The sequence below is a fragment of the Bufo gargarizans genome, chromosome 7 (genome assembly GCF_014858855.1).
Source record: "Bufo gargarizans isolate SCDJY-AF-19 chromosome 7, ASM1485885v1, whole genome shotgun sequence".
Taxonomy (NCBI): Eukaryota; Metazoa; Chordata; class Amphibia; order Anura; family Bufonidae; genus Bufo; species Bufo gargarizans.
Window position 1 is genome coordinate 44537694 of NC_058086.1, and position 254271 is coordinate 44791964.

General features: G+C 45.3%; 3 protein-coding genes across 9 annotated transcripts; 1 reads left to right on the forward strand and 2 right to left on the reverse strand.

The window, feature by feature from the left end:
* Nucleotides 1-10349: 10349 nt before the first annotated feature.
* Nucleotides 10350-69843, reverse strand: AK4 (adenylate kinase 4). 2 transcript variants are annotated; one of them, XM_044300375.1, is made up of 7 exons: nt 69674-69843; nt 68786-68975; nt 64778-64903; nt 40896-41015; nt 18628-18800; nt 14953-15071; nt 10350-12149 (listed from the first exon to the last, which is right to left on the reverse strand). In XM_044300375.1, exons 2-7 carry the CDS (start codon nt 68928-68930, stop codon nt 12011-12013), a joined length of 822 nt encoding a protein of 273 aa, XP_044156310.1. In that variant the 5' UTR covers nt 68931-68975; nt 69674-69843; the 3' UTR covers nt 10350-12010. The 2 variants fall into 2 exon arrangements, with proteins under 2 accessions (XP_044156310.1, XP_044156311.1); XM_044300376.1 differs by lacking the exon at nt 64778-64903 and having other exon boundaries at nt 69674-69837.
* A 9800-nt stretch (nt 69844-79643) lies between these two features.
* Nucleotides 79644-203987, forward strand: JAK1 (Janus kinase 1). 5 transcript variants are annotated; one of them, XM_044301933.1, is made up of 26 exons: nt 79644-79876; nt 81508-81567; nt 146741-146840; nt 161377-161572; nt 161676-161799; nt 175106-175259; nt 175900-176063; nt 177472-177790; nt 180099-180293; nt 180780-180937; nt 182250-182373; nt 182590-182779; nt 185958-186064; nt 187497-187646; nt 189553-189640; nt 189897-190024; nt 192946-193081; nt 193636-193787; nt 195436-195586; nt 197205-197299; nt 197384-197576; nt 200400-200524; nt 201424-201596; nt 201788-201905; nt 202271-202381; nt 203216-203987. In XM_044301933.1, exons 4-26 carry the CDS (start codon nt 161407-161409, stop codon nt 203315-203317), a joined length of 3423 nt encoding a protein of 1140 aa, XP_044157868.1. In that variant the 5' UTR covers nt 79644-79876; nt 81508-81567; nt 146741-146840; nt 161377-161406; the 3' UTR covers nt 203318-203987. The 5 variants fall into 5 exon arrangements, with proteins under 5 accessions (XP_044157868.1, XP_044157870.1, XP_044157869.1 ...); XM_044301935.1 differs by having other exon boundaries at nt 81511-81567; XM_044301934.1 differs by lacking the exons at nt 79644-79876; nt 81508-81567 and adding an exon at nt 123471-123494.
* A 1865-nt stretch (nt 203988-205852) lies between these two features.
* On the reverse strand, nt 205853-236323 carry RAVER2 (ribonucleoprotein, PTB binding 2). 2 transcript variants are annotated; one of them, XM_044301404.1, is made up of 14 exons: nt 236061-236323; nt 224366-224432; nt 222239-222708; nt 217967-218155; nt 217393-217519; nt 217242-217315; nt 215767-215868; nt 215584-215686; nt 214155-214303; nt 212435-212531; nt 211795-211919; nt 211636-211713; nt 209870-209980; nt 205853-206279 (listed from the first exon to the last, which is right to left on the reverse strand). In XM_044301404.1, the coding sequence occupies exons 1-14, from the start codon at nt 236280-236282 to the stop codon at nt 206154-206156; spliced, it is 2040 nt and encodes a 679-aa protein (XP_044157339.1). In that variant the 5' UTR covers nt 236283-236323; the 3' UTR covers nt 205853-206153. The 2 variants fall into 2 exon arrangements, with proteins under 2 accessions (XP_044157339.1, XP_044157338.1); XM_044301403.1 differs by having other exon boundaries at nt 217967-218158; nt 236061-236322.
* Nucleotides 236324-254271: the final 17948 nt, after the last annotated feature.

Sequence of the window (254271 nt, forward strand, 5' to 3'; positions counted from 1 at the left end):
TAATTGTGTGCAACTTAGGCCTCATTCACATGTCACTGATTCATGGACGTGTGCAGCCCGTGTTCTCCACGGACAGCAGATGCACTCATTCATTTTAGGGCTCATTTTCATAACCTTATGCAATTTTGCGGAATGGGTGTGGACCTATTCATTTCAATGAGGCCGCAAAAGAGGTGGACACCCCACTGTGTGCCGTCCGCATCTGTAGTTCCATTTCGCAACCCAGCAAAAAAGACAGAACATGTCCTATTATTGTCCGCAATTGCAGAAAAGAATAGTCATTTCTATCATAGTGCCGGCCATGTGCGGTCCGCAAAATGTGGCCGATATCCATGTTTTGTGGATCCGCAAAACACTACGGCAGTCTGAATGAGCCCTTAATGTGTGTGTTCACACATCCATATTTTCTTTAGGCCTCATGTACACAAACGTATTTTCTTTCAATGTCTGTTCCGTTTTTTTTTTGGCGGACCGTATATGGAACCATTAATTTCAATAGCTCTGCAATGAAAACGGAAGTTACTCCGTGTGCATTCTGTTTCCGTATGTCCGTATTGCCGTTCCGCAAAATTCTGCGGATTACGGACAAAAATAGTACTGTTCTATTAAGGGCCAGCTGTTCCATTCCGCAAAATACGGAATGCACACGGACGTCATCCGTATTTTTTGCGGATCAGTTTTTTGCCAACTGCAAAATATATACAGTCATGTGCACGAGGCCTTAGTCCGTGTTTTTAACACAAGCATGCTTTATTTTGTCCATGTTTACAGATCCATCACGGCCATTATAGTCAATGGGTCCGTGAAAAACACAAACCCAACAAGGACGTCATCCGCGTTTTTTCCATGTTTTACAGACCATTTATTGGAGATGCTCTGAAAATTACTTGCGGTGGAACATGGATGACACATGGAGAGCAAAAAACAGGCACACGGACCCAACATGGATACTTCTCTTCATCTTCATGGATGAATCACTGACCATGTAATAACATATTTCATCATGGACATGTGAATAAGCCTACATGTACACAACCGTTGTTCTGGTCTGCATCCGAACCTCTGTTTTTGCTGCTCGGGTGCGGACCCATTCACTTCAATGGGGCCGCGAAAGATGTGGACAGCACTCTGTGTGCTGTCCGCATCCGTTGGTCCGTTCCGTAGCCCTGATAAAAAAAAGAACATCTCCTATTCTTGTCCATTTTGCGGACAAGGATAGGCATTGTTACATTGGATCCGCAAAAAAAAAGGATGCCATACGGACGTTATCTGATTTTTTGCGGATTCGCAATTTGCGGACCACAAAACTCAAACGTTCGTGTGCATATAGGCTAAGGCTTAAGTACTGACTTCTATGTCTGGTTTGTTACTTGGCCTATGGCTAACACAACAATCCTCCCCGCACCCCCAGCTGTTATGGCCCCGGGCCCTGTTTAATTACCTGGCTCGCGATGCTGAGCTCACACTTGTAGATCCAGAGCTTTCACAGGATTCCTATGTGTGGCCTCGGAATGAACGGGCAGCCAAGAGTTAATGCGGCACATTGCAAGAGTGATGCAGGGCTAATTGTATATTACACAGGGATCAGACAGAAGGTTCAGCGCCTCTGATCAATAACCGCTGCCACTGCCAGCTGCCTGCATGAGTCATAAGCCGGTTACCAGTCATGGCCTGGGCACAAATTCCCACAGCCACCATTTATATGGAACCATACCACTACTTTGTGGACTGAGAGGGAGGCACAAGGCGAAGGAAACGCAGAATGTATTATCTATTACCGTCTATGTCACATATTTATCAACATGATAGTAATTATCACAAAGCCGAGATGAATAAACACATAATAAATCATTAATAACCCGAGGAGCAATTCACCAGAAGATAATCTGACAGCTATTATAGACATGTGCAGCAACATCTGGATAAATATGACTTCAGTTTATTCTTCTACATAGGAAGCAGTATTATAGTAGTTATATTCTTGTACATAGGAGGTAGTATTATAGTAGTTATATTCTTGTACATAGGAGCAGTATTATAGTAGTTATATTCTTGTACATAGGAGCAGTATTATAGTAGTTATATTCTTGTACATAGGAGCAGTATTATAGCAGTTATATTCTTGTACATAGGAGGCAGTATTATAGTAGTTATATTCTTGTATATAGGAGGCAGTATTATAGTAGTTATATTCTTGTACATAGGAGCAGTATTATAGTAGTTATATTCTCGTACATAGGAGTAGTATTATAGTAGTTATATTCTTGTGCATAGGAGCAGTATTATAGTAGTTATATTCTTGTACATAGGAGGCAGTATTATAGTAGTTATATTCTTGTACATAGGAGCAGTATTATAGCAGTTATATTCTTGTACATAGGAGGCAGTATCATAGTAGTTATATTCTTGTACATAGGAGGCAGTATTATAGTAGTTATATTCTTGTACATAGGAGCAGTATTATAGTAGTTATATTCTTGTACATAGGAGCAGTATTATAGTAGTTATATTCTTGTATTCTTGTACATAGGATCAGTATTATAGTAGTTATACTCTTGTACATAGGAGCAGTAATATAGTAGTTATATTCTTGTACATCGGAGCAGTATTATAGTAGTTATATTCTTGTACACAGGAGCAGTATTATAGTAGTTATAGTCTTGTACATAGGAGCAGTATTATAGTAGTTATATTCCTGTACATAGGAGCAGTATTATAGTAGTTATATTCTTCTACATAGAAGCAGTATTATAGTAGTTATATTCTTGTACATAGGAGCAGTATTATAGTAGTTATATTCCTGTACATAGGAGCAGTATTATAGTAGTTATATCCTTGTACATAGGAGCAGTATTATAGTAGTTATATTATTGTACATAGGAGCAGTATTATAGAATTTATATTCTTGTACACAGGAGCAGTATTATAGTAGTTATATTCTTGTACATAGGAGGCAGTATTATAGTATTTATATTCTTGTATATAGGAGCAGTATTATAGAAGTTATATTCTTGTACACAGGAGCAGTATTATAGTAGTTATAGTCTTGTACATAGGAGCAGTATTATAGTAGTTATATTCCTGTACATAGGAGCAGTATTATAGTAGTTATATTCTTGTACATAGGAGCAGTATTATAGTAGTTACATTCTTGTACATAGAAGCAGTATTATAGTAGTTATATTCTTGTACATAGGAGCAGTATTATATGGTAGTTATATTCTTGTACATAGGAGGCAGTATTATAGTAGTTATATTCTTGTACATAGGAGCAGTATTATAGTAGTTATATTCTTATACATAGGAGCAGTATTATAGTAGTTATATTCCTGTACATAGGAGCAGTATTATAGTAGTTATATCCTTGTACATAGGAGCAGTATTATAGTAGTTATATTCCTGTACATAGGAGCAGTATTATAGAAGTTATATTCTTGTACATAGGAGCAGTATTATAGTAGTTATATTCTTGTACATAGGAGGTAGTATTATAGTAGCTATATTCCTGTACATAGGAGCAGTATTATAGTAGTTATATTCTTGTACATAGGAGCAGTATTATAGTAGTTATATTCTTGTACATAGGGAGCAGTATTATAGTAGTTATATTCTTGTACATAGGAGCAGTATTATAGTAGTTATATTCTTGTACATAGGAGGCAGTATTATAGTAGTTATATTCTTGTACATAGGAGCAGTATTATAGTAGTTATATTCTTGTACATAGGAGCAGTATTATAGAAGTTATATTCTTGTACACAGGAGCAGTATTATAGTAGTTATATTCTTGTACATAGGAGCAGTATTGTAGTAGTTATATTCTTGTACATAGGAGGCAGTATTATAGTAGTTATATTCTTGTACATAGGAGCAGTATTATAGTAGTTATATCCTTGTACATAGGAGCAGTATCATAGTAGTTATATTCTTGTACATAGGAGCAGTATTATAGTAGTTATATTCCTGTACATAGGAGCAGTATTATAGTAGTTATATCCTTGTACATAGGAGCAGTATTATAGTAGTTATATTCTTGTACATAGGAGCAGTATTATAGAAGTTATATTCTTGTACATAGGAGGCAGTATTATAGTAGTTATATTCTTATACTTAGGAGCAGTATTATAGTAGTTATATTCTTGTTCATAGGAGCAGTATTATAGCAGTTATATTCTTGTACATAGAGGACAGTATTATAGTAGTTATATTCTTGTACATAGGAGCAGTATTATAGTAGTTACATTCTTTTACATAGAAGCAGTATTATAGTAGTTATATCCTTGTACATAGGAGCGGTATTATAGTAGTTATATTCTTGTACATAGAAGCGGTATTATAGTAGTTATATTCTTGTACATAGGAGCAGTATTATAGTAGTTATATTCTTGTACATAGAAGCGGTATTATAGTAGTTATATTCTTGTACATAGGAGGCAGTATTATAGCATTTATATTCTTGTACATAGGAGCAGTATTATAGTAGTTATATTCTTGTACATAGGAGGCAGTATTATAGTAGTTATATTCTTGTACATAGGAGCAGTATTATAGTAGTTATATTCTTGTACATAGGAGGCAGTATTATAGTAGTTATATTCTTGTACATAGGAGCAGTATTATAGTAGTTATATTCTTTTACATAGGAGGCAGTATTATAGTAGTTATAGTCTTGTACATAGGAGCAGTATTATAGTAGTTATATCCTTGTACATAGGAAGCAGTATTATAGTAGTTATACTCTTGTACATAGGAGCAGTATTATAGTAGTTATATTCTTGTACATAGGAGCAGTATTATAGTAGTTATATTCTTGCACATAGGAGCAGTATTATAGTAGTTATATCCTGTACATAGGAGCAGTATTATAGTAGTTATATTCTTGTATATAGGGGCAGTATTATAGTAGTTATATTCTTGTACACAGGAGGCAGTATTATAGTAGTTATATTCTTGTACACAGGAGGCAGTATTATAGTAGTTATATCCTGTACATAGGAGCAGTATTATAGTAGTTATATTCTTGTATATAGGGGCAGTATTATAGTAGTTATATTCTTGTACACAGGAGGCAGTATTATAGTAGTTATATTCTTGTACACAGGAGGCAGTATTATAGTAGTTATATTCCTGTACATAGGAGCAGTATTATAGTAGTTATATACTTTTATGGAGACAGTCTGATTTAATGCAAAAGTTAGGTGTTTGTTTAAGCAGCTAATTTAAAGAACAATTTAGCCTAAAAATCATAAAATTCTAACTACAGTCATTTGATCATTTTCTGGCATCAAGTTGTTAACAATTCCATTCAGCTATTTGCTTTTGGGAATGTGAATAACAAACTATCCGTCATGATAGCTCCCCCATGAGTTGTTGCTCAAGACCTGAATTACAAATCTTACTTTGCAGAGATATGGGGATGAATAATCATAGCTGCCATACAGGAATTTCTAAGAGCTAGACAGTGTCCATTTAGTAGCCATCTATCCGATACACAGCTATATCATGAATTTTGAAATAGCATTTTAATCAGTATGACAGTTTGCATCTGAAATTCTGAGCACTTTTCGTTATGACCTTCTTTGTTTATGCATGTAACACCAGGACTACAGTGAAGACTGACACAGGAAAAACACTGTAGGTGAAATAAGTTATAGCATAGCAGCAGCTATGGGTGCATTAATAAATGTTACTATTGGTTGTCACCTCTGGAGATCCAGCCTGATAGCCACACTATACATTAGCAAATCCAGTAATTATTATTATTCATCTTGTACAGTTTTTATAACCTCTATGGCCTCATGTACACGACCGTATGTATTTAGCAGACCGCAAAAAACGGATCCGCAAAAAATACGGATGACTGTGTGCATTCCGTATTTTGCAAAACGGAACATCTGGCCTCTAATAGAACAGTCCTATCCTTGTCTGTAATGCGTACAATAATAGGACATGTTCTACTTTTTTGTGGAACGGACATACGGAAACGGAATGCACACGGAGTAACTTTTTTTTTTTTTTTGCGGACCCATTGAAATGAATAGTTACGCATACGGTCCGCAAAAAGAAACAACTGAAAGGACACGAAATGAAAATACGTTCGTGTGCACGAAGCTTAAAGGGGTTGTCCAGGTTCAGAGCTGAACCTGGACATACCTCCATTTTCACCCCGGCAGCCCCCCTGACATGAGCATCGGAGCAGTTCATGCTCCGATGCTCTCCTTTGCCCTGCGCTAAATCGCGCAGGGCAAAGGCATTTTTCTGAGTTCCGGTGACATACCGGGCTCTCTATGGGGCTGACAGGCAGCCCGGTGACGTCACCGGCACTGATGGGCGGGATTTGGCTCTGCCCTAGCCAGTAAAACGGCTAGGGCAGAGCTAAAGCCCGCCCCTCAGAGCCGGTGACGTCACCGAACACACTGCTGGGCGGAAGTTACCGCCCGGCAGTGTGTTATTGAAAACACAAGAGCCTGTGCCCTGCGCGATCTAGCGCAGGGCACGGGAGCGCATCGGAGCATGAGATGCTCCGATGCCAGGCTCAGGAGGGCTGCCGGGGTTGAACCCGGACAACCCCTTTAAAGCTGCATTCACAATTTAGTTGCTTTCCTGAAGGCTTCAGATCCTGACATATCACTGCTGCCCTCTGCTGGTTCAGCCTGTGTGCACACCGTGCTCCATACTGTACAGTAGTCTCATATAGAAAAAAAAAAAACATTTCCCTTACCTTAGCTAAGGTTTTTAAGCATCTCTCTGTAAAGACATCAGTGAGGGATCCTTTGAAATGTCAGGGGAATTTTGTGTGCAGCTCTTGATGTACTGAACATATTTAGTAACCAGCCATGTATTTCGACAGCACTGGTTTAACCTGGCACACAGACCAAGAGATCATATGCCAATGGGCACAGCCCATGGAGACTATAGTTAGCTATTGTGGATGACTCTGAGCCCCAGACCCCACTGATTATGTCTTCTGTCCTAAGGAACAATTCATTTATTAAAGTAGTCCTCGCTCCTTCCAAGACTTTAGACATTACTCATTTTATTGTGAACATGTCTTCAGCTTTATAATATATTTAGCCTCTCATTTCCTGGGATTTCAAGATCTCTACTTGCTTTCAGTGAATGGGAATGTTGATTGTTTTAAACTAGATGCTGGAATTCCATCTGTATTATGTCAAAATGACACAAATATTGTGCCCATATTGGGATATTATAGATTTTAAAACTGAAACATCCATTTGATCTGTCACACAGATACAGATATAACGAAACTGCACATAAAATGTGGCATTTATTAAGAAAGTGAAGTTGATACAAGCAATGAAAGAGACGCGCCTAATACACGCGAGAGGTGGAATCTGTCATTTACTTTTACTCATTGGCCTGTTAGGAAATGTATTCAATCCTTTCAGTTCCCAGAAAGATCCATTTAATCTGACACTCACAGGAACAAGTAGGGGCCCGGTTGTAAAATATTCAAAATTATCAGACGGTCATAGAAAGTTCTTATTTAGAGATCCCCCTGGCACAAGTACTGATATTTCTGCACAGTCCTCATTGCATTGTGTCCTCTAAAACGTGCCAAACTATGAGGATTTCCGGACTACTAGATATTGAAGGACTTTCCTGTATCTCAGCAGTCCATAATGTACCCTGAGGAAAATGGTAATACTTAGATTGCCTTCTTCTACCACCTCCAGTCCCTGAGATAATTGGGTGAGTACCAATATGGCTTCCACAAGCAAGGGCACATATTCTATAGAGAAAGACCATGTGGCAGCCATGGGGCCCTTAGACTTAGGGGGCTCAGTCCTGGCTGTTCTGTCATTTTTGGTAAGGGTTGGTAAGAACCTGTGCAGCACTCCCCTATCCAAAAGAACAATAGTGCAAGCAAACAATGGGGCAGAGAATTGTCCCAATAGTCATGGAGGGAAGACAAACTTCAGGCCATTCCATCCAGGGGGCACAACCCAGCAGCATAATAGGGGACCCATAATGTTTGCTATGGGGCCCCCTATCTTCTACATGCACCACTGCCATAGAGGTTGTCACCCAGCTTTCCAGGACTCCTGATCAGCAAATCTAAAAGAGCAGGGGCTGTATCTTTGCACAGTTAGGTGCTAATAATCCCTAATGATGGCCATATTGGTTGTACCCTGCCTTAATATTTTTCTTCCTAGAAAAACATTATAATATATAAAATATTGTGGATCGTAAAAAAATGAAAACAAATCCAGCATTTGCTCGCTCACCCTACCCATGACTGTAGCAGTAGTGAGACATTACTTTGGTTTGTGCAATAGAGTTAGTCGTCCCCCCCTTCTGTAAACCAGGGATACAGATATGTCTGATGGAATAAGAAGATGAAACATGTAAATGAGACGTGTGACGAATAATGGATGCAAACAGAACCAGCGAGGCCGATCCTGACACATATCTATGTCCAGGGCCTGCACTATGGAGTAGTTGCTATCAATGCCGTTACATACTTTGCTCCTCTGCTGGGACTCTCTATTGCTTGGAGGAGTCAGGCTGGCAGTCTTTGTGATTCCTGGCTGCGACTGTTCGTACCTCGGGTTACCTTGCCCATGATACAAGTACAGAGGAAACATTTCCAAATTTGCGGAAGCAGAATCCATGACCCCACATCTGTCCTGTATGTTGATGGTCTTTAAAATGCATTTAGAATGTTATAGAGAAGGAAGAGCTGAACAGATGAATATCTAGTATTGTGAGAAAGGATCCAGTAAAACCGGTAAGTTATACATTGACTGAAAATACTTTTTTTCTCTAGGTGACAATCATCAGGGAATATAAAATGCCCACCAACACAAAACCCGACCTAATCACAAAGCAGGACGGGCTACCTCAGCTTAGGAGCTGCCTCAGCTCTTCTCCTTGCTCTGCTTGTCGGGAATTACAATCCTACATACTGCTGATAAGATCTTCAGCTGTGTGTGTAGGAACGGAGCAAAGTCAATACTGAAGTACAGAGAGGGCAGACAAGACAGACTGTTGTGGGGATGTGGCAAAGTAGTAGACTGTGTACCAGTGCTGCTGCTCCTTAGCCTCACACCCCTCATCCTTCAGCTTTAACGTTGCTCCATTCCTACACACACAGCTGAAGATCTTATCAGCATTATGTAGGATGATAATTCCTGACAGTCAGAGCAGAGAGGAGGATGAGGCAGCTCCTTAGCTCAGTGCTCTGAAGTTTTCTGTGCACTAATAGGATGGCGGTCATTTTATTTCCCCTGATTATTGCCACCTAGAAAATCAAGCCCTTATTAATAATGGAAGCTATTAGGGAATGTATTTATAATAAAGTAACATTTAAGTATTTTCAGTCATTTTATTTTAATTAATTCTCAAAGAACCCCTTGGACTACTTTCACACTAGCTTTTTTGCTGGATCCAGCAGGTTTCAGCAAAAACGCTTCCGTTACTGATAATACAACCATCTGCATCTGTTATGAACGGACCCGGTTGTATTATCTTTAACATAGCCAAGACGGATCGGTTTTCTATTGTGGCAGAGAAAACGGATCCGTCCCCATTGACTTACATTGGGGTTCATGCCGGATCCGTCTTGCTCTGCATCCCAGGATGGAAAGAAAACCGCAGCATGTTGTGGTTTGCTCTCCGGTCTGGGAACACAACTAAACGGAACGGAATGCATTTTGGAGCTCTGTTCTGTTCAGTTTTGTCCCTATTGACAACAATGAATGGGGACAAAACTGAAGCGTTTTTTTCCGGTATTGAGACCCTATGACGGATCTCAATACCGGAAAACTTAAACGCTAGTGATTGTAGTTGTCTCTTTATACACACAAACACCCAGAGTGATAACACTTCCCCCTTGTACATCTGAAGTCAGAAAAGCAGATATATAAATGCAGAAATTACAACTTTTACAGAATCTTTTCCCACAAAAATATATAGTAATCTGCTCAGATTCTGCTCTATAACATGCTGCCTGCAGGTTGCACAGGAAGAGCTGTGTCGCCCCCTGCTGATGGATGTGATGGAAGTGATAAGAGATGTGTGAGCACTTTTGTTGTCAGTTGTCACTTTCAGGGCTCATGCACATGACTATGGTATAGCTCGGTATAACCTTAGAGTTGTTCAGGGCTGGATACAGTATCATTAGTCGGTGGAGCAGGTATCCATGAGCCCCCATATTTCCTCTTGTGGATGAATGGTTGACTGCTTTTCATTTACAGTGTAGCAGAATCACATACAGAACATGCACATGTGTATTCATTCCCATATGTGATCCTACATATACGCTGAGTGTATATGTGCTGTATGTATGTAACATACGACTGAATGGAGAACTATGAGTCAAATAATCACAGTTTAAGAATTTGTATTTTAATCATATTGGATGATATGATGATAATGACAAAAATAATAATACCTCTTGTGCCATAAATCTTCATACACCGGGTCTGCATTGCTCTCAGTAATGGAGAGCACAAGATCCGGGAATCATATGATCTGAACCTCATTGTCAAGACCGGGGCAGATCCATTAGTGTGACGGAGGTGAAAAACCTAAGATGGGATCAACAATGGCATAGCTTGAAATCCCAAGGTGCAAAATTGCCTCTGGAGTGGTGACCCCATGGGTGCTAAAAGTCACTGGTGATGGGATCCTGGTTGACGGCATATGCACACCCTCACCTCTATTGTGCCTGGTTGGCAAAATATTCCAGGTGCTTTTATAAGATGACCCTCCTGTTGGACAGAAAAGCTGTGTCACCCATAGGTTCATGAGCCCCCACAACCTCCGGCCCTGTCTTCTGGGGCAGCCCAGCAGTTTGAGACCTGGTGGGATGCTTGACTACAGCCTCGGTAGGCGCCAAAGTACAGAAGGATATCACTAAGATTTGGTAAAGGCAGTACATTTGTCCCGGACCTTGACCCTTGTGGCATATAAGAATCTTTTTGCACGACCTGCAGGACCATAATAGAAACAAGTCACCTGTTTACCAGGCCTTTACATAGGCTAATGAGAACTGCATGGGGGACAAACTATCATTAAAGGGCATCTGTCACCCTGCCTGCTTTTCTGCCCCCTCGAATGCTAAGACTATCAGGCCAGGCACTGAAAACATATTCACGCCTGGCCCCGAAGGTGCGATTTCAGCCCACACGCTGTACAGGGATAGTGATCGGCGTGCGCTCCATCCCTGTACAGTGCATGCGCCGAACATACACCAAGCCAAAATTCTGTACAATCCCTGCAAATCACTGGGATTCTTAACAACTATGCCCCTCCTTTATATTTCCCAACACTCCTGTTTTTTTTGTGGGATTGTCCTACAAAACTGACATTAAAGAGGGGAAGAGTTTATGATAATGTGCCCTAATATTAGCATTTCTGAAGGCGTAATTTAAAAATGCCCTGAAAATGAAGATTCAAATGATGGGGGTTATGCCCTGCATCAGCACTGATAAATCTGCCCAGGGTGCTATGTAATCTCTGACTGTCTTCGGTCTGTATAGGCACTATAGGCCTAATAGCAACCAATCAGAATCCATGTTCCCCCGCCCCTATGCAGGTTTCCAAAATGAAAGCTGAGTTCTGATTGGTTCTCATGGACAACAAGGTCACTTCTGCCTCTCATACATTTTGAATGCATGGGGCCCATAGTCTACTGTTATTATGCTTTACATCTAATAGTATTACAAAAAATCCTTTGACATATATATATAGATTATTTTTCCCTCACAAAAATACAGAATAATATCATAAAGGTCACACGGCCAGTCATCTGATATGTCATATAGATAATGTTCAAAATTATCCAGATAAGTGCAGTGGAGAGTTCATTGGTTGATGCTCTGGGAAAGAATGAACACATTTAGAAAACATTGTATTTCTAGACGTAATTGTTTAAAGCTCCTGAAAGAGAAGAAAATGTAACAAAACAGCATAAACGACTCATCTACAGTGAGGACATAGCACCACATGGATACTGCACACAGACAATAAATAACCGGGGTGTCTATGAGTCCTCAGGGCGGAAGGCTTGGCTGGTGTCCTCAGGGTGTACCGGGGTAGTTCTGGTGCTCATGAGTGTGTAGATGTACGGCCAGATTTTGTTTGTCTCGGTTCCTGAGAATGAGTGAAGAATTCCTTTACCCCTGGAATAGGAAACAATGTTGTTACCATACATAGGTTGTCAGCGATGATACCCTTCAGTCTAGGCCAGTGATGGTGAACCTTTTAGAGACCGAGTGCCCAAACTGTAACCCAAAACACACTTATTTATCACAAAGTGCCAACACAGCAATTTACCCTGAATACTACGGTCCAATACAGTATATCTTCCATGTACTTTATCATTTAGATATAATAGCCTGCCTATGTTCAATGCACTGCCCGTGCTTTCAAAGTGTGCCCTGCGCTGATGAATGGCAGGAAGAGTCTAACCATATACTTTTTCCAGGGCGTGGTGCCCACAGAGAGGGCTCCGAGTGCCGCCTCTGGCACCCGTGCCATAGGTTCGCCATCACTGGTCTAGGCAGTACCTTAGCATATCTCCCAACCGTCCTTCAAAGCAGACCTCATAGGGGGATAGCTCTGCAAATATAACCCAAATTAAGCATTTTTGGGAGGTTACATAAGGGGTTTTGGGTCGGAACTTAAAAATGGAGATTCAAATGTTGGGACTTGGGAGGTATGCTGTATTATACTTCAGAGTTGCAGTCACTATTCTGCTACATTACATTAGTATCCTGTACTGATCCTGAGTTACATCCTGTATTATACTCCAGAGCTGCACTCACTATACTGCTGGTGGAGTCACTGTGTACATACATTACTTATCCTGTACTGATCCTGAGTTACAATTTGTATTATACTCCAGAGCTGAACTCACTATACTGCTGGTGGAGTCACTGTGTACATATATCACATTACTTATCCTGTACTGATCCTGAGTTACATCCTGTATTATACTCAAGAGCTGTACTCACTATTCTGCTGGTGGAGTCACTGTGTACATACATTACTTATCCTGTACTGATCCTGAGTTACATCCTGTATTATACTCCAGAGCTGCACTCACTATTCTGCTGGTGCAGTCACTGTGTACATACATTACATTACTTATCCTGTACTGATGTGGAGTTACATTCAAAATTACATTCCAGTAGAACAGTAAATGCAGATCTGAAGTATAATACAGGATGTAACTCAGGATCAGCACAGGATAAGTAATGTAATGTATGTACACAGTGACTGCACCAGCAGAATAGTGAGTGCAGCTCTGGAGTATAATACAGGATGTAACTCAGGATCAGTACATGATAAGTAATGTATGTACACAGTGACTGCACCAGCAGAATAGTGAGTGCAGCTCTGGAGTATAATACAGGATGTAACTCAGGATCAGTACATGATAAGTAATGTATGTACACAGTGACTGCACCAGCAGAATAGTGAGTGCAGCTCTGGAGTATAATACAGGATGTAACTCAGGATCAGTACAGGATAAGTAATGTATGTACACAGTGACTGCACCAGCAGAATAGTGAGTACAGCTCTGGAGTATAATACAGGATGTAACTCAGGATCAGTATAGGATAAGTAATGTATGTACACAGTGACTGCACCAGCAGAATAGTGAGTACAGCTCTGGAGTATAATACAGGATGTAACTCAGGATCAGTGCAGGATAAGTAATGTAATGTATGTACACAGTGACTGCACCAGCAGAATAGTGAGTGCAGCTCTGGAGTATAATACAGGATGTAACTCAGGATCAGTGCAGGATAAGTAATGTATGTACACAGTGACTGCACCAGCAGAATAGTGAGTGCAGCTCTGGAGTATAATACAGGATGTAACTCAGGATCAGTACAGGATGAGTATATACAAAGACATGAACATATGCTGTGACTTTCATTTACAATTGCAGTGTACTTTGGTTTCTCTCACTTTGAGGCCTGTGGTGGATCTGACACCAAATGGCTGTGGCTTTTATGTAAGACAAAACCGTTCTAGGCTTCAGCCTTAAACTCATCAAGTGAATGTAAAGACGACTGCAAGATCCACCAGCCAAGTGTTAAGCTGCGAACGTGGCCGGCTCAACAGTCGGGCTATTTTTGTCTCTGTCACAGAGACTATGCAGAGATTTCTTGTCATGAGACCCATGGCTGGCAGGATCAGGGCATTCCACAGGGGTACATGATATAAATGATAGAAAACTAGAGTCAGGCTCCCATGACTAAGACCCCCGTTGTTAGCCACTTCTGAGACCTGCTTTCTGCACTCCATCATGATCAGCCCTCTTTCCTATTACCCATTTTCAAACACCCTGTTAGTTCAAAGAGCAAATTGGCCAATCCTCCATCAATTAGCCGCAGCAGAGATCAGCTACAAAGAACTGCTGGAGGACCCCGCCGCACATGGATGTTCAATTACTTCAATGGGCGCCATGTAATACTTAAATTTTCCTGTGGTGGCGCTACAAGGAATTTAAAGATTACAGAGTGTGGGTGAATGCTGGTCTGGCAGAAATGAGCAATCACACATTTTGTGATCGTCACTTTCCTTCCCATGTATAAAAATTTAATGGAAAGTTCTATGCTATGCAGGGTGCGGAATCCCCCAGAGATCGGGGAATCTGCAGCCAGATGTACATTCCCCCTGCAGTGGCCCCTACAGGTGAAATGTAGTATAGTAATTCAAATGAATGGCAGACCGTGTAATACTAATATGGGCTGAGTCAGAGATGCTGTTTGGTAGTGATTTTCTAAATCGGTCGTCCTCATGAGACATCTCATTTAAAATGTAAAAAAAAAAAGTTTAATATAAAAAGGTTTGCATTGTTCCCCTGGCTCACGCAGTCATGACAGCTCAGGACACATGGGATGACTCCTCTGATGTAATCAGCTGAATCACTTGTGCTGTAATAAGAATACTACTACTAAGGGAACTTACTTGTATCGCTCTATCACCGGTTTGGCAACATCTTTGTATTGGCGCAGTCTGGTCACCACTGCGTCGGGCTTATCATCCTCATGCTGGACAAGTGGCTCCCCGGTGACGTCATCAATGCCCTAAAATCAGACATTAAAAAGAACAAACACTCAACCTGCAGCTCTCAGCATAACACAAACGGTATCTTTGAAGTATTCCACTTTACTATGAGTTGAGATAAAGAAATTTTGGGGAGAATTAAGTGAACAATGATTGTCAACACAACGGAGACTTCTCCAGGAGGAGGTAAAAATGCCGTGAACCATTATATAATTATCTATTCAGGTTCCTTCATTGCTTGGCAGCCAGTGGCTTTCCCACAGTTGCAACACTGCAACTTCCAGCATGCCATGGCAGCCTGTGGTATGCTTAGAGCTTTAGGTTCACCGCAGCTTGAGATCCACAGCAATATTTTACAATTTACACTATCTTCTACAGACGTCTTGGCTGTTAATCTGTAGAACCAGATGTCCTGGAACCAATATGATAAATGGCAGCAAAACTGATCACTAGAATACAAACATTTATGCTGCAAGGAAGAAAATTACATAATACTGTACACAAGGTGCTATATACAATCTGTGATGATACTGCTGCCATCTACTGGTAATGAGAGAGATGACAACAACAAGAGGAGTAACTAGAATAACATCCTATAAATATATCTGACTGCGGTGAAAGATTTCTAACCAAATATGTCCTTACAGAAAGAAGATGATTTATTACTAATGCAATTTATCTTAATTCCATTTTTGCATTATGGTCAAATTTTTGTGAATAGGAGGCAGTATTATAGTAGTTATATTCTTGTACATAGGCGCAGTATTATAGTAGTTATATTCTTGTACATAGGAGCAGTATTATAGTAGTTACATTCTTGTACATAGGAGCAGTATTATAGCAGTTATATTCTTGTACATAGGAGCAGTATTATAGTAGTTATATTCTTGTACATAGGAGCAGTATTATAGCAGTTATATTCTTGTACATAGGAGCAGTATTATAGTAGTTATATTCTTGTACATAGGAGCAGTATTATAGTACTTATATTCTTGTACATAGGGGGCAGTATTATAGTAGTTATATTCTTGTACATAGGAGGCAGTATTATAGTAGTTATATTCTTGTACATAGGAGCAGTATTATAGTAGTTATATTCTTGTACATAGGAGGCAGTATTATAGTAGTTATATTCTTGTATATAGGAGGCAGTATTATAGTAGTTATATTCTTGTACATAGGAGGCAGTATTATATTAGTTATATCCTTGTACATAGGAGCAGTATTATAGTAGTTATATTCTTGTACATAGGAGCAGTATTATTGTAGTTATATTCTTGTACATAGAAGGCAGTATTATTGTAGTTATATTCTTGTACATAGGTGCAGTATTATAGAAGTTATATCCTTGTACATAGAAGGCAGTATTATAGTAGTTATATTCTTGTACATAGGAGCAGTATTATAGTAGTTATATTCTTGTACACAGGAGCAGTATTATAGTAGTTATATTCCTGTAAATAGGAGGCAGTATTATTGTAGTTATATTCTTGTACATAGGTGCAGTATTATAGAAGTTATATCCTTGTACATAGGAGGCAGTATTATAGTAGTTACATTCTTGTACATTGGAGGCAGTATTATAGTGGTTATACTCTTAGGCCTCCTGCACACGAACGTGTGTTTCCCGTTGCTGTATTACGGACCGCATTTGCGGATCCGCAATACACGGGTGCCGTTCTGTGGCCATTCCTCATCACGAATGCGGACCCATTCACTTCAATGGGTCCGCAAATCCGGTGATGCGTAATGGTGCGGAACGGAAGCACAGGACGGAACCCTTCGGGAGCACTACGGAGTGCTTCCGTGGGATTTCGTCCCGTACTTCCGTCCCGCAATAAGATAGAACATGTCCTATCATTTTGGGGAATGGCCGGATCGTGGACACATTAAAGTGAATGAGTCAGCGATCCACTGCGGCTGCCGCACAGACGGTGTATGTGCATTGCGGCCCGTAGCACGACCACAGGGCGCACACGTTCGCGTGCAGGAGGCCTTATACATAGAGGCAGTATTATAGTAGTTATATTCTTGTACATAGGAGCGGTATTATAGTAGTTATATTCTTGTACATAGGAGCGGTATTATAGTAGTTATATTCTTGTACATAGTAGCAGTATTATAGTAGTTATATTCTTGTACATAGGAGCGGTATTATAGTAGTTATATTCTTGTACATAGGAGCAGTATTATAGTAGTTATATTCTTGTACATAGGAGCGGTATTATAGTAGTTATATTATTGTACATAGGAGCGGTATTATAGTAGTTATATTATTGCACATAGTAGCAGTATTATAGTAGTTATATTCTTGTACATAGGAGCGGTATTATAGTAGTTATATTCTTGTACAGAGGAGCAGTATTATAGTAGTTATATTCTTGTACATAGGAGCGGTATTATAGTAGTTATATTCTTGTACATAGGAGCAGTATTATAGTAGTTATATTCTTGTACATAGGAGCAGTATTATAGTAGTAATATTCTTGTACATAAGAGCAGTATTATAGTAGTTATATTCTTGTACATAGGAGGCAGTATTATAGTAGTTATATTCTTGTACACAGGAGCAGTATTATAGTAGTTATATTCTTGTACATAGGAGCAGTATTATAGTAGTTATATTCTTGTACATAGGAGCAGTATTATAGTAGTTATAGTCTTGTACATAGGAGCAGTATTATAGCAGTTATATTCTTGTACATAGGAGGCAGTATTATAGTAGTTATATTATTCTACATAGAGGCAGTATTATAGTAGTTATATTCTTGTACATATGAGCAAGGCAAGCTGCATACTTCTTTAAATTTTGGGATAAATTTCTGGCATTATGTACAAAATGGAGACTCTGTCACAACTGTGCTATGTGAACCACTACTGATTCTAAGCATGAAGGAGCCATAGTGCTGTAGTAGTGGTGTGTCCTTGTCACCGTTTTACCCTGTAAAGTGGCAACCTGCCCACTGGCTGTGCAGAGAACTACAGAGCAGTCTTCTTTTATGAGTACTGATCCCTGCACAGTTACGTAGGTGGATGCGCTTCTGGGCACGGAAACACAGTGAAGGGGAATGCAGCGCTACACCAAATGAACAGTTAAGTGCAATGAGGGGAGGCCCTAGCCACTTTGTGCACCCTTGCTCCTCCTGCTTCCTATGCCAGACCCTTTCTTCATCTTGATTGACAGGATCCAATTCCTGCATAGTTGTTTTGCCTGGCTCTGTCAGTAGCAGCAGCAGCTCCACCCAATATAGGCCTCATGCACACGGTCGTTGCCCGGCCGTGGCCATAAACAGCGGATCCGTAATATGTGGGCACCGGCCGTGTGCTCCCCGCATCACGGATGTGGACCCATTCACTTGAGTGCTTCTGTGGTGTTTCTGTCTGTGCAATAGAACATGTATTTTTTTGCAGTGCAGATGGATCACAGACCCATTCAAGTTGAATGGGTCTCGATCTGTCCCGGCCGCCCATGCATTGGGGACCGAGAATTGCTGTCCCCAATGCATGGAACGGCCGTGTGCATGAGGCCATAATCAAACTCCTCAATACAGAGCGACCAGCACTAAATGTTCTTACGTGCGCTTGAGGAGGGTTGAATTCCAGATTGTAGACTCTCCCGCTGGGCAGGTGAACCCACCGTGTGTTAAGACGATCCTTTAGGGTCTCAAATGGGATGTTTAATGTGATTACCAGGTCCAGGTCACTGATCTTATCAAGAGCCTCTGCCTGCACCAGGGTCCTGGGAAAACCTAAACACCAAGAACATAGTCAGATATTCAGACCCTTGTAAATTTCCTGCAGGGTTTAAAAAACAAACAAACATGGAACTTTCATCAAAGCTGCAAATGCAAAGTGCATTCAGTGACACTGGTCAGGTCCTAACAAGCCCTTAGTAATTCTGTGTAAGATGATTATTAATTGCCGTGTTCTCAGCGTCGCCCTGGGGCAGCTCGGCAAATGAGTAGCTTTCCACTCGGCCTCCTCGCCTTGTGACTAGGACCCTGAGGTTGATGCATTCTTTGCAAATATTTCACTCATTTTACTAACTGGAAAACTTCAGTGATAAATATTGTTTAATTCTCATCAGTTTTTCTGTTCTGATTGCATTTTTGAATTGTGTTTTATACTCATTATTATGTTGGCAGACATTTTGCTCTGATATTTGCTTTTACAGCAGCCCCAAGGCCATAGGACACCTCAGTCAGAAAGCAGCTTGACTTGTATGGAAGAGTCACTGTGAGCACCATCTGACATGTGCAGAAGTCATTGTGCAGGGAAGGGGAGGAGGTAAGCTGTCTCCATCATTTGGTGGATCCTGTGTTATCTGCCTCCAGCTTTGTAATAAAGGTGTTGTCTTATGGCCCTGAGATGATAAATAGATGACACAGAGTACGGGCCATTCACAGTAACAGCACTAACTGCTGGTAAGAAGCACCGATCAATGCTTGTTTAGCTTCATTACCATGGGGCGATCAGCAGTTCTGCACGTGAATTATCATTAGTGCCATCGTTCAGGCACATACAGTTTCATTACTGTTAGTAGCACGTCCCCTGTTTACACAAGATGAAGTGCTGCTGACAACTGGTGACGTTTATGCCTACATAAAAGATGTGATCGACGCTCGTCTGTTGTCTAATCAGCGAGTATATTTACATGGGGCAATAATTGGAAACGAGCGTTCAAACAAAAAGCAATTATCCTCCCGTTTACTGGCCCCTGTAATAGAACTAGGCCTCTTTCACACGACCATATGGCTATTTCAGTGTTTTGCGGTCCGTTTTTCACGGATCCGTTGTTCAGTTTCTTGTTTCGGTTCCGTTTTTCCATTCCGTTTTTCCGTATGGCATATACAGTAATTGCATAGAAAAAATTGGGCTGGGCATAACATTTTCAATAGATAGTTCCGCAAAAACGGAATGGATACGGAAGACATACGGATGCATTTCCGTATGTGTTCAGTTTTTTTGGCGGACCCATTGACTTGAATGGAGCCACGGAACGTAATTTGCGGACAATAATAGGACAAGACTCAAAATGTAGCGGAACGGAAATGCGGACATACGGAAACGGAATGCTCACGGAGTACATTCATTTTTTTTTGCGGACCCATTGAAATTAATGGTTCCGTGTACGGAACGCAATAAACGGCCCGTATACGGAACGCAAAAAACGTTGGTGTGAACGAGCCCTTAAAGGGGTTGTTCACCCCAGGGGAATTTTATTTTACAAAACAGGATCCCCGATGGGAATTATACTTACCTGAACCCTCTGGGTTCTGGCTCCAGTGTTCCCTCTCGAGTGCCACGGCTCTCTGGTTTTCCCATGTAAACATCCGGTTTGATGAAGGTCACCTGACTGCAGCGGCGACGTGTCACCCATGCGTCAAGTGACCCATTGACATGATGCATGATAGTGGGAGCCCTGGTGTAAATTCTGCATTGGGGCCCAAGAACTTCAAGTTGTGCATCAAACAAATTCTGAAACTTGGAGACCATCAGACTTGTGCAGACAGATGCATCTCTCACAACTTAGCTAAACCCAAGTAATACACGGTACTCTGACATTGTGGGGGATGTAGTGTTCTCCACATGCTGTCACGCGGTGCATTATATGGTGGTAATAGAAAAGATAACTCAGTGAACCAGCAGGGGGCAGCAATGAGTTATGAAATCATACAGCCAGGAAAAGGCTGTGACTGCAGCTCTGGTTATGACTAATACAAATTAGATGTATGTTGGCGGAACCAGTTGTTCTGCAGTACCCGCTGAACATTAAACGTGTATAAGAACTAAAATATATGGCCAGCAATGTATCCGCAATTTTATGTCTGCTCAGCTCTTACGAGAAGTGCACCCTCTCCCCAATACTTTTCTCTCAAAAGGTGAGAAACAATGTGACCACTATGTCTGTGATCCATTGTTCCCAGTCTCCTGAATGGCAGATCAACCCAGTTACATAGTGATACATGAGGAGCCACCATATTGCTCCATAGGCAGATTTACTATTCAGATGTCTGGGAAAGGTAGAAGCAGTCCATGCCCGGAATTTTCTGTCCGTGCCTCTGCACCGCCAAAACATAGTGCATGCACTACTTCTTCGCGGTGCAGACCGTCGGTGAATGGGTCCGCATCCGCAGAAGGTGGGCACACAGTCGGTGCCCGTGCATTTCAGGCCCCTAATTTGCGGTTCGCAGCACGGGCACAGCTGGCACACGGTTGTGTGCATGAGGCCTCACTAGTGAAATGTCGCCTGTTTTGGAGGCTTTTGCACCTCGTTCGATTTTAGTTTTTTTTAGACATTCCGAATTTTTCTAACTTTTAAGACTTTTTTCCTAATCTATTTATGTAGGTGCGCCTTTTTGGCGCCTGAATCGGGCTGGTGTACTTTTCTTTGGCTGTTTTGAGTAGTGAAGTGCAAATTTCATTGAATTAAGGCCTCATGCACACGACCGTTGTGTGTTTTGCGGTCGGCAAACCGCGGATCCGCAAAATACGGATGGCGTCCGTGTGCGTTCCGCAATTTGCGGAACGGCACGGACAGCCATTGATATAACTGCCTATTCTTGTCCGCGGGGCCACGGAACGGAGCAACGGATGCAGACAGCACACAGAGTGCTGTCCGCATCTTTTGCGGCCCCATTGAAGTGAATGGGTCCGCATCCGAGCCGCAAAACTACGGCTCGGATGCGGAACAAAACAACGGCCGTGTACATGAGGCCTAAATGTCAAACTTTCCTGGAGAAATGTGACTTTTCTCTGCAAAGATGCAACTTTTTTTCACGCGCAAATACATTAGGCCGGTCGAAGTGAATATGAACCTGTCTAACTGAAAAACAACCACTAGAGGTCAGACTAAGGCCTCATGCAGACAATCATATTTTTGGTCCGCATCCGATCTGCATTTTGTACAGGTCAGATGCAGACCCATTCACGTCAATGGAGCCACAAAAGATGCAGACAGCACACTGTCTGCTGTCCACATCTGTATGTCCGTTCCGCGGCCACGCAAAAAAATAAGCCATGTTCTATTCTTTTTCGTGTTTTGCGGATCTGCAATTCGCAAACCGCAAAAACGGCGACTGCTATGTGCAAGAGCCTTAATAGCAATACGCCTAGTCTAATTCATCAACAGATGTGCGACTTTTAGTAAATTCTTGGCAAAAGAAAGACCTCCGAATGAAATATGCTGTCTAATTTTATGGCCAAAAACAGACAAGCTTGATAAATGTGCCCCACTTTACTCAGAATCCAAATATAGCAACTCTTAGCGGTGGATCGCTCGGCTCGCGCGTCGATGAAGAATGCAGCTAGCTGTGAGAATTAGGCCTCATGCAAACAAACGTATTTTCTTCCTGTGTCCGTTCTGTTTTTTTTTAAGACTGACACAGAACCATTCATTTCATTTCCGTTCTGCAAAAAAATAGAACCTGTCCTATTATTGTCCACATTACGGACAAGGATAGGACTGTTCTATTAGGGGCCAGCTGTTCAGTTCCGCAAAATACATACGGTCATGTGCATGAGGCCTTAGTGTGAACGCACCTTGCGGTTCCGGGGCTACGCCTGTCTGAGGGTTGTTCAGAATCCAAATATAACAAATCCTATCATTATACAAATGCATATGTCACAATCCACCACATAAAGCAGGCTGATAGCAGGACGGGTGTAGTCTGCAGCAGCGGCTGTGATTATTATCAGTGGGTTTTCTATGGTGTCACATGGAAGGATTTCTTACAAAATAATGAGTGTCAGGTCGGCTCCAAGGAAAGGTTCTCACTCCTGTGCCCTGTAGATGGTCTAATGAGGGTTCATAGCTGCGGGATCATCATACGTTCATATGGATAAAACAATCTTCTCCTCACTATAAAGTCATTTGTAAGTAATTTTAATGGCATGGTTTATACAAAAGTAATCTTGCTAAATTATACCTTTATAATTTGGTAATTTCATCGGTTTAAAGGGTTTGTTCAAAATTAGAAAAACAAAAAACAGATGTAATACCAGAAACAGCCACATGGGCAAGAGGGGTGCTGTTTTGGGAAAACTTCCAATCTTGGACAACCTCTTTAAGGGTACGTCCACACACGGAACATTTTCCATCATGGAATTGTGGGCAGAAATCAGTAACAGCAAAGTGCATAAAATGTAAACAAATTTCATCCACATGATGCAGAAAAAAATCTGTGCGAAATTGTCAGCATCATACAGTGCAGATTCTAAATCCGAAGCGCGTCAATTTATGCTGCGGATCTCTGCCACGGCACAGACAGCCTTTAATATAACTGCCTATTCTTGTCCGCAAAGCGCGGACAAGAATGGGACAGGTTAGATTTTTTTTGCGGACCACGGAACGGAGCAACGGATGCAGACAGCACAGGTAGTGCTGTCCGCATCTTTTGCAGCCCCAATAAAGTGAATGGGTCCACATCCGAGCCAGTGGCGGATCCAGGGGGGGGGGGGCAAAGGGGCAATCTCCCTGTGCCCAGCCGCCGCCGCCCGCCGACAACCCCCCCCCCCCCCCCCCCCCCCCCCCGAGTTGTCGGCGGGCGGCGGCGGCTGGGCACAGGGAGATGAGCGCTTCATTGTGGAAGCGCTCATCTCCAGTCATCTGTATCGCCGTCCTCAGGACAGCGATACAGATGCCTGCCTGTGCTGCGGTAGGGGAGGGAGAGGTGTGTCCCTTTCCTTTCCTCTGATAGGCTGCAGCGTGGGACACAGGCCAGAAGAGGCCTGCATCGCATCACTGACATGGAGGTAAGTATGTGTGTTTTTTATTTTATTATATACAATACTTTTACTGGCGGGGGGCTGTTATTACTGGCACCTGGGGGCTGTTATTACTGGCAAAGGGGGGCTGTTATTACTGGCAAAGGGGGGCTGTTATTACTGGCAAGGGGGGGCTGTTATTACTGGCAAAGGGGGGGCTGTTATTACTGGCAAAGGGGGGGCTGTTATTACTGGCAAAGGGGGGGCTATTATTACTGGCAAAGGGGGGGGCTGTTATTACTGGCACCTGGGGGCTGTTATTACTGGCAAAGGGGGGGGGGCTGTTATTACTGGCAAAGGGGGGGCTGTTATTACTGGCACCGGGGGCTGTTATTACTGGCACCTGGGGGCTGTTATTACTGGCAAAGGGGGGCTTTTATTACTGGGGGCTGTCATTACTGGCAAAGGGGGGCTGTTATTACTGGCACAGAGGGGCTCTTATTACTGGGGGCTGTTATTACTGACACAGAGGGGCTGTTATTACTAGCACAGGGGGGCTGCTATTACTGGCATAGGGGGCTATTATTACTGGCAGGGGGGGCTGTTAATACTGGCACATGATTGGGGGCACTATAGGGGCATCTACTGAGGCCACAAAGAAGGGGTATTTTATATGGGCTCTCTGTACAGTACAATTTTATACTGGGACACATTATGGTGGGTACTATGGGGAAGGGGGGAGAGGAGTACTATGGGGTCATCTACGGGGGGCACTAAGAAGGGGTATTTTATACTTGCAAATTATGGGGGACACTGAGGGCATCTACTGGAGCATTTTATACTGGTACATTATGGGGGGCACTAGGAGGAAGGAGGGTGTGGAGCACTATGGGGTCATTTACTAGGGGCACTACAGACGTGGACAAAATTGTTGGTACCCTTTGGTCAATGAAAGAAAAAGTCACAATGGTCACAGAAATAACTTTAATCTGACAAAAGTAATAATAAATTAAAATTCTATAAATGTTAACCAATGAAAGTCAGACATTGTTTTTCAACCATGCTTCAACAGAATTATGTAAAAAAATAAACTCATGAAACAGGCATGGACAAAAATGATGGTACCCCTAGAAAACACAGAACATAATGTGACCAAAGGGACATGTTAATTCAAGGTGTGTCCACTAATTAGCATCACAGGTGTCTACAACCTTGTAATCAGCCATTGGGCCTATATATATGGCTCCAGGTAATCACTGTGTTGTTTGGTGATATGGTGTGTACCACACTCGACATGGACCAGAGGAAGCAAAGGAAAGAGCTGTCTCAAGAGATCAGAAAGAAAATTATAGACAAGCATGTTAAAGGTAAAGGCTATAAGACCATCTCCAAGCAACTAGATGTTCCTGTGAGTACAGTTGCACATATTATTCATAAGTTTAAGATCCATGGGACTGTAGCCAACCTCCCTGGACGTGGCCGCAGGAGGAAAATTGATGACAAATCTAAGAGACGGATAATCCGAATGGTAACAAAAGAGCCTAGAAAGACTTCTAAAGAGATTCAAGGTGAACTTCATGCTCAAGGAACATCAGTGTCAGATCGCACCATCCGTCGTTGTTTGAGCCAAAGTGGACTACATGGGAGACGACCAAGGAGGACACCATTGTTGAAAACGAATCATAAAAAAGCAAGACTGGAATATGCCAAACTACATGTTGACAAGCCACAAAGCTTCTGGGAGAATGTCCTGTGGACAGATGAGACAAAAATCGAAGTTTTTGCCAAGGCACATCAGCTGTATGTTCACAGACGAAAAAATGAAGCATATCAAGAAAAGAACACTGTCCCTACTGTGAAACATGGAGGAGGCTCTGTTATGTTCTGGGGCTGCTTTGCTGCGTCTGGCACAGGGTGTCTTGAATCTGTGCAGGGTACAATGAAATCTCAAGACTATCAAGGAATTCTAGAGAGAAATGTACTAGCCAGTGTCAGAAAGCTTGGTCTCAGTCGCAGGTCATGGGTCTTGCAACAGGACAATGACCCAAAACACACCGCTAAAAACACCCAAGAATGGCTAAGAGGAAAAAATTGGACTATTCTAAAGTGGCCTTCTATGAGCCCTGACCTCAATCCTATTGAGCATCTTTGGAAGGAGCTGAAACATGCAGTCTGGAAAAGGCACCCTTCAAACCGGACACAACTGGAGCAGTTTGCTCATGAGGAGTGGGCCAAAATACCTGCTGAGAGGTGCAGATGTCTCATTGACAGTTACAGGAAGCGTTTGATTGCAGTGATTGCCTCAAAAGGTTGCGCAACAAAATATTAAGTTAGGGGTACCATCATTTTTGTCCATGCCTGTTTCATGAGTTTATTTTTTTACATAATTCTGTTGAAGCATGGTTGAAAAACAATGTCTGACTTTCATTGGTTAACATTTATAGAATTTTAATTTATTATTACTTTTGTCAGATTAAAGTTATTTCTGTGACCATTGTGACTTTTTCTTTCATTGACCAAAGGGTACCAACAATTTTGTCCACGTCTGTATATAGGGGTATTTTATACTGGCACATTATGGGGGCACTATGAAGACATTAGCTCAACTGGGGGCATTACAAGGGGGTATTTTTTGCACTGTCACATTATAAGGAGAATTATTACTACTGGGGGGGGGGGGGGGCATTATGGTGGGCTTTATTACCCCCCCATGGTATGACCCCCTAGTAGCAGCACCAGCCTCTCCCTGCTCTGCTATCCCTCTGCCCCTTCTCCAAATCCTTATTATGAAATCTTTCTCATTAGGATAAAACACATCAGCTCCGCCGAGCCCCCGGCCAAAGTGTGGAAGTGGCGTCCGAGATCCCCAAGGGCCAAGCCAAGTAACTGTAAGTTTTCATGTGAAATATGTTTGTTATACACATATAGGATACACTGTGGAGTCTGTTCTATAAGCACTATTGTTTTGTGGCGGCGGACAGAAAATAATCTGAAAGTGCCCCTCCCGAGACCAGGCTCTGGATCCGCCATTGATCCGAGCCGCCAAAACTGCGGCTCAGATGCGGACCAAAACAACGGGGGTGTGCATGAGGCCTTAGGCTCGGTCTACACAACGACATGTGTCGTGGGACAATAAGTCGCGTAACAGATAGGGCACAACTACACTGCAACATTTGTCGCGCAACTATTTTTAGAATGATAGTATATGGTGTCGCACTGCGACGCGACAGTTGCAGAAAAATCCATTTCGCATGTATTTTTTGCAACTGTTGCGTCACAGTCGCAGCATGTCGCATGTTGCAGTGCGACACCATAGACTGCCATTATAAAAATTGTGTGACAAATGTCGTCGTGTAGACCTAGCCTTACATGCAAAGCAAATTTACAGATTTACTGCAGCAAAATACGCCTCATGTGGTCGTACCTAGGCTTTCACAGACAACATTTATCCATCCCATGGGTCAGCAAACATGAATGTTCCATTCACTTCTATCGGGGCTCCGAGAACAGCTGAGCAAATGTGTATGCTGGGAGTTGTAGTTTCACACCAGCTGGAGTGTTGGAGGTTGCTGACCATAGACTTTAGATTACTGTCAGTTGTGGGCTAATAAACTTCTCAGGCCATATAAAAACACAAGTGCCTTTATACAAGACAGAACTTTTTGGTAGGGATACATTAAAGTAAAAAAGTTTAAAGTTCAGCTGCTGCAGAACCTCTTTTTAAAAAGTAAAGTTGTGCTTCTGCACCAATGTCTAGCATGAAACCTCCTCAACCTTCTCACGATGAAGCTCTGCAGAAGCTGTTGTTTTATGTTCTGCAGGTCAACTCGGGCGCAGTGTTGTATAATAGATACTGTAGCTGCTGAAGAACTTCTTTTTAAAAAGAGCGGGAGCAAAACATGTCAGTCACTCGGTGGTTGGCACCAGCAGAAGAAGCTTTGTACACGCTGGCAGTGACAGACTGCTGGAAGAGATAAGCAGTGTCTGTGTAGCACCGCTAATCTCTGTATAAGGGTCCATTCACACGTCCGTTGTTTCTTTCCTGATCTGTTCCGTTTTTTGCTGAACAGATCTGGACCAGATCTGGACCCATTCATTTTCAATGGGTCCTGAAAAAAATCGGACAGCACAATGTCTTATTTTTTTTCAGGACCCATTGAAAATGAATGGGTCCAGATCTGGTCCAGATCTGTTCAGCAAAAAACGGAACAGATCAGGAAAGAAACAACGGACGTGTGAATAGACCCTAAGGCCTCTTTCACACTACCGTTTTTTTTTTCCGTTTTGCGGTCCGTTTTTTGCGTTCCGTATACGGTCCGTATACGGAACCATTCATTTCAATGGTTCCGCAAAAAAAAAACGGAATGTGTTCCGTATGCATTCCGTTTCCGTATTTCAGTTTTTCCGTTCTGTTGAAAGATAGGCCTCTTTCACACGACAGTATGTCCATTTCAGTGTTTTGCGGTCCGTTTTTCACGGATCCGTTGTTCCGTTTTTTGCTTCCGTTGTGGTTCCGTTTCCGTTCCGTTGTTCCGTTCCGTTTTTCCGTATGGCAAATACAGTATACAGTAATTTCATATAAAAAATTGGGCTGGGCATAACATTTTCAATAGATGGTTCCGCAAAAAACGGAACGGATACGGAAGACATACGGATGCATTTCCGTATGCATTCCGTTTTTTTGCGGACCCATAGACTTTAATGGAGCCACGGAACGTGATTTGCGGCCAAATATAGGACATGTTCTATCTTTAAACGGAACGGAAAAACGGAAATACGGAAACGGAATGCACACGGAGTACATTCCGTTTTTTTTGCGGAACCATTGAAATGAATGGTTCCGTATACGGACCGTATACGGACCGCAAAAAACGGCCCGCAAAACGGAAAAAAAAAACGGTCGTGTGAAAGAGGCCATAGAACATGTCCTATTATTGCCCGCAAATCACGGTCCTGTGGCTCCATTCAAGTCAATGGGTCCGCAAAAAAAAACGGAACACATACGGAAATACATCCGTATGTCTTCCGTTTCCGTTCCGTTTTTTCTGAACCATCTATTGAAAATGTAATGCCCAGCCCAATTTTTTCTATGTAATTACTGTATACTGTATATGCCATACGGAACAACGGAACGGAAACGGAACCACAACGGAAGCAAAAAAACGGAACAACGGATCCGTGAAAAACGGACCGCGAAACACTGAAATGGACATACTGTAGTGTGAAAGAGGCCTAATCATCAGGCTCTGACATCAGAATGAAATGTTTGTATCCAGGTATTACATGAGTCCATTCAGATTCAGGATGTGGGGGGTGGAAGACTAGAAACTGTTCACATTGTGCAGGCAGCTGCATCTCTGATCACCTTGATGATGCCCTGTACTCTGTTCCTATGCTTTGTGGAAAATGTAGTGTTCACCACATGCTGCTGTATAATGTATGGTGATAACACAAAGACTGGACACTGGACCAGCAAGGGTCTGCAATCAGGTTCAAAGTCACAGAAGCCTGAAAGATATTATTAATGAAGCTCTGGAAGTGACTAGAGTACAGAATACGTAGATCTACAAAGGAATATAAAAGATAAAATCACACAATTTCTACTGTATATGGTCTGTTTTTGTGGCTTCAGGAATCCAGGCAGAATCTGGAGCACTTCTCGGTACGTCCCTCTGCTCTGCCGTCCATGCTGGGATGTGAATATAAAATCCATTAAACAGCCACATGAATTTTATTTCAACCCAAATTTACTATGGCACAGTCTTCTTAAAAAGTAGAAAACATCCACAACTCAGAATTCTCTTTTAAAGTGATAGGCTATCCTGAGAAAAACAGGGATTATGAATATTCAAAGGGGTCGTCTCACTTCAATAAGTGGCATTTATCATGTAGACAAAGTGAATACAAGGCACTTACTAATGTATTGTGATTCTCCATATTGCCTCCTTTGCTGGCTGGATTCATTTTTCCATCACATTTTGTCTACTGGAGACGGAGATGGTCTGAAATCCAACTCCGGTCTCATCAGCGGCTCAGTCTGCTGCTTTGACCTCCATGCTTTAGAGCTCATGCACACGACCGCGCAGTTTATTTTTTTTGCGGTCCGCAAATTGTGGATCTGCAAAAAACGGATGCCGCCCGTGTGCCTTCCGCAATTTGCGGAACGGAACAGGAGGCCAATTATAGAAATGCCTATTTATGTCTGCAAAACGGACAAGAATAGGACATGCCTCATAATTTTTGCGGGGCCACAGAACGGAGCAACAGATTTGGACAGCACACAGAGTGCTGTCCGCATCTTTTGTGGACCCATTGACATGAATGGTTCCGTATACGGAATGCCAAAAACGTTCGTGTGCATGAGCCCTTATACTGCATTTCTGCTTGGTTGTTGTATAAGCACAGGCTCAGCAGTCATTCCCTTACAACTAGGTTACACATGCATTTGACTGTTTTGGATTATAAGAGTGTCTGCATACACACACGTGAGACCACCTCTCTTATATGCTGCAGAGACAGGGGGCCAGGTGGAGTCCGAGTTTCAGGCCTCATATGTGACTGGGATAGGTGCCCTCACTAATGTTTTTGCACCGGCGTCTCCACCTATCTTAATGGAGTTGCACAAGTTTAGAAAATCGTGGCTGCTTTCTCTCGGAAACCGCACCACACCTGTCCACAGGTTGTGCGTGGTATTGCAGATTGGCTCTGTTGAAGTTGGCTCAGCCGCAGGGGAGTAGCATGGAAGTTTTAGCAAATTCAGCTCTGCTCCTTCTAAATATATCTGCATAAATCCAGATTGAGGCAAGATTTGCACATTACAAATTCAGTTTTAATCATCTTCTGGCTCCTGAATGCAAATCTGCCGACCTATAAGAGTTAGGGCCTCTTCTCCTCATTAATAAAGGCAATGGCATGGCATAATAAAGCGCCAGAAATTGCTGTCAGAAATATCAATCTCCCACCTCACATCCCAATCTGAAGCATACTGGCTTGAGATCAGTCTCACGGTTGCCATAGCGCTACATTGTCACATTTATTTTGGAACAAATATTTTATTTATTTACTAATTTATTGTGGAAAGCAACAAAATTAACAAGAGCGTTTGAAATCCCATCACTGAATACAGTCACAGGGGAACATTTACTTAGAGCAGCTTTTTACGCCTTAGTTTCAAGTGGATGAGGCGAGTAATGTTTTTATTATTTTTAACCCTCAATCGACATTGGACTTTGTATTCTGTACTAAAGAATGCTATTATTTTCCATTATAACCAGGTTATAATGGAAAATAATAAAGTAAATGGTGTTCCGGGTCGCTCATCCCTCGTCTTCTTAGAAGCACTTGCTTGCGGATGCGATGCAATTTTCACGCAGCCCCATTCATTTCTATAGGGCCTGCGTTGTGTGAAAAACGCAGAATTTGTGCGGCCCTTCCGTGCATTGGGGACAGCAATTGCGGTCCCCAATGCACGGGCAACATCCGTGCAGTGGGCCGGACCCATTCACCTCGAACACCCCTCATGTGCACAGCCCCATTAAAATGAATGGGACAGGATTCAGTGCGGGTGCAATGCGTTCACCATACGCATTGCACCCACAAGGAATACTCACCGTGTAAAAGGGGCCTAAAACCAGCCATGCTGTTAAATATTGTCGCACAGCCAGTTAAAAAAAGGATTTGATATAGAAGAAAGACAGCTCACCACCTTGTAAATTCGCTTGCACGGGAAGGGATTGCTCCCACTATAAAATCTGAATAAATCCCAGCCGGCGTATCGATTTTTTTCTTCAATGCTTTATTGATCCATACACAGGACGCGTTTCGGCCCTTCCAGCAGTTGAGGAAGGCTGGATGGGCCGAAACACATCCTGTGTATGGATCAATCTGTGTACGGATCAATAAAGCATTGAAGAAAAAAATCTATACGCCTGCTGGGATTTATTCTGAGTTAAAAAAGGAGACTTGAAACTATTTTACGCCTAAAATTGTCACAAGTCCCTTAGTAAATGTGCCCCACCAGTTTGGCTAGAATCTGTGGGGTCAGATGGGGAAGTAGATCCCCTAGGCTGGCATCCAACCAGAATGCAGGAAAATATAAGCCCAATCTAATGGATATGGAGACAGCTTGGATATTGGATCAGACTACACATGGTTTATTTGTAGTCTGTAACCATGAGAGCACGTGGGTTTGCATAGGAGCTGGTACACTACATGATGAAAATTTTTTTACTTAAGACTGTTTGCAAAGTTGCTTTATTTTATTTTTTAAGATGCACAGAAGCAATGAATAAATGGGGGTAAAAGTGGACGTAGCCTTTAAAATACTATGCTTTTCTACAGCTGGAGGCATGCCGCCATGGCTCTTTAGAAAAAACTGCTGCAGCTTCCAATAACGGGAAAACCACAGCGACTGCTGCATTTCCTGCTGCACCTTTCCTTCTGTATCTAAAGTGCTGCACCACAATGCAAAGTCTGATCAAAGCCTAAGGCTTGTTTCACACGTTGCGGGAACATGCTCGATTATTCCGCGTGAGTGCAAAACATTTTTATGCGTTTTGCACGCGCATGAGAAAAATCTGCATGTTTGGTACCCAAACCCGAACCTCTGTGAAGAACATGGTTATAAGGGAAAATAATAGCATTCTTAATACAGAATGCATAGTACAATAGCGCTGGAGGGGTTAAAAAAAATAAAAAATTTAACTCACCTAAATCCACTTGCTTGCGCAGCCCGGCTTCTCTTCTGTCTTCTTGTTTGCTGTGTACAGGAAAAGGACCTGTGGTGACATCACTCCGGTCATCACATGGTCCGTCACATGATCTTTTACCATGGTAATGGATCATGTGAAGGACCATGTGATGACTGGAGTGACGTCACCACAGGTCCTTTTCCTGTACACAGCAAACAAGAAGACAGTAGAGAAGCCGGCTGCGCGAGCAAGTGGATTTAGGTGAGTTAAATTTTTATTTTATTTTTATAACCCCTCCAGCGCTATTGTACTATGCATTCTGTATTAAGAATGCTATTATTTTCCCTTATAACCATGTTATAAGGTAAAATAATAATGATCGGGTCTCCATCCCGATCGTCTCCTAGCAACCGTGCGTGAAAATCGCACCGCATCCGCACTTGCTTGCGATTTTCACGCAGCCCCATTCACTTCTATGGGGCCTGCGTTGCGTGATAAACCCACAATAAAGAGCATGCTGCGATTTTCACGCAACGCAGAAGTGAAGCGTGAAAATCACCGCTCATGTGCACAGCCCCATAGAAATGAATGGGTCCGGATTCAGTGCGGGTGCAATGCGTTTACCTCACGCCTTGCACCCGCGCGGAAAACTCGCCCGTGTGAAAGATGCCTAAGTCCGTGATATGAACTTACCCTAAGGCCTCATGCACTCGTCAGTATGTATTTTGTGGTCCATAAATTGTGGATCCTCAAAATATGGACACCAGCCGTGTGCACGCTGAATTGTTTGCAGGCCCAACAGTAGAAACGCCTATTCCTTCTGCAAAACAGACAAGAATAGGACATGTTCTATAATCTGTTAGATGGACATACGGATGTGGACAGCACGCATTTTTTACAGTCCCACAGAAATTAATGGATCTGCATCCAAATGTGCATGAGGCCTCAGTTTAAGCGTTGGAATTCAGCTGCAGATTTGCGGTCGCACTTGCTGTGGATCCAAACTGGTATTCAGGCCCATTCAATGGGAAGAATTGACATGTTCATTCTTCCAAGAATTGTAAGATTCACACCATGTGAACTGCATTGCAGATTCCAATTGGGAAACTATGCAGGGCAGCATGCATGAGGTTTTCTGGTGAAAAATGCACTGCGTGAACTTACCTAAAAGAATTTACAGACTATCATATTGCTCAGGTAGCTCATTGCAATCTTGTATAAACTTTATTCATATGAAAATCTACAAAAATATATATAGTATCCATTCCTGGTAAAGCTGGATGAAAACCAAAATGTCTGCAATGCCATCTTGCACAGGGGTCACCACCCAGCTTTTCCAGATTCCTCTGACACTTTTCATATCTTTCTGAAACAAGATAGATTTATTATTGGTGGGTCTGGGAAAGAAAGGTGACAACCTCTGTGGGAGCTGTAACAATCACCATGCTGGTTGTCACTGAGCTTTTCCAGAGCTGCAATCTCCTGAGTTACATTATACATAACAGGGTTACATCTCGTTACATAACATTTATATGAATGGACAAGGTTTTAGTAGGGCGCCTGGGGGGGGAGGCGATCTTGCGGATCCAGATAGTAAAGGACGAGCAGGAAGCGTGCATCCACTCTAGCTGTGGGTGAACTAAGTTCCACTTTTACATAAAACATAATCCTAAATCTCAGATCGGTTCTGTTAAAAATTAAAACACTGTATTGAAATGAAGGACAAGTGACGATGGGGCGGGGATGGGGGCGACACAGTGTAACAGCCACAAGGTTCTGTTATGACAGAGCGTTGAGTCATGCCTTTCCGTTAATGCCACATCTGAGCCAGGCAGATAGACTCCACAGACCACAACTAGTATTTCACAATGAAGGATTAGCAGGCGCTGGAGCTTCTTACCGTACAAAACTATTTTTTCTGATGCAAAGAGAAAACTGAAGAGTCCAGATTGTAGTGAAAGTAGATCTGTCACCAGACGATACTGCCCTACTGTATGTAAAGGGACAGGCAAGGGCGGATTGGCCATAGACTCTACAGGGAACTTTCCCGGTAGGCCGATGCCCAGGGGGCCACCCAAGCTCTCCTGATGGCCACAGACCTCAGTTGCCCTCTTGAAATCAACTGTATTACTGTTCTCAGGACGGTGATACATTTGAATACTGTGGAGAGGGTGGCAGGACTTTGTGCTGCAATGTGGTAGTTGGTGTTGCTGGGGCGGTACTTTGTGCTGGACTATGGTATTGCAGCCCCTGTAAACTTCTGTAGTCCGTGCCTACTTATACTTTTACTTATGCCGCCCCGTCGTCTATCAATTTAGTCCCGCCTACAACATGGGGCCACTTTTATTTTTTTTTCCAGGGCCACTTTGAATTCCCAATCCGTCCCTAGGGACAGGTCTGCTCTACGTAATGGGACAGGTCTGCTCTACGTAAGAGGACAGGTCCAGGTCTGCTCTACGTAAGAGGACAGGTCCAGGTCTGCTCTACGTAAGAGGACAGGTCCAGATCTGCTCTACGTAAGAGGACAGGTCTGCTCTACGTAAGAGGACAGGTCCAGGTCTGCTCTACGTAAGAGGACAGGTCCAGGTCTGCTCTACGTAAGGGGACAGGTCCAGGTCTGCTCTACGTAAGGGGACAGGTCTGCTTTACATAAGGGGACAGGTCTGCTCTATGTAAGAGGACAGGTCTGCTCTACGTAAGAGGACAGGTCTGCTCTACATAAGGGGACAGGTCCAGGTCTGCTCTACGTAAGAGGACAGGTCCAGGTCTGCTCTACGTAAGGGGATAGGTCTGCTTTACATAAGGGGACAGGTCTGCTCTATGTAAGAGGACAGGTCCAGGTCTGCTCTACGTAAGGGGACAGGTCTGCTTTACATAAGGGGACAGGTCTGCTTTACATAAGGGGACAGGTCTGCTCTATGTAAGAGGACAGGTCCAGGTCTGCTCTACATAAGGGGACAGGTCCAGGTCTGCTCTACGTAAGGGGACAGGTCCAGGTCTGCTCTACGTAAGGGGACAGGTCCAGGTCTGCTCTACGTAAGGGGACAGGTCCAGGTCTGCTCTACGTAAGGGGACAGGTCCAGGTCTGCTCTACGTAAGGGGACAGGTCCAGGTCTGCTCTACGTAAGGGGACAGGTCCAGGTCTGCTCTACGTAAGAGGACAGGTCCAGGTCTGCTCTACGTAAGAGGACAGGTCCAGGTCTGCTCTACATAAGGGGACAGGTCCAGGTCTGCTCTACGTAAGGGGACAGGTCTGCTTTACATAAGGGGACAGGTCTGCTCTATGTAAGGGGACAGGTCTGCTCTATGTAAGGGGACAGGTCCAGGTCTGCTCTACATAAGGGGACAGGTCCAGGTCTGCTCTACGTAAGGGGACAGGTCTGCTTTACATAAGGGGACAGGTCTGCTCTATGTAAGGGGACAGGTCTGCTCTATGTAAGGGGACAGGTCCAGGTCTGCTCTATGTAAGGGGACAGGTCCAGGTCTGCTCTACGTAAGGGGACAGGTCTGCTCTAGGTAAGGGGACAGGTCTGCTCTAGGTAAGAGGACAGGTCTACTCTAGGTAAGGGGACAGGTCTACTCTAGGTAAGGGGACAGGTCTACTCTAGGTAAGGGGACAGGTCTACTCTACGTAACGGGACAGGTCTGCTCTACGTAAGGGGACAGGTCTGCTCTAGGTAAGAGAACAGGTCTGCTCTAGGTAAGAGGACAGGTCTGCTCTAGGTAAGGGGACAGGTCTGCTCTAGGTAAGGGGACAGGTCTACTCTAGGTAAGGGGACAGGTCTGCTCTAGGTAAGGGGACAGGTCTGCTATAGGTAAGGGGACAGGTCTGCTCTAGGTAAGGGGACAGGTCTGCTCTAGGTAAGGGGACAGGTCTGCCCTAGGTAAGGGGACAGGTCTGCTCTACGTAAAAGGACAGGTCTGCTCTACGTAAAAGGACAGGTCTGCTCTACGTAAAAGGACAGGTCTGCTCTACGTAAAAGGACAGGTCTAGGTCTGCTCTACGTAAGAGGACATGTCTGCTCTAAGTAAGGGGACAGGTCTGCTCTACGTAAGGGGACAGGTCTGCTCTACGTAAGGGGACAGGTCTGCTCTACGTAAGGGGACAGGTCCAGGTCTGCTCTACGTAAGGGGACAGGTCCAGGTCTGCTCCGCGTAAGGGGACAGGTCCAGGTCTGCTCCGCGTAAGGGGACAGGTCTGCTCTACGTAAGAGGACAGGTCCAGGTCTGCTCTACGTAAGGGGACAGGTCCAGGTCTGCTCCGCGTAAGGGGACAGGTCTGCTCTACGTAAGGGGACAGGTCAGCTCTAGGTAAGAGGACAGGTCTGCTCTAGGTAAGGGGACAGGTCTGCTCTAGGTAAGGGGACAGGTCTGCTCTCTCATCAGTCAAAATGCACAATTGTGCCACTTGGCCAATAGAAACAATCAGAGTACAAAGGACACATAAGCCAGAATTACACAGGCCGATTGAGCTAGCTAGCGGAGGAGACGGCTGCTATTACATGCAGCGATTTCATCCACAGCATGAGAAGGAGCGATCGCTATGCCATTGTTTGTCCCATGCTGTCTAGTGGTTTGCTGATGGCAGATCGTTAATTACACAGCCGATCTGCTGCCCGCAAACAATGATTTTTAAGCGTGCTTAAAAATCACAATTGCCCGATGAACAAGAGTTTGCTCGGTCATCGGGCAATTGGCGGCAGTATTACACTGCAAGAGGATTGCTAACGAACATTCATACGAAAAATCGGCCAGTGTAATACAGCCTATAGTTTATAAGTCCGATGTATTTATGAGGAGACCTAAATTGTAGACTGATAAATGTTATGATACATCTTCATATAGTGGTCAGATTTCCATTTCTCAGACATCAAACCCCATACCTCCTCATTTACGAAAGACAGGCATTTCACAGTAAAAGCCAGCTGGAGAAGAATCCGACCATTTATTGAGAGGTGCATCTTCTGCGGTCTGTGCGCCAGAATTGAAATCTATTCCAGCCAAATGCCTGAGTAGATTTCTAGTCTAATGTGCCCCAGTTTTCTGGTACACGTGTAGTCAAATCAATTAGGCCACGGAGGTCCAGCCCATGGCCTGTCCCCTGCTGCACAAGCTGGTCCACTTTCTGGAAAGTGGCAAGGGTATCGGACAAAGCTAGAAAGTTGCAAATTTATAATAAATTTTTTTGCATAACATCACTTGCAACTTTTCTACACCAGAAAAATGGCGTACAGTTACAATAACTAATCCAAAGTGTGGTAGACGATTCTGTCTGTCTGTAGTCACCACTTGGGGGAGCTAATTGTATTATATTGAATTCAATAGTAATCTCCTCCTAGTGGGCGCCGCAAGGAGTCAGAAATTTTAATTTAACTCCATCTCTGCCGGGGATTTGGAGCACTGAATCAGACAAATGGTGCTCCATCCCCTAAAATAAACAAGAAATTAATCAATTTTGAAGGTTAATTTTACAGTTGTGTTCAAAATAATAGCGTGTTTATAATAGTGTGTTTAAAAAAGTGAATAAAGCTCAAAATCCTTCTAATAGCTTTTATTTCCAGACACAGAAATGCATTGGGAACACTACACATTCTATTCCAAATCAAAACATGAAGAAAAATTTGTGTTGTTCCTTTAAAAAAATTGAAAAAAAGGGAATATTAGACTGTTAAAAAAAAATAGCAGTGTTTGTATTCTTCTTTACAAACTCAAACATTCACTATATAAACTGAAAAATGCCTGAAGATTTTGCTTTACTTTGAATCACTTCACTAGTATTTAGTTGTATGACCGCTGTCTCGGAGAACTGCTGGACATCTGTGTTGCTCGGAGTCACCACCTTCTGCCCCTGTGACCAGGTATTCCAGCCCAGGAGGATTGGACTACATTCCACAGTTCTTCTCTATTTCTTGGTTTTGCCTCAGAAACTGCATTTTTGATGTCGCCCCCACAAGTTTTCTATTGGATTAAGATCCGGGGATTGGGGCGGCCGCTCCATAACGTCAATCTTGTTGGTCTGGAACCGAGATGTTGCCCGTTTACTGGTGTGTTTGGGGCAGTTGTCTTTTTGGAACAACCATTTCGAGGGCATTTCCTCGTCAGCATAAGGCAGCATGACCTCTTCAAGTATTCTGATGGATTCAAACTGATCCATGATCTGCGATAAATAGGCCCAACACCGTAGTATGAGAAAAGTCCCCATATCACGATGCTTGTGCCACCATGCTTCGCTGTCTTCACAGTCTACTGTGGCTTGAATTCAGTTTTTGGGGGTCGTCTGACAATATGTCTCCGGCCACTTACTTTCATCAGTCCACAAAATGTCTCTTTAGGCCGGTCAATGTGCTCTTTGGCAAACAGTGTCTTTTTTCCAACAGTGGGACTTTGCGGGGGCTTCTTGCAGATAACTTGGCTTCACACAGGCGTCTTCTAATTGTAACAGTACTCACAGGTAACTTTAGACCGTCTTTGATCTTCCTGGAGCTGATTGTTGGCTGAGTCCTTGACATTTTGGCTATTCTTCTATCCATTCGAATGGTAGTGTTTCGCTTTCTTCCACGTCTTTCAGGTTTTGGTTGCCATTTTAAAGCATTTGCGATCATTTTAGCTGAGCAGCCTATCATGTTCTGCACTTCTTTGTATGTTTTCCCCTCTCTAATCAACTTTTTAATCAAGGTACGCTGTTCTTCTGAACAATGTCTGGTACGACCCATATTCCTCAGAATTTCAGAGAGAAATGCACTGTAACCAGCATGTACAACATTTGCTGCCTTACTTCCTTAAATAAGGGCAATCATTGCCACCTGTTTTTCAAAGAATGAATGATCTCACTCATTGAACTCCACACTGCTATTATTTTGAACATGCCCCTTTCAATAAGTGATTGAATTACAGAGAATCACCAGCATGCATGCCATGTCTGTTGGTGTCACAACCAGACAGCTGAGAAGCTCTGACAGAAGCCTTTCAGAACCTCCTCCTTGAGTTTTCTTTGGTTTGGTTTTCAGTTCCTCATCTCGTTAGCCTCTCTCAGCTGTCATGTAGTTGGACTGATTGCATCCCTTTAAATTCCTCCCCATAATGCATTAGTGTGCGGTTTATACAGCTTCCTGGAGTGTGTGCGCATGCTGATCCTATTTCCAAGTCGTCTACAAGTTAAGTGTTGTACATTCATTTGTGATTTTCTGTTTGCTGGATCCTAGGTGACCCTGACTCCCTCCGTGTCTAGTGTAGGGAGCCGGTGGTCGTGTCCCTTCACTATTGTATGGTGTTCAGGTGTTATATAGTCGAGGTACGAGGATATGCGATCATCCACCATTGGGATTATCACATAGGCTGAGCAGTCAGGGAGAGTGCCAGGTCTGATGCAGCAGTCTCCCTTTTTGTTCCTTAGTTTTGGATCCAGTGAGTCATATACTCATTTTGCATTGTCTTGTTTCCTGTACACCTTCCGTGACAGTTGGGTCTGTTGGGTTTCTATTACTCTACACCTGCTAGTAAATTATTTGCCATGAAGAAATATAATTTCTACCAAAAACAGTGATTGATCAGGTTAGTGATGTCTGACTGCTATTATTTTGAACACAACTGTATATACACAATATAATTTTTTTTTAGTAATTATGTAGTAATCTTTTGTTAGTGCTTCACCTAGAAATAGTTTTTTTTATTTTTAACTGTAATATATTGGCTTATGTCTATAGGCAGCACAGTAATCCAATGTATAAAAATACCCTAGCCATCTGTCCGTGTCTATGCTGGAGCGAGGATCATCATGAAGTGCAAAATCTGATATCTGTGTTTAAATCAGGACGCTGTGTGGACCGTGGTATGTATGTAATCACACAGCGGCATTGCTGTTGTACAGTGACATTTCAGGCTGGAGTGCCAGGCATCCTGGGCGTGCAAACACACTTGCAGAACATTCTAAGACTCTCTGTGTTAGGGGTCATGCACACAAACGTATTTTTTGTCCGCATCCAATCTGTATTTTTTGCGGGTTGGATGCGAACCCATCCACTTCAATAGGGCCGCAAAAGATGCGGACTGCACACCTGTGTCCACATCCGTATGTCCGTTACATGGCTCTGCAAAAAAAATAGAACATGTCCTATTCATGCCCTTTTTATCGACAAGGCTAGGATAGTTCTATAGAGAGTAGAACGTTCCATTCGGCACGGAATATACACGGCCGGTATCAGTGTTTTGCAGGCCACAAAAAAACGCAATGGCCGTGTGCATGGGCCCTTAGAAATATAATCGTTATAGAACCTGGATGACATTTTACGTTGGCTTTGCCGGATAGGTTGTCGCATTCCTGATAAAAACTCAGCATAGTATCCAGAAAATGTCCAGCTGGACACAAACCAGATTTTTTTTGCATGCAGCTTGTGACTATAAGACACAATATTACAAAGTGTAAAATAGAGTAGAGCTATGTAATCTCACCGTCTAGCAGCCAGCTGTGCGTCGTCCTCTTCTCCAACTCTGAAAGCATGACACGAGTGATGAGCTCATCAGGGACGGGAAGACCTTGTTGCATATACTGCTTGGCTAACACTCCGGCCTCTACCAGCAAGGAGAATAAAGAAAGATCTATAAATGGATTTTACTTCCACCAGGTAAGGCGTAAAAAAATTAGGAACACAATATGAAGGGTATGTATACTTTTTCAACCAATTTTTTTGTTGCATCAGTGCTTTGAAAATGAAAAAAAGAAAATATAGCAAAAAAAATATATTCTGTTTAATGTACAGTAGGTTATATGTATGCAGCTCCTGTGTCAATCTGTGTGTCTGCACAGTTGCAAACAAACCAGATCAATAACTGATCCTCGGTAGTGCAGTCAGTCATGGACTGCGGGGCCAACAAAATGTTAGGAGGCTGGAAAAATCTGTTAAAACCATCAACGAGGAGGAAAATATTATTATTCACGCAGCTCATGAAATTCCTGTTTGCTTTGGATCCAGAGGAAGAGAAGAAACAATAATTGTGTTCATTGTGCGATGTTTTTGTCATTGGATGTCTGGTAAGGGCGAGATAAGAAGAGTGAGAGTGGAATTAAAGTGAGCAGGTCACCAGAACAGGTCCCTTTAAATTCAGTACATCATAATAATGCTGAACTAGAGGGTGCTAAATAACACATTAAGGGCTCGTTCACACGACCGTTGATGTCCCGTTCCCATATTGCGGACCGCATTTGCGGATCCGCAATACACGGGCACCGTTCTGTTGTCATTCCGCATCACGGATGCGGACCCATTCATTTCAATCCGGAAGCACGTAACGGGGGTTCCATTTCCTGCCTCCGCACTGCAAAAAGATAGAGCATGTTCTATCTTTTTGTGGAACGGAGGGATCGCGAACCCATTCAAGTGAATGGGTCTGCAATCCCCATGCGCCTGCCTCACGGAAGGTGCCCGTGCATTGCGGACCGCAATTTGCGGTTCTCAGCACGGGCATGGGACACCAACGGCCCTAAGTGCTGATCTGAGTGTGAGCTAATGGCTGCCTTCATACACCCATCCTCTCTGAAATGTCAGCCGCCCTGCGGTCCCCAATCCACGGAACGGCCGGGCAACGGCTGTGTGCATGAGGCCTTAGGTGGATGTTCTGAGAGGAAATAAAAAAAACAGCAGGGTGGTCACAAGTATGTAACAGCAATATCTAGACAAAAGAGCACATTTATTATTAATTTCCACTGAAACATGGTTATAGTTTGCATGATGAAACTGAGGGGATACTTAATCTTTGGACAACCCTCCACCGTGAAGGATTTCTCTGTGGTTTATAACCCCGGAGACACACAGTTATGCATAGGAGCTCAATACACAAAATAATAATAAATAGTTACACAGTTGCAAATTATTATACGCTGCAATAAAAAAGAATGGTTGCAAAGTTGGACATATACACTAGCCTTTCCAAAAAATCGTTGTAAAAAATAGCTGTTGCAGGAATGCATTGCGCGGTGTTCTTGTATTGACAGATGATAGATCTTGCTGAACAAGCGACAGATGGAGCAAGAAGCAGAGAAGCCGGGATGTTATGCACAGCGTGAACACAATAGACTTATCAGAGGGAATCCTGCCAAGTATCTCACACCACCCAACAATCCTCCCTTGCAAAATGGGATCTGCTTTGATATCATTTATAATGCACAGACCTGAGAGGATGCGGCAGTCTCCATGTCCCCATAAAGCAGCGACATCAAAGCCTCTTATATTGACGTGTATCATTTATAATAAGGCAGTTTGTAATATACTTGCATTTTGAGTCTCCATTTCCTTTTTCGATACTGGGTAACGTGAAGCCGTCTTTACAATTTATTCTACTTTTTAGTGACACCCCCTACATGTCTCCCATGATTTCTTTCTGCCTATTCAGTCTCCACATGTGGGGGGAGTTCATCAGTAAAGTCACGTACACAGGGGCAGACTGGCCATAGAAATGGTGTCACTGTTGGCTTGAAGCCAACCGTACCACCACTTCTGGGTTCAGTGACGTGAATGGCGCATGCGCAGTATGCATTTTGAAGGCGAAGATGTTGTGCACACGCCCCGTTCTAGACAGCGAGTGCGCAGGCTGTCAATGTAAAAGGAGGGGAACAGCTGGCCCTTCATAGAACTGTACTATCCTTGTCCGTAATGCGGACAATAACAGGACATGTTCTATTTTTGGGGGAACTTAAATATGGAAACGAAAAACACACGGAGTAGCTTCCGTTTTTTTGCAGACCCATTGAAGGGAATGGTTCCGCATACAGTCCGCAAAAAGAACAGAACGTACACAGAAAGAAAATACGTTCGTGTGCATGAGCCCTAATGGCAAGGAAGTCTCCAATTATTTTTTTATGTCTTGTCAGTATTTCTATAAGGCCCCATGCACACAGCCATTGTTTTGGTCCGCATTCACTTCAATGGGGCCGCAAAATATGCGGACAGCACTCTGCATCAGTTGCTGTCTGCTTCCGTTGCTTCGTTCCGTGGTCCGCCCCAAAAATATAACCCGTCCTATTCTTGTCCACGCTTTGCGGACAAGAATAGGCAGTTATATTACAGGCTGTCCTTGCCGTTCCGCAAATTGTTGCGGATCCGGGTGCGGTTAATTTCCCAATAGGCATCTAATTTCCCAATAGAAGTCAATGGTAAAATGGGTTTCTGAGACAGACCTGGCACTTCCCAAGTTGTGATGACTGCACCTGTTGTTCACGTAAAACATGCCCGCCTGACCGCATTTGTTATACAGTTGATCAGCCGTTTGCCACAGGTATAACTATTTGAAATTATTCAGAATGCTGAAGAACCTCAAAAATTCACAACAGTTCAAACCAAAGTCCATAAACAATCTCGTGCAAAAAATGCAGCCTAAAAGCATGACTATATACACGGTAACCACGACAGATGACAGAAATAGATGGTTCTCTAAATTCCTCATTTTCTGTTTGCTGTCATTGTGATCCTGTTTACAGACAGAGTACGAAAACTTGTGCACAACTACAGATTCTCACAGCTGAGGTTTTGCTACAACTGTATCCAGTCTAAACAATCTTCTGTGAGCTAAACACATCAGGAGTAGAGATGAGCGAACTTCTGTTTTAAGTTCGGCGTCTAAAGTTCGGGGGCGGGTTAGCGGAGAATCCCGATCTGGAACCGGATATGGATTCCGACTTCCGTTGTGGTCCGTGGTAGCGGAATCAATAATCGGCCATTATTGATTCCGCTACCACGGACCACAACGGAAGTCGGAATCCATATCCGGTTCCAGATCGGGATTCTCCGCTAACCCGCCCCCGAACTTTAGACGCCGAACTTAAAACAGAAGTTCGCTCATCTCTAATCAGGAGCACACATCTGTCTCCAGTCTTGATAGTGTTACCATGTGTGATACAGTTGTAGCAAACTCTCAGCTGTGCAAAGGATTTCTTCAGTCTTTGAATGTTCCCATCCTTGTGTTCCCATTGGCTGACAGCCAGCAGAGATATTTAAAATGATGAGAAATACTAATTATGGCTCCTTTCACACTAGCGTTCGCTGGTCCGCCCGTGAGCTCCGTTTGAAGGGGCTCACGAGCGGACCCGAACGCAGCCGTCCAGCCCTGATGCAGTCTGAATGGAGCGGATCCGCTCAGACTGCATCAGTCTGGCGGCGTTCAGCCTCCGCTCCGCTCGCCTCCGCACGGACAGGCAGACAGCTGAACGCTGCTTGCAGCATTCGGGTGTCCGCCTGGCCGTGCGGAGGCGTGCGGATCCGTCCAGACTTACAATGTAAGTCAATGGGGACGGATCCGTTTGAAGATGCCACAATATGGCTCAATCTTCAAACGGATCCGTCCCCCATTGACTTTACATTGAAAGTCTGGACGGATCCGTACGAGGCTATTTTCACACTTAGCTTTTTTTAAGCTAATATAATGCAGACGGATCCGTTCTGAACGGATCCGATCGAACGCTAGTGTGAAAGTAGCCTATGTTAGCTGCATACTGCACAATGATTAAAGAGGTTTTCTCATCTCAGTCACTCACGGCTGATGTCGGAATACCCCTCGTATGTGGCGGCCAGAGGTGGCCGGGGTTATGGACACAGTCCTGCAGGCTGTGCTGTAACTGCCATACAATTGAATGAGCAGTGAACTGATATACGTACAACCGCTCCATTCATACAGGGGAACCTTCATTTTTGGGATCCTGAACGTAGGTGATAAATAAGTTCTGGACATAACTCCTTTATAGGGACTATAGGGAGTCAGTCCGTGCTGCTATACAGGCTTGACAATGAATGGGGACAAATGGAAGCGTTTTCCCCCCCGCTATTGAGCTCAATAGCGGAAAGGGAAAGTGCAAGTGTGAAAGTAGCCTTAGTCTAAACCACAATGGGGGTCATTTACAACCAGCTCTATGACAGTTTTTGGTGTAAAAAAAAAGATGCAAGACCCCATTTTGTGACTTTTTAAATATTTGTCAAATATTTTGTTGCGCAGGCATTTTTGCGCCGCATTTGCCACTGTGACAGGGCATGGCAAGGCCGGGGCATCAACACATTTACCAGGAGTAAAAGTAGAGTAAAAACTACTCCATTCAGCCTTGCCATAAATTAAGCTCTTTATCCGCCAGTGCAGGGGGGAAACAAAGACTGGCATAGAAGGCCGGTCTTTGTAAATGACCCCCAATGTTTCTATGCTTGGCCTTGAAGATAATTTTCTTTCATACCACGGCCTGACACCTCTGAAAACTACAGCTGGGTTATATCGGGATCTAGATGCTTCATAATGCCACATACCATTATAGAGACTTCACCAGCGGGTGTTCTCAAGGTCAGTGTGCGGCTGGTTTTATTTATCAGCACCTTCAACATTGCAGGGGATTTTTTTCCCTCAAGATGTTCTCCTTGACAACCGCTATAGCTTGTGAACACAGTTGTCAGAGTTTACCCCTCTCTCTGACAGTTTTTTTTGGATCCCGGTGACTCTTGCAGGCGCTGCTCGGCCATGTAGAACTCGTGAAGGCAAGAGCTGACAACTCTGGTCCTTCACACAGCTCCTCATGGTATGCAAAAACTAAACTGGAAGCTTTCCAGATGAAATTTTCAAAGCTGTAAAATACTATGTTGCAGAATTTTGTAATTCCTCTTTTTCTTTTTGAGAATATCCCTTTTTATAATTTTAGGAAACAGAATTTGTCACCAATTGCAATTTTATGGACTGAAAGCCTGAAACCATGTAAGTTCCTGCTTCTCATACACAGTCGGTAACAGTTTGTAAGATTGGAAAAACAGGTCCATCAAGTGCAACCTATAATTCTACAGCAGAGGTCAACAACCTCCGGCAATCCAGGTGTTGTGAAACTACATCTCCCATCATGCACACTTGCTCAGCTGCTGTCTAAACTCCCACACAAGTGGAAAGAGCATGCTGGGAGTTGTAGTTTCACAACAGCTAGAGTGCCGAAGGTTGCTGATCCCTGTTCTACAGTGCTCATCCAAATGATGCAAAAATAAACAAGAAAAAATAATAATATGAGGCGAATGCCAACTGCTTCATATTAAGTAAAAAAAAAGACTCCTTCCCAGAATAAGGGCTCGTTCACACGAACGTGTGCTGTCCGATTCCGTATTGCAGACCGCATTTGCGGATCCGCAATACATTGGCACCATTCCGTGGCCATTCCGCATCACAGATGCAGACCCATTCATTTCAATGGGTCCGCAAATCCGGAGATGCGGAACGGAAGAACGGAACACTAAGGAAGCACTACGGGGTGCTTTCTGGAGTTCCATTCCGTGCTTCCGCACCGCAAAAAGATAGAACTTGCTCTATCTTTTTGCAGAACGGAGGGATTGCGGACCCATTCAAGTGAATGGGTCCACTATCCACATGCGCCTGCCCCACGGATGGTGCTCGTGAATTGCGCACCGCAAGTTGCGGTCCACAGCACGGGCTTCACACGTTTGTGTGAACGAGCCCTAAGGCAAGGGCTACACTGGTCGCACAACACCTGTTGTGGCCAGGATCACTGAGTAGCGGTGATCCCATAGAAATGAATGGGATCGCTGTGGCAGTTGCAATAAATCCAGCAGTGTTGGATTTCTTGTGACTGCCAAAGCGATCCTATCCATTTCTATGGGATCGCCGCTACTCAGCGATCCTGACCACAACATGTGTCACTGTGTAGCCCTTGCCTAAACCCCTGGATGAACGTCCCATCTCCTGCTGAGGGCCTCCAGAAAGGTGGTAGATATGTTAGTGCTTATGTTTTCTGTAGAAGGACAAAATAATGCAAGTGACCACTTGAAAATGGACTGCATCTGTGGATTTCAGAGGTTTTACAAACCCCATGCTGGACAGTTCTTAGATTTATCTAATAGATGATTTAAATAAAAATATCCCTATATTAACTTAAACACTCCAGACAAAACGGATACACTAGTTTATCTTAGAGCAGGATCCTCGGGGGTGGGCCTTGACACAGGAGTTCAAAGAAAATGAAAGAGAATCCCTTTGTCATGCACCACCCCCGAGCACCCTGCACTAGATGTAACTCAAAGTATCAGCTTTGCCCAGAGCACTGTATGTAATAATTTTATTCTACAACCTTCTAACATAATTTGTTTACATTTGTCACCATTTCCGGTATCTGTTCTTGCTGTCATTAATTGGAACATTCTTGTTTGCATCCAAAGTCTAGACCAGGCATCCTCAAACTGCGGCCCTCCAGCTGCTAAAAAACTACAACTCTCAACATGCCCGAACAGCCTACAGGTATCAGCCTACAGCAGGGCATTGTGGGAGTTGTAGTTTTTTAGCAGCTGGAGAGCCACAGAATGAGGATGCCTGGTCTAGACAATCCTCTGAGCTAAACAGATTGGATTCTGAACTGATAGATTTTACCTACACGGATACACTGTAGCAAACTATCAGGATTGGTGCTGCTGATGTGTTTAGCTCACAGAAGACTGTCTAGACTGGATACAAATGTAACAAATCCTCAACCGTGAGGTGTCAGGTTTGTAATGGATAATTGCAGGTGGATGTTTAGAGATCTGTCTACAAGGTAATAATATTTAATATGCTTTCAGCTACCAGAAATACACAGAACCTATTAATCTTCAGCCTATGGATGTAAATAAGAATGTCATCATTCAATGACAGAAAGAGTGAAAACACAATGTATATGAGTATGTGGGACAAAGTACTTGTCTGTTCCAGCAGCACAGTGAAGTACTATTCCAGCAGCACAGTGAAGTACTATTCCAGCAGCGCAGTGCAGTACTGTTCCAGCAGCGCAGTGCAGTACTGTTCCAGCAGCGCAGTGCAGTACTGTTCCAGCAGCGCAGTGCAGTACTGTTCCAGCAGCGCAGTGCAGTACTGTTCCAGCAGCGCAGTGCAGTACTGTTCCAGCAGCGCAGTGCAGTACTGTTCCAGCAGCACAGTGCAGTAATGTTCCAGCAGCACAGTGCAGTAATGTTCCAGCAGCCCAGTGCAGTACTGTTCCAGCAGCGCAGTGCAGTACTGTTCCAGCAGCGCAGTGCAGTACTGTTCCAGCAGCGCAGTGCAGTACTGTTCTAGAAACGCAGTGCAATACTGTTCCAGCAGCACAGTGCAGTAATGTTCCAGCAGCCCAGTGCAGTAATGTTCCAGCAGCCCAGTGCAGTACTGTTCCAGCAGCCCAGTGCAGTACTGTTCCAGCAGCACAGTGCAGTAGTGTTCCAGCAGCACAGTGCAGTAGTGTTCCAGCAGCACAGTGCAGTAGTGTTCCAGCAGCACAGTAGTGTTCCAGCAGCACATTGCAGTAATGTTCCAGCAGCACAGTGCAGTAATGTTCCAGCAGCACAGTGCAGTAGTGTTCCAGCAGCACAGTAGTGTTCCAGCAGCACATTGCAGTAATGTTCCAGCAGCACAGTGCAGTAATGTTCCAGCAGCACAGTGCAGTAATGTTCCAGCAGCCCAGTGCAGTACTGTTCCAGCAGACCAGTGCAGTACTGTTCCAGCAGACCAGTACAGTACTGTTCCAGCAGCCCAGTGCAGTACTGTTCCAGCAGCCCAGTGCAGTACTGTTCCAGCAGCCCAGTGCAGTACTGTTCCAGCAGCCCAGTGCAGTACTGTTCCAGCAGCCCAGTGTAGTACTGTTCCAGCAGCCCAGTGCAGTACTGTTCCAGCAGCCCAGTGCAGTACTGTTCCAGCAGCACATTGCTTCTAGCTATTGTGTCTCTGGACAAAATCCAAAACAAACAACAAATCAATTTCGCCTCCCCGAGTCACAGGAATAAGAAAGACCTCTCGCCCCTAAGGCTCAATGATTAATATAGATGGCACGCTGTTTACCAGTTAACCTTCACTCCTGCTGCCCGCTTCATTAACCACGCCTGACACCCACCATGAGCCTCCTTCCTGCTGAGCAACAGCTACGCTCAGCTGCCTCCTGCAGCTTCATGGAGCTAGTCAAGAGAGGAAACTCCATGTGCAGCCAAGTCGACCAGTCACTGGTTAATAGGCCTGGAGAAAGGTTAAATACTCAGAAAACTGGGTCATAAAATCCCAACCTGCAAACAAGCCCCTCATTGACAGGACACAATCCGCTTACACTTTCTCGTTGCTCATATAACATGCAAAAGAGCATTTACCCTTAAGATATGAAAAAATGTAACTTCGCAGGAAGACTTAGGCTACCTGCAGAAGACTGTGGGCACATTTATACTAAGCTTGCCTCTTCCCCCATCATGTGCACACATTTTGGGTTTATTATTTGGCGCATGGCTGTTAAATTATCCATATTTTGTCTACAGTGCAGGTGCTTTACGCCTAATAGTACTAGGCAATTGTGGTGTGAGACTATTGCACCTACATTTTATAGGGTGCCTTCACACGTTGCAGATTTTGTGGCAGTTCCATCCATTTGAATAGAGCAGCAGGCACATGGATTTCTGAAAGCCTCATTAAAGGGGTTCTCCGGGAATTAAGAAAATGAAAATACGTAAATATTACTTTATTATAAATATATTCCCAAATATCCTTCATTAGTTATAATGGCTTGTTTTCTCTGGGGAGCAGTCATTAGGAGAAATAAAATGGCCGCCGTCCTACTAGTACAGACAAAACCTGTCCCAATCTCTCCACATGATCTCCATTCCTACAGAGATTCAGCTGACGATCATATTAAACCGTATTCAGGACCATTACCCCTGGCAGAGCAGAGAGGGGGATGATGCAGCTCTTTAGCTCAGTGCTCTGAAGTAACTTGTCCTGTGTGATTAGGACAGGTTTTGTATGTACTAATAGGACGGCGGCCATTTTATTTCTCCTAATGACTGCTTTCCAGAGAAAATGAGCCATTATAACTAATGAAAGGTATTTGGGAATTTATTTATAATAAAGTAATATTTACGTATTTTTATTTTCTTAATTCCCAGAGAACCCCTTTAAGATGAATGGAATTGATTTTCTGCTACAAAATCTGCCGCATGTGAAGGCACCCTTATTGTGCCGCATGTTGCCAAGTGTCTATGTGGTCCAGGTTGTTCCTGGTGCATCCATTACCCATATAAAGGCAGCCTCTGCGTGGGACAAATATTTTGCCCCGTCTTTCCTGCAGGCTGTTTTTCTGCAATATACAGTACAGACCAAAAGTTTGGACACACCTTCTCATTCAAAGAGTTTTCTTTATTTTCATAACTATGAAAATTGTAGATTCACACTGAAGGCATCAAAACTATAAATTAACACATGTGGAATTATATACATAACAAAAAAGTGTGAAACAACTGAAAATATGTCATATTCTAGGTTCTTCAAAGTAGCCACATTTTGCTTTGATTACTGCTTTGCACACTCTTGGCATTCTCTTGATCAGCTTCAAGAGGTAGTCACCTGAAATGGTTTTCACTTCACAGGTGTGCCCTGTCAGGTTTAATAAGTGGGATTTCTTGCCTTATAAATGGGGTTGGGACCATCAGTTGCGTTGTGGAGAAGTCAGGTGGATACACAGCTGATAGTCCTACTGAATAGACTGTTAGAATTTGTATTATGGCAAGAAAAAAGCGTAAAGTAAAGAAAAACGAGTGGCCATCATTACCTTAAGAAATGAAGGTCAGTCAGTCCGAAAAATTGGGAAAACTTTGAAAGTGTCCCCAAGTGCAGTCACAAAAACCATCAAGCGCTACAAAGAAACTGGCTCACATGCGGACCGCCCCAGGAAAGGAAGACCAAGAGTCACCTCTGCTGCGGAGGAGAAGTTCATCCGAGTCACCAGCCTCAGAAATCGCAGGTTAACAGCAGCTCAGATTAGAGACCAGGTCAATGCCACACAGAGTTCTAGCAGCAGACACATCTTTAGAACAACTGCTAAGAGGAGACTGTATGAATCAGGCCTACATGGTAGAATATCTTCTAGGAAACCACTGCTAAGGACAGGCAACAAGCAGAAGAGACTTGTTTGGGCTAAAGAACACAAGGAATAGACATTAGACCAGTGGAAATCTGTGCTTTGGTCTGATGAGTCCAAATTTGAGATCTTTGGTTCCAACCACCGTGTCTTTGTGCGACGCAGAAAAGGTGAACGGATGGACTCTACATGCCTGGTTCCCACCGTGAAGCATGGAGGAGGAGGTGTGATGGTGTGGGGGGGCTTTGCTGGTGACACTGTTGGGGATTTATTCAAAATTGAAGGCATACTGAACCAGCATGGCTACCACAGCATCTTGCAGCGGCATGCTATTCCATCCGGTTTGCGTTTAGTTGGACCATCATTTATTTTTCAACAGGACAATGACCCCAAACACACCTTCAGGCTGTGTAAGGGCTATTTGACCATGAAGGAGAGTGATGGGGTGCTGCGCCAGATGACCTGGCCTCCACAGTCACCGGACCTGAACCCAATCGAGATGGTTTGGGGTGAGCTGGACTGCAGAGTGAAGGCAAAAGGGCCGACAAGTGCTCAGCATCTCTGGGAACTCCTTCAAGACTGTTGGAAGACCATTTCAGGTGACTACCTCTTGAAGCTCATCAAGAGAATGCCAAGAGTGTGCAAAGCAGTATTTAAAGCAAAAGGTGGCTACTTTGAAGAACCTAGAATATGACATATTTTCAGTTGTTTCACACTTTTTTGTTATGTATATAATTCCACATGTGATAATTCATAGCTTTGATGTCTTCAGTGTGAATCTACAATTTTCATAGTCATGAAAATAAAGAAAACTCTTTGAATGAGAAGGTGTGTCCAAACTTTTGGTCTGTACTGTATGTAATTTTGGTTTCACATCTTTGGTCATGGCTTCAGTTGCGCCTGTATCTGTAATTGAGTTATTTACAGAGACATTTCAGCCCTGATTTTCAGCCCCATTTTCTCCGACAAATAAAGGTTTTCCCTAAAAAAAGTATATTAGAAAAATGTTCTGTATCTCTTTCCCTAACTATTAGCAAAAAATAAATAAAAAAATGACAGTAAAACTTTAAGGTTATTAGTAATGTTGAGCCAACTTGTCTTTTCAAGTTCGGTGCACAAGGTTTGGCTTCAGGTTATCTAAGAATGGCCAAAGGCTATCCTTCCTGACTCCGCCATAAGCATGCATGCTCAGCTCGGCCTCACCTGCATGTATTTTCAGTCGGGAAAATCTGTCTAGTCATGCAGCAATACATCCCAAAATGCTACAGAAATTGACAAATTGAATGCTCTGATGTCTCAGAAAGTAGGCTGACAACCTCTGTGGAAGCAGTAGTGGCAGCCATGCTAGTTGTCATCCATATTTTCCAAACCTGTTAGGAGTTGAATAAAAGGACTTTATATGAGAGCCTTAGTCCCCATTGTTTTTGACAAGGGGCCTTTTCTAGCATAATGGGTTAATCTAGACTTAGTGTCCATTCACACGTCCGCAAGTGTCTTGCGATCCGCAAAACACGGACACCAGCCATGTGCGTTCTGCATTTTGTGGACTGCACATGGCCAGGCCTGTGATAAAAATGCCTATTCTTGTCCGTGGCTGCGGACAAGAATAGGACATGTTCTATATTTTTCGCTGGGTGACGGAACGGAACTACGGATGTGGACAGCACACGGTGTGCTGTCTGCATCTTTTGTGGCCCCATTGAAATGAATGGACCCTAAGGGCTCATGCACACGACCGTGGTTTTTGTCCACATGCGGATCGGATGCGGACCCATTCACTTCGATGGGGCCGCAAAAGATGCGGACAGCACTTCGTCTATTGTCCACATCAGTATGTCCATTCCGCAGCGCCCGCAAAAAATATAGAACATATCCATAGGACAGTTCTACAGAAAGCAGGACGTTCCGTTCTGGAAAATGAGGAATGGCGGTAACCGTTTTTTGCAGATGCAAAATTTGTGTACCACAAAAATGGCAATGACCGTGTGCATGAGCCCTAACAGCGATAAGTCTTTTTTTTTATGCTAGAAGGTATCAGCAGATGCTGGCTGCCTGCAGCCACACTGACCGCCCGCTCTGTGCCACGCTGTGTGACGCACCTATGGCCAGTTGTTGACAGCAGGTCCCTTCAGTACAATACGCCACTGCAGAAAACATCAGCAACATGAGCGATAATGAAGCAGTGAAGTGGCATGCATTAATCTGCACACAGGGTGACAATTTATCTTGTCACCCAGGAAGAGCGCAAGACTGAGCAAAGGAAAAAAAACCCATAAAAAAAACACAGGTAACTGCCCAGGGAACAATGCTTGAGCCAAAAAGGCTATGTCTACCCCGAGCAATCCTGCTAAAATAACTTTTCAATAGATCTTAAAGGGAACCTGTCATCAACTGCCCACACTAACGGCAGTATACAGTACAGACAGGTGAGTTGATTTCAGCGGTCGGTCATTTATAAGTTAAAAGTAAGTGGTTGCCGAGAACTGACATCACAATCATTGCAGACTGGGCCTCGAAAAGAGTCACGGCCACCTGAGAAGAGTCCTGGTTGCTCATGGATTCCTGCTCTCCTGCCCACCTGCTGATGACTGACAGTCTAATACCTAGTTTTCTCCCTCTCTCTCTAGGAGAGCTGACAACCATCAGCAGACGGGCGAGAGAGCAGGAGATTATACTGCCAATCATCAGCAGACGGGGGGAGAGCAGGAGATTATAATAACCAGGACTCTTCTCAGGTAGATCTGACTCTTCTCAAGGCCTGGGCTGCAATGATTATCACGCTGATTCTCAACGACCACTAACTTTTAGCTGATGTGTGACACAGCGCTGACATCAGCATTTCTATCACTAATTTATGCTGCCGTCAGTGAGGTCAGCATAAGGCCTCATGCACAGTATTTTTGGGGACGAACAGGAAACACGGATCACGGACGCGGATGACAAACGGTGCATTTTCTGAGTTTTCAACGGACCCATTGAAAGTAAATGGGTCCGCAGAAAATCACGGAAAATGGAACGGACACAGATGCACACAACGGTCGTGTGCATGAGGCCTAAGGCTACATGCACACGAACGTTGTTTGTTTCCATGTCTGTTCCGTCTTTTTTTATGCGGATAGGATGCGGACCCATTCTTTTCAATGGGTCAGCAAAAAATGCGAACAGCACGCGGTGTGCTGTCTGCATCAGTATATTCGCTCCATAGCCCCGGAAAAAAAAATAGAACTTGTCATATTCTTGTTTGTTTTAGGCTCAGTTACAATGGATCCGCAAAAAAAAAAAAAAACTGATGGTATACGGATGTGTAGTCTGATCCTGCAGAATTATCTTCCAATTAACTTCTACTTTATTGTAACATACACTTGATAGGTCGGCAAGGTGTAGCTAACAAATAAAAGGGAATATGACAGCAGGACCAGACTGTACAGAGTTTCTTTGTTGTTTGTTACCATGGCGATACATAGGAGCTGAAGACACAAAACGGTAGGAAATTTTTAGTTACAACCTAATATACTTGTCTCATTTGTAATTTTAGATGCAAAAGGACAATAAATAAAATGATTGCAAAAGTGGACCTAGCCTTTAAAGGGCATGCCCACCTTCAGTTCCATCTGTACAGACAACCTCTTTTCTCTTAAAGGGGTTTTACCAAGATGAACATTGATGAACTATCAATAGAATAATGTACAAATGTCTCAGAGGATTGGTGAGGCTCTGGCCACTGAAAGGCTAGATGAACGGACAGTGGCTGCATCATCCTTGGCCTATTTCCAAAATAGCGCCCCCACCAACTAGGTACTTTGTCAGGAACTGCAACACAGTCACAATAAAATGAATAGAGATGCGTTGCAATCAGGGGCAGACACAGACAGCAGAAGGCCCCCTATGCAAGGAATGTACCTGCCCCCCCCCCCCCCCCAAACCACACATACAAATATAAACATGTGCAAATAAAAAAACATCTTGTTAATATGGGTCAATATGTTTACAGTATGCGTGTATATATATTATTTTTTTCATACTAGGCCACAGCTCTAACTCTGCCCAAAGCATAACTATACACACCTAGTCCCCTTAATGCCCCCACATAGTATTTATTCCCCCATTGTACCTGCACATAGTAGTAATGCCCACACTGTGCACCCTTCACAGTAGTTATGCCCAGATATGCCCCCTTCACAGTAGTTATGCCGATATGCCCTCTTCACAGTAGCTATGCCCACTTCACAGCAGTTATGCCCAGATATGTGCCCCTTCACAGCAGTTATGCCCAGATCTGTGCCCATTTCACAGTAATTATACCCAGAGATGCCCCCTTTCACAGCACTTATGCCCAGATATGCGCCCCTTCACAGCACTTATGCCCAGATATGCGCCCCTTCACAGCACTTATGCCCAGATATGCGCCCCTTCACAGCACTTATGCCCAGATCTGTGCCCATTTCACAGTAATTATGCCCAGAGATGCCCCCTTCACAGCAGTTATGCCCAGATATATGCCCCCTTCACAATAGTTATGTCCAGATCTGTGCCCCATTCACAGTACTTATGTCCAGATATGTGCCCCCTTATCAGTAGTTATGCCCAGATATTGTCCCCCCTTCACAGTAGCAGTGTGAAGTCTGACACTTCATTGTGCTGCTGTGGAGCCAGGGCCATATTTAGATTTTATGCTGCCCTATGCACTTCAGTGCCAGCTTCCTCCCCCCACTGAAGTCCATATTTTTTAGATAGCTGACAGTAAAATGCTCCCTAGGCCTTCAGCTATCCTTCAGGACTCCCTCATACGCTTGCTGAATTAAAGGGCTGACCTGTTACATGTGCACTTGGCAGCTGAAGGCATCTGTGTTGGTCTCATGTTCATATGTGCCCGCATTGCTGAGAAAAATTATGTTTTATTATATGTAAACGGGGGCGTTACCATTACACATATAGGCTCTGCTCTCTCTGCAACTGCGGCGCCCTCTGCACTTTGACATGGCCAGTTGTGATGACATTTTCACTGCCAGGCTCTGTCAAAGTAGACAGGAAGCGGCAGTTGCAAAGAAACCGGAGCCTCTAGGTGTAATGGCAACGCCCCCATTGCTCCTAGAAGCTAATTTGCATAAAGTAAAACATAATTTTGTCTCAGCAATGCGGGACATATGAACATGGGACCAACACAGATGCCTTCAGCTGCCAAGTGCATATGTAACAGGTCAGCCAGTGTCATAGGTTCAAAACTGCTGACAGATGCCCTTTAAAGCAGTTGTCCGGGTTCAGAGCTGAACCCGGACATATCCCCTTCTCCCCCCACTCAGCCCCTCTGACATTTCATACTCCGATGCTCTCCCTTGGCCTGCGCTCTAAAGAGTAGGGCAAAGGCTGTTTTGTTTACAGCCCTAGCAGTGTTCCAGGTGTCCCCGGGCTCACTGCTAGGCGGAAGCCCTCCCCCCACAATAGTACCCCTACAGTGCCCTCAGTACTAATAAGGCACCCCTAATAGAAATAAGGGCAATCTATAAGGCACTCCTATGGAGCCCTCAGTAGTAATGCCCGCCACCACTGCCCACAGTATTTATATTGCCCGCTGCAGTACCCCCTGGAGTTATAATCTTCTCTGTAGTGCCCCCATAAATTATAATGCCTGTCCTCTCCTACAGTCTTCTATACAATACAGACCCATGTAAATAACATCATTCCTTTCCCTCCAGTCTTCTATACCATGCAGTCCCATGTAAATAACACCAGTCCTCTCCCACCAGTCTTTTATATGATACAGTCCCATGTAAATAACCTCTCTTCCTTACAGTCTTTTATAACATACAGTCCTATGTATATAACTTAAATCCCCTCCTTCAGCCCCTCCAACACACAGTCCCATGTAAATAACATTAGATATCTCTCCCCAATCTTCTGTAACATACAGTCCCATGTAACTCACACCCCTCCCCTCAGCCTTTCTAACATACAGTCCCAGTTAAATAACATATTTCCCTCCCACTAAGCAGGGAGAAGGTTTAATAGAGGAGAACCACATATCCCAGCATTTCTCTGGCACTTACATGGCATCACAGGTCTCCACTGCTGAGCGCTGCCTTTTTCTGCACTGGTCACATGACCTCATCACAGTTCCTACCACCACTTCCAGTGTTGAAAAGATCACATGACTATGATGTTATCGCAGGTCCTTCAGCTATGGAGTATAGGCAGAATGGGCAGCAGATTCACAGTAAGTCCTAATCATTGAACACTTCATTTGCAAAATACCAATACAGTGCTGCCACTTGGTGAACTGTATTGGTATATTTCACTGGCTTCAGTCTATTAGTACAGCATGGCAGGTTCCCCGATTTCAGCCGGGGAATGCTGTTGCGGGAGCGGGAGTGCGCGGCTTCTACTTCCAGGCTACTCAGATGCCATGGTCACATTTGACCACGGCATCTGAGGGGTGAAGTTTATGTGTTCAGCCTTATGGCTGATAGCAAACGTGCCATGGGTCTCTGCTGTTGGAAACAGCAGAAAGCCGGTGGCTATGGCGCCCATTGCATGCGTAAGTGTGAGTCATGTTTAAAGATGCAAGGGTTAAGATAAGCCTGAGCTGCTCAATCTGAAATTCAGATTTAGGCCTCATGCACACGGCCATCATGCGGCCGTTCCGTGCATTGGGGACCACAATTGCAGTCCCCAATGCACGGGAAATATCTGTGCAGCTGGCTGGACGCATTCAACTTGAATGGGTCCGTGGTCAGTCCGCACCGCAAAAAAAATATGACATGTCATATTTTTTTGCTGTGCAGAACAACTGAAAGAAACACCACGGAAGCACTCTGTAGTGCTTCCGGTGTTCCGTTCCGTGACTCCGTTCCGCATCTCTGAAATTGCGGACTCATTCAAGTGAATGGGTCCACATTCGTGATCCGTGGATTGCAGACCCGCCGTTTGAGGGCCGCAATACGGCCACGGCTTCCCAACGGCCGTGTGCATGCGGCCTTAAACAGATATAAAAAGAAGGAAGGAAAGAATGTTCCAACCATTCAATTGGGCAACAAAGCCTCCTAGAGGACCCTCTTCCAGGAAGCAGTGATCTTTAGGGAATTACAGAGACATAGCATAAACAAGCTAAAAAACTCATTCCTAGCTGCTGAGTGTGCAAAATGGAAAGTACAAATTGGCGAAATTTTTATAAATACATATTATAACTACTATAATACTGCCCCATGTGTACAAGAATATAATTACTATCATACTGCTCCTATGTACAAGAATATATCTACTATAATACTGCTCCTATATACAAGAATATAACTACTATAATACTGCTCCTATGTACAAGAATATAACTACTATAATACTGCTCCTATGTACAAGAATATAACTACTATAATACTGCTCCTATGTACAAGAATATAACTACTATAATACTGCTCCTATGTACAAGTAAATAACTACTATAATACTACCTCCTATGTACAAGAATATAACTACTATAATACTGCTCCTATGTATAAGAATATAACTACTATAATACTGCTCCTATGTACAAGAATATAACTACTATAATACTGCTCCTATGAGCAAGAATATAACTACTATAATACTGCTTCCTATGTACAAGAATATAACTACTATAATACTGCCTCCTATGTACAAGAATATAACTACTATAATACTGCCTCCTATGTACAAGAATATAACTACTATAATACTGCTCCTATGTACAAGAATATAACTACTATAATACTGCTCCTATGTAAAAGAATATAACTACTATAATACTGCTCCTATGTACAAGAATATAACTACTATAATACTGCTCCTATGTACAAGAATATAACTACTATAATACTGCTCCTATGTACAAGAATATAACTACTATAATACTGCTCCTATGTACAAGAATATAACTACTATAATACTGCCTCCTATGTACAAGAATATAACTACTATAATACTGCTCCTATGTACAAGAATATAACTACTATAATGCTGCTCCTATGTACAAGAATATAACTACTATAATACTGCTCCTATGTACAAGAATATAACTACTATAATACTGCTCCTATGTACAAGAATATAACTACTATAATACTGCTCCTATGTACAAGAATATAACCACTATAATACTGCTCCTATGTACAAGACTATAACTACTATAATACTGCTCCTATGTACAAGAATATAACTGCTATAATACTGCTCCTATGTACAAGACTATAACTACTATAATACTGCCTCCTATGTACAAGAATATAACTACTATAATACTGCTCCTATGTACAAGAATATAACTACTATGGGGGCGGAGCTTGACCTTGAAGCTGAATGGCAGCAGCTTCCTGAGCTCCTCACTTCTGCTGGTGATTAAACCCCTTCATCTGCTATAAAACTGCTCACTAATGGGGAAACCAAGCAAAGACCGACCCAGGGAACAACTTGAGCTGACACCCGCTCGGTCGAAGCAGCCTGATATGGAGCAGTACCTCACAAAGCAGGCAAAGCTGCGTCCCGCCGAGAGCTCCAAAATGGCGCCGCGAGCGCCGCAGCCATCAGACGCTGAAGACCCGTCTGAAGCGGGAAGCGCATCGGAGGCATCGGTATGCAGACTGCCGCGGAGGCGTTCAAACCTGTCTAAGGAAGTTCTTAAGGAGCTTCTGGATGCGGCTCTGGCTCCCCTGAAGAGGGATCTAGAGGATATTAAAGAAGACCTCCGGGGCCTAGGTCATAGAGTGGTGGCGCTGGAAGCCTCACAAGAAGCGATCCTCCTGCACGAGGGAAAGACCTGTCAGGCTCTACAGGCGCACCGGGACATGCTTAATGAAGCCTTACTCCGGATAGAGGACCAGGAGAACCGGAGCAGACGCCGGAACCTGAGAATCAGAGGCCTGCCGGAATCCATTGCGCATGAGGCCCTCCGCAAGGTAGCGTCTGAAATTTTCGCCCAGCTACTAGGCCCAGACCGGGCTGCCACGGTGGTGGTGGAACGCATCCACCGCGCACTGCGGCCAAAGCCAAAGCCATCTGACCCACCACGCGATGTGATCTGCGGTCTGCTGAGTTATGTGGACACAGCGGACATACTTCGATCCGGCAGAGAAGCTGAAGACCTGAGGTATGCAGACTCCGCCATATTGTTCTTTCAAGATCTAGCGCCCACCACGCTGGCAAAGCGGCGCATACTCAAGCCACTACTAGAGGCCTTAAAGGCATCCGCCACACAGTTCCGGTGGCTATACCCATTTGGCCTGGCCATTTTGAAGAATGGCAGGCAGCTCACGGTCCGTACACCGGCGGATCTGAAGACCATCTGGGGTCCGCTGGGCCTGACGCCCATTGATGTCCCGTCATGGATGCCCGCCGACCAAGGGGATCCCTTACCTGCCCCTCCGAGCGTCGAGACTTGGTCAGAAGTCTCCCCAGGCAAAGCGGAGAGAAGCAAGAAAAGCCGCCGAGACACCTGAGCTGCACACCTTAGCCTCCTGCTGCCTGCATAAGGCTCTTCATCTTCCCTAGTACAGCGGATGCGGCTGTGCAGCATAATGCCGGGTTGTATGCCCCTGTCTCCAGATCTTGCGATCGTTCCCGAATGGAGAAGTATTGTTCTGAATTATGGACGCTATCCTGCTTTGCGGTCCATAGTGGCCTAGTTCATTGGCTGAAGACCACAGTTGACTGTGTGGCCCAACGTCCACTTGAACCCGTGTGGCCATGTCCTGGTTCGGACGGTTTTGTGGCTATGTTTTCTTCTACCCCAGTTAGTTCACTTATGGGGTTTCACCAGCTCCTCATCACATGAGGTTCACCCCCCTCCTGACAGCCTCTCAGCGGCTTTCAGTTGTCCCATGGAAGCCCCCCTCTGATGTTAGATCCCGGCTTACTGCCACAATGAGAAAGGGTCTAGCCTGCATCAGATGTCTCATGGGACTCCCACAATGCGAGCTTGATCGCTCAGTTCAGATGTTTGTTTATCTGTCTTTAATTTGCTTTATTACCCGTTTGTTGTCTTCCCCTGTCTGTCCGTCTGTCTTTTTTCCTTTTGTCCTCCTTCCATGCTCTATCACGTTTTATTGTGTACTTGCATTATATGTTTCTCAGGTGGCATATGCTCTTCTCCCACTTTATACCAGGTTGTCATGACTTCCTTTGTCGTATCCTCACTGAACGCTCGGGGTCTGAACGAGCCATGTAAGAGATCTCAGGTACTGTCACTTTTGCATAAAGATAAAACTTCTATAGCTTACTTGCAGGAAACACATTTTAAAACCGGGAAGGTCCCAAAACTGTCTACTGCAAAATTCTCCCAGTGGTTTCACAGCACCCATTCCTCGGCTAGCAGAGGGGTCAGCGTTGCAGTGCACAAAAATCTTCCGTTTCAGCTTGCGGCGCACTTAACGGATCCTGAGGGGCGGTTTCTGTTCCTAAAGGGCCTGATTGCTGGCACCTCTGTTACCCTGGCGAATGTTTATGCCCCTAATAGGGGTCAGGTCCCATGGCTCGTTCAGACCCTCAAGCAGCTGAGTGCCTTTAAAGAGGGAATGCTTATTTTGGGGGGGGATTTTAATGTGGCCCTTGAACCGTCTCTAGACTCGTCTGCAGGCAGGTCATCCATTACGCACAGACTCTTGAGGCGTCTCAAGATTTCTTTGAGGAGACTGGGGGTAATGGATGTGTGGCGCACATTGAATCCCTCTGGAAGGGATTATTCCTTCTATTCTCATGCCAAAGCATCGTACCATAGGATTGACTACCTTTTTCTCTCATCAGTTAATGCCTCACTTGTTTCTGGTGCTAAAATTGGGAACATTGTATTATCTGATCATGCGCCAATCTCCATGACCTTATCTCTGACCGACCTCCCAAAGAAAGACTGGACATGGCGACTGAATGACACTCTTATCCAGGATCCTGATAGTGTTTCCAAATTGTCAGCTTTACTGGTGGAGTTTTTCAAGATAAATGCATCTGGCCCATCTGCCCCAGCTATCCCCATTATTTGGGAGACACACAAGGCTGTGATTAGGGGTGAGCTGATTGCACTTGGCTCTCATATCAGGAAAAAGCGTTCCCAGGCCCAAAACCTGTTAGTGTCCCGTATTTCGGCCCTTGAACTTTCACACAAGCAGTCCCAGGCCTCCCAAGTAGCTGCTGAATTATATGAAGCCAGGAATGATTTAAAGAATCTTTTAAATGTCACCTCTGCCAAATTACTGTTTAGAGCGAAGTTTAAAGCCTACGCCCATGGTGACAAAGGAAATAAGCTAATGACAGCGCTTAGTAAGAAGCAGCAGACAGACTCCTTTATTCCTGCCATTAAGGACGCAGCGGGTATCACACGTAAAACCACACCTGAGATAGCGAAGGCTTTTTGCGCCTTTTACTCCGGTTTATATAATTTACCCCCTCCGAACCAAGCAACTCCTGATATGATTGCCAAGGCATCAGATGCTTTCCTTAGCTCGATTAACCTCCCATCACTGAACCCCTCTCAGATCTCCCAACTCACCTCCCCGATTACAGATGAAGAGATATTGAAAGTCTTATCTTCTATCCCATCTGGTAAAAGTCCCGGCCCCGATGGCCTAAATATTGCATACTATAAAACCTTTAAAGACACACTCCTTCCATACTTTAACTCTTTATGCAACTATTTACTACAGGGTGGTTCTTTGCCCTCTCAATCCCTGATGGCCCATGTGACCATTCTCCCTAAAGAGAATAAAGACCCCCTTGAATGCGGCAGTTACAGACCTATTTCATTATTGAATGTGGATGTCAAATGGTGGGCGAAAATACTGGCCCAGCGTCTCCAGCAGATACTCCCAGATATAATCTATGGTGAGCAGGTTGGCTTTGTCCCTGGCAGACGGGGCACAGAGAACACCATCCGTCTATTGCATCTGATGTCTTGGGCGAGAGCTAAGGCGGTGCCGGTAGCGTTATTGAGCACTGATGCGGAAAAAGCTTTTGACAGGGTGAGCTGGCCCTTCATGTCTAAAACTATGTCCAAATTTGGAATACCGGAGCAATTTATTTCTGCTGTGTTCTCACTATATTTGGCCCCCTCTGCCAGGGTCAAAGTCAACGGGACCCTTTCCCCATCATTTGGCATCACAAATGGCACACGCCAGGGATGCCCACTCTCTCCGGCACTATTTGTAATGGTGATGGAGACACTCTTAAGCAAAATTCGCCAATCATCTGGGATTGAGGGACTCACCATAGGATCTCAGAGACACCTGACTGCTGCCTTTGCGGACGATCTACTGGTGATGACCTCAAACCCTAAGACGTCTTTCCCCAAATTGCTTGCTATTTTTGAAGAGTTTGGCTTTGTTTCCAATTTTAAGATTAATTACTCCAAATCCATGGCCCTTAATATTTCCTGCCCTGCTGGTGTGGTGCAACACCTGAAAAACTCCACCCCCTTCAAGTGGGCCCCGAAAGAAATACCATTTCTTGGCATCCGTGTTACAGCGGATCCCAAAGAGCTGTTCCCGTCTAATTACCTGCATTTACTGAAGTCTGTCAGGACACAATTACAATCCTTAAACATGCCATTTATCTCCTGGATAGGAAGGAAAAATTACTTGAAAACGTATATAATTCCTAGATTTCTGTACCTCATACAGACATTACCTATATGGATCCCGCAGTCCTACTTCATAGAGGTTCGCCGGATGTTGTCCCTCTTTCTTTGGAGAGGTCGGTCCCCTAGAATAGCCTATGCCATTCTGACTAGGGAGAGGAGGTTTGGGGGATTTGGGCTACCTGATATTCACGGGTACTACAAAGCAAATCTTATGTGTAGAGGTTTGGGCCTCCTTTCAGACCGCTCTGAAAATATTTGTTCACGCTTGGAACGAGCTTTACTTACAGACCGTGAAAGGTTAATACTGTGGGGTGTTCGCTCATGTCCCCCCACGGCCTCTAAATTGCCATTATTGTGGAGAGGGGTGCTACTCACCTGGTCCATGTTGTATGGCTCCAAGACACTTAACTTCCCCAGCCCTGACCTTCCGCTACATCTCCTGCAGTCCTTTATCAATCCTAAGATATCGAATGCCACGGGAGTATGGGCTTTGCTCAGAAATCACACTTTACAGGAGGTGGTGTCCGCAGGGGGAGGGCTGGATTGGGAGGGGATACTTGGATTGCCTAGGGTCAAATCAATTGCATTTCTTCATCTTCATAGCTTTAGGAGAGATATTAAGCTTTTGAAGTTGCAGACCTCTCACCTTACTTCACCCACCTGGCTGGAGCGGAGGCTGAGGTCCGCTCGACCCTCCAGCAGACCCTTCTCAGTGATGTATAAAGAATTACTATCCTCTGCGTATTCTGAACCCCACTTTATAGGCTCCTGGGAAACAGAACTATCCCTAACACTGTCTGACCCAGAGAAAGCCTTTGTACTGACCCATTCACACGGCTTTAGCCGTTGCATTAAAATTCAGGAGAACTCGTATAAGTTGCTAACCCGCTGGTATAAAACACCGGAGTTCCTTCATAGACTTAATCCGGAGATTCCTGAGGTCTGCTGGAGGTGTGGAGCGGGCATCGGCTCTCTTTCGCACATATGGTGGAGCTGCCCCAATATTCGCCCCTATTGGAGACAAATAGAAAAAGAATTGAACAAGATTTGTTCTACCTCCATTGTCTTGGATCACAAGTTGATCTTACTCTGGTGCCCAAACACGTCGTTCACCCCAACTAAGTCAGATTTGCCTACTATACTTATTACAGCGGCCAAGCTCTTAATCCCCCTTCTGTGGCGACAAACCGAACCTCCTACTGTTATGAGGTGGATGGGAAAGATAGATCAGCTATATAGGTTTGAGGAGCTGGCCCATTGGGAGTCACATACACGGGTGAAGTTTCTGAAAACATGGAGCCCCTGGGAAAACTTTAAACATCCTGCTGGTTAGAGCATAACACCCCCCCCCCCCCCACCCCTTTCCCCCTCTTTCCCCTTGTTTGTCTCCCAGTCCTTTTCATTTTCATTTGTTCTGACTTCTATCTGTTGTGATATCTGGATTACGGTCCATGTGTTTACTTTTTGAAGAGGTCTTTGATTATCTCTGCTTGGAGCAGATTGCTGAAAGTGCCTGGAAAATTGTACTCTACTTCTGCCGTTATTGAAGCTCCATGTATGTGTATTGATGTAAAAAAAAAGGATCTTGTATCAGTACATTTCTGTTTGCACATGGTATGACCAATAAAAAGAGATTTGGTTAAGAATATAACTACTATAATACTGCTCCTATGTACAAGAATATAACTACTATAATACTGCCTCCTATGTACAAGAATATAACTACTATAATACTGCTCCTATGTACAAGAATATAACTACTATAATACTGCTCCTATGTACAGGAATATAACTACTATAATACTGCCCCTATGTACAAGAATATAACTACTATAATGCTGCTCCTATGTAAAAGAATATAACTACTATAATACTGCTCCTATGTACAAAAATATAACTTCTCCCTTATGTATGAGATTTCATCTAAGGTATGTTCTACATTTTAGTTACTGGAAATTATGTTATCCTCAAAAAATATGTTGTCGTTTAGCCTGAAACTCTGTGTTCATAGCTTTCGTCAGTGTACGCTCGTCAGATCTCTCTAGTTGTAGTTTTATTTCGGACGCCTCTCGCCATGTTTGCTGTGCTGCTGCCGGAACTTCCACCCGCCCCCATTATAGTCAATGGGGCTGGAGCAGACCTCCGGAGGCACACGTGCACTATCGGCAGCACGGATCCGGCAGGCTGTTCACCCGCCGTAACAGCCTGCTGAAGAAGGCTGCCCCTAGTGTGAAAGTAGCCTAAGAACAGCAGCAGTATAAAGTTATAAGGCGCAAATAAGGAAAACCACAGAGCAGTATTTGGAGAATTGGACTTGTCAATGATTTCGGTCTAGATGACCTTGGGAAAGCAACATTGTTTGATACAAAGAGAGGCGTTCATGCTTGACTGGTCTGGGATACTCATACTAGTTAATATGTCCCATGCAAAATACACAGCAGTAACGGTATTTATAGAGTCAGCAGAGCTGAATGTGTCAGTCATCTGTTCCTTTTTGACACCGTGGCACTAAAGCTAACTGAAACTAATTTTTCTCTAGTCACAGAGATAAATACATCACAATAGGCAAAAGGAGTAAAGTCAGCTCTGCTACATTGGTAAACTCATATCTCGCTGCATATGGTCACTACATCTCTCTTTCTATCTAACTCACATTTAATATCTATCTGTCTATATATCATGGGCGTAACTACCATGGTATAGTAGCTGCTATGCGGGAGCCCATATCCACTGAAACATATGGTACAGTCAGTAATGAAGCGTATGTTAGGTGACGTGCAGATCCATTATATGTTTTACTATGGAGCCCCATTGTTACCCTACTGTGTGCCTGACCCCTTCTCTATGACATCACTATTGCACTATTCCTGTTGCATTAAACATCCATATGTCATCACTACATGCTTATTTTCTGAGCTGTGGGAAGAAGGTTCATGGTGATATTTCTGCAATGTATCATTACTGAGTAGAATGTTCCTGTAGTGAGACATCAGTGTGCACAGTGTCCTGCCAGTATCACATCACTGTGAGCACTATCTCTGTGCTGTGACATTGCTGTGTGCATTAGGGAGAACATTTAGGAGCCTTTCTGTACCTACTGGTGGACCTATACCAAGGTTAGCTATGAGGCCCCATGGTTACGCCCCTGCTATCTGCCTGTCTATTTATCTCTCATATCTAACTATCTATCTAATTTACCTGATATCTATCTATAATAATAAAATGTATTTATATATAGTGCCATCATATTCTGCAGTGCTTTACAGTTCAGAAGGTGAGGATCTGCTCACAAGAGCTTACAATCTATGAGGAAATGGGCGTGACGTAAAAGGGAAAAATGATTATTTTCTAAAGTGGTCTGTATATATCTACATCTATCTCATATCTATCTATCTATATCTCATATCTATCTATCTATCTAACTAACATTTTTCTACTCATATCTATCATCTCTGAGTCTATGTATGTATATCTTATGTATCTGTCTATCTATCTATCTATCTATCTATCTATCTCAGTGATGGCGAACCTGTGGCACGGGTGCCAGAGGCGGCACTCAGAGCCCTCTCTGTGGGCACCCGAACCCTGATAAAAGTCTATGGTGTACCAATATGCCTTAGACTTTTCCTGCCATTCATCAGCGCAGGGCGCACTATGAACAGCGCAGGCAGTGCACGGAATGTAGGCAGGCTGTTATAGCTAAATGATAAAGTATATTGAAGATATACTATATTGGACTGTGGTATTCAGGGTAAATTGCCATGTCGGCACTTTGCGATAAATAAGTGGGTTTTGGGTTGCAGTTTGGGCACTCGGTCTCTAAAAGGTTTCCCATCACTGATCTATCTCATATCTATCTATTCAATTCAATAAAGCTTTATTGGCACGTCCAAGTAAAACATTTAGCATTGCCAAAGCAAAATAAATACTAGGTATTGTGGAGGGGGGTTTGATGTGGGAATTAAAGGGGGTGGATGTTGGGTTAAAGGGGCAGTATGGGGGTATAATAGTCCATGGTGTCTCATCTTCCTCTCAGTTGGTGACAGGTGGAGACATATTGGGCAGCGATCTCCACAGTGGACTCCTCTTCCCCCAGTAGGATGTGGCGTTTCCTCTGCTCATCTGTGAAGGTGAAATCCGGGATGTGAGCGGAGAGTCTCTGGAAGTAAGTAGCCCTCACAGGTAAGTATTTGCTACAGTGTAGCAGGAAGTGGGCCTCACCCTCCAGGGCCCCCTGCACACAGTGCTGGCACAGTCTGCTCTCCCGCGGCTTGTATGTCTGCCTGTGCCGCCCCGTCTTCATCTCCAGGCTGTGGGCGCTCAGTCTGTACAGGCTCAGGGTCTGTCTGTGTTTGGGGTGGTGTATCCTCTCCAGGTAGGGGGCGCCATGGTGTAGTCCTTTTGCAGTGATTTGTATATGGTAGGTTTCTGGGAGGTGTTTATTTCACTTCTCCATTCCTCTATGAATCGCTCTTTGCAGCTCTCTATGACCCCCTTTATTTGTGCTTTGTTCAGGGCATGTTGGGGGTTTTGGCTGGGCCGACAGCTGGCACTCAGTTGGAGGGCGCAGGGTTTGCTCTGGGCCCTGTGGCTCAGCCAGGCTTGGTGGTGGTAAGAGCCGGGGCTGCTGTCCTGTAAGTATCTATCTCATATTTATCTATCTCATATCTATCTATTATCTATCTCATATCTATTATCTATCTCATATCTATCTATCTGCAGTAGATGTAATAGTATCCCTGCAGTGTTCTGGGGGTGATGCTTTTTACATAGTGTCATACTGTATCAGCCATATCTAGAACCTCATTAATAAAACATATCTTATAAGTCAATACATCCCCCCCCCCCCCCTCCTTCCCGCTCAGGATAAGTCTGCTGAATGCATTATCTTACCAGTGTTGGATCGGATGTTCTGTCTCAAGAAATCACCACTGGACAGATGCTGCAGCCCGAAGTTCTTGGCGATTCTCTGGCACACGGTCCCTTTGCCAGATCCCGGGGGTCCTAGAATGACAGCTCTCAAAAGTTTGGACGCCATCAGAAGGAGTGTTTGTATGTCTGGAAACCCAACTCCGATGAGGATCTGTAAAAGAACCAATCGGGAAAAAATATTTGGTTACAGCCTCCTGCACTGTGCCAGCCCCTCTGAGGATGCCAAAGAAAACCTAAATGAAGTTAACCCCTTCCACCCCAAATTAAAGTGACATGACCTATATAAACCATTTGCAATGTAAAAAGAACCAGTGCACTGATCTGCAACCTTTTACTCTCTGGCTGTTGTGATACTACAACTCCTAGCATGCATGACCTAATAGCTGTGTGTAACCTGTGGCTCCCCAGCTGTTGTGACACTACAACTCCCAGCATCCTCAAATCTCCATCTGTTGTGAAACATGCAAGGTCGTAGGTTGCAGATCACCAGTCTGCAACTTTAGACACATATATTTTTTTTAAAGCAACGTGACACTTTAAATTCAATTGATCTGGAACTACAGCTGGACACAGACATCAAGACGCTCCTTTCCACTAGAAGGGGCATTCTATTATCTTTAAAATCTTTAAAATATAAAAAAAAAAAAAAAAAAGAAGAAGATACAACTGGTGCTGTTGCAACAAAGACAATAACTGCATGAACTAATAGAGTGAATGTCCTGGCGCCACCTTAAGGAGCAGTGGGTGCCCTTCCTTTTGCACTTTGCAGCTTTGGTTGACAGGCAGAGAAGATCAGGCTGTGCTGCTCACAACATCCTGGTTTCTGCAATTTGCAAAGTCCCAACTCACCTCCTGGGTTCCTCTATATCCTGCAATATGGCGAGTAAGCAGCAGGAAGAATTCCTACATTACATGTTCCACGTCCAGGCTGGGAACCTTTAAGGGAGAGGATTGTCTGTGGCACAGGAGTGACACGACGCCCAGCACAGGCTGCTCCCTCACACATCAGCAGCAAAGAATTCTGCACAATTCATTCTGGAGACTCAGCCGCACAGCCTTCTGGGAAATGTAGTCTCATTGCCTCTCACAAAAACATACTACGGTACAAGCATAAACTACAGCTCTTTGCTGCCACCTGGAGGACCATGTTTAAAAAGCTGGACTAGATTTTGGATACAATTTAATTTTAAAAAGGAAAAATAAAAGGAAGTAGAATCATTGTATCATGAAAAGTCCTGAAACTTTCTAATATATTCAGTATTTTAATTCTTCCCCATTTTCTGCTGGCTGTCATTGAACAGGAACTGTTTCTTTTTTGTCCAGAGGCTGTAAATCTGTACTGACCTAAAACTTTTCAGAGATGAGAGTTTGTTGCAATTGTATCCAGTGTCGACAATCCTCTGTGAGGCCTCATGCACACTGCCGTGTTTCACGGCCGTGTGCGGGCCGTGGAACCGCGGCCTGGATCCCTCCTGAGAGCAGGAGCGCACGGCGTCACTGGTTGCTATGACGCCGTGCGCTCCCTGCTGCCGCCGCAATACAGTGATACACTGGTATGATCTATACCAGTGTATTACTGTACTGTGCCGGCAGCAGGGAGCGCACGGCGTCATAGCAACCAGTGACGCCGTGCGCTCCTGCTCTCAGGAGGGATCCAGGCCGCGGTTCCACGGCCCGCATACGGCCGTGAAACACGGCAGTGTGCATGAGGCCTGAGTTTAAGGCTACATGCACACGACCGCAAAAAAAACTGATGACATTCTTAAACTGACAAAATAGGACATGTTATATTTTTTTTGCGGGGCTACGGAACGGACATATGGATGCGGACAGCACACAGTGTGCTGTCCGCATTTTTTGCGGACCCGTTAAAATGAATGGGTCTGCATCCTATCCGCATAAAAACCTGGAACGGACACGGAAACAAACCATGTTCGTGTGCATGTAGCCTAAGGACTCATGCACACGACCGTTGTTTTGGTCCGCATCCGAGCCGCAGTTTTTGCGGCTTGAATGCGGAGTTGCGGACCCATTCACGTCAATGGGGCTGCAAAAGATGCAGACAGCACTCCGTGTGCTGTCCGCATCCGTTGCTCCGTTCCGTGGTCCGCAAAAAAATAAATAACCTGTCCTATTCTTGTCCGTTTTGCGGACAAGAATAGGCAGTTATATCAATGGCTGTCTGTGCCGTTCCAAAAATTGCGGAACGCACACGGACGCCATCCGTGTTTTACGGATCCGCAATTTGCGGACCACAAAACACATAACAGTCGTGTGCATGAGGCCTAAAAGAGATATTCTGAGTGTTTTATACTGATGACCCATCCTGAGGATAGGTCATCAGTATCTGATCGACGAGGGTTCGACTCCCGGCATCCCCATAAATCAGCTGCTTGGAGGGACTGTGGCGCTACAGTGAACACCACAGCCTCCGTGCGGCTTACCCTAGGCCAGTGATGGCTAACCTCCAGCATTCACAGCCCTAGGCCAATGACACACATTCAATGATCACGTGGACTAATCTCAGCTCAGGCCCTTCAATTGAATGGAGATGAGCTGCAATACCAAGCACAGCCGCTATCCAATGGATGGCACTCACGCCACAGCCTCCTCAGACAGCTGATTGGCGGGGTCTCGGGTGTTGGACCCCCACCAACAGATACTGAGGCCCTATCCTGAGGAAAGATCATCAGTATAAAACACTTCAGGCTGATATATTTTACATGCACTGATACACTGTAGCATCAGAACAGGAGAGAGATTTGTGCTGCCAATGTATTCGCTCCCAGAGAATTTTTAGACTGGGTACAACTGTAACAAACCCTCAGCTTTGAAAAAATAGTGGGTCAATGCTTCTGTGGTCCCCACTGGTCTCTGTGTACTTCAGTGCAGCTGATCACATGCTGTCTATCCACAGGACTGCTGCAGTCAAACAAGACCACTGTGGCCAGTGATTGGCTGCAGCAGTAATGTGGGTAGACTGCACATAATCAGCTCCATGGATGCAAACTGATGCTGGTGGCTCCCTAGCAGTGGAGTCACTGGAGTGATGGAGAGAAGTACTGTGTTTTTTTTTTGTTTTTTTTTTTTTTAAAGCGGTTGTCCGGCTACAGGATAGGTCCTCGATAACAGGTCAATGTGACACTATGTTGGCACTATGGTGGCTGCTCTTACTTTTGTCAAATTTGCCACATAAAAATGTCAATAAGTAAAAGAAACATAATAAATTCTGGCATCTGTAACGTCTGATTTAGGCCTCATGCACACAACCATTCAGTTTTTTGCAGTCCGCAAAACACAGAAGATGCCATGTGCCTTCCGCAATTTGCGGAATGGAACAGGCAGCCCATTGTAGAAATGCCTATTCTTGTCCGCAAAACGGACCACGGCCACGGAACGGAGCAACGGATGCGGACAGCACACGGATTGCTGTCCGCATCTGTTGCGGCCCCAGTGAAGTGAATGGGTCCGCACCCGAGCCGCAAAAAATGCGGCTCGGATGCGGACCAGAACAACAGTCGTGTGCATGAGGCCTTACTGCGGGTGATACCACTCTGTGCCCAAGTCTTTGGATCATCTCTTCCTTGACTGTCCCTTTAAATAAAGCAGGAAAGGAAACAGATGGCATTAAAATCTAAGCAGTGTCTGCGAGTATCAGATTCTTCCCTGCCTCCCGTCAGTGATACAAATCCCCTTGTAATGTTGAGTTTTATGTGAAGACTGCAAATCAGACGGAAGCAGACAACAATGTATTTGTTTTAATATTGGAAGGTTCAGGAGAAGTTGGTAACCTATGGAGGTGAAGGGGTTAATCTGGATAGTCCAAATTCTTAATAGGAGGTCTGAGCTCTGATTTTCTGATACAGGGCTCCAAACCCCCTGCTTCCCCTTCACACAGCTTTAGGTCCCTTTCACACGGGCGAGTTTTCCGCGTGAGTTGAACGCATTGCACCCGCACTGAATCCGGACCCATTCATTTCTATGGGGCTGTTCACATGAGCGGTGATTTTCACACATCACTTGTGCATTGCGTGAAAATCGCAGCATGCTCTATTTTGTGCGTTTTTCAACACAACGCAGGCCCCATAGAAGTGAATGGGGCTGAGTGAAAATCCCAAGCATCCGCAAGCAAGTGCGGATGCGGTGCAATTTTCACGCACAGTTGCTAGGAGACTATCAGGATGGGGGCCCGATCATTATTATTTTCCCTTATAACATGGTTATAAGGAAAAATAATAGCATTGTGAATACAGAATGCATAGTAAAACAGCGCTGGAGGGGTTAAAAAAAAAATATAATAATTTAACTCACCTTAATCCACTTGTTCGCGCAGCCGGCATCTCTTCTGTCTTCATCTGTGAGGAAAAGGACCTTTGATGACGTCACTATGCTTATCACATGATCCATCACCATGGTGATGGATCATGTGATGGACCATGTGATGACCGGAGTGACATCATCAAAGGTCCTATTCCTCAAAGAAGAAGACAGCGCTATTGTACTATGCATTCTGTATTCAGAATGCTATTATTTTCCCTTATAACCATGTTATAAGGGAAAATAATACAACCTACACAACCTTGAACCCAAACCTGAACTTCTGTGAAGAAGTTCGGGTCTGGGTACCACATTCAGTTTTTTATCACGCGCGTGCAAAACACATTGCACCCGCGTGATAAAAACTGAACGACGGAACGCAATCGCAGTCAAAACTGACTGCAATTGGGTACCTACTCGCGCGGGTTTGTCGCAACCTATCCGGACCTTATCCGGACACGCTCATGTGAAAGAGGCCTTAGAGTGACATGAGAGAATTTTGGCTACCTGCAGTTACCAACAGGGGGAGCTCACTGCACAGGGATTAATACCATCCTCCCCCATTTATCTATATAATAAAATCTGTGGGTGAGAACTCTATTACCCTCAATTCTGCCTTTGCACATTACCACCTGATATACAAATTGTGCTGTTACTAATGCGAGATGGGACTAAGTGTCAACCACCAGCGGGCCGGAGCAGACTAGCACTCCGCTGTTACAGCTGTTCCCATGGACTGCAACGGGAGCTGCTGAAACACCCGGTGGTCAGCACTTAAGGCCATATTACACCTGAAGATAATCGTTCTGATTATTGCTAACAAGCGTTCGTATAAACGCTCGATAGCGATGATCTGGCAGTGTAATACTGCCGCCGATTACCCAATGAACGAGCAAACGCTTGTTCATCGGAATCTTTTAGCAAGTCCTCGTTTGCCGTGATTACACGGCACGATTTGCTGCCAGGAAACAGTGTTTCAGTATGGGGACGAACAATGGCATAAGTGATCGCTCCTCCCCATACCGAGGAGGAGATTGCTGCATGTAATAGCAGCGGTCTCCCGCACTGACGAGCACGCGATTGCTGGGAAAGACCGCTTCCTTCCTGACAATCACCTGCTTCATCTGCAGGTGTAATAAGACCCTTATGCTCATCTCGCTTTAGTAATGGCCAGATAGGACAACCCCTTTAATAGCCAATGTCGCCAGAACGATGCAAATGAAACTTGCTTTAGGACCCTTTCACACGAGTGAGTATTCAGCGAGGGTGCAATGCGTGATGCGAACGCATTGCACTCACATTGAATCCGGACCCATTCCTTTCAATGGGTCTGTGTACATTAGTTTTAATGCATCACTTATGCGTTGCGTGAAAATCGCAGCATGTTCTATTTTCTGAGTTTTTCATGCAACGCTGGCCCCATAGAAATGAATGGGGCTGCGTGAAAATCGCATTGCATCCACAAGCAAGTGCGGGTACGATGCGTTTTTCACGGATGGTTGCTAATAGATGTTGTTTGTATACCTTCAGTTTTTTATCACGCACGTGCAAATTACACAATTGCACATTACATCGCATTGCACCCGCGAGATAAAAACTGAACAACTGAACGCGATCGCAGACAAAACTGAATGAACTTGCTTGCGAAATCACACATTTTTCACTGAATGTATCCGCAAAGCATCCGGACCTAATCCGCTCACGCTCGTCTGCAAGGGGCCTTAGGACGGATTAGGTCCGGATGCGTTCAGTGAAATTCGCACCATTTTACAAGCAAGTTCAGTCAGTTTTGTCTGTGATTGTGTTCAGTTTTTTCCGCGCGAGTGCAATGCGTTTTGATGCGTTTTTCACGCGCGTGATAAAAAAACGAAGGTTTACAAACATCTCTTAGCAACTATCAGTGAAAAACGCATCGCACCCGCACTTGCTTGCAGTTGCAAATGCGTTTTTCACGCAGCGCAATTCACTTCTATGGGGCTAGGGCTGCATGAAAAACGCAGAATATAGAACATGCTGCGATTTTCACACAACGCAGAACTGATGCGTGAAAAACAACGCTCATGTACACAGCCCGATTGAAATGAAGGGGTCAGGATTCAGTGCAGGTGCTATGCGTTCACATCACACATTGCACCCGCGCGGGAAAACTCGCTCGTGTGAAAGGAGCCTTACAGCTGCCAAGAAAATCTCTTGAATCTCTTCTGTGGGAGAGCGATGCTCTGTGACGTGTGGAGTAGTCGCTGTGCAGACAGGAGGAGGATGGAGATGCAGCTGAGCTGCTCCTGGTGACTCCTGTGTTACCTGCCTCCAGCTTTATTATCAGGGCCGTCTTTACCAAGGGGCAAAAGGGGCAGCTGCCCCGGGCCCAGTTGCTCCTGGGGGGCCCAAGGCAGCTGCCTCTTGAGCCCTGCTAGCCACTGCACCAGGTGTCAAGCTGAGTCCAAGCATCGTACTGTGTGTGTAAGTTGTGATCTAGGACCTTAGATGACATCATCACCATGTGACCAGTAACCTAGCAATTACTGGTCACATGGCTATGAGGTCATCACAGGTCCTACCAGGAGTGTTGCAGAAGTTAACTGTGGAGCTTTTTTGTGTGAAGATTACATCAGAAAAAGGTGACAGGGGCTGTTATGTTAATATACTGTAAACTACTGTATAGTGGGGTGCTGTATACTGTGTGGGACTGTATACTGTGTGGGGGGCTGTATAGTGTGTGGGACTGTATACTGTGTGTGGGGGCCTGTATACTGTGTGTGGGGGGCTGTATACTGTGTGTGGGACTGTATACTGTGTGTGGGGGGCCTGTATACTGTGTGTGTGGGGGGCCTGTATACTGTGTGTGTGGGGGCCTGTATACTGTGTGTGGGGGCCTGTATACTGTGTGTGGGGGGCCTGTATACTGTGTGTGCGATATAGTGTGGAGTGCTATACTGCTGTACTGTATAGTTTGGGGGGCTGTATCGTGTATATTTTGGGGGGCTGTATACGGTGAGGTGTTGTATACTGTGGGCTGCTATACTGCTCTACTATATACTGTGGGGTACTGTATAGTGTGGGGGTGCTATACTGCATACTGTGGGGTGCTGGGGTGCACTGTAACACTAGGGTGAGCCGAGCCCCGGTCTCCTTCCTGCAGAGCGGTTCCCACTTGCAGCCCTGAGCCCAGCTGCCCAGAGCACTGATCCTGAGCCGCTGGAGTCTTCAGAACTGGAAGTATTTACAGGAACTGGAAGTGTGCATTTTTTGTGTGTTGTGGTGGAGGGCGATTGCCTGCTAAGGTGTGGGAAGGCGGGATCCAGGGGGCCCAAGTAAATTTTTGCCCAGGGTCCAATCAATATTAAAGACGGCCCTGTTGATTATACAGCTGTTACCGTTCACTGCAATCCTGCCCTCTGATGATACAGAGATGACTGCTAACACTGCTCCCGCTCCCACTTTACACAGCACCAACTGTGCTTCCAGTGTCCTCTGTGGGCGGTAACCCTAATTTGACTGACAGGCTAGCTGCGATGGTGGTGATGTCATAGCGCCACTTGCCTGTATGTACGCACTATTATCTCTATATTTAAGTATAGAGAAAACATTGCCTTAGAGCGGGTGTACTGTCTAAGCCCCGATAAGGTTGTCAGAGCTTGGCAGCAGCTCTCGCTCCGCACCGCTGTACAGGTCCAGAGCTACTGTGTATGCGCACTCCCAGCCACTAGACTAGGGAGAGATCATCTCACAGCGCAAGCGCAGCCACCACTGCTAGATTACGGTGGAGGCCTTCATTACGTCACCTCATGGCTGGTGTTCATGTATACCAATTTGTGCAAAAAAAATAACATCTGTTAGTCTCTTTCTTATAAAAACCATCAAGACAAATGTAAAAATAGTGTAACAAATAATAAACAAAGAGCGCGTCAAGTACACACATAATGAGAAGAGGAATACAAGGTCTAATTGAAAACACAGCTCAATTACAGGCAGTCATAGCAAAGTCATTATGTATTTGTACCAGATGTTCGCTAAATTTTACTTTACTTTACAAAAATGCTGCATAACAATATATGATATAGATAAATTAGATAGATGTGTTATAGATAGATAGATAGATAGATAGATAGAAATGAGAGAGATAGACAGACATGAGATAGATAGATAGATAGACAGAAATGAGAGAGATAGACAGACATAAGATAGATAGATAGATAGATAGATAGATAGACAGACATGAGATAGATAGATAGATAGATAGATAGATAGATAGATAGATAGATAGATAGATAGACAGACATGAGATAGATAGATAGACATGAGATAGATAGATAGACATGAGATAGATAGATAGACATGAGATAGATAGATATGAGATAGATAGATAGAAATGAGATAGACAGACATGAGATAGATAGATAGATAGATAGATAGATAGATAGATAGATAGATAGATAGATATGAGATAGATAGATAGATAGATAGATAGATAGACATGAGATAGATACAATAGATAGTGTAAGAAGGTACAAGGAATCATTGTGGATGATAGGTACGTCTCATCGAGGTTCCTGGCCTCGGTGGAGTAAGAGCCGGTTTTCGTGTGTCAGCAGCAGTTGCTGTTTGACACTTTGCTATTTAGTATGGATATAAATAGCTGATCCGGGACAGCTTATACTGGGAGTAGTCAAAGTGCTGGGTGGGTGACTACTCCCCACGTTCCAGGCCGGGTTTTGTCAGACCTAAAAAAAACTGCCAGCCGTGTCAGGTGTGGGGAATTATCGCTCTCTGACATTGGAGCTCTGGCAATCTCTGTACCGGGATCTGAGCCTTGTGCCAGGCTGGAGTCCTGAATCCAGAAGGACTGCATTGTTCTGAGCCATATCGGTCGGGTTAACACCCAGGACAAAAGGTGACCGTTTTTTTTTTTTTAGCTATCTGGGTGTGAACTATCACCAATACTGCAAATGGACTGTCATACTGTGTACTTGCAACAAGTGTGAATAAACACTGAAGTTTTTGAGTTATAAACTGGTCTTTGCCTCTATACTGCGTCCGCTTGTCCTGACTACCAGAGCGAGTCCCCACGATAGAAAGAATATAAATACTGTAGACAGACAGACTTGTTTCACATCTGCATGAAGCAGATCGGGCAGCCTGGTGGATCTGTCATTACCGTGCGCTGCAGGAAATCCATCCGACCCTATTCATCTTACTGGGGAACGGCAGAGATCCGGCCGCAACCCGGAAAATATGCCGAAGAGCAGCTGGATAAATTCCACCGCGCGGTAATTCCTGCAATTCTCTCCGTTGCAATGTCGATGGCTGAGGATAGGTCATCAATAAAAATACCTTGGAAAAACCCTTTAAATGCAGATGTGAATCTGATAGATTCTATCTACTTCAGTTTCTCCCAGCATCATATACAGTATGTGTGTGTGTTACAGGGGCGTAGCTAATGGCTCATGGGCCCTGGTGCAAGAGTTCAGCTTGGGGCCCCCCTTCCCTCGGTATACTGGTATCTTCTTAGGTACCACAAGGGTCTTTGGGCCCCCTGAGGGGACTGCTACCGCTGCACCCCTTATAGCTACACCCTTGTGTGTGTGTGTATATATATATATATATATATATATATATATATAGAATAACAGAGGAACAGTACAATGCAGAGCTGTAAGAAAATCTGCTCTAGAATTGATAAACCAACAGCTGCTCTTTAAATTGGCCACTCACTTTAAAGAGCCTCTGAAGCGGCAGGATTCCTCCCATCTCCCCATTTATACATGCACTCAGGTTACTACTTGAATTAAAAAAAAACTGTCATCTGTTTTTATGAACCACACTTCCAACCTTTGTCTATTTTTCATACAGCGAAGGTAAACAACCAATCAGGTCACTGCTTTAATTGTCCAAGATGCCAGAGAAAACAAAGAGCTGTCAGCTAATTGGCTGCTACAAAAGCTCCAACCTATCATCTGCATGTATGAGGGAGATAGAGCAACCAATCATGTTACGGTTTTCATGATTGGTTGCTCATTACATTCTAGGTGGCTCATAAGAATGTAAACTGTGATCTGATTGGTTGCTTTAGGCAACTAAGCCAGTGTTTACTTTATACCAGTTTGATAAATGACCCCCAATCTTTCACATGTAGAAGGGAGATGTGGCTAACCAATCAGAACGCTGCTTCATTCTTATCTCTCAAAAAAGGAAGACACTGATTGGTTGCACACAGAGGAGAGAAACATCGCAACCAATAACAACGCTGCTTTCATTCTACCTAGGCGAAAGTAAACTGCAATCTGATTGGTTCCTACAATAAAACCCGCTTTCCTATCATTAAAATATAAGTGCGCAGCTGTAATAGTAGACGTATGATCGCTTGACGTGACAGGAGCACCCCCTAAGGGAACCCCTGCACCCCTCCTCCCTCTCATTACGGTCTCATGTGCCTTTTGTTATTTTCCTGTCATGAGACCCAGAAGTTTTTTTTTTTATCCCATCACATGTCTGAGAGAGATTTAATAAACACAAAAATGGCGACAGTCACGTTACAGCTGCTGCGTCACCAGCTCTTCCTCCTGTAACTGCGGGTGCAAGGAGGCTGCCGGACTCGGGGTGATGCTGACCGGGAAGAGGGTGCAGAGATGCAAGGCTGGAGCGGCTGGCGGCGCTGTCTGCGACCATTCCGGGGGTCTCTGCCCTCCAATCCCTCCAGGCAGGCGGCAGGGCTCCACAGCGCTTGCAACGTGCCAGGTAGGTGGCTCTTTCTGGATTTTACCTGCGTGTTGTGTGGTGTCCGCGTGTGCATGCAGTATACGGACGTGCAGAGCGTGTTTTGCATGGATTATTTGGTGCATGTCTTCATGCATTGTCCATGTATGCACATATATATTCAGGCAGGGGGTGGGGTGGCATGGTACTGGGGTTGGAGGGGTTAATGTTGGCATGCTGCCCTCCTATTTTTATTTTATTTTTTCCTGGTCTGCAATTATAACGATAGCTAAAAAGCTGTTTACATGGGCACTCCTGCAGGAGGGGCAGCGGGGGAGGGGTCTGGTCCTGTGCAGATTGTGGGTATGGAAGCTATAACCGTAAACACCAGCGCTGTAACTCTTTCAGTCCCGGCGTTAGTTTATTGCAAATTTGCTTTACCGCATTCTTTGATTATCGTTAGCCGTCTCCGGGAAAGCCGGGTGACAAGTGCCTTGGCTGCATTTCAGTTGCCTCAGGGTTGTCATCCAGTTTGTCCTTCTCAGATAAAAAATAAAAACTGGTCAATAAAATGCCATATACCTGATAACTTACCTAGTTCTGGAGTGGGTGCTCATTATAATGCAGCCCGGGTTCTTGCCACCCTACATTGTTTTTAGGGCTGTCAAACAACGACGGTGAAAGTATAAGCCCTCATTCACACTGTCAGTGTTTGGTCAGTGATTTATGAGCCAAAACCAGGAGGGCCTCTAAACACAGAACAGGGGCAGATCTTTCCCGTATACCTTATGTCGGTGGAGGCTCCAGTCTGGGTTTTGGCTCACAATTAGAGATGAGCGAACTTCTGTTTTAAGTTCGGCGTCTAAAGTTCGGGGGCGGGTTAGCGGAGAATCCCGATCTGGAACCGGATATGGATTCCGACTTCCGTTGTGGTCCGTGGTAGCGGAATCAATAATGGCCGATTATTGATTCCGCTACCACGGACCACAACGGAAGTCGGAATCCATATCCGGTTCCAGATCGGGATTCTCCGCTAACCCGCCCCCGAACTTTAGACGCCGAACTTAAAACAGAAGTTCGCTCATCTCTACTCACAATCACTGACCAAACACTGACGTGTGAATGAGGCTCCGTGCACATTCCCCATCGGAAATTGTCATATTTGAGGGGTAAAATAATGCAGCGGCTGCGCTGTTCTTTCGAGCAACACGAAGGACCCGCAACAAGTCAATAGGGTTCGCTGGCGCCGTCCGGCACTCCTAGGGTGGAGCAGAAAAATAGAAATTTTAAGGGAAGAGTGAACAACGCCTTATTTACGTGACCGACGAGGTGACAACATAGGCAGGGAGTTATAAAGCCTTGGATGCCCGTTTTCTGCTGTAAACAAAAAGTCACATGTTTTGGGGGCACCCCATTGTCGCATGACTGTGTACTACTTTTTAAAGGGGGGGGGGGGTGAATGAAGTAACATCTGTAGCCTTATTTCTCAGATAAGTTGTGACATTTGAGAGATTTGAGGCAGATACAAGAAAAAGTGACTTAAAAAAATGCCCTTTATGAATGTTTAAAGGAATTCTATTCACCTAGATGTTTACATTCTCTGTGTCATTAGATAGAAATCGGTTTAATTTCTTAACTAAAATAACCAAAAATATAATTTTTTGTTTCTTAAGCAGCTACATCCACGATACTTAAACTTGGTTACCTTTTGGACGAAGACCCTACCCATCGTGGTAAGTTGTGTCCTCCTGGGTATGTATTACTTGTATTGGGCCAGGCTAGAAAGGTAAGCTGTAGGAGGTAAGAACCTGGTAACACACTCAGAGCAGCTACACTGTACGATATTGGGGCGTTCCAGGAAGCAATGACGTAATGAAGAGACCCACACTTATGTATGATGGCGTCGCATAAACCACAGTTTTCTCACACATGCTTAATTTGTTCAATACTAGAATATGTCCACAATGTGTGTGATGTAGAATAGAAATTCTCTTGCCATGGGGAAACTGTCAGCAAGCTGGTGTTACTCTTGTATCCTGTGTTTATATCCTTGATATGCTCACACATACAGAGTGCGCTCAGTACAGCTGAATACATTGGAGAGATTGGTGTATCGATACAATCAGTGTGTCATCCACACATTCTGCTGCATATATATCGCACCGCCCCTGCCACTGATAATTGGTACCCTATAGCTAGTTCCTGCCTAAAAATTGACAACAAACACTACCCATCCCGACATGTTTTGCCGCATGTGCGGCTTCGTCAGGGGAGTATGGGTACATAGCGTATTATCCATACTCCCCTGATGAAGCCGCACATTATCAGTGAGAGGGCGAGCGTGCAGGGCGGTGCGATATATATGCAGCGGAATGTGTGGATGACACACTGATTGTATCGATACACAGCGCACTCTGTATGTGTGAGCATATCAAGTAGTGACCACTACAACAAATTCAGATTAGCCGCCATACGTATACAGTGAAGTGTGAGGTGACAAATGGTGTGGAGCGTTATACCAACCACTCAAGCGTGTTCAGCTATTAGAGTGTTGTGTATATGTAGGAGTTTTTGTAAGCAGTATAAGTACTGCAGTATAATTAGAGCATTTGGATTTATCTCCAGTACCCTGTGCTGTAGGGGTGCACACTGTAATACCAACCAGTGTGCAAAATAGGAATAACGATGAGAAGGAATCGTTATATGGAGATGATGATATAATATCACAAAAATACACCACTCGCCCATAAAATTGTGGTTATCAACAACACAGTGCTGCAGTATAGAAACATAGAAACATAGAATGTGTCGGCAGATAAGAACCATTTGGCCCATCTAGTCTGCCCAAATAAAGCACTGTCCCTATTGCCGCCAGTATTTGCGAAACAATATATGTACCCAGCTAGTGTCTGATAGTTTTACTCGACACAAATCTTCTTTTCTATATTAGACGTTTTAACAGAATCGACTAATGATGTAGTTTTATCATATACATGAGCTAGGACCCCTAAAGGGACTTTTTGGTCTTTTGACCGCTATTTTATTTAGTATTGTCACTGCATTATGGTGTCCAGTGGGGTTCGTTGAGGTCGTGTCAAACTTTTTGCTGCAACTTTCACCAAAACACTTCAGCCTTGATCTGAATGTGCAGCAAGCAACCTGCTTGTTGACTTCTTTTCATGTAAGAATATATTATTAATATTTTTTTTTTCTACATTGGGACACATTGCTAGGATTTTGCATACTGCCGATGGATGTCACTGTATACACAGTTATATCCCCCACCCATAGGGTCAAATGTTAAAGGGGTTGTGCACTAATTTCCAGTACCTGATCCCCCAGCACTGGTTCCTGGCTCCTTCGCTCCACGGCCTCTGCTCCTTTTCTCTGGTACGTCCATGTAAACTTCCCCTTTGACTCTGCCGCAGCCAATCACTGGCTGCTGCTTCCCTTGTGTCACGTGATGCAAGTGGAGCAGATGACCGCAGCGGCCAGTGATTGGCTGCAGTGGCGGCAAACAGGAAGTCTACTTGGAGGGACAATCAGTAGAGGCTGGGAGTGAACGAGCCAGGGATTAGGTAATTATGATCACCAACGCGGGTCCCACCAGTCTGAGAGATCTGGAAATTAGTGCACAACCCCTTTAAGCCTACCTCCATGTGACGGCATGTGTGTGCAGTCTGTTCGGTACACACCCTGTATACAGGTTCTTGTAATTTGCACATCTGTACAGAGTGCCAGTAGCACCACTTTTTATTGCGCATGGCGGCTTAGGGTGGAGCGTAATTTTCACGCCTCCGCAGACCGATATTGACCTCTCCTGTGAGAAAAGGGAAGGTTCTGTTAACATCAATGAGATTTTCCCAAATGTCAAGAAGTCTTTGGTGCTGCTGTTCATCGGTTGCACAGATCTCTCCCTGCGCTGCCCACGTCTCGCCGTATTGGGTCGTGTATGTTAGTGTCTGTCCTCGTCGCCAGGCGTTTCCCTTCAGGTTTGCTCAGCGTTTGTTGTCTCCACCCTAACACACCGCCATTTCAGACAGGGCAGATCGTTATAACCGCCCCAGGGCTGCAGATTAGAATTTATGAATAATTCATGTTACTGGGGACTGATCTAAATCCTCTTCTCGAGCTCCACTCCTTTGCACGAAGCCTCCCCTTGTCTGTTTTCACCGCCCACCACCAGTAAGCAAATGGCGTCTCATCCCTTGCTTCTCATTGGAGCGCGGCCAACCTCTCGGACCCTGCCATATAAGTTACTTCCACGAAGTCTCATGGGATTTTTGACTGTTCCAGAAATAGCCGAGTGCTGTGAACACAGTGACGACGGATATTATGTTGATCAGTTGTATTGCGGTTGTCACCCAGCTTTCCTGGGCTCCTAACAACAGGTCTGCTTTGCTATAGAATGTACTTAAATGGGTGATCCCATGATTGATGTAAAAAATGAAAATCGGACATTATATAGTATGTGGCAATGGAACCAGCCCTGTACCCCACATGGGTCCAGAGATCACCACATTCACTACTCCAAATGCTCTGCTAGATTATCTTCAGCCTAGCAGCTCAGGGAGCGTGTCCTTTCTGCTGCAGCTCTCTCTCTCTATAACTGCCACAGCTTCTAACAGAACATATGGCTGGTGGCAGTTGAAGATTTAAACTGAGCGTGTGCGACCAGCTCAAAAAGGACCAAACAGCAGGTGGCGCTATACAGATGTCACACATTTTATTGAATAGCTCAGTTGCTATGCAGAATTTTTTTATAACAAAAGTATTCAGATCCAGGTTCTGGTTGGGGAAAAAATGTAGAATATGTTTCCTGACACAACTTTGTAAAATATTCTGCTTTTGTGTTGCTGGGTATGCGATTATCCTTTCAGGACCGCTGAATGACGTTCTCCTTAAGGAGCTGAAGTGACCACTGCATTAGGTGACACACAGCTTTCTCAGAAATGGGTAACCCTATTCCAGCTGAAAGAAATGTTTTTATTTTTAAGCAACCTTTCACTCCAGATCTAAAATTTGACTGTACATGACACCTGTACAGTCAGCATATTTTCAAGATGGCTGCCTCCAACTCCAATTTGCCTACAGCACTCTGCATGGGGTAGTCTGAGACCAAGGGCAGACTGGCCAAATACCCTAGAGGGAAACTTCCCGTTGGGCCCATCTGAGCACTCCTTATGGCCATCAGCCAGATGACTAATGATCTGATGCTCCCAGAGTTGGGAGCATCGTGTTCTTATGTATCTGGCCGACGGCTGCAGGTGCCCCGCAGACTCCTGAATTCAACTGTATTGGCATCCTGAGGCAACAGGAGTAGGAGCACAGAACATGTCCCACAGAGGGGCAGCTTCTGGGGAGCTATCTTGTGCTGCTGGGGCATTACTTTGTGATCCACTGTGGTATTTGATCCAGCCGGGGAGATATTTTGTGCCACAATATGGTATTGCTAGTCCTGTCTACTTATGTTGGCCCCTCCTCCTGTCAGTGTGGACCCGCCTACAATATGGGGCCACTTTTAGTCAATGGCAGAATAGCACTGATATTACAATGCATTGCATTTTAAAATCAATCAGAATTTTGTCCGTTATAGTCCCCTTGTGGGACTATAAAGTGGTAAAAAAATAAACCCACATTTATAAAATAAAATCACATAAAAAAATGTAACGCTTTTTTCCATTGAACATGCGCTTTTCAATGAAAAAAAATAGCAAAAAAAAAAAAATCTCCCCCAAATGTTTAGTATTGCCGTGTCCGTAACGACCCGGACTACATAAATATCACGTAAGTTATTCCCTACGGTGAACGCTGTAAAAAAAAAAAAAGGGAAAAATTGCTAATTTATTCTTAGTTGCCACCGAAAAAACTTAAGTGATCAAAAAGTGCCATTTACTCCAAAATGATACCAGTGAAAAATACAAGTTGTCCTGCAAAAATCAAGCCCTCACACAACTCCATAGAAAGAAAAATAAAAAAAGTAATGGGTCTTGGGAAGCGGCAATACAAAAAACATTTTTTTTCTTAAAAAAAAAAAGGGTTTTATTGCAAAAAAGATTGTAAAACGGAAAGAAAACTATGTATTGGTATCACTGTAATTGTAGTGACCCAGAGAATAAAGATATTATGTTATTTATACCGAAGTATTGCTGTTTTTCCCATCTCCCTCTGGGAAAGAGTTAATAAAAGTTAATCAGAAAGTTGTGTGTACCCCAAAATGGCAGTAAAAACTACAACTTGTCCCGCAAAAACAAGCCCTCATAAAGCTATATAGACGGAAAAATAAAAAAGCTATAGACTCTTGGAATGTGACGATGAAAAAAGGAAGAAAAACGTTTGGTCAGTAAGGCCCAAAACGGGGTCACTAAGGGGTTAATAACGACCCGTCCGCCCTCCTGAAGTCAATGCTTGAATTCGCCATGGAGTAAAAATGCTGGAGCATGTTTACTTAGAGCTCTATGTTGTGCCGTTGCTCTGTTATCCCTTCTAGAAATGTATGAATAGATTGACCACTAGATGTTACTTTTTTCTTTTGTCAATAGGACGTGTCTAACAACGTCGAGGTTACTACACTGATTCATTTCTTAAACCATCTTTATTCATGCAGCCGCCACTAGAGGGAGCACAATGCAGAGAAACCAGTTATTGTGTAATAGATTGCAACATATTGGCTTGTATGTGTTTTTGTTCTTTGTTTTGCACTTTTGTATAACTTTGTATCCTTACATAGGAAGCTGCTGAGAAAAGTAAAAACTAGTTACAATATTTGTTGTTTTACTTGTGAAAGCTGAACCTGGTAAAGGGCGCTGTGACTGACAGGCTTCCCTGGCTCAGTTATCACAGTGCTGATGCTGTCTAGTCTAAAGGTACAGTACTGTGATAACTGAAGGATGGCAGCCATCTTAACATCATGCTCTTGGAATGAACCAAAAGACTACGCTCCTCCATCTCGTTTTGTGGTCAGATGAGTCTTTGTCTGGATGTCCACATGGCTGCTGGAAGTATTGCAATAAAGCCAGTAAAACACATTTGAGTTTGTAGTCTTTATTTACCAGGTACAGACTGAAGAAAGGACGTTATTTACATGGCAAATTGGGTTAGGACGTAATTATCCTCACTTATGACATTCCCTAATGTAACTCCTTTCTGCCCCCTTCTATATTATCCCCTAGAACCTATACCCCTCATCCAACCATAGCCCTGATACTCCATAAACTCCAGCACACTTAATATTTGTACTGATTGGTGTCGACTCGTGTAGCCCAAAATGTACTTCCCAATAGTGTATATAAAAGACGGCTGGTCCATTGTACAATACAAGCACTTATGCCTCATGTATCACCCCTATCTTCTCATAGATTGTAAGCTATCTCGAGCAGGGCCCTCTCTCCTATTGTCTGTATTGTTGATTTTGCAATCTGTAATGTCCACTTTGAACATGTTCCCTCTGAATTGTAAAGTGCTATATAAATACAGATTGTCACACAGAGCAACAAGCCTTGTGTGAACTAAATCAAGTTAAAAATAAACTACCATTATAGAGCCCAACATGTACAAGAATATAACCACTATAATACTGCTCCTATATAAGAAAATTTAACTACTAGAATACTGCTCCTATGTACACGAATATACAGTTGCAAGAAAAAGTATGTGACCTAGGGGTGGGCGATATGGCCTAAAATCTATATTGCAATATAATTTTAAGCATGTGCGATATATATCGCGATATGTTGTTTTCTATATTTGGGGGGGGGGGGGGGGGTGTTTAAACTTTTTTTTTTTTTTACTTTTTATTTAATAACTATTAGCCTCCTTAAGGGCTAGAACCCTTGTCATATTCACCCTAATAGAGCTCTATTAGGGTGAATAGGACTTTTCACTCTCCCTGCTGCCCTGTGCTTTGTGCACACAACAGCAGGGAGCCTATTCCCCCTCCCCTAAACAGTGCCATCCACAGACCCCCTTCCCCTAAACGGTGCCATCCACAGATCCCCTTCCCCTAAACGGTGCCATCCACAGATCCCCTTCCCCTAAACGGTGCCATCCACAGATCCCCTTCCCCTAAACGGTGCCATCCACAGATCCCCTTCCCCTAAACGGTGCCATCCACAGATCCCCTTCCCCTAAACGGTGCCATCCACAGATCCCCTTCCCCTAAACGGTGCCATCCACAGATCCCCTTCCCCTAAACGGTGCCATCCACAGATCCCCTTCCCCTAAACGGTGCCATCCACAGATCCCCTTCCCCTAAACGGTGCCATCCACAGATCCCCTTCCCCTAAACGGTGCCATCCACAGATCCCCTTCCCCTAAACGGTGCCATCCACAGATCCCCTTCCCCTAAACGGTGCCATCCACAGATCCCCTTCCCCTAAACGGTGCCATCCACAGATCCCCTTCCCCTAAACGGTGCCATCCACAGATCCCCTTCCCCTAAACGGTGCCATCCACAGATCCCCTTCCCCTAAACGGTGCCATCCACAGATCCCCTTCCCTAAACGGTGCCATCCACAGATCCCCTTCCCCTAAACGGTGCCATCCACAGATCCCCTTCCCCTAAACGGTGCCATCCACAGATCCCCTTCCCCTAAACGGTGCCATCCACAGATCCCTTCCCCTAACGGTGCCAGCCACAGATCCCCTTCCCTAAACGGTGCCAGCCACAGATCCCCTTCCCCTAAACGGTGCCAGCCACAGATCCCCTTCCCCTAAACGGTGCCAGCCACAGATCCCCTTCCCCTAAACGGTGCCATCCACAGATCCCCCTCCCCTAAACAGTGCCATCCACAGATCCCCCTCCCCGACGCTCACAGGAGAACATTTATAAACTAATCGGTAACTTAATCATTGCTGATCTCTTTACTGGATACGTTACTCCGTCTTAGCTCAGGTAACAGCAGGCAGTGCGGGCGGGCGGCGCTCACTCACTGACGTCACGTGCCTGCGCCGCCTAGTGGGAGGAGCAGGCGCGTGACGTCAGTGAGTGAGCGCCGCCCGCCCGCACTGCCTGCTGTTACCGGAGCTAAGACGGAGTAAGGTATCCAGTAAAGAGATCAGCAATGATTAAAGTAAGTTACTGATTAGTTTATAAATGTGCTCATGTGAGCGGCGTGGCCCTGTATATTCTAACCCCCTGGCAAGCGTCCCTATCACCATGAGAACGCCTGGGGGTTTGAATATACCATCGGATTTGAGTTTTCACTATCTCAGTGCGGGCGATCTCAATTTATATTGCATATCGCCTATATCGCCCATCCCTAATGTGAACATTTTGGAATGATAAGGATTTCTGTACAAATGGGTCATAAAATGTGATCTGATCTTCCTCTAAGTCACAACAATAGACAATCACAGTCTGCTTAACCTAATAACACACAAAGAATTAAATGTTGCCATGTTTTTATTGAACACACCATGTAAACATTCACAGTGCAGGTGGAAAAAGTATGTGAACCCTTGGATTTAATAACTGGTTGAACCTCCTTTGGCAGCAATAACTTCACCCAAACGTTCCCTGTAGTTGCAGATCAGACGTGCACAACGGTCAGGAGTAATTCTTGACCATTCCTCTTTACAGAATGGTTTCAGCTCAGCAATATTCTTGGGATGTCTGGTGAGAATCGCTTTCTTGAGGTCCTGCCACAGCATCTCAATCGGGTTGAGGTCAGGACTCTGACTGGGCCACTCCAGAAGGTGGACTTTCTTCTGTTTTAAGCCATTCTGTTGTTGATTTGCTTCTATGCTTTGGGTCATTGTCCTGTTGCAAAAAACATCTTCTGTTGAGCTTCTGTAACATCCCGGAGTTATGTTACCAAACTCTTTTTCCCTGCTACCACATGTTAAGTGTAATTATAATGTCATTATTGTCATTTTATGTATTTTCTAGGCCTGTTTTATGTATTATGCTGTAATTTCCATGTGCACCAGCAGGTGGCAGCCGTATGTAGCAGGACCTTAGCCAGTTTAGTATTGCTAGACTGGAATAGTTCATTCCAGTTTAGTACCCCCCCCCCCCCCCCCCCCAGTCCTGTCTCATGGGGAGAAGAAGGAAGTTCTAGTTAGTGTTCCAGCTCTCCCTGGAAGGGGAAAGGCTGTGTTAGTAGGAGCTCCCAGAAAATAGGGATCCCAAACCAGGACCCTGTCTCGGTTGAGACCAGAGAACCTTCCCAACCTGAGCCATCAGCCTCAGCTGGTTGACAAGAAAGGCAGCCGCCTCCAGGAAGAAGCATTCCCTGTGAGCCAAGCTGTGAGTACATATCCAGAGTCCAGGAGAAGCTAAATTCCTCCTCAACTAGTCAGGACTATACCAAGCAGAAGATAGACATAGCAGAAGAAAGATACCTGCCATATTCTCCAGGCATATGATCAGAAGCAGAAGAGATATTGATCCCTGACACATATTGCCAATACCTGCTGGGACCTATAGGACTATTGCTGTAACTCGTATGGATTTATGCTGCATTAAGTAAAGACAAGTTGGATTATATCACCAGTCTGGATCTCATTCCTTACTACCAAAGTTCCTCAGTTACTCCTACTAGCAACACTCATTTTATTGCCAGGATCCAGGAGTCCAGCCGTACCAAGCTAGGAGACACTGTTGGCACTAGCACTACTGCTACACAGAGACATTATCCCCACTCTGGCATTCCTCACCTGGTACTTGAGTTATTACATCTTAAAGGGCCCTGCAACAGTACCCTGCGCACATTGCAATTAGCGTCACAAACAAAAAACGATTAACTATTCCTACACCTGACCCGGTCAGCACTTAGTATTGCGCCAGTGTGCATTGGTCCCAATCTGGCTTACTGCACTTCAGCTGGTGGACAGATGGCCTTAAGTTCTCCTGCAAAATGTCTTGATAAACTTGGGAATTCATTTTTCCTTTGATGATAGCAATCCGTCCAGGCCCTGACGCAGCAAAGCAGCCCCAAACCATGATGCCCCCACCACCATACTTCACAGTTGGGATGAGGTTTTGAGGTTGGTGTGCTGTGCCTCTTTTTCTCCACACAGTGTTGTGTGTTTCTTCCAAACAACTCCACTTTGGTTTCATCTGTCCACAGAATATTTTGCCAGTGCTGCTGTGGAACATCCAGGTGCTCTTGTGCAAACTGTAAACATGCAGCAATGTTTTTTTGGACAGCAGTGGCTTCCTCTGTGGTATCCTCCCATGAAATCCATTCTTGTTTAGTGTTTTACATATCGTAGATTCGCTAACAGGGATGTTAGCATATGCCAGAGACTTTTGTAAGTCTTTAGCTGACACTCTAGGATTCTTCCTCACCTCATTGAGCAGTCTGCGCTGTGCTCTTGCAGTCATCTTTACAGGACGGCCACTCCTAGGGAGAGTAGCAGCAGTGCTGGACTTTCTCCATTTATAGACAATTTGTCTTACCGTGGACTGATGAACAGCAAGGCTTTTGGAGATACTTTTATAACCCTTTCCAGCTTTATGCAAGTCAACAATTCTTAATCGTAGGTCTTCTGAGAGCTCTTTTGTGTGAGGCATCATTCACATCAGGCAATGCTCCTTGTGAAAAGCAAACCCAGAACTGGTGTGTGTTTTTTTATAGGGAAGGGCAGCCGTAACCAACACCTCCAATCTCATCTCATTGATTGGACTCCCGTTGGCTGACACCTCACTCCAATTAGCTCTCAGAGATGTCATTAGTCTAGGGGTTCACATACATTTTTCCACCTGCACAGTGAATGTTTACATGGTGTGTTCAATAAAAACATGGTAACATTTAATTCTTTGTGTGTTATTAGTTAAGCAGACTGTGATTGTCTATTGTTGTGACTTAAATGAAGATCAGATCACATTTTATGACCAATTTTTGCAGAAATCCATATCATTCCAAAGGGTTCACATACTTTTTCTTGCAACTAACTACTGTAATACTGCTCCTATGTACAAAAATATAACTACAATAATCAGGGCCGGTGCAAGGATTTTTGCCAACACAAGCGAAGCTACATTTTGGCGCCCCCTCCCCCATCTTGCAGCTTACCTGGCCCTGCTCCCGTCTGCAGCAGCTGACTTCTCTGTGTAGTCCTGGTATCTTCTCTCTGCTTCTGACAATCGCTGGTTTGAGGACCGTATTTTTCGCCCTCTAAGACGCACCTAGGTTTTAGGGTGGCCACACCCTACTATACTAGATTGACAGGGCCAGGCAATGTTTGTCTCCTACTGCCGACCCTGTCTGCCGAGTAAGGCTACTTTCACACTAGCGTTCGGGTGTCCGCTCGTGAGCTCCGTTTGAAGGGGCTCACGAGCTGACCCGAACGCAGCCGTCCAGCCCTGATGCAGTCTGAATGGAGCGGATCCGCTCAGACTGCATCAGTCTGGCGGCGTTCGGCCTCCGCTCCGCTCGCCTCCGCACGGACAGCTGAACGCTGCTTGCAGCGTTCGGGTGTCCGCCTGGCCGTGCGGAGGCGTACGGATCCGTCCAGACTTACAATGTAAGTCAATGGGGACGGATCCGTTTGAGGATGCCACAATATGGCTCAATCTTCAAGCGGATCCGTCCCCCATTGACTTTACATTGAAAGTCTGGACGGATCCGTCCGAGGCTATTTTCACACTTAGCTTTTTTTTGCCATTTTAATGCAGACGGATCCGTTCTGAACGGAGCCACCGTCTGCATTAATATGAGCGGATCCGTTCAGAACGGATCCGCCCGAACGCTAGTGTGAAAGTAGCCTAAATCTCACGCCCAGAACAGAAAGGGCTGTTCTTCATTATTTGAAGCCAATCGTATCGTAGTAGATTCCTGTCTGGTTTCAAACTGTGTTCACACTGCATTTGAGCCTTCTGTATGGGGGTGTACATAAAAAAAAAGTTTCTGCCATATGCACCAAACATAACCATAGGGCTCCCATCAGCTGTCAGTTTATTTATTTATTTTTTACAGTGGGAGCGTTTGCAAACATAAGGCTCAGACGTGATGTGAGCAGAGCCTCAAAGGAACGTTCTGGGCAAAGTCAACACTGTGTTCTGCCTAGGGTGAGGTGCATGACAGTTTTTCCTGCTGTGAATCCCCCCGCCCCCCCCAGACCTGAAATAACCCAGTGTATAAATGGGGATTGCGGAAGTTCATGCACATGCTGCAGAATCAACCCTATTCAGATGGAGCATCTCACTCATCAGCTGTTTTGGGCAGCCACTGGCGCAGGAAATTATACAGTGGATGGCGCTGGAGGCATAAAGTTCTGTCCACTGTGCAGCGGCCGTTGTTTGAGGATACTGTAGCATTCAGGTGAATGAGAGCGGAGGTGCAGTACACCAGAGCCAGACACCATGCAGTGGACGGAACCTTCTCTACCTTGTAAAGTCTCAGGCGTCACCGAATTCCACAAGCAGCTGATTTGTAGGGGTGCCGGGTGGAGGATAGGTGATCAGTAACTAGTACTGGCAAACCTTTCTAAGTTGCAGAAACGTCTGCACAAATTCGCCACATGTAACCTTAGGCTACATTCACACTTGCGGCAGAGTGATCCGGCAAGCAGTTCCATCGCCGGAACTGCCTGTCGGATCAGGCAATCTGCATGCAAACGGACAGCATTTGTAGACGGATTCGGAGGTGGATCAGTCTTACAAATGCCTTGCAAAAACGGATCCGTTTCTCAGTTTGTCATACGGCCAAACTGATCCGTTTTTGTTTATTTTTCACATTTTTACCGGTCTGCGCATGGACTGATCCGGCACTAATACATTTCAATGTAAATTTATGCCCGGATCTGGCATTCCGGCAACTGATCTGGAATTTTGGATGGAGAGAATACCGCAGCATGCTGCGGAATTTCCTCTGTCCAAAACGTTGTTCAGTGACTGAACTGATGCATCCTGAACGGATTGCTCTCCATTCAGAATGCATTAGGATAAAACTAATCAGTTATTTTCCGGTATTGAGCCCCTAGGACGGAACTCAATGTCTGAAAAGTAAAATGCTAGTGTGAAAGAACCCTTACCCTAATATAGCTACAAGACTCCACACCCCATAAGGTTCTCTGGTCATCTAGGTTTGGGTTCAGTAGATCCCGAGGATCATGGTCTTGCACCTGTAATACAGCTCTCTAAAACTGGCCTAACTGGTACACATACTATACTATTAAAAAATAACTGGTACACATAGGGCCTATTCACACATCCAAACTGCATTTTTTTGCGGATCACACACAGACCCATTGATTTCTATAGGGCCACAAAAATGAGCACCGCACACGGATCTTATGCGTGTAGCTGAGCTGCAAATAATAGAACTTATATCCTATTCTTGTCTATTTTGCAGACAAGAATAGCAATTTTTTTCAATGGGGCCAGCAAAAATTGGAGGATGCACATGGATCGCATCCATATTTTACAGATCTTCGATTTTCAAAACGGATACCCTTTAAGACAGAATGAGAATGCCTAGTGGTCCCCCTGTCCTGCATAGCTAGGGGGCGAAGAGGTAGTTACCTCATGGTCCTGGTGCCTGAGAGTGCCCAAAGGCCCATCTTACACCTAAGATGTTAGAATTATAATTTTGGGCCGAGGTCCTATAACAGATTTTTGTATTTTTGGACCCAGAGCTTCCAATTATACATCTAAGCATAGTGTATATATCGCAAGAAAAGTCCCACCAAGATCTGTCCACTAAATCTTTGTCTTTATTTTAAGATATTTCAAGGTAAATGATATACCACTAATCATTGAATTCACTGCTGTTTTTGGTTTACAAAGCTGCATCAGGAAACCTGACCGTGTGGCTGTACCCTCACAGGTGTCTAAAAGGCCGGAGAAGGTAGTCAGTGTCATCCATCAGCCAGTAGATGGCAGCGTTTGTAAAAAATAAAAAACACATTGTAAAATAAAGGAAACATTGTAGCAGTGCGATGCAGGTTTTGTTTTCATGATTTCTGATTACAATTTCTTGTCAGGTAGAAGCCTTGCAGACTTTCTTTGGCAGGAGAAGGAATACTGAACACGGTTCTTTATACCAGTTTTTTTAATACAAGATAAGGCCTCATGCACACGACCGTTTTTTTTCACGGTCCGCAAAAACGGGGTCCGTGGGTCCGTGATTAGGGATGAGCGAACCCGAACTGTATAGTTCGGGTTCGTACCGAATTTTGGGGTGTCCGTGACACGGACCCGAACCCGGACATTTTCGTAAAAGTCCGGGTTCGGGTTCGGTGTTCGTCGCTTTCTTCGCGCTTTTGTGACGCTTTCTTGGCGCTTTTTGAAAGGCTGCAAAGCAGCCAATCAACAAGCGTCATACTACTTGCCCCAAGAGGCCATCACAGCCATGCCTACTATTGGCATGGCTGTGATTGGCCAGAGCACCATGTGACCCAGCCTCTATTTAAGCTGGAGTCACATAGCGCCGCCCGTCACTCTGCTCTGATTAGCGTAGGGAGAGGTTGCGGCTGCGACAGTAGGGCGAGATTAGGCAGATTAACTCCTCCAAAGGACTTGATTAACTGATCGATCTGCAGCTGTGGATCATTGAGCTGCTGATCCTCAATTGCTCACTGTTTTTAGGCTGCACAGACCGTTTGTCAGTCTCATTTTTCTGGGGTGATCGGCGGCCATTTTGTGTCTTGTGGTGCGCCAGCACAAGCTGCGACCAAGTGCATTTAACCCTCAATGGTGTGGTTGTTTTTTGGCTAAAGCCTACATCAGGGTGAAGCTGTGACACCAAGTGCATTTAACCAGCAATAGTCTGTTCATTTTTTGGCCATATACAAAATCAGGGGCAAGCTGCGCCTGTCACCAAGTGCATTTAACCCTCAATGGTGTGGTTGTTTTTTGGCTAAAGCCTACATCAGGGTGAAGCTGTCACACCAAGTGCATTTAACCAGCAATAGTCTGTTCATTTTTTGGCCATATACAAAATCAGGGGCAAGCTGCGCCTGTCACCAAGTGCATTTAACCCTCAATGGTGTGGTTGTTTTTTGGCTAAAGCCTACATCAGGGTGAAGCTGTCACACCAAGTGCATTTAACCAGCAATAGTCTGTTCATTTTTTGGCCATATCCCAGTCTAATTCTGTCACTAAATCCATACCGGTCACCCAGCGCCTAAATACTAGGCCTCAAATTTATATCCAGCTAAATCTGTCCCTAGTGCTGTAGCTGGGCGAGTTATTTAGTGTCCGTTCAAGCACATTTCTTGTTCTGGGTTGAAATACAATTCCCAATTTAGCAATTTCATAATTTAGTGGTTCCTGCTATATCAGAGCTCTTTGAAATCTATCCCAAAAAGGGTATATAATATTGAAGGTGCACATAGGGTCATTCAGAGTAACTTCACACACACCCGCTACTGTGTATTTCCAAGTCTAATTCTGTCACTAAATCCATACCGGTGACCCAGCGCCTAAATACTAGGCCTCAAATTTAATTCCCTCTAAATCTCTCGTTACCCACCGCTGTACTGTTGTTGCTGGGCAAGATATTTAGTGTCCGTCAAAGCACATTTTTTGTTCTGGGTTGAAGTACAATTCCCAATTTAGCAATTTCATAATTTAGTGGTTTCTGCTATATCAGAGCTATTTGAAATCTATCCCAAAAAGGGTATATAATATTGAAGGTGCACATAGGGTCATTCAGAATAACTTCACACACACCCGCTACTGTGTATTTCCAAGTCTAATTCTGTCACTAAACCCATACCTGTCACCCAGCGCCTAAATACTAGGCCTCAAATTTAAATCCCTCTAAATCTCTCGTTACCGTTGTCCTGTTGTAGCTGGGAAAGTTATTTAGTGCCCGTCAAAGCACATTTTTTGTTCTGGGTTGAAGTACAATTCCCAATTTAGCAATTTCATAATTTAGTGGTTCCTGCTATATCAGAGCTATTTGAAATCTATCCCAAAAAGGGTATATAATATTGAAGGTGCACATAGGGTCATTCAGAATAACTTCACACACACCCGCTACTGTGTATTTCCAAGTCTAATTCTGTCACTAAATCCATACCGGTGACCCAGCGCCTAAATACTAGGCCTCAAATTTAATTCCCTCTAAATCTCTCGTTACCCACCGCTGTACTGTTGTTGCTGGGCAAGATATTTAGTGTCCGTCAAAGCACATTTTTTGTTCTGGGTTGAAGTACAATTCCCAATTTAGCAATTTCATAATTTAGTGGTTTCTGCTATATCAGAGCTATTTGAAATCTATCCCTAAAAGGGTATATAATATTGAAGGTGCACATAGGGTCATTCAGAATAACTTCACACACACCCGCTACTGTGTATTTCCAAGTCTAATTCTGTCACTAAACCCATACCTGTCACCCAGCGCCTAAATACTAGGCCTCAAATTTATATCCAGCTAAATCTGTCCCTAGTGCTGTAGCTGGGCGAGTTATTTAGTGTCCGTTCAAGCACATTTCTTGTTCTGGGTTGAAATACAATTCCCAATTTAGCAATTTCATAATTTAGTGGTTCCTGCTATATCAGAGCTCTTTGAAATCTATCCCAAAAAGGGTATATAATATTGAAGGTGCACATAGGGTCATTCAGAGTAACTTCACACACACCCGCTACTGTGTATTTCCAAGTCTAATTCTGTCACTAAATCCATACCGGTGACCCAGCGCCTAAATACTAGGCCTCAAATTTAATTCCCTCTAAATCTCTCGTTACCCACCGCTGTACTGTTGTTGCTGGGCAAGATATTTAGTGTCCGTCAAAGCACATTTTTTGTTCTGGGTTGAAGTACAATTCCCAATTTAGCAATTTCATAATTTAGTGGTTTCTGCTATATCAGAGCTATTTGAAATCTATCCCAAAAAGGGTATATAATATTGAAGGTGCACATAGGGTCATTCAGAATAACTTCACACACACCCGCTACTGTGTATTTCCAAGTCTAATTCTGTCACTAAACCCATACCTGTCACCCAGCGCCTAAATACTAGGCCTCAAATTTAAATCCCTCTAAATCTCTCGTTACCGTTGTCCTGTTGTAGCTGGGAAAGTTATTTAGTGCCCGTCAAAGCACATTTTTTGTTCTGGGTTGAAGTACAATTCCCAATTTAGCAATTTCATAATTTAGTGGTTCCTGCTATATCAGAGCTATTTGAAATCTATCCCAAAAAGGGTATATAATATTGAAGGTGCACATAGGGTCATTCAGAATAACTTCACACACACCCGCTACTGTGTATTTCCAAGTCTAATTCTGTCACTAAATCCATACCGGTGACCCAGCGCCTAAATACTAGGCCTCAAATTTAATTCCCTCTAAATCTCTCGTTACCCACCGCTGTACTGTTGTTGCTGGGCAAGATATTTAGTGTCCGTCAAAGCACATTTTTTGTTCTGGGTTGAAGTACAATTCCCAATTTAGCAATTTCATAATTTAGTGGTTTCTGCTATATCAGAGCTATTTGAAATCTATCCCTAAAAGGGTATATAATATTGAAGGTGCACATAGGGTCATTCAGAATAACTTCACACACACCCGCTACTGTGTATTTCCAAGTCTAATTCTGTCACTAAACCCATACCTGTCACCCAGCGCCTAAATACTAGGCCTCAAATTTAAATCCCTCTAAATCTCTCGTTACCGTTGTCCTGTTGTAGCTGGGAAAGTTATTTAGTGCCCGTCAAAGCACATTTTTTGTTCTGGGTTGAAGTACAATTCCCAATTTAGCAATTTCATAATTTAGTGGTTCCTGCTATATCAGAGCTATTTGAAATCTATCCCAAAAAGGGTATATAATATTGAAGGTGCACATAGGGTCATTCAGAATAACTTCACACACACCCGCTACTGTGTATTTCCAAGTCTAATTCTGTCACTAAATCCATACCTGTCACCCAGCGCCTAAATACTAGGCCTCAAATTTAAATCCCTCTAAATCTCTCGTTACCGTTGTCCTGTTGTAGCTGGGAAAGTTATTTAGTGCCCGTCAAAGCACATTTTTTGTTCTGGGTTGAAGTACAATTCCCAATTTAGCAATTTCATAATTTAGTGGTTCCTGCTATATCAGAGCTATTTGAAATCTATCCCTAAAAGGGTATATAATATTGAAGGTGCACATAGGGTCATTCAGAATAACTTCACACACACCCGCTACTGTGTATTTCCAAGTCTAATTCTGTCACTAAATCCATACCGGTGACCCAGCGCCTAAATACTAGGCCTCAAATTTAATTCCCTCTAAATCTCTCGTTACCCACCGCTGTACTGTTGTTGCTGGGCAAGATATTTAGTGTCCGTCAAAGCACATTTTTTGTTCTGGGTTGAAGTACAATTCCCAATTTAGCAATTTCATAATTTAGTGGTTTCTGCTATATCAGAGCTATTTGAAATCTATCCCTAAAAGGGTATATAATATTGAAGGTGCACATAGGGTCATTCAGAATAACTTCACACACACCCGCTACTGTGTATTTCCAAGTCTAATTCTGTCACTAAACCCATACCTGTCACCCAGCGCCTAAATACTAGGCCTCAAATTTATATCCAGCTAAATCTGTCCCTAGTGCTGTAGCTGGGCGAGTTATTTAGTGTCCGTTCAAGCACATTTCTTGTTCTGGGTTGAAATACAATTCCCAATTTAGCAATTTCATAATTTAGTGGTTCCTGCTATATCAGAGCTCTTTGAAATCTATCCCAAAAAGGGTATATAATATTGAAGGTGCACATAGGGTCATTCAGAGTAACTTCACACACACCCGCTACTGTGTATTTCCAAGTCTAATTCTGTCACTAAATCCATACCGGTGACCCAGCGCCTAAATACTAGGCCTCAAATTTAATTCCCTCTAAATCTCTCGTTACCCACCGCTGTACTGTTGTTGCTGGGCAAGATATTTAGTGTCCGTCAAAGCACATTTTTTGTTCTGGGTTGAAGTACAATTCCCAATTTAGCAATTTCATAATTTAGTGGTTTCTGCTATATCAGAGCTATTTGAAATCTATCCCAAAAAGGGTATATAATATTGAAGGTGCACATAGGGTCATTCAGAATAACTTCACACACACCCGCTACTGTGTATTTCCAAGTCTAATTCTGTCACTAAACCCATACCTGTCACCCAGCGCCTAAATACTAGGCCTCAAATTTAAATCCCTCTAAATCTCTCGTTACCGTTGTCCTGTTGTAGCTGGGAAAGTTATTTAGTGCCCGTCAAAGCACATTTTTTGTTCTGGGTTGAAGTACAATTCCCAATTTAGCAATTTCATAATTTAGTGGTTCCTGCTATATCAGAGCTATTTGAAATCTATCCCAAAAAGGGTATATAATATTGAAGGTGCACATAGGGTCATTCAGAATAACTTCACACACACCCGCTACTGTGTATTTCCAAGTCTAATTCTGTCACTAAATCCATACCGGTGACCCAGCGCCTAAATACTAGGCCTCAAATTTAATTCCCTCTAAATCTCTCGTTACCCACCGCTGTACTGTTGTTGCTGGGCAAGATATTTAGTGTCCGTCAAAGCACATTTTTTGTTCTGGGTTGAAGTACAATTCCCAATTTAGCAATTTCATAATTTAGTGGTTTCTGCTATATCAGAGCTATTTGAAATCTATCCCTAAAAGGGTATATAATATTGAAGGTGCACATAGGGTCATTCAGAATAACTTCACACACACCCGCTACTGTGTATTTCCAAGTCTAATTCTGTCACTAAACCCATACCTGTCACCCAGCGCCTAAATACTAGGCCTCAAATTTAAATCCCTCTAAATCTCTCGTTACCGTTGTCCTGTTGTAGCTGGGAAAGTTATTTAGTGCCCGTCAAAGCACATTTTTTGTTCTGGGTTGAAGTACAATTCCCAATTTAGCAATTTCATAATTTAGTGGTTCCTGCTATATCAGAGCTATTTGAAATCTATCCCAAAAAGGGTATATAATATTGAAGGTGCACATAGGGTCATTCAGAATAACTTCACACACACCGCTTCTGTGCATTTCCAAGTCTAATTCTGTCACTAAATCCATACCGGTGACCCAGCGCCTAAATACTAGGCCTCAAATTTAATTCCCTCTAAATCTCTCGTTACCCACCGCTGTACTGTTGTTGCTGGGCAAGATATTTAGTGTCCGTCAAAGCACATTTTTTGTTCTGGGTTGAAGTACAATTCCCAATTTAGCAATTTCATAATTTAGTGGTTTCTGCTATATCAGAGCTATTTGAAATCTATCCCTAAAAGGGTATATAATATTGAAGGTGCACATAGGGTCATTCAGAATAACTTCACACACACCCGCTACTGTGTATTTCCAAGTCTAATTCTGTCACTAAATCCATACCGGTGACCCAGCGCCTAAATACTAGGCCTCAAATTTAATTCCCTCTAAATCTCTCGTTACCACCGTTGTACTGTTGTTAGCTGGGCAAGATATTTAGTGTCCGTCAAAGCACATTTTTTGTTCTGGGTTGAAGTACAATTCCCAATTTAGCAATTTCATAATTTAGTGGTTCCTGCTATATCAGAGCTATTTGAAATCTATCCCTAAAAGGGTATATAATATTGAAGGTGCACATAGGGTCATTCAGAATAACTTCACACACACCCGCTACTGTGTATTTCCAAGTCTAATTCTGTCACTAAATCCATACCGGTGACCCAGCGCCTAAATACTAGGCCTCAAATTTAATTCCCTCTAAATCTCTCGTTACCCACCGCTGTACTGTTGTTGCTGGGCAAGATATTTAGTGTCCGTCAAAGCACATTTTTTGTTCTGGGTTGAAGTACAATTCCCAATTTAGCAATTTCATAATTTAGTGGTTTCTGCTATATCAGAGCTATTTGAAATCTATCCCTAAAAGGGTATATAATATTGAAGGTGCACATAGGGTCATTCAGAATAACTTCACACACACCCGCTACTGTGTATTTCCAAGTCTAATTCTGTCACTAAATCCATACCGGTGACCCAGCGCCTAAATACTAGGCCTCAAATTTAATTCCCTCTAAATCTCTCGTTACCCACCGTTGTACTGTTGTTGCTGGGCAAGATATTTAGTGTCCGTCAAAGCACATTTTTTGTTCTGGGTTGAAGTACAATTCCCAATTTAGCAATTTCATAATTTAGTGGTTTCTGCTATATCAGAGCTATTTGAAATCTATCCCTAAAAGGGTATATAATATTCAAGGTGCACATTGGGTCATTCAGAATAACTTCACACACACACGCTTCTGTGCATTTCCAAGTCTAATTCTGTCACTAAATCCATACCGGTCACCCAGCGCCTAAATACTAGGCCTCAAATTTATATCCCGCTGAATTTGAATACAATACATTGGGCCAAATAATATATTTGTTGTTGTGGTGAACCATAACAATGAGAAAAACATCTAGTAAGGGACGCGGACGTGGACATGGTCGTGGTGGTGTTAGTGGACCCTCTGGTGCTGGGAGAGGACGTGGCCGTTCTGCCACATCCACACGTCCTAGTGTACCAACTACCTCAGGTCCCAGTAGCCGCCAGAATTTACAGCGATATATGGTGGGGCCCAATGCCGTTCTAAGGATGGTAAGGCCTGAGCAGGTACAGGCATTAGTCAATTGGGTGGCCGACAGTGGATCCAGCACGTTCACATTATCTCCCACCCAGTCTTCTGCAGAAAGCGCACAGATGGCGCCTGAAAACCAACCCCATCAGTCTGTCACATCACCCCCATGCATACCAGGGAAACTGTCTCAGCCTCAAGTTATGCAGCAGTCTCTTATGCTGTTTGAAGACTCCGCTGGCAGGGTTTCCCAAGGGCATCCACCTAGCCCTTCCCCAGCGGTGAAAGACATAGAATGCACTGACGCACAACCACTTATGTTTCCTGATGATGAGGACATGGGAATACCACCTCAGCATGTCTCTGATGATGACGAAACACAGGTGCCAACTGCTGCGTCTTTCTGCAGTGTGCAGACTGAACAGGAGGTCAGGGATCAAGACTGGGTGGAAGACGATGCAGGGGACGATGAGGTCCTAGACCCCACATGGAATGAAGGTCGTGCCACTGACTTTCACAGTTCGGAGGAAGAGGCAGTGGTGAGACCGAGCCAACAGCGTAGCAAAAGAGGGAGCAGTGGGCAAAAGCAGAACACCCGCCGCCAAGAGACTCCGCCTGCTACTGACCGCCGCCATCTGGGACCGAGCACCCCAAAGGCAGCTTCAAGGAGTTCCCTGGCATGGCACTTCTTCAAACAATGTGCTGACGACAAGACCCGAGTGGTTTGCACGCTGTGCCATCAGAGCCTGAAGCGAGGCATTAACGTTCTGAACCTGAGCACAACCTGCATGACCAGGCACCTGCATGCAAAGCATGAACTGCAGTGGAGTAAACACCTTAAAACCAAGGAAGTCACTCAGGCTCCCCCTGCTACCTCTTCTGCTGCTGCCGCCTCGGCCTATTCTGCTGCTGCCGCCTCGGCCTCTTCCTCCGCCTCTGGAGGAACGTTGGCACCTGCCGCCCAGCAAACAGGGGATGTACCACCAACACCACCACCACCACCTCCGTCACCAAGCGTCTCAACCATGTCACACGCCAGCGTTCAGCTCTCCATCTCACAAACATTTGATAGAAAGCGTAAATTCCCACCTAGCCACCCTCGATCCCTGGCCCTGAATGCCAGCATTTCTAAACTACTGGCCTATGAAATGCTGTCATTTAGGCTGGTGGACACAGACAGCTTCAAACAGCTCATGTCGCTTGCTGTCCCACAGTATGTTGTTCCCAGCCGGCACTACTTCTCCAAGAGAGCCGTGCCTTCCCTGCACAACCAAGTATCCGATAAAATCAAGTGTGCACTGCGCAACGCCATCTGTAGCAAGGTCCACCTAACCACAGATACGTGGACCAGTAAGCACGGCCAGGGACGCTATATCTCCCTAACTGCACACTGGGTAAATGTAGTGGCAGCTGGGCCCCAGGCGGAGAGCTGTTTGGCGCACGTCCTTCCGCCGCCAAGGATCGCAGGGCAACATTCTTTGCCTCCTGTTGCCACCTCCTCCTTCTCGGCTTCCTCCTCCTCTTCTTCCACCTGCTCATCCAGTCAGCCACACACCTTCACCACCAACTTCAGCACAGCCCGGGGTAAACGTCAGCAGGCCATTCTGAAACTCATATGTTTGGGGGACAGGCCCCACACCGCACAGGAGTTGTGGCGGGGTATAGAACAACAGACCGACGAGTGGTTGCTGCCGGTGAGCCTCAAGCCCGGCCTGGTGGTGTGTGATAATGGGCGAAATCTCGTTGCAGCTCTGGGACTAGCCAATTTGACGCACATCCCTTGCTTGGCGCATGTGCTGAATTTGGTGGTGCAGAAGTTCATTCACAACTACCCCGACATGTCAGAGCTGCTGCATAAAGTGCGGGCCGTCTGTTCGCGCTTCCGGCGTTCACATCCTGCTGCTGCTCGCCTGTCTGCGCTACAGCGTAACTTCGGCCTTCCCGCTCACCGCCTCATATGCGACGTGCCCACCAGGTGGAACTCCACCTTGCACATGCTGGACAGACTGTGCGAGCAGCAGCAGGCCATAGTGGAGTTTCAGCTGCAGCACGCACGGGTCAGTCGCACTACAGAACAGCACCACTTCACCACCAATGACTGGGCCTCCATGCGAGACCTGTGTGCCCTGTTGCGCTGTTTCGAGTACTCCACCAACATGGCCAGTGGCGATGACACCGTTATCAGCGTTACAATACCACTTCTATGTCTCCTTGAGAAAACACTTAGGGCGATGATGGAAGAGGAGGTGGCCCAGGAGGAGGAGGAGGAGGAGGAGGAAGAGGGGTCATTTTTAGCACTTTCAGGCCAGTCTCTTCGAAGTGACTCAGAGGGAGGTTTTTGGCAACAGCAGAGGCCAGGTACAAATGTGGCCAGCCAGGGCCCACTACTGGAGGACGAGGAGGACGAGGATGAGGAGGAGGTGGAGGAGGATGAGGATGAAGCATGGTCACAGCGGGGTGGCACCCAACGCAGCTCGGGTCCATCACTGGTGCGTGGCTGGGGGGAAAGGCAGGACGATGACGATACGCCTCCCACAGAGGACAGCTTGTCCTTATCCCTGGGCAGCCTGGCACACATGAGCGACTACATGCTGCAGTGCCTGCGCAACGACAGCAGAGTTGCCCACATTTTAACCTGTGCGGACTACTGGGTTGCCACCCTGCTGGATCCACGCTACAAAGACAATGTGCCCACCTTACTTCCTGCACTGGAGCGTGATAGGAAGATGCGCGAGTACAAGCGCACGTTGGTAGACACGCTACTGAGAGCATTCCCAAATGTCACAGGGGAACAAGTGGAAGCCCAAGGCCAAGGCAGAGGAGGAGCAAGAGGTCGCCAAGGCAGCTGTGTCACGGCCAGCTCCTCTGAGGGCAGGGTTAGCATGGCAGAGATGTGGAAAACTTTTGTCAACACGCCACAGCTAACTGCACCACCACCTGATACGCAACGTGTTAGCAGGAGGCAACATTTCACTAACATGGTGGAACAGTACGTGTGCACACCCCTCCACGTACTGACTGATGGTTCGGCCCCATTCAACTTCTGGGTCTCTAAATTGTCCACGTGGCCAGAGCTAGCCTTTTATGCCTTGGAGGTGCTGGCCTGCCCGGCAGCCAGCGTTTTGTCTGAACGTGTATTCAGCACGGCAGGGGGCGTCATTACAGACAAACGCAGCCGCCTGTCTACAGCCAATGTGGACAAGCTGACGTTCATAAAAATGAACCAGGCATGGATCCCACAGGACCTGTCCGTCCCTTGTCCAGATTAGACATTAACTACCTCCCCATAACCATATATTATTGGACTCCAGGGCACTTCCTCATTCAATCCTATTTTTATTTTCATTTTACCATTATATTGCGAGGCTACCCAAAGTTGAATGAACCTCTCCTCTGCCTGTGTGCTAGGCCTAAATATATGCCAATGGACTGTTGCAGTGGTGGGTGACGTGAAGCCTCATTCTCTGCTATGACATGCAGACTGATTCTCTGCTGACATGAAGCCAGATCCTCTGTTACGGGAGCTCTCTCCTCTGCCTGGGTGCTGGGCCTAAATTTATGACAATTGACTGTTGCAGTGGTGGGTGACGTGAAGCCTGATTCTCTGCTATGATATGAAGACTGATTCTCTGCTGACATGAAGCCAGATTCTCTGTTACGGGACCTCTCTCCTCTGCCTGGGTGCTGGGCCTAAATTTATGACAATGGACTGTTGCAGTGGTGGCTGACGTGAAGCCTGATTCTCTGCTATGACATGCAGACTGATTCTCTGCTGTCATGAAGCCAGATTGTCTGTTACGGGACCTCTCTGCTCTGCCTGTGTGCTAGGCCTAAATATATGCCAATGGACTGTTGCAGTGGTGGCTGACGTGAAGCCTCATTCTCTGCTATGACATGCAGACTGATTCTCTGCTGTCATGAAGCCAGATTGTCTGTTACGGGACCTCTCTGCTCTGCCTGTGTGCTAGGCCTAAATATATGCCAATGGACTGTTGCAGTGGTGGGTGACGTGAAGCCTCATTCTCTGCTATGACATGCAGACTGATTCTCTGCTGACATGAAGCCAGATTGTCTGTTACGGGACCTCTCTGCTCTGCCTGTGTGCTAGGCCTAAATATATGCCAATGGACTGTTGCAGTGGTGGGTGACGTGAAGCCTCATTCTCTGCTATGACATGCAGACTGATTCTCTGCTGACATGAAGCCAGATTGTCTGTTACGGGACCTCTCTGCTCTGCCTGTGTGCTAGGCCTAAATATATGCCAATGGACTGTTGCAGTGGTGGGTGACGTGAAGCCTCATTCTCTGCTATGACATGCAGACTGATTCTCTGCTGACATGAAGCCAGATTGTCTGTTACGGGACCTCTCTGCTCTGCCTGTGTGCTAGGCCTAAATATATGCCAATGGACTGTTGCAGTGGTGGGTGACGTGAAGCCTCATTCTCTGCTATGACATGCAGACTGATTCTCTGCTGACATGAAGCCAGATTGTCTGTTACGGGACCTCTCTGCTCTGCCTGTGTGCTAGGCCTAAATATATGCCAATGGACTGTTGCAGTGGTGGGTGACGTGAAGCCTCATTCTCTGCTATGACATGCAGACTGATTCTCTGCTGACATGAAGCCAGATCCTCTGTTACGGGAGCTCTCTCCTCTGCCTGGGTGCTGGGCCTAAATTTATGACAATTGACTGTTGCAGTGGTGGGTGACGTGAAGCCTGATTCTCTGCTATGATATGAAGACTGATTCTCTGCTGACATGAAGCCAGATTGTCTGTTACGGGACCTTTCTCCTCTGCCTGGGTTCTGGGCCTAAATTTATGAAAATTGACTCTTACAGTGGTGGGTGACGTGAAGCCTGATTCTCTGCTATGATATGAAGACTGATTCTCTGCTGACATGAAGCCAGATTCTCTGTTACGGGACCTCTCTCCTCTGCCTGGGTGCTGGGTAGTGTTGAGCGCGAATATTCGAAAAGCAAATTTTTTTCGCGAATATCGCAACTTCGCGATTTCGCGAATATTTCGAATATAGTGCTATATATTCGTAAAAACGAATATTCGTTTTTTGTTTCCCCCCCCCCCCCCACAAAATTACAGTACACATATAATTGATTGTTTCCCAAAGGTCCAACAGCTCAGATCTTACTCACATTGCCTAGAAAGTGATTGAGGCGCGAATCTTCGTAAGGCGATTTTATTAGCGCACATGCGAATATCGGCACGTCCCAGAACAGAGGCAAAGGGCTTTGCATTCATACATTAGTGAATTGAGTTGCGAATCTTCGTAAGGCGATTTTATTAGCGCACATGCGAATATCTACACTTGTCCCAGAACAGAGGCAAAGGGCTTTGCATTCATACATTAGTGATTGAATTGAGCTGCGAATCTTCGTAAGGCGATTTTATTAACGCAAATGCAAATATCTACACTTGTCCCCAGAACAGAGAGGCAAAGGCCTGTGCATTCATATAGTATAGCACCATATTCGCGAATACGTAGAACTTCGTAAAATTCGATTTACGAATATTCGTATTTTTTATTTTACTTTCCACCTTACAGATTACATTGATCTGTACTCTGTCAACTACTGTCATCACCCCCCACTGTATCTCGATTGATTCCCAAAAGTCTCACATTCCCTAGAAAGTGATTGAGGTGCGAATCTTCGTAAGGCGATTTTATTAGCGCACATGCGAATATCTACACTTGTCCCAGAACAGAGGCAAAGGGCATTGCATTCATACATTAGTGATTGAATTGAGTTGCGAATCTTCGTAAGGCGATTTCATTAGCGCACATGTGAATTTTGCATAGCATATGTATTATGCGATAATTCGAATTATCGCATATGCGAAATAATAACGAATTTGAATAATCGCGAATATTTTACGAATATTCTTTCGAATATTCACAAAATTTCGCGAATTCGAATATGGGACATGCCGCTCAACACTAGTGCTGGGCCTAAATTTATGACAATGGACTGTTGCAGTGGTGGGTGACGTGAAGCCTGATTCTCTGCTATGACATGCAGACTGATTCTCTGCTGACATGAAGCCAGATTGTCTGTTACGGGACCTCTCTCCTCTGCCTGGGTGCTGGGCCTAAATATATGCCAATGGACTGTTGCAGTGGTGGCTGACGTGAAGCCTCATTCTCTGCTATGACATGCAGACTAATTCTCTGCTGACATGAAGACAGATTCTCTGTTACGGGACCTCTCTCCTCTGCCTGGGTGCCGGGGCCTAAATATCTGAGAATGGACTGTTCCAGTGGTGGCTGACGTGAAGCCTCATTCTCTGCTATGACATGCAGACTAATTCTCTGCTGACATGAAGACAGATTCTCTGTTACGGGACCTCCCTCCTCTGCCTGGGTGCTGGGCCTAAATATATGCCAATGGACTGTTGCAGTGGTGGCTGACGTGAAGCCTCATTCTCTGCTATGACATGCAGACTAATTCTCTGCTGACATGAAGACAGATTCTCTGTTACGGGACCTCCCTCCTCTGCCTGGGTGCTGGGCCTAAATATATGCCAATGGACTGTTGCAGTGGTGGCTGACGTGAAGCCTCATTCTCTGCTATGACATGCAGACTGATTCTCTGCTGACATGAAGCCAGATTCTCTGTTACGGGACCTCTCTCCTCTGCCTGTGTGTGTGCTGGGCCTAAATATATGCCAATGGACTGTTGCAGTGGTGGCTGACGTGAAGCCTCATTCTCTGCTATGACATGCAGACTGATTCTCTGCTGACATGAAGCCAGATTCTCTGTTACGGGACCTCTCTCCTCTGCCTGTGTGTGTGCTGGGCCTAAATATATGCCAATGGACTGTTGCAGTGGTGGCTGACGTGAAGCCTCATTCTCTGCTATGACATGCAGACTAATTCTCTGCTGACATGAAGACAGATTCTCTGTTACGGGACCTCCCTCCTCTGCCTGGGTGCTGGGCCTAAATATATGCCAATGGACTGTTGCAGTGGTGGCTGACGTGAAGCCTCATTCTCTGCTATGACATGCAGACTGATTCTCTGCTGACATGAAGCCAGATTCTCTGTTACGGGACCTCTCTCCTCTGCCTGTGTGTGTGCTGGGCCTAAATATATGCCAATGGACTGTTGCAGTGGTGGCTGACGTGAAGCCTCATTCTCTGCTATGACATGCAGACTGATTCTCTGCTGACATGAAGCCAGATTCTCTGTTACGGGACCTCTCTCCTCTGCCTGTGTGTGTGCTGGGCCTAAATATATGCCAATGGACTGTTGCAGTGGTGGCTGACGTGAAGCCTCATTCTCTGCTATGACATGCAGACTAATTCTCTGCTGACATGAAGACAGATTCTCTGTTACGGGACCTCCCTCCTCTGCCTGGGTGCTGGGCCTAAATATATGCCAATGGACTGTTGCAGTGGTGGCTGACGTGAAGCCTCATTCTCTGCTATGACATGCAGACTAATTCTCTGCTGACATGAAGACAGATTCTCTGTTACGGGACCTCTCTCCTCTGCCTGGGTGCCGGGGCCTAAATATCTGAGAATGGACTGTTCCAGTGGTGGGTGACGGGAAGCCAGATTCTCTGCTATGGAACCTCTCTCCAATTGATTTTGGTTAATTTTTATTTATTTAATTTTTATTTTAATTCATTTCCCTATCCACATTTGTTTGCAGGGGATTTACCTACATGTTGCTGCCTTTTGCAGCCCTCTAGCTCTTTCCTGGGCTGTTTTACAGCCTTTTTAGTGCCGAAAAGTTCGGGTCCCCATTGACTTCAATGGGGTTCGGGTTCGGGACGAAGTTCGGATCGGGTTCGGATCCCGAACCCGAACATTTCCGGGATGTTCGGCCGAACTTCTCGAACCCGAACATCCAGGTGTTCGCTCAACTCTATCCGTGATCCGTGACCGTTTTTTCGTCCGTGGGTCTTCCTTGATTTTTGGAGGATCCACGGACATGAAAAAAAAGTCGTTTTGGTGTCCGCCTGGCCGTGCGGAGCCAAACGGATCCGTCCTGAATTACAATGCAAGTCAATAGGGACGGATCCGTTTGAAGTTGACACAATATGGTGCCATTTCAAACGGATCCGTCCCCATTGACTTTCAATGTAAAGTCTGGAGTTCTTTTATACCATCGGATTGGAGTTTTCTCCAATCCGATGGTATGATTTAACTTGAAGCGTCCCCATCACCATGGGAACGCCTCTATGTTAGAATATACTGTCGGATATGAGCTACATCGTGAAAATCAGATCCGACAGTATATTCTAACACAGAGGCGTTCCCATGGTGATGGGGACGCTTCAGGTTAGAATATACTGAAAAACTGTGTACATGACTGCCCCCTGCTGCCTGGCAGGTGCTGCCAGGCAGCAGGGGGCAGACCCCCCCCCCCTGTTTTTAACTCATTGGTGGCCAGTGCGGCCGCCCCCCCTCCCCCTCCCTCCCCTGTGCGGCCGCCCCCCCCCCCCTCCCTCCCCTGTAGTAAACTCGTTGGTGTCCAGTGGGCCCCCCCTCCCTCCGCTGTAGATAACTCGTTGGTGGCCAGTGGGCCCTCTCCCCTCCCTCCCCCTCCTAATTAAAATCGCCCCCCTATCATTGGTGGCAGTGGTGAGTACCGATCGGAGTCCCAGTGTAATCGCTGGGGCTCCGATCGGTAACCATGGCAACCGGGACGCTACTGCAGTCCCGGTTGCCATGGTAGCTTAGCAATTTGTAGAAGCTTCATACTTACCTGAAGAGCTGCGATGTCTGTGACCGGCCGGGAGCTCCTCCTACTGGTAAGTGAAAGGTCTGTGCGGCGCATTGCTTATAGCACAGACCTGTCACTTACCAGTAGGAGGAGCTCCCGGCCGGTCACAGACATCGCTGCTCTTCAGGTAAGTATGAAGCTTCTACAAATTGCTAAGCTACCATGGCAACCGGGACTGCAGTAGCGTCCCGGTTGCCATGGTTACCGATCGGAGCCCCAGCGATTACACTGGGACTCCGATCGGTACTCACCACTGCCACCAATGATAGGGGGCGATTTTAATTAGGAGGGGGCGGGAGGGGAGAGGGCCCACTGGCCACCAATGAGTTATCTATAGCGGACGGAGGGGGGGCCCACTGGACACCAATTAGTTAACTACAGGGGAGGGAGGGGGGGCTGGCTACCAAGAAGTTAACTACAGGGGAGGGAGGGGGGGGGGGGGCGGCCGCACTGGCCACAAATGAGTTAAAAACAGGGGGGGGGGGTCTGCCCCCTGCTGCCTGGCAGCACCTGCCAGGCAGCAGGGGGCAGTCATGTACACAGTTTTTCAGTATATTCTAACCTGAAGCGTCCCCATCACCATGGGAACGCTTCTGTGTTAGAATATACTGTCGGATCTGAGTTTTCACGAAGTGAAAACTCACCTCTGAAAAAGCTTTTATGCAGACGGATCTTCGGATCCGTCTGTATGAAAGCAACCTACGGCCACGGATCACGGACACGGATGCCAATCTTGTGTGCATCCGTGTTCTTTCACGGACCCATTGACTTGAATGGGTCCGTGAACCGTTGTCCGTCAAAAAAATAGGACAGGTCCTATTTTTTTGACGGACAGGATACACGGATCACGGCCTCGGCTGCAAAACGGTGCATTTTCCGATTTTTCCACGGACCCATTGAAAGTCAATGGGTCCGCGAAAAAAAACGGAAAACGGCACAACGGCCACGGATGCACACAACGGTCGTGTGCATGAGGCCTAATACTAATAATACTAATAATATGTGCTGGGATGGATTCACACATAGGCTTTTAGTGGCTTTTTTTTTTAGCAGTTTATATAGAAAAACACTAACTTAAGATGTTATCAGAAAATATATGGGAAATACTGTCTAAAGTGTAGGACATACAAATATTTTTTAATTTTAATCTGGCATTTAAAAAAAAAAAAAAAAGATGTTGAAGCAATGCCATTTTCCATCTAAAAAAAAGCCTGAAGAAAGCACTGTCTGCACATATGTTTTGAAAAAAAGTTACTTAACAAACCCATAAAATTGTTTTTTCTACAGATTTTTTTTTTTTTTTTTTTTAGTAGAGAGCAAATTTATATGTGAAGGAAACCGTGGTCGATGGATGTGGCTGTGTAAGAAGTGCTTGCCTATATTTATTAATATTTCAAGGCAATTCTTTTATCATTGAAAGTAATGATTTTCACATATGAACCATCAAGACTGTGTTTTCTTGGCTGCAGCAGTTAGTGGCTGTAGCGGACATATGTTTTTGTTTTGACATCAACGCTGCATCTGGGGAAAAAGAGCCAGAAGGACTTGAGTAAAAAAAAAAAAGTTGCTCTAAGGGTCCGCAACTGCGGACAAGAATAGGCATTTCTATAGCGGGTGCCGGCCGGGTGTGTTGCGGATCCGCAGCACACCACGGATGTGTGAATGGACCCTTAAAATCAGGATGCAATCTTTAATCCTTCCTTCATTTTCAGATGCCTTGATATGCAGTTTGCAACTTGCTCCTATTGTCAGACTTTTCTCCTGTGAAGGATTCCTCCCAATGATACATGCTGGATGTGAGATCTGTGTGTCCAGGATGCTGCTGTCTTCACTAGCTCTGTCTCATGCGTCATTAGAGCTTCATTCCCAGAGTGATTTCTTCTTCTACAGCTTATTAGGGATCTCCTCTTAGGCCTCTTTCACACGAGCGTGACGGGTTGGCTCCGGAACGCGTTCAGGGAAACTCGCACCATTTTGTAAGCAAGTTCAGTAAGTTTTGTCTGCGATTGCGTTCAGTTTTTTCCGCCGGGGTGCAATGCGTTTTTATCGAATCCAAACATCTGTAATTGGGAGATTTTACAGACCCCATACAGTCACAGAAGCAAACCTGCCATGTTCCACAAGGCAATTTACGCAGCAGGGTTTTCAGTTTTTTTGCAGTGTGTAAATGTTTTTTTTTTTTTTTTTTTAAATCTTATCACATTGCTGGTACTGTAAAGCACTGCGGATTTTCGGCACACAGGTCCACAGCATATCTTTGCCACGTGGACGTACCCTAATGCTACATGCACACGAAATAAAGTCAGTTTCAAAATGGATAAACTGTCAGGTTTTTTACTGATGCCTTTCTTAAAAAACGGACCCTAAAAATGGTTTCATTCAACTGGGCTGTCAGTCAGTAAAAACGGACGATATAGAACATGTTCTATTTTTTGACGTCCCACAGGCTGTCAAAAAGACTGCTGTGTGAATAACCCCATAGACTACCATTGTTCATAAACCAAACGTGGGACATTTGTTAAAAAACAGTCCGCCACACGTCCGTTTTTCACAGTCATGTGCATGTAGCCTGATGGGTCAGAATCCCTTGACTCTCATACCAAAATAATACACAGTCGTAGCGTCACCATTGTCATTATAAGACTTATTATTGGAGAGGGTTTTATTTTATATGGGAAAGAAAAAGCAACACGTGTAGATCTGACAGCATAGGATTAGATACACCAGCTCAGCAGACAGTATCACACATGATGGGCTTAGATACACAGGCACGGCAGACAGTAGCTTACATGATGGATACACAAGTTCATTTGCACATAATAGGCTTAGATACTCCAGCTCAGCAGACAGTAGCTTATATTATAAGCTTAGATACACAACTCGTCAAAATCACATACGATAGGCATATATATATATATATACAGTGTTGGACTGGGGTACCTAGGGCCCACCAGTAAAATTTATTTTGGGGGCCCACCGTACGGACACATTCAAATATAATAAATAATCTAACAAGTTTTTTTTATATGAACATAGGCTGGTTGAGGTGCTGTACACTGAATATATGTATGTAGTGCAGTAAGTCTACTGTGTTATGGGCCAGTTGTGCAGGGGGTGGGAGACTAAGGGCCCACCTTGCTCAGGGGCCCACCGGGGGATTCCCCTGTACCCCTGTGGGCCAGTCCGAGCCTGTATGTGTATGTGTGTATATATATATATATATATATATATATACATATACACACATACCGGCTCAGAAGACAGTATCTTACATGATATGGCTGGAAGTTCAGCAGATTGTATCACATATGAAAGGCTTAGATACTCCTGTTCAGCAGACAGTATAACACATGATAGGCTTGGATACACAGGTCCGAAAACAGTATCACACATGATCAGGCTTAGAAACACCAGCTCATCAGACATTCTCTCACCTAATATGCTTAGATACTCCTGTTGAGAAGACAATATTGCCCATGATAGGCTTGGAAACATCAGCCCAACAGACAGTATCTCACCCCAGGCTTGGATACCCCTGCTAAAAAGACAGTATCACCCATGGTAGGCTTAGATACACTGACTCAAGAGATAGTATAACCTGATTGGCACAGCTGCACAAACAACAGGCTCAGAATGACAGGATCACCCACGATGGGCTTAGATACACCAGTTCAGCAGGAGGACATGCTCTAGTTCCTCGTTGTTGAGATCCAGACACAATCTCTGCCATCTCTGTGCTGTTAAGTAATCGGTGCAATAAGCCAGGATCCGATTTCATCACGTCTCCCTTTTCCCCACCGCTGCACAAAAAAAAAAAAAATTATATAGAACATTTTCCAATGCAACTAATTCAAAGCATCTTGAAAAAAAAATATTAAATACCAGAATACCATTTATATGGATTTAACCTCCCCTTTAATGTTATCCTCTCTATTGACTTTACGGCAAGCTGTTGCTCTTACAACGTGATCTATTAATCCCGTCTCAATCGATATGTTATGGGAATTCCAGGCTATTAGGCTATAAAGGAGCCTGGAGGATTCCACTTTCGGTAAATAACACATTTCCCTGCCCACATATAATTTTCTGGCAATTACGTCTTCCTGCGGAATTTCTCTAATGCCAGGCACCTCCCCTCCTGAGCATGCCGGGACGTAGGGTCCTAAAGCCCTCCTGTTGTCCTTTAACATCCCATTCACTTGTTGCAGAAGGTAGCTTATAAGGGTGCAGTCACACTTAGGTCACACATGCTGCGAGCGAGTTTTCCGCGCAGCTGCGATGCGCGACGTGAACCCATTCAATGTGTCTGTGTACATGGGCGTTTTGTTCACACATCAGTTCTGCGTTGCGTGAAAAACGCAGCATGTTCTATATTCTCCGTTTTGTTTCACGCAGCCCTGACCACATAGAAGTGAATGGGGCTTCAGTGAAAAACGCATCGCATCCGCAAGCAAGTGCGGATGTAATGCATTTTTCACTGATGGTTGCTGAGAGATGTTTTTTTTGTAAACCTTCAGTTTTTTATCACGCGCGTGAAAAACGCATCAAAGCGCATTGCACCCAAGTGGAAAAAACTGAACGCAATCGCAGACAAAACTGACTGAACTTTTTGCTTGCAAAATTGTGCGAGTTTCCCTGATCGCATCCGGTGCCAATCCGCCACGCTCGTGTGAAAGAGGCCTTAGGGATCTGTATGTGTACACTCAGTGCTGGAGATCATGGGCACCATTTGATACGCCAGCCTTAGTGGGGGATAGTTGTTGGGATTTGTGCCAAATTTATGAAAAGGCGTGTGGCTTTTAATACATATGGCACAAAGGCAGATTTATGCCTACATTTCGCCATTTTCCTGGAGAGGTGAAGGTGGTACCCCCATCTATCAGCCATTTATGGCATACCCCTTTAAACGATATCTCCTTGGAGGCCATGCCTTATGTGCTCAGTAGCTGAGAAAATTGGCAAATTTTTATTTTATTCTGATTTATTGCAAGTTAATGTCTGCAACATATTTTTGGATTGTTTTATCCTAAAAACGGGAATAAACTGCTTAGTAAGAGCTCATGCACACAAACGTATTTTGTTTCCGTCTCTGTTCCATTTTTTTTTTTTTTGTGGCCTGTATGCAGAACCATTCACTTCAATGGGCCGAAAAAAAAATGGAAATGACCTCATGTTCGTATGTGTGTTCCGCCAAAAATATAGAACACGTCTTATTATTGTCTGTATTACGGACAATGGTAGGACTGTTCTATTAGAGGCCAGCTGTTCCGTAAAATACGGCAAGAACACTGACGTCATCCATATTTTTTTTCGGATCCATGTTTTGCAGACCGCAAACTACATATGGTCGTGTGCATGAGCCCTAAATGTGAGTTCGTTCGTTCCACAAAAAGATAGAACATGTCCTATTGTCTGCATTATGGATAAGGATAGGACTGTTCTATTAGGGGCCAGCTGTTCCGTTTCGCAAAATATGGAATGCACACCGACATCATCCGTATTCTTTGCGGATCGCAAAATACTTACGGTCGTGTGCATTAGGCCTTATTGTTATTTTTTTTTAACCAGTTCAAGACATCCCTTCCTCCCTGACCAGAAAGCTCTAACTTTTTAAAATGTGGTTATTATAGTATTTTTCACATTTTGTTGATTTTTTTTTTTTTTTTTTTTTTTTCTTCCCCTCAAAAATATATTTTTTTATAGCAAAAAGTGAAACTAAAGAAAATGTTTAAACTTTGTCCTCTTAGCAATTTTGGTCGTTTTGATATAGGGAATATATAGTTTATGGTTGACAGGGCAGGGGATAGAAACTGTGGTGGTGCCATTTGTTTTAATTATTTTGAATTTTTTTTTGTTTTGCTTTGTATTTTATTTTACTTTACACCTTGTATCCCCATAAGGTCATAGAAGACTTTCGGAGGGCATTTTAGCATTATATATTGTTTTTTTTTTTGCTGATTTTCTCATGTAACTGGGGCAGACATTTGCTCCAGTTACAGGAGTGATACATGCACTGCAGAGCCGTTCTGGGTCTGCTAAAAGTCAGCAGCTCATGCAGTTACCCAGAACCCAGTGATTTCGGGACTGGAGTAGGGCGCAGCCTGACCGCTGCCTTACCTGTATAGACAGTGCTCAATGAGCATTGTGTATACAGTGATAAAGACGACGCAGGCTGTAAAAAAAAATCCTTACTTCCTTCTATATGGGGAGCCTGGTTGTCACAGACAATGGATTCCTTGCCTCTGCAGCTACATGATTACCATGTATTTGTAATTTTTGCAGAGACATTCAGGAACATCTTTGGCGACATATATGTATAAAGCATCGGAACTTATGTGGTCTATGGGCGGTCTGGAACAGGTTAAGAAGAGGTTCTAGGAAAATGGTTATGTAGAATATTCCTTATTGGGAAAACCATTGCAAATTTGTGACAATATTGTGCACAATGCAGAGTTTTTATTTTAAAAGACTACACCATGACTTGTGAGATGGGGAAACAAACTGCAAACTGATGTCAGTTCACCTTCAGGATTTTCATAAGTTTAGATCAGGAGTTAAAAAAAACTTGCATTGAAAAAACTAAAATTCCAGAGATTTACTTACAAATTAAATATGACATAATGAATGATTGTACAGCCTATACATCGAAATGTCTGTATTACAAGTCTATTTAAACTGAATACAAAGTTGCCTATAGACTCATATATGGCAAGATATTTAAAACAAAAGGAATTATTACAGCCTGTATTTATACTCCAGAGCTGCATTCACAATTCCAGAGTCTTCAGAGCTGAAATCTCCCATCATCCCCTGCCTGTTTACCACCCGCACAATGCTTGTACTGGTCATCTACACTATGGAAGGTGTCACTTCTGTACCGGACACTGTACAGTAAATGAATCACATTATAAATGTAGCTCCGCAGCTCTCCAGTTGTTTCAAAACTACAACTCTCAGCATTGGACTATTCCACGCATGTTTGGGGCGCTATGGGCACTCCTGGCATCATCTAATTAACCCAAAAGTACTCAGAAGCCTCACTGTAATTGCTAATTTGTAGAGCCTAACTTTGAAATGTGGTGATTTTTCTGTAGGTTTTACTGTTACGATGAAAGATAAGAGATACAGAGAATTGCCCACAGCGTTAAAGAAACACAAATGACATTAAAGGGTAAAATACTACAACATGTGTCATATAATCTTCATCTTCTTCTGTGCAAATAATAAACATTAAAGCACTTAGGAAAGCTGGATGACCTACCCTGTGATTGAAGCAACACTTTCTTGTTTGTCACACAGCTTTCCCAGGAGCAGATAAAATGAAGGCGCAGCTGATCTAACTTGTTTTGGACAAATCAGAGCCACGTACTTGGCCGTATACGGTGCGCAGGTCCTGATTTTATTCCAGGACACGGAGGCTCATATTGCTTTCTCTCTCTTTGCTCTGTGAATCTCAATACATCGTATTCATTTAAAGCTGTGAGAGAATTTTTTTTATGAAACATCAGCATCTCTGACCGGTTATATAGTAGTTTATCCTGGAACTACTTTTCTGAATTTTAAGAAAACCTTCTGTAAATGTAGTAGTTATATTGCTTATCACCCAGCTTTCCCAAAAACGCATACATAGGTAATGGCTGAGTAGAATATAAGCAGATAGTATACAAGGACATAAACATGTCAGCTCTCCTGTGTGGTGTAGTATAGAGGATCTGTCAGCTCTCCTGTGTGGTGTAGTATAGAGGATCTGTCAGCTCTCCTGTGTGGTGTAGTATAGAGGATCTGTCGGCTCTCCTGTGTGGTGTAGTATAGAGGATCTATCAGCTCTCCTGTGTGGTGTAGTATAGAGGATCTGTCAGCTCTCCTGTGTGGTGTAGTATAGAGGATCTGTCAGCTCTCCTGTGTGGTGTAGTATAGAGGATCTGTCAGCTCTCCTGTGCGGTGTAGTATAGAGGATCTGTCAGCCCTCCTGTACGGTGTAGTATAGAGGATCTGTCGGCTCTCCTGTGTGGTGTAGTATAGAGGATCTGTCAGCTCTCCTGTGTGGTGTAGTATAGAGGATCTGTCGGCTCTCCTGTGTGGTGTAGTATAGAGGATCTGTCGGCTCTCCTGTGTGGTGTAGTATAGAGGATCTGTCAGCTCTCCTGTGTGGTGTAGTATAGAGGATCTGTCGGCTCTCCTGTGTGGTGTAGTATAGAGGATCTGTCGGCTCTCCTGTGTGGTGTAGTATAGAGGATCTGTCGGCTCTCCTGTGTGGTGTAGTATAGAGGATCTGTCAGCTCTCCTGTGTGGTGTAGTATAGAGGATCTGTCGGCTCTCCTGTGTGGTGTAGTATAGAGGATCTGTCGGCTCTCCTGTGTGGTGTAGTATAGAGGATCTGTCGGCTCTCCTGTGTGGTGTAGTATAGAGGATCTGTCAGCTCTCCTGTGTGGTGTAGTATAGAGGATCTGTCAGCTCCCCTGTGCGGTGTAGTATAGAGGATCTGTCGGCTCTCCTGTGTGGTGTAGTAGAGAGGATCTGTCAGCTCTCCTGTGCGGTGTAGTATAGAGGATCTGTCAGCTCTCCTGTGCGGTGTAGTATAGAGGATCTGTCGGCTCTCCTGTGCGGTGTAGTATAGAGGATCTGTCGGCTCTCCTGTGTGGTGTAGTATAGAGGATCTGTCAGCTCTCCTGTGTGGTGTAGCATAGAGGATCTGTCAGCTCTCCTGTGTGGTGTAGTATAGAGGATCTGTCGGCTCTCCTGTGCGGTGTAGTATAGAGGATCTGTCGGCTCTCCTGTGTGGTGTAGTATAGAGGATCTGTCAGCTCTCCTGTGTGGTGTAGTATAGAGGATCTGTCAGCTCTCCTGTGCGGTGTAGTATAGAGGATCTGTTAGCTCTAATGTGTGGTGTAGTATAGAGGATCTGTCGGCTCTCCTGTGTGGTGTAGTATAGAGGATCTGTCGGCTCTCCTGTGTGGTGTAGTATAGAGGATCTGTCGGCTCTCCTGTGTGGTGTAGTATAGAGGATCTGTCGGCTCTCCTGTGTGGTGTAGTATAGAGGATCTGTCGGCTCTCCTGTGTGGTGTAGTATAGAGGATCTGTCGGCTCTCCTGTGTGGTGTAGTATAGAGGATCTGTCAGCTCTCCTGTGTGGTGTAGTATAGACTGATGTACAGTTGCAAGAAAAAGTATGTGAACCCTTTGGAATGATATGGATTTCTGCACAAATTGGTCGTAAAATGTGATCTGATCTTCATCTAAGTCACAACAATAGACAATCACAGTCTGCTTAAACTAATAACACACAAAGAATTAAATGTTACCATGTTTTTATTGAACACACCATGTAAATATTCACAGTGCAGGTGGAAAAGTATGTGAACCCTTGGATTTATTAACTGGTTGAACCTCATTTGGTAGCAATAACTTCAACCAAACGTTCCCTGTAGTTGCAGATCAGACGTGCACAACGGTCAGGAGTAATTCTTGACCATTCCTCTTTACAGAACTGTTTCAGTTCAGCGATATTCTTGAAAATAGGAAGTAAAAGGTCCAGCTTGGTTTGCAAATATTACCTTTATTTTTCAGTGCGATTAAGAGCCAGTTACAGTCCAGTTTACGCGTTTTGAATCAGAGACAATAGCGATCCTTACTCATGAGGTCAGGACTGGGCCACTCCAGAAGGCATATTTTCCTCTGTTTAAGCCATTCTGTTGTTGATTTACTTCTATGCTTTGGGTCGTTGTCCTGTTGCAACACCCATCTTCTGTTGAGCTTCAGCTGGTGGACAGGTGGCCTTAAGTTCTCCTGCAAAATGTCTTAATAGACTTGGGAATTCATTTTTCCTTCGATGATAGAAATCCGTCCAGGCCCTGATGCAGCAAAGCAGCCCCAAACCATGATGCCCCCACCACCATACTTCACAGTTGGGATGAGGTTTTGATGTTGGTGTGCTGTGCCTCTTTTTCTCCACACATAGTGTTGTGTGTTTCTTCCAAACAACTCAACTTTGGTTTCATCTGTCCACAGAATATTTTGCCAGTACTGCTGTGGAACATCCAGGTGCTCTTGTGCAAACTGTAAACAGTGCAGCAATGTTTTTTTGGACAGCAGTGGCCTCCTCTGTGGTATCCTCCCATGAAATCCATTCTTGTTTAGTGTTTTACGTATCGTAGATTCGCTAACAGGGATGTTAGCATATGCCAGAGACTTTTGTAAGTCTTTAGCTGACACTCTAGGATTCTTCTTCACCTCATTGAGCAGTCTGCGCTGTGCTCTTGCAGTCATCTTTACAGGACGGCCGCTCCTAGGGAGAGTAGCAGCAGTGCTGAACCTTCTCCATTTATAGACAATTTGTCTTACCGTGGACTGATGAACAGCAAGGCTTTTGGAGATACTTTTATAACCCTTTCCAGCTTTATGCAAGTCAACAATTCTTAATCGTGGGTCTTCTGAGAGCTCTTTTGTGCAAGGCATCATTCACATCAGGCAATGCTTCTTGTGAAAAGCAAACCCAGAACTGGTGTGCGTCTTTTATAGGGCAGGGCAGCCGTAACCAACACCTCCAATCTCATCTCATTGATTGGACTCCAGTTGGCTGACACCTCACTCCAATTAGCTCTTGGAGATGTCATTAGTCTAGGGGTTCACATACTTTTTCCACCTGCACTGAGAATGTTTACATGGTGTGTTCAATAAAAACATGGTAACATTTAATAGTTTGTGTGTTATTAGTTTAAGCAGACTGTGATTGTCTATTGTTGTGACTTACATGAAGATCAGATCACATTTTATGACCAATTTGTGCAGAAATCCATATCATTCCAAAGGGTTCACAAACTTTTTCTTGCCCCTGTATGTATATGGCAGTATGTACTCGGTCCACCTTAAGGGCTGCTGTGGGGGCAGGCCCTCGCTGTATGCTTGTATTCCTAGCAGCAGAGAGCCGTTTCCTGAAACTAATTCTGATCTCACATTGTCTGTACATGAGAGGCCGACGCTTCTGTGACCAGGAAATCCCCCCCGATTTCCCATCTTGAACATAACAAAGACAAAGATGTCTTTATGTATCTATGATCAGGACCTGGATATTTACAATATAACACCTAGATAATTACTTTTATATGACTGTGCAGTGATGAGAAGCTGGGCAGGAATGAGTTAATTATCACTTTTAGGGCTCATTCAGACCGCTGTATGTTTTGTTCCGCATTTTTGCGGAATGGGTGCGGACCCATTTATTTCAATGGGGCCGTATAAGATGCGGACAGCACACCCCGTTGTTCCATAACGCGGCCACGCAAAAACTATAGAGCATGTCCTATTCTTGTCCGCAATTGCAATTTTCTATAAGAGTGACAGCCATGTGCGGTTCGCAAACTGCAGAACACACATGGGTCGGTATCCGTATTTTGAGGATACGCAATTTGCGGACTGCAAAACACACACGTCCGTCTGAACTAGCCCTTATACTGTGTCTGGATGCATAATTCAGATGAGTCCAGGCACAGGCTGGCATCACTCGTCCTTCTCACTGTCTCTGGGCTCATATACAGTTTTCGGACCGGTTATCATGGTATAGACTACTGGATATGAAACTAAAATTCAGACAAAGAGGTTATCCGGAACAGTTGATCACCAATAAACCACTGATACCCAATAGGACAACCTTACGAAATACCACTCCCTCCCAACGTATTCCGTGCATTCTGACCTATCACCTCTTAGCCTCCAAAATACAATACACAATTAGGAAACAGTGGTCAATACTATCTCAGGCATACCGGGAAATACGAGAGTTCCAATCTCCACCTCTCACTTGTTATTAACGATCCAAAAATATAAGGGATCATTTAATCCGTGCGGCCATTGGACCATTAACAAAAATTCCTAAACAGAGGTTTCTTCAAACTCCTAAGTATGGAACCTTTCCGTGTCTTCATTGTTCTCACTTTCATCACACATCCATATACTGGAAAGAGGTTCCCCATCAAAGGATATTACATATGCGACTCCTCATTTGTAATATACCTGATTAAATGCCCATGTGGGCGAAACCACACAACAGATCAGAAATCACATCTCGAAGCATAAATCGACAATTAGGACTGAACAACTGCTTTTACTGATTCCAGCACACTTCAAAGAACATAACCACCGGATTTCGTCCCTGCATTACCAGGTTTTGGAGCAAGTCTCTACCCCACGGAGAGGGGGTAATCAAATTTTGACACTTAAGCAGAGAGAATCATTTTGGATACACCGATTGGACACTTTATTTCCGAGAGGCCTTAATCGTGAATGTGACTTTTATTGTAATCTTTAATATCCATATTCATTACTTACTGTGGACTGATACGTGTTTTATCATATGATATTGATTCTCTATTTTCAAACTGATATATATTTCTCCTTTATTACAGATTCTCTAATTTGGATATAAACATAGTCATTATACAAGTTGGTGAGATTTCAAACCCTTTCCCTGCTTCCCCCCCCCTTTTTTCCCTTCCCCGTCCCTCTTCCCTCTTTCCCCCCTCCCTTCCCCATTCCTTTTTCCCATCTTTCCCCTCCCTACTCCTCATTTAATTTTACATATTATTTAATTATATAAATGATATATATATTATACAGGGAGTGCAGAATTATTAGGCAAATGAGTATTTTGACCACATCATCCTCTTTATGCATGTTGTCTTACTCCAAGCTGTATAGGCTCGAAAGCCTACTACCAATTAAGCATATTAGGTGATGTGCATCTCTGTAATGAGAAGGGGTGTGGTCTAATGACATCAACACCCTATATCAGGTGTGCATAATTATTAGGCAACTTTGGCAAAATGGGTCAAAAGGACTTGACAGGATCAGAAAAGTCAAAAATAGTGAGATATCTTGCAGAGGGATGCAGCACTCTTAAAATTGCAAAGCTTCTGAAGCGTGATCATCAAACAATCAAGCGTTTCATTCAAAATAGTCAACAGGGTCGCAAGAAGCGTGTGGAAAAACCAAGGCGCAAAATAACTGCCCATGAACTGAGAAAAGTCAAGCGTGCAGCTGCCAAGATGCCACTTGCCACCAGTTTGGCCATATTTCAGAGCTGCAACATCACTGGAGTGCCCAAAAGCACAAGGTGTGCAATACTCAGAGACATGGCCAAGGTAAGAAAGGCTGAAAGACGACCACCACTGAACAAGACACACAAGCTGAAACGTCAAGACTGGGCCAAGAAATATCTCAAGACTGATTTTTCTAAGGTTTTATGGACTGATGAAATGAGAGTGAGTCTTGATGGGCCAGATGGCTGGATTGGTAAAGGGCAGAGAGCTCCAGTCCGACTCAGACGCCAGCAAGGTGGAGGTGGAGTACTGGTTTGGGCTGGTATCATCAAAGATGAGCTTGTGGGGCCTTTTCGGGTTGAGGATGGAGTCAAGCTCAACTCCCAGTCCTACTGCCAGTTTCTGGAAGACACCTTCTTCAAGCAGTGGTACAGGAAGAAGTCTGCATCCTTCAAGAAAAACATGATTTTCATGCAGGACAATGCTCCATCACACGCGTCCAAGTACTCCACAGCGTGGCTGGCAAGAAAGGGTATAAAAGAAGAAAATCTAATGACATGGCCTCCTTGTTCACCTGATCTGAACCCCATTGAGAACCTGTGGTCCATCATCAAATGTGAGATTTACAAGGAGGGAAAACAGTACACCTCTCTGAACAGTGTCTGGGAGGCTGTGGTTGCTGCTGCACGCAATGTTGATGGTGAACAGATCAAAACACTGACAGAATCCATGGATGGCAGGCTTCTGAGTGTCCTTGCAAAGAAAGGTGGCTATATTGGTCACTGATTTGTTTTTGTTTTGTTTTTGAATGTCAGAAATGTATATTTGTGAATGTTGAGATGTTATATTGGTTTCACTGGTAAAGATAAATAATTGAAATAGGTATATATTTGTTTTTTGTTAAGTTGCCTAATAATTATGCACAGTAATAGTCACCTGCACACACAGATATCCCCCTAAAATAACTAAAAACAAACTAAAAACTACTTCCAAAAATATTCAGCTTTGATATTAATGATTTTTTGGGTTCATTGAGAACATGGTTGTTGTTCAATAATAAAATTAATCCTCAAAAATACAACTTGCCTAATAATTCTGCACTCCCTGTATTACTTTATGCCAATTGTATTACATTACTTGTTTGAGTTATTTTGGGTTTAATTTTTTCGCCATTTGTATATCATAATATAATTGTATGTTCCTTAATTGTATAATTCCTCTATTTATATCACTTTCCTTGGTATCTATATTCTCATAACAACTATATATACATAATCTTTCCCATTATACCTATATTTCCTATTCAGCCCTTTTCTCCTCTGTATTAATCTATCACCTTTTATATTTGATTATTATTACTTTCTATATTTCTCATATACCGACCAGCATATTATTGTCACCATTAAATTCATTTAACTATTTGCGCAAGCGCATTCCGTTGTTGCGATTACTTCAATAGTACTGACCTTAGACTGCCCATATCCTGCACATCTTCAAATAGCAAACGGCGCATGCGCGCCCTTATTGCCGCGATCACGTGACTCACGTGACGCTTTCAACGATCACGTGATTCAAATAACCCCGGCGGAGGTCACGCTGGTCACATGACCCCCGCTTCGATAATAAAAGTTCAGCTGAGGGCGCATAGCATCAGCGCCTCCAGTTCAGCGTCCTGTGCAGTATGGCCTCAGGTAAATTGTACCTCTTATCTCTTTTGTGACTAATCTTTGTGTTCTCACCACTTGATTTTGATTCTGCGTAAAAATCGCAAGCGAGTGCGGATGCGGTGCGATTTTCACGCACGGTTGCTAGGAGACGATCGGGATGGAGACCCGATCATTATTATTTTTCCTTATATACAGAATGTATAGTACAATAGCGCTGGAGGGGATAATTTTTTTTTTAACTCCCCTTAGTCCACTTGATCGCGTAGCCGTCATCTCCTTCTTAGCTCTGTGTAGCAACAGGACCTGTGGTGACGTCACTCCGGTCATCACATGATCTTTTACCATGGTGATGGATCATGTGATGACCGGAGTGACGTCACCACAGGTCCTGTTGCTACACAGAGCTAAGAAGGAGATGCCGGCTACGCGATCAAGTGGACTAAGGTGAGTTAAAAAAAAATATATATTTTTTTTAACCCCTCCAGCGCTATTTTACTATGCATTCTGTATTCAGAATACTATTATTTTCCCTTTATAACCATCTACAGAACACCGATCCCAAGCCTGAACTTCTGTGAAGAAGTTCGGGTTTGGGTACCAAACATGTGCGATTTTTCTCACGCGAGTGCAAAACGCATTACAATGTTTTGCACTCGCGCGGAAAAATCGCAGGTGTTCCCACAACGCACCTGCACATTTTTCCGCAACGCCCGTCTGAAAGAGGCCTAAGGGTGTGCAGATCTTACAATTCTCTTCAAATAGACTACTGTACTGACATGTTTTAGTAAATATATCCCGCCCCTCCCCCACATTCTCAATGTACGCCATGAAATTGGCTCTTGGGGACCAAATTTCAACAATTAAAGGCTGTTATCAGCTATTGTGTTAAATGAGGGGAGGGAAGCCCCTTAAACAATCGCCAATCGACTTGTTACATTGTCAATGGGCACTCATTCTGGCATCGGGCAATAGAAAAGGACCCTGAGAGACAAAATACCCTTGCAACTTACTCCTGTGGGTCCCATCCTCAGGGGCCCGCTAGAAAACGATGGCCCTGAGCCATCGCCCCTGAGACAGAAGGTGATATGCGGGTCCCTCTTCCCCAAGGTTTGCCATCCACCTTGCCCATCTACTGCCCTCTGTTCAGTGCTGCCTGTGCCATGACTCTCACTTTCTCTTATTGATGGTATAGCCTTTGCCCACGCCAGACTAACAGAAATATCCCTGATTTTCTGCCATCCTTAATTAGGAACTCCATCAGGCAGTTATATACGCCATATGCGCCCGCCCTGTATGTCCGCCCTTTTCTGGACACCCCGGATATCTCATCATCAGGTGCAGGATTACCAGAATTGTACTGCATCAGTAAGGTAATATTTACGCATCTTGGTAGTAGTGCTGCAGAAGATTTTGTAAACTTTTGCAGTGAAAGATTTGCCTTTGCAACTGGGCCGCCCTTGACTGGGAAAGCTTTGGTGCCTGGACCGCCTGTCGTCATCTCCAGACATCCGTTCTAAACTTTTGGGGTACGTCCACACAGGACATTATGTCAGCCGTAACAATCGGTGAGAAAGCTAAATCGTCTTGAATTACGTGTGGATTTCACCAGGATTTTGTTGCAGATATGCATTGGGTAAAATCTCTTGCAAATATCAACAATCTGAATTGACATTTTGTGGATTTGAAATCTGCACCGCAGGTCTGTTTCTGCATGGATTTTTTTCTCAACAGCACATGGATGAGATTTGGTAAAATCGTATCCACTTTTGCTGCTACTGCAATACTTTATGGACTATCCACCCGCAAAATCCAGACAGAATGGATTAGAGGCAGTTTTTTTTTTTTTTCCCACCAACTACACGTATGAATGTAATATTGACCCGCTATGGTAATGCCACGCAGCTGCCAAAACAGAGTAAAATAAGTGCAAGATTTAGTAAGCAAACTGCACCAGAATTATTTTACTAGTGGAAAAAAGTTACATATTATGGTACATGTCACATGGCACAGCAACTATTTTCTCCTGTCGACAATTTTAAAAAGTGGTGGGAAAAGTGCTTTCGTGTGAAGGTTTGGGCCAAATGTATTACATTTTATGCCAGAAAATGGTGCAAAAAGGATGCAAATCTGCACATAGATGTCATTTCTGGCTTAAAAAAAGAGCAACATGGGACAAGTTTCTTAGGGCTCATGCACAGGAGCGTACTTGCTCAGTGTCCATGCTGTAGACCGTAAATGGCCTTTTTATACTGTAAAAAAACATTTCCTCCCTACTGCGGCGTTTCATCCACACATTGCTTAAAGAATCTGCATCATAAATTGACCTGCGATGGGGATTGTGATTCAGCAGTTTATGCTGCGGATCTGAACCTTTGCCGAGCAGAAGCTGAAATCCACATGCAACAAATGTGGGTTATGTTGTGGATTTTTTTCACGGAAAATTGTCAAAATCCGTAGAAGAGTTCCGCCCTGTGCACCGTACCCTTAATGTGCGTAATTTTGTGCCCGTATATTTAATGTCTGGTTCCAAGTCTTTTGCAAACAAGCTCTGCCCACTGTGTATTTCAGATTAAAGGCTTGTTCACACAACCGTGCAAATTGCGGTCCACTAAGCACAGGCACCTGCCGCGTGGCAGCCGCATAGGGATCGCGGCCCCATTCACTTGAATGGGTCCGCGATCCCTCCGTTCCGCAAAAAGATAGAGCAAGCTCTATCTTTTTGCGGTGCGGAAGGACGGAACGGAACCTCAGAAAGCACTCCATAGTGCTCCGTTCCGCGGTTCCGTTCCGCATCTCCGGACCCATTAAAATGAATGGGTCCGTATCCTTGGCGGAATGGCCACGGAACAGGACCCGTGTATTGCAGATCCGCAATACGGGCACGGGCTTCACGCGGTCGTGTGAACGAACCCTTACACTTTTTTTTTTTGCCATAAATTGGCAGTTTTACTAGGAGGTGCCACTAGCCGGGTCTGTATTGTGTATATGTTGTGAATCATGTTGTTTTATCTAGGTGGGGGAGCCACATGGTTTGATTTTGTATTTATTTATACTTGTTTTTCCATCCCACCTTTTCTATTACCTGCAATGCTATAACTTGATGTCCCGACGTATTGTGCACTCTCCATGTGGTTGTGTCCGTCTTTGCCAATTTATGCATCTATTTATTTGTTTTATTGATTTCAATAAAGATACATTTTTGTATTATATCTGTGTATATGCTGAGCGTCTGAGTTTGTCCCATCTAGGAGCTAGTATTCTGATATAGATGCCCTATTCATATCAACGGGGCGCCAACACCAGTTACACCCCCCCCCCCCCCCCCCCATCGGCAAATTGTGCTGTTCATGTAGATCTGGGATGGTGAATGTCGTGCAGACCTGAGTGATCAGAACAGGCAGTCGCAGAAGGTGAACCTTTCCTCTGAACACGGCTCTGTGCACTTACCATAGCAACATCCTTCCTGCCGCGGTTTGTATAGAACGCAAAGTACTCAGCCCCTAGAAAAGAACAATGTGTTTACTACTAGAGACGCAACCTCGGTTCACCCATCATCCTCAGCCTCGTCCTAATAACAACAAGTGCTTTATTGACAGGGACGGTCTAATTTATCCGCTTGTTACCGTCTGCAGGAGAGATGTTCTGTACCCAATGACTAAAGTGCATTCTCCCGGGCAATGGGAATGTTTCATCCATTCATCCATTTGTTCAGTCAGAAATGTTCACACATGAAGTAGAGATTAATATGTAAATGGCCGACGAGTGTAGGAAATCTGCAAGTACTGCCTATTAAAATTCAATTTAGTAAGGAAGGGGAAGGGGGTTACTACCTATAGCTTAGGGTACACAGCTGCTAGAACATGGGATGGAGGAGCATATATGGTGCAGCGGTCGAGCCTGGGTACTGTGGCTCCATACAACTTTATGGGGGTTACAGAAGCAGCTCATGGGGGTCCCAATGAATAGGTGACCATATACCCCTTTGAATCTATATGTGTCGACCATAATCACAAAGTGACACAAAAAAGTATCTCTACAGATCGATGTGTAGCCAGTATAGGGGTGCAGCAGTCTCTATAGACCAGCTGAATGCTTAGTGATCAATGTATAGATATGGGCCAAGAGAGCGGGGAAGGGGGGGGAGATGTGTCATGATAGGACTCTTTTGCTTTGACGAAAAGTGCGCCAAATTTATCAAAAGTTGAGATCAAATTACCGTGGTACAGCAGTCTCTACAGATCAGTCAAGTACATAAACATCAATGTATAGGGGTACTGCTGTCTCTGTGGATGAGCTGAGTACCTACAGATTGATGTATAGGGTGTGGGGTTTCGCTCTGGTAGATAGGGTAAGCGGGCGAAGTACAGAGGCAAAATACAAGTTCTTAACTCAAAATGTCAGCGTTTATTCACACTTGAGGCAATTGCACAGAACAGCAGTAACTTTGCGGTCTTGGTGTTAATTCACACACAATGGAAAGTTCATAGAACACAAGTCACCTTGCTGGCAGTTCTGCCTCTAGTAGTCCACAGCAGGCTTTAGGGGGCCTGTTTCCCCAGCGTGCGGCTCTCAGCCCTCCAGCACGGCAGAAAGCCTCAGATCCCAAAAAGAGACATCTCTGCTGAGCCCAGCTGCCTATTTAAGGACAGCCAGGTGCTGCCAAAACCCGGAACAGCACTTAAACTCTGGTTCGGTATTTGACCTCACCTAGCTAGAAACCAGCCCAGCCGCACATGATGGGAGGAAAATACCTGCCTTGCCAGACACAATCCCTCACTGTGTCACAAGGGGTACTGCTGTGACTGTGGATTAACAGAGTACCAACAGATCAATGTATAGAGGTACTGCTGTCACTGTGGATTAACGGAGTACCTGCAGATCAATGTATAGAGGTACTGCTGTCTCTGTGGATTAACGGAGTACCTGCAGATCAATGTATAGGAGTACTGCTGTCTCTGTGGATTAACGGAGTACCTGCAGATCAATGTATAGAGGTACTGCTGTCACTGTGTATGTGGAGTTCCTATAGATCAATGTATAGGGGTATTGCTGTCTCTGTAGATGAGCTAAGTACCTGCAGATGAATGTATAGGGGTACTGCTGTCTCTGTGGATCAGCTGAGTTCCTACAGATCAATGTATAGGGGTACTGCTGTCTCTGTAGAATTAATGTATAGAGGTACTGCTGTCTCTGTGTATAAGCAGAGTTCCTACAGATCAATGTATAGGAGTACTGCTGTCTCTGTAGATGAGCGGAGTACCTGCAGATGAATGTATAGGGGTACTGCTGTCTCTGTGGATCAGCTGAGTTCCTACAGATCAATGTATAGGGGTACTGCTGTCTCTGTAGAATTAATGTATAGAGGTACTGCTGTCTCTGTGTATAAGCAGAGTTCCTACAGATCAATGTATAGGAGTACTGCTGTCTCTGTAGATGAGCGGAGTACCTGCAGATGAATGTATAGGGGTACTGCTGTCTCTGTAGATGAGCGGAGTACCTGCAGATGAATGTATAGGGGTACTGTTGTCTCTGTAGATGAGCGGAGTACACAAAGGTTGCTGTAGGGTAAAGGAGCGCCCATGAGCCTGTTCAGTACATAAAGATTAATATTTTAGTGTTATATGATCCAACATAAACAGTGAGATCTTTGTGGACCACATATTCGGTGCTTGTATTTTCCAGTGGGTCGGTACCGGAGCAGTGGCTTGAACGCCGCTGATCAGCTGTTATTGTGGGGGGAATCTCCTGGCATGTATGGAAATGTAGTATAACATGGTAATTATGGCCACAGCAAGTCCTGCAGAGTAGGAGACACTTTCTGCAGCGGTTCCTCACCTTGGCTAAAAGAGGGAAGTCTGTCACACGTGGTGGTGGCCACACGGCAGAGCCACGGCCATAATGCAGCCAGGAGCCGCAGGACAGCTAATGACAGCAGTGCTTACTTGTTGCTTTTGATGGGCGCACAGTCTGCCTAAAACACAGTAAAATTTGTGCAGACATGTGGCTCCTGGCTGCGTCAGACTAAGGGCTCATGCACACGAACGTAATTTCTTTCCGTGTCTGTTCTGTTTTTTGTTGTGGACCTTATACAGAACCATTCATATCAATGGGTCCGCAAAAAAAATGGAAGTTACACCGTGCGCATTCCGTCTCCATATGTCCTTTCTGCAACAAAAAATGGAACATGTCCTAATGTCCGCATTACGGACAAGGATGGAACTGTTCTATTAGGAGCCAACTGCAAAATACAGAATGCACGCAGACTTCATCTGTATTTTTCGCAGACCGCAAAATACATGTAGTCGTGTGCGTGAGCCTTAATAGTGGCAATTGCTACGAGTGAGAGCGCACTTAGGCCAGCTCAGATGTAAATGCTGCCATATACAGCCCAACTCATCAATGTATTTCACCCCTTTCCCATCAACTTTAGTGGGGGAAGCAACCAAACAACCTCTTGAAAGTTTTTTTTTTTTTCCTGGTGTTTTTGGTGCTTTATTGCAAGCATTTTTTTTAAGTTTAGGCAAAAAAACTGTTCCCAAATTATCACATGAATGCCTATGGTAAATATTAAACGCAGGACGAATAGGCGCATTTTGGATCCAAATACTAATATACAATTGTTTTTATTTTTGTGTACCTTTAAAAAAAAAAAAAAACAACTTGTCTTTGGTGCAGTTTTTATTGGTGCTTTTGCATGGTATTTTTTGTACCAATGTATTTTCCTCGTACAGAGGAAGCAACACGTACTTAAACACGTATTAAAAACGCAAGAAAAAAAAGTCTTTAAATACGCCTATGTTCAAACACACTATTTAGCTAAAAACATCACAATGCTGCTCAAGTCAGCCAATATTTTTTGGGGAAAAGAAAACCACATACTTTTTGAAGTTGATTGGGCTTTGAGTTTGTGTTGGCAAACGGTGTGTCAGTCTCTAGAAATAATCTTCAGTAACACAACATGATGGGGGATGTAGTGCAGGAAGGAGCGTAGTCCTAGACGCTATTATTACATCTGGGAAGTCCATAATTCATTACTGTAAGAAGGGAAGAATGACAGAGCCCATTACTGGTAATGTGTGTGATGCAGCCGCTCTACAGGAACCCCTGCATGTATACCTCACACACACCAGTGCACATGTACAGCTCCATGTTGCCTGATCATTACGGGGTTAACGTCCAATAAAAAGTCTTGTTCTCCCCAGAGGTTCCTCATCGCTCTTCTCCAGTCAATACAAAGGCGTACTTAGATCCATCTCATCGTTTCCCATTATTGACTGACCGTGAAAAATTCCAGACCCTCTGGCAAGCGGCCATTAATACAGGGTCAAGGCTCATGCACACGAGTGCAAATTCTGTCTTTTTTTTATTTCCCTCAGTGTTTTCTGCAATTCTGTTTAAAGGGGTTCTCCAGGAATTTAGAAAATGAAAATACTTAGTGTAACTTTCATATTTTTTTCAATTTTATTTGCTAGTTTATTAGAGCTCGGCATGTATATCTGAGTTAGTCTGTCAATGATTGTCAAAAGATCTGTAATTATCTTATAGTAAAAGCTTTCATTAATGTCCCCTGTCCCTTTCCGCTGCTCCCTTAAAAGACTGTTGCTAGGGCTTCTCTGTCTCCGGCTAGGAAGACACAGGGGTGGTCCTTCACACTGCATGTCTGCATTAGGCTTCAGTGTGAGGAGGCGTGTCTCCCAGTAATCCAATCTGATTGGCTGGCAGGGAACTGCTGGCTACAGCAAGTGTGTATGCGACCTGAGGGAAAGCAGTTTTGGCCTCAGAGAACTGGCAGAGGAGCCATCTTGAGAAGGTCCTCATATTGTAAATGTTTAAAGACCTGTAACTAAGGGAAAAACCCAAGGAAAATTGTGGTATGTGAAGAAACTAAAGATTGCTTTATACATAATACTGCAGCAGTAACATATGCTAAAATTGATTTTTGATAAAACATTACAGTTACACTTTAAATATTACTTTATTATAAATATATTACCAAATACCTTTCATTATTTATAATGGCTCATTTTGTCTAGGGAGCGATCATCAGGGGAAACAAAATGGCCACTGTCCCATTAGGTCACACAAAACTTGTCCTGATCACACATGAGGACAAGTTACTTCAGAGCACTGAGCTAAAGATCTGCCTCATCCTCCTCTCTGCTTTGCTTGTCAGAGATTATGATCCTGAATACAGATGATAAGAACTTTAGCTGAATCTCTGTGGAATTTAGTTCAGGAGGAGACATGAAGTACAGAGAGGACGGACAGGACAGACTGTGGTAATGGAGACTGTAAACAAGTGCTGCTGCTCATTACCACATCTCACCCTCCTCTCATGTCTCCTCATCTCCATTCCTACAGCTGAAGATCTTATCATCTGTATTTAGGATCATAATCCCTGACAAGCAGAGCAGAGAGAAGGATGAGGCAGATCTAAGGCTAGGTCTACACGGCGACATTTGTCGCGCAACATTTTTATAATTGCAGTCTATGTTAATTGCATGAAAAACACAAAGCATGCCCTGCATTTGGTTACGTTTTTCACATTTCTTGCATAAAAACATAAAAGGTGGAACATGGTGCATTTTTTTCATGCAGAGCGATCTTGCGTGAGAAAGGAACTCGTGCCTATATCCATTGACTTTAATGGGTCAGTTTTCACTGCTGCCCTGTCTGTGAATGAAACTTGTATGTGTGCATGAGCCCTCAGGGTGCCTGCATACGGTGCATGGAATCTGCGCCGAAACCATTTTTGGTGTGGTTTTTATACCGTTTTTGGAGAGGATTTAATGCGGTTTTGCCGAAGATCTCACCCTTCCCTTCAAAAGGGCAAAAAAAAAAAATAATAATATGTGCAAACAATTGCCATTCTGCAGATTTCAAAATCCGCACACCAAGTCAATTTCCTGCCGGAATCCTCTGCTGCATATCTGCACCAAAATCTGCAATGTCTAATTGCGGTTTTTGGCGCCGATTAGATGCGGTTTTGCCACAGACTCACGCTCTACGACCATAAATTCAGCAGTGCTGGATTTACTGTGATTGTCGCAGTCATGGCGTCTCGCATGCCGCACCGTGACGCCATTGACAATCGTTAGACACAACGTCGCCATGTAGCCCCAGCCTAAGGGCTTATGCACGTGACCATGGTTTTGGTCCGCATTTTTTGTGGATCAGATGTGGACCCATTCATCTCAAAGGGGCCCCGGAAGATGCGGACAGAACACCATAGTGCTGTCCGCATCCATAAGTCCAAATACGTTGTCCTATTCCTGTCCGTTTTGGGCAGAAGGTTAGGACTTTTCTGAAGGTGTAAAAATAAAAAATAAAGCAGAATCTTGGCCGGGATCCATATTTTGCAGATCCATGGTTTGCAGACCACAAAAATGGCTACGGCTGTGTGCATGAGCCCTAACGGTAGTGGCGTCCGCACCGGCATCAGGGTCTGGGTGCACCTAAAATATAGAAGACCGTTCCGCCACATGTGAACACGGTCTTGGCGGATGCTCGGCCGCTGCCTGAACCTGGTTTTGTCAGAACCAAGGCTTATGAGGATCTGACTTCCTAATGAATACTTACTATGGTTGTCATTTACAGCACAATATAGTAATGGTGGTTTTTTTCATGCCTTTGACACCGGTATTGGGGCATCATGATGATTGTTAGCGCCGCAGATAATTCACAAATAGGGTGCTGTCATAATGCCTGGCTGTGTGCAATGCACTGAATGCAGCTTGTGCTGTGTTCAGTAGTGTAGGACTACAAGTCCCAGAATCTCTCTCTTCAGCGTCTTCCCTGCAGTTCAGCTCTGCGTGCAATGGGTGCTGTCAGGGCACGGGATCTGCTCTGGGTGCAGTGGGTGCTGTGAGGGCACACGATCTGCTCTGGGTGCAGTGGGTGCTGTGTTCAGTAGTGTAGGACTACAAGTCCCAGAATATCTCTGTTCAGGTCCTCCCTGCAGTCCAGCTCTGGGTGCAGTGGGTGCTGTGAGGGCACAGGATCTGCTCTGGGTGCTGTGAGGGCACAGGATCTGCTCTGGGTGCAGTGGGTGCTGTCAGGGAACAGGATCTGCTCTGGGATCCCTCAGATCCACCTTAAGAAATCTCGCGGCCGGGGCTCCTCGCGCATGCGCACAGCTGTCAGCGAGTGACGGGAAGCGGAGCTCGGGGCCGCGCACTGAGAACTGAGCTGAGGGAGAAGTCCTGACGGCGAGGAGCCCGGGAGCAGCACCGTGTGAGGGGACGAGCGGGGCCACAGCTTCCGGGTGAGTGGAGAGGATGAGGGGAGTAGTAGATGGAGACTGTGGGGAGTAGTGGAAAAGTCGGTAAAGGCTGAGGGGAGTAGTGGAATAGCCTGTGGAGACTGAGGGGAGTAGTGGAATAGCCTGTGGAGACTGAGGGGAGTAGTGGAATAGCCTGTGGAGACTGAGGGGAGTAGTGGAATAGCCTGTGGAGACTGAGGGGAGTAGTGGAATAGTCGGTGGCGATTGAGGGGAGTAGTGTAGTAGTCGATGGAGGCTGAGGGTAGTAATGTAATAGTCGGTGGAGACAGGGGAGTAGTGGAATAGCCTGTGGTGGCTGAGGGTAGTAGTGCAATAGTCAGTGGAGACTGATGGGAGTAGTGCAATAGTCGGTGGAGGCTGAGGGAAGTAGTGGAATAGCCTCTGGAGATTGAGGGGAGTAGTGTAATAGTTGGTGGAGATTGAGGGGAGTAGTGTAATAGTTGGTGGAGATTGAGGGGAGTAGTGTAATAGTCGGTGGAGATTGAGGGGAGTAGTGTAATAGTCGGTGGAGATTGAGGGGAGTAGTGTAGTAGTCGGTGGAGATTGAGGGGAGTAGTGTAGTAGTCGGTGGAGATTGAGGGGAGTAGTGTAGTAGTCGGTGGAGATTGAGGGGAGTAGTGTAGTAGTCGGTGGAGATTGAGGGGAGTAGTGTAGTAGTCGGTGGAGATTGAGGGGAGTAGTGTAGTAGTCGGTGGAGATTGAGGGGAGTTGTGTAGTAGTCGGTGGAGATTGAGGGGAGTAGTGTAATATTTGGCAGATACTGGAATTGTTGGTGGAGACTGAGGAGAGTAGTGTAAGGCCCCTTTCAGACGAGCGAGTGTCACGCTCCAGATTCACAGCGTGAGTATGAGGCAGCTCCTGTCCTGACCTCCCAGCACTGACGGGGTCGTCTAGCATTATATTGATTTATGATTCTATGTAACCCTTAGAGGTCTGGAATGTATTGGCTAACACTGACATAATGCTGTCATAATACATTCCAGAACTGTAAGGGTTACATAGCATCATAAATCAGTATAATGCTGTGCGACCCCTGACAGTGCTGGGAGGTCAGGACAGGAGCTGCCGCATACTCCCACTGCGAGTCTGGAGCGTGGGACTCGCTTGTCTGAAAAGGGCCTAAGGCCTAGTTCACACGAACGTATGGCTTTTATAGTTTTTTGCGGTCCGTTTTTCACGGATCCGTTGTTCCGTTTTTGAGTTCCGTTGTGTTTCCGTTTCCGTTCCGTTGTTCCGTTCCGTTTTTCCGTATGCCATGTACAGTTTACAGTAATTACATAGGAAAAATTGGGCTGGCCATAACATTTTCAATAGATGGTTCAGAAAAAACGGAACGGAAACGGAAGACATACGGATGCATTTCCGTATGTGTTCCGTTTTTTTTGCGGATCCATTGACTTGAATGGAGCCACGACCCGTGATTTACGGCCAAATATAGGACAAGCTCTATCTTTCAACGGAACGGAAAAACGGAAACGGAAGGCATACGGAACACATTCCGTTTTTTTTGCGGAACCATTGAAATGAATGGTTCCGTATACGGACCGTATACGGAACACAAAAAAACGGCCCGTACACCCGCAAAAAAAACGTTCGTGTGAACTAGGCCTAAGGCTAGGGCTACACGACGACATTTGTCGCACCATTGTCTCGCAACAATTTTTATAATGATAGTCTATGGTGTCGCACTGCGACATGCTGCGACACGACAGTCGCATAAAACCCATCCAAATTTGGGAGTCGCAATCCCAGCATGTCGCAGTGTGACACCATAGACTATCATTATAAAAATGTTGCGCGACATTGGTGTGACATCGATGTCGTGCGACACGTGTTGCAGTGCCCTATGTGTCGTGTAGCCCTAGCCCAGTGGTGGCAAACCTGTGGCACGGGTGTCAGAAGTGGCACTCAGAGCCCTCTCTGTGGGCACCCATACCCTGGAAAAAGTCTATGGTGTACCAATATGTCTTAGACTTCTCCTGACATTCATCAGCGCAGGGAGCTATTATAGCTAAATTATAAAGTACATAAAAATATACTGTACTGGTATTCGGGTTAAATTGCTGTGTTGGCGCTTTGCAATAAATAAGTTGGTTTTGCGTTGACGTTTGGGCACTCGGTCTGTAAAAGGTTCGCCATCACTGCCCTAGCCTAATAGTCAGTGGAGACTGAGGGGAGTAGTGGAATAGCCGCTGGATACTGAGGGGAGTAGTGGAATAGCCGCTGCTGAGTTGTCAGGTGAGGGAAAGTGGACAGCATGGAGAGACCGAGGGGAGGAGTGAGTCAATCAATGGACATTGAGTGTTGAATCAGTTGGTGGATGTTGAGAGGAGTAGTGAATCTGTTGGTGGATGTTGAGAGGAGCAGGTAACCGGTTGGTAGATGTTCAGAGGATTAGTAAGTCTGTTGGTGGACATTGAGTGCAGTAGTAAAGCAGTTGATGGATCTTGATAGGAGTAGTGGGTCAGTTGGTAGAGGAGAGGAATAGTGAGTCGGTTGGTGGACATTGAGGACAGTAGTGGGCTTGGAGTGATACTGTAGAGTGGGTAAGTCTGTGGACAATGAGAGGAGTAGTTGAAAATGACTACAGGTAGGGTATTATACGATGGGAGGTGTAGTGACTGTGGACATGACTGATGTCAGGAATAGGACCAATTTAGGACGGGATGATGGGATACGTAGTAGCATAGAGGGCGATATTTAAGGGACACAGGAAGGGCGTAGAGGGTAGAGCATGAGGGAAGACTGGGCGGCAGAGGAAGCCAGCAGGTATAGTGGTGAGTGGGCACAGGAAGCTGGGTATTAGGTGAGTGGGTGATTGTAGGACCGGTAATCCCACTGAGGCCGTTACCTAAGTTGTGGGTAAGGTGGACATAGTAGGTGGATGAGGGGGGCGAGGAGTGGTGAGTTAAGGCAGTAGAGGGCACAGGGTTAGGGGGTGTAGAGTGATGGGTGCTGGTCCCATCTTGAGGACCCACTAAAGTTATTCTCTTATGGAGTTTCCCTTTTATAGATGGAGGTTTAGGACAGTGGTCTGCAGCCTGCATGTTAAGGACATGCTGAGAGCTGTAGTTTCATTACAACTGGAGAGTCACATATTGCAGAACACTGACATGACTCACATCGGGTAAAACCACGGGGCCGTCCGTCTACTTTATACGGCGAGAAGGGCAACTTCCCCTAAAGAAGAAACCAGTAATAGAACGGACAGCACCTCCCTGCACCGACGAGACACCGAACCTGTGTGCCAGGCAACTGCAAAGTCAGCAATTCCCTAATGAAGGCTTATTAATGGTGATGGGCTGTGTGCATGGTGCTCTGTATACTGATAGGAAGTGTGTATGTGTATTATATAGGTATTATAATTTTGGTATATTCTTTGCTGTCAATTTTTATTTTATTCATGGACACCCCCTTTAAATGATAACTTTTTAGCTGCCTGCACTCACTGCTAGGGGGAGCTCTGCACATACTGGTGCAGATTTACTGGAAATGGGGCATGGTTCTGTGTGAAAGGGTCCCGACCTCAGATTGACACCACGTGCCACATTTGTACAAGAATTTTGTCATATGATTTTAGCGCACAGTGAGCCAACTAATAAAACGTAGACTAGACCGTCTAAAGATGCCCAAAATGTATCATCCAGCATAAAGAAGTCTCATAAATCTGGTGCATCTTTGCTACTTTCACACTCTTGTTGTGGGCAGATCCGTCATGGATCTGCAAAAACGGATCCGTTACAATAATACAACTGCATGCATCCGTCATGAACGGATCCGTTTATATTATCTGTAACATAGCCAAGACGGATTCGTCATGAACTCAATTGAAAGTCAATGGGATACAGATCCGTTGTCTATTGTGCCAGATTGTGACAGAGAAAACGGATCCGTCCCCATTGACTTACATTGTGTGTCAGGACGGATCTGTTTGGCTCAGTTTCGTCAAGCGGACACCAAAACGCTGCAGGCGGCCTCCAGAGCGGAATGGAGACGTAACGGAGGCAAACTGATGTACTTTTTCAAAGAGGATGAGGCCTCTCAGTGCAAAGTGAAACTGCCCTGCTATGTCGGTATTGAGGCCAGTGTACAAACAGTATGGAGGTAGCTCCCTCTAGTGGTGGCTTCTGTCAGACAGAATGGGATCAGTTATCTAGATGATCTATCCTTAGGGCACATTAGAACCGATTGTTGGGTCCATCTCACAACACCCCCTAGCGATCACATGGTAAAGCGTCCACGGCGCTGATGTGTCCCCTTCCTTATTTATATTGCTCTGTACTACATAATGCTTTACTTTTAGCAGGGGCTGTGGTTGACGTCTTAGTCCTGTCCTATACCAATATTTTATGCACAGCCGCTACTAAAAGGGCAGGAGCTCCACTGCCCCTTCAAACAACTGATTGGGGTGCCAAGAGTCAGACCCTCTTTGATCTACCCTAAGGATGGACCATGATTTTTAAGAATCTGGATAACTTCGCAGTCGGAGGTTGTGCGGAGCGGGTGGCACATAGTAAGATATGATGCCGCTTTCTGGCAGCGTGATATTATGTACATCGGTGACTATTTTTTTTAACTGCATGATAGTTATATTTTATTTGCAGCCTCAACATCGCAGAGGAGAATACGACTGATTCAGCCTGATTTCGGGTTCAGGGCAGGCTGTAAGGACGATGGCAGCGTCATCACCTTCTCTGGTGGTGAAAACCCTTTTAAAAATGAAGCTTGTGTGAACATGTTGCTTGTTCATAGGGCGATTTGCATTCTTGCGCCCATTAGATCATGTGCCTTAAAGGGCATCTGTCAGCAGATTTGTAGCTATGACACCGGCTGACCTGTTACATGTGTGCTTGGCAGCTGAAGGCATCTGTGTTGGTCCCATGTTCATATGTGTCCGCATTGCCGAGAAAAATTTAGTTTTAATATGTGCTAATGAGCCTTTGGGAGCAACGGGGGCGTTACCATTACACCTAGAGGCTCTGCTCTCTCTGAAACTACCACACCCTCTCCACTTTGACAGGACTGGGCAGGCGTGTTGATGTTTACTTTGCCTGCTCCTGCTGCAGGGGGAACGGCAGTTGCAGAGAGAACAGAGCCTCTAGGTGTAACGGCAACGCCCCTGTTGCTCCTAGAGGCTAATTTGCATATAGTAAAACATCCATTTTTCTCAGCAATGTGGACATATATGAACATGGGACCAACACAGATGAATTCAGCGGCTAAGTGCACATTGAACATGTCAGCCAGTGTCATAGGGACAAATCTGCTGACAGATGCCCTTTAAGAAGATTGTGCCTCACTTTAGAGCTCTGTCGGTGTCCCGATACCCGTGCCTCAGATACTGTCCAGAATGGCAGCTTGAAGTGCCATCTACATGCCCTTGACCGCTGCACTCACATGGCATCAATGCTCATGTCGTCACTGAGGCCATTGAGTGCCCGGCAGGAGTAACGTGCATGTAGACAGCATGTCACATTTCTGGTTTGGCGAGGACGGGTGCGGGAACTGGGACACTCTGAGAAGGAGAGGTGTTTTTCTTTTTTTTTTAACACTATGTCCAACCTCCTGCCACTTTTTTATTTTTATTTTTTATTATTATTATTATTGGCCTCGGAAAACCCCTTTAATAGAGTAGAGGACGGTCACCATTCAGTTAAGGGGGATTTTAACTTCTTCACTTTAGGGTGGAAAGTGACTGCAAAGAGGCTCTGGCTCCCTCAGGAAGGCTAGGCATGCCTATTTATTAAAGGGGTACTCCAGTTGTAGTAGTTTATTCCCTTTCCAGGTCGGAGTCTGACAGTCACGAGACAAAGGACTCTGTATCCTATAGGATCCCCCTCACATGAATAGAGCGTCAAGCTGAGTATGCATGGTGCTTGTCCAGACTCTTGGAGTACAAGCGCCCAGCCGTTTTCTGCAGTCCCGTTAGGTGTGCATGCTGAGCCTGCTGGTGCATTCATTTCATGGACCCCCGCAGGCTGTGTGGTCCCTTTTCTTGTAATCGATGGGGTTCATAGCAGTCGGACTCCCCTAATCTATTAGTTATCCTCTGTCCTGCGGAATGCCCCTTTATTTTTAATAGCACCATTGTAATACTTCTTTCCCCCTCTGGTGGCGCTGCAGGGGGCTTGAGCATTTGCTGCAGTTTTTTCGCACAGATTAAAGCTGATCTCAGGGGGTCTAGACAGCAGGACAACCTACGGTCAGCCTATAGTCAGGGGACCCCTATAATAGTAAGGGATTGTTCAAAGCGGAGAGCCCCTTTAATTCTGTTCAGATGATTTGATTGGTTCAGACAGATAGAAGCGGCTGAACGTCTATGTAATGATTGAGGCAATGATGGAAGCAGCTGTCCTTTATAACATTTATATGGGACTTTATTACAGTTTATGCCCCTGGTACACTAAGCAAATCCCTTATCTATGCAAATCTGTGCCGTATGGACTCGGCTGGTGACGGTTTTCAGTGTGAATTTGATTATACAAATTGCAGATGACGTTGCCCTACTCTTTTCAGTGTTTTCTAGTGTACAAGGCAGAGCGAAGTGTTAAATTGCCTGAGATGTAATGGGTGATGGGACAACATCTCAGGCTCATGGTGGCCCGGACAAATAACGCATCGTGATTGTCTCACTTTAGGTACATAATTACCGCTTGTAGTGATTTCTGTGGATACAATGAACTTGGACGTGTAAGGTTTCCTGCACCTGCAATTTCAAAGTGCAGAAAATCTGCCAATCGCACTATAATATGCCACAGTCAGAGTGTGATAACTGCAGCACGATGTAGTGTACATTGCCTGGCGGAATATCGGACACGTTTTATATTGAATTGCTGCCTTTTAGTATTTTTTGTGTGGTATTTAAGCCCTTTTTACCCTGTGTCTTGCAGTGTCCTTTGGCGCTTTCTGTTGTAAAATACTTCACATGGGGTACAGAGTTATCAGCCTCTACACGGCGACTCGGCTGATCCCATAGGTTTTCTATGGGATTCAGGTCTAGAGAAAGTGCGGGCCGCTCCATTTGAGGTCCCCAGTCTCCAGCAGTCGTTTTCAAATGATGAGCTGGAGCATTGTCCTCCATGAAGATGACATTAGGCCTGTGTTGTTCCTGCAGAGGCACAATGACTGGATCGGTGTTGGGCTTGTCGCTGGACCATTCACAAAGTGTCAGGCAGTTCTGTACTGACTAGACCCACCTGCCCACACTAAGACCATCACCATCAAAGGCTCGTCTGGTGACAGCAGTGACTGATGCATAGCGCCCTCTTTGACGTCTCCAACATCGTTGGCGGCCATCAATTCTGCTCAGCGTCAATCGACTTTCACCAGTGAACAGCACTGAGGCCCACTGGTCCCTCGTCCAGCATAGATGCTCCCTGGCCCATACAAAACGATGACGCCTGAGCCTGGTGGTGCGGTCAGGTAACCTTGATGTAAACGGTTTCAAATGGTGCCTCTCGCCTCCCTTAAATGTGTCTGGAGTTGTGTGGCATTCATCATCCGGTTCCGCAGGGAATTGTTCACAATGAAGCTTCTCTGCCTTTCTGTGACTCTTCCAGTCTCTGTATCTCTGATACAACCTGCTGATGACACTCTGTGACACTCTAAGCTCAGTGGCCACTTCTGTCTGAGAAAATCCTGCTTGAAGCCTCACAATGGCGAGGTACTGTTGATCAATTGTAAGGTGTCGTCTTGGTCTCATGATGTCAAAATGTGAACAGCATGATGAGGAGGACTGTTTAAATTCCAATTCTAATTGAACCAGGAAATTTATTGGGCGATTCATGGATCAAACACCTGTTGTGAATTTTGCCATTAAACTCCTTGTTAGAGAACAGCAAGTTGTGCAAAAAGTCCTGAAACATTGGACATGTGCATTCGAAAGTTTAAAGATGGTCACATTAAAGGGAACCTGTCACTAGGATTTTGTGCATAGATCTGGGGACACGGGTTGCTAGATGGCCGCTAGCACATCTGCAATACCCAGTCCCCATAGCTCTGTGTGCTTTTATTGTGTAAGAAACCCGTTTTGATCCATATGCAAATGGACCTGATATGAGTCCTGTGTCCGGAGAGGAGTCCAATTTTCTGAGCGCAGCACCACCCTGCGTCCTCCGAATATCCTCCTTGCTGGCTGACGTCACAGAGCTGGAACGCCGAAATCTCGCGATGCGCAGTTCGTTCCCTGTGCTGATGCCCGCACAGTGAATGAACATGATACAGACACACTTGCTTTGTCCGGATCCGGCGTGTACTCCACTTGCCGGAATTACACGCCGGATCCGGAAAAACGCAAGTGTACTGAAAGCATTTGAAGTCGGATCCGTCTTCAAAATGCTTTCAGTGTTACTATGGCACCCAGAACGCTATTAAAGTCCTGGTTGCCATAGTAGGAGCGGGGGAACAGTATACTTACAGTCTGCGCGGCTCCCGGGGCGCTCCAGAGTGACGTCAGAGCGCCCCATGCGCATGGATGACGTGCCATGCGATCACGTGATCCATGCGCTTGGGGCGCCCTGACGTCACTCTGGAGCGCCCCGGGAGCCGCACGGATGGTAAGTATGCTGCTCCCCGCTACACTTTACCATGGCAAACTGGACTTTAGCGTCCCAGCAGCCATGGTAACCATTGAGAAAAAGCTAAACGTCGCATCTGGCAATGCGCCGAAACGACGTTTAGCTTAAGTCCGGATCAATGCCTTTTCAATGGGCATTCATTCCGGATCCGGCCTTGTGGCAAGTGTTCAGGATTTTTGGCCGGAGCAAAAAGCGCAGCATGCTGCAGTATTTTCTCCGGCCAAAAAACGTTCCGTTCCGGAACTGAAGACATCCTGATGCATCCTGAACGGATTTCACTCCATTCAGAATGCATTTGGATAAAACTGATCAGGATTCTTCCGGCATTGAGCCCCGACGACGGAACTCTATGCCGGAAGACAAGAACGCAAGTGTGAAAGAGCCCTTGGTTAGCTCTTGCATCGCGAGATTTCGGCACTCCAGCTCTGTGACGTCAGCCAGCAAGGAGGAGATTCGGAGGATGCAGGGCGGTGCTGCACTCAGAAAATTGGACTCCTCTCCGGACACAGGACTCCTATCTGGTTCATTTGCATATGGATCAAAAGCACAGTGAGCTATGGGGACTGGGTATTGCAGATGTGCTAGCGGCCATCTAGCAGCCCATGTCCCCAGCTCTATGCACAAAATCCTGGTGACAGGTTCCCTTTAAGTTCACTTGTAAAGGTTAGAGGGCATTTTAGGTTCATCCTTAAATTTCACCCTCAAGTCAAATATCCCTGACTTTTTGCGAGTAGTGTATGTCACCGTGTAAGAGTACATGTTCCTTCTTGACAAGGTTTGGTAATTTGTGCAGAAATCATCCTGGACTCTATCGATTGGTATGAAAACCATGCAAGATGGATTTCCTGCCCAAATTCTGGGGTGTGAATGAGCCCTTTTTAAAGGGGTTTTCTCATTCCAGCAAATGTCATTTATCATGTAGACAGAGTTAATACAAGGCACTTACTAATGTATTGTGATTCTCCATATTGCCTCCTTTGCTGGCTGGATTCATTTTTCAATCAGAGTATTCACTGCTCATATCCAGGGGTTACCACTACCCTGCAATCCAGCAGCAGTGACAAAAGCGACACTCCTGCAGTTCTGGGGACCAGAGAGGTCGACGCCTTTTCCTACGTCCACCGCTGCTGGATTACAAGGTGGTCGTAACCCCTGGATATGAGCAGTGTATAATGTGATGGAAAAAAGAATGAAGCCAGCAAAGAAGGCAATATGGGCAATCACAATACATTAGTAAGTGGCTTGTATTAACTTTTTCTACATGATAAATGCCATTTTGCTGAAGTGAGACATCCCCCTTAGGCCTCCTGCACACGACCATAGGTGTCCCGTTGTCGTATTGCAGACCGCATTTGCGGGTATCCGGAGATGCGGAATGGAACCCTACGGAAGCACTACAAAGTGCTTCCGTGGGGTTTCGTACCGTACTTCCATTCCGCAAAAAGATAGGACATGTTCTATCTTTTTGCAGAACGGCCGGATCGTGGACCCATTAAAGTGAATGGGTCCGCAATCCGCTGCGGCTGCCCCACGGTCTGCACGGCCACAGGGCGCACACGTCCGTGTGCAGGAGGCCACACAATTGTAAATGCTCCCGATGTGCTGCACTTAAAGTAGCGGCAATGCATGCAAAAGCTGAAAACTGCAGCATTTTCACACCAAATCCAACTGCCTTTTGCGACCACGTGCGGCTGTACTCTCGAGGAAGCTGATCAATTAAAATCTGTTTAAAATCATTTAATAATTAGTAGCTGCAGGAAGCTGAGCGGCTGATACCTTTTGTTGCTGCTTATTTAAGAACCGGGTAGAAAAAAATCTACTTGTCCCATTCGCTGCCCTGCATGGGATGACGGTACGGTAGAGCTCCAGATGTCAGGTTGTCAAATGACTGAGGGGTGAAAGCCCCCCCATTATTTACCAGCTACCTTTCTGCCCCCTCTACTCGATAACCCACAGTCCGCGTAAGAGGGAACACGAAGTGTTGTGAGGTCCTGTTCACAGGTGGCAGATCCGTTCCAAATATGAAACCATGGATATTGTTAAACGTTTCTCATGTTTCTTGCTATTTTTGACACTGTGACATTCTGAATTTCTGAAAGATTTATATTTCTTTTATTGATATTTTGCAGGCAGAGCTGATGTGCTGGATGGACGCTCACGTGGAAACCACATGGGATGTAATCAGTTTTGCAGCATTGGCCGTATGCATTAAACAGAAGAGATGTTTCTGTGAGTAAATCCGATGTCCATAGCCTGATTTTTATTGACAAAAATGTAAACGAATTTGGGTATTAACAGACGTCTCTTTGAATAAATTCAAGGTGTCTTCCTATCTTATAAAGTTATGACCCGTTACTAGAATATTCCATTACTTTCTGACCATGGGGAGGACAGAAGCTCCGGCAAGTGTGAATGAGGCCCTGGAACTGGATTAATTTGTGTTTGTCGCTTGTTGAACGGTTCTGGTTAATTGCAATAGCTCCCGACACGTGTCCATATTTCTCTGATTACGTGGCTCCTGTCCTTTGTCACTGCATGTGTTATGTGGACAGGGATACCTGCGGCACAGCACTGCCCACCACTTTTTTTTGCATTGCTAAATCACAATGCTAAAATTATTATCTGATCACCCGTTGAAATGCACGGCTGTCGGCCAGTACCTCCCTGTGTGTCAACAGCTCGTCTCTGGGGCGACTGCGTCCTGAAAGGGGATTGTCCTGTCTAGATCTATAGGAAATAGTGCGAAAATCAGATCAAAATGTATTAAATTTAATAATCTTCCTCCACTTAACAAGAAATCCTAGGGACCTTGCAAATAGTTCGATAAAGCTGTTTTAGTTGTGACTTTGATTGGACTGAGATCCGCACATGATCTCATGTCGACATTTACCGGCCTTTTTGATCTGGTGCATCTGAAAAATGAAGCAACTTTGGAAATATTTAGTGAAACGATTTCTGCCGTTTTGTGTACACAGCTCTCTGGTTAGAAACAAGCTCCTGTAGTCATGGGTTACTCCACCTCATGTTCTTGTTCCTGAGGGGGCAGATAGACTGGAGCCTCCAATGCAGGTGTGGACAGAGCCTTACAACACCCTGACAGGTGTAGGTTGGATGCGTGCCTTCTATTTCTTCTTTTTTTTTTTTTTTTTTTAAATGCTTTATTTTCAAATTGAGAAAATACAATGTGAACAACACCAACAATGGTGTAACACGGTACCGAGCACATACAGAGCATTGAAAATACAGACTGCACAGGGATTGGACAAAGTACAGTTACCGTACAGGAAGCTAGAAGCACAGCCTAATTGATCAATATAATTCCAGCTATACTTAGCAGAAAGGAGAAATTCAGGTCTCAAGGTAGGTGGGCAGGCACTCCAGAGCTCAATGAGGGGGCAAAACCTAGTTTTAGGTCCTAGGCCCTGACCCCACATAAGACAGGACTTGTAGGTGGCTGGATCTTACACTTAGCCTAATGGAATTAGGGTTTGAAGAGGAGGGGGGGAACCTATGATTCGTCCAAAGGGCCCATCTTTTCATGAATGTCAAGTGCGATCTAGATTCCCAAGAGGCTAATTCTTCAAATCGATGGATTTGATCAACCTTGAGCTTCCACTGTTCCAATGTGGGCACAGTTGTTTGCAGCCATAATTTGGGAATCAATAAGCGGGCCGACATTAGGAGCTGCCTAAAGAGGTACGATGGAGCCGGAGAGGCCTCATTGTCAAAAAAGGAAAGTAAAGCTCCATATGGGGAAATGGGCACAACGGAGGAGCAAATTCGGTTGCATTCCTGAAAGATCTCTTTCCACCATTTGTTAATGGGAGGACATAACCACCATATATGAAAGAAGGTGCCTACATCCTCCTGACATCTCCAGCATATATTAGAGGGGGGTCTGGTGAAACGTGCGGACTTAACGGGTGTAATGTACCATTGTGACAATATCTTGTAGCCATTTTCCTGGACTCTAACACACCTGGACAATTTGTGAGAGGTTTCGAATAACAAAGGGAGGGATTGAAAAGGTAGATCCAAGCCCGTATCTTTCTCCCAATATCGAATGAAAGCCGGTTTGGAAATTAGGGGAGGAGACCTCAATTTGTTGTATATGAGTGAGATTGTTTTTTTTGGAGGGTTTGGATTTGTTATTAAGGCTTCAAACCAGGTAAGAGGCCGTAGTAGCTCACCCTTTGCATTATTCCTCCGAATGAATGTCTTAATAAGTGGGACAAGAGTAAGGTCACGGGGTTGGGGTTTAAGCAACGATTCAATAGCATCTGATGTGGATTGTGAACCCGGCGACTATTGAGGATCTAACTGAGTTCGAGAAGGTGTTGCGAGGTCCAGAAGAGGCCAAACCTAGAATGTCACCAATTGTGATCAGGGGGGAAGGAAAGGGGATTGAACAGTGAGATTGGTTCCACCATTTCCAAGTTTCGATGGTGGCTTTGATTATAGGGTACGACTGCAGATTAATGGAGGGGGGAGAGTCAAAGCCTAAGCAGACAGCACGGGCTGGCGTGCCTATAATGTCTTGTTCTAGGGCAACCCAAGACTTGTTCTTCGAGTTCCTCAGCCAATCAATGACTCTAGTCATCGATATGGCCCTCCCATAAAGTTCAGGGTCTGGCAAGCCAATTCCACCTGTAACTCTAGAACGGGACAAAAACGAATAAGAAAGTCTAGGTCTACGACCATTCCATATGAAAGCACTAAATTTTTGTCTGAGGGCTACGTAGTAGGACTTAGGTATAGGGATTGGTAGGACCTGTTGAAGGTAAGCGAGACGGGGAATGACAAGTGAAGAGAGGATGTTTTTCCTGCCAAACCACGAGAGTGTCGGGGCAGACTTGTTGAGTTTATCTACAGCCTCGAATAAGGAGGATTTCAAGGGGGTATAATTAAGTGAGAAGAGGTCAGAGATGTTAGGACCAAGATGCGTGCCTTCTTACGGGGGTCGGTTTGCTCCCATGCCTAGAAATCTTCTATTGATTTGTTATTTCCCAGGAACTAAAAAAAATAAATTGGCTTCTGGAAAGGTCTGGCTCCTGAAGATCTTGTTTCTATGGCAGTAGGGATGGCGTACTGATTTCATCCTGCTCATGCGTGCCATGGGGACCAGAAAAACCGTCCACGAATACACCTTTACACCCCCTACTCCAACACCGACCTCCGTGCTGATAGGTTGGGAAGTAGAGGAGATGCCCTTGACTTCTCAAAACCGCGTGCCTCCTGGAGATGCTTTTTGTGCCGTCCGTCCAGTCTTTCTGCTTTTTCTCTGCCAGAAACATTTAGCAATCTGAGGAATGTCCATTTTGAGGTTTGCATGTCATGTCTCTAGAGCAGTCTTATAACCTGTGAGTTTTATAGTCTAAAGCAGCGTCCATGCAGTTTTACCATGCACCTGTGCCGCACGGCACGCACGCTACATGCACGGGCAATCATTGTGTCTATGGTTCTGATGACCATTGAAATCTCTTTAGGTGAGGGCACTCGTAGCTGCCGATGTGCAAAAACTGTGCAGTTATGCCTTTTTATTTTGCAAATCAGTTGGGAATTTAGATTAGTTGTGAGTGCCCGGTACATTCCACTACAAAATAACCATGAAATACGTCAAGTAGGCAGGTAGTTACACATTCGCAGATTTTTCCGCTGTCAATTTGAAATCCACGATGCAGAAAAGGAATTGAAATTACAGTTCTTACTGAGGTAGGTTGCCACATGTGAACTAGCCCCATTGAATCGGGATAAATCTGCTGCAAATCGGTAGCAGAAGTGTAAGGGTCAGACTCAGATTTCTGCTGTAGATATGACGGCGTAAACATTTGCTGTGTGGACATATCCTTAAAATGTTTCTCCATTTTTAAATGCTCCAGTCGTGTATAACGTGCCGTATTGTGTAGAGGTGAAAAAAGACATGAAACGGGAAACCAGCAGTGTCCGTCGCTGCACCGAAACCTAAGTTATGGCTCCTACAAGGGACTGACTATTTCAATGTTCACATTCTACTGAATGGGACTTTACAGGGTTGTTATGTCAGTGAAGCTTAGACTCTATAAAATATAAACTGGTTCTGCAACCTTTTTATATACTTTGTGATTAAATCCTTCCCTATTTTCAAGATCTCTGCTTGCTGTCGGTGAATGGGATTATTCTTGTTTGCATCATGAGGCTGAAAAACTGTTGGGCCCCTTTCACACGGGCGAGTATTTCGCACGGGTGCAATGCGTGAGGTGAACGCGTTGCACCCGCACTGAATCCGGACCCATTTTATTTCTATGGGGCTGTGCCCATGAGCGTTGATTTTACTCATCACTTGTGCGTTGCAGGAAAATCGCAGCATGCTTTATATTCTGCTTTTTTTTACGCAACACAGGCCCCATAGAAATGAATAGGACTGCGTGAAAATCGCAAGCATCCGCAAGAAAGTGTGGATGCGGTGTGATTTTCACGCATGGTTGCTAGGAGATGATCGGGATGAGCAACACTGGACCCCTTTAAAGTCTATTCACTGTATTATTTTCCCTTATAACTGAAAATAATAACATTCTTAATACAGAATGCTTACTAAAATGTGCCTTGAGGGGTTAAAAAAAGATAAAAAGTTAACTCTCCTCATCCACTTGATCGTCTTCTTTCTTCTTTCAGGATCTGCAAAAGGACCTTTTGATGACGTGGTGAGCGCGATTATGTAATCAAAGGTCCTTTTGCATGTCCTGAAAGAAGAAGAAAGAGGATCCCGACTGCATGATCAAGTGGAGTTAATTTTTATTTTTAACCCCTCAATTGACATTTGACTTTGCAATCTGTATTAAGAATGCTATTATTTTCCATTATAACCATGTTATAATGGAAAATAATAAAGTAAATGGGGTCCCGGGTCGCTCATCCCTCATCTCCTTAGTAACCATGCGTGAAAATCACATTGCATGCCCACTTGCTTGCGGATGCAATACGATTTTCACGCAGCCCCATTCACTTCTATGGGGCCTGCGTTGCTTGAAAAACGCAAAATATAGAGCATGCTGCGATTTTCACGCAACGCACAAGTGATGCATGAAAAACATTGCTCATGTGCACAGCCCCATTGAAGTGAGTGGGTCCGGATTCAGTGCGGGTGCAATGCGTTTACCTTACCGGCGAATACATTTTAGGGTACGTTTGTAGCTGTGTTTCTAAATCTGGCAGGCTTTTCCGGTAGCATGTTCTGGCCGGCTATCGGATGAACTAAAAATGCCGCATGCAGCAGTATTTGTCCATCTGACACCCAGTGTTTATGGCAGAAAGCGGCTGGATCACTGCTGAATCCCTTTATAGTCAATGGGGATCCGGTGATGAATGGTAAAATCCTGCAATGCTGGATCCGGTAAACTCCGGCAAGCTATTCTCTACCGGAACAGCCTGTCGGAACAGGTTACCAGGGATATAAACGAGCTCTTACCTGCCTTGATACATTGCAACAAACTGTTATGATGGGAGAGTTAACTTTTTATTTTTGTCATGATCAATATTTTGAAAAATAATCCTAAAATCTTGCAGTTTTCACACTGAGCACAGGATCTACCATTCACAGTAGGTGATGATCTCAGTTTATTTACTCCCCCTCTCTGCACATTGACCTCTGCACAGGTCACCGAGCATGCCCACAATGCTCTCCCATAGAAGTAATTTCCAGACATGGTATATCTGTGAATGATGTTAACAGCAGCCCAGGCAAAATAGCCCCCCCCCCCCCCATAATCGTGCTGAAATTTGAATATAAAAATATCTACGATGGGAAAATGAATGCAGATTACAAAGAAAAGAATGTGTGTCAGCATCTGGGTTTATGTAGTAAAAAATCTAGAATATGAATTCCCTTTAACAGGTTTTCCCTTAAAATTTTCCCCCAGCTCTGAATAACCTATAGATTTGCATTATTTTTGGGCGTTTCCCTCTTTCTTCTATGTAATGGCATTCTATTTGTAAAGTGGCGAGCCCTGTATGAACAGAGATATAGGCCCTGCCGTATATAAAGCCGTGGACAGAAAAAATAAATGTAAAATGCCTTATCTGTGCCGTCATCTAAGGGGGGCGTCTGGCGCTACTTGTATGAACATCTGGTAACCTTACTTTACTTCCACAGCTGAATAATGAAATGCAATTATTTATAGAAGTGAAGACGCGCTGTATGTCGTGTGATATCAGCTGCGGTTACCAATGTGGTCTCCATACAGAGATTATAAATAATATATCTATACATAAGTAAAACTGGTTCTGTGCATGACTTTATCTGAGGTGTGCCCTCGCAATCAGAAGGGCGCAATGGATTTAATACACAGCCCCCACTCTAATGGCTGCGATCACAGGAACCTCTGATCAATGCTTTAAATGCTGCAGTCAACACTGATCATGTCATTCAAAATGGAGAAGTTAGGGGGGCATTGCAGGGAATACTGTACCTTGTATAGATAGACAGCCCAGGGCCCATTGAAGGGCTTTCTATAAGTGCCATCGACAGTGATGGAGAGCAACGCACATACACTGCCGACTCTCTCACTGCCGGCTTCTGGTGGTCACTGGGAGACATAGTATTCCCAATATTATTTATTATTAAAGCGCCATTCATTCCATAGCGCTGTACATATGATAAGCGGTGCACATACGTAATACAGACAAATGCACTAATCGGGAACAAGACGAGTTACAGACTGGTACAGAAGGAGAGAGGACCCTGCCCGTGAGGGCTTACAATCTACATGGTATGGGAAAAGGAGATAGGGTCCTGCCCGCGAGGGCTTACAATCTACATGGTATGGGAGAAGGAGAGACGGGTCCTGCCCGCAATGGCTTACAATCTACAAAGTATAGGAAAAGGAGAGAGGGTCCTGCCCGCGAGGGCTTACAATCTACATGGTATGGGAGAAGGAGAGAGGGTCCTGCCCGCAAGGCTTACAATCTACATGGTATGGGAGAAGGAGAGAGGGTCCTGCCCGCAAGGCTTACAATCTACATGGTATGGGAGAAGGAGAGAGGGCCCTGCCGCGAGGGCTTACAATCTACATGGTATGGGAGAAGGAGAGAGGGTCCTGCCCGCAAGGCTTACAATCTACATGGTATGGGAGAAGGAGAGAGGGTCCTGCCCGCGAGGGCTAACAATCTACAATATCCCAGTAAGTTACTCCATGACATCATGGAAGGAATTTATCATTCCCCACACACTTTTTTTGGTATTAAAAAGTCACAAATCCCTGGTGGCTTTTTAATAGTTTCAACCAGCATTATTACTCCATTCTCGACAGTTTCCGAAAATGGAACATGGGCCGTTGCCCCCAGCTGGAGTAAAAAATGCTTGAAATACATAGCACCCCCGAGCGCACGGACTACTGGAGGAGGCATGTCATTTATGACGAAGCCTGTGCCGTGTTAAAAATGACATGCCTCCTCCGGAAGCGCAGGCCCCATCTTGATAAATCGTGGCCCTTTCTGTTTTGAAGGGTTGCGTGACCACTTCTCCATTCGCTTCTATGGAACTTATGGAGATAGCTGTACATTTCAGTCCCATAGACACGAATGGAGCTTGGTCACACATGCACCACAGCTCCATTCACACAGTGGGCTTGGGGAGTCGATGAGGGTCCCTGTGGTCGGACTTCTGGTGGTCGTACGTTTTCAGTTATTCTGTGGACAGGTGATAAATGTTGTTAATAGTAAAAAAAAAACTATCATTGTACTGGTAATTCAGTGGATTTGACCAGTAAGTGGGGTTCACGCTGTCTTGGTAGGATATGTCTGATTCTAACCCCCAGCGTTCACTAAGACTAAGCACAATGCCGCCTTGTCTCATGTCTCCATTCCGCCTTTTCCTGTGGCCGGTCATTGAGTGGACAGTAATGGCTGCCTCTGCGGCTGCTGATCTGCCGGGGTGGTGGACTGGGGTCCGATCCCTACCATTCGGACACTAGTGGCACATACTACAGGCCCCTTTAAAATTGCAGTGAAAACCTTCCCCAGGGATCAGAGCACTTATCGTTCATGCGTCATTATTTTCCGCAGTCAGTTCGGCTCTTTGGCGACTTCTTGTCGTGCAGAGGTCACTGAAGACTCACGGCCATGACACAGTATGCGGTCTCTGGAACTTGGTGCGATGTGATGAGGGATGCGTGACCCCCGAGTAACCAGAAAATGTTTACTTGTGCCTGGATCCTTAACCCCTTAGTGACCAGCCTGTTTTGGGCCTTACGGCCTTACCAACAGTTTTTCTTCCTTTTTTTTTTTCCATCGTCGGATTCCAAGAGCTATAACTTTTTTATTTTTCGGTCTATATAGCTTTATGAGCGTTTGTTTTTTAGTGGGACAAGTTGTAGTTTTTAATGGCACCATTTTGGGCTACATATAACTTTCTGATTAACTTTTATTAACTCTTTCTGGGAGGGAGATGGGAAAAACAGCAAAACTGCCACTGCATTTTTACGTTATAAATTTTATGGCGTGAATTTTTGGGTATAAATAACATAATATCTTTATTCTCTGGGTAACTGCTATTACATTGATACCAAATACATATAGTTTTTTTTACTACTTTTTGTCAATAAACCCCCTTTTTTTAAAAAAGAAAAAAATGTTTTTGCATTGCCGCTTCCCAACACCCATAACTTTTTTATTTTCCTCTCTATGGAGTTGTGTGAGGGCTTGATTTTTGTGGGCCAACTTGTATTTTTTATTGGTATCATTTTGGACTATATAGCGCTTTTTGATCGCTTGTTATTAAGTTTTTTCGGTGGCAACTAAGAATAAATGAGCAATTCTGTCTTTTTTTTTTTCTACGGTGTTCACCGTAGGGGATAATTTACGTGATGTTTATGTAGTCCGGGTCGTTACGGACGCGACAATACCAAACATATGGGGGAGAATTTTTCATTGAAAAGCGTATTTATATAGTTTTTCCTTTTTTTTTTTTTACCACTTAATAGACCTTAATATCCCTATAGTGCATTGCACTCTGGCGCAGCCTGCTGGAAATTACTCAAGGCTGGTCTGGGGCCTAAACAAGACCCCAGCCAGCCTTCACACACATCGGCACCCCGCAATCGAATTTGTGAAGTGCCGATGGGAGACAGAGGGAGTCCGCTCCCTCTGTCAGCACTTTAAATGCGGCGGGCACCATTGCCTGCGGTATGTAAAGTGTTAAACAGCCCGGATTGGCACTCCTGCCGGGACTCATGCAACGCTTAGACTGGGCCTCCGTAAATAAAAAGCGGTGGCCCAACCTAAGACCCCCGTAAAAAGGCGTATGGGGGGTCACTAAGGGGTTAACATGGCAGAGCAGAGAGCACTGCCGGAATAGTTTCCGTGCTGGAAGTTATTTTTCGCTGGCATTTTGTCCGCTGCCTGTGAGAAAGTTGTATATTTGGCGCGGATCCTCCACAGACCACTTGCTGTTAATTAAACATCTTGCATCCTCCGAGTGAGCGGAAATGTCAGTCTGTTCCCTGACCTAGTTGTGTGGGTGAATGACTGACCCCTTGCTCTCATCATGTGCAGGTCTGGAGTCTGCCCCTGATGGATACGTTGCCAATGAGGACGCGGGTGCAGTGACCGTGCCGCAGGGGCAATATGTGAGTGTTGGTGGGCTGATGGGGGTAGTAGTTGTTTACTCACTGTTCTGCAGAGCTCCCTGGGCCGGTGTGCAGTGAAGGGAAGGACAGCGCCAGTTCCTTCGGGGCACACTCTGTTGTCCAGGGACTCCCGCCAGATGGTGGTTGAGGTGCCCTTGGTGGAATGGTTTAAGGTGCCATGACTTCAGCACCGTTGGGTGCAAAGGAAGGCGGTAGAAAGGATGAGGAGTCAATGGTTGTAAACAACGGAACTTTTTACTTAATCAATTGCCTTGAGGTAGTTAGCGCAGTACATTTACACGGCGAGGGTGACAACCCATATGATGCAGACACAATTGGCTTAGCTGCAATCCTAGTAACAGGCTGGACAATAGGTGCATTGAGATTTTCCTTTGGCTGGTATGATGGAGTTCCTTTCTAACCGTCCTCACTTTGTCCACACTCTAGCGGCCAGATACTGGATATAATAATGACTCTTATTTGTGTTGGGTAACCCACAGGGCGGTCTCCCTAACGGCAGGAAGGAATCCTCTGCTCCATTGTTTGCAATGGTTGCTTTCAGAAACACTGGTCCACAATGTCCATAGAGGTTTGTGGTAATGGACCAGCTTGCGCCTAGTCGTCCGGCTGTGTCCAGCTGCTTTTAGGCTTCTCCCGGTCACTAGTGCTGTGGAGTCCATAAGCTAACGCTGCTTCCATCTCCACTAGACTTTCTCTATATCCACAGTTTACTCTGGTCTGTGCGAGGTAGCTGTAAGGATGTTCTCCACACTCACTCAGCCTGGCCGGGGCCAAGGGGCTAAGATAGCAGCTACATATTGGACTTTGCTTCTCCTGCTCCTCACACATCACTACCTCTCTGCTAACTTCCTTCCTTCTACACAGAACTAACACACCCTAATATATAAATAAATAAATATATATATATATATATATATGTGGTGGCAGTGAATGGTTGTAATGGCATGCTCAAATAAAACAGCCTGTTATAAGGAATTACAGTTGACACAGAAATACATTAATATGCATACTACAAATAGTCAAAATTATACAGGACCCCACGGCCATCACAGAGTGGGGCACTGCACGGGTAAATGGCGGCCTGCGAGTCAATTTGTGCTGAGAGGCGTACCGTAAATGTACACTGCAGATGCAATGTCAGTAGGGCCTTATATGAGGCCTTCACAGACAGGGCGGTAGAACAGAGCAAGGTAAAATGTCCCAGTGCTGATCTATATACCAGTGAGGGACTGTGGAAATCTGGGCCAGCGTACTCGCTGCTTTCACAGTGTCCATCAGAGTTATAGGTCAGGAGTATTTTCAGATTTATAACTATATAGACCTTTAGGGGCATCTGTCTCCCATAGGCTTTCATGAAAACAAAAAAAAAACTATATACCATACAACATAAAAAGGTATACCAATATATAACGGCCTGATGGAGGACACAAGGGCACAGGGAGCTTACCTGGCGCATGTAAGCAGCTGCTGTGGCCGTCGTCCACGAACATCCACCTCCTCTAAGGCCTTGCCACCAGGGCCATATAATGGCTGAAGCCATAACTGGCTGCCACAGAAATGATTCTCCTAATCACTATTAAAGGGGGTGTCTAGGGGCAATTTTTTTTTTTTAAATCAAAGCAATTTAATAAGCCAAGAACCTGTGGCTCTTGTCCTGATGGTTACCAGGTCACCATTGGTCCCACATGGAGATGAATGACAGCCACTCAGCCAATCACTGGCCAAAGCAGTGATCCGCCTCCTCCGGAGCAGGCGGGACCAGGACATAGAGGCAAGCAGGGAGCACTCAGCCTTGGAATGGGAGTGGTGGGGATCTGAGAGGATCGGGAGTCGGGATCCCTTTAAAGGGATTCTGTCAGCTCGTTTGAGCCTATTGAGCTGAGGACATGCGCTGCTAGATCGCCACTAGCACGTCCACAATATACATATATACAGAGCTCTGAGTGCTTTTATTCAGTAAAAAAAATAATTTTATATATATGCAAATAAGGCTAGTAAGGAGCCCAAGGGGCTGTTACCAACGTTTCAGGAGCCCAGCACCGCCCACACCCTCCGAATCTCCTCCTTGCTCCGACATCACAGAGTTGAAGCGCTGTAATCTCTCGCATGCGCGATTATGTCGCATGTGAGTGCCTGCATAGTGTTCATTCCCTGTGCTCGCATCAGCCTCGGGGAACGAACTGCGCATGCGCTAGCTGGCATGCGCGAGATTACAGCGCTTCAACTCTGTGACGTCAGGGGAGCAAGGAGGAGATTCGTAGGATGCGGGCGGTGCTGGACTCCTTCACCTTGGGCGTGGCTTGGGCTCCTTACTAGCCTCATTAGCAAATATATATTAAAATCATTGTTTTTGACTGAATAGAAGCACTCAGAGCTATGGGGAATGTGTATTGTGGACGTGCTAGTGGCGATGTAGCAGCGCATGTCCTCAGATCGATAGGCTCAAACTAGCTGACAGAATCCCTTTATTAATTGAAAAAAATAATTTAATCCCCCGGAGGCATTTTGCAAAAAAAACCTCCCCCCTGGACAGTGCCTTCAGTGCGATAAGTGACTGGTGGCCTTTAAATTCTGCCTTCTTCACCGCAGCCGCGTTGTATTGAAAGTTTAGAAGATTTAAGATTAGTCACAGGAAAATAACCACAGCGGTGACACATCTGCCTAAGAAGTGCATGAGAGATTGCAAAACACGGGGAGGAAATTCTAAAAGAAGAAGCAGTCCGGCCCTTCTCATCATGAAATTAGGCTGATCTAGATTTGGGTGTTCTGAATCTGATGTACCCACAGAATTAAAGGGGACCTCCAGGGTTGTGGCGTAACGTACTTCTCTGTTTACTTATATGATGCATGTGTCATGTGCGTGTGATGCAGATTATGTTGTGACCACAGGATAGGTGATTATAATCTATGGACTGGGAACTCGCCTATCATGGGAACAAGGGTCCCTTGTGGGAATGGACCAGTAGTGCTCAGGTGTGACCTGGGACTGCTCGAGAGACTGGAGCGCTGCACCGTGCAGTCCCCTAGAAGTGAATGGAGCAGGGCTCACATCTGCATACTACTCAGAAGGGATCCTTGTTCTCCTGATATGTGGGGGCTCCCAGCAGTCAGACCCCCAGCCACCATACAATTATCATAGGCCAACCCCTTTAAGGATGGGGATCTTCAGCGTAATACCGAAACGTCCATATTATTCGGTGAGGAGAATGGTCGTTTCAGTAATTGCATTAATTCTGAGGGTCACACATATGGAAGCATCCAGATTGTGCCTCGGTAATTGTAACCTGCGGTATAAGCAAGACTGTGACCTGCGTAACACCTTCAATATCTACGTTCTTTATTTCTGTTGTTTTTCTTTTTAGGGTGCATTCACATCACACGACTGTAGGCCGTCCATGCCCATATTGCGGACCACAAACGGCACCGGCCGCGTGAATCCCGTATCACAGATGCGGACTTGAATGGGTCCGCAATCCTCAAGATAAGTCGTGGTGCTGAGCAGAGGCATTGATCGGAAACACTTCTGTGGGCTTTTTGGTCCATGCCTCCGAGCCACAAAAGATCCTATCTTTTGCTGTATATTGCAGATTGCGGACCCATTCAAGTGAATGGGTCCGCGCTGCAATACGGGATTCACATGGCCGGTGCCCAAGCATTGCGGACTGCTATTTGCTGTCAGCAGCATGGACAGCTTATGTTCATGTGAATGTACCCAGTCACAAAGTGATGGCATGTTCATACATATTGATAAGGCAATGCTGGTTGTGGATTTAAATGCCACGTTGACAGCTACGTGAGTCCTCCTATTAATAGGTGTTTTATCTATAAGATACAGGCTATAGGGCCCCATTCACACGACCATGTTTGTTGTCTACATCTGCATTTGTTGTACAATCTGCATTTTTTGCGTGTCAAATACAGACCTATTCCCTTCAATGGGGCTGCAAAAAATGTAGACCGCATACCCTGTGCTGTCCACATCCGTATGTTTGTTCTCCGTCCCTGCAAAACAGATTGTCCATTTTGCAGACAAGAAAAGGCTTTGTTACAATAGGTCCACAAAAAAAATGGATGCAACACGCATGTCATCCATATTTTTTGCGGATCTGCATTTTGCTAGCCACAAAATACATATGGTTGTGTGAATGCACCCTAAGACAGTCACAATTGAGGCTGTACCCTGCCTCTGGCATAGCCCCCCATTGCTGCATTAGAAAGCAGCAGTGCATAGTAGTGTAATCCCGCTATACACTGCGTCCTCTGCAGCGTGATGTGGTCACAGGTCAAGCACCCGCACTGAAGCTTGAAATGTTTTGTGGCAGACGTGGAGGCTCTTTCACTGTTCTGCCACTTTAAACGGCCTGAGGAATGATCGATGTTACCGGTAATTGGATATTTATGGCTCTGTTATGTTTGCATATTTATCTGTGACACGTTGAATGTGCTTTTGATTCTCACTGAACTGGGCTAATAATATTTGCATCTGCTTGTGTGAGGGCGGTGCGCTTCTGCAGCATACAAAAGCAGGATTGCGTTATGGATTCCGTTACCACGGACCATAACGCAATTCCATGACTGAATGCCCTTAGAGGAATTCCGTTATTAATTCCGTCATGATAGAAGTCTATGGTCTGCATAACTGATCCGTTTTGCAGGCCATAGACTTCTATTTTGACGGAATGAATAGCGGAATTCCTCTAAGGCATTCCGTTATGCATTCTGTCATAGAATTGCATTATGGTCCGTGGTAACGGAATCCATAACGCAATTCAGCTTTTACCACCAAACGAACTATGAACGAATTTCAGAATATGAAATTCGCTCATCTCTAGTGGCGTGTGTTACATGTATGCATTGTTTGGTGGCGTCTGTGGCATGAAGAACCTCATATTATGCCCCTGACCTGCTGCAAAACATCATCACATCTCATATGGCAGAAAACTTCATCATATGTGAGCATGGTTTTGATTTGGAGGCCAAAATCTGTAAATAACAACAACCCCCCCCCCACCCCATGAAATATTGAAGGTAAAAGTCACCATGGCCCAATCCTAGGGAATGTTACTCATCCACTTTCTGCTACAAAATCTCCACTATTGACAGTTTATAGATTTTGCATAATTTCATTATTTTTTATTTTGTAGAGTCTGAGTGCGCCGTAAAGTTCAACAGCCATGGCTTTCTGCGCAAAAATCCGAAATGCTAGGAAGTATGAAGTAGATGCAGCTCCTCCTAAAGGGGTGGAAATAAATTTTTACCTGGGAGACAAGTCGCCTATCCTGTTTACAGAAGGGACGTGTACGGCGGAGGACCTGCTCATCGAAGCCGCCCGGAAATGCAGTAAGTGTTTATTAACCCTTTATGTTTCCAGTGTTTTGCTTGGTGTTTTCAGTTTTTCTTTTTTTTATAGGGGTTATAATTTTTCTATTTTTCTCATTTTAAGATATCTCTCCATTGTGCCACAACCTGTTTGCGCTTTACAGTGAGAAGGATGAACTCTGGTTGCCTCCAAATCACCTCTTCAAGATAGATGTCAGTACATCTCTGAAACTTTACTACCGGGTCAGGTCAGTGGCTCTGGATTTTATAATTCACTTTCTGGGCACAAAGATTTTCTCAGAAAAAATGAAGTGATGAAGTCTTGGCTGCTGGGATTCCCACCAGTCCTGAGAACATATTTTTGGTCCTGGACATCACTCACATCACATTACTCGGCAGTTACTATGATTTCCATTTAGTTTAAGTTTTTTTTCCCCCCACGAAAAACTCTTATTCCCCATTCATAGGATAAGAGGTTAAAGGGGTATTCCAGTTATTTGAAGTCATCACCTAGGGGATAACTATTAGATCAGTGGGGATCCTACTAGTGGGACCTCCACTGATCACGAGAACAGGGGCTCTGTACCACCTGTAGCCCCCTGAAATTAACAGAGCGGCTGGCTGCGTATGTGTGTGGACGCTCTGTTAATTACTATGGGAGCTCAGTTCTCGGCTATATCTGGAATTCCTGTGGATAACTTCAGACAACCAGAATATCCCTTTAAGTGTCTGATCAGCGGGCATACAACCTCTGGGGTCCCTGATGATCACAAGAAGAGTGGTTCTTTGTTCCCCTTTGTATGCACATGTCGGCTGCCACTCATTTCAACTCTGGGGTTACAAACAGCAGCGGTAATGTGTCAAGATATGGCACATGACCAGTGCAGCCAATCACTGTCCTTGGCGGTCTACTGCTGAGGACAGTGATTGGCTGCAGCAGTGACGTTCCATATTCATGCACGTCACAGTGTCAGTGATGTGCCAAGATACAGAGCATCACCGCTGCAGTCAGTCACTGTAAAAAATGTGAACACAGACTTGTTGGATGATAACCTATTTTGGTTTTCATCCAACTTTCTCAAAAACCAATAATGGAGCTATCAAGTGTGAGCTCAGTGTGCAAAATCCGCATCTGTTTTTCTACAAACTCTTTGCCAAATCCATCACGCAATAGTCATGCTTCTGATTTGAAAAGCTGCAGCAGAAAAATGTGCCATGTGTGAATGGGGTTTTTCCTAAAGTTTTCCCACCAGCATTACACTGCAAATTTTTTGAGGTCAGAACTGAAGAAATTGAAGGTACATTTGTGTGGAAGATATTTGGCGGCACACAGCCAACTTTCTTTTTAGTAACTCCCTAGGAATTCCGTGCCGTGAGCGTTTCCTCCAGGCCAGACCTTCTCCTGTCCCAGTCCTCTTTCCTCCCAGTTAGCTGATGTCATCATTTCACCGAACGTCAGCAGTTGAGGTTTCTGGGCTGTGATGTCGCTCTTCTTACTGGAACTTGTGATTCCTCCCTGAATCAGACTATTCACAAGAAAAAGTAATCGCTGTAGAGGAAATCCAGCTCCTTGGGGCAGCCAGGCTGTGTTTTTTTGTGAAAGATAATTCATGCAATATTACATGGGAACGCTTGAGTTTACTTTCTGTTGTTAATTGAGCCCCTAAAAATGATTTGAGGCCTTGAAGGACTGGAGTTTCCCCATGGAAGGCCCTTGAATATAATGGTTGTCGATGCAGCCCCTGGAAAAATCGAAGGACCGAAGACAAAGTGCTTTCTTTTGGGGTCACAGCGGTTGCAACACAAATAATTAAAGTGTCATAGTCTTGACATAGTGGAATGTAAATACACCCATTTAAAGGGGTTTTCCAGGCCTTTAGTATCCATGACCTATCCTCAGGATAGGTCATCAATATCAGATCAGAGGGGGTCTGACACCCGGCACCCCTGTCCATCAGCTGTATGAAAAGAAGATGCGCGCGTGCCGTCTCCTGTCTCTCTTCTTACTTGCTTTTGACATATGGCGTGCCTTCTCTTCATACAGCTGATCAGCAGGGGTGCTGGCTGTCTGACCCCCTGCCAATCTGATATTGATGACCTAGTAATGAGTGTCTCGTGGTGCTTTAAAGTGTCCCTTTCATTGCAAAAATATAAATCACAGTCTGTGGTAATCTGCATCCTTCTGCCTTATGGCAATTCCTAATTTCGCTCTCCTTGCCTGAAGAGTAGGCGGGCCCTTCCTGGTTTGATGCAAGTCATCACAGCCAATCAGATGCTGTCCCTTCACGTTAACCGCATGTAGTCTAAGGCTAGGTCTACACAACGACATTTGTTGCACCAATGTTGCGCGACAATTTTTATAATGATAGTCTATGGGGTCGTGTTGCGACTGCGACAGTCACAAAAAACTGTGCGACACCATAGACTATCATTATAAAACTTGTCGAGCGACACATGTTGCACTGTAGTTGTGCCCTGTGTGTCGCGCGACACATGTTGCACTGTAGTTGTGCCCTGTGTGTCGCGCGACACATGTTGCAGCGTAGTTGTGCCCTGTGTGTCGCGCGACACATGTTGCAGCGTAGTTGTGCCCTGTGTGTCGCGCGACACATGTTGCAGCGTAGTTGTGCCCTGTGTGTCGCGCGACACATGTTGCAGCGTAGTTGTGCCCTGTGTGTCGCGCGACACATGTTGCAGCGTAGTTGTGCCCTGTGTGTCGCGCGACACATGTTGCAGCGTAGTTGTGCCCTGTGTGTCGCGCGACACATGTTGCAGCGTAGTTGTGCCCTGTGTGTCGCGCGACACATGTTGCAGCGTAGTTGTGCCCTGTGTGTCGCGCGACACATGTTGCACTGTAGTTGTGCCCTGTGTGTCGCGCGACACATGTTGCACTGTAGTTGTGCCCTGTGTGTCGCGCGACACATGTTGCACTGTAGTTGTGCCCTGTGTGTCGCGCGACACATGTTGCACTGTAGTTGTGCCCTGTGTGTCGCGCGACACATGTTGCACTGTAGTTGTGCCCTGTGTGTCGCGCGACACATGTTGCACTGTAGTTGTGCCCTGTGTGTCGCGCGACACATGTTGCACTGTAGTTGTGCCCTGTGTGTCGCGCGACACATGTTGCACTGTAGTTGTGCCCTGTGTGTCGCGCGACACATGTTGCACTGTAGTTGTGCCCTGTGTGTCGCGCGACACATGTTGCACTGTAGTTGTGCCCTGTGTGTCGCGCGACACATGTTGCACTGTAGTTGTGCCCTGTGTGTCGCGCGACACATGTTGCACTGTAGTTGTGCCCTGTGTGTCGCGCGACACATGTTGCACTGTAGTTGTGCCCTGTGTGTCGCGCGACACATGTTGCACTGTAGTTGTGCCCTGTGTGTCGCGCGACACATGTTGCACTGTAGTTGTGCCCTGTGTGTCGCGCGACACATGTTGCACTGTAGTTGTGCCCTGTGTGTCGCGCGACACATGTTGCACTGTAGTTGTGCCCTGTGTGTCGCGCGACACATGTTGCACTGTAGTTGTGCCCTGTGTGTCGCGCGACACATGTTGCACTGTAGTTGTGCCCTGTGTGTCGCGCGACACATGTTGCACTGTAGTTGTGCCCTGTGTGTCGCGCGACACATGTTGCACTGTAGTTGTGCCCTGTGTGTCGCGCGACACATGTTGCACTGTAGTTGTGCCCTGTGTGTCGCGCGACACATGTTGCACTGTAGTTGTGCCCTGTGTGTCGCGCGACACATGTTGCACTGTAGTTGTGCCCTGTGTGTCGCGCGACACATGTTGCACTGTAGTTGTGCCCTGTGTGTCGCGCGACACATGTTGCACTGTAGTTGTGCCCTGTGTGTCGCGCGACACATGTTGCACTGTAGTTGTGCCCTGTGTGTCGCGCGACACATGTTGCACTGTAGTTGTGCCCTGTGTGTCGCGCGACACATGTTGCACTGTAGTTGTGCCCTGTGTGTCGCGCGACACATGTTGCACTGTAGTTGTGCCCTGTGTGTCGCGCGACACATGTTGCACTGTAGTTGTGCCCTGTGTGTCGCGCGACACATGTTGCACTGTAGTTGTGCCCTGTGTGTCGCGCGACACATGTTGCACTGTAGTTGTGCCCTGTGTGTCGCGCGACACATGTTGCACTGTAGTTGTGCCCTGTGTGTCGCGCGACACATGTTGCACTGTAGTTGTGCCCTGTGTGTCGCGCGACACATGTCGTCACGTAGACCTAGCCTAATAGATGGCGAGAGAGACAGAAACTCCAGTTGCGTCCCCCTCCTCCCCTTCTGATATTTATTTTAGGTCTGTGAACATTTACAAAGAGCCTGCAGGCAAGGAAAGGTGAAGTAAAAGCTACTAACAGATATGTGCCTGTTCCACGAAATGGTTCAGTTTTTTAGGAAATAAACTTCTCAGCCGCTCCCTGTGTTGATATGCTATAGATATGTCCTCACCTCTCCTCCTGTCGAGGTATGTCCCCCCCCCCACAGTGACTAATACAGATGTGATTTCTCGCACTCTGTTTGGGTGGAATAAAGCAAAACGCCAGCACCTGAGTTTTAACGTCTTGTTAAGGACATTTAGAAGGGGGGGGGGGGGTGACTTCTGTACTTTGGGGGTGTTGATTGCATTGACCTGACTGGTTTGTGTGTCTGACTTGTTCTTCAGCAAAGGCAGAAAGAAGAGTAACAGAGATTTCTTTTATTTCAATACAGAAAAACACAAGTGAAAAGCGAGAGATTGTAAATTTACATGAGATTCTGGGAATGATGCCTAGGAAGGAAGATGCTTGCTTGGTAATGAGCACCAGGCCCGGCATGTCTTCCCCCCACCCAGCACTGTATTAGGACAGCAGCACCAGTTCTTGAGAGTGTGTTCCTCTAATATCACCCCTAACGTTGCTGGTGGGAGGAAGATGTAATGAAAAAATCTGCCTCCAGAGTTTTCCAACCATAGATGTTTGTTTGTCACACATCTCATTGTAGGGACATGAGCCAACGCTTGGCACCTGTACAGGTTTCTTCACTGTTTGTGGAGCACCTGGTGAGTTACCTGTCTGGTTGTAGGAGAGCATTTGTACTGAGTCATACAGACAGCTCACCGATCGTATCTGTTATATGAGAGATAAGGGAGGTGTATGAAAGCAGTGTAAGGATTACAGATAGAAATGCGCTTCGCCTTCTACCTGCATTCTGTGATAATTACGGAAGACATACTTTTCCAGCCTCCTGTTGCTGAGGGTGAAACCCCCACGGGGTTAATTATACCATGCAGAAACTCGCACAATATGTCACCTTGAATACACATGGGCCCTGATTTATCACGCCTTTACTCCAGAATTCTGGCTTCAGAAAGTTGCAATGGGGCTTTTGCAATTTTTTCAGGCTCACGTGCAAAAATTTAGCGACTTTCTTTTTTTTTTTCACTCGAGTTTTGAAACATGAGTGGGAAAGTGGCCGTGGTTCGCTATGTTAATGAGTTTTGCTCCATATTTATAACTTTTTTATAATGTCACAGTCTCACTCCAGTAGGAGGGTGTAGTAGCTTTTGTAGATAAAAAAAAGGGCTGTGAATCCGCCATATAATCGCTAATGAGCGTTCATAGGAGCCTCTGTGTAAAGAGCCTATGCTGCCGGCAAACAACGGGTCTGTATGGGGACGAGCGATGGCATTAGTGATCACTGCTTCCTATACTGTGGAGGAGATCACTGCATGTAAATACAGAGGTCTCCTTCACTGACGAGCAGGCGATTGCCGGGAGGGAAGTGCCTGCAAAATTGGCCTGTGTAAAGGGGCCTTTAGGTTTAAGGATGAGAGACATTTATCAAACGACATGCATCATTTGATAAATGTGGCATAGAGTACGCCAAAGCAGACTCAAGCAGGGAGGAAAAAATGTAAGGGAGCAAAATTAAATTGTTTGAGAGCAAGGGGTTAAAACCAGGGAAAGGTGCGGTGAATACCTTTGACTGTCTGGTGACTGTTTTAGTTCTTGCAGCTGACGTGGGAAAAACAGGCAAGAGTAAGGATCTGAGTGACAAGGGTCAACTTGTGATGCTAGATCTGTGATGGCTAGCCTCCAGCACTCCAGCTGTGGTAAAACTATGACTCCCAAGATGTACACTTTCTTAGCGGTTCCCAGATAGACTCCATAGAAATGAATGGCGCATGCTGGGAGTCATAGTTTCACCACTGGAGTGCTGGAGGTTAGCCATAACTGTGCTAGATGAATGGATCAAAACCTCTCCAAAATGGCTTGTGGGGTGTTCCTGGTATGTAGGGGTTAGTGCCTACCATAGTGGTCCACAGCAGGTCAATCACTGAATGGGGATAGGGTTGCGGGCTCTGAAGGCTCATTTAAACTTATGAGACTGAAGGGTAGTCCATCTGGTCTGATCCCTACAGAAGAGCTCCTGCTGGTAATGACAGAAAGGTGTCCGGACACGCAAGGCACCGCAGCTCGCTGTGTGTTTAGCTACCGGTCAGAGAGCCCATGCTGACCCCTGTCTGCTGCAAAAGTGGCCTACAATGTGGGCCCATGAGCAAGCGGAACATGGAGCAATGGAAGAAGACAGCTTGGTCTGATGAATCACATTTTACATCCTGTGGACGGCCGGGTGCGTGTGTGTCACTTACTTGGGGAAGAGATGGCACCGGGTGTGCAATGGTAGGCAGACAAGTCTGCTGGAAACCTTGTGTCCTGGCAACATGTGCCACCTACCTAACCATTGTACAGACAAGTACCCCCCTTCACCAGGATAATGCCCCAGCCTCACTGCAGAAACTGCACAGGAATGAGGAACATGACAGAGAGATGAAGGTGATGACTTGTCTCCAGATTCCCAGATCTCGATCTGATCGTCATCTGTGGGATGTGCTGAAAAACAAGTCCGATCCAAGGAGGCCTCACCGCAGGTCTTGTAGAGTCCAGGCCTCGATGGGTCAGCGCGTGAGGGGACCTAAACCGCTTTAGGTAGGTGGTTTTAATGTCGGGCTGATGTGTATATATTTTATATGTATGTGTGTGTTTGGCAGGTTGCACCTCCTATATCTTGTACGCTCTCGCCTTTGCGCGCAGGATTTGGTGCACTAGATTCACAGGCCGGTGGTCATGTTTTGGACTCGCAGGCCTATTTGGTTTTGTTTTCTTGAGACCTTTCTTAAAGGCTCACAAGGGCTGGTGTCTGCCTTCCTTCCTCATCTTGTGTGAGATTATATCTGACCTCAGCGGTTTCGTGCAGCACGCACACCCTGTGGTGTGGTGCACATGTTACGATGAAGAGCTTGTACACAAGATACACCTTCTGTGACATAAATGAACCCACACCGACGAGCACCTGAAAACTCCCCAGTGATGCACATTTTAAGGTTATGTTAATAATGCAATAGCACCGGGACCGTATCTTGCACAATCTTGCAGCTCGTGGTCCCGTTTTCTTCACCTTTTGTCATGTTTGATAATCAGCGGATGCCATTTACCTGTCAGTTTCCTGCTTTGGTCTATACCAGTGGTCTGCAAATCTTTGCGTCCAGCATTTGTGAAGTTACATTATTCAGCCTCTTCTGACAACCTGGGAGGAGCTGTAGCTTTACACTAGTTCAGTCCTCTGGTCTCTGCAGCGGTGTTCCCCAACAGGCGGCTCTCCAGCTGTTGCAAAACTACATCTTCCAGGATGTGCCGACAACCTGCGGCCGTGAGTGCATAATAGGACTTGTAATTTTGCCAGTCACTAGCAGAGCTCGCTGAAGATTATTAAATTAGTCTTCTTTATTCCACACACATAAATATAATAATGTTTTAGTCGAAACATACTAAAGTCCATTTTACGTGCGTCGTTTCGGAGTCGTGGCCCCTTCTTCAGGCACGTTCAGTGTGCTTCTCAGTGTGAATAAATAGCCCTCTTTAATACACAATTATTAGCACAAAGATGTGATTAACATATATTTACCATATTATAGGCATCCGAAGTAAACACGTTCCTGAGTATAAGCAGACTGCTCGCTACTATGTATCATAGTGAAACATACAGCATATATACAAAGGTTTAAATTAAACATAAATGTAGCATAAAGTGTGAATATTTCAAAGGAATACATTAAAATTGCAGTTCTTATTTAACCCCTTTAGGGCTGACCATATCTAGGGAGAAGATCCAAAGAAGCTCTCTTTGCAATAGTCTTTTCTCTAGTTGGTCCCTGTTCACACTAGTTACTTTCTCCAGTATCATCCAGCGTAGGTCAAAAACCTTATGCTTCATTTCACTGAAATGTTTAGCCACTCCTGTTACTCCGATAGATTTTTTTTTTAATCAATATGTTTAGTGTCACATTTATTTAACCCCTCATTTGTCAAGGCTTTTCCAATGCTCGACCTGTGCTCATTAATGCGCGTTTGCCCAACGTAGCACTTTCCACAAGGGGATTTCAACAAGTAAATTACTCCAGGGGTGTTACACGTAAAAAAAATCCTCTGATAGGGATGTTGTTCCCCTTCATCGGATGCACAGCCGTGTCACCTTTAACCCCTTGGCGACATGTCACGTACTGTTATGTCACAGTGGCAAGTGACTTGGCGCATTTTGACATAATAGTATGGCATGTTGATTGGACGGGCACCAGAGCTGTTTCCACCAGATCAATGCAGGGGCCGGGCCTCTGCTGTATCCACTGACCTTAGCGCTGACAGCGCCTCATAAGAGGATAGCAGAGGGAGGGGCCCCCAGTGCTGCATTGACAGGGGGCCGATGGCTGACCTGGCAACTCTAAGGCCTCGGGGTCTGCCATGTATTGAAGCCTTTAAGACCAAGCCCCCAGGCAAAGCCTGTATTGTACTACATTGAAAGAGGGATCAGACCTTGAAATGTTGAAGTCCCTGTACTGGGACAAAAATAAAAAGTTAAAAAAAGTGTTTACAAAAATTATAGTTTACAGTAAAAAATAAAAATAAAAGTGCATCTTTTAATCAAGCGATTTTCAATAATAATAAACTTTAAAAAATTTTTATAGACATTAGTTATTGCCATGTCCATAATGAGCGGCTCTATAAAAACTTCACCCGGCTTTGGTTCCGACTGGTATCTCGGAACCGAAGCCGAGTTTGGTTCAAAGTGGTTTTCCACTTTAAATATCAACTACCGAAGTTATTCAACGAAGTCACGCGCGACTTTGCAATTAACTAACTTCAGCTCATCAGGGCGCATACATTCTAACACTGTACGGAGACATCCGAAGCTCGCTTCGCTTATCACTAGTATCCACCTGCACCAACTCCTTGCCTAACGACCGACCTCTCCTGTATACAAAAGCAGTTTTTCTTTCCATAACCGGGCAAACTTTCTTTCACAGCCAGAAGTCTCCAGTGTTTGTAAATAGTGTAAACATAAACAGAAAGATCCTCTCTTTTTATTTTTCTTCACTTGTATCAACTGTTGTTGCCATTGTTTCCTTTGTATATATGCTGTAAGTTTCACTATTATACATAGTAGCGAGCAGCCTGTGTTTATACTTAGTAACGTGTTGCCTATAATGTGGTAACTATATGTTATAAATCACATCTTTGTGCTAATATATGTTAGGGTACTTTCACACTTGCGGCAGAGAATTCCGGCAGGCAGTTCCGGCAATCTGGAATGCATTGAAATACCGGATCCATCTCTCCGGTGTCATCTGGGAAAATGGATCCGGTGTACATTTTGGGGGGATTTTTAAAGGTCTGCGCATGCGCAGACAGGAAAGCTGCATCTGTTTTGCCGGAACACTTAATGCCGAATCCAGCACTAATACACTTCAATGTAAATTAATGCCGGATCCCACTGCTGCTGACCACTCAGCTTTACCTTTGTTTTTGGCTTATTTAACATTAGCAGGAATTTCTGACCATCAAGACTGAAGGGTTCTTCAGAGTTTCCTGGGAATGTATAGAATTTTTGGGGTTAATTGATGAATAAATGTGCCCGTCTGTGCCCCTCAGGAATATTGCAGCCATAAACCTTTTGGATTTGGGTGATTTTGTCGCCACATTGCATTATCCAAGTGAACAGCCAAAAGCAGATCAAGCTGGTATCTTACAGCGTGCCATGTATACCAAGTTGAGTCTTCTACCAGCTCGAACTTTGTGACTCCTCGGCTTGAGATCCTCCTTTGGCTTGGAGGATCTGAAGATTCAGGTATTCCAGTGTGGCTAGGAGGTCTGATTCTGGCACCGTGGAACCTCATCCCGTCCCTAATTCAGCTGTAACGTATAGAGCAGAGCAAACCAGCTCTAGGATGTAATATCCTGGCTGTGTCTGGGCGCAGTAAGCTGCGTTCTAGTACATATATCCGTCATCTCAATGGATGCACCAGTACGGTCTTGTGCAGGAATATTAAAGGTTATAACCACCTTTGATAATATTTTTTTATCCATATAAAATGATACCTAAAACCCCTTTATAATAGATCTTAATCAAATGTTTCCTATTTCTTTGTATGTACATCTCCAATGCACACAGTGTCTCCATGGTAACAGACAACAAACAAACTGTAGTCTGATCCTGCAGTCCATCATCCCTTCTATTGAACCTGTACTTCTAGATGACCCACTAAATGTACTTTGCTATACAGTGGGAGACAAATGGAAGGAATCATGAGCGTGCAGGATTACACCACACAGAGCTTGTTTGGGACAGTAAAAAAATGTTGTTGCCAAGATGGACATAGCATGTAAGCCTGATGAGTATAGAGTGATCTAAACATAAAGGATCTGGATTCCAGAATTCTGGCTTCAGAAAGTCTCAGAACAGGGCTCTGCAACTTTTGTAGGCCAACGTGCATAAGAATGTTGTGTTTTGAACCACTTAGACCACATTCACATGACAATGAAAAAAGTCAGTAAAAAAAATGGATAAACTGTCAGTTTTTCACAGTCATGTTGCATCAGTTTGTGCATCCATTTTGTGTCCGTATTTAACAAATGTTGCAAAAACTGCTGTTAAAAACGGATGAATTTCATTGGCTTTTGTTTAAAACCCCAACACCTGCAGTGCCTTCAGTATATATAATGCCCCCAGTATAAAAAATGTCCCTTTGTAGTGCCCTTAGTAGTCAAAATGGCCGTGGTTCTAAAAACGGCCGTGTGACGGTCATTGCAAAAAAAAACTTATACATGCACCCATACTCCAATTTAGAAAAGTGGAGTAGCATCTCAAGTAGGGCTAGGTGATTTTGCAAAAAAAAAAATCTCTGTTATTATTATTTATTTATTTTCTTCAACCCTATCAACAATTTTTGATTTGATTCCTGATTTTGTTATTTCTGTTAATTAAAAGGGTTGTACAAGTTTATTTTTATTGATAGCCTATCAATATTAGGGTGCCAGGTGTCAGACACCCTCCGATCTGATATTGATGACCTGTCCTGAGGATAGGGGTTACTACATTTACATAGACTGGCAGTCCATGGGTTATTACACATATATATGGATTGGCAGTGTAGGAGGAGACGGCGGGGCGGGCATTATGGATTCACCTCATGTTTTTGCCATCCTTGTAACATAGATTTTTTTGTATATCTGTTAACAGATGCCTCAGACTGATACCGTACATTGGCATAAAGTTCCACTGTAAAAAAAAATATTAATAAAAAATAAAAATATCCTATCTATGTATATACGTAAAAAGCATGCAGCAATTGCCTTCACTGTATGAGGATGAGGGATCGCTGCTTCTATTGCTCGTCTCTATACAGAATCGTGGCTTCTGGGCGGCAGGTTGCAGTTTACACAGCATGATCTGGTGCACAAACGATAGGATCACCCAATGAACAAGCATTTCGCTCATTCATCGGCGGTACATTTAGACAGGCAGATTGTCTGGAACGAGTGTCCATTGGAACGTTTATTCCTCATAATCTGCCTGAATATCGGGCAGTGTAAATCCACCTTTAGGGACAGTTTACATTGCGGATTTCCTCTGCAGTTGTTCTCTTTAGAGTCTGCGGGCCCGTTCATGGCTTAGCGCTATTAAATAAGCCACGGCTTAAAGTGGTGGCTGACCGCCGCCAGGAAAGTGCTGCTGTCACGACTTTTAACCACTGATCTGCGATCTTCAGTGCTACCTACCATTGAAAACAATGGGAGGCAGACACCACGTGGCCACAGATGGAATTTTGGCACAGTGTTCACGTCAAAATTCTACCAGCAAATAACGCCGTGTGAACAGCACCCGCTTAGACTTAAAGATGCTCCAGATTTATTAAAACATTGTGTGATATTTGATAAATTTGGCTCAAACAGCAACGCAGACTCCTGCAAAAGTGACTTTAATGTCTTCCTGGAAGCCTCCGCTCCCCCGGACAGTGTGTGGTCGGCACATGATGTTCTTGGTAAGGCCGAGATGTACAATGAGGCTGTGAAGTTCATCAAGATCTTCATTTTCATAGGGACGAGCAGTTACCATACGTTAGACGTGTCATTAGTCATGTCTTCCGAGTTCATCAGAAGCTTGTTATTTCTCAGTCATAGAAGGTCATTCTAAAAAAAAAAAAAAAAAAAAAAAAAAAAGGAACCAGCGATAACCTAATGGGTTAATCCCAATCGGCTACCGCTTCCTATGACTTGTGTACATGGTAGACACGAAGATGACTATTCCGGAACCAGCTGTATGATCACCACTCTGCAGTGTAATACCATGCCCGCAGAGCCTAGCTTCTTTTCCTGGGGTATACACCCTGTCTGGTGGGGGGCGCATGCTCTGTCCTCATGCTGTACTCATATGGTACACGGTGTATTCTTATACCCTTGGGGTACATGGAGGTAATTGTACAGGCTGCATAGATCAGTTTCTATTATTGTTAATCTGTTTATTGTTTGCATGGGTCAGATGTTTTAGTCTATGTTCACACTGATGTTGCTGCTTCCATTCCCAAAAAATTGAGCATATCTGTCTCAGTTGTAAGTGGATACAATCAGATTGTAATGGACTCTGTTCACTTTAAAGGGATTTTCACAGTACTTATGATATCTTAGATCATCAATATCAGATCGGTGGGCTACCGACACCCCGCACCCCCATAGATCAGTTGTTTCAGGGGACCCTCCAGCAACTAGGAATGCATTCCCCGGCATGGCTACTACACGGTGGATTAAACCTCGTGCGTCCGCTTCCATCCTCTGTATAGTTTCCTGCAGCTGATTGGTGGGGGTACTGATTGTCGGCCCCCCCAGCGATCTAATATTGATGATCCATCCTATTCTGTGTACTGGGAAGACCCCTTTAATCAAGCTGGACACAGCAATAGAAAGTCTTGTGTGAACAGGGCCTTAGGCAGTCTTTTTACAACTGGTTCTTGCTGTACAGGAGATGGCATTATTTATTTTTTCATATTCCATATAGATTTGGATTGGTCTTATTTCCCTGTGAATCTTATAGTCAGGGAAAAATATGATCTCAATGTTTAGATTTCCTTTGCTATTTGTATGGTGACCAAAGGGCTCGGTAACTGTTCCCCTTTCTTTTATATTGGTTAAAACAGTGTCAACAAATGGTTTGAAAATGTAAGTAAATTTATTTTTATTTTTAGATTTATTTTTACTAATTGGCACGGCACAAATGAAAATGAGCCTTCAGTCTGGAGATATTACCCCAAAAAGCAGAAAGACAACTATGACAGCAAGCAGGCCCCCGATGGGACCCCGATCCTTGATGCCAGCTCCTTGGATTATATTTTTGCACAGGTAGGTCCAGTTATTTTATGATGATACTTCCACTGTTTATTCCTGTGTAGACCTTATGTGCTCTGAGCTGTGAGGGATTGGTATGAGATCTGTGCTTTATCCTGATAAGGTACAATTGCTCTCACCAGAAGATGATTCTTTGTGTGGGCGGCGGGCTGCGGGCCTTCCCTGGCAGAGTCTGGGCTGTGGCTGGCTGCCACTGGCGTGGCTCGCTCCTTCTTCTCTGCTCTGGGGACGGAGCTGTAGCAACGTCAGACAGACGCGAAGACGTGCCTGCCTGTGCGGCAGTGGCGGCACGCTCATTCACAGCCACCGCTTGAGTCTCTTAAAGAGGTAGGCAGAGCGGCCGCCGCCGGGGGGGGGGGGGGCCCTCATTTCCATAACTCCATGCACAGCTGCGCTTAGCAGTTAGAAAACTTAGCAGCGCTAGTATTGCGGGCCAGCGCTGGGGGGCCCCTGTAAGAGCCGCATTCAAGGAGCTAAAGAGCCGCTTGTGGCTCGCGAGCCGTAGTTTGCCGACCACTGTTCTATAGCATTGTGTACATCATTTATATGTAATAAAATGTGTTCTGTGGTCAAATATTTAAAAATGTAAAGCAATTATTTTATTCTCTTTTTTTTTCTGATACGGTCATATTAGGGTCAGTATGAGTTGGTGAAATGTCTGGCGCCTGTTCGAGATCCAAAAAGTGACCATGAGATGCATGAAATAGAGAATGAGTGCCTTGGGATGGCAGTGCTAGCAATCTCTCACTACGCCATTAAGAAGAACATGCAGCTGCCAGAACTCCCCAAAGATATAAGGTTAGTGATCAGCCCGCCAAATCCCACAATATTCCAATGTTTTGGTGTCAAAATCTAAAGAGAGAAGTGCGTGTATATGAGCTGCTCCCTTCCCGGCATTCTGCACACCCATGCTTATAATCAGGGCTTGTAGCTTCTGCTACGATGAGGGGGCAGCATCCACAAGGGGTTTTTCACCTTTCATTACTTCAGATATATCCTTTATCTGTGACTCCCACACGTCACACAAGCAATAAAGTAATGGCATATCACTAGGAAATGCCATCACTTTATGACTAGTGGGGGTCTGACCTCTGTGATCACCACCAGTCCTCCGAATAAAGGCAGGGAACTGCAGCATTGCTGCCTTCACGTGAGCGTGGCCAGCTACAGTTCCCTGCTCAGCTGGGTGTGCAAGTTTAAACCGTGAATCAGTATCACCAGGAATGGTGAGGTCAAATTCCCACCCATAAATGGTGATTTATATGCCGTCACTTTATAAAATGGGATGACCCTTTTAACAACCCTGTAGTAAATGCACACACACACACACTGGGTATAATCCTTTGCAGAATATTTTTGTGACCGCTTAATGATCATTGGTTTGGCAGCTATTCCTGCCATACAGAAGAGACGGGACACCCCCATACACGTTCAGTATTTTGGCCGTTGTATTGTGCAGGATGATTACAACCACTTGACTTTATGTCCAGGCGATGGCTATTTGTGTAAATGTAGATACAAGTGATGGCAGGAGGTCACGGCCATGGGCAGATTGGGAACTTAAAGTGGCCCTGGAAAAAAAATAAGTGGCCCCATGTTGTAGGTGGGACTAAATTGATAGAAGACAGGGCAACATAAGTAGGTGGGGAGAACAGAAGTAGACAGGGCCTGCAGTACCATAGTGCAGCACAAAGTACCTCCCCAGCAGAACCAAATACCACAGTGCAGCTCAAAATACTGCCGCCCTCTCCACAGTATTCAAATGTATCACCATCCTGAGGAGGGCAACTGCAGCCATCAAGAGAGCTTGGGTGGCCCCCTGGACATCGGCCCAACGGGAAATTTCCCTGTAGAGTCTATGGCCAATCCGCCCCTGGTCACAGCTCGGTATATAGGTGTCTGTGCGCCTGCTGACAGCTGTTCTACTCCCCTGTACACATACACACTCGGCAAAGCATGCATGTGTCCTCGATAGGGATAGGTGAGCTAAAGGATCAGGAGCTGAAATCCAACATGCCCAATACTTTTTTTTTTTTTTTTTCTCCAACATTATAAGACTTTACTTGTTATGTGAATGACCTTAACCCTTGTGGTAGAGTATGGACGGGATCTATGTGATAGTTGTGGACGTTTCCTGTTTTCTCAGCTGTAGTGTCTGCATTTTTATGTAGAGATCAGTAATCCTGAGTTCTCTTTATTTTTCCAGTTACAAAAGATATATTCCAGAGACGTTAAACCGGACCATCAAACAGAGGAACATCCTCACCCGGCTGAGGATCAACAATGTCTTCAGGAACTTTCTGAAGGAATTCAACAACAAAACCATCTGTGACAGCAGCGTCTCACCCCATGATCTGAAGGTGAAGTACATGTCCACCCTGGAGACACTGACCAAAAATTATGGTGCAGAGATCTTTGAGACGTGGTTATTGAATATTACCTCAGAAAAGCCATATAAAAGTCATGAGGTGCATGAAGTCATGGTCACCGGGAATGACGGGATTCTGTGGAGGCCGAAGCCAGCGGTAAGTAGCAGGAAGATAAATGATCGGAAATGAAGCCCTGTCCGCTCTCAAGATATGTCTGTTTTAGCGAATACCTGTATTCCCTATAAGATAACAATGCTCCATCAAATCTGTGTTGTGCTGTTCCTCTGTAATTATTCCGCCATGTGCACGCTGGTAGCATGAGCGTGCACATTTTAACATTATCCAGCCAATGCTGACAATGTCAGAATACAGAGACACCCCCCCAACTGGTCACATCCAGTTTATTCATGCATTTTTATTAAGGATAACTGAGGAGCGGCACAGCACAGAGGTATAAGAAAAGTTACTCCAGAATTGTATCTCTCAGAGAATACAGGTATTTACTAAAACAGATACTCCAGTAGAAAGGACAGATCCTGTTTGAAGTGATTCTTTGTGTTGTCATGTCGTGTGCATAGAGTTAATAGTTAGGTGGTGAGCAAATTGCCTATTAAAGGGGTATTCCCATCACATACAATAGAGGCATATCGCTAGGACGAGAACGGGCGGGGAGAGCTGTGGCTGGAGGATTGCTGGCTAATTTCCCAGGGTCCGTCCACCACCAAGCGCTGCTCCCATATCTTAATCCTGGCAGATAAGTTCACCAGTGTGTAAAAGGGCAAGCTTTTATTTTATTTTTTGTGTGTGTAGCACTTGCCCCTGACCATGATAACCCACGTGAAAATGGTGCAGTAATGGAGGTGGCACAGCACAGTTCAAAGAAACAGAACTTTACTCCAGACAGGGCACAAAACATCATGGCTACAAACAGTGGCACTTGACTAGAGGTTACAACCCCGGTGGGGCACACAGCTTAGTGGTTACAGTCTCGTAGCGTAAAGGTATTACAACTGCCGATTTTTCGGCAGATGATCGCTAACAAGTGTTCATATTGCAGTGTAATACTGCCGCCTATTGCCAGATGAATGATTAAAACAAATCTTTTGACAGGTTAAAAAATCATGGTGTGTTATCACAATCTGCTGCCAGCAAACCACTATACAGTATGGGAACAAACGCTGGCATAACGATCGCTCCTCCCTATACTGAGGAGGAGATCGCTGCATGTCATCGCAGCGGTCTACTCCGCTAGCAAGCAGGTGATTGCAGGGAAGAAATGCTTCCCTCCTGATAATTGCCTGTTAAATCGCGCTGAGTAATACACCCATAACTCATGGTATTTTATAAATGCAGAGCCACCGGGAGCCTGGCACTTTTGAAGCCACTTGCAGAATGCACACGGCCTTTGCCAGTCACAGAGCTTTCACTCCTGGCAGACACAGTACAAGATCAGGGCGCTGGGAGTGCTCTACAGTAAGATTCTCTGGATCGCTGAGGGCCAACTCCTCTCCAGTCCCGTGTGCTGCTCGCGTCGCACCTGATTCTCTGTACAATCTCTGTAGACATACTATGCCCCCAGAGGCACATGAAAACACCTAATTTACACTGTGGCGTCACTACAGCACAGAGCTTGTACGGCGCTGCACTACTGCATCCCCAGAGACCCCTGCCAGCAGTCCTTACAAGATAAAAGTATGTTAACACGTTTGGTGCATTGAACAATCAAGTGCACAGCAATAGGGGTCAGCTGGAGTACAGCATTGTGTGCTTTCCTCTAGAGTTTCAGACCCCAACAGTATACAGAGGGGTGGGACACTTATACATGGACACAATGGAGGCCCTGTAATGCACATTCTGTGTGTGACACCTGCTACTTTCATATTCTGTGCATGGCTCCTCATGGGGAATTTTGTAGTTTTTTGCCGCCCCTTACGATCAGAAGTGCTTCTGTGCTTAATAAAACCGATAATTACATCACATCAGGGAACTCCTATAACGTGCTATATAAAAATTAAGGGTTGGAGTGAGACCACAGCTTTCGTCAAGTGAGCAGGTCAGCCCACGATTCTGGATGCAACTTTTGGAATATTGTTCTTGCCTTCACTGTAATATATGATTCATTACAGTGAGGAGGAATTAGATACGGCTGAGGCTGGAGCACTCGCGAGTTCATGTCACTGAACCCTATCACTTTCCTCATTACACAGAGCCACAAGTGGTTGTCATAGTTGTATTATACTTATCAGGGTTTTATTATGTATTATAGTTATCATAGTTGTATTATAACCAGTTAGTGTTTGCCAATGGAAGAGCGGACGTTGCCAGGGGGTAAAAGGAGACGCATTTGTGCACATATAAGTTGTATATGCTTAAAAAGAGTTACTCTGATGGTGCCAAGTATTGGACCCCCCCCCCCCGGTGATAGCATATGTCATCTTAGTCTGTACTTATATCTGACTTATAGCAATCGTTCTGCCTCCAGCCGGAACCCAATGAAAAAGAGAAAAAAACTAAGAAGAAGAAAGACAGTAAAAATAAAAGCGATTCAAAGGCGAACAACAAGAATCAGTGGACCTACTTCTCCTACTTCCCCGAAATCACTCACATCGTTGTAAAGGAGGATACAGTCATCATAAACAACCAGGACAACAAGTGTATGGTGAGGGCAGACAGTCATACATATAGATATGTTATCTACTGCAGCACTATATGGGAGCAGTGAGCCCCGGTCTCCATTAAAAGTCTGCCCCACACATCCATCGGTTCATCTCACATCTGTATGTGCAGCTGTATTCTTACTTTTTGGTCCAGTCAAATGACTAAAGTGCCTATTACTAGCCAAGGATTTGGGCAATTATTAGGGATGCAAATTTGCACAAATGCTTATTACTGATAATTTCCCCCTCTAAATGTGCCACCGATTTCCTGACAGATGAGTAAAATGTTTCTCTGTGATCACATTTATTTTTATTTTTTTACGAGTCTCTATGGGAATGGGTGATTCATGCAGAGGAAATGATCTCTGCTGAACGATTGGGCAACTATCAGGACCAAGCAGTTAATTCCTGATAATTGCCTAGGCTTTGGCAGCTTTAAAGGGGCCATTATGCTGACTCTCATCATTTGTATGCAATGTTTCATGTAGGAACTGAAAGTCTCCTCTCCAGAGGTGGCGCTCTCCTTCACAGCTTTGGTTGACGGCTACTTCAGACTCACGGCAGACGCTCACCACTATCTCTGCACTGACGTCGCTCCTCCTCTGATCGTGCACAACATAATGAATGGTTGTCATGGTCCAATATGGTAAGTGACTGACCGCAGTTTGGTTGTGGATGATGAGGCATAATACATATATAAGAAGCTTTAAAACAAACCATTGGGATTATAAGTCCTCCTTAAAGAGGACCTGTCACCACAAAATCAATTCACTCTGAAAGCAGCATGTTACAGAGCAAGAGAAGCCGAGCAGATTGACATATATATATATATATATATATATATCTCTCTATAATAAAAAAAATGATGCTTTTTACACCTCCTATCAGTACAGGAGGGAGGGGATATCAGTGATTGATAGCATTGTGTGTATACAGAGAGAGCTGTCAGTCACTGATAACACCTCCCTCCTGTACCGATAGCTCTGCACAGGAAGTGGAAAAAACAGAGATAAATGTATATAAATTACAGGTTTTACTGAATCTTTTCCCACAAAACTATAAATCAATCCGCTCAGCTTCTGCTCTATAATACGCTGCTTTCAGGTGCATTGCATTTTGTTGTGACAGGTCCTCTTTAAATAACTGTATTTTTAAGGGATCCTCTTCCTGTACTACTTCTGTGAATCGATTGCTGAATCATTAAAGAAAGCACTTTGTTATAAGATAACTTCTTGGAATTGTGACTACAACCATGATAATGTTTTTTTTATGACATTTCCAAATGCCTTATTTCAGTTGCTGAAGCTTTGGTCGGGTGAGCAGCAGTTTTTTACTGGTCTCTTTCAGTCATGAGTTTGGGCTTTTCCCTTTCAGTAATATTTGTCCTGCTGGTCTGAAATTGCAGTGCTTTAAAGATTGGCAAAAAAAATTGCTATTCTTAAAGGGTTAATCCTGTTTCTTTAATTTATATTTTTATTTCCCAAGTGTAATTGTCTATTACAAATGTACCTATGACAGCTCTCCATGCTCATTTCTTACCACCCATATCTATACTCTTTCGACTTTATGATTCCAATCCTCGTCCCCCCACTTCTCGGCTTCACCGGCCCGTGCAAAGACCCTCCTGCAAGTGGCGCTATGATAGACATGAGCGCGTTGCTTGCATCTGTGTGAGCGCTTCCGATGGTGCACAGCTGAATAGGACATTGCTAGGGCTACTAAGCATGCCCACTAGCTTTCCTATTCACTTCTGTGGCCAGGAGACATGCTAAAGCAATGCGTATTCCAGAAATCATAGCTCTGTAGATAGGGGAATATACAGGGACACCTGTGCAAGCCTGGTCGTCACTGCAGGGCCGTGGGGATGACTGCCACCATTAGAAATGTGCTAAAACAAAGGAGAGGGACGTGATCCTGTATATGAAGAACACTTGTGATTTATGACCTTTCTATTATAGTACGGAATATGCCATAAATAAACTCCGACAAGAAGGCAGTGAAGAGGGGATGTACGTATTGAGGTGGAGCTGCACGGATTTCAGTCACATTCTTATGACTGTGGCCTGCTCCAAAATATCCCAGGTAGGGCTTATATTATCTCTGCTTAGTTCATTACTATTATTATATGGGTTAAGGAAGGGCTGGACATATTCCAGTAGCCGTGTGCACGTGTGTCCATATATGTACAGTATATATGTGTGCTCTTGTATTACACTTGATGACAATTTGTTTTTAATCCTTTACTTTTTGGGGTGTATAAAATCCCTTTGACCTCAATTTTTATATTTTCTTTTATAGTACGAATCCAAGAATCTGAAACAATACAAAAATTTTCAAATCGAAGTCAGAGACAAGACGTACTGTTTACTGGGCTCGGACCGTGTCTTCGACAACCTGAAGCAGCTGATGGAGCACTTAAAGGGGCAGGTCCTTAGGACAGATGACGTAAGCTTCACGCTGAAAAGATGTTGCCCTCCTAAACCAAGAGGTAAGATGGAGGAATTGTCCGTTCACAGTATCAAAATCATTATGCAGAAAATGTCATGGTACGACCTGCAGGATCTTAAATAATGGTGAACAAATCTGACTTTAGGTTATAAAAATAACAAGTAACAGCTATTAACCCGTTAACAAACCACCCACCATTCTTTGACACCATAATCAGTTTTCCCAATAAAAGTAATTAACCCCCCTGGCTGTAATCCCGAGTGTGGCTCAGGGTTAACTTTCACTGCCAGAAGCGGTAACCCCGAACCACACTCGGACTGCAAAACACAGACGCGGCCGGCACTTACATAGAGAAGTCCTCAGCTATTTTGTGGCGGAGCTGCAGACCGGAAGTTCGCGTCCGCGCTCTGGAAATGCAGATGCGGACATCACACTGTATGTGTGCTGTCTGCATCCATTCCTGCCCCATTGAAAATGAACGGGTCCGCACCCATTCCGCATAATTGGGGAACAGGTGCGGACCATTCATACTGACATCTGAACCGCATGAGGCAGAACTGGGAGGGAAATTAAAATCGATAAACTGACATACAGCACACATACAAACAGTGATACAGTGTAATCTGTATCAAACCAAATCACCTCAGATTTGTCGCTTGGGATGATTCTCCAGTGCCCTGCCTGCTCTTTTTACTGTCATTTCTGTCTGGAAATTTTTCGGCCATGGCATCAAAAAAGCGTCAATTGAGTGCAAAAGCAGTTTGACCAGATAAATGACAGCGACAGTGACTTAGAAGTGACACTGACGAATCTGCACCTGAGCTCGGCGATGTGTGAACCTGGTGCCATATTGACTGTGGTACGGGTCAGGCAGCGCCCCCCCCCCAAGATTACCGTTCGTTTACTGGAACAACTGGTATCAAAGTAGACGTTGAGCACAACAACCCTTTGGCACACCTACAATTATTTCTGACAGATGAGGTAATTGAGACCAACCTGTACAAAGAGCAACAATCCGCTACTCTGTGTCACAAGTTTCCAAGAAGCAGAAAGTGGGAACCAGTGACCAAAGATGACATTTGGAAATTTCTGGGCCTAATAATACTTCAGGGAGTGGTGGGAAAACCCCTGCAGAAATGGTATTGGACCACTAATAAATTACTTACAACTCCATTTTTTGGCACCGTCATATCAGATCATGTACAGATTTTCCCTGATTTATGACATTTTTTTCACTTCACAAACAATGAAGAATTTGATGAAACAACTCATATTGCACCAAAACTAAAGACAATTTGGGAAATATATCAAATGATTGTAAAGAATTTCCAACAGACCTATGTGTCAGAAAGAGATATCAGCATAGATGAAAGTCTAATGGCCTACAAGGGACGGCTCAGCTGGATACAGTACATTGCATCAAAGAGGGCACGATTTGGCATAAAATCCTATTTGCTCTGTGAATTGTCAACTGGCTACATTTGGAATTCAGTTATATACACTGGAAAAGGCACAAAATTCAATCCAAAGTACAATGACTATGGAATGTCAACATCTTCCGTCCTCACACTCATTGAATTATTGCTAAATCAGGGCTATAGTGTAACAACCGACAACTTTTATACATCTCCTGAACTTTGAGTTCCTTCTAAAAAACAAAACCGATGCCTATGGAACCATTCAATGTTTGGCAAGAAGAAGCTAAAAACTGGAGAAATGGTTGCCTGGCAGAAGGGCAAGATGATGGCACGACAAAAAAGATGTGTGCCTATTGAGTGCTGTTCATAATACCTCGACTGTTATGGTACATACGAAAGGTGTGAAAGAAGTCATGAAGCCACAAGTAGTGATAGACTACAATAAAACCATGGGAGGTGTCGACAGAGCGGACCAAGCAATTACATTCTACCCAGCAATGCAGAAACAGCAAAAGAAGTACAAGAAGATCTTCAGGCATCATCTTGAGCAATGCTTGTGGAATGCCTACATTCTGCACAGAGAAAAGAGTGACAAGCTTCTGGTTCATTCTGACTTCATTTGGAAAGTTGCTGAACGGATCTTTGTGAACCACCAAACACCATCAATGGTTGTGAATAGACCTGGCCGTCGTGCTGTGGATGTTGTCAGCCCGGAACGCCTGACTGGTCGTCACTTCATGGGCTTCACCCCACTAACCGAAAAAAAAAAAGTCAGCACCTACAAGGATGTTGCGTGGTTTGTTGCTCGAAGCGAGATGATAATGGAAAGAGAATCCGAAAGGAAACCAGGTTTTATTGTCCTGATTCTGACGTCGGACTTCCCATGTTTAACATTTTTTTTACAGCCTGGAGGTTTATTGAACAAATATGCAGTGTCTATTATTACAGGGAATAGTGATGTTGCACCCTTGTTTGACAAATGGCAGTGATTTTGATTTGATTACATTATTGAATAAAATTATATAATTTTTTTAATTTATTTATTGTATTATAATTTTTCATTTTGTGTTTCAAACTGGAATGTCTACTAGACTTTTGTTTAGACAGATTTAAGCGAGTGATTCCTAAGAACTACAGGCCTCCAATATAAAACAACAAATTTCCATGCAAAACAATGTACCGCTTTGGGTACAAAATTACTGCCATAATCAGAATCTTATTTTTTGCCTACTTTTACAAAACTGATTAAAGTGTGCAACCTCTAAATATTAACCAATCTTCTTGAAATTTGGCATATATATCTTTTACATCACTAAGGGCGGGGCGTAAGCAAAGTCTGCAAAAATTTCGAATATTTGTTATTTTTTCCATTACAAAATGAAACACCCTAATATGCGTGGCCACTCCATTAATTTCTAAGGGAATTCCGGAAATAGCCCAGCACTCGCCTATCTCCAGAACTCAGAATCACTGAAAAATAAATGTCAGGGCATTTAGGACTGAAACACTCTGGTCATTGAAATGATCACACACCCAGCTCCTTCTTGTGTTAGTATAGATGGCTCTAGCTTGCATTATTTTATTTCTGGACGTCTAGTCAGTCCTGTATATGTAATACTTTCTGGCAAACTTGCAGAATGCAGAACGTTCGGAGTATTGGGAACCTGCTTATTTTTATGACTTTTCATCATATCTGTCAGAACCTCATCTTTACACCTGTGGTTTGCATATCTTTTATTGACCGGTTGAAAAGGTTTACTGAGAAATAATAGCGTCTTGTTGCTCCCTTTTTTTCGACAGAAATTTCAAACCTTCTGATTGCAACAAAGAAGGCAATGGACTGGCAGCCGGTGTACCACATCAGCCAGCTGAGCTTCCACAGAATTCTTAAAGATCAGATTTTACAAGTGAGTCCTATATCCGGCCATATCAAATATGTCATCAGTATAAACACAGTTTTAATTTATTTAATCTTTTATGACCTTTGTGCATGTGACTTACCAAGAGGCACACAATCCAGGACAGAGATGTCTGCCATTTGCTACTTTAAAGTCTATGTCCATCTTTGTAAATTACTTCTTTATAAATACTTTCTCAATGGATCTAAAATGAAAAAAATGAAGCTGCACCGCATTAGGTCTTGATTAAAATGTCCTATAATTTTGGCTACAGATCCTTTGCAGACCTATGCATCTCCGTGGTAACAGACAGCAAACAATCTCGTTGTAGTCTGATCTTGCAGTCATTCTCTACTCCATCTGTCCCCTATTTTTTGCATTCCTACAGAACGGTACTGGCAGCTAGATTTAGGGCATGGAAGGAAGGGAAGCATGGATTTTGTTTGTTGTCTGTTACTATGGAGACGCATCAGTTTGCTCTGAAGCTGTAGAAATCAGTAGGTCATTTTTTACTTAAGACCTGATACAAAGTTGCTTCATTTTAGTTACATTGAGACAATTCAATTTAAAAAAATGGTTGAGAAGGAGGACACTGTATTTAAAGGGGTTTTTCTATCTGTATTAGAATACAGGCCTGCTGGCCGCCAGCCGATTATCACAGATCCAGCCTCTCAAATCAGTTGTTGTTATTCCAGGGTTACAGTGCCTTGAAAAAGTATTTATACAGCTTGAACTTTTCCACATTTTTTCACGTTACACCCACAAACTCAGGCTACTTTCACACCAGTGTTTTTGCTGGATCCGCAAAAACGCTTCTGTCACAATAATATAATTGTCTGCATCCGTTATGAACGGATCCGGTTGTATTATCTTTAACATAGCAATGACGGATCCGTCATGAACACCATTGAAAGTCATTGGGGCACGAATCCATTTTCTGTTGCAGCATTCTGACCGCGATGGGGGCGCAACCAAACAGAATGGAAGGCATTCTGGTGCTTTTAGTTCAGTTTTGTCCTCATTGACAACGAATAGGGACAAAACGGAAGCGTATCTCCCCGCTATTGAGATGCTATGATGGATCTCAGTAGCGGAAAGGGAAAGCGCAGATGTGAAAGTAGCCTTAAATGTATTTTATTAAATGCTCCTCCAGAGCAAGAGCCACTATTTGCATAAGTTATGCCTAATTAGGGGTCATGATACATTTTGTGCCCATATAGGTCTATTGTATTAATTGGAATACCCATCTAATGGAAAGTACTGCATGAACTCACCATTTCATTTGGGGTATGACTATACTGCAATAGTGTCTAAAATACGGTGAGACTCATTGCGACCTTTTAGGTGTAACTATAGCACTATTGCGTAGCTTTGGCGTATATTAGGATGTACAGATTTTTTGTTTTAGTTTCCTGCAGTCACACTTATGCTTATCTTGCAGATGGAGCATCTGGGAAGAGGAACCAGAACTCAGATCTATGCAGGAAAACTCAACTACAGAGATGATAACGACAGCGAACCAAGCGGTTCAGAAAAAGACATTAAGGTCATCCTGAAAGTACTGGACGCCAGCCACAGGGATATCTCTCTGGTTTGTTTGACCTTTTTTCTTTATCTGCACTCCAGCATCCAAAGCAAAGGAACACTTGACTGCTGTGTCAGCATGATTCTGTGCGAGCACAAGTCCTGTGCAGAATACGGCTAGGTCTACACAACAACATTTTGTTGCACCAATGTCGCACAACAATTTTTATAATGATAGTCGTAAAAAAAAACATTTAAGATAGATTTTTCTGCGACTGTCGTGTTGCAGTCGCAGCATATCGCAGTATGACACCATAGACTACCATTATAAAAATTGTTGCGCAACACATGTTGCAGTGTAGTTGTGGCCAAGGTGTCGCGCGACTTATTGTCGTCGTGTAGACCTAGCCTAAACCCACATTAGGTTCTGTATGGACTGGGATCCATTGTCTGCAGCCAAAATTTTCTAGAATAGATATGTGACGTAGTTGTGTGAACTCACCGAAAGGGTTGAAGTAAATATTAATGATGTACAATAGAAAGCTCTGCAACTTTCTAACACTGTGTTTCAAGTTGTCATTGCTGCTTTCTGTCAATTACTGGACACATTCATTGTTTACACCCAGGAAAGGAACACTAAACATTGAAAATGCATGACAAATAATAATCCCTTCATCTCCTTATTTCCATTGATTCCATTCTGTCCAATATTACAATCTAACCTGAGTAATATATAAAGAAACCTCTGTGTGTCACAGGAGCTCCGCTATATCCACCCTCCTCCTCCTACTGTGTTTGTAAGACAACCGGCTGCAGCAGGAGCCTCCCCCTCACTGATAAGAGTGCAGCATAACGGCAGAAGATGAACCCCTGAGTTCCATGCAGGATTTCTACAAGTCTTCAGGATTTTCTGCCTAACCTTGAAACAGACAGTTTAAATATATCTCCAGTTTAGCAGTGTCTTTCCAGCATTTATGACACTGCGGTCCCAAGATGCTCTGGTAGGCCTAAGCTGTCAGGGCATGTTGGGAGTTGTAGTTTGACAATTGCTGGAAAGACGAGGGTTGTAAACCATTGATGTTGACTTTTCCCGGGAAGATACATGGCAGGTCTCATAAGTATTACTGACTATTCAGACTCTTTACTGGTTCAGACCACTAACTGATCTGAACCAGCCGCTAGTGCTGCAGCTATCAGTTATTTTAGTATTCAAGTAATCTATCGAGTACTCTAATAAGAGTAAAAAGAGTAAAATGTCATCTGACCCCCCCCCCCCACCCCGTGCCATCATCAGTCCTCTGCCCAATCAGTCCTTTGTGCCATCAGCTCCCCCCATGCCATCAGCTCAATGCTCAACCCCCCGGTTGACATCACCTCCACTGTGCCATCAGCTCCCCCCCCCCCAGTGCCATCAGCCCTCTGTGCCATCAGCTCACCCCAGTGCCATAAATCTTCTGTGCCATCAGCTATATTCCTCTGTGGCATCTTTCCCCAATGCCATGAGTCCTCTGTGCCATCATCCCCTCCAATGCCAGCGTGCCCTCAGCTCCCCCAGTGCCACCATCTCCGCTCCTAGTCTCCAGCAGCCCTTTAATACTAACCTCTCCTGTAGGCGCGCCGCTCCACAATTCCTCTGTCTTCCTCTATCATCCTGACGTCATGTGCACTATGTCCTGACGATGTGTCAGGAAGACAGTGCAGCGCGCGGGCCGGCAGGTGACCACAGAGCGGTGAGTAGTAGCAAGCGCTTCACTCCTGCTCCGTGGTCACATGATGCAAACGAATCCTTGATGCAAAAAATTTGCATCAAGGATTTTTTTTTTTGTTGTCTAATTACTCGATTCAGTTGAGTAATCCTTTCAGCCCTACCAGCCGCTCTCAGCTCAAAGGATCCAGACTTGTCCCTGCCATGTGTACATATATTCTCCACCCTTTGGCTCTGTTTGACCTCCTTTTTTTTAAATCTGTTTTAGGCATTTTTTGAGACGGCGAGTCTTATGAGGCAGGTGTCCCACAAGCATATTGTCCTGCTCCACGGCGTATGTGTACGAGATGTGGAAAGTAAGTGAGCCTTATGTATTGCATACTGCTGGGATGTCCAGACTGGGCATGCTGGGATTTTTAGATTCTCCACAAAGGGGATATAGCCAGTGGTAGGGACTTTTCCGCTCATGATATTATTTAGGGACAGGCCAACATGTATCGGACAGTGTCATGATGTGAAGAGGGGAATAGGAGGTCACAGACTGAAGGCTACATTCAGTGCAGGGAGGTGAATAATTGTAATATTTATAATACTTGTTACCTATTATTTCAGATATCATGGTTGAAGAATTTGTGGATTTTGGCCCCCTGGATCTGTTTATGCACCGAAAGAGTGAACTTCTCACAACTCCATGGAAATTCCAGGTTGCCAAGCAGCTTGCAAGTGCCCTCAGCTATCTGGTGAGTGACATAATGTCGAGCTGAAAGAAGATGCCATATGAGATTGCAGCACAGGACCTGTAGTTATGAGATTGCAGCACAGGACCTGTAGTATTCGGGAACCCCTGGCAACCCCTATCCTGTCCTAATTGGGGAGAGATGGGAATTGTAGTGCAACTGAAGGTTGCACTCAGTTATGTCTTTATACATTGCTACATTCAGACGCCTAATAGGCAGCAAGCAGTTCTATAATACGAGAGGGATCGATATCGCTATTAATTTCCGCTGTGCGGAGTTGACGTCTCATGCCCAGCGTTTCAACGCTAAATGTCTCCATTAAATTACAGACCAAATGCAGTAACCTCAATTAGCGGCTCTTCATTACGGAGGTTCCCATTCCATTAATCATTATTACTCGCTCTCCCTCCTGACAGATGCATCCGCACACACAGCAGATTAAGACAGGTCCATATGTATTTGGACAGAGATAACATTTTTCCAATCTCTGTTCTCTACATCACCACAATGGATTCAGACGCCGGTGAAGTTCAGACTTTCAGCTTTAATTCAGTCGGTTGAACAAAATAATTGCATAAAAATGTGAGGAACTAAAGCATTTTTTAAACTCAATCCCAATGCCATTTTGGGGGCTCCAAAGTAATTGTACAAATTAAATAATTGTAAATAACATGTTAATTTCTAATGCTTGGTTGAAAACCCTCTGTTGGCAATAACTGCCTGAAGTCCTGACCTCATGGACATAACTAGACTCGGTTTCCTCCTCTTTAATGCTCGGCCAGGTCCTTACTGCCGCGGTTTTCAGTTTCTGTTTGTGGCCTTTCTGTCTGAAGTTTAGTCTGTAACCAGTGCAATGCTCTATTGGGTTCAGATCCGGAGACTTGGCCGTTCTAGAATATTCCACTTCTTTAATAAACTCCTGGGACGCTTTGGCTTTATGTTTCGGGTCATTGTCCATCTGTATTATGAAACGCCGTCCAATTTGGCTGGATTTGAGCGCACGGTCTGTCTCTGAAAACCTCAGAATTCATCCGGCTGCTTTTGTCCTGTGTCACATCATCAATAAACACTAGGGCCCCGGGGCCACTGGCAGCCATGCATGCCCAAGCATCACCCTGCCTCCGCCGTGTTCTACAGATGATGCGGTATGCTTTGGATCACGAGCTGTACCGTGCCTTCGCCATACTTTTTTCTTTCCATCATTCTGGTAGAGGCTGATCTTGGTTTCATCTGTCCAAAGAATGCTCTTCCAGAAGTCTGCTGGATTTTAAGATGTTTTTCAGCAAAGTCCAATCTATCCTCCTTATTCTTGAGGCTGATGAGTGGCTGCACCGTGCAGTGAACCCTCTGTATTACGTTCATGCCGTCTTCTCTTTATGGTAGATTTGGATATTGATACGCCTATATCCTGGAGAGTGTGGTCACTTGGTCGGCTGTTGTGAAGGGGCTTCTCTTCTCCATGGTAATTATTCTGCCATCATCCACCACTGGTGTCTTCTGGGGGCGTCCAGGTCTTTTTGCATTGTTGAGGTCACCAGCGCTTTCTTTCTTTCTCAGGATGTACCAAACTATAGATTTTGCCGCTCCTAATAGTGCAGCAGTTTCTCGGATGGTTTTTTTCTGTTTTTCGCGGATGAAGGACGGCTTGTTTCCCCTGCATGGAGCGCTCCTGTGACCGCGTTTTTACTTCTCAGCAAAATCTTCAAAATGCAAGCACCGCACCTCAAATCAACTCCAGGCCTTTTATGTGCTTTATTGAGAATAAAATAGTGAAGGAATTGCCCACACCTGCCCATGAACACAGCCTTAGAGTCAATTGTCCAATTACTTTTGGTCCCTTTAAAAACAGGGTGCCGCATGTAAAGGAGCTGAAACTCCTAAACCCTTCATCCAATGTTAATGTGGATACCCTCAAATGAAAGCTAAAAGTCTGGACTGTATGTCCATGTCCATTATATAACCTTAACTTTGAATATGTTTTAGTAAACAGGTAAAAAAAAAACTAAATTTGTGTCAGTTTCCAAATATATATGGACCTAAAACTGTATTTCATTATTTCTGTGTTGATTTATTATTACTAGACTAAACGGGAAAAGCCGTTCACTGCAAATGATAATAGGACAGAAATAAAGGGGTTTGCCACCTAAATCATTTAGGGCATGTCCACAAGATAGGGCAGGCCCATTACTGGGAGAACTGGGAGTCCCTTGGCCCCCAATTCCTCCTGTAAGGCTGGGTTCCCACGTAGTCTGCTGCACAGCTTAGAAGAACTCTACAAAACTGCTGCAGATTCCTGTGGTTTCTTGGAAACGTTAGGTGAAAAACATTTGACAAGCTGCGGCATTTCTTGGCTGTGCAGCACAGCGGCTGCTTCATGGAAGCCCAGTCTATTGTGGCTGCCTTATCTAAGCTGCCCTCTCTATTCTGGCCTATGGGAGTGATAGAGTTACGGGTTCAACGGTTTATAACAGTTGAGTGAGCTGACACATGGATGTCCATCTCTCTGATGTTTGTCTAAGGGCTCTTTCACACGTGCGGATGCGGTGCGGGTAATCTGCTGCGTTAAAGACTGCCAAGCCAACAGCAGAGACACGGAGCATTAACATGCCTCTCGAGCCTCTCTGTGGTCTTTTTACTACAAAATCACAGTGAGATAAAGTTGTCACTGTGATTTTGAAGTATAAAGGTCACAGATAGGCAAAGAGCATAATCAATCATGTTAATGCTTCGGGTCTCTGCTGTCCAGAACGGCGCTTGGCTGTCTTTCACGCAGTGGATTCCACGCAAGTGATCCGCTCGTGTGAAAGAGCCCTAAGTCTGTGGCTTTCTCACCAGGCAGATCGGGGTCAAGGTAACTCCATTGTATAAAATGGTGAATTATATGTTGCATTTGGATTTGTAATGATCGTTGTGTTCTCTTACAGGAAGATAAAGACTTTGTGCATGGAAACGTCTGTACAAAGAACATCCTACTAGCCAGAGAAGGGATTGACAACGAGTGTGGTCCATTTATAAAGCTGAGTGACCCCGGCATCCCAATAACTGTGCTCACTAGACAAGGTAAGATGGGGGTGTCCCATGTGGAGCGTAATATGATTTTGATATTTTACGTGTGCCTCTTCATCTGTTGACTACAGCTACCAGCATGTCTTAGGCTACTTTCACACTTGCATTTTGGTTTTCCGGTATTGAGATCCATCAGAGGATCTCAATACCTGAAAAAAAAAAAATTCTGTTTAGTCATTCTGAATGGAAAAGATATCCATTCAGGATGTCTTCCGTTCCGGCAGCATTCCAGACACAAAACAGCAGCGTGCGGGATAAAAACAGATCCGGCACTGAAAACAATATAAGTTGATGGTGATGGATCCATTTTTTATTTAGTGACGGATCCTTTTTTTTTCAGTTTTGATTTCACACAACCGCACCCTAATGTGCAAAATCAAAAAGGATCGGTTTAATTTCAGCATTGAGGTTCTCTGCCGGATCTCAAAACCGGAATTAACAACGCAAGCGTGAAAGTAGCCTTAGCAGCCAGCAGTTGTCAGGGTTACTTGTAGGTTGCCGTTTCAGCAAAGTTGGCTCATCTGTTGTATTGACTGATTATTTTCCAGAGAGAGTGGAACGGATTCCCTGGATTGCTCCAGAATGTGTTGACGACTCCAGAATATTGAGCGTTGCAGCGGATAAGTGGAGTTTTGGGACCACATTGTGGGAAATCTGCTTCAATGGAGAGGTTCCTCTGAAGGATAAGACGCTGGCAGAGGTATGGCGCCGCAGAGGAGGGGAAGTGATGTTTCGTGCTTGTCACTTTTATTCTCCACAGTATAGTAGAAGCATGGAGTCTGCTCTATACACCTTTGCTTTATTCCTGCTCTCGTAGCTTTAACCCTTTCCCGCATTCTGGTGTGTATGCTTGTTCAACCACCTGCTGGAGGGTGACTGTATGTGACACCGGCTCTCCATCACTGATCGGCCATAATCGGAAAGAAAAAAAATATACTAATCCTGACAGTGTAAGGGTCCTTTCACACGTCCGTAGTGCATTGCGGATCCGCAATACACCCGGCTGGCACCCCCATAGAAATGCCTATTCTTGTCCGCAATTGCGGACAAGAATAGGACATGTTCTATTTTTTCCCGGAGACGTGGACCGAAAGATCGGCGGCGCGCTCCGGAAATGCAGATGCGGAGAGCACATAGTGTGCTGTCCGCATCCATTCTGTCCCCATAGAGAATGAATGGGTCCGCACCCGTTCTGCAATTTGCGGAATGGATGAGGACCCATTATTACGGACGTGTGAATGGAGCCTAACCCTTTCTGCACCACAATCAGTGCAGATCGTGGTACTGACAAATGGAGGGGGGGCTCACTCATTCACCTCACCACTAACCACTGGTGTTGTTTCATGCAGTCAGCGTGGATCTTATCAAAGGGCTGTATGATATAAGTAAAGCACCTGGTAGGCTTGCTTTAACAGGTGCCTGGTCATTTTACATGCACAGACTATTATATAATGTTCCATAGACATATGAGCTTACATTACAGTGAAAAAATATTGGAATGGAACAAAAAATGTTAAAAATAATAAATTAAAAATACATGTATAGAATAAACAGTATTTAATAGCAAAAAGTACGGTTATTTAGTCAATTTATGGTGAACAGTGTAAAAGAAGAAACTGTCAAAGTAGTATTTTTTTATTTTATTCCACCATTCTAAAAATCAATATGAATTAGGCTACTTTCACAACTGCGTTAGGTGCGGATCCGTCTGGTATCTGCACAGACGGATCCGCACCTATAAATGCAAATGATGGTATCCGTTCAGAACGGATCCGTCTGCATTCTATGTAAAAAAAGTCTGTCTAATTGTTAGTCAGACGGATCCGTCCTGACTTTACATTGAAAGTCAATAGGGGACAGATCCGTTTGCAATTGCACCATATTGTGTCAACATCAAACAGATCCGTCCCCATTGACTTGCATTGTAAGTCAGGATGGATCCGTTTGGCTCTGCACGGCCAGACGGACACCAAAACGCTGCAAGCAGCGTTTTGGTGTCCGCGTCCAGAGCAGAATGGAGGCGGAACGGAGCCAAACTGATGCATTCTGAGCGGATCTGCATCCATTCAGAATGCATTGGGGCTAAACTGATCTGTTTGGGGCCGCTTGTGAGAGCCTTGAAACGGATCTCACAGACGGACAGCGAAACTCTGGTGTGAAAGTAGCCTTAGAGATATATGTACCCCAAAATAATAATTACCCCAAATCTACTACTCATCCAGGAAAAAAAACTATGTTGACTCAAAAATAAAAAATAAAGTTTGGAGTGATACAATGCTGTGAGGGGGAAAAACATAAAAAATATTAAGGGGTTAATCATGTCCAATGTTTTTGTTCCTGTATTCCAGAAAGAAAGATTTTATGAAGGCGGTTTCATGTTAACAAAACCTTCATGTGTGGAGCTGGCCAATCTGATCATCAACTGCATGAACTACGACGCCAACAGAAGACCCTTCTTCCGAGCAATAATGAGGGAGATCAATAAGCTGGAGGAGCAGAGTGAGTGCTGGAGCCACACATGGCGCGGGGTGCACAGCAGCTGGTTCTCTGGACATGTGTCTCTTCATTCATGATCTTAAAGGGTTTTTACCAGGACTGTGATATTGGTGGCCTATCCTCAGGATAAGTCATCAGTATAAAACTCCTGGAAAACCCCTTTAAAGGCCTCTACTTGTTATTTTAGGGTCTGTTTACATTTGTGTCATCACCTTTTTTCTGGCAAAAATGACAACCTATAATAAGTGAATGGAATCTATTCGGTGGCGTTTATGTAATGGATCCAGCATCGCGTTGATGTTCCCATTAGGCTGCATTCACACGATGGTGAAAAACTGCTGTCACCCAGCCATTTCCAGAACCAATTAAAGTCAATGAGGCTATTCACATGGCTGTTTCTTTTTTAACAGCCAGCGAGTAATGGCCATCAAAAATGGGACCTGTCTTAATTTTGGCTGTTTTCACAGCAGGTGGACCTCATGGAAATCAATAGGCCAGTTTTTAATGGCTGTTTATACAGGAGTGCAATCTAATGGACGTTAAAAATGGGTACACCCTATAAAAAAAGGGCCTTTCAGGGGTTAAAAAAAAAATTACCTCACCAATTGCATATAAGGTAACACTTGCTCCACGCTGGAGACAGCAGGACCTGACGTTCCCTGCGTGATCATGTCACATGATCAGGCTGGAAACATCAGGTCCTGCTTCCAGTGAGGAGCAAGTGGTGAGGTTTTTTTTTAAACCCCTGAAAGGTCCTTTTTTACACAGTGTTCCCATTTTTAATGGGGGTGATTATTTGTAACAAGAAGCACTAAGAGGGTAATTATTCCTACTGTGGGCCAAAGGGGTCTTTATTCAAAGTGGGGGTTATTTGATGTCCAGATGGCAGTATGAGAGTCATTGCAGGGGTTGGCCTATGAAATTCATTCATTTTAAATGGTTATTAAAAACTGATACAAAGTGGATGCAAAATGGCCATGAAAAACTGACAGTGTGTCCATTTTTAACACAGAGCCTACGTACTGCAACACTCCACCCAAGTTATAAGGGTGAATTCTGAGGCGGCAGACTTTTTACAGAAATGTTTGCAACTGTCCCATTCATCTGTATGGGGCTTACAGAAATCCATTTTCTCGCTGCAGAAATAAAATCATTCAGACGAATGAAGCAGATTTCCAGTCTCAGAAATTTCTGTAGTAAATCTGACAAGTTTGATGGGATGGGCAGATGATTTATGTTTTTTGGGGGCCTTGTCTTATTTTACTGCCATCTTGGGAAAGCGGAATCAAGCATGTTGGGTGTTACCTTGGTCCCAGAGGAGATGAGCCTCTGCTGGAGGAGTTTGGCAGCTGCTTGTTCCCCATTCCTGTTTGCACATGTGGGTACTTGATTGGCGAGCTGTGTGGGGTTTTATGGTGGAGGTGGGAAAAATAGGTTTCAGTTGAATGAGTGTACAGCTAGCACATATCTCACATGTGCATTCTCTAGCACATATCTCTCATAATGCGGCACTGTGCAAGTAGGGAATGCTGGAAGATTTCAGCTCTGAAGTCAGAAATATTGTATATGCAGCTCTGGACTAGATTACTGAACTGATTGCTATTGGTGTATTCTCCCTCAGATCCAGACATTGTTTCCGAAACTTCTCATTTTACACAAGTTGATCCAAGCTTGTTTGAGAAGAGGTTCCTGAAGAGAGTTCGGGACTTGGGAGAGGTGAGTGCGGCTTCCTGCCTCTCCTTCTATGATCAGCCACATCCATCCGATTCCTGTTAGATTAACATTCCTTTTATCTGACAGGGACACTTTGGGAAGGTGGAGTTATGTCGATACGATCCTGAAGGTGATAACACCGGGGAGTTGGTGGCTGTAAAATCCCTGAAGCCAGGAACAGGAGGAACCCACATCTCCGACCTCAACAAGGAGATCCAGATCCTGCGCAATCTGTACCATGATAACATAGTCAAGTACAAGGGGATCTGTGCTGAGGACGGTAATTCTCATGGTTTAGATCTCATCATAGAGGGAATTTGTTTTAAAATTATCTTCATGTCGCATGTTTTTGGTAAAATTTGCTGCATCTTAAAACCTACAATTTTTTGTCTAAAAATGCTACTCCAGTTTTTTTACACCACTCGCCAGTGGAGTGAGATTGAGCCTTTTTTTTTTTTTTTTTTATTCAACTAAAAAGTTGCAAGTGATAAATCTGGAGTGCAGCTAATTAACAGCCTACCACGCCCACTTTCCAAAATTGGAGTGAGTGGTGTAAAAAAAAAAAAAGCAGAAAGTCCCAATTTTTGTGCAAAAAAGCCCAAAAAGTCACTAAAGCCTTTTTTTTTGCTACTGGAAGGGGGTAAGCGTGATAAATTCACTATTACAACATTGTAGCTGTACTGGACACACACAGCGTTTTTTGTGTTACGTTTACATTGAAACAAAACACACTTTTTGTGGGTCAGTGGCTCCCCCCTAGAACACAGCATGCTCTTGTTTAGTATTGATTTTTTTCACTGTTTTCTCATAAGCTTCTTTATAGAACCTAAAAAAAGCCAGGAAAAACTTTAAATATTGCAAGATTAAAAAAAAGCCACCAAATATATCAAAAACATGCAGAAACGGCATGGGAGGAAACCCTAAAAAATAATCTTTTGGCTTGTAAAAAAAAAAAAAAAAATATGAAATTTGTGGGGGGTTTTTACAAGCTTTTTTGAGGGTGGTGTTTTTAAGTCACATATTTTACTTTAGTTTTTTTTTCCTCTATAGAGAGGTCTATAGGGACTAAACAAGCCAGATTTCCAACTGGAGAACATTTGGCTGCTGGATTTTTTGCTACAAAACCCCCGCCCCCCCCCCCCCCAAAAAAAAAACGGCATTCCTGAGTAAAGAAAACTTGATATGAAATAGTGCTAGCAGTCATTTTACTCTGGATCTCAGTAGTCCGTTGCGACCAAAACAAGAGAGGGATGATTGAGGCTGTAGAGGCCTACAATTAACTCCTTGTATGTAGGGCTATTCTGCACATCCAAAAATTCAGAGAGAATAAGAAATATGTGTTCACATTTGGTAAATCAGCATGTTCCTCTGGGTTAAGGAAGGAGATAAGCGTCACAATTTACGCGGACTCCCGTCTTCCTGGGACTTTCACTTCCTTGTTGCATACACAGTCCTGATCAAAAGTTTAAGACCACTTGAAAAATGGCAAAAAATCCTATTTAGCATGGCTGGATCTTAACATGGTTCCAAGAGGAGCTTCAACATGCAACAAGAAGAAATGGGAGGGAGACAAAACATATTTTGAGCATTCAATTAATTAAAAATAACGATTAAACTGAAACAGGCTGTTTTTCAGCTGATCCAAATTTTAGGACCACATGCCTTTTAAAAGGCCAAATCTGTGCAAAGATGTGGATTCATTGTCATCTTCTGTCAGGTAGTCACACGTTGTGATGGCAAGGGCAAAAAAACTCTCCCTTTTTGAACGTGGTCGGGTTGTTGAACTGCATAAGCAGGGTCTCTCACAGCGCGCCATCGCTGCTGAGGTGGGACGCAGTAAGACAGTCACTTGGAATTTTTTAAATTCTTAAATGATCCTGAGGGTTATGAAACAAAAAAGTCAAGTGGAAGACCCAAAAAATTTCATCAGCAGCTGAGCCGGAGGATCCAATTGGCTGTCCAGTCAAGACACTGGACGATCCTCGACCCAAATTAAGGCCCTTACTGGTGCTGACTGCAGCCCCATAACCATCAGACGGCATCTGAGACTGAAGGGCTTCAAAAACAAAAACCGTCTTCAAAGACCTCGTCTCCTTGAACGCCACAGAACTGCTCGTTTGGACTTTGCAAGAGAGCACCAAACATGGGACATTCAAAGGTGGAAGAAAGTTTTATTCTCTGGTGAGAATTTTTTTTAACCTTGATGGTCCTGATGGTTTCCAACGTTACTGGCCTGACCAGCAGATCCCACCTGAGATGTTTTCTATGCGCCACAGTGGAGGGGGCGCCATAATGGTCTGGGGTGCTTTTTCCTTCAGTGGAACAATGGAGCTTCAGGAAGTGCAGGGGCGTCAAACGGCTGCTGGCTATGTCCAGATGTTGCAGAGAGCATTCCTTGTGACTGAGGGCCCTCGTCTGTGTGGTAACAGGACAAGGCTACAGGACACAATGCCCGCAGGACAAGGGACTTCTTCCAGGAGAATAACATCACTCTTTTGGCCCATCCTGCGTGTTCCCCTGATCTAAATCCAATTGAGAACCTCTGGGGATGGATGGCAAGGGAAGTTTACAAAAATGGACATCAGTTCCAGACAGTAGATGGCCTTCGTGCGGCCGTCTTCACCACTTGGAGAAATGTTCCCACTCACCTCATGGAAACGCTTGCATCAAGCATGCCGAAACTGATTTTTGAAGTGATAATAACGGCGGAGCTACTCATTATTGAGGTCATGTTTGGAGGTTGGATTTCTGTTTTGGGGGGGTTTAGTTTTTTTTGGGAGGTGTTGTCCTAAACTTTTGATCAGCTGAAAAACTGCCTGTTTCAGTTTATTCGTTGTTTTCATTAAATTGAATGCTCAAAAATGTTTTGTCTCCCTCCCATTTCTTCTTGTTGCATGTTGAAGCTCCTCTTGGAACCTTGTTAAGATCCAGCCATGCTAAATAGGATTTTTTTGCCATTTTTCAAGTGGTCTTAAACTTTTGATCAGGACTGTAGTAAGTCGTGCCATGAAGAGAATGAAGGATCTGCACTTGCAGCAGTTTTGCAGACTGGGCTGTGCCTTGTAAATCTTTTGCTTCCATTTATGTCTTCTTGTATTTGCAGGTGGCAGCGGCATTAAATTAATCATGGAGTATCTTCCTTCTGGAAGTCTAAAGGAATATTTGCCGAGGAACATCAACAAGATAAACCTAAAGCAGCAGCTTCAGTATGCCATTCAGATCGCAAAGGTACGTCCAACTATTGATTGAGGTCTGCAGCTTTCTGAGGTACCGTGACAACAAGCAGAGATTTTAAACCATGAACTTAAACCCAGTAACTAGACCCAATACTTCTCACTGCTGATGGTTTCCTACACTTACAATTTTCTGTGAGCCAAATACAGCAGCAGCAACTCACATCTCCTGTTCTGGTGGTTTGTTACAGTGTGCCAATGCAGAGTGGCCAAGCGGTTTAACCCACAGAGGATTGTCTGGATATAAATGCAGCAAACCCTCCACTGTGGGAAATGTTAGGTCTGCACAAATTCCATTCACTTACAAAGTGGAAATCTTGAAAGTATTCATAAACTGAAACACAGCCTAAGGCCTCATGCACACGGCCGTTGTTTTGGTCCGCATCCGAGCCACAGTTTTTGCGGCTTGGATGCGGACCCATTCACTTCAATGGGGCCGCAAAAGATGTGGACAGCACTCCGTGTGCTTTCCGCATCTATTGCTCCGTTCCGTGGTCCGGAAAAAAAAATATATAACCTGTCCTATTCTTGTCCGTTTTGCGGACAAGAATAGGCAGTTATATCAATGGCTGTCCGTGCCGTTCCGCACACGGAACCGCAAAACACACAACAGTCGTTTGCATGAGGCCTAAGAGTCAGAACTTTAATGGATTGAAGCCACTGCATGTAGTAGCATATGGTGACCATTCAAATGAATGGCCGAACATGTAAATATATCGTCTTTGAGAATCTGGCACTACGGGAGATGCTGCTACAGAGGGGGGTCTAGAATGGGGCCCTAATAAGGCATACAACAGGGTTTGTGTTCATGAGAAAAATAAAACCTCATCACAAAGTTCTCCTGCCATGTTAAGTATTGATGGTCACTGATATAGCACTCTTATTACTGCGCAGGGCATGGCTTATTTGGGCTCCTGTCAGTACGTCCATCGCGATTTAGCTGCAAGAAACGTCCTGGTGGAAAACGAGCACAGAGTGAAGATCGGAGACTTTGGATTAACCAAAGCGATTGAAACGGACAAGGAGTATTACACGGTGAAGGACGACCTGGACAGTCCGGTGTTCTGGTAATTAGACTATTACAATATATATCAGTTATGGCGCCACACACAGAGCGGTATTTACACCCAATCCAAAGGTCAGTCCAAGAATCCAGTAGTTTAGGGGGTGTGAACGAGCAGAAACACCCATTGCCCGTGTAAACAATCTAAGACTTGTCCGTATTTATTGTTCTTGCACCGTGTCCCTTGTCTTCCAGGTACGCCCCCGAATGTTTGCTGCACTGCAAGTTCTACATCGCCTCCGACGTCTGGTCATTCGGAGTCACCTTGTATGAAATACTGACCTACTGTAATTCTGAGTACAGTCCAATGACGGTAATGATCCTGTTTGTGCACAATTTTTATACCGTCCCTACAAGTTTAAGAGAAAAAAAAAACATTCCGCTCACTCACCGTCCTCCTTCGCCGTGCACTCATCCCGGACCAGGAATCAATCAAAACAGTAGAAAAAAAATCCAGCAGCAGGCTCGGGATAAAATCCAGTGATTAAGACGTACAGTCGAAACGCGTAGTCCTTGCCTGTCTGGTCAGCCTATGGATTTTATATTGAAGTAATAAAGACATTGGATTTTATCATGTCCCTACTAATATAAAAAACATTCACTTGTCGCCGTAAACGCAGATTATTGATACAAGTTCTGATTACTGCCTTTAATCACATAATCTTTATTTCTTAATAGATGTTTCTCAAAATGATTGGACCAACTCAAGGCCAGATGACAGTCACTCGTCTCGTCAGGGTTTTGGAAGAAGGAAAACGTCTACCTCCTCCTAAAAACTGCCCTGATGAGGTAAATATGTAGTCAGGAAGCCTGTATCACACCTGACTATTTTTGGTAGATGATTAATGAGCATGTGTAGTGTAATACTGCCCCCAATTGCCTGATGTATGAGCAAACACTCGTTTATTGGGCAATCCAAATCTTTTGAGTGATGGCATAGCGATCGCTCCTTCCATTGCTGCTTGTAATAGCATCAGTCTCCTCCACTAGTGAGCCGGTGATTGCTGGGAGGAAACGCTTCCCTTCCAACAATCGTCTGCCACATCGGGCTGTGTAATACAGGCTTGACCTGCGTGTATAGCAGCCAGTTGTTATTGTCAGCACGTGGTGTATATATATTCTGTCATTCTCCATGTTCTGTATGCTGGATGTAGAGGCATGCACGTATCATGTGTGCGGTTTTATATACTGACGGTTATCTTGACCTGTATCCTCATGCAGTGAAGAGTATTATTGCTGTGTATAACTTCCAGATACAGAGGTATAATATGGTACCCATAGATTTGTGTGGTCCCTACTGTATTTTCATCTACCTCTATTTTAAAGGATACTTTATTATTCTATTAATATGGCATTGTATGGAGCATCATTCAGTGATATCCAAAGCTACAAGAACCCAGTGCACGAGGCCTAAATCGTAAATTCATGCCATATTTAGACCACGTTCTGAAGTCTGGGTCCCTGCCGCCCTTCACGTCATGCTCTCGTCTCAACATGTTAACGCAGGAACCCCAACACTTTACAGAATGTACAGTTCCTTTAGAAAATAATTGTTGCAGTGGAGTACCCCTTTAAATTTTCTTTCATACATTAGGGAGAGTGACACACTTATTTTATCTCCAGGTCTATCAACTGATGAAGAAATGCTGGGAGCAAAACCCAAGTAATCGCGATTCCTTCCAGACCTTAATCCAAGGCTTCACAGATCTGATAAATAAGATGTAACTTGGGTGGAAGACGACTAGAATTGCTGCTCCCATGGATGCATAATCTATATCCAGAACGTCAGTCTTCCTGTGCGAGACTAAAGCCTTTCTACTGGACGGTTCGGCACCAGTGGGGCTTAACCAGTGACCTACGCACAGTGCCCAAAGACACCTGCCTGGGTTATCCCATGAACCATATGAATACATAGACTGTGGAATCCATTCTGAAGATATTCAGTTCTTGACCCTTCTGGATCTTTCTGCTTCAGCCGAAGGGCAAACAAGGGAGCAGACCACAGACTCGGAGCGACAGCACTTAAGACTCAGCATCACATTATAGTTCATCATATCTGTATATCATCTTATAGTGATGCAGGAATGGTTTATGGCTTTTCTTGGAATTTCAGCTCTACCACCTGAGATTGGTGCCATATAGTTACTTTATTATCTAGCGGTCAGTCTAAACGAGTACATAGTCTGTAGGCAGCCGCTTGCATCTCTGCATAGAAGCCAGTGCTGACTGTAGATTTATCAGCGTTCTCCACATGTAGCATTTTCCAGTAACTCCTCCACTAGTAAGCTGCTCTCAGTCCCTCATCATTGCAGGGCTGTCTGGTTCTTGTCTATTGATTGCTATATTCTCTGTTTTATCAGTAGTAGGAAACATCAGTTTATTTTTTTGGACAGGGGGATAAATCAAAAATGTACCTTCTAGTCAGAGCCTTAGATCTCTTGCAAGACAGACATAAATGCTAAATCTGGCTCCTTGTTACCACCACTAGAGGGAGCATATTGCTTTTGACTGCACTGTAATAAATAGGCAGTAAGCGCCCTCTAGTGGTGGCTGCAGGCAGGTTTTACTGCCCCTTCATGAAACTTAGTTTCAACAACTAGTGGAGATTGCAGCAAGTTATGAAATGGAAATCACAAACTATTCCTAGCCAGTGTATTTGGCTGGTATAAAGAAAGTTCAGCCATGTTGGAAGCAATGTTTCCTACTTCCCTGCCCATCATATTAAGCTGGCACAGGGCGGGCCCATGTGAGATCTGCACAGTCTTGTTTTTACCCACTCTCCCTATAATCAGGTAACAGATGCCATTATTTTCTATGATGCTTCTGATGTAAATAGTTGGCTTTGCATTCAGCCCTCACACCTGCTGCTTCTGTGTCCAGAAATCTGTATAAGGCTACATGCACACGACAGTTGTGTGTTTTGCGGTCCGCAAATCTGCAAAACACAGATGGCGTTCGTGTGCGTTCCGCAATTTGTGGAACGGCACAGACAGCCTTTAATATAACTGCCTATTCGTGTCTGCAAAGCGCGGACAAGCATAGGACAGGTTATATTTTTTTTGCGGACCACAGAACGGAGCAACGGATGCAGACACAACACGGAGTGCTGTCCGCATCTTTTGCAGCCCCATTGAAGTGAATGGGTTCGCATCCGAGCCACCAAAACTGCGGCTCAGATGCGGACCAAAACAACCTGTCCTAGGGCCTCATGCACACGGCTAAGTGCTCGGCGGGAGACTGCGTTGGATTTCCTGCGTGGAAATGAAATATGAATGTGGTGTTTTCTTACATTTTTGGCCCAACTATTAATGTGAATTTAAGCACTTTGTAACTGTTTCTATAAATAAATATTCTGTGAAACAAATGTCTGTGCAGAATGAGATCAGTACCTAGAACGTCAGAGTGTGCGACCCCCCCCCAAATCTGTAGTAATTTATGCCATAAGAAATTACACAGCTATTGCACTTTCTAAAGAAAAGTGTGGGGGGGGGGGGGGAGGTCTCAAGTACAATTTGTGGCAAAATCCACGGTTTACATGTGGATTTGCAACAATTTTTCCACTGCATGCAATCTAAAAGACCATGTGTCATCGGTGGAGGAATGGGGCTCCCCACTAATTAGCACAGCATTACCTCCATACATACAGTTGTGTCTGGTGCTGTAGCTTAGCTCTGCTCAGAATGGGACCCTCTGTTGATGACAAATTGATCAGCTACCAATGCCGGGGAAGGGGGGCATGTTAGCCTTATGGACTCCCATATTAACATCACAATGTAGATTTGCACAGTTATTACTGGTCTCTGTGATCCCACAGGCTTCAGCAAATCAAGTCAATTCGTTAAAACACTTCGTTTTAATGCTGTCAGAGACCTGTCAACGTACAGCATTAAAATGTATTGCCTCCACGTAGGCAAAATTAGTTTCAACGAAAGTTGTGCAAGACTTCAGTGAATGAATTCCATATTCATTTTTACATCTTTAAAAGATTTAAAATTAGGCATCCAAAGTCAGGTTTGGTACAGAGTTACCAGCCAATACCAAACCCCACTGTGGATTTCTAATTTTAAATGTTTTTAAAGATGCAGAAATGAATACCGAACTCATTCACTGAAGTCTGAAGGTGAAATGAAGGTTGGAGCCAATACATTTTAATGTGTACGTAGATGATCCAAAGCTCGTTTTGCTCAACACCAACAGTGAGGCTCGGACCCGTCAGCACCGAGCGGCTGCTCCGTTCACATCGATCACACGAGCCAAATATAAAGAGTTCACTAATTCTTTATTGCTTCATATTTACAAAAGGAAAAACAAAATGTTTGCAGGCGGCCAAAGCGAGAACATAAGAAATAATCACAGCTCAGGGTAGAAAATATCTACAAATCGTCACCGAGATTTAGCTGCTTTTATATAACAATTCAGCCTGAGAAATTTTCAGATCATTTAGGCAAAACTAACCCTTTCAGTGCCAGACTAAATGGCTTACAAAATCAGTTTAACCCACATTGTGCATCTTTGGGTGTAAAGGTGGAGTCGTGTGTGTGTGTGTGTGTGTGCAAATGTTTTAATAGACCTTCTTCCTCTTGAAGTAGGCATCACTGTCAGCTGGGGCCTGGCCATAGTGCTCAGAGTATCCAGGGCCGGCGTCTGGGCTGGCGAGAAGGTACGATCTTTTCCCGCTTCCTGTTACCTGCCATTACAAGAACAACAGCGTCAGGTGATGCATGGAAACAATCTTAACAGGTTGCTGACCTAGGGCGAGGATGCTCGTCCTAAGGCCTCTTTCACACGAACGTGTGCACTCCGTGGCCAGGCACTGTTCCGTGGGCATTCCGCATCACGGATGCGGACCCATTCACTTGAATGGGTCAGCAAATCTGGAAATACGGAATGGAACCCTACGGAAGCACCACAGAGTTTTTTTGTGGGATTTCGTCCCATACTTCCGTTCTGCAAAATAATAGGACCAGTTCTATCTTTTTGCGAAACGGACAGATCTCTGACCCATTAAAGTAAATTGGTCCGTGATCCGCTGCGGCTGCCCCGCGGTTGGTGTTTGTGCATTGCGTTAGTGTGCCTTAACTGGCCGGTACTTAACGCCTTAGGACGAGCACTGTGTTCACCAGACAGGTTACCTCATGTGATATTTTTATAGAAGAGGTCGTTACGGATGCGGCGATACCCAATATGTCTTAACTATATTCTGGTTTTAAACAATGAAAGCATTTTGAGAAAAAAATATTATATATATGATTTTTAGGAATATTAGATAGATATATCTGACATTAGGTATCACCGCGTCCGTAACAACCTGTTCTATAAAATATCACATGAGGTAACCTGTCTTGTGAACACCGTAAAAAAAAAAAAAAAAAAAAGTGGCGGCAAAACAAAAAAATTGTCACTATACATCACAAAAAGTGTAATACCAAACAATCAAAAAGTAGTATGTACCCCAAATAGGTACCAGTCATCTCATCCCTTAAAAAATGAGACCCTAACTAACACAATAGCCCTAAAATAAAGATTTGGCTTTCTGAAAATGGAGACATAAAAACATGATTGTTTTTCTTCCAAAAATTGTGCGCTCTGCCATGTTCACGTACAGCAGTTTACGACCATATATGGGGTATTTCTGTAAACTGCAGAATCAGGGTAATAAATATTCAGTTTTATTTGGCAGTTAACCCTTGACGTGTTACAGGAAAAAAAATTAATTTAAAATGGAGAATCTGCCAAAAAAGTTAAATTTAAAAATGTCTTTCCTTTAATTCTTGTGGAACACCTAAAGGGTTAAAAAGTTTGTAATATCAGTTTTGAGTAACTTGAGGGGTGTAGTTTCTACAATGGGGTCATTTATGGGTGTTTTCCACTATGTAAGCCCCACAAAGTGACTTTAGAATTGAAGTGGTCCTTAAAAAAGTGGGTTTTGTACATTTCTTAAAAATGTAAAAATTTGCTTCTAAAATTCTAAGCCTTATAAGATCCTAAAAAATAAAATTACATTTACAAAATGATGCAAACATGAAAGTGGACATATGGGGAATGCAGGCCTCATGCACACGACAGTTGTGCGCTTTGCGGTCCGCAAAATACAGATGGTGTCAGTGTGCGTTCTGCCATTTGCGGAACGGCACGGACAGCCATTGATATAACTGCCTATTTTTGTCTGCAAAAGAATAGAACAGGTTATATTTTTTGGGCGGACCACAGAACGGATGCGGACAGTATATGGAGTGCTGTTCGCATCTTTTGCAGCCCCATAATGTGGTGTGTGCATGAGGTCTTAAAAGCAGAGAAATAATTTTTTTTCCACATTTTCTGTAAATTTGGGATTTTTTTTATAAATAAAAGTGAATTCTAATCGACTAAATTTTTCACCATCATGAAGTACAATGTGTCGTGATAAAACAATCTCAGAATGGCTTGGATAAGGAGCGGTTGATACACAATCTGGCTGCGGGGGATGTGTACATTCCGAATATGGCTTCTACGAATGGCGTGTGGAAAACAAAGTGACGTAGCACTTGACGCATATAGGACAAATCCACCTTGTCTAAGGCCTCATGCACACGACCGTTGTGTGCACCCGTGGCCGTTGTTCCGTTTTCCATGATTTTCTGCGGATCTATTGACTTTCAATGGGTCAGTTGAAAACTCGGAAAATGCACCGTTTGTCATCCGCCTCCGTGATCCATGTATCCTGTCCGTCCCCAAAAATATGACCTGTCCTATTTTTTTGACGGACAACGGTTCACGGACCCATTGACAAGTCAAGTTCAAGTCAATGGGTCCGTGAAAAAACAGAGGCACACAAGATTGGCATCCGTGGCCGTAGGTTACTTTCATACAGACAGATCCGTCTGCATAAAAGCTTTTTCAGAGCTGAGTTTTCACTTTGTGAAAACTCAGATCCGACAGTATATTCTAACACAGAGGCGTTCCCATAGTGATGGGGACGCTTCTAGTTAGAATATACTACGATCTGTGTACATGGCAGCATCCGATCTCTTACAGGGGCCGTGATCAGCACAATTAACCCCTCAGGTGCTGCACCTAAGGGGTTAATTGTGTGTATCATAGATCCGGGGCTGCCAGGCAGCAGGGGGCAGTCATGTACACAGATCGTAGTATATTCTAACTAGAAGCCTCCCCATCACTATGGGAACGCCTCTGTTAAAATATACTGTTGGATCAAAAACTACAGATTGTCCTGCAAAAAAATTAGCCCCCACCCCACATCTCTGTAGACGTATTTATAAAAATAAAAAAAAGTTATGGTTCAGAATATGGTGATGAAAAAATAAAATAAAAAATGATACATATGTGGTATCAGAGTCATACTGACCTGGCGGAATTGCATTTTTTTTCCAATTTCACCCCATTTGGAATTTTCCCCCCGCTTCCCACTACATCCTATGTAATATCAAAATGGTGACATTAGAAATTACAACTTGCGCGCCCCCCCCCCCCCCCCCCAAAAAAAAACAAAAAAAAAACACAAGCTCACATATGGCTATGTGAATGAAAAAATAAAAAAGTTATGGCTCTGGGAGCGAAAAAAGGAAACGCGCGCAAAAAAAAAAAAATGCTGCATCATCCAGTAATATATTATGACCTATCCTCAGGCTAGGTCATCATCATCATCAGATCAGCGGGGGTCCGAGTCCCCAGCACCCCCGCCAATCAGCTGGAGTTCTGGTGAAAGCAACCAGTTTGACATCTCTCCCAAGCACAGCGCTGTAGGATGTATGGTGGCTGTTCTTGGTATTGCAGCTCAGCCCCTTTCATTTCTATGGGGCTGAGCTGCAAATAGGCCATGTAATGGATGAATGTGACTTCACGTGGCCCAAGAGGCCACGGCGCTCACAGGAGCACTAGCCTCTTCTGGCAGTGGTCGGACCCCACTGATCTGAGGATAGGTAATCAATATTTATTACCACATAACCCTTTTTACCTTTTAAAAGAACACCAAGGGAAAAATGCCAGAGAACCCCTTTAAAGGGGGTGTCCGATATTAGGCATAAAAAGGACAATGCATTGGATCCTTTCCAGTTCTCCTGCCTGGGCCCGGTTTACCAGGCTGCAGTGGTGACGTCACATTGACAACAGCTGACCACTTGTGTGCACCGTTGATGGACACGTGTTGTCGATGTGATGTCATGGCTGCAGCAGCGAAGAACCTGTCAGGTAAGTAACAGGAGGATTAACCCCCTAATGGATACAAATTCCCAGTTCTGGAAAAAGATATGTATTTTAGGTCAGCCACACTACACGCACCTTTTCTGCAGATGCAACTCCAGGCTGGTACAATGCTTGTGCGCTCGCGTAGTAAGTGGGCGGTGCTTGGACATACGTGCCGTATTCTCCGTAACCCAAAGTGGAAGACGACTACAGACACGAAAGATTAAAGAGGTCGCACAGGATTAGAAAAATATGGCTTTCTTCCACACACTGCTCTACACGTGTCCATGTGTTTTTTCTGGTGTTGCTGCTCAGCTCCAGTGGAGTGAAACGGACTGAGCTGCAGAACCACACAGAACCTGGAGACAGGTGTAGAACGGACTGAGCTGCAGAACCACACAGAACCTGGAGACAGGTGTAGAACAGACTGAGCTGCAGAACCACACAGAACCTGGAGACAGGTGTAGAACGGACTGAGCTGCAGAACCACACAGAACCTGGAGACAGGTGTAGAACGGACTGAGCTGCAGAACCACACAGAACCTGGAGACAGGTGTAGAACGGACTGAGCTGCAGAACCACACAGAACCTGGAGACAGGTGTGGATCGGACTGAGCTGCAGAACCAGGAGACAGGCGTGAACTGGACTGATCTGCAGTACCACACAGAACCAGGAGACAGGCGTGAACTGGACTGATCTGCAGTACCACACAGAACCAGGAGACAGGCGTGAACTGGACTGATCTGCAGTACCACACAGAACCAGGAGACAGGTGTGGCGCAGTTTACAGAAGAAAGCCGCCATGTGTTTTTAGGATGGCCGAGGTACATAGAATGGAAATGCTCTACACTTCGCCTGCCGGCTACTGCTCCTAACACAGAAACATATGTGCAGATTCTGGCTCCTGTCCACCTACGCTTTCTAAACATAAATGTCTGGATGTGGGGGGAGGGGAGGCCATTCAGCCGCACAGACTCTTTCTGAACACCCACAACAGAAGGTGAATAATTTACCTGCATCTTCTAGATTTAAGACAAATATTTGCAGTACAGCTACATATGAAACCCACACCATCCTCTCCGCATCTGTTCTCCTGCCAATCTGGCATTTATAGCTGGGGAAGAGGAACATGCTGAACCCATGACAAATTTGGCAGCTCAATATTTTCAGGGGACGGTTCTGGCATCTTTCGGTTCACGGGCTGCTCACTCTTATTAAAACCTTACTCCTCCTGAAATGTAAAGGAAATACCCCCACGCCTGCCCTTCCAAATTCTAGCAACTCATTTATCAACTGTGCACCCACGAGGATTATTCACAGGGGCGTATTTAGCAACCACCTTATTACCCCAATTCTTTCTAGAAATGTAAAATGATTAACGGATTTACCAGTACAGTCTGGTGCAGGAATATTAAAGGCCATCGTCACCTTTGCTGGCATTTATTTTATAGTCTCAATGCATATAAAACAAAACTCTGCACGCTCAATATTTTTGTCTACAGCTCCGATGCCAACCTGTGCGATTCCATATTTATAGAATAGGAACAAGCCCCCCCGTAGTCCGATCCTGCACTCATCACTCCACTCCCACCCTGATAGCCTACAGAGGCAAGGAGTGTAAGACCAGACTACACCCAGGGTTTGTTTGTAGTCTGTAACCATGGAGACACGATCCTGATTTTTGCAAAGTTGCTCCGTGTTTCAAATGTCTGCAAAAGGGCCCATACCTTAAAAAAAAGATGCCTTACTGAAAAAGTTTTCTTTACTTCATTATAAACACCCTACTGCCCCTACGTTCTACTCGCAGGAGCAAAAGTGTTTGATCCGTTTAATAAGCCGTGTATGATAGGTCTCTTCTTACCTGGCTGCTGTCCCCTGCAGTATTAGCCTGGGCTCCGCCGTACGTGGAGTACTGTTCATACCACTGCTGCAGGGCCTCCTGGAACACACCACCAGAGAGTCAAAATCATTAGACAGTCACCTACCCACAGCAGGGCAGAGAAGGGACTACACGCTTTACCTGAGAGTAATCCCCGCACTGCTGGCCGTAGGGGAAGTAGCCATCCAGCCCTGGCTGTGCTGCTGCTGTGTCCTGAGAGATTAGTCCGTCCATGCCGTGAGGCTGGAGCGCCCTGATTGTCATTCCTAGGTAACAGAGATTGGATAGGCTGTTAATATCTGATGGATGGGGGTTAGACTCCAGCGCCCCCCCCCCCCCCCCGATCAGCTGGTTGAAGGGGCTGCACTGCTCAGACAAATGCTGAGGTCTCTTTATAGTATACCAGGAACAGCGCCGTACATCGTATAGTGGCTGTACTTGGTACTGCAAATTAATTTCATCCACTGCAAAGGGGACTGATGGATGTGATGTCACAGGCCGTGGCACACAGTTTAGGTGGGAGTGCCAGGAGTCGTACCCCCACCAGTCAGACAATACTAACCTACCCTGATTATAAGTTAGCAGTATTTAACCCTTTAATATGTTCGATTCTGATTCTAAGGAGCTCGGGGTCCTCTCTGCACACATTACAATGTTCAGGTGGATACAAATGGCCTGCAATGTACACGACTGTTGACGGATCTTCCAGTCAAAAATCACATTTGTACGATTACGTTACACGTCTCTCAATTATATCAGCAACGTGGCGGCAGGAAGTTACCAGGAAGCACGCTGGCCAAGTTCAGGTAGGGGTTGGTGCTTAGCCGAATGTCCCGGGGCGGCTCCCCCAGCAGTGACGTCTGACTGGTCGTCTTGTTCTACAACATAAAATGTTGACTTTACAACGCTGTAATGAACATTTCATATATCCCTATGGGACAGAGCAGCAAGGTTATTGCATTAATCTCACTAAGAAATCCGGAAACTGAACGTCCACCTTGAAGGGTTTAGGATCAGAATTCTGCCGATAATATACGAATATACAGAGCTCCAAATCTTGGCACAGAAATAACTAAATGATAGAAGCTGGCTCCCGGCGGTCACCACTAGGGGGAGCCTATGAGCTTATAAGAAGTATGCAGTCGGCTCCTTGGCTCCCTCTAGTGGTGGATTTTTTTATATATTTTTTTAAATACCGTAAATGTCAAATTACAAATTGTTAAATAGGTTCGATCTTGGTTGCATCCACAGCAGGGGCTTTCCAGTTTTATATAAAACCCTAGAGGCTTATTCCCATTTCAGCAATTTGTGACCAGTATCAGAATACACACATTCACTTCCATAGGAGTTAAAGAGGGTTTTCCAAGACTTTATAACCGATTACCTATCCTCAGGGCAAGGTCATCTGTATCCGATCGGTGGGGGTCCGACACCTGGATTACAATGTAGGGAGTGATTTCCAGCAGCTGTAATCTCTGCATAGTGCTAAAGGGCTTGGGTATCTTATCAAGTGCTGCGACCCTATGGTTCTATACATCATTGGTGGTCTGCACCCATATGCGTCCTATTTAGGTGGTTTTCCCCTTTAAGAGATGCCATTATATGAAAGGGGGTTTCTGAGACTAATACTGATGACCTTTCCTTTTAAGGATACCCTTTTAAGAATACTTTGCCCAGTCCGCAACGCTATGTCCCTGACAACGGCCACAACATTCAAACTTTAATCACTGAATGAGAAGTTCTACAACTTCCATTATGCTTTGCGTTTCATTTCCCATTTTCTATACAACTATTAGCTGTCAGTTAGGGCTCGTGCACACAACCGTATGCTGTCCCGGAGCGGCATACATCGTGCGCACAGCATCATAGATTACAATGATACTGTGCGCAACGGGCCGCCCATCGGGCTATTGTCCCGCACTCATAAGATCATATGAGTGCAGGATAATAGCCCCGCAGGCGGCCCGATGCGCACATCATAGTAACCTATGATGCCGTGTACTCCCGTGCGCACAATGTATGCCGCTCCTGGACATATGGCCTGCTCACGGACAGCATGTCTCGGAGGGCATACGGTCATGTGCATGTGCCCTAAATGTAGAGGCGTAAATCCTGCACATGGGTCAGCAGAGAAGATGATGCAATTGTATCCGGGCTAGACAAGGCTCTGAATTAAATATCCTGGACCACGGATTGATACATTGTAACAAAATGTGTAGCTCTGCTGCTGTGTTTGGCTTGACCACTGGGTGGCAGTGTTGTAGCTGTATTGTGCCCCCATTACTTTACCCAGCAGCCACTTGTTTAACAACAAACTAGAAGGGGGGGGGGGGGGGGAGTTAAAAAAAGGTCAATGTACATTGCACGAATCCCAATTCCCTGTGTTGGGGGCATACCGGCCATCCCATCTGTGTTGATCCACAGGAGCCACACAATGCACTCACACTGGAATGACTTACATCCCCCATAAGCAGCGTCAATGCACTCGAGACAAGTCTCACCATGTGCAGATGGTCGGCGGTGCTGGTCTGGACGTGCGGTGGGTTCTGTCCTGGCAACAGTGACCCCTCAGATGCTCCTGGTGCAGACAGCTTGTCCTGGGGTAGCCGGGGCAGTGCTGAGTGCTGATTGTGGTAAAAGGGTAACAAGCCTGGATGTAAAGGAGGAACACAAGTTATAAGAACACGTTCTGCGCCCCCCCTCTTTATATCTAAACCTGCCACACACATCAGATAAATATCAATGGGACCCACAGACAGACACGTGCGTATGTATGGGGACATTAGTCCCTTGCCCCCTTTCTGATCTAGGGCCGGTTTCTAAATACTTAGATAGAGATTTTCAGCGTCCTTTTGCTTACTTTAAGAATAAAGTATTAGGATTGATTATTGCTTATTTTGTTTTGGTTGCTTTATATAATTAGTATTGTCTTTTGTGTTTCGCTTTTTTTGGGGGATTTTACATTCAGACTTTTTATTTTGCACTTTTAGCCTCTTGAACATAAAAGTCGCTGGCAGAGATGATCGGGATCTGCTTCTTAGACCCTCCACGATTGCTATCAGGCATAGTCTTGTCATCCGCTGTGCGATTATTGTGGGCAATTTTTGTTTTTAATCAGATAGTTTTTGGTAAAGATTGTGGGTAAATTTACTGGAAACCTAATGGAGGCCGTTATCAGTCCTGCGGTCAGAGACGATAGAGGCTCAGCTGTCCTGGAGATCAGAGACAAATGTGAGAAACACAGAGGAAGAACAGATTAGTGGCCACAGCGCCATCTGATAAAGGCTCTCAGTGTATATATAGGTGACACATTAGCTGGCAGAGGTCCAGGAATACGATGGCTGACCATAATGTGGACGGAGGGCCTCCTAGCTTACCCTAGAGGGCAGATGTTGGGGAGGTGACAAAGATCAGGCAGTTGGATTTCAGCATGCTCGATCTGGCAGCAATTTAACTCCCCTCTGTAAACACACGGCATGCTTGGCCAAGCCTAGTGTGTGTACTGGAGGATGGGAGTAACACCAGTTGGCCGAGGAAACATTTGGCCAACATCTATCAATCTTATCTATGGTGTATGGCCGGCCTTGGGGTGAACTTGCACACGGCAGATTTCATTCCAACAGCATCGTGTGCATGGATTTCTAAATTCAGATGAACGGGATAGTGGCAGAAATTTTCACAACAAATCTGCTGCATGTGAACAGAACCTTACAGTTGGACTGTCCAAAGCCATATCCCCATAGAAGCATTTCTCTGCATTGAGCCATTTCTTAGTAAACATTTCTTTCTTGCTTTTATCATATGAGGCGCACTAGGCGTGGAGCTGCTTAATTCCTAAAACGGCCAAGTTAACCCTTTAATATCTGACCCAGTGCTGTCCATTACTACCCGCACAGTCAAGTCTGCTAATAGGCTGAGAATCTTTATTACTTTTTGGCATGTCTCTTTGTGCGGCCTCTGCTGATCCCGTCTGCGCCGTACCCATTGCGGTCTGCAACATGGAGACTGGGGCTTCTCCCAGGAGGCCAGGTTTCTGTCACCAAGGAGAACATGTATAAGGTACAAGCCAATACATGGAAGAAGGGTGCAGAGCGCCCCCTAGAGTGTACTCACACTATTATTGGACTGGGAGCTCTTCAGCTGTAGAAGTTGCTGCTGCGCCATCTGCAGATGGGAGAAATTTTGCATCAGGACGTTACCTTGGAGTCCCGGCTTCTGTGCAACGAGAAAATAAATGTCACATATCGACTGAATGTAATATTGGAAGACAGAACCAAGCACTGGACTAAATCACCCAATCGGCTGCAGCAAAGATCCCTACACATTAAAGCAAACCCTCAGTGGCAGTAAATTAGTAACACATTCATAAGCATTGACCCCTAAAATGAGCCTTTACATATACCGACCGCCTATAACATATCCACCTGCCTAATGCCCTGTTGGGGCCTGTCCTCCACAAGACCTCCGAGGTGTCCTGTGGTATCCGGCACGTTGGCAGCAGATCCTGTAAGTTACTCGGTGCGGCCTCCATGGATTGGACTGGTTTTCCAGCACATCCCACAGATGACGATTGGATTGAGATCTGGGAATCTGGAGACGTCATCACCTTCATCTCTCTGTCATGTTCCTCATTCCTGGGCAGTTTCTGCAGTGAGGCCGGACATTATCCTGCTAAAAGAGGTCGCTGCCAATAGGGGCACCACTGCCACAAACAGGGTACTTGTCTGTACCATGGTTAAGTAGGTGGTACCTCCACATGATGCCAGGACACAAGGTATCCAGCAGAACATTGCCCAGAGCCTCACACTGCCTCCGCCGACTTGTCTTCCTCCCATAGTGCACCTGATGCCATCTCCTCCCCAGGTAAGTGACGCACACACACCCGGCCGTGCACATGATGTAACCCGATTCATCAGACTAGGCCGCCTTCTTCGTGTGCGCCATTGTCCAGTTCTGATGCTCATCGGACCATTGAGGGAACTTCTGGCAGATGACTGGTCTGCGGCTACACAGCGAGCTGCAATGTCCTGTGTGTCCGGACACCTTTCCATCATCATCAGCAGGAACGCTGTCAGCAGTTTTCTCTGCAGTACTTCTTCTGTGGGATCCGACCCGATGGCCTAGTCTTCACCCCCACATATATTAATGAACCTTGGGTGCCCAGGACCCCGTCGCCCTTCTACGGACCAGCTTTGGACATTAATAACCACTCTCAGATCTTTGCTCATTTTTCCTGCTTCAAATACATCAACTTCGGGAACGGACTCTTCACTTACTGCCCCATATAGCCCACCACTAACATCTTTAACGGTTTCAATGTTATGGCTGACCAGTCTGGCCACTGTCCTAGCTCCCTTGTCACCCAGCTTTCTAGAAGCCCATTATGCAGCACCGGATGAATCCGTGTATAACTAGAAAGATCCGCCACTCAGGAGTCTCAGAAATCTGTGCGACAACCTCAGTGGGAGCTGTAAAGATGGCTGCACTGGTTGCCACCCAGCTTTCCCAGATACAGCCATATTTCCAGGTCTGTATGTGCACTATAACTGGCATACCTCCTGTGACCTCAGGCACGCTCGCCTCCTTACCTGGTGGAGCTTGTTGAGCTGTAGAAGTGCTTGGCTGACGGTTGGGTTAACAAAGTGCGGTCGTCCAGAAGAACCTGCGAGACACGGAGAGCTCAGAACACGGCAAGTGACGGGAGGGAAGGCGTCCCAAGGACTGTTAAGAGGCGCTCACCTTGCTTCCCTGACCTTCCGCGATGCGGTGGCTGCAGGAGCATCTGCAGCATGGCGGGGTTATTGAGGCTCTGCATGATCTGAGCAGGGTTCGGCTCTGGAAGCAATCCTTTCCGGTTATTCTGCAGCTGGACACAAGGACAAGTAGTCAGTGACTGATGGGAAGCGTTAGCTAAAGGCTGACATGTTAGTAATAACACATTCTGCTGCATGTGGAGTCCATGTGGTTCAGCTGCAGTTTTGCTGCAATGTATCAGAGTAGAATGTGCATCAAGAAGAGATCTGTGCTGCTTCTGTGTATAATCTACATTTATACCTTGTAGCAAACCCTCAGCTGTGTGAGCAGGACAGGCTTCAGCCTCTGAATGTTTCTATTCAAAGACTTTGGTGAGGTAGCAAATCACAACTGAGAAAGTTGCCGAAAACAAGCAGAATCTTTTCCTGGCCTCCCTGAAAAGTCTTCATTTGCTCTCATCAGTCAGCAGACCCCACAGTAGACTGGGAGAGGAGACCCCGAAAAACTTCCCTCATGTAGGTCCATAGGTTTCATACATTGAATACTGATGATCTCTTACCATTCCCTGCGCTGCTACAAGAGCTGCGAGCACGCTTCTGCCCGGGGACCCTGGGGCGCAGTAGGAGACCTGGATCCTGCTCCCGTTCACAGTCGCACCGTCCAGCAAGTCTCTCACTTCCTCTGCTTGCTTGGCAGTTTCATACTCCACCACTGCAAAACTTCCAGAATAACCACCTTCTTCCTCGGCCAACTGCAGAGACAGATGAGACATTACAGCTCTTAAAGGAGGGCACAACACATTGGAGGGGGGCGGATTTATCAAAACGGGTGTAAAGGTGCAAAACTGGCCTAGTTGCCCATAGCAACCAATCAGATCCCCCCTTTCAAGAGCTCTGAAAATGTAAGGTGGAATCTGATCTCCTTTACACCAGTTTCATAAATCTCCACTGAACTTTACATTTACAACATTAATGATATTGTTTTCAGCAGCCGTCTATAAAAAGGAAGGTTTTCATTCACAGTCAGCATGCTGAGATCCTAATAATTTCAAGGCACGGAAACACCAAAGGGGGAATTTATTAAGAGACTTGCACTAGTTTTCTGGCATAAAAATATTTTCTTCAATGGCAGGCTCCTTGGTGGGAGGGGCTTGGCCGTAGAGGCGGGGCCTCCTTTGGAACAACATATTTAATGCCACAAACTGGTGTAAATTATAGCGCAAATTTGCGGCAGATCACATCTGTGCTCGGGCGGCCAGAAGATGCACCAAACTGTCACATGAAACACCACTCGTAATAAATTCCACCATCATATATTACAAAGTTATAGAAATTTCCATTATACAAATAAACATGGCTGCTTTCTCCCCAAAAAACGCTTAGATCAATTAAAGGGCATCTGTCAGCAGTTTTGACCCTATGACAATGCTGACCTGTTCCATGTGCACTGAAAGAATCTTGTTGGTCCCATGTTCATATGTCCCCGAATCGCTGAGAAAAGTAAGTTTTAATATATGCAAATGAGCCTTTAGGAGCAACGAGGGCGTTGCCATTACACCTAGAGGCTCTGCTCTCTCTGAAACTACCACACCCTCTCCACTTTGACAGGACCGGGCAGTGAAAACGTCATCACACCCGGACCTGTCAAAGTGCAGAGGACGAGGCACATATGAACATGGGACCAACGCAGATGCTTTCAGTGCACATGGAACAGGTCAGCATTGTCATAGGGTCAAAACTGCTGACAGATGCCCTACAAAGAGAATAGGGCTGAGCTGTAATACCACACAGTACCAGAAAATAATGCTGCAATGTTTCTCCAGTAAATCCCTTTAAGATTACTGTGTATCGTCTCTGTATACAATGCTGCCTGTGTCTCTGAAGGCCTAAACTAGCTTAAGGCAAAAAAGGGACCGAGCAACATGGCAGAAGTAATCTAGATTTATACACTGTTTATGTCACTGCCAAAGGGCGGCCAGGAGGCAGAACACACACATTATACATTACCGATCCTGAGTTATATCCTGTATTATACCCCAGAGCTGCACTCACTATTCTGCTGGTGCAGTCACTGTGTACATACATTACATATCCTGTACTGATCCTAAGTTACATCCTGTATTATACTCCAGAGCTGCACTCACTATTCTGCTGGTGCAGACACTGTGTACATACATTACATTGCTCCTCTAGGGGGAAGAGGGGGTTCCCTAGTGAGGATGCCCACTATAAAGTCTATATGGATTTACAATTTGTGCCTAATCACTGCAGGATCATGTACTGTGCTCACATTTCTCACCGTATTAAGGATCTCTGCTTGCTGTCAGTGTCGTTTACATTCAGAGACTATTAACTTGTACAGCCCTAATATTCCTAACGCCTGAGCGTGCAACAATTGTATCTAGTGTAGGAGTTGAAGAGCAGCACTATATTTTTTTCTGTCTATTTCGTACAATGTATCAGCGCAGGTCATATGTACCACTCCCTCAGCTGTATGCTATGTCAGGTCTATACAGGTTTCCAGCCTCTTGGTGCAATTATAAGGGTTATCCGAGACTAAGCGAGCGAGGTAAGTATATTCGGTGTGAGGGGCCTGGGCATATAGGAGACATTTTTTAGTCTCTGATAACCCCTTTAAGAAGGCTGCCATTCACTGACTGCAAGCAGAAAAATAAAGAAAACTAAGGGTACTTTCACACTAGCGTTTTTCCTTTTCCGGCACAGAGTTCTGTCAAAAGGGCTTAGGGCTCTTTCACACTTGCGTTGTCCTCATCCGTCGTGTACTCCATTTGCCGGAATTACACGCCGGATCCGGAAAAACGCAAGTGAACTGAAAGCATTTGAAGACGGATCAGTCTTCAAAATGCGTTCAGTGTTACTATGGCAGCCAGGACGCTATTAAAGTCCTGGTTGCCATAGTAGTAGTGGGGAGCAGTATACTTACCGCCCGTGCGGCTCCCGGGGCGCTCCAGAATGACGTCAGCGCGCCCCATGCGCATGGATGACGTGTCCATGCGATCACATCATTCATGTGCGTGGGGCGCCCTGACGTCACTCTGGAGCGCCCCGGGAGCCGCACGGACGGCAAGTATGCTGCTCCCCACTACACTTTACCATGGCAAACAGGACTTTAGCATCCTGGCAGCCATGGTAACCATTCAGAAAAAGCTAAACGTTGGATAATGCACCAAAACAACGTTTAGCTTAAGGCCGGATCCGGATCAATGCCTTTCAATGGGCATTAATTCCGGATCCGGCCTTGCGGCAAGTGTTCAGGATTTTTGGCCAGAGCAAAAAGCGCAGCATGCTGCGGTATTTTCTCCGGCCAAAAAACGTTCCGGTCCGGAACTGAAGACATCCTGAATGGATTTCTCTCCATTCAGAATGCATGGGGATAAACCTGATCAGGATTCTTCCGGCATAGAGCCCCGACGACGGAACTCTATGCCGGAATAGAACAACGCAAGTGTGAAAGAGCCCTTAATGCCGGAAAAGAACTGATCAGTTTTATCCCCATGCATTCTGAATGGAGAGAAATCCGTTCAGGATGCATCAGGATGTCTTCAGTTCAGTCATTTTGACTGATCAGGACGGAGATAATACCACAGCATGCTACGGTTTTATCGCCGGCGAAAAAAAAACCTAAAGACTTGCCTGAATGCCAGATCCGGCATTTTTTTCCATAAGAAATGTATCAGTGCTGGATCCAGCATTCAAAATACCGGAATGCTGGATCCGTCCTTCCGGTCTGCGCATGCGCAGCCCGAATAAAAGGTGGAAAAAAAAAAAAAAAGCTGGATCCGTTTTGCCGGATGACACCGGATCCGGCATTTCGATGCATTTTTCTGACCGCTCAGGATCCTGATCAGTCTTACAAATGCCATCAGGTGGCATACGTTTTGCCGGATCACTCTGCCGCAAGTGTGAAAGTAGCCTTGGTAAATTATAAAGAACTGAAAATCCATTATATAAAAAAACTGATTAAGGAATGAGCAGCGTTTCATCTTTTAACACGGACTACTGTTACACCCATCATCCTCACTACAATGCTGGATTAAGCTTTTTAGCCTACTGTTAGAGAGAAGGGGGTGCAACATTAAAAGGGGTGATCCCATGAAAAACGTTCTACAGTTTTCAAACCAGCACCTGAATCTGAATTATTTTGTAATTTTCTGTAATTAAAACTTTTGCATAGCCAAGGAGTTAGAAAAGGACACGTCCCCTGAGCTGTGATAGGGAGAGCATGGGCACGCCCCCTGAGGTGCAGCAGAAGAGCCACTCCCCTTGAGCGGTTAGCTTGATATAGAATAGATCTATGAATGGGGAGATCTCTGGATTCATGTGAGGTACAGGGCTGGTTCCAGCTTTGTTAGAAAGAGATTGTCATGTGCTATATGATGAATGATTTTCATTTTTTTTAGTCATAGGATCACCCCTTTAAACTAGTTTTCCATCAGTTCAGCGGGGACCTGACACTCAGCTCCCCCACCGATCAGCTGTTGAAGGAGGTCGCAGGGTACCGCTTACCTGTACGGAGACATATAGCAGCAGCCGTGTCGGGTACTTTGCCCTGTGCAAGTTCACTAGAATAGGGCAAAACTGCACTAACCTGCAGCACTGCTATTAAGTAGACCCATGTAAAGCACCACAGCCCTTGTAAACAGGTGATCTGTGGGGACCCCCAATCTCATACTGATGACCTGACCCAAGGATAGTCCATCAGTTTCCTAAACCCAGAGAACCCCCTTAAGTGGAAGCAGCCATGCTATTCCAATTGAAGTGCTGGAGGAATCAGGAAAAAATAAATCTAGAATGTGAGTGGGATCCACTACCTGGCAGAACGTGGGCTCGTGCAGAGAGGAGAAGATCTCCGTCAGCTCCTCGGTATTGCTGTAGTCTTTAGGAAGCTTGTCGACGCATAGGCACTTTGAATGGATAAAATCCGCCGTCAGCTGATTGACGTCTACCCACTGGGCAAAGAGGGTGAACTCCTCCAGCTGTTTGCCGAGCAGTTCCAGCCGGGCCTTGGATGCGGAGTCCTTTTTCATATACTCCACAAAGCCGTAGCCCTTAAAGTGTCCGCTGAGCTCGCTGTAGACCAGGAGGCATCGCTCAATGCTTCCGTACGTCCGAACCAATTCCTCAAACTCCTGCAGGGTGAGCGAGGGGGGCAGGTTGGCGACACACAGGAGGGCGTCTGTCGGCTGCAGCTGGACCCAAATCTCCTTGTCCCGGAAGAGGCATTTGTGGAACTTGGAAATCGCGTCTTGTGCTTGTTCTCCGTTCGTCAGAGTGATGAAGGCTGAAACGAGAGGACAGAAAGATGCTCAGAGAGGAAGAGACCGCCGACCACATACAGACAGAGCCGCTCACTGCCGAAATGACACTGGTAGAGGCTGGAAGCTCGGACCACCACTGGTCTCCACATGAAAGGCTCTATGGAAAGCGGAGACCCTTTGGCGCTGCGCAGATATCTCTGACACATTGCCACTGAGGTCTTGGATTTCTAGCGTCAGAGGTCTCAGCAATATGTGGAGCTTTCATTTTAGTGGTAGATTTCAGCAATGTATTCACAACGGGTCAGAAGATTATTCTTCCTGGATATTCCAGTATGGCCGGATATTATACAAGTTGCGGGACTGCGGAGCATTGACAGCTCTGCTATGTCACAGTCGTGCGCTGAGAGATCATCATCTTCATACTTCTTACATAACTATTACGGGACCTGCACAGTAAAAGTCTTAACATCTACATAATGACAGGAATAGGATCCCTCTGCGCTCACATCAATTCCCCTCGTCTGTGTGTGGTATTAATGTTACAGTTCAGTATATTGTATTGAACGGCTGGACAGATCATTATAAGTGCTTATAAATGACAGGTGCAGTCAGGCTGAGCAGTCGCCCTTTATTACGGGCCAGAGCACACAATATGGCAGCCGGGGTCTAATGAATATTTCATCTGCCCACACTCAGCAGAGAGGTAATTTCCCATTATCCTGCAGAACGCGGGTCTGGGAGAGGTCATCAATCGCTGGGTCAGGTCTCAAGTTACAATCTGCGCTCTCTAAACCTGATACAGCGAACCCTGGGACTCGCTGAACGTGTCGACGCTGCTTTTTCTGAGCAATCAGCGAGGAGAGAACAAACAGGCGTCCAATAACACCTCCAATCAATGAAGGGGGGGCCTCTACACCGAATAATCTGATTACTGTCCAAAAAGAGTCCCCTAGAAAGCAGCACTGAATAATAATGAGTAACACTGGGCTTCTTACAATTCCCTGCAATGCAGCAGCATCTTATCCTACAGCACTGTTCATCCTGGGCATCCTGGTGCATGGCATGATATCCTGGTTTGCACAAGCAAATGGGTGCAGTTTTGCATAGCATACAGGATGTATGGAAAGCTGACAACACAACTCAGTCACAGTAACTGCTGCAGTACATAAAACGAGCACCTGAATCAGGCATAAACCTGCGGCCTGTGTAACCATCTATAATTTTGGCAGGCTACTCATGGACTTGGAAGCTCAGGATGAACACAATTCCATCCCAGATAGGGGAGCATAGCAGTGCAAGGAATTAAGGGAAGATGAATGGAATACTTTCTATAGGGTCCGATTCACATGAACAGAATTTGGTGGGGGTTCTTCTGTGTCAAAAAACAAAACAAAAAAAACACGCCAGACATCGGCATGGAATCCTCCTCCCATTGTTTTGAATGGGAGGCCGTGATGCTGCTCCTGTGGCGGCTGTTTATAGCACAGACTCCGCCAAGAAAACTGCGGCCTCCCAATGAAAATAATGGGAGACGTATTCCGTGTAGCTGCCAGCAGCTTTTTGGTGCAGGAACTGCACCAAATTTCTGGTGTCAAAAGATTTCCGGTTGTCAAGCTGTGCTGCGGGTTATGAGACCTACAGACAGAGCTGATAACAGCAGCTCGAGAGGCGCACACTTACCGGTCTTCTTGTTTTTATCCACGTAGCAATACTTGATCTCGTAGTCCTTCAGTAAATCGTGGACATCCTGGAATTAAAAAAAGAACATAGTGTGAAGAAGGCAGCAGAAAACAAGGCCCATCTGTGAAGAACAGACGCTGCTGCCGGGACATATGGAGCGCAGATAGATAGATAGATAGATATATGGGTAGGAGCTCAGGAAATATCATCCGCCGCACAGTAAAAGGGTCCATTCACACGTCCGCAATTCTGTTCCGCATTTTGCAGAACGGAATTGCGGACCCATTAATTTTTATGGGCCCGCACGATGTGCTGCCCGGATCTGCAATTCCGTTCCCGAAAAAAAATTAAACATGTCCTATTCTTTTCCGCAATTGTGGACAAGATTAAAGCATTTTCTATTAAGTGCCGGCGATGAGTGGTCCGCAAAATGCGGAACGCACATAGCTGATGTCCGTGTCTTGCGGATCAGTGGATCCGCAAAACACACACACGGATGTGTGAATGGGCCCAAACAGAGGACGCAGGTCATGTCCTGCCGCTAGGAGTATGGAGGGGCTACAGGACACTGCATAGTCCAGGAGGTCCTCTAACCCTGCTGGGAGTAGTGGCTCTACTACTACATTCCGTGACTCAAAGGGTTTTTCTGAGATTTTTATACTAATGACCTATCCTCTGGATAGGACATCAGTATCTAAATTGGTGAGGGTCCGATACCCAGGACCCCCGTTGATCAGCTTTTTGAGAAGGCAGCGGTACTGCCGCAGCCTTCTCACAGCTCACCAAGCACAGCGCCGTACATAGTATAGTGGCTGTGCTTGGTATTGCAGCTCAGCGCCATTCACTTGAATGGGGGTGAGCTGCTCCTAGGCCACGTGACGGATGAACGTGTCGTCACTGGAGTGCCGCTGCCTTCTCGAACAGCTGATAGGTTGGGGTACCCTGTGTGAAGAGAAATGAAGTTTTAATATATGCAAATTTATTTTATGCACTTATATAGCGCTACTATATTCCGCAGCGCTTTACAGACATTAGCATCACACTGTCCCCAATGGGGCTCACAATCTAACGTCCCTATCAGCATGTCTTTGGAGTTGAGGCTCTAGGTGCAACGGGGGCGTAGCTGTTACACCTAGAGGCTCAGCTCTCTCTGCAACTACCAAGCCGTCTGCACTTTGATTGACAGAGGCAGACATGATAACATTCTCACTGCCTGACCCTGTCGAGGTGGAGAGAGTGAGGCAGTTCCTCTAGGTGCAATGGCAGCACCCACATTGCTCCTAGATGCTCATTTGCATATAATAAAACATCATCTTTCTCAGCAATTCGGGCAAATATGAACATGGGACCAACACAGATGTCTCCAGCTGCAAAGTGCACGTCATAGGTACAAAACTGCTGACAGATGCCCTTTAAAAGGTGTTCTCTGCTTAGAAGTGTCCCCCTGCTGTGACCCCCAGTGATCAGCTGTAATCCATGGGGAAACCAGTACATTTTCTATTCCCCTTCAGCGCCACCACAGGAGACATGAAACATTACATAGTGCCCATTCAAATCAATAGGTTGTGTAATGTATGGACGTGCAAGATCCTCCAGAGCGAGCGACACTCTTTGTAGCCGCTCACTACCCTAAAAGATGAAGGTCCTGAATGGAGGACCCCGCTTCTGACTCTGAATTCTCTAATAGGATATTTGAAAACAGTGGATCTAAACCTGACCACCCCTTTAATTGTATGAGGAAACATTTTGCACCCTTATCTAGTTGTCATGGTAACACATGGATTGCTGGGAGTTGTAGTTAAGGAGCCGTTGCCTCTCTACACAGGCGATCATGAGACCAAGGAGGCGGCTTAGGAGTCCTACATAAAGATGGATTATTCTCATTACTGGGTCGGACGTCCTCTTATTTCTCCTGAATGAGCCGTCAGCCGGGCAGTGGACCAGAAACAACCACCTCCAGGAGCCGAGCGCCTGACATCAGTCCTAGGAGACTCTCACCGAAGCTTCCCCGGGTACGCAGGGGCCGCGGACCAGGGCTCACATTTAGGCTACTTTCACACTTGCGTTTTGTGTGGATCCGTCATGGATCGATCCGTTCAGATAATACAACCGTCCGCATCTGATCAGAACGGATCCGTTTGCATTATCTTCAACATAGCCAAGACGGATCAGTTTTCCATTGTGCCAGATTTAGTTTCGTTTCGTCAGACGCAAGTGGCGTTATCGTGTCCGCCTCCAAAGCGGAATGGAGACTGAACGGAGGCAAACTGATGCATTCTGAGCGGATCCTTTTCCATTCAGAATGCAAACTGATCCGTTTTGGACCGCTTGTTAGAGCCCTGAACGGATCTCAAAAACGGAAAACCAAAACGCGAGTGTGAAAGTAGCCTTCGCCGTTTAGCATTTGCTCCTTAGCATGAAAACCTGGCTCCTCCATGACCACCGTGCAAGCAGAGCGACGCAGGATCCTCCCAACACGACATCTGGACAGCGATAAGGCTGGTGAAAGGGAGGGAGAGCAGTTATCACCGCAGACCAATAACCCCAACGGCTGCAGCAGCAGCTAAATGGTTAATAGAAAAGTTTGAACAGGCAGCAGCATCTTCAGAAACCTCAAGGACAAGGACCAAAGGTGAAAAGACAGGAGCAAAGATCAAAGAGCTCCAGTGAAAACCAGCAGGAAGACATGCCGGATCTGAGGTGCTGCTGAGCAACACTAGGACTACGTCCAAGAATATAACTGCTATAATACTGCCTCCTATATACACACACACACACAAGAATATAACTGCTATTATACTGCCTCCTAGATACACACACACACAAGAATATAACTGCTATAATACTGCCTCCTAGATACACACACGCAAGGCTGCTATAATACTGCCTCCTATATACACACACACAAGAATATAACTGCTATAATACTGCCTCCTAGATACACACACACACAAGAATATAACTGCTATAATACTGCCTCCTAGATACACACACGCAAGGCTGCTATAATACTGCCTCCTATATACACACACACAAGAATATAACTGCTATAATACTGCCTCCTAGATACACACACACACAAGAATATAACTGCTATAATACTGCCTCCTAGATACACACACGCAAGGCTGCTATAATACTGCCTCCTATATACACACACACAAGAATATAACTGCTATAATACTGCCTCCTATATACACACACACACACAAGAATATAACTACTATAATACTGCCTCCTATACACACACACACACGAATATAACTGCTATAATACTGCCTCCCATATACACACACAAGAATATAACTGCTATAATACTGCCTCCCATATACACACACAAGAATATAACTGCTATAATACTGCCTCCCATATACACACACACACACACAAGAATATAACTGCTATAATACTGCCTCCCATATACACACACAAGAATATAACTGCTATAATACTGCCTCCTATATACACACACACACAAGAATATAACTACTATAATACTGCCTCCTATACACACACACACACACACGAATATAACTGCTATAATACTGCCTCCTATACACACACACACACACACACGAATATAACTGCTATAATACTGCCTCCCATATACACACACAAGAATATAACTGCTATAATACTGCCTCCCATATACACACACACAAGAATATAACTGCTATAATACTGCCTCCTATATACACACACACACACAAGAATATAACTGCTATAATACTGCCTCCTATATACACACACACACACACAAGAATATAACTGCTATAATACTGCCTCCTATATACACACACACAAGAATATAACTGCTATAATACTGCCTCCTATATACACACACACAAGAATATAACTGCTATAATACTGCCTCCTATATACACACACACAAGAATATAACTGCTATAATACTGCCTCCTATATACACACACACAAGAATATAACTGCTATAATACTGCCTCCTATATACACACACACAAGAATATAACTGCTATAATACTGCCTCCTATATACACACACAAGAATATAACTGCTATAATACTGCCTCCCATATACACACACAAGAATATAACTGCTATAATACTGCCTCCTATATACACACACAAGAATATAACTGCTATAATACTGCCTCCTATATACACACACACAAGAATATAACTGCTATAATACTGCCTCCTATATACACACACACACACAAGAATATAACTGCTATAATACTGCCTCCTATATACACACACAAGAATATAACTGCTATAATACTGCCTCCTATATACACACACAAGAATATAACTGCTATAATACTGCCTCCTATATACACACACAAGAATATAACTGCTATAATACTGCCTCCTATATACACACACAAGAATATAACTGCTATAATACTGCCTCCTATATACACACACACACACACACAAGAATATAACTGCTATAATACTGCCTCCTATATACACACACAAGAATATAACTGCTATAATACTGCCTCCTATATACACACACAAGAATATAACTGCTATAATACTGCCTCCTATATACACACACAAGAATATAACTACTATAATACTGCCTCCTATATACACAAGAATATAACTACTATAATACTGCCTCCTATATACACAAGAATATAACTACTATAATACTGCTCCTATGTACAAGAATATAACTACTATAATACTGCTCCTATGTACAAGAATATAACTATAATACTGCTCCTATGTACAAGAATAGAACTACTATAATACTGCCTCCTATGTACAAGAATAGAACTACTATAATACTGCCTCCTATGTACAAGAATAGAACTACTATAATACTGCCTCCTATGTACAAGAATAGAACTACTATAATACTGCTCCTATGTACAAGAATATAACTGCTATAATACTGCTCTTATGTAAGGGTATGGTAGTAACTGCGCCTGAGCACAATATGTCTGCGGTCTCTGCTCGTCTTTCCCCGCCATTCAGTAAGTATAACTGCAGTGAGAAGTGAATTGCTCCCGTGAAGCTTCTCCCGCTCTGGACTAGACCTCAATGAACATAGAACATCCCTCGGCCGGCGCAGTCACTTGTTCTTATTTCTTCTATTATAATGTGGAAACCATAAACAAGTATGCGGCTGGTGTTACCACAGCTTTATTCTACTTTGCTGAACACTCACCTTCTGTGGTTAGCAGGACAGAACTATAGTATCTAAAGTAGTAAACAGGAGCGCCTAACTGCAGATCAGTCAATAGCAGCAAGCTGACAGTTTCCACTTGCTTTGTACAATATACAGAGGAAACTATTATCCAGGTATACATTACAGGAGGCAGGATTGGAGAGTGCAGACACTGCTCTGGGGCTCAGTCTCATGGGGTTCACAGGACAGCACGCAGCGAGCGCGGTGCGGGGCAGAGTAGCTGTAAGAGGGGATTCCTATACGGGGGGCCCTCCCATGTAATAAACATACCCTAATAAGGCACATAAGATGGCGGCCGCCCCTTAGTAACCGGCGGCCTGGGGATTATAGGGAATAAATATTAGGATTCCTCCCGCCTTCTGTTATGAGTGATGCAGAGCAGTGCAGGAAAAGCCGGCTGAAGCAGCACGATGTGACGGCACAACTGCTGTGCAGAAGAGACGGTCATTTTGCCTTTATTCACGTATAGTTCTCTTAGGGCCCGTTCACACTGCCGTGTCCATTTCTGCGTTCCTGCACATTCTGCCGCATGTTAGAAATGCCTATCCGTGTCTGCAAAACGGACAACAGGACATGTGCTACCTTTTTCGCGGGGCTGCGGAACGGACATGATTTGCTGTCCTCATGTTTTGTGACCTGATAGAAATGAACGGGTCTGAATACCGACCGAAAATACAGTCATGTGAATGGACCCCGAATCTGACATCCAATAGTAAAGAACAGAGTGGGTGACCCGTCCACAGAATACAGAACTACAGGCGATGTGAGGGTTGGTGATGTCACCGAGTGAAGAGGCGGCGGGGTTAATGTGGAGAGGGCTGGTGATGTCACCGAGTGACGAGGAGGGGTTAATGTGGAGAGGGCTGGTGATGTCACCGAGTGACGAGGAGGGGTTAATGTGGAGAGGGCTGGTGATGTCACCGAGTGACGAGGAGGGGTTAATGTGGAGAGGGCTGGTGATGTCACCGAGTGACGAGGAGGGGTTAATGTGGAGAGGGCTGGTGATGTCACCGAGTGACGAGGAGGGGTTAATGTGGAGAGGGCTGGTGATGTCACCGAGTGAAGAGGAGGGGTTAATGTGGAGAGGCTGGTGATGTCACCGAGTGAAGAGGAGGGGTTAATGTGGAGAGGGCTGGTGATGTCACCGAGTGAAGAGGAGGGGTTAATGTGGAGAGGGCTGGTGATGTCACCGAGTGAAGAGGAGGGGTTAATGTGGAGAGGGCTGGTGATGTCACCGAGTGAAGAGGAGGGGTTAATGTGGAGAGGGCTGGTGATGTCACCGAGTGACGAGGAGGGGTTAATGTGGAGAGGGCTGGTGATGTCACCGAGTGACGAGGAGGGGTTAATGTGGAGAGGGCTGGTGATGTCACCGAGTGAAGAGGAGGGGTTAATGTGGAGAGGGCTGGTGATGTCACCGAGTGACGAGGAGGGGTTAATGTGGAGAGGGCTGGTGATGTCACCGAGTGACGAGGAGGGGTTAATGTGGAGAGGGCTGGTGATGTCACCGAGTGAAGAGGAGGGGTTAATGTGGAGAGGGCTGGTGATGTCACCGAGTGAAGAGGAGGGGTTAATGTGGAGAGGGCTGGTGATGTCACCGAGTGAAGAGGAGGGGTTAATGTGGAGAGGGCTGGTGATGTCACCGAGTGAAGAGGAGGGGTTAATGTGGAGAGGGCTGGTGATGTCACCGAGTGAAGAGGAGGGGTTAATGTGGAGAGGGCTGGTGATGTCACCGAGTGAAGAGGAGGGGTTAATGTGGAGAGGGCTGGTGATGTCACCGAGTGACGAGGAGGGGTTAATGTGGAGAGGGCTGGTGATGTCACCGAGTGACGAGGAGGGGTTAATGTGGAGAGGGCTGGTGATGTCACCGAGTGAAGAGGAGGGGTTAATGTGGAGAAGGCTGGTGATGTCACCGAGTGAAGAGGAGGGGTTAATGTGGAGAGGGCTGGTGATGTCACCGAGTGAAGAGGAGGGGTTAATGTGGAGAGGGCTGGTGATGTCACCGAGTGAAGAGGAGGGGTTAATGTGGAGAGGGCTGGTGATGTCACCGAGTGAAGAGGAGGGGTTAATGTGGAGAGGGCTGGTGATGTCACCGAGTGAAGAGGAGGGGTTAATGTGGAGAAGGCTGGTGATGTCACCGAGTGAAGAGGAGGGGTTAATGTGGAGAGGGCTGGTGATGTCACCGAGTGACGAGGAGGGGTTAATGTGGAGAGGGCTGGTGATGTCACCGAGTGACGAGGAGGGGTTAATGTGGAGAGGGCTGGTGATGTCACCGAGTGACGAGGAGGGGTTATCTGCTATGGCCAAGTAAAGGCTTTTTGCAGAGACGGCCCATTGTTCAGTTGAGCACTGCCCCCTCAGGATGCATACAAAGCCTAATACGAAATAAATTCCTATAACTGGCCGCCATAAACCATTTTCACTGATCATATCCCTTTAAGAAAACACAAACAGTAAAATCTGGGATCCCTGGTCTGGCAGCGTTCCCACCAGAGGCAGAGCAAACATCATCACTTTGGGGATTTTGAAAGCTCAGAATATAATGAAAGTCCAAGCAAATAGAACTAAGCAAACAGAGTTGGAGACACGTCACGCCTCCACCGCAGCCACCTGCCTCCCCCCGCATCGGGCAGACCGGGGGGGAATAGTGCCACTATATAGTGTGGAGAGCCTGGGCCGAAGGAGATCATGGGGACACAGACACCCCAGGAATGAGAAGAGGGCACAGCTCACAGCAAGTGATGACACCATTATGCTTGCAGTCAGTGAATAGAGCTCAGGTGTTACAACTGCATCATTTAAAGGGAACCCGTCATCAACTTTGTGCTGCCTATACTAACGGCAGTATAAAGTACAGACAGGGGAGTTAATTTCAGCGGTCGGTCATTTATTAGTTAAAAGTAAGTGGTTGCTGAGAACCGACATCAGAATCATTGCAGACTGGGCCTCGAAAAGAGTCACGGCCACTGGAGAAGAGTCCTGGTTATTCATGAATTCCTGCTCCGCTCCCCCCCCACCACCACCACCACCACCACCACCTGCTGATGACTGACAGTCTAAGGCACGCATGTCCAAACGGCGGCCCTCCAGCTGTTCCAAAACTACAACTCCCAGCATGCCTGGATAGCTTACAGCTCTTACAGCATGCTGGGAGTTGTAGTTTTGCAACAGCTGGAGGGCCGCAGTTTGGACATGCCTGGTCTAAGGGTACATTCACACGACAGTGTGTAATCCTTTCCGATTTGCAGTCCGCAAATAACGGAACCGTGTCCGCATTTTACGGACAAATGACTTCCGTATGTCTTCCGTTTTTTATGGTCTGCAAAAAACAGAAGGAAAAAATAAAAGACAGAAAAAATAAATTAAGGCCTTCAAAAATAAGGAAACGGAATCCACAAAAAACGTATGACATACGGAAACCATTCCGTATGTCATCCGAAATTTGCGGATCCATTGACTTGAATGGTGCTGCGGACCGATCTGTACGGACAATAGTAGGACATGCTTCATATTTTTGCAGAACAGAAATGCGGACACACGGATGCGGACGACATACTGAATGTTGTCCGCACATTTTATTCACCCATAGGAATGAATGTGGAACAGACGTGGAAAAAATAATACGGTCGTGTGAATGTACCCTGATATCTAGTTTTCTCCCTCTCTCTAGGAGAGAGCTGCCAATCATCAGCAGACGGACGAGAGAGCAGGAGATTATACTGCCAACCATCAGCAGACGGGCGAGAGAGCAGGAGATTATAATAACCAGGACTCTTCTCAGGTAGATCGGACTCTTCTCGAGGCCTGGGCTGCAGTGATTATGACGCTGGTTCTCGGTGACCACTTACTTTTAGCTGATGTGTGACACAGCGCTGACATCAGCATTTCTGTCACTAATTTATGCAGCAGTCAGTGAGGTCAGCATAAAGTTGCTGACAGGTTCCCTTTAAGGGGGAGTCCTGAGGTTTGGGAACCTGCACAAAACATTTTCTAATACGTTATGATGACCTGACATCCATAATGATCTTAAAGGGGTTGTTCTGGTTCAGAGCTGAACCCGGACATCCCTCCGTTTCCCCCCCGGCAGCCCCCCTGACATGTTCATGCTCCGATGCTATCCTTTGCCCTGCTCTAAATCGCGCAGAGCAAAGGCATTTTTAGGAGATCCGGTGACGTACCGGGGCTCTCCATGGGGCTGCCAAGAACCCGGGTGACGTCACCGGCACTGATGGGCGGGATTTAGCGCTGCCCTAGCCAGTTAAACGGCTAGGGCAGCGCTAAATGCTGCCCATCAGAGCCGTTGAAGTCACCAAAGACACTGCCGGGTGGAAGTTCCCCCCCCCTCAGCCTCCAGGTAACCTCTCCATAACCCCCCCCAGGTCACTTCTCTCTCCCCCCCCCCCCCCCGGCCTCCAGGTCACTTCTCTCTTCCCCCCCCCCCCCCCGGCCTCCAGGTCACTTCTCTCTTCCCCCCCCCCCCCTCCAGGTCACTTCTCTCTTCCCCCCCCCGGCCTCCAGGTCACTTCTCTCTTCCCCCCCCCCCCCGGCCTCCAGGTCACTTCTAACCCCCCCCCCCCGGCCTCCAGGTCACTTCTCCCCCCCCCCCCCGGCCTCCAGGTCACTTCTCCCCCCCCCCCCGGCCTCCAGGTCACTTCTCCCCCCCCCCCCCCCCGGCCTCCAGGTCACTTCTCCCCCCCCCCGGCCTCCAGGTCACTCTCTCTCTTCCCCCCCCCCCCCGGCCTCCAGGTCACTTCTCTCTCCCCCCCCCCCCCGGCCTCCAGGTCACTTCTCTCTCCCCCCCCCCCCGGCCTCCAGGTCACTTCTCTCTCTCCCCCCCCCCCCCCAGGTCACTTCTCTCCCCCCCCCCCCCCCCGGCCTCCAGTCACTTCTCTCTCCCCCCCCCCCCCCCCCGGCCTCCAGGTCACTTCTCTCTCCCCCCCCCCCCCCCCCCGGCCTCCAGGTCACTTCTCTCTCCCCCCCCCCCCCGGCCTCGCAGGGTCGACTTCTCTCTCCCCCGCCCCTCCCCCGGCCCGCCAGGTCACTTCTCTCATCCCCCCCCACCCCCCCGGCCTCCAGGTCACTTCTGCTGCATCATCCGCCCCCCCCGCCCGGCCTCAGGTCACTTCTCTCTCTCCCCCCCCCCCCGGCCCTCCAGGTCACTTCTCTCTCTCCTCCCCCCCCCCGCCCCCCCTGCCCTCCAGTGTCACTTCTACCCCCCCCCCCCCGCGGCCTCCATGTCACTTCTCCTTCTCCCCCCCCCCCCAGGTCACTTCTCCTCTCTCCCCCCAACCACCCCCAGGTCACTGTCTCTCTCTCCCCCCCCCCCCCCCCCGGCCTCCAGGTCACTTCTCTCTTCTTCCCCCCCCCCCCCGGCCTCCATGTCACTTCTCTCTCTTCCCCCCCCCCCGGCCTCCAGGTCAACTTCTCTCTCTTCCCCCCCCCCGCCCTGCCTCCAGGTCACTTCTCTTCTCCCCCCCCCCCCCCCGGCCTGCCAGGTCACTTCTCATCTCTTTCCCCCCCCCCCCCTGCCTCCAGTTCACTTCTCTCTCCCCCCCCCCCCCCGGCCTCCAGGTCACTTCTCTCTCTTCCCCCCCCCGGCCTCCAGGTCACTTCTCTCTCCCCCCCCCCCCCCGGCCTCCAGGTCACTTCTCTCTCCCCCCCCCCCCCCCGGCCTCCAGGTCACTTCTCTCTCGCCCCCCCCCCCCGCGCCTCCAGGTCACTTCTCTCTCCCCCCCCCCCCCCCGGCCTCCAGGTCACTTCTCTCTCCCCCCCCCCCCGGCCTCCAGGTCACTTCTCTCTTCCCCCCCCCGGCCTCCAGGTCACTTCTCTCTCTCCCCCCCCGGCCTCCAGGTCACTTCTCTCTCTCCCCCCCCGGCCTCCAGGTCACTTCTCTCTTCCCCCCCCCGGCCTCCAGGTCACTTCTCTCTCTCCCCCCCCGGCCTCCAGGTCACTTCTCTCTCCCCCCCCCCCCCGGCCTCCAGGTCACTTCTCTCTCCCCCCCCCCCCCCGGCCTCCAGGTCACTTCTCTCTCCCCCCCCCCCGGCCTCCAGGTCACTTCTCTCTCCCCCCCCCCCCGGCCTCCAGGTCACTTCTCTCTCCCCCCCCCCCCCGGCCTCCAGGTCACTTCTCTCTTCCCCCCCCCGGCCTCCAGGTCACTTCTCTCTCCCCCCCCCCCCCCCCGGCCTCCAGGTCACTTCTCTCTCCCCCCCCCCCCCGGCCTCCAGGTCACTTCTCTCTCCCCCCCCCCCCCGGCCTCCAGGTCACTTCTCTCTCCCCCCCCCCGGCCTCCAGGTCACTTCTCTCTCTCCCCCCCCCCCCGGCCTCCAGGTCACTTCTCTCTCCCCCCCCCCCCCCCGGCCTCCAGGTCACTTCTCTCTTCCCCCCCCCCCGGCCTCCAGGTCACTTCTCTCTCCCCCCCGGCCTCCTCACCTTTCTCCTCATTTCTGCCCCCGGCCTCCAGCTCCAGGTCACTTCTCCTCCCCGGCCTCCAGGTCACCTCTCCCCCCGGCCTCCTCACCTGGCTGCCGCAGTCTTGCGGGAGGTTCCGGACCAGGATCTTCCTCCGGTTCTGCAGCTCCCGTATGGTGGCGTCCAGCCTCCTCCGGATCTCCGCGGGCTCCAGCTGCGACCACACACCGGCTGCTGCCGCGTTACCTCCCGGGGTCTCGGTCTCCTCCTCAGGCCCGGTACCCCCCCACTCCGGAGAGTTCAGGGGAAGCCCGGTGCCCCGCGCCGCCATTTTGCTGAGGCTGGCTCGGTGTGCCTGGCTATGAGGGCGGGGAGGAGCCGAGGAAGTCTCCGCCCACCACCCGGGGCCTCCCCGCTGTCAGCAGTCACCTCAGCGCCGGCTCTGAGGGCCTCAGTAATGGCGCACAGGTCGCTTCTCTGAGGAAAAAGTCGCCTGTAGATAAAGTTAGGACCGAATCTGTCACAGAAACGTCTGCACCAAATCCGCTGCGTGTGAATGAGCCCTTAGTCAGGGGTAGTTATCACATGTGCAGCCTGAAACCATGTGATGCGGTTTTAACCCTTCCGTGTTCATGTCGTGTGTGCCATCAGTGAGTTGTATGGCAGAACACGTATCACACGCGTGTGCTCCACAGCCTGACCGACCGCTCAAGCATCCATTCACTTTAAAGCCTCATTCACATGTCAGTGTTTCACGGATACGCGCTGTACGCCTTGTCCACGGATACGCGCTGTACGCCTTCTCCGCGGACACGCGCTGTACGCCTTCTCCGCGGACACGCGCTGTACGCCTTGTCCACGGACACGCGCTGCACGCCTTCTCCGCGGACACGCGCTGTACGCCTTCTCCGCGGACAGCACAAGTCCCCATTTAGGTCTCTTGCAGGGTTTCGTTTGCGGTCCGTATGCGGAACCATTCATTTCAATGGTTCCGCCCAAAAAAAAGGAATGTACTCCATATGCATTTCCGTTTCCAAATATATCCGTTCCGCTAAAAGATAGAACTTGTCTTATTATTGCCTGCAAATAACGATCCGCGGCTCCATGAATGCGTACGGAACACATCCTTATGTCATCCGTTTTTTGCGGATCCATGCCCACTTTGCACATGTGTTTACTGTTTAACCCCTTCCCGACATATGACGTAATAGTATATCATGGCAGCAGGTGCATTCCCGCATTTTGACGTTCTATTACGTCATCGTGATGAGGCGGGCACCAGAGCGGCGCCCGCCCGATCACTGCAGGGGTCTGGTAGTCCCTGGTAGCCGGGCCCCTGCTGTATCCGCCGCCATCTCTGTACAAGCTGATGCCGGTGGATTAACCCCTTCTATGCCGCGATCAGCACTGACGGGAAGGGATTCGCGGCGGGTGAGGGAGCCTATCGGGTCCCCGCGCTGCTGTGGAAGGGACCCAATAGGTGAGAATGCAGCCCGATGCCTTCTACAGGTGCCCAGGAGATCCAGCCCCAGGCCCATCTCCTAGGCAACCTGTCCAGCCTAGGCAACCTGTCCAGCCTCAGGCCCGTCTCCTAGGCAACCGGTTAGTGTATTACTCAGTGTCATACACTAACAGGCAATGCATTATTACAATACAGATGTATTGTAATGCATTGCAGAGGGGATCAGACCCCCAAAAGTAAAGTTCCAGAGTGGGACAAAAATAAAGTTAAAAAAAAAAAGTTTTTAATAAAAAAATAAAGTTTCAAGTAAAAAAAAGAAAAAAGCCCCTTTCCCCTGATTTTATAAAAAACAAGAAAACACACACATATTAGGTATCGCCGCATCCGTAACGACTGGCTTTAAATATATATCACATGATCCACCCCGTCCGATAAACACCGTAAAAAAATAAAATAAAAACTCCAAAAAAAAAGCCATTTTTGTCACTTTACATCACAAAAAGTGCAACACCAAGCGATCAAAAAGGCGTATGCCCCCCAAAATGGTACCAATAAAACCATCACCTCATCCCGCAAAAAAAGAGCCCCTACCTGAGACAATCGCCCAAAAAAAAAAAAAAAAACTATGGCTCTCAAAACATGGAGACACTAAAACATCATTTTTATGGTTTCAAAAATGCAATTATTGTGTCAAAGTGAAAAAAATAAGTATACATATTAGGTATTGCCGCGTCCGTAACAATCAGCTCTATAAAAATATCACATGACTTAACCCCTCAGGTGAAGACAGTAAAAAAATAAAAACAGTGCCAAACAAAGCCATTTTTTTGTCATGTTACATCACAAAAATTGCAACACCAAGCGATCAAAAAGGTGTATGCCCCCAAAATAGAACCAATCAAACCGTCATCTCATCCCGCAAAAAATGAGGCCCTACCTAAGAGAATCGGTCAAAAAATAAATAAAACTATGGCTCTCAGACAACAGAGACACTAAAATATGATTTTTTTTGTTTGTTTCAAAAATGCTATTATTGTGTTAAAGTTAAATATCTTTTTTTTTTTTAAGTATACATATTAGGTATCACCGCATCTGTAACAACCTGCTCTATAAAAAAATATCACATGACCTAACTCCTCAGGTGAACACCATAAAAAATAAAAACAGTGCCAAAAAAGCCATTTTTTGTCACCTAACATCATTTAAAGTGCAACACCAAGCGACCAAAAAAGCGTATGCCCCCCAAAATAGAACCAATCAAACCATCATCTCATCTTGCAAAAAATGAGCTCCTAACTGGATTCCTGCTGAGAGCAGGAGCGCACGGTGTCATTGGTTGCTATAACATACCAGTGTATTACTGCATTGCGGCGGCAGCAGGAAGTGCACAGCGTCATAGCAACCAATGACGCCGTGCGCTCCTGCTCTCAGCAGGAATCCAGGCCGTGGTTCCACGGACCGCTCACGGCCGTGTGCATTCGGCCTAACTATCATTATTTTTTTGTTTCAAAAATGTTATTATTGTGTAAAACTTAAATAAATAAGAAAAAGTATACACATTAGGCTTCATTCACATCAGCGTTCAGCCTTTCCGTTCTCCTCTTCCGTTATAGGAGCAGTAGAACTGAAAGGACGGATTCGGCACATAACTGAGCCGAACAGACCCCCGGGCCCCATAGACTATAATGGGGTGCGTTAGGTTTCCGCTCAGAGGATGAATTTTGAAGTGAAGACAAAAGTCCTGCATGCACAACTTTTGTCTCCGCACCAAAATCTTCTTCTGAGAGGAAACCTAGTGGACCCTATTATAGTCTATGGGGCTCGTGGGCTCCGTTCGGCTCATTTATGCGCCAAATCCATCCTTTCTGTTCTCCTGCTTCTATAACAGAGAAGGAGAACGGGAAGGCTGAACGCTGATGTGAACTCAGCCTTAGGTATTGCCACGTCCGTAACGACATGTTCTATAAAAATATCACGCGAGCTAACCCCTCAGGTGAACGCTGTAAAAATAAATAAATAAAAACTGTGCCAAAACAACCAATTTTTTGGGTCACCTTGCCTCATAAAGTGTAATAATGAATGATCAAAAAATCATATGTACCCAAAAATAGTACCAATAAAACCGTCAACTCTTCCTGCAAAAATGAGCCCCTGCACAAGACGATTGGCAGAAAAATTAAAAAAATATGGCTTTCAGAAAATGGAGACACAAAAACATATATTTTTTTCAAAAATGCTTTATTATGTAAAACTGAAACAAAGTAGACATATTTGATATCACCGCATCCGTAACAACCTGCTCTATAAAAATAGCGCATGATCTACCCTGTCAGATGAATGTTGTAAAAAATAAAAACAGTGCAAAACAGAATTTTTTATTACTTTGACTCACAAAAAACATAATATAGAGCGATTAAAAATCATATGTACCCCAAAATAGTACCAATAAAACTGTCACCTTAGCACCTAGTTTCCAAAATAAGGTCACTTTTGGGAGTTTCTACTGTAGAGTGCATCAGGGGGCTTCAAATGGGACATGGCATCTAAAAACCAGTCCAGCAAAATCTTCCTTCCAAAAACCATGCGGCGCTCCTTTCCTTCTGCGCCCTGCTGTGCGCCCTTACATCAGTTTATGACCACATATGGGGTGTTTCTGTACACCTCAGAATTAGGGTAATAAATGTTGATTTTTGTTTGGCTGTTAACCCTTGATGTGTTAAAGAAAAACATTGATTAAAATCTGCCAAAAAAGTGAAATTTAGAAATTTAATCTCCATTTTCCTTTAATTCTTGTGGAACACCTAAAGGGTTAACAAAGTTTTGAGTAACTTGAGGGGTGTAGTTTCTACAGTGGGGTCATTTATGGGGGTATCCACTATGTAGGCCCCACAAAGTGACTTCAGAACTGAACTGGTCCTTAAAAAGTGGGTTTTGGAAATTTTCTTAAAGATGTTTAGAATTTCTTCTAAGCCTTCTAACGTCCTAAAAAATAAAATGACATTTACAAAATGATACAAACATAAAGGAGACACATGGGGAATGTTCAGTAATAAATATTGTAGGAGGTATCACTTTCTGTTTTAAAAGTAGAGAAATTGAAATTTAGAAAATGGCAAATTCTTCCAAATTTTTGGTAAATTTCAGATTTTTTCATAAATAAAAGTGAAGTATATTGACTAAAATTTATGACTTTCATGAAGTACAATGTTTCACGAGAAAACAATTTCAGAATTACTTGGATAAATAAAAGCGTTCCGAAGGTATTACCACATAAAGTGACGCAGAAAGGTGAACACTGGCCCGGGGTAGAAGAGGTTAAAAACATTACTGTACATTGCAGTAATGATTACAAATGTTATGCTTCCGTTTGCGATCCGCAAAAAAAGGATCGCATACTTAAACCATACAGAGATTTTTAGTGAAACTACAGAGCGAAACTGAACAACGGATCCGTGAAAAACGGACCACAAAATACAGAAAAAGACATACGGTCGTGTGCAAGAGGCCTAATGTTAATGTCTGTATCCACACATCAGTGTTTCAGCGCGGTCCGTGGGTCCGTGTTTTTAGCACGGATGCACGCTCTATTTTGTCCATGTTCAGATCCATCACGGCCATTGGGTCTATGGGTCCGTGAAAACCACAGATGCCTTCCGTGTTGCATCTGTGTTTCACGGATCATTAGGAAGAGATTCTTTGAAAATTATTTTTTAGCTGTTCAGTGTCAGTGAAACACGGATGCAACACAAACAGCAAAAAACGGACACACGGATCCTTCACGGACGCATCACTGACCATCTGCTCAAGGATTTGAGCACGGACATAGACGTGTGAATGAGGCTTAATAGGTCGTCACACATCAGTGGTTTTCCATTGTCCATGGTTCAGTGGGCAAACCACAGAGTTACGGAAGAAACAAGCCCATTGAGGTCTTACGGCTCCCCAGTAACAGCTGCATTGTTCCCAGTGCCAGTCATGGTGCCCCCAGTAACAGCTGTATTGTTCCCAGTGCCAGTCATGGTGCCCCCAGTAACAGCTGTATTGTTCCCAGTGCCAGTCTTTGTACCCCCCAGTAACAGCTGCATTGTTCCCAGTGCCAGTCATGGTGCCCCCTGTAACAGCTGTATTCTTCCCAGTGCCAGTCATGGTGCCCCCAGTAACAGCTGTATTCTTCCCAGTGCCAGTCATGGTGCCCCGAGTAACCGCTGCATTGTTCCCAGTGCCAGTCTTAGTACCCCCCAGTAACAGCTGCATTGTTCCCAGTGCCAGTCTTAGTACCCCCAGTAACAGCTGCATTGTTCCCAGTGCCAGTCATGGTGCCCCCAGTAACAGCTGTATTGTTCCCAGTGCCAGTCATGGTGCCTCCAGTATCAGTCATTGTTCTCAGTGCCAGTCTTGGTGCCCCCAGTAACAGCTGCATTGTTCCCAGTGTCAGCCATGGTGCCCCCAGTAACAGCTGCATTGTTCCCACTGCCAGCCATGGTGCCCCCAGTAACAGCTACAGTGTTCCCAGTGCCAGTCTTGGTGCCCACAGTCACAGCTGCATTGTTCCCAGTGCCAGTCATGGTGTCCCCCAGTAACAGCTGCAGTGTTCCCAGTGCCAGTCATGGTGCCCCCCAGTAACAGCTGCAGTGTTCCCAGTGCCAGTCATGGTGCCCCCCAGTAACAGCTGTAGTGTTCCCAGTGCCAGTCATGGTGCTCCCCAGTAACAGCTGCAGTGTTCCCAGTGCCAGTCATGGTGCCCCCCAGTAACAGCTGCAGTGTTCCCAGTGCCAGTCATGGTGCTCCCCAGTAACAGCTGCAGTGTTCCCAGTGCCAGTCATGGTGCCCCCCAGTAACAGCTGCAGTGTTCCCAGTGCCAGTCATGGTGCCCCCCAGTAACAGCTGCAGTGTTCCCAGTGCCAGTCATGGTGCTCCCCAGTAACAGCTGCAGTGTTCCCAGGGGTCTCCGATCTGCTGCTCAGACCCAGACTGAACCTCAATTAACAGAAAAAGTTAAAAGAAACAAGAAGTGAACTGAGCCTTATAATCTGGCATCTGATAATCCAGAACGTTTTTTCATCTGGCACTTGTGTTCAGCGCAGAACCGCAATATAATGTGAACAGGGGCCACGACGCGGCAGAACATGCAGTTACAGCCCACAAGTATCTATAGCTACCCCTAATCCAGAATATATGATCGCGCCATGGATGCCGGATTAAGGGAATTTTGTAACCTTTTCTCCGTCTTTGGGAGGAACCCAGCGGGTGGTTGTAGGATCCTCGGTCTCATGGGGTCACGCTGTATTTACACACCTGAGCTCACACCGGACTGTTCCAGGAAGTGGGCGCAGCGTTCACACCGCGCAGCACACAGGAAAATATTACTCATAAAACACAAGAAGTCGTCCTGGGGGGAGTGACAACCACTGTGGCCACTGTTACACCCAGCTTTCCTAGGCTCCTAAATGGCAGCAAAGTGATTGACCATATTAGCTGCCACCCAGCTTTCCCAGGAACAGATAAGATTGATGCAATTATAATCTGGATGCTATGCTGAACAGAGAAAGAGGTGTCCTCTCTCTCCTCCATTGCACACGTAGTCGCCTATATCTACACTGTGACTAGACAGCGCCTCCTTTGTCCATAGGTCACGTCTGGTACTGCAGCTGAGCCCTGAATGTGACTGAGCCGCAATACCAGCCACAGCCAGGAGACTTATTAGAACGTGGAGGAGGAGGTAACAGAACGCTTCTTCCGGTGTGTCCTGATAAAGGTGGTCATGGCGGCTCCTCCCCCCCCCCCCCCCCCCCTTGTAGTTTTGATAAATCTCCTTAAAATTATAGCGGCCGCGGTCTTGAACTTACACTCACTTTACCAGATTAGTGTCCTCCATGAGCTTCACATATATGGCCGCCGGAGAGCAGCGGTGCAGACTTCATCCATCAAGAGGTTTCCACAGATAACGGTGCGATAAGTGTCCTCCCCTCACAGTAATGATGCCGCTATAGTGTCCTCCCCTCACAGTAATAATACCGCTATAGTGTCCTCCCCTCACAGTAATGATACCGCAATAGTGTCCCCCCTCACAGTAATGATACCGCTATAGTGTCCTCTTCTCACAGTAATAATACCACTATAGTGTCCTCCCCTCACAGTAATGATGCCGCTATAGTGTCCTCTTCTCACAGTAATGCCGCTATACTGTCCTCCCCTCACAGTAATGATACCGCTATAGTGTCCTCTTCTCACAGTAATAATACCACTATAGTGTCCTCCCCTCACAGTAATGATGCCGCTATAGTGTCCTCCCCTCACAGTAATGATGCCGCTATACTGTCCTCCCCTCACAGTAATGATACCGCTATAGTGTCCTCCCCTCACAGTAATGATACCACTATAGTGTCCTCCCCTCACAGTAATGATGCCGCTATAGTGTCCTCCCCTCACAGTAATGATGCCGCTAGAAAGTCCTCCCCTCACAGTAATACCGCTATACTGTCCTCCCCTCACAGTAATGATACCGCTATAGTGTCCGCCCCTCACAGTAATGATACCGCAATAGTGTCCTCTCCTTACAGTAATAACACCGCTATAGTGTCCTCTTCTCACTGTAATAATACCGCTATAGTGTCCTCCCCTCACAGTAATGATACCGCTATAGTGTCCTCTCCTCACAGTAATAACACCGCTATAGTGTCCTCTCCTCACAGTAATAACACCGCTATAGTGTCCTCTCCTCACAGTAATAACACTGCTATAGTGTCCTCTTCTCACAGTAATAATACTGCTATAGTGTCCCCCCTCACACTAATTATACCGCTATAGTGTCCTCTCCTCACAGTAATAACACTGCTATAGTGTCCTCTTCTCATAGTAATAATACCGCTATAGTGTCCTCTTCTCACAGTAATAATACCGCTATAGTGTCCCCCCTCACAGTAATTATACCGCTATAGTGTCCTCTCCTCACAGTAATAACACCGCTATAGTGTCCTCTTCTCACAGTAATAATACCGCTATAGTGTCCTCTCCTCACAGTAATAACACCGCTATAGTGTCCTCTTCTCACAGTAATAATACCGCTATAGTTTTCCTCTCCTCACAGTAATAAGACCGCTATAGTGTCCTCCCCTCATAGTAATACCGCTATAGTGTCCTCTCCTCACAGTAATACCGCTATAGCATCCTCTCCTCACAGTAATAATACAGCTATAGTGTCCTCTCCTCACAGTAATAACACCGCTATAGTGTCCTCTCCTCACAGTAATAATACTGCTATAGTGTCCTCTCCGCACAGTAATACTACTGCCAGGGGCAGACTGACCATTCGGGCACTCGGGCATGGACCGAGGGCCCGCGGCCACTAGAGGGCCCCGTCAGGCCCCGCTGGCCACTGCCTCCACCTGCTGGCTCCGTGTGTGTCCCGATCCTATCCTTCACTATGCAAGCGGCATGGCTCGCATAGTGAAGGACTCACCGTTAATACTAATCAGCGCTTCCATTTTGGAAGCGCTAATTAGTAACGGAGGACCGGGAAGCGGTGAAGGATCGGTAATCACCTCTTCCTGGTCGTCGGCTGTGCGCCAGTCGACAGCAGGAGGAAGAAGATCGCGGTGCTGGTGAGGAGCGGCGGAGCCCAGGAGCAGGAGAGGTACTGTAAGTGTTTTATTTATTTTTGCTGGGGGCATAATAGCGAGGCTGCTGGGGTCTGATACGAGGCATAAGGGATGATTATGGAGGCTAATGAGAGGCATGGGGCTCTCATCTGAGGTATGATTGAAGGTCTGATTTGAGGTCTTATTAGGGGTCTGACCTGAGGTGTAATGAAAAATATTTGTTTTCTTATTGTCCCCCTCTAAAACCTAGGTGTGCCTCCTTCCTGCAGAGCGGTGCCCACCTCCAGCCCCGAGCACTGATCCTGAGCCGCTGGAGTCTTCACAACTGGAAGTATTTACAGTCATTCACTGTAAGCTATACTATATATATTACTTGTTTTATGTAAGGGTGCTGGGTGGTTGGAGAAGGGGGAGGGAGAAGGCGGAGGGGGGGAGGGAGAAGGCGGAGGGGGGGAGGGAGAAGGCGGAGGGGGGGAGGGAGAAGGTGGAGGGAGGGAGGGAGAAGGTGGAGGGGGGGAGGGAGAAGGTGGAGGGGGGGAGGGAGAAGGTGGAGGGGGGGAGGGAGGGGTACAATAGTATCTGCACATTGTAAAAAAAAAAAAAAATCCAGGTGAAACTCGAAAAATTTGAATATCGTGCAAAAGTCCATTTATTTCAGTAATGCAGCTTAAAATTAGAATTTTGTGAAAAGGTTCAATATTCTAGGCTCAAAGTGTCGCCCTCTAGTCAGCTAATTAGTCCATACCCCCTAAGCAAAGGGGACCTGAGATTGTGACTTTGGGGTTTCATAAGCTGTGAGCCATAATCATCTAAATTATACCAAATAAAGGCTTGAAATCTCTCACTTTGCCTGTAACGAGTCTCATATGTTAGTTTCACCTTATAAGCTGCATTACTGAAATAAATGAACTTTGCGCGATGTTCACATTTTTCGAGTTTCACCTGTAATCTGCAAAATACTATATATTTGTGTCAGAAGTTGTGCTTTTTTAATTTTTAGAATAATGATGCAGCCATTTTATTTGATACTTTTGTGCCGATTCTTTTTTTTCTTCTTGATATTAAGGGCCACTATAGTCACCGGAACCACAACAGCTAAACGTGGTAGTTCCGGCGTCTGTAGCGCGTCTCTGCAAGCTTTCTAATGTAAACACGGCCTTTTCAGGAAAAATGAACACCTCTAGTGGCCCCTCATCAGACAACGTGCAACACCGGCATTCACAACACTCCTCTTAGAAATGCGTTGATACAAAGCATCTCTATGAAGCCGCGCATGCGCAATAGCCTCCCAATGCTATGGTATTGGCTATGCTACACTCACACACTGCACACTCCTGTGACTTGTATTGCTGTAGCTTGCGATACTCCCACACTGCACTTTTCTATGCATTTTATTGCCGAGGTGATCTGTGATGTACTTGCACATTTACTGTGAGTTTGTATTGCTGTGGAGCAGTCTGAGATGTGGTGGAGGGCGTGATTTTTATTTTTAACCCTTAGGATACGAGAGGTTTTTTTTTCGTTTTTGCGATTTCATTTTTCTTCCCTATTTTCCGTGAGCCATAACTTTTTTTATATTTCCAGTTTTGGAGTGTGCATGACTTTTGGATCACATTTTATAAAAAAAAATGTGTAAGAGAAGCAATGAAAAAATGGCAAAATCGGCCATTTTGACCATTTCTTTCATTACGCCATTTGCCGATTTTTAATTTCTTTTTATATTATGGGCATTTTCAGTCGCGGTGATACCCAGGATGTTTATATTTATTGTTATTTAGGTATTTTGCATTATTATACAGAAAGGGGAGTGATTTAAACTTTTTTTTAACATTTAAAAATTTATTTTTTTATCATTTTAAGGCTTATAAATGATGTTTTTAAATTTTTTATTTTGATCTATATTTCTTTGCATTTTGCTAATTTCTTATGTTGGCCTGCCATCTGGTGGCTAAAATAAGAATTGCATCATTAATGCTCTGAATGTATTCGTAGAGATTCAGAGCATTCAGCGCATGTACTGAAGTCCCAATTGGCCTCACGGGGCTTCAGTACTAAACCCGAAAACGCGAGCTCCCGGGTTTTTGCGCATTCAGGTGCCCTAATCTCATGTGATCACGGCATCTAAAGCATTTATGTACCGTGATCGGCATTATTGCCGGTTGTAGTAATTAGCCACAGGTCTCTGCTGTTTGAAACAGCAGAGACTTGCCAGCCACTACGCTCGCTGCACGCGCGAGCCGGCGTCATGCTTGTACGGCGCTGGTAGCGAAAGGGTCAATTTGTAAACATTTATTTTGAACATAGAGAAGAGAAATTCTGTACCAAGTGTAGGTGATGTGGGCGGTGCAATATGTGGGTGGGGCTGTGTGGGTGTGGCTTGAGGGTAGGCGGCCAGGGGGCCCCATGAGTTGTCAGGCAACCCCTGGATACTGTTATAGTGTCCTCCCCTCACAGTAATAATACTGCTATAGTGTCCTCTCCTCACAGTAATACCGCTTTAGTGTCCTATCCTCACAGTAATACCGCTATAGTGTCTTCTCACAGTAATAATACCGCTATAGTGTCCTCTCCTCACAGTAATACCACTATAGTGTCCTTTCCTCACAGTAATAATACCGCTATAGTGTCCTCTCCTCACAGTAATAATACCACTAGTGTCCTCTCCTCACAGTAATAATACCGCTATAGTGTCCTCTCCTCACAGTAATAATACCGCTATAGTGTCCTCTCCTCACAGTAATACTGCGATAGTGTCCTCCCCTCACAGTAATAATACCGCTATAGTGTCCTCTCCTCACAGTAATAATACTGCTATAGTGTCCTCTCCTCACAGTAATAATACCGCTATAGTGTCCTCTCCTCACAGTAATACTGCGATAGTGTCCTCCCCTCACAGTAATACCGCTATAGTGTCCTCTCCTCACAGTAATAATACCGCTATAGTGTCCTCTCCTCACAGTAATAATACCGCTATAGTGTCCTCTCCTCACAGTAATACCGCTAGTGTCCTCTCCTCACAGTAATACTGCGATAGTGTCCTCTCCTCACAGTAATACTGCGATAGTGTTTTCTCCTCAAAGTAATGAAACCGCTAGTGTCCTCACAGTATTAATACCGTTAGTGTTCTCCCCCTTTAGTAATGATGAACCCATAGTGCCCTCCCTTTAAAGTTATCCCTTTAAAAAGTGTCCTCTCCACACAGTAATAATACCGCTAGTGTCCTCTCCTCACAGTAATAATGCCATTATAGTGCCCTCTCCTCACAGTAATAATACCGCTATAATGTCCTCTCCTCACAGTAATACCGCTATAGTGTCCTCTCCTCACAGTAATAATACCGCTATAGTGTCCTCTCCTCACAGTAAAACCGCTATAGTGTTCTCCCCTCACAGTAATGATACCGCTACAGTGTCCTCTCCTCACAGTAATAATACCGCTATAGTGTCCTCTCCTCACAGTAATAATACCGCTATAATGTCCTCTCCTCACAGTAATGATACCGCTATATCGTGTCCTCTCCACACAGTAATACCGCTATAGTGTCCTCCCCTCACAGTGCCTCCAAAATGAATACTCCCCAAGCCTGCGTCCCATGGCAGAAATAGCAGTTCACTCTCCGCAGTGGACTTGATGACATCACTGATTTAACAGCAGGAGCTTCAGAATAAACGCTGGCGCAGGCGGCTCTGGGGTTCACCGTCACAGTCCACGGTATCTACGTCCGTCATAATAACTTATCAGAATACAGAATAATACAAATACAGAAGCCACAAAGGTTTTGTCAAATAGTTTTTTATTTAATTTTCGGCTGTAGAAACATTATGATCCGTACATAGAAATAATGACCCCAGGAGTATTCACAAATCCATCGTTATATACACACATCTCGTTACTTACGGGTTTATACACAGTATAAAGATTGGCGGCTTTATTTTATTTTACAACCTCGGCGCCGCTCAGCCCTCCGATGTGTGCGCGGTTGTCCGTATCTGGTACCATATGACACTGGATCCTGCTGAGCTGACCTGGGGTCCCAGACAACAGTCGGGCCCTCACCAATTACCACCGTTATAAGGCCGCCATATTATTTTTTTCTCCAGATTTCAGTTTGGGAGGGTGGATCTCATTGGGAGATGCTGAAGAGCTTTGGAGAGTGCAGGTAGCGCCAAATTCACACATGCACGTGCAATAATTTCTGGATTCTTCGCAAAAGGAACTGCGCCATATTGAGACTTATAAATGTGCCCCCAATGATGGTCAGAGGAAATGAGACTGCGCAGCCTCCAACGTGTATGGATGCCGTACTGCAGCCCTTAAAGGGACACTCCAGGCAATGCGTGAACTTTACTATGCCTGAGGGGGCGGAGCATGACAGATAAACAAAAATGAGATGCGTCATGCTCCGCCTCTGCATCTGGAGTGCACCTTTAATCCCTTTTACCTTTTGCAGCACCCACTCTTAAAGGGGAAAACCACCTAAACAGGACACAAATGGGGGAAGACCACCAGTGACGTCCAGAACGACGGGGTAGCAGCACTTGATAGAGACCCAACCCCATTGGCACCGTGCAGAGATTACAGCTGCTGGCCAAATATATAGCAGTATGACCTTGTTTCTTTTTTTGGGGGGTTCTGATCTATTTTGAGGGTAACAGGTCTGCAGGTCGCGGTAATCACCGATTCGGCACAAGGGTCGGAGCAGTGGACGTTCCCGGATTACATGAGAACTGCAAAAACATGAAGGGAGATTTGTGAAAACCGGAGCTGCAGCAGCGGGGGAGGGGTGTCACTTTATAGCAGGGTGGACGGCGTAACGCCACTCAAACACCGCCGTTTACGTACGAAAGGTCCGATAGTCTGGCATCCATAGGATTTCCGTTGCTGGATTATTCAGGATTTTATGCTGCCGTCCAGATGATGGTGGAAGAATCCAGTCTGCTGAACGCCCCAAGTCCTACCACCGGCAAACTGCTGATATAGGCAAAGAAAAGCGCAGCGGCCACTAGAGAACAAATGTAGTATTACATCAGGACCAAGGGCTCCCCATGGTCGCCTCGATCCCACCAGGAGTCACTGTGGACAGCGCTTTTCCATTCTAGTTTATGAAGCGGAGTCCTGGAAAGTGGGACCCTCCTTGGTGATATCCATATGTCCTTATCGGTTATATGGAGGGGGGGGGGGTAGTCCACATGAGACACCCCATCTGCCAGGAAGGGTGGCCCTACTGCATGCCCGACTAACGGACCTTCTCTGTACTTCGCTTTATTATGTGATCTTCTCCAATCACATCCAAAGATGCATTCTGTTCATGCCATGTATCCATACTCTGGGGAAAACACATCAACCCTTGTGCCCACCCATCCCTTGGTTGAACTTTATGGACTTACAGTTAGGTCCATATACATTTGGACAGACAATAATATTTTTGTTTTACCTGTTTACTAAAACATTCAAAAGTTAGGCTACATGGACACAACCGTATGAGTTTTGCGGTCTGCAAAAAAAAAAAAAAAAAAAAGTGACATCCATATGCAATTTTTTTTTGTGGATCTACAAAAAACGGAACGGACACAGAAACAAAATACGTTTGTGTGCATGAGGCCTTACAGTTATATAATAGACATACAGTCCAGACTTTTAGCTTCCACATTAACATTGGATGAAGGGTTTAGGAGTTTCAGCTCCTTTACATGCGGCACCCTGCTTTTAAAGGGACCAAAAGTAATTGGACAATTGACTCTAAGGCTGTGTTCATGGGCAGGTGTGGGCAATTCCTTCACTATTTTATTCTCAATAAAGCACATAAAAGGCCTGGAGTTGATTTGAGGTGCGGTGCTTGCATTTTGAAGATTTTGCTGAGAAGTAAACACGCGGTCACAGGAGCGCTCCATGCAGGGGAAACAAGCCGTCCTTCATCCGCGAAAACAGAAAAACCCATCCGAGAAATTGCTGCACTATTAGGAGCGGCAAAATCTACAGATTTGTTCATCCTGAGAAAGAAAGAAAGCGCTGGTGACCTCAACAATGCAAAAAGACCTGGACGCCCCCGGAAGACACCAGTGGTGGATAGGGCTGAAACAATTATTCGAATAACTCGATTAAATAGAGTCAAAAAATTCATCGATGCAGTTTCCCTGCATCGAGGAATCGTTCAGATCACGTGATCATGGAGCGGGAGTGAAATTAAGCGTCTCACTCACCGCTTCCGTGTCCTCCGGAGCCAGAGAGGCAGGACTGAGCGGCCGGCACAGCTGAGGGAGGAGGAGGGAGTCTCTCCCTCCCCACTGTGCGCGGCTGCCGCTGAAGACCAAGTAGGAGGAGGAGGGGAGGGACTGTGGCCACTGCGCCACCAATGAATGTGCCGGCCATATCCCAAAGGGTCCCCCCCCCCCCCCCATCATTGGTGGCAGTGTCAGTCGATCGAGCCCAGCAGTGTAATGCTGGGGCTCCGATCGGTTACCATGGCAGCCAGGACGCTGCTTAAGCCCTGGCTGCCATGGTATGTTAGTAGTGAGCAGAGAGCAGCGCATTATACTCACGTGCGCTGTGGCCGGCGGTCGCTCCTTCTCATAGGTCTGTGCGGCGCATTGCTAATGCTGTAAGCATTAGCGATCCGCCACACAGACAGAAGAAGGAGCGACCGGCGGCCACAGCGCACGTGAGTATAATGCGCTGCTCTCTGCTCACTACTAACATACCATGGCAGCCAGGGCTTCAGTAGCGTGACTCCTGGCTGCCATGGTAACCGATCGGAGCCCCAGCATTACACTGCTGGGGCTCCGATCGGAATTGACACTGCCACCAATGATGGGGGGGAGGAGGGGGACCCTGTGGCCACTGCCACCAATGATTAATACTGGGGGGAGGGGGGGGGGGTTGCGTTACCAGAGGGGGCATATCAGAGGCTGGGGGAGGCAGATCAGAGGCTGGGGGGGAGGCAGATCAGAGGCTGGGGGGGAGGCAGATCAGTGGCTGGGGGGGGAGGCAGATCAGTGGCTGGGGGGGGAGGCAGATCAGTGGCTGGGGGGGGAGGCAGATCAGTGGCTGGGGGGGAGGCAGATCAGAGGCTGGGGGGAGGCAGATCAGAGGCTGGGGGGGGAGGCAGATCAGAGGCTGGGGGGGGGAGGCAGATCAGAGGCTGGGGGGGGGGAGGCAGATCAGAGGCTGGGGGGGGAGGCAGATCAGAGGCTGGGGGGGAGGCAGATCAGAGGCTGGGGGGAGGGGGGGAGGCAGATCAGAGGCTGGGATCAGGGGGGAGGGGGGAGGAGCTATTCAGAGGCTGGGGGGAGGGCAGATCAGAGGCTGGGGTTGAGGGAAAGTCAGAGGCTGGGGGAGGGAGGATCAGAGGCTGGGGGGACCGGGAGATCAGAGGCTGGGGGGAGGGAGATCAGAGACTTGGGGGAGGGCAGATCAGAGGACTGGGGGGGAGGCAGATCAGAGGACTGGGGGGGAGGCAGATCAGAGACTGGGGGGGAGGCAGATCAGAGACTTGGGGGGAGGCAGATCAGAGACTGGTGGGGGTGAGGCAGATCAGAGACTGGGGGGGAGGCAGATCAGAGACTGGGGGGGAGGCAGATGCAGAGGACTGGGGGAGGCAGGATCAGAGACTGGGGGGGAGGCAGATCAGAGGCTGGGGGGGAGGCAGATCAGGAGGACTGGGGGGAGGCAGATCAGAGGCTGGGGGGGAGGCAGATCAGAGGCTGGGGGGAGGCAGATCAGAGGCTTGGGGGGGGAGGCAGATCAGAGGCTGGGGGGGGAGGCAGATCAGAGGCTGGGGGGAGGCAGATCAGAGGCTGGGGGGAGGCAGATCAGAGGCTGGGGGGAGGCAGATCAGAGGCTGGGGGGGGCAGATCAGAGGCTGGGGGGGGCAGATCAGAGGCTGGGGGGGAGCAGATCAGAGGCTGGGGGGGGGGGGGAGCCAGATCAGAGGCTGGGGGGGGGGGGCCAGATCAGAGGCTGGGGGGGGGGGCCAGATCAGAGGCTGGGGGGGGGGGGAGCCAGATCAGAGGCTGGGGGGGGGGAGCCAGATCAGAGGCGGGGGCAAGCAGATCAGAGGCTGGGGGCAAGCAGATCAGAGGCTGGGGGCAAGCAGATCAGAGGCTGGGGGCAAGCAGATCAGAGGCTGGGGGGAGGCAGATGGAGAGAGAGTGGTTAATGGAGGCTGCAAGCACCACCTTGGCATGTATAAAGTTATTGGTTTAGAGAGGGGTTAATGAAGGCACCTCCAAGGTGCTTTCATTAACCTCTTCAGACCAATAACTTTATACATGCCTAATGCCAAGGTGCTTCTATTAACCCCTCCAAACCCAATGGGCATGTATAAAGTTATTGGTTTGGAGGGGTTAATGGAAGCACCTTGGCATTAGGCATGTATAAAGTTATTAACCCCTTCAAACCAATAACTTTATACATACCTAATTACGTACGTTATTTTAAGTAGCTTTTTCTTATTAGATTACTCGATGAATCGAGAAATATAATCGATAGAATACTCGATTACAAAAATATTCGTTTACTGCAGCCCTAGTGGTGGATGATGGCAGAATAATTACCATGGAGAAGAGAAGCCCCTTCACAACAGCCGACCAAGTGACCGCACTCTCCAGGATATAGGCGGATCAATATCCAAATCTACCATAAAGAGAAGACGGCATGAACGTAATACAGAGGGTTCACTGCGCGGTGCAGCCACTCATCAGTCTCAAGAATAAGAAGGCGGCTGGATTGGACTTTGCTAAAAAAAAAAACAGCATCATAAAATCCAGCAGACTTCTGGAAGAGCATTCTGTGGACGGATGAAACCAAGATCAGCCTCTACCAGAATGATGGGAAGAAAAAAAGGATGGCGAAGGCTTGGTACAGCTCATGATCCAAAACACGGCGGAGGCAGGGTGATGCTTGGGCATGCATGGCTGCCGGTGGCCCCCGGGCCCTAGTGTTTATTGATAATGTGACACAGGACAGAAGCAGCCGGATGAATTCTGAGGTTTTCAGAGACAGACCGTGCGCTCAAATCCAGCCAAACTGGACGGCGTTTCATAATACAGATGGACAATGACCCAAAACATAAAGCCAAAGCGTCCCAGGAGTTTATTAAAGCAAAGAAGTGGAATGTTCCAGAATGTCCGAATCACCGGATCTGAACCCAATATTTCACTGGTTACAGACTAAACTTCAGACAAAGACCCAGAAACAAACAGCAACTGAAAACCGCGGCAGTAAAGGCCGAGCATTAAAGAGGAGGAAACAGCGTCCGGTGA

Coding starts and splice junctions, on each gene's coding strand:
- RAVER2 (XM_044301403.1), bottom strand. CDS start 236,282: ATGGCGGCGCGGGGCACCGGGCTTCCCCTGAACTCTCCGGAGTGGGGG. Junction 217,520..217,966: donor TTGTAGCAGCGCAGGGAATG/GTAAGAGATCAT, acceptor CCTTGTGTCCAG/CTGCAGAATAACCGGAAAGG. Junction 206,280..209,869: donor GAGTTGCATCTGCAGAAAAG/GTGCGTGTAGTG, acceptor TTGTAATGGCAG/GTAACAGGAAGCGGGAAAAG.
- AK4 (XM_044300375.1), bottom strand. CDS start 68,930: ATGGCGTCCAAACTTTTGAGAGCTGTCATTCTAGGACCCCCGGGATCT. Junction 41,016..64,777: donor CCGGTGTTTTATACCAGCGG/GTTAGCAACTTA, acceptor CCTTGCTGGTAG/AGGCCGGAGTGTTAGCCAAG. Junction 18,801..40,895: donor GCACAGCTGGCTGCTAGACG/GTGAGATTACAT, acceptor CTTGGTGTTTAG/GTTTTCCCAGGACCCTGGTG.
- JAK1 (XM_044301933.1), top strand. CDS start 161,407: ATGGCTTTCTGCGCAAAAATCCGAAATGCTAGGAAGTATGAAGTAGAT. Junction 193,082..193,635: donor AACTGTGCTCACTAGACAAG/GTAAGATGGGGG, acceptor ATTATTTTCCAG/AGAGAGTGGAACGGATTCCC. Junction 201,906..202,270: donor CTGAGTACAGTCCAATGACG/GTAATGATCCTG, acceptor ATTTCTTAATAG/ATGTTTCTCAAAATGATTGG.